The 288,358-nt window shown below is 48.3% G+C and overlaps 2 protein-coding genes, 2 long non-coding RNA genes and 1 other non-coding gene across 7 annotated transcripts; 1 reads left to right on the top strand and 4 right to left on the bottom strand.

The window, feature by feature from the left end:
* Window positions 1-54,014: 54,014 nt before the first annotated feature.
* On the top strand, window positions 54,015-164,425 carry Coro2b (coronin 2B). The gene is made up of 12 exons (NM_001427032.1): window positions 54,015-54,407; window positions 100,241-100,441; window positions 137,884-138,000; window positions 150,395-150,544; window positions 151,498-151,662; window positions 153,447-153,563; window positions 153,782-153,886; window positions 154,837-154,933; window positions 156,163-156,275; window positions 156,585-156,675; window positions 156,865-157,004; window positions 162,414-164,425. Exons 1-12 carry the CDS (start codon window positions 54,393-54,395, stop codon window positions 162,543-162,545), a joined length of 1,443 nt encoding a protein of 480 aa, NP_001413961.1. The 5' UTR covers window positions 54,015-54,392; the 3' UTR covers window positions 162,546-164,425.
* Window positions 63,557-63,663, bottom strand: LOC120094558 (U6 spliceosomal RNA). Its single transcript, XR_005488836.1, has one exon. It is a non-coding gene; the product is annotated as a U6 spliceosomal RNA (small nuclear RNA).
* Window positions 102,428-105,390, bottom strand: LOC134480066 (uncharacterized). The gene is made up of 2 exons (XR_010054202.1): window positions 105,230-105,390; window positions 102,428-102,860 (listed from the first exon to the last, which is right to left on the bottom strand). It is a non-coding gene; the product is annotated as an uncharacterized LOC134480066 (long non-coding RNA).
* On the bottom strand, window positions 147,336-162,520 carry LOC120094182 (uncharacterized). 3 transcript variants are annotated; one of them, XR_005488248.2, is made up of 4 exons: window positions 162,381-162,520; window positions 161,534-161,709; window positions 148,726-158,529; window positions 147,336-148,257 (listed from the first exon to the last, which is right to left on the bottom strand). It is a non-coding gene; the product is annotated as an uncharacterized LOC120094182 (long non-coding RNA). The 3 variants fall into 3 exon arrangements; XR_010054200.1 differs by lacking the exon at window positions 161,534-161,709 and having other exon boundaries at window positions 162,381-162,517; XR_010054201.1 differs by having other exon boundaries at window positions 148,726-157,388; window positions 157,503-162,415.
* A 41,406-nt stretch (window positions 164,426-205,831) lies between the features above and the next one.
* Anp32a (acidic nuclear phosphoprotein 32 family member A) lies at window positions 205,832-242,176 on the bottom strand. The gene is made up of 7 exons (NM_012903.2): window positions 242,004-242,176; window positions 213,123-213,272; window positions 212,843-212,965; window positions 210,780-210,972; window positions 209,703-209,800; window positions 207,234-207,297; window positions 205,832-207,047 (listed from the first exon to the last, which is right to left on the bottom strand). Exons 1-7 carry the CDS (start codon window positions 242,055-242,057, stop codon window positions 206,986-206,988), a joined length of 744 nt encoding a protein of 247 aa, NP_037035.2. The 5' UTR covers window positions 242,058-242,176; the 3' UTR covers window positions 205,832-206,985.
* Window positions 242,177-288,358: the final 46,182 nt, after the last annotated feature.

The following is a 288,358-nucleotide window of genomic DNA, read 5'->3' as shown; positions in this document are numbered from 1 at the left end:
CATTCATTACTTCATTCATTCATGCCAATTAGTCAAGGGGATACTTTTAATCATTTCTGTCTGAGTTTGGTTTGGGTCAGGTTCTTTTTTATTTAAAAAAATTAATGATTTATTTTTATTTTATGTGCATTAGTGTTTTACCTGCATGTATATGTCTGTGTGAAGGTGTCAGATCTCCTGGAACTGGAGTAACAGACAGCCATGAGCTACCATGTGAGTGCTGGGAATTGAACCCCAGCCTTGTGGAATAATAACCAGTGCTCCTAACCACTGAGCCATCCCTCCAGCCTTTGGGTCAAGTTCTTACTCTGTAGCCCAGGCTGGCCTTGAACTCACAATTCTCCTGCTCCAAACTCCCAAGTGGATTACAGGCACATACAACCACACCCTGTTTGCCATTTGAACTTTGTTATGATGTGCTTTATGGGTTAGCCTGTGGTCATTGTTAATGCACAGATAGTAAGCCTTTTCTATGCCTTTATTTTTAGAATCTCTGTATCTTAACTTTAGGTTGTGTGATGGTTTGTATATGCTTACCCAAGGAAGTAGCACTTTTAGGAGATGTGGCCTTGTTGGAGTATGTGTGCCACTGTGGGTGTGGGCTATAAGACCCTCATCCTAGCTGCCTGGAAGGCAGTCTTCTGCTAGCAGCCTTCAGATGAAAATGTAGAACTCTCAGCTCCTCCTTCACCATGCCTGCCTGGATGCTACCATGTTCCTGCCTTGATGATAATGGACTGAACCTCTGAACTTGTAAGCCAGTCCCAGTGAAATGTTGTCCTTATAAGAATTGCCTTGATCATGGTGTCTGCTCACAGCTGTAAAACCCTAACTAAGGCAAGTAGACTCATGCAAAGCTGTGAATATTTTTTTTAAGTAAAAAATAAAAAAAATATGGTCTAGAAAGATGGCTCAGTGGTTAGGAGCTCTCACTGTTCTTGTGAGGACCTGAGTTTGGTTCCCAGTGAGTAGCTCCCAACTCCACAGGTCTGTAATTCCAGGCATTTGATATCCTCTTCTGACCTCTATAGGTACCTCCCCACATGTGTGGGCGCACACACACACACACACACACACACACACACACACACACATACACACACACACACACACACATGCGCACGTGTGCAAAAAAAAATTAAATCAGTTTTTTTTTCCTTTCAAGCTCCTGCTCACAAAATAACAACTCTGAAACTAATTATTATTAAATGCCTAGCCCATAAGCTTTGGCTCATTCCCTGACTACCTCATAACTTATTTAATCCATTCAAACTATTCTGTGTCTTCCACATGGTTAGGTAGCTCTCAGCTTCATGCCTCCACATTTGGGGCCAATCTCCTCTTTATTCTAACCTGAGTTCAGCTGTCGCTGATTTATGTTCATCTCCTCAGTGTTCTCTCCCAGAATCTCTCTCTGTGTCTCTTTTTATTCCATCACTATTTCCCAGAGTCCTCTTTCTTCCTGCCAGTGTCCCACCTCCTATTTCCTGCCTTAGCTCATTGGCCAATGGCCTTTTATTGACAGGTGTTCCTTTTAAGTGACACTCGCGTGCGCGCGCGTTTTCTCTCTCTCTCTCTCTCTCTCTCTCTCTCTCTCTCTCTCTCACACACACACACACACACACACACACACACACAAATTAAAAATAAATATTTTAAAAGATTGAATATTGGTTGAAATTTTCTTTTTAAAAAATATTATCAAAAATAGGTTCTTCTCTCATACAATATGCATCATGACCACAGTTTCCCCTTCCTCCACTCCTCCAAGCTCCCTCCCCCACATTCCCTAACCTCCAGATCCACTTCCCTTCCTGTTCCCTGCAGGAGAGAGCAGGACTCCAAGAGACAATTACCAAATACAACAAAACAAAATACAATAAGAGAAGACATAAGCCGGCAAGCTGAAGCTGGACAAGGCGACCCAAGGAAGAGAGTCCCAAGAGCAGGCAGAAGAAACAAAGACTCACCCGCTCCCACAATTAGGCGTCCCACAGAAACACCAAGCGAATAGCCACAACATATGCTCAAAGGATCTGGTGCAGACAGGCCCCCAAAGGTCTGTGCTTGGCACTTAGGTCTCTGTGGGCCCATATGCACTCCATGTACTTGATTCAGTGGGCTCTGTTCTCCTCGTGTCTTCTATCCCCTCTGACTCCTACAGTCTTTCTGCCTAACTCTAGGGGGATTTCCCCAAGCTCTGAGGGGAGGGACCCTGATGAGACCTCTAATTTAGATCCTCTCTCAATACAATGTGTGGCTGTGGGTCTGCATCTGTCCCCAGCTGCATCTGGAGGAAGCCTCTCTGATGACGACTGGGAAAGGCACTGCTCTTTGAGTACAGGAGATCATTAGGAAACATTTTAGCGATTTTTCTTTTAGACCAGCTGTGTTAGGTTCTACCCCAGGTCTCTGGCTACCAACTTTTGGGTTTCTGGCCATCCAAGCAGTGTCAGGCATGAGCTTCCTCTCCTGGAGTTGGCCTCAAATTAAATCAGACATTGGTCGGCCACTCCTATGAGTTCTGCTCTACAATTGTCACTGCCCCAGCACATCTTGCAGGCAGGACATATTGTTGGCCAAAGGTTTTATGGCTGGGTTGGTGTCCAGGTTTGTCTCTCTGTAGCCTGTAGAGTACCTCCTACATCAAAGAGACTAGACTGACTGTAGGGATGAAGGCTCCATGCAAGCCCCAGCTCCACCTCTCCGTGTTTGTTCAGTGAGCCGTGTGGATTTGTCCTTGGTCCTGGGGCCCTGTGCACTGGCATTTTCATACCAGTTCAACTTGACATTTACAGTGAGTCCTTATCCGCAGCATTGTTGTAAAATCATATATCCTGAAAATCATTGTCGTTTAGATTGGCGTGACCCATTTACACTATTTGTATCTATTTGTCTGACTTGTTTATTTTTATACTTACCATTTTTATAACTTGTTTTCTACTTTTCATGTATATTTTGTTGTCCTTTTTGCCTTTAAAAATGATATTTATTTTAATTACTCAGTCTCCTCCATTGGTATATAAGGATTTCAAAATCTTTTATTGTTTGACAGTTTTGTTCATCCATATGATGAATCATATCAGCTTAATATTCTACTACCATTTTACAGACTACCCTAGACTACATAGTGTAAGTTCTTAGACAATGCTGGAATTGTGCAACATTTTGCTCCATTTATTCTTCTTCCTCTTGTGTTATTAGTATCTTCCAGTTTAGTCTTACATATATTTTAAACTACACACCACACTAATATCTTATAAAGTTAATAAACTTATAATAACTTATAATAATTATAACAATCTTATAATAACTCTAATAAACTTACACATTTAAACATTCTGTTGTTCATTTCTTTCAACGTTTCCTTTTATTTCCAGCTCATGAAAATTTACTTTTGTTAAAGAACTCACTTTAGTGTTTGTATTAGGGCAGGTCTGAAGTGGAGAAATTCTTTTGATGATTTCCTGCCTGAAAATAATTTCATTTTGGTCAAACTCTCTAAAGACATTTTTGCTGGGTATAAAAAAATCTCACCTGTCAATAATTTTTGTTTTAGAAGCCTGGAGAGACTATCTCATTGTTTTCTGACTTTCTTTTTGTTCCCCTTGTGCTTCTGAAGGTACTTATCTTTCAACACCATATTCTAGAATTTTCTCTTTGTCTTTGGTTACAAAGATTTACTGTGGTGCTTCTGGGTGAAATTTGCTTCCTATGAAGCCCAGTTGTACTTTGTAACAAATCTTGCATCTTTAGCTTCATGCTGTGTAGTTGGTGAAAAATTTTACTTGGTGGAGAAATTCTTACTTGTTATTTCTGTTATATTTTTAAATACCACTTTCTCATTCTTTTCTTTTTTCCAAGATTCCAGTTCTATGAATATTTGAATGTTCCACCATTGTTGCATGTTTCTCATATTTTTTTAAATTACAATGCAACTAATCCCACTCAGCTGTGCCGTGAGTTGTTGACTTTGTGAATGACAATTTTAGTTTTGGAATGTCTATTTGATTTTTTTATAAATTGAGTTCTTGTGTAAAGCCATATATCTTGCTTTTTCTACTTATGAGACTATGAATTACAATGATTTTAAAGATGCTATCTCATGACCCTAATATCTACATCACCTGTGTCTTTGGTCCTCCTGCTGTTTTCCCTGGATCCTGCAACTTGCTATACCTAGTGTTTTTGTTTTGTTTTGTTTAATTGGGTCATAAAGAGGGCACATTAAACTTTATGGAGGTCTCAGGAGATATTGTCTATTGTCTCCGTAAGATTCACCCTGCTTGCTGGGAAGCAGATCAGGTAAGGGCTGCCCACCTGCCTGACAGGAAACTGATTCTAGACTCTTCTAAGACTCTCTGTGCTCTTCCCCTAGGCAATCTTGCCTCCCACAGGGTAGCTCTCCTGCGGTTCCAAATGTATGGATATTTCTTGGACCCTTCATTCTTTAAAGCTCCTAAATTTAAGTTGTGTCTCCCAGGGGCCATGGGAAGTTCTTGAATGTCTTTATTTAGCTGCTTATCCCCTCACCCACACAGCTAAGAACTGGGAGGAGATCACCATGGGCCACACTCCCTTCTCCACGCCCCTATGATGCTGGCTGAGCTCCTCTAGCCATAGCTGCCTCAGAAGTGGAGACTGTGCTTGCCCGCCTCTGCTCAGTGCGGCAGCTCCTATGCGTCTCTGTGGTGACCTCTGTGCTCTCTGCAGAAAGTGATGACCACGATTAGGAACCTTCCAAAGAGCTTTCTTGTTTTTCTTCACTAATCTTGGCCCTTTGAATAGTAGATGCCTTGGCAGCTCTACAAGTCCTAAGGGAGATCTTTAAACATAAATTGGGCATTGTGCTGCATGCCTTTAATCCCAGCACTCAGAGACAAGCAGATCTCTGAGATCCAGGCCAGCCTGGTCTACAGAGTGAGTTCCAGGACAGCTCAGGCTGCACAGAGCAACCGTGTCTTGGAAAACAAAACAAACAAAACTGCATAATCTAGCCTTTGAAAATGAGCTCTTAGGTCTGACATAACGCACTTCATCTTAGCCAGAGACAGTAACTCTTGGCCATTTAAAATATTGTTTTAATAATTTTCAAAGTAGCAGAACCTATTATTTTCCCTAATCTTTTTTTTTTTTTTTTTGGATCTATGAGGGAAATAAATTCCAAGTAGTTTTGTGCTTTTTGCTGAGGTGTCTTGAGCCTGTATCCCCATCATCTCTAACACATGAGCAAAAAAAAAAAAAAAAAAAAAAAAAATCTATCCATTCTTCTTCCCTCATGTTTGCTTTGGGTTTTTGAGATAAGATCTCACTGTGTAGACCAGGCTGGTCTAGAACTCATAGAGATCTACTTGCCTCTGCTTCCCAAGTGTCAGATTTAAGGCCTGCACTGCCACACCCAGCTCACATTTATGTTTTTCAACCAAGAAATAAAATGGCTTGTTCTTTCACTTGCTAATTGATGACATTTTAATTCTTCTGGCTTGAGATCTAATCATTGTGCTGCTTCCTTCCTTTCTTATTTGTGTATTCATGTGTGTGCATCTGTGGGGTTGGTGTGCAGATGTGTGGCCATGTGAAGGGGCCAGTTGCCCTATATCATATGACTGTGTGTGTGTGTGTGTGTGTGTGTGTGTGTGTGTGTGTGAAAGAGAGAGAGAGTGAGAGAGAACATGCATGAATGTATTGTTTGTTTTTTTAAAGACAACTAATTCAGCTGGAATGACCAACCAGCATCCTCCAGGAATCCTCCCATGTCTGCCTCCCACGCACTGAGATCACAAATGCCCACCATCATGGCCAGCTTTTTACTTGGATGCTAGGCATGGGAACTCAGGCCATCATGCTCACACAGCAAGCACTTCACCAGGAGACTGAGTTGTATCCAGCCTCACATGCTTCCTCCTCCTCCTCCCCCTCCCCTCCCCTCCTCCTCTTCTTCTTCTTCCTCCTCCCCCTCCTCCTTTTCCTCTTCCTCCTCCTCTTCCTCTTCCTCCTCCTCCTCCCCCTCTCCTTCCAGTCTATCAATGCCAGAGATTCTTTTCCACAGGGGTCTCCAAAGGTCTACTTGTGCAGTGAGTGTGCTAGGAGAGCCTGCCGAGTTGATTTACATCGTGTTGAAGTTGTTCATAGGCAGGGCTCCCAGCCTGACCCTGGCTCTCAACTGTTGCATCAGACTCTATTTAACAAGGAACTGAAAATAATAAATCAAATTCTACTGCCAAAAGGAACCCACTGAAATTATGAGGAATACAAGCGGAATCCACTAAAACTCTTATTCAGTATTTATTCTGCTCTGTCTTATATTTAGGTCCATGTGGGTGTTAGTAGATCAGATAAACAACTACCCTTTATTACTCCACTAATTACCTCCCCCCAAAAGAAACCCAAAACTAAGCTAATACAACCTGACCTCCTGTGACAGTTGATGGGAGCAATTATGTTCTAAAATGATAGGCATGTAAATGCAAGCCTTTTCTAGCAGAAACCATTCAGGATTCCAGGGGCGATGGTAGGGAACTCAAACACACTCTCGGTCATTGCTGAAGCATTTTGGAAAGAAAAGAGAAGCCAACATTAAAACATCTCCAAACCAGGCAGGAATAATTACAGATGTTTTGGAGCAAATTACTGGTGAGCTTGTCAAAATTTGAGGAAGGATGGCTTCCTCCATCTGGGTCACAGGAGGTCTCAACACCCAGCAAAGCAGGACACAACCCTTGACTGCGCCTTCCACAGTGTCTTGGAGACTAGTTTTCAGTTGTGTAGAAGGTCGGACTACAACTTCTATTGCTTGCTTTTTCAGTAAAGATTTCCAAGCTTCTGTCTATGTCTATGTCTATTTCCAACTTGGAACTGGGAGCCCAGAGCAACGGTCGAAATCGTCAACACTGTTTACAGAACAGGTTGCCGAGCAGTCCCTTGCTAGATAAAAGCAAAAAACAAAACCAAAAAACTGCAGGAGAGAGAGGCTCTGCTGGCCAAACACATCCTTTGCATGAGGGGCTGGGCTAGAACTCATGTATAAACAGTCAGGCAAGATGGTGGATGTGTGTGATCCCAGCACTGGGGAGGTGGAGACAAAGTAGATTTCTAGGCCCCAGTGGCCAGCTTAGCTAAATCAGGCAGTGAGAGACACAGTCTCACATGCACATGTGTGTTCATACAAAGTTTAACTTAATCTTGTCAACTTTACCGGGATATGTATGTGCATGAATACATACACACAGTAGAATGCACCCCTCTAAAATGAACCATGCAGGAGTAGCAGGTATACAGTCATGAAGAATATGAAACTCGAGATAGTTAAAATAGAGTTCAACAACTCTATTTTAAATATAAATTGTCCTTCATCTTTTATCTGTGTGGTGGGGAGAATGTATGCAAGCACCCAGGCGCTCATCTACAGAAGCCAGAGCAGGATGTAGTGTCTTCCTCTATTAGACCTCAGTACATACAGACAGGGTCTGTCTCTGAACGAGAACCTCGATGTTTTAGCTCAGCTGGGTGGCCTGCAAGCTCTGGGGACCTGTCTGTCTCTGTCCTCCATAGCTGAGGTAATGGGCACACACAGTCATGCTTAGCTTTTCACATGAATGTGCGGGATTCAAACTCAGGTTCCTAGGCTTGCAGATCAGGAGCTTTACTGTCTCTGTCACAGTGCCCTGCAGTCTAAAACATGTCAATCCTCTGTGGCACTCAGGTATATCATCACCTATCTGCCAGCTGGTGAGGAGTTTGCACGTTGGTACTCTTTTCCTGAACTCAGAGTAATCCGGGGAAATGAGCCCCTGCCAATCCAAATTTCCCATGTAGGGCCAGCCTTTGTGGGATAAAGGGTCCTCCTAGCTGACATACAAGATAAGACTTTGACCCTTGGGCAAGCATTCCCTCGGAAGCGACTCTCGATCCCCTCCCCCTTCCAGGCTTTTGCAGCTGTTTAAAGAAACTCTCAGGCCTGGGTAGAGACGCTTTCTGATGAGTCCAGGCCTCTAGAGAGTCTGAGTGATGACTTGGGCATCTAGCCTGGCAGAAATTTTACGTGTTGAGATTGTTCTCAGGATGCCAGTATGAATAATTCAATACCTCCCCTCATGGGTAACTTTGTTTTCGAACTCAACTTCTCTTAGCTATGAGGCACACACCAGATGACAGTACAGCCCTCGATCCAGTTAATGAACTTTCTCAGATAGAAATACTGAGATAGACTGGGTTGCTATTCCTCTAACTCCTCCACCTTTATTAGAGAGTTTCAGGACATTACTCAGTCTCATAGCTTGACTTTCCATGCTGTGCAGATGATGTGCTCTATTTAGATGTAACCAATCAATACAGCCCTCAATCTTGTCAGAAGTCTGGTAATTATTAATATACTTAAGTTTATGAAAGACAAAATCTCCAGAAGCCTTTAACAGTTTGCCCCACAAGGTCTCAGAAGATATGAACACAGCTTCAAGAGTTCACCTGGATTGTGCTATGATAGCCACAGAGAAACACAGTGGACAAAACTGGAGACCCTCAGAGTCAAGTGATTTATCTAAATCAAGGTGAGTCATTTCTCATGGCACATGTGTCCATTCCACAGACGAAAAGGTCTGCATCTTCTGGGCTTGAAAGCCAGATCGACTCCGCCCAAGTTGCCATGAAGACCACAGAGACCACAGGGAACTGTTAGCTAAGGGCTCTGTCATTTTTAAATATATATGATTGCTAGACTATAGTTTATTTCTCTCCAGATTTCTGACTACATCAACAGCTAAGGTAACTGCAGTTTAACTAAGGGACAGCCTTCTAGACTCAGTTTCTAGCAACTAGTTCAGATGTAAGCACACAGGTGTGATCGGTTACTTCCTCACCTAAACTCAACTTCCATTAGTTAAATGTTTCATATTTCCTCTTCTTGCTAAACTCCACTATACGAACAACTGTAATAACAAATTCTTGTTCCTTCTGCACCACAAAAAGCTCATCTTAAAGAATGTTCATGCTGTTAAGTCATGTTGTTATCTCTTTTGTAAAGTTATAAGCTACAGGAAACCCACTCAGACCCACCTCTCATGGACCAAATAGACTCCACCCAGATAAGTACATCTGCCTGAGTTCCCACTTACTACCTGTTCCAGAGGGTGGGATTGCTCTGGGTTTCATCTAAGAAAAAGATCTTTCTCCCAAATGCATTTAATCTTATTCTCTACCTATAACAAATATATGTGTGTGTTTCAGCATCTTGTCAAGTCCAGGTGCTTACTACACCCGGGACAGCTGCAGAGACGCCACCTGCAGATGTTCAATCTCCTCTCACAGACACAGACGCTTCTACTGGACTTGTTCCTTCTGACCTTCCTCAGATGGTTCCAACAACCCTAGAAACAGCCAACTTTAAGGCTGGACAAACATCCTATACCCACTTTTCTAGGTTCCTTAGAGACCCGTCACCCCAAAACAAGCAGGAAGTAGTCAGAGATCACAACGACCCTATTCCTGCTTCACCATCGCCTCTAATTTTTCTTTTTTAATTAAACCAAAACCGGGGAATGTTAGCATTCTCCTTAAGCTCCACCCCCACAGTTACCTGGCAACAGTCAGGTTTGTTCCACCCCACAGCAGCCAGGTATGCCTGACACTATAAAAGGGGCTGCTTGCCCCCTCTTCACTTACTTGCTCTCTCTTGCACTTGCTTCCTCTTTCTCACTCTCTCTTGCCCCTTTGTTCCTTCTCTCCCCATTCCCCTCCCCCGTTCTCTCCAGGTGCTCGTAGCTGGCCTCTACTCTCCTCCTCTCCTCCTCTCCTCTCCTCTCCTCTCCTCTCCTCTCCTCTCCTCTCCTCTCCTCTCCTCTCCTCTCTCTCTCTCTCTCTCTCTCTCTCTCTCTCTCTCTTGTTCCCTCTCTTCCCCCCTCCCTCTTTCTCTCTCTGCCCTGCTACCCTCTTAACTCCCGTCCCCATGCCCTGAATAAACTCTAGTCTATACTATATCATTGTGTGTCTGGTCCCTCAGAGGGAAGGGATATCTCAGCATCGGCCTGCTGAGGCACTCCCTTTCCCCAGACCTCCATAGAACATAACACCACCCCCTCATAAATACACTTACCCAGTGACAGCAGAACAATTCTTCACCGTCGACATTATGCTGTGTTTTAATCTATCAGTCCTGAAACACATCATGCCTCGTGCGCATGGAGGGGGAAGAGGAGAGAGGGAGAAAGGGGTCAGAGAGAGCAAAGGGTCAGAGAGTCAGAGAGTCAGAGGTCAAACAGTCCCTTCTACAGTAAGGGGCCTACCTGGCTGTTGCTAGGTAACTTTTGGGCTTTGCATAGGAGGATGCCAACAGTAAGTGCCTTTGTCTGCTGACTCCTCACCAGTCCAGTATCATTTTTTAATTGTTCTATATCTTTCTTAAATATCTTTTTGGAATCCACTAGTTCCTTAGTCAGGGTTTCCATTCCTACACAAACATTACTACCAAGAAGCAAGTTGGGGAAGAAAGGGTTTATTCAGCTCACACTTCCACATTGCTGTTCATCACCAAAGGAAGTCAGGACTGGAACGCAAGCAGGTCAGGACGCAGCAGATGATGCAGAGGCCATGGAGGGATGTTACTTACTAACTTGCTTCCCCTGGCTTGCTCAGCTTGCTTTCTTATAAAACCCAGGACCACCAGCCCAGGGGTGGTATCACACACACACACACACACACACACACACACACACACACACACACACACACCGTGATCACTAGTTGAGAAAATGCCTTACAGCTGGGTCTCATGGAGGCATTTCTTCAAGGGAGGCTCCTTTCTCTGTGATAACCAGTTTGTGTCAAGTTGACACACAGAACCAGCCAGTACAACTAGTGATTCATTTGGGTGAAAACTTAAATTATTAATCCACTTTCTAAAAACAAATGTGGCATACTAGAGTTTTCAATTTCAGTTTCAATTTTTATTTCATCAAACTTTACCAAACTCTAAACAGAAATAACAAGTCATAGACAATGACATTATCCCTTCATAAACTCATGCAATTACTTCCTTTAAAAGCTAGGAGGTCAGGGGATGGTGGAGTGTTCTTGTAATCTCAGCACTTAGGTGGTGAAGACAGGAGCACCAGGGGTTTGAGGTTATCCTTGGCTATGTAACGGGTTCAAGGCTAGCCTGGTTACAAGAGACACTGTGCTAAAATAATCAAATGAAACCGGTGGCCGTGTTCCAGGTCCTCCATTTTCTCCCTCTCAGGGCATCCAGATTCCCCTGCAGGCCGGGCTGGAAGGATGAAGCAGAGTCAGGATCAGGCAGGATCTGATTGTCTGGGAGCAAGTGCCCTGGGGTCAGGAAGAGAGAGGGAGAGAGGGCCTTCTTTGAGGATCTTAGTGTTATAGATCTTTTTGGTGAAGGCCTTCTCCGACGATCTTCAATGAAATAGCTCTCCAGACAATCTTAGCTTGCGCATGTATTTTTATTTGTGGTGGGCGTACATACATACACTTTATTCAGTGTGAACCAAGGGCTATTTAGTTTGGGGGAAGGGGTGAGAATATTCAGGGGTGGGCAACGGCCATTGGCTGAAAGCTAAGGCTACTGAGATGCGTCATTAGCATGGGGAGGCAATCCAGGGATCCCAGGTAGTCCACATGGGACCCAGGATCCCTAGAGAAGAGGAAGCCCCGCTGTCAAAGGGAGTTCACCATCTTGCATGGAGCGCAGGGCTTTCTAGTAACATCAGACTTCAACCTTAGCAGCAGGGTTCCCAAAAAGCCCATGCAGGGGATCAGCAGAGAAAAGCACTTCTGTGGAAGCGTGACAACCTGGATTTAATCCCTGGAACCCACAGTGGAAAAAGATAGCCGAGTCTCAGAAGCTGCCCTCTGACCTCCGCTAGCGGGCTCCCACGGAGCTAAATGTGCTTGTTGAAATTGGAGCATTGCGTTCCTGGATAGGCTGCGTTTACCTGCTGAGTAGTCCTTAAAATATTGTTCTGTAGAACTAGAGTTTTAAAAAGGTTACTCATTGTCAGAGTCCGGTTACTCTTTTATAGTTTGTAAGGATTGGTGAATATACGTTTTTGTGCACACACACACACACTAATATCAATATCAATACATTTTAAAAACTATTATCTAAGGCAAATTTAAAAAGCTGCAGCAGGGCTGGAGAGATGGCTCAGTGGTTAAGAGCACTGCCTGCTCTTCCACAGGTCCTGAGTCCAATTCCCAGCAGCCACATGGTGGCTCACAACCATCTGTAATGGGATCTGATGCCCTCTTCTGGTGTGTCTGAAGACGGCTACAGTGTACTTATATATAATAAATGAATAAATCTTTAAAAAAAAAAAGCAGCAGCAGTTAGCTTGTCTAACCTCGAGCTCATCAGTCATTTTTCCCTGACGTAGCCTCTCTGGGAGACTCTTGACTTCTGGAAGTTTAGCGTCTTGTGATTTATTTTTTGAGTCAGGTATTATTTTGAAGAATAATATTTTGTTGCCGTATATTGGGAGGGAACTATGTCTCTGCTTTTAACTAACCAATTAAGTTTATTTTGGTCAAAACCACTCCATGTTCAAGTCTTCAAAATACATTGATCCTTTCTGTGGTGTAGAAAGTGGTCATCTTGATATGTGCTCTGTGTGTGTGTATGTGAGTACATGTGTGAGTGTATGTGTGAGTGTGTGTGTGTGTGTGTGTGTGTGTGTGTGTGTGTAATGGTGTGCTCTTGCTGAGAAAGGATATTCAACAAATGTCAGTGAACCAAAGCTCCCAAACTGGGTCACTCACACCTTCTTTATTCTTCCTAAGGTACCAACTTCTTACCCTAGTTGAAAGGATTACTGAGACACCCCACCCCCACCCCCTGCAGTAACTGTGGACCTCTCTGTATCCATGCAGTTTTATCATTTTTCTTCACGACTCCTGAAATGATTATTAGGAAGAATATACATATTTAGAAAAGTATTTTGAAACAGGATCTCATTGTATAGCCCTGGTTGGCCTGGAACTCTCTATGTAGACCAGGCTGGCCTCAAACTCACAGAAACCTACCTGCCTCTGCCTCATGATTGCTGGGATTGGAGGTTTTTGCCACCAAGCGTGGTCCACATTTAGAACTTTTATGCCATATGTTTATCATTAAATATTTATTTTGATTTCTTCTTTCTCTAGATTTTTTTTCATATTTATACCAGCTCACCAGTTCTCTTCTGGTTATTTTTTTTAACATAGAATATTTCCTTCCATCTTTGTATTTGTATTTCTTGTGAGTAGCAGGTAGTTGAATCTGCCTTCTTTCATCTGACAATCTCTGGCTTTTAAATTGGAAATTGGACCACTTATAATTAATGTAATCTGAGGCCTGACTCTTCCGTCTTGCTTGTTTCCTATTTGCACTGCCTACGTCGTGAAGCTGTTATTGTCACTGCTTCAGAGCTGGATGATCAGAGAACACTGTACTTTTGTCCCCTCCTCCATTCTGCTAGCCTTGATTCAATTATTTTTTAAGTAGCTGACAAGATAGAAACATATGTTTACCGACATGTTACTATTTTCAGCCCTTGTTACTCCTTTTGATGGATCCATGTTTCCCTCTTGTGTCGTTTTTTCCTGCCAGGATCATTTCCTTCAGTCTTTCTTACAGTGTAGCTCTGCCAAGATTGAATTCTATCAGCTGTGTTTGTCTGCAAAAGTCTTTCTTTGGCTTGTATTTGGAGGACGTTGCACTGACTACAGAATTCTAATTTGACTTTTTTCTATTTTAAAGTTGTCTTTTATTCATTCCTAATGTGCATGGCTGGGACAGAAATCTATGGGTTTGTGTGTGCCTGTGTGTGTGTGTGTGTGTGTGTGTGTGTGTGTGTGTGTGTGTTTTATAATCTGGATTGTGGGTTTTTTCTTCTACTGCTTTTAATAATTTATCAGTGATTTAAAAAAAAAACAATTGGAGCACGATGGCTGTCTGATTTTTTTTTTCTGCTTGGAATTCATTGATGTTCTTGGGTCTGTGGGTTTCTTTTCCATCAAATTTGGAACATTTTCCCAGTCTTTCTCTACACATTTTCTTCTGCCCTCCTTTGAAACTGTAGCTTCATGTGTGTCAGTCAGGATACTGTTGTCCCCTGGGTTAAAGTGGTTGCATTTGCCTGTTGTTCAGCCTTTCCGTGTACTTCAGTGTAGAAAGGGGCCAGTGCTGAATCTTCAATACTGCTGCTGTACACTCTGTTCTCTTAACTCCTTGTGGATTTTAAATTTCACAGACTCCGTTGTTATTTGTAGAAGCCCATGTGAGTTTTCTTCATTGTGCTCACATTTTCCTTTAAGTCCTTAATAAATAAATATTAATCATATTTATAAAATCCATTTCATTTTATTCTAAAATATGTATTTACTTGTTCTTCTGTATGTGTGTATGATGTATTATGTAATATTTCTGTGAGTTAACACATGTGTGATGAATGCCCTTTCACTCATGTACACAAAACATGTGCACACACACACACACACACACACACACACACACGCGCGCGCGCGCGCATGAGCGTACACTAGTAAAACTTATTTAGAGCTTAAAAAAATCCACTGCTGTTATTTACCTTGCATCATGAAGTTTCGGCCTGCATGTGTGGTAGTTGATTTCATCATTAACTCGGCTGAATTTAGAATCACCATGAAAACATGGCAGTTGGTATATCTAGGAGGGCATTTCCATTTAATAAAGACAAAAGACTTGCTCTGAGCGCAAGCAGCACCAATCCATGGGCTGATGTTCTAGACTGAATAAGAAAAGAAGACATGAGCAAAGCACCAAGACTCATCTTTTTCTGCTTTGTAGCTGTTCACACAATGCAATGGCCACCTCCTGCCTCCACCATGGTGGACTGTATCCCCATAAACTGTGAGAAAAGATAAACTCTTTTTCTGAGGTATTTTGTCAGAGGAACAAGAAACGTAACTAATACAATATGTGTGGTGTCTTAGTCAAGGTTTCTATTGCTATGATAAAACACTATGACCAAAGCAACCTGGGGAATGTCTTAGTTACTGTTCTATTGCTGTGAAGAAACACCGTGAACAGAGCAGTCTACAGAGCAAAGCATTTGATTGGACGCTTGCTTACAGTTTGTTGGTTGGTCCATGATCATCATGGTGGGAAACAAACAGGGTACCAAGCAGACCTGATCCACAGACAGGAGGCAGAGAGAGAGAGACTTGGCCTGACTTGGGCATTTGAAACCTCAAAGCCCACCCCCAATGACACATCTCCTTCATGAGGCCACACCTTCTAATCCTTCCTAAAGAGTCCACCAACTGGGAGGCAAATATCCAAATAAACATATGAGTCAATGGGTGTCATCCTCATTCAAACCACCACAAGGAGGAAAGGGTTTATTTCTTCTGGCTTATAGTCCATCATGGAGGGAAGCTGGGGCAGAACCAGAACAGAAGCCATGGAGGACTGCTGCTTATTGACTTGCTTCCCTTGGCTTCCTCAGCTTGAATTTTTACAGTAACCAGGACCACCAGACCAGGGCCCTCCCACATCCATCATCAATTGAGGAAATGCACCCCAGGCTTGCCCACAGAACAGTCTAGTGGGGGTATTTTCTCACTTGGGCTTCCCTCTTCTAACAGGACTCTAGCTTGCTCAGGATGACACAAATCTAGCTAGCACACGTGGCTTATGACTCAGCGAAGATCCAAAAGGAATCTTACTTTGGGTCACACCTTCAAATTGTCTTGGTTTGTCACCTTTCACCCACTGCACGTTTCCACAGCTGACTTCTTAGGTTATTCCCTAGTCGGAATTCAGTAGTTTTGACCCCAAACAGAACACCTTTCCCCATGTCCTGCCCCATGACTGGGGCAACTCCCTGTAGCCCTGAAATCAACAACCAGCTATATTTCTGGGACTGGATTTTTCTATTCTAAAATGAAAACTTTAATAGTAATTATTAATGTCATTCATTATGATGGTAATCCAACTGTAAGTTTTCTGGGGGATTAAATGACAAGAAATCAATTAATAGTAAGCACAAAATGTTCTAAATATAAATATTTATTATTACTCTTTCATAGGCAGAAAAGACCACTGCTCTCTCCGGTCTTCTTGCTGTTCATAAATATGTGAGCACTTTTAGAATGTGTTAGCAGTTGAGGGAGGGCTGGTCTCAACTGGAGGAATGCTTTTTAAACTTAATTTAAATTTTATGGCATGACAGTTTTGCGTGCGCTCGTGTGTGTGTGTGTGTGTGTGTGTGTGTGTGTGTGTGTGTGTGTGTGTCCCATGCATGCCTGGTGTTTGTGAAAACCAGAAAAGGGCATTGGATTTTCTAGGAGTGGAGTAATAGATCATTGTGAGCTGTCATGTGGGTGCTGGCAATCAAACCTGGGTCCTTTGGAAGGGCACCCATTGCTTTCAACTGCATCTTTTCAGCTCAGAGGAGTGTTCCTTGAACATTACGCACAGTCGATTTCCATCACCAGCCCGGCTGGGGGACGTGGGAGACACAGTCTAGGAATGTCATCTCCAGGAATCACATGGAATTCCTGAACTCAAGTAGCTTTAGTCTGTTGTAGGGTTAGGAAACCTGTCCTCAGCATTAGGCTCTATTAGCACAGGGTCAGTGTTTTGAAAGGATTTTGAAAGAGGCTAAACACTGGTCTGTAATGTCCTGTGACTTTTGGTTTGGATTTTAGTTACGCTATAAAATTTCATGCCTTCTGTATTCTAGAAGCTGGACTTGCAATATATAATAATGAGAACTTAGCCCCAAAGAAGTCAATCGGGTGGCAGTCATTTGGTTGTCAGAACCAGGCTGCAGTGACACCGCAAAATTTCAGAAATTTGTTCTAGAAGAATTTTGTATGAATCTGAAAGCCAAGAGCACAGTGTTTACTGCAATTCTCACATAACTTGGCCTCCAGACTCCTGTATGCAGGAGTCTCGGAGATTGGCCTTTACAGTGTTACTGAATGTTTGATCAGAAGAATATTGTGTGCTCAGGAAGGGCGGGTTTTGTGTCTCTGCACTTTGGCTGGGAAGACTCATACATGATCTGGAACGTGGCCTGAAGGACTGTCATCTAAGTCCAGCGTGTTGGCTCCTGAGCCTCTTGTGTGACTCAGGTTCCTTGACCTACACTAGCTCAGCCCTCTAGGTGGCATGACTTTGACTTGGGCTGGGAACACTGCCAGCAACAACTGGATGTGCTTTTAACCCAGGCTGTCAATCAGCCTCAGTATGCCAGAGGCCACTCGTGTTGGCCTTTCATGCCGGCTCATTCTTGCTTTGATTACAGATTACTTCTTGGTAGCTCTGCCCTTGACTATGATGCTTCTGCAGCCATGTCTGTGCTCCTTGGCAAGCCGTGCCTGCACGTCGGGGTATCATGGAGTGCATCTCACGCCATAATCTTCTTGTTCTGTTTTTCGAAGCAGGTAGCCTAGGACGCTCACAAACTCCCTGTGTTCCTTCCTCCACCTTCTGAGTGCTGGGTTATAGGCACGAGCTACCACTCCTGGCTCTCACTTGCGTTGGCCCGAAGTTAGAACACTCAGGATTGTGAAACACACGAGACTGTCTTTATTGAGGGTCTACAGTTAGATATTGTTCCTTCAGGCCGACTCATACGGAATTTTCACATGACAAAATTCCAAATTATAAAGTCCAATAAACCAATGGCACATAAACAGAAGAGCTCAGGACTTTCTGTACCATCTAGAGGAAGTCTTTCTGCCATTATCCTTGTGTGGCGGTTTAAATGAGAATGACCCTCATAGGCTCATATATTTTAATACTTAGTCATCAGGGAGTGGCATTGTTTGAAAGGTGTGGCTTTGAGGTTTGTTTTTTTTTAATTTTTTTAAAGGTTTATTTATTATATATAAGTACATGGTAGCTGTCTTCAGACACACCATCAGATCTCATTACAGATGGTTGGACCACCATGTGGTTGCTGGGAATTGAACTCAGGACCTCTGGAAGAGAAGTCAGTGCTCTTTTTTTTTTTTTGGTTCTTTTTTTCGGAGCTGGGGACCGAACCCAGGGCCTTGTGCTTCCTAGGCAAGCGCTCTACCACTGAGCTAAATCCCCAACCCCGCAGTCAGTGCTCTTAACTGCTAAGCTATCTCTCCAGCCCTAACTTTGAGGTTTTAAAAACCCATGCCAAGCCTAGAGTCCATTTCTCTCTCTCTCTCTCTCTCTCTCTCTCTCTCTCTCTCTCTCTCTCTCTCTCTCTTCCCTTCCCCACCCCCACTTAGGGATCAGGATGTAGCTCCCAGCTACTGCTCCAGCACCTGCCTGCACGCTGCCATGCTCCCTCCTTGTCATGATGATAATGGACTAAACCTCTGAAGCTGTTAGCCAGCCCCCAGCTAAATGCCTTCTCTTAAAATAGTTGCCTTGGTCATGGTGTCTCTTCACAGCAGCAGCACAGTGACGAAGACCCCTTGTTGGTGGTGATATGCAGCCACTGAACCGCTAAATGGCACAGGCAGAAAAGCCACGGATGGTAGAATATCAAAATTTAAAAAAGCCTGAGCTTCAGACACTATGGAATGTCAACCCAACCCACATGTCAGCAGAGACCGGAGTGACCTCAGTCAAGAGCCTTTAGGATGGATCTTGTGTTGCACACAGGCAAGCCTAATCTACTGTTTAAATCCAAGAACAACGAGCGAGTCTGAAGCCTTATCTGTTATCAGCCTAGCACAGCGTCTTCCCTCTCAAAGAGAACAAACCAAGAACTACATTTCCCACAATTCCCTTGGTATGGCTCTGAATTCTCTTAGCCCGAGTGGCCACTTACAGGAGAAGTCGAGGGTGTGATGAGAGTGATGGGGACTGCCCTTATTTTGAATAGCACAACAAATTCTGACTGTTAGGCCTTCTGACATAGGTTGATCTACTCTAACCTGTAGACACACTGCTTGCCTATGCAACGCAAGTTTTATCGAGGGAGGAAACAGCTGTCTACCTAACGGCAGTATACCTTTGAAGCTATCAACAGGAAAGTTGAGTAGCTGCTCATAACCATATGTGGTGGCAAAGCCTAAAATATTTATCTTCTGATTTTGTCCAAAAAAGTTTGGGACCAGCTATAGAGCACATGTTTAGAACTTAGTATTGGGTATCAGCTATCTGGTACGGGAAGAAGAGTGTAGTGTATGTAGAGTAATATACATAGTATACATAATACAGTGTACATCATATGGTGTACACAGTGCACACAGTGTACATAGTGTTGTGTCCATAGTGTACATAATATAGAAGAAGGAAGGAAGGAAGGAGGAAGGAAGGGAGGAAGGAAGAAGGAAGGAGGAAGGAAGGGAGGAAGGAAAGAAGGAAGGGACCAGTTAGGAAGAAGAGATCAACAGGGTGGAAGGGGACAACAGAGGTGACAGTGAATGGATCAAAATACATTATTTGCATGTCTAAAAACACCCCGACAAAACTCATTATTGTATACAAGCAACACCATTAATTTTAGAAGTTAACAAATAAATCATAATTTATTTTCTTCAGAGTATATTTGATTTCATTAGGCAATGTGTGTGTGTGTGTGTGTGTGTGTGTGTGTGTGTGTGTGTGTGTGTGTGTGTGTGTGTGCATGGTGGGGGAGTGGAGTGTGGAGGTTCCCTTGACAGGTCCTGGGTGTTTACTGCTGTCCACTGCTAAAATCTGGGGCTGTAAGTTTCTCTTCCTTTCACTCTGCGAAGGCTCCAAATTGTCCCAGCTGATTTGCCCACACAAGCTTCCTTGATAAAGCCCAGCCTTTGGATCTCTCTAAATGATGAACCTGTACCTGGAGAGAGAAAAGTCCCAGGCTCATGAATAGTCTAGAAGTCAGCTCTTTCTTCGTGCTCTGGACAGGGTTCCAAGTCCCCTCGTGAGTGGGTTAGCTATCGTTCCAACAGCCTGGGCTCCTTGTTGCTTCCAAGTGAGCAGGCTTCCAGCTTGATGATGTGGACAGCATGATCTTGAGCAAATCCTGAAAGTGTGGAACATCTCAGTAATTTACTCTATCCCAAGACTGCCAGCAACTGTTGAGTGTACATGTTTCCCTGTTTGCCCACAACTGACTGAGAGTTGTGGTGAGCAGCTGCTAGCCAGCAGGGCAAGAGAGCTTGACCTCCATAGCCCAAACAAAGACCAAAATTCAAAGCTTGAAGTACAGTTTCTATGGTGCCTCCATAAGGTCAAACTATCTTCTGTCAGACCACCAGGAGTTGATGGCCATCTGTAACTTACTAGCGGTAGTTTTTATTTTATGTGTGTGAATGTTTTACCTGCATACACACATGCGTATCATGTTCATGCACCACCCACAGAGGCAAGAAGAGGATTCCAATCCCTGGAACTGGAGTTATAGACAGTTGTGGGCCACCCTCTGAGTTGGAGGAATTGAACCCAGGGCCCCTGGAAGAGCAGCCGGTGTTCCCAAGTGCTCAGCCATCTCCGGACCCCTATAACATATTTTTAGAAGAGCAACTGGGTTTCCCAAGTGAAATAAAATTACTGAAAAGAATGACATTCTTTCGTAGTTTTGGAAACTTCTTTGAAATGTGGCTTTAATAGCAGAGAGCTAAACCTGACTGCCTGCTTGGGGAGTCAATCTACTGTGCTTGCTGTGTATAGTAAGAAACTCAGGCTTCACATAGGTAAGTAATTGGGGAGAGGGGGAGGAGCTTTGCTTTGCTTTTTTTTTTTTTTTTTTTTTTTTTTCTTTTTTTTTTGGTGCTGAGGCTTGATCCCAGGGTGTTGCATACATGAAACACTGGAACACAGAGCTGCATCCTCAGGAATGAAGTAGAAATTTCTGGATTCTTTGGAGACTCAGTTATGTTGTATGATATTCTTATGGAAGCTGTCTTATGAGAAGGCATGTGGAATTTTGCTTGAGCAGACGCTTGAAAGGGGGTTTATGATCTTTGGGAAGAGTATAAATGGAACCTCATAAACAGTGAGAGGATGCTCTTGCATTGAATGCCGAGCAATGCTTCCCTGGCCTTCCATGGTCTTCGCTGGTCTTCACTAGCCAAGCAACAACTTGTTGGTCTTTGCTGGTCTTTGCTGGTCTTCACTTTGTAGAGAGAAATGTGTCAAGGAGTGTCTCATGGTATTCCTGCTGATTCTTGCCACTTCTGCTGACTTCATCAGGGCCTTGCAGTTTCTGCTGGATCGAGCCACCACTACTGATCTGTGCCTGGTGTTTGCTATTGGACTGGACTGCTGGTATCCAGACAGCTGAGAGTGGAATTGCCCCAAACTAAACAGGTCCACAAACCCCTGTTCCTATTAACTTTCTTTCTCCCCTGCCTTTGGTGTGGGCTAGAAGGGAGGTTGAATCATTTAAGAGCCCTATATAAGGTCTTGAAAAGTCTAAGCCTACACAAGGACATTATTTTATTTTAGTTTGTTCATTTTGTTTTGAGACAGGGTTTCTCTGTGAGGCCCTGGCTTTCCTGGAACTCACTCTGCAGACCAGGCTGACTTCAAACTCAGATCTGCCTGCCTCTGCCTCCTGAGTGCTAGGATTAAAGGCCTGCAGCACCACTACCCTATTTTATTTTTTTAATTTGTGTGTGTATGTGTGTGTGTGTGTGTGTGTGTGTGTGTGTGTTGCATACACGTATATGTAGGTGTATTTACCTGTGCATGTGCTCATGTGTAGAGGTCAGAGTCAATGTTAAACGATTTTTCTTATCTCTCTCCATTTTTTTTTTGAGACAGGATCTCTCTCTGACCCTGGAGTTCACTATTTTAGCTCAGCCCTCTGGCCAGTCTAATCTAGCTAACCACCTCCATCAGCCAACATATGGCATTCATATGTACTAGAGATTTGAACCCAGGTCCTTATGATTGCAAGGCAAGCACTTTCCCTGATGAGCCCTAGTTTAAAAGCCTTTAAAGATGATTATGGATACCCTTTGTGTGCCAAAGCTCAACAAGAGCGGATCTCAGACATTAGCCGTAACATGGAGTCTGGTGAGAAGTGCTTTCCAAACATTTACATTAAAATCTGTTTGTCAACTTCACACTTTACATGGATCTTTGCCTGTTTGTGATTTCCAAACTTCACATATTGATCATTTGGAAGATATTGGTTTACCAAGTTGTGTAGACCTTCCAAATGTTGACATGTTTCATTGCAGAATATTTTTTTAAAAAACTTCCTTGATACCACAACCTATCACAAAGTATTGGGAAGCTGTCGGTCTCACAGTGGCAAATGTAAAGTTCCCCTGAATCCTAATTTGCCCTTGAAATACTGAGTTTTGTAGTTGGCACAATTGTTGTCGGTTATTTTCTTTGGAGTATTGGCTCACCGAATTTATGTTCAAGATGGTATCCGACAAAACATCCAACTCAGATTAACTATCTTTGCCTTTCCAGTAAACCAGTATTCTATAAAAGAACAAAATGTCTGGCTTAGCCCATAGTCCAACCGTCCATATGAGGCTCTCATTCTTCAGGAGACAACTGTGACAGCCTTGTGTGCGGCAGAACGGATGGGTGTGGGCTGGGGACATTGCCTACCATGCGCGAAGCCCTGGGTTTGATTCTCAGCACCTCGTAAACCAGGCATCTTAGTTAGGGTTTCTATTGCCACGGATGAAACATCATGAGCAAGATTACTTATAAAAGAAATCGTTGAATTGCGCTTACAGTTTCAGAGGGCTGGAGTCCATGATGGCAGAGCAAAGGCGTGGCGGCGGGAACAGCTGAGAGCTCACATCCAATCAGCACACAAGAAGCAGAGCAAGCCCTGGGAATGACATGGGTTTGAACCCCTAAAATCTGTCCAGTGACACACCCTCCTGCAAAGGCCATGCCTCTGAATCATTCCCTAATAGTTTCACCAGATAAGGGCCAAATATTCAAACCTATGAACTTGTGCAGGCCATTTTCATTCAAACTACTCCACAGGGCAGGCAACCCCAGCATCCAATGGATGGAGTCAGGGGGAATCAAAGAGTTTCAAGTCATCCTTGGATAAGTAGCAAGTTTCAGGCCAGCCTGCTGGACTACTTGACTCTCTCTCTCTCTCTCTCTCTCTCTCTCTCTCTCTCTCTCTCTCTCTCTCTCTCTCCCACACACACACACACACACACACACACACACACACACACACACTGAATTGTTGATGGTTTTCTGCTATGTTGTCACAACAGGTCAAAATATTTAACAACCATTTAACTGAGGGTCAAATGTGGAGGAGAAGGAGATTTGAGACAGGGTCTCTCTACATATCCCTGGCTGTACTAGAACTCACTCTGTAGACCAGGCTTGCCTTGAACTCACAGAGATATGCCTTCCCCTGCCCCTGCCCCTGCCCCTGCCCCTGCCCCTGCAAGTGCTGGGATTAAAGGTGTGCAGCACCCCACCCAGTGATGGTTAATTTTGAAAACTGGATTATTTGTACTGCCTCTGTGGGACATCTTTAAGTAAACTGGGATCGTGGTGGGGACATTGTCAGTGATCACCAACTGTCATCAGCTGTATTCCCAACCTTTGTACCTACACACAGCAAGAAGGGGGCTGGAGAAATAATGTCTTTGATGTCTTACAAAAAACCATGTGACATTTCAGGTAACCCGAAAAATCTTAGAGCTCCCTGGAGTCTGTAACCAGGTATTTGACAATCATTGGTCTTTTTACACTTTTGTAACTAAGTACCATTTCATGATTTCTGGGTTCTCCTTCTGCCTTGAACCTGTCATCAGCTTGTGTGAGCTTTGGCTTTTAAAATTATATTTGTCTGTGGGTGTGTGTCCGTGCGTGCACGTGTGCACATGTGCTGTGTGTGGAGGTCAGAGGACAACTTGTGGAGAATAAGTTCTTTCCTTCCACCATATGGGTCCCAGAGCTTGGCCATTGCTTACTGGCCCTGGCAGCAAGTCCCTTTATCTGCTGAGCCTCTCCCTGGCCCATGACATCACTTTCTGGCTGAGAGTGGAAGATCTCCAATGATACAAGCCTCATCCTTCCACATCAGGCTGACCCACCCTTGGCCTCTTCATTTCCAAGCTCAAGCAACCCACACAGCTTCTGACCCACCTTCAGATCCCTTTACCACCACTGTTGCCACCAAAGAATTCCAGGGAGAGTTTTGATGCATGCATCCCCAGGGCACTCTGGATCATCATCCCGATCATTCCGGCTCCTATTTCCTCAGTGCCATCACGGAACCTCCAAACGAGAGCTGCATCTTTCAGGGCTCTTTGTGTTTACTTCAGCAGGACGCTGCTTCTAAGACACTCAGATCTGCACAGCAGGAAGCATGCAGACAAGCTGTGCTACCAACCCCACGCTGCAAGACTCCTGGCCCATACTCCCTGTCCTCTGCTTCCAGAGAAACAGATGCTCATTTGACACCCCAGCTACTCGAGGCTCCACCCAAATACCGGGTTTTAGAGATGCAAGCTGAATAGCCATAGAAACTGGGCAGTGACTCTTAAAGCTGCTGTCCCAAAGGGTCATTGGTCACCTCTGAGCATACTTCATAGGCCAGTGCAGGTCACGTGAGCACAGATGTGCACTGCTAACATGGACCAAAGTGAAGAAGAGGAAAAAAAAAATCATAACGTTACTGTGTGTTAGAAATGGGAGCATTTCTATGCCATGGCCTGCTTGTGGAGGTCAGAGGGCAACTTGCAGGAGTCAGCTCTCTTGTCCACCATGTGGGCGCTGGGGCTTACACCCAGCAAGAACTTTAGGCTGATGAGCCATCACTCCAGCAGTGGACAGCTATTACTGGGACAGAGTTTCTGACAAAACCAACTTAAGAGAAAAAGGGTTGTTTGGGTTTTTTTGTTGTTGTTTTTGTTTTTTGTTTTTTGTTTTTGGCTCACAGTTCCCGGAGTGGAACTGTCCATTGTGACAGGAGGCAGATGGGGGCTGCTGGTCACATTGCTCCCACACTCAGAAAACAGAACAATGAAAGCAGGAGCTCAGCTCACTCTACCCTCTTTTTTCAGACCACAGAATGGTGCTGCCCAGAAGTTGGAATGGGTTTCCTTTCTTGATTAGCCCAATTTAGACAGGCCTGGAGACTGGTCTCTGTAGTGATTCCATCAAGGTGGCTATCAAGATTGACCTTCACAAACAGGGTCTTAGCTCAGGCTGGCCTTGAAGTAACTCTGTGGCTGTCCTTGTTTGCTTTTTTGTTTCTGTGGCTGCGATAAAACACCGTGACTGAAAGCAACTTGGGGAGGAAAGGGTTTATTTCTTCTCAAAACACTCCATTACAGAGGGAAGTCAGGGTAGAAGTGGAGGCAGGAACTGAAACAGAAGCCACAAAGGAATGCAGTTTACTGGCTTGTCCCCAAGGCTCACTGAGCTTGCTTTCCCCTGTATCCCAGGACCACTGTCTCTGGAGTGGCACTGCCCACAACGTGCTGGGCACTCCCACCTCAGTCGGCAATTTTAAAAATGTCCCACCGGCCAATCTGATGAAGGCAATTGAGGTTCCCTAACTTGTGTCAAACTGACAAAAACAAACAAAACCCTAACCAGGAGAGTAGCTGTCTTAGTCAGGGTTTCTACTCCTGCGCAAACATCATGACCAGGAAGCAAGTTGGGGAGGAAAGGGTTTCTTCAGCTTACACTTCCACATTGCTGTTCATCACCAAAGGAAGTCAGGACTGGAACTCACACAGGGCAGGAAGCAGGAGCTGATGCAGAGGCCATGGAGGGATGTTTGTTACTGGCTTGCTCCCCCTGGTTTGCTCAGTTTGCTTTTTTATAGAACCCAATATACCAGCCCAGGGACTGCACCACCACAATGGACTGGGCCCTCCCCGCTTGATCACTAGTTGAGGAAATGCCTTACAGCTGGATCTCATGAAGGCATTTCCACAACTGAGACTCCTTTCTCTGTGATAACTCCAGTTTGTGTCAAGTTGACACACAAACCAGCCAGTACAGTAGCCAAGCTGTTCATCATCGAAGGAGGTGGAGCTAGGAACTCAAACAGGGCAGGAACCTGGAGGCAGAGGCCATGGAGGGGTGCTGCTTACTGGCTTGCTCCCCATGGCTTGCTCAGCTTTCTTATAGAACCCAGGACCACCATCCCTGGGATGGCTCCACCCACAGTGAGCTGGGCCCTCCCCCATCAATCACTAGTTAATAAAATGCCTTCCAGACCTGCCTATAGCCAGATCTTATGGAGTTGCTTTCTTAATTGGGTTCCCTCCTCTCAGATGACTTTAGCTTGTGTCAAATTGGCATAAAACTATCCAGCACGATGACCTTGATTTTCTTATTCTCCTGCGTCCACCTTGGAGTACTAAGATTATGAACATAGAGCACCACACCAGGGCTTCATGCATGCCAGGCAAGCATCCCTTCAACTGAGCTATGTATCCTTCTCCCCTCCCCCCAAACAGGGATTTTGTCTTAACCGGCTCTAATACCGCCTAAAGGTTTTAATATTTCCTTGTTATTTCTGCTCCCTTGTGACAGTCATTGATGACATGTGACCATTGGATGAAGCTCAGCAAACCAGGTATTAAATAAGAATCTCTCTGCCCAGGGGTTGGGGATTTAGCTCAGTAGTAGAGCGCTTGCCTAGGAAGCGCAAGGCTCTGGGTTCGGTCCCCAGCTCCAAAAAAAGAACCAAAAAAAAAAAAAGAATCTCCCTGCCCAGACCTCTCCAGGGGTGTCAGAATCTGCCATGGAACCAACAAGTGCTTATTGTCAACACAGTGCAGATACAGTGTCAGATTGGGCTGTGGAGATAACATAAGAAGACCCTGGAAGCCAGAAATCTCCACATAGCATCCAGCCAGCTTAGTCAGACACTGTACATTCCTAACACAGCTCCCACAGACTGGCTGTGTGACCTTGAGTGAGTCCCACCCCCAGTGTGGCCTTCAGCATGCTCACTTGGAAAGATTGATAATGTAGTGGAAATTTCCAGAACAGTGGTTGGCTCATCCTCTTTCTTTTGGCTGGTCAGTGTCTCTGTAACCTGGACCAGAGCCTGTGGCTGAGTCACAGTTGCTCTTAGCATCCTTCTTGGACTGCACAGGGTCAAAGCATTGTTTGTCTTAGTGTCTGAGCTCATTCCTGACATTGCAGACAGACAGCGAGGGCTGCTGCCCCCCTTACCCTATCTATATATTTCCTGTCCTTCCCCCTGCCCCCCCACTCCAGGGGCTTGTGGGAAAGACTTAAAAACACAAGTTGAAGGCCAGTGAGGGCACTTTCCCAAGGCAGAGTCCAGGATTCCCAGGAAGCCCTTTCTGCTCTCTTACCCAGGACCATCCTACATCACAAGTCTTGAATTAATCACCCTTTCCTGACCCTGGGAGCTCCTACAGAGGAAGGCAGACATTTCCCACCTGTCCTTCCTGACATGGTCTGTCCCTTCACGTCCTACACATCTTACCAACTGGGGCTTTAGCTGGGGCTCAGCCATCTTTATGCCAGCTTTTCCTAACCTATTGTATCCACAAAATATTCTCCCTCAAAAGTGTGCTCTCCGTCCGGAATATTCTCTTCCCTTCCTCCAGCTGTCTAAGGGGACTCTCGGGCACTGCAGCCTACTCCACTCCTTTCCTCAGGCTCTGCAGGCACACAATCCTACTCTGTAGTGGTTAAGAATGAAAATGCTGATGGCCCCTGTGGAATTCCCATCACATCTCTATCTCTCCCAAAAGTCTTTTTGTCTCTGTCTCTGTCTCTCCTCTCCCTCTCCCTCTGCCCCACCCCCACCATGGGCATATGTGTGTGTATGTGTGGGTGTGTGTGTGTATGGAGGTCAGAGGATAATAGTGGACATCAAGCCTCTACTTTGCTTGAGACAGGATCTCTCATTCACTGCTGTGCACATCAATGACTTTCTGGGAATTCTCCTGTCTCCACCTCCCACCTTGGAGTGTTCTGATTAAGAAGGTGTTCTACCAGGTCTCGTTGTACATGTTGTACATGTCTTCTCAGGCTTCAAATGCAGGCCCTTACTCTCCAAGTGACAAGAATTTTGCCCGCTGAGCCATCTCCAGAGCCCACAAGTGGCTTTAATCACAGTTACCTGATGTCCCCATCCATAGGAGAACACTGACAACTTCTTCCTCCAAAGATCACTGAGAGGAGTAACTGAGAGGCAAGAAATAACAACACACTGTGTGTGTGTGTGTGTGTGTGTGTGTGTGTGTGTGTGTGTGTGTGAGAGAGAGAGAGAGAGAGAGAGAGAGAGAGAGAGAGAGAGGAAGGGAGAGGGCAAGGGTGAGGATGAGGGAGAGAGAGAGGGAGAGGCAAGTGGGAGGGCTCACCACTGAATCTCTCCATCTGTCCTGACTGTACTGAGCCTCTCTCATTGCCAGGCTCTGAACTAGTACTGGAGCACACAACCTAGAACTCCATGCATGCCCTCAAGGAGACCTCTGCCAGCAAGGGAGAGAACAGGGCAAGCTGTCAAGCTGACGTTTAGACAGAGCTGTGTGCAGACAGCATGAACATGGGATTCACACCAGCCCGATCCAAACCTCTGTGAGGATAGGGACCCTCCCAGGCCCACCAGTTGAAGACCAATCACTCAAATACTTGAGCCTAAGGGGGATTTTACATTCAAATCAAAACAGTGCTATATCTGGACCGGATAAAGATCTTCTTCTTCCTGGGTCTCGCTCCAGGCTGTCTTCTCAATAACCCAGGATGTGGGCGGGGCCAGGAGCCTGGCTGTAATCTGCTTCCAGGGTGCCAGGAGGCCTAGCAAGGCCCAGCTTCATTCACAGGACACTGTGCCAGGGGCAACAGCCTGTCTTTTCTTTTGGAGGGAATATCTCAGAACACTTCTTTAGTGCCCAGACCCTCAAGCTTCACTGAAGGGTCTAGACTTGGTAGTCCTGGCATGCACAGGTCTTACCAAGGTCTCTATTCCTCTTGCCTCTGGCCTGGCCTGCACAATCAGCCTGGTGTCCACCGTGGACTGGAGACCTGTGAGATGACAGCTGCATGTCACCTGTTGGTTACATGACAGTGGTGGGGGAGAGCTCTGAGTCCTAGGACAGCATCCTGATTCACTGTGTCTTGCCATCTGTTAAGTGACCAATAGCTTTATCTTCTAACTGAGATAGAAAAGACCTCATTCACCAATTGGTGCCTGGCACCTGGACCTGAGTCTCACTAATCTTCTCTATCAGTGACCCTGGAAGGTTTGTGGAGACAGGAAGTTCAAGATCGAAAGTGAGACAAATCACTGGAGAGTGATGAGTTTAACATCGTGGACAGACAATCCAAGGGCAACAGTGTGGCTGGAGTTCTGGAGAGCTCAGGCCCCAGTACTAGAGACAGACAGCAAGGTGGGGTCTCTGAAAAAATGGATCAGAGCCCCCATGGCAGGATTGGGGAGGTTTCACAGAAAGATCCAGACTCTCTGATTCCCCCACAGGAGGCGAGGAGGCAGGTGGGAGCAGATTCTGTGGCCAATACTTCCTCTGATGAAAGCTCACTTTCCAGGTGATCCTGGCCCTGGGAGGCTGATGTACTAAGCCCTGGCCTTCCCAGTAGGGCGCCTCTGGCATCTGTGAGAAGGAGGCTACTGCCTGAATCAGACATTACCTTCTTACAGACAGCGCACTGAGACGGGTATCTTGATGGGTTACAGACTACAAACTGGGGTGTGTACCTTGATGGGTGACACACACTGTCCTTGGAAGTCAGCAAGACCCAGTCTCCTTCCCTGAGGTAGGAACCAGGGTGTTTCCACTGACACTGTGTTCCTGGGGTTGTTAGAGTCAGAGCCTGGGCCCTGGTAACAACTGGGGCTCAGCCATCTGTCCCCAACAGTCCAGTTCAAGAGACAAGTAATAGAGAAGGGCAGAAAAGGAGCTGTAGTCAACATGGCCACACCGGGAAGAGGAACAGAGAGGAACCCAGCCCCTTCCCAAGTTCATCTCTAGGGCCCTGGGACCTGATACAGGTTTAGTTTTAAATGAAAGCAATAGATAGTCAGAATTAAACTGTCGCAGTATGGTCATTGCTGCCCGTCCTTATCTGGGGTCCAGTGCCCCTGCAAGGTGGTCTGATGGGTGGTCTGACATGTGGAGACATATCACCCTCTGGCTGGCAGCAGGCTTTAGCCCCTTCCTTCTCCCATCATGAGCTTCTCAGGGAAATGCGATTCCTTGGGGACCATTGTCTCAGTAGTCCGACAACCAAAAGGAGGACACACGTGGCTCTTTAAAACAGCTTTGTTGGGCTGGAGAGATGGCTCAGTGGTTAAGAGCACCCGACTGCTCTTCCAGAGGTCATGAGTTCAATTCTCAGCAACCACATGGTGGCTCACAACCATCTGTAAAGATATCCGATGCCCTCTTCTGGTGTATCTGAAGACAGCTACAGTGTACTTATATATAATAAATAAATGAATCTTTAAAAAAAAAAAAAAAAACAGCTTTGTTGCCACCAAGTTACAACCCCACCTAAAAGCCCTGGAGCCACTTGCTGGTCTGTGAGCCAGGAAGACTCCTCATCTTTGGGCCTTCTTGCTTCCCTCCTTAACGTTTTAGTTGGGGTGTTTCAGTCACTATTTTTTCTGATGTGGAAAAGGCACGTGGCATTGTGAGTTAGGCATCAAGTTCACCTGAGTCCCAAGTTTACATTCGAGTACAGCCTCCCGACCAGGCGAATTACTCAGGTGGTGTCTTAGTGAGGGTTTTACTGGTGTGAACAGACACCATGACCAAGGCAACTCTTACAAGGACAACATTTAATTGGGGCTGGCTTACAGGTTATGAGGTTCAGTCCATTATCATCAAGGCAGGAACATGGCAGCATCCAGGCAGGCATGGTGCAGGGGGAGCTGAGAGTCCTACATCTTCATCTGAAGGCTGCTAGCAGAATACTGCCTTCCAAGCAGCTAGGAAGAGGGTCTTAAAGCCCTCACCCACAGTGACACACCTACTCCAAGGCCACACCTCCAAATAGTGTCACTCCCTGAACCAAACATATTCAAACAGGTGTTAAATTCAATTCTTTGTGTGGCATTGTGATTTAGACGGTGTCCCCTGTCTGGCTGTGGTCATTCTCCAATGCTAACATTTCTAAGGAAAGGCAAGGGATCCCATTTGGCCTCCTCCTCGTCCTCCTTCTTGTCCTCTCCCTGGTCCTCCCCTTATCCTCCCCCATCCTCCTTTTTGTCACCATCCTCTCCTCCATTTGACATCCCCAGCTGAATCCATGCAACTCTTTTGCAGGTTACCAGACCTTGAGCCCTCAGGGGCTTTAGGTAGTTCATCACACAAGATGAACACACAGTAACTTAGGGTCTCAATCTTTCCCTCTTCCCATGCTGCCTGGGAATCAGACAGCCTGACTCAGGCAAGAACTCTAATCATCAAATACCTAAGACCTCTACCTGCCCCATCCCAGAAACCTGTAAGAGAAGACCTCCCACGCTTAGCCTCATGGGCCTGAACTCTCTTCAGAACCTATTACGACTGTCTATGTCATTAAAAACTACCCTAGTAAATCTCTTACTAAAAAGTGAGCCTACCTCAGTTTCTCCCTCAAATCAGAGACCCTTATACTCTGAAGTTCAGCACCATCATCTATAAAACCAAAACACAATAGCATTTATCTTATACAGCTTATTATATTTTTTAACTAAATAATCCAGGTGCAAAAGGAGCATATGTTACATTGTAACACCCATCTTAGGTCAGGGGTCTGAGTTTCTCCTTCTCCTAAGGATAGCTGTCATTCCTAGAAGGGCCAGCAGGTGGTGCTGTCTCAGAACAAATCTTTCCACTGGTTTCTCTGGGTGGGTTTTCCATTGGGTGGGTTTGTGGTGGGTAGATTTGTGGCGGAGCAAAGCGGACAGAAAGAAGTTATGGAGAGTATAGCTCTCTCCTTTTCCAGAGGGCTCTCCACTGAGACCAAGAAGTGCTTACTACTTTCCACCAGCTGTGACAGCCAGGGTTCAAACCTGCCTTCCAGATGCTGTTCCTACTCCTAGCCTTCCTTCTTCAGGCTTCCCACTCCAGGATGGTGTAGGATGCCCGCTGAACACAGATAACCATTGAGGTCAGGATGACCTGCTTCTCAGAGCAATTGATCTGGGTCTGGATGGAGATGCAATTTTCTGCCTCTGAGGTCATAGAGGAGCCCAGACTGCCTGCCCCTTGGTAATTGTTTCAGTCAGGGTCACTATTGCTGTGGTGAAACATCATGACCAGAAGCAACTTGGGAAGGATAGGGCTTATTTCACTCACAGTTCCATTTAACAGTTCATCATCAAAAGCAGTGAAGGCAGGAACTAGTTCAGGGCAGTAATCTAAAGGCAGGAGCTGATGCAGAGGCCATGGAAGGGTTGCTTCTCCTGGCTTGCTCAGCTTGCTTTCTTACAGAATTCAGGAACACAAACCCATGGATGGGCAGTTAGAGATGAAGTGATGGAGAGCCCAAGGTATGACCTCAAAACAGCCACGTCCAAGACAGGGACTGAAGTGCTCTCTGGCGCTCCTCTGTGTAATCCACCTCCCCAACCCATGCAGACACTGCCACTAAGCTGTCCAGGTCCCAACTCTTAGGGGGTAAAGATTGAGGTGTACCTGCTACTCCACGGAAGGCTCCCCTGCTGGCTCACAGCACAGCCTGGGGATACAGGCAGCTGTTCTCATCTCTGAGATCTTCAACCTCCGAGTCCCCACAGGGCTGAGCAGGGTCCCCATAGCTTCTGTCCCTGGTCATTCTCTGGGAGTGGAAGAAGCAGAAGTCCTCCTGGGCAGACTCACTTCCCACTCTGCCTCCCTGCTCTCTTGAGATCAGGCCTCCACCCTCTCTCACCCTGCTGTGCCCACAGCCCCAGCAAGGCCTTGACTGAACACCTAGCTTCCTCCAGAGCCTGTGTTAACTTCCTTCTTCTACAGTAAGACACCACAGACCCCTGGCATCTCCAACAGAGAATTCAGATAGTGAGGAATCAGGGACCCAGGGCTCTCACAGATGTTTGGAGACCTGGGCCTCATCTGTTAGATTAAGAAAATTGTGCATATATATATATAGGAATGCATTATATGTGTACATACATGCCTGAGCGCACGCACGCACGCACGCAAGCATGCATGTAAGTGGAGGTACCCATAGACACCAGAAGAGGGAGCTAGAATTACATGTGTCCATGAGAAGCCTACTGTAGATAAATGAAAACTGAACCTAGGTCTTCTGTGAAAGCAGTGTGCACTCTTAATCACTGAACCATCTCTACAGTCCTAAGACCAAAGTGTGTTTTAAAATAATTTCTATAAGAGCAAATCAAGTTGAAGAGACCGTAAAATACTTGGCATAGACAAGTAGTTTTCACCTATTAAAATGTGACAATGGCCTTTTATAGTAATCTTCTGGGAGATGACATATAAAGAATAGACTGGGGTCCTCTCAAAAAGAATTGAGGGTTAGAGTCCAGGGGCCCTTGCCTTCTCTTTGCTCCACGGACCAGGATGCCACAAGACTGGCCAAGTAAGGACCAGTCATAGAAAAAGGCTGCCTGTGCCCTCCAGGTTGCCTGAGGTCCAAGGGGGCCTTGTTATTAGCTTGGCCAAGCTCTCTTCTCACAGACAGGATACTGGGATCTCAACAACTCAACTGGTCATTTGACCAGTATATTCCAGAAGCCAGAGTCTGGACCGGGCGATGGATCTAGGTCTCCTGCCTCCTGGATTGACCCCCTTCCAGTTTCTCTTGGTTCAAATGGAAAAGAAAAAAGTACACAGGAAAAAAAATAGCCCAAATGTCTTCTGTCTCCCCACCTAGGCCACCCCTATTCTCTTCCATTCTGATGCTTAGCCATGACCCCGACCACCACAGTCTCATGAATTGCCTTTTCCCCTCCTCACTTGGAATTTGGACAGAGGACATCCATTTTTGTTAAGCATGGACACGATCTAGAAAGGATACAAACCTCCCAGGGGAAAGAAAGACCCATAAGAAGGACTGGGGGAGCAGAGCATTGTTGCTGGGCAACCAACTTCTTCTGTTGCCCCGGTAACAGCCCCATCAGAGGGAGACTGTATGCAGAGTGTGCCTGCGAGCTCCAGTCCCAGTACACCAGCTGGCTGGGTGTCCCTCCCCCTGTTTCGCGCGGCCTCCTGCACATATGGAAGGCCCCAAAGCAAGGTTACGACCCTTCCCACTGCACCTCCTGCCTTCTGTACCATCCTGCAGCACAGAATCAAATGCTTTGCACACCGTAGTCAGCTTGCCTCCAGACTACCGTTCACACACGCATTCATTCAACAAACATGCAGCCTTAGTGCCTACCCTGCAAGCACTCAGCCAGGCCCCAGAACATAGGGAAGGCGGGTAGGGTCCCACTGTCCCAGGCAGTAACTAGCAGGGTAGTCAGACAAGTAATTGTGAATGTGTCTGACCCGAAAACCATGAAGTCACAGAAGGGTGACCCTCCTCATCTGAGGGAGGGAAAGGGGAAGGGGTGGTCTGTGTAACACTCTCCCAAGACGCCATGCTCTCCTCTCCAGAGCCCTGAGCAGTACCTGCGGAGGCACAGGGAATGTGCAGCTGTGACTACATTAGGGACTGTATGTTGGGGAGTTACCCAGATCATTTTGGTCTCCCTGGATGTAACCACAGGTCTTCCAAGAAGGAGCAAGAACTAGAGCGAGAGATGGGATAGGGGAAACAAGAGGCAGGAGAGCTGTGAGGCATGTATGGTGCCCTCTGCTTTGGACTTCAGACCTTCAGTGCTGGGAAAGAATACAGCGGTCTCATTCAAAGCATCAAATGTGCGGTCATTTGTTAGAGCAGCCACAGAAAACTAATAGGGGCTAGGAAGTTTTTCTCAGAGGAGGTGATGTCTGGCAGAATCGGGGATGAGTCCCTCAAGGAACAGAGAAACCTACTTGGACAAAGGCCAGGATGATTGCCTCTGGTCCACTGTGCTGTATGTAGCGAGGTGGTGAGGGATAGACAGTGAGAGGAGGTAGAAACCAACAGCAGTGAGGAGAGGAAGGCAGTGGCCAAATCACACCGGGTGTCCCAGGGAACAAGAGGGGACCACTGAAGGTCATAGAGAGAGGTGGCTGAGTCACACTACAGTACTGAAAAGACCACTGGCTTCAGCAGAAAGGACTGTCCCCGTGAGACTTGAGAACAGCAGCGATGGGATGGAGGGGCAGAAGGAAGAGCTCAGAGGGTGGGCTCGACTCTGAGGTGAACTGAGGGCTGACTTCATCCATCCCACTGTGGGGAAGGCAAAGAAAGAACAGGTAATCTGGAACTTTTGTGTTTGCCAGCAGGTGGCACCATTGGCCATATGGTGGTAGGGAGCCTGAAGTCTGGGGTAGCTGTAGGAAGGATCCCAATGTCTCTGAGCAAAACCCCCAGGAGGTGGGAAATACTTGGAACTAGATAGAAGACACTCCACAGAGAACTGTGACTGCCAGGGTCCAGCTTATAGTCAGTCCTCAAACGATGCACCACCAGTCACCTCCCACTGTAGTCCCAACCAGAAGGTTCCAGAAACTGATGGAGATGGAATCTCTGAAGTGGAGCACTGGCCAGGATCTAGAAAACAGCTCTGTGTTCTCAACCTTCATCTCCAATTTCTAAAGCACAGGCAGAGTTCACCCCACCCTGAGGAAGGGGATGCTATGGGACCTCCTCCATCTTCAAGTTGCCCAATATCCAGAAGACTTGAAGGTGACTGTGAGATCTGAAAATGACCAGAACACAGCTAGAGAAAAAAGTCTCAGCTGTATGGCAAATCAGAGAAGTGACAGTTACCTGCAAACATCCTCACACCCAACTCTGGGGGTACATTTGTGAAAACACTGAAGTGTGAATGCTAGGGTAAACTGAACAGTAATTTATTTTACCACCCTAAAAAAATACTCTCTCCTACCAGGTATGGAAGCACACACCTTTAATCCTAGAAGAGGAGGAGGCAAGTGGATCTTTGTGAGTTGGAGGCCAGCCTGGTCTACGCAGTGAGTTCTAGGCTAGCCAGGGTTACATAATGAGACCCTGCATGGTGGTTTAAGTACATATGACCCCCACAGACTCATGTGTTTGAAAGCCAAAGGGAGTGGCACTTTAGAAGGCGTGGCCTCGTTGGAAGAAGTGTGTCACTGTGGAGGGAGGCTTTGGGGTGAAGTCACATAGTCTCCTTCTGCTGCCTGCAGGTCAAGATGGGAAACTTTCAGCTCCTTCTCCAGTTCCGTGTCTGCCTGCACGCTGCCATGTTTTGCACTATGATGGTAATGGACTAAACCTCTGAAACTGTAAGCCAGCCCCAATTAAATGTTGTCCTTTGTGAGAGCTACCTTGGACATGGTGTCTCTTTATAGCAATAAAAGCCTAACTAAGACATTCTGTCTCAAATATAATAAATAAATAAATACATAAATAAATAAATAAATAAACTTTTTTTACTCAGTAATTTTAATGTTTGCAACATATTCTAAAGAAATAAACAGAGCCAGGTGTGGTGGCCATGCCTTTAATCCCAGCACTCAGGAGGCAGAGGCAGGTGGAACTCTGAGTTGGAAGCTCGCCTGGTCTACACAGCCAGTCTTGGATAGCTAGGGCTACACAGAGAAAACAAACAAACAAACAAACAAACAAACAAAAAACCAAAAACAAAAACAAAAGAAAAAACCCCAAAACCCCAGAAATATCTGTCTGCCGAGATGGGCACAGGGCAGTGTTTGTAGTTGCCCAAACTGAAAGAGCCTATTTAACAATAGGGTGCACTGAGGGTTATTATAGCTGCTTAGAGAAAAGAATATTCTGAGACCCTGGAAGAAGTGTTTGAGGTGGGCATAGTGGCCGTAGCTGTCTTTAAGGTCAGCCTTGCTTAAATAGTGAGTTCGAAGGCAGAAGGCAGCCGAGCTGTGACCTTGTCTTAACAAAGAAGAGAGAGATTTGGAAAAAAACAAGAACATGTAGTGACTCAAGGATATACTTACAATGTTGCACATTTATATCTCACAGTATTGTTTTCAACCCCGATATATGTAGCGAAAACAGAAACAAAGAGACTGACTGGATGGTTCATCAGGCAGGCCCTTTCAGCCAAGTCCCCACCCCCGTCCTCTGGAATAGAGACCACCGAATTCAAGGAGAGCACCCACTCAAGCAAGTTGACCTCTGAGTTCCAAAATGTGAGAATGGCATGACCTATACCCTCAACAAATGAACAATAAAACATCACCAAAAAAACGTAAAAGCAAGTTGTGAAAGGAAACAACTTAATCTCATTTCCGGGCCTTAGTGTTTTTGTCTTTGTTTTTGTTTTGTTTCTTTGTGGTTTTCTGAATTTTACCACAATTTTCTACAATAAGCATATTTCAACATATAGAAAAAACATATTTGGTTAACCAAAATATTCAGATTGAAATCAGATGCCAGCCAATAATCGGCAGGGCTGGGATCTGAAGCCGGGCCTGATTCCAAACTGCAGCACGGTGCACGAGGGAGCACAAGGGAGCACAAGGGTGCACACCCCAGTGACACAAGTGGAGTATCTAATGGAGACCTGGGACAAAGGATCTGAACAGTGGGCAGCGTTTCCACACCGTCCAGTCTAAACCAGGCTCAGCTGGCCCTCCCTTTCTCTGCAAGGAAGCCTGCTCTCTCCCAGGGCCTGAGACCAACCAACTTCACCATCTCTGAAGACCCTGTCTCCAGAAGGTCCGGTGACACTGTTGTGGGTACCAGGGCAGGGCTGTGGCTGTGCCAAGGAGCCCCGCTGCCCTCCTTGGCTTCTGCTCCAAAGCACTGGCCAATCAATCACCCTAGGCTATCAGCCTGATTCTCAGGTTTCAGTCCCTGTCAGTGACAGAAGGACCGATGGCCAGCCCTGAACCCTCCTCTGTTTTCAGAACAACCTGAGAGCGCTGTGGGGAAGGAAGCTACACACCAAACAGACGGTCAGCTCTGCCCTGGGACCTGGCACACAGACACAGAGCCCACTCCATCAGGTGGCTTTCGCTCCTGGTGACTTTAGGCCTGCGATCTCCTCCCCCGGCCTGCAGGGAGCGGCAGGATGGGAGTGTCGTGATCCAACCTGCCCAAATGGCCTATCAATAAGGTGTGATGGAGGCCACCTGAGGCAGTTGGATTTTTATCCAAGCAGAGGGGCCTAGACAAGGTAGACAAGGAGTGGCCTCGGCTGAGGGAAACCTGCCTGTTTATGACAAAGTCATCAAAATACTAGAAGGGGCAGCCCTCACCTTGCAGCAGGTCCCTGGGCCTCTGTGATTGAGGCGACCAGTAAGAACATGGCCCCTGCAGTCACTTAGTAAATGTGCTCTTCTTCCTTCCCTGTCTGTCACCTTGAGTTTTGTTAGATAAACACTGACTGAACCGGCTTTGTCCAGAGTGCCTCCTTAAGGGAAAAAATATCCCTGTGGCAGATTTGTCCAGTGCACAAAGAGCCGCAGCCCGATTCCAGAATTAGAAACCTTGAAAGCTTTTGCTTTCAAAATTCTAGAGATTTCTCACAGTTCCTTCAGAGACCCCGGCAGCGTCTTGGTGATTTGGAGAGTGTCGGCAGATTCGAGACTAACTACTGGTGTCCCAAATCACCACATGCTTACATGAGTAAAGAGGCAGAGGGGCAGGGTCTGCAACACCAAGCAGGACCCAAGAGTGGAGCCGAAGGGACAGAAGAGACACCCTTAGCGGTGGTAAGATGCTCCCGAGCCCTTCTGTCTAATTCTTTCCCTCAGTTTGCAGTTTCTGCAGGGACCTTTCAGGATCTCATGGAAAGCAGCAATTGTGGGACATCAATCCGTGCTCTGCACAAGGCGTGTGACTCTGGAGCTGTAGTTCCCAGGTATGTCCACCAGAGGGCAGACCGGCCACATTCTTCTGGATTTGGCGGCACAAGTCCTAGCCCAGCTTCAAGGACTGTGGAGCTCACGTCTGGGAAACCAACTGAGATGTTGAGACAGCAGAGTTGGAGATGCAAAGGTCTTATGATCAGCCTCACTCTGAGAAAGCTGACGCCTCTACCGGTCTGTAGCTCTGACAACCTTCCAAACCTCCAGGATGCTCGGGAGCCAGGTTGCCCTCTGAGGAGTCCCTTGGGAAACCAAAGGCAAGAGACAGAGGGCCATGCAGGCCGCCGTACTAGGGAGATAGCAAAGTATGAGGTCCCCCAGCAGCCCATCTTTAAGCTGTCTCGTAGGTTCAGCTGGAGGGCAGGGTGCCCCTAAGGAACTCTGGGAGGGAAGAGACCATGCCTGAGGCTCTGAAGCAACTTGGTAAGATGTTTGTGAGTAGATCTTCTGGATTCTGGTGGCACCGTGGGGCATGACTCCTCACTGGCCCTCTGGAACAGTGTCCACAGTGGGACCAGAGTGGAGCATTTACCTCAAAGGAACCACAAAGTCCTGTGGTTCTTAAGGAGTCCCTCTCACACATACCCCAGCATGCCACCCCTCCCCACAGCGATAACAGGGTGTCATGAAAGGGGACTGAGAGAGCTATTCCAGAACTGTGCAGACATGGGGGAATCCAGGGAGATGAGGTAGGGGTAGGCAGGGAAGGACTTGGGAGTGAAAGGGGGAAAGGGTGAGGCTCATATGCTGCACAGTCTGTTCCCTGTCCCATTCTTCTCAGGCGACACGATGCCCATCTGCCATTCTGGAGTACTTGAGCAGTGCCTGTAGTTCCAGTCTCCCAGGCCCAGATGGCCGCCCCTTGCAGACTTGTGTGAGAGGCCACGTGTCTGTGAGCAGAGTGTGCTTCAGTGGGTGTGAAGATGTGAAATGGTCTCTCTCCACCAATGCATTTGATGGGCCTGTGTTTGTACGTGGAAAATGTCTGTCTAGGAAGATGTTCAGTCATGAACGCGTGCATGTGTACATGCATATGTATGTGTACATGCATATGTATGTGGGGGGGGCTTGTGCTCCTATGTGCCTCACAGGCCTGTGCCCCTCCTCAGCCACAAAGACAGCACTAAGTAGGTTCCCAGGCTCAGGGCCCGGAGAAAAGCTGAGATGTTGTTCTCCTCTGCCCACTCTTTCCCGTACCCCAGGTCCATCAGACAATCTGAGAGAAAGTGCTTAACTGATACCCAGGGCTATGCAAAGGAGGGCTCCGGATGTTGGGCACTAAGTGGATTATGGAGTGGGAGTGGGGGGCCATACAGCTCATGCTCTTTCCCAACCCCCTTCTCCTAAGTCCGGGGTTTCCAGTGCAAGGATTTGAAGTCCTTGTAGGTTGATGTCGTTCTGCAGGTGAAGGGAGACACAGGATAAAACGAGGCCTGTTATTGGACGAGAAGGAAGGGAGGAGGGAACAAAGTTTTAGACGAGAGGGAGAAGCAGAAAGGAGGAGAGAAGCAACATGGAGGCAGACGTAAACGATCCTCACCATGCATCTCCACAAAGATACAGGTTGCTATGGATATTTCTTAAGGGATGGATTTCTGTAGGTCAGTGTATCTTGTCTAGGTAGGCGGTTTATATCTTTATCATTTGGTTGTGAGTTTACTGTGTGGATGGATGTATTGTGGATTGAGAATTTAATATATAAATCTGATTGCTAAGTTATAGTTTATTGAGTCATGATTTTGACGGGTTGTTGGAAGTTTATACATAACTATTAGGGGGTGGATGCTGGGAATGTGAGCAGAGTCTGCAGTAAGAGAGCAGCGAGATAGGCGGTCTCTGTATGTAACTGGCGTGACAGTGACCCCTCCTTGGGAACTAGGTGGATAGAGCGATTGCTGTGGGGCTCAGAGAGATGTCGACAGCAGCCTGATATGGGATGGAGCTTAGTGGGTGAGACACTTTGCTGATGAAAATAACCCGCAGATGCCATACGATGCTTGCACTTGTGAGGCAGAGATAGGAGGATCTCTGTGAGTTCAAGGCCAGCTTGGTCTACAGATCAAGTTCCAAGACAGCCAGAGCTACACAGAGAAACCCTGTCCCAGGAAAAAGAGAGATAGCTCAGTGGTTAAGGCCACTAGCCACTCTTCCTGAGAACCTGAGTTCGGTTCCTAGAACCCATGTCAAGCTGTTCACAACCACATGGGAAGTTAGCTCCAGTGGATCCCAGCGCACGCTTCTGTAATCTAGTGATATTCACACACACAGGCATAAAAATAAGTTGACCATGTTTTCATCGGTGTAGTGTTCCCAGATTTTAAAAAAAAAAATGTGGATTTCAGATTGTAAAAATTCTAACACAAATGAACCCCACATGTTTTACGGAAAGTACTTGTACTAAAACCATTGCTCCCTGCTCCCGATCCTTGAAATTCAAATATAACGAGACAGCACGTGTTTTTATGTGGTAACCTTTTAAGTGTAGACTGAAGCCTGCCACAGACAGAAGCACGATAAAATAAAAAGAGAAATAAAAGTATTCCTCATAAATAACAGCCAATGTTTGTAAATGACATTAAATTAAAAATTGTTACAGAGACCAAAGAGACTACTACATCTTGATAAAAGGTCAATCTATCAGGAAATTAAATGACTGTAAACAGAGACACCAACAAGAGTCCCCCAAAATATAAGCAAATATTGATGTCTACAATGGTTAGGAATGGCGGTATCTCATCGTCAGCAGCACACAGAGCAGCTAACGTCAGTACAGAGACAGAGGTCTGAAGAGCACCCACTCGTGGTTTGAGCATTCCCACCAGAAGTCAGTGAAATTCAACCTCCGTAATTAACCCTATTAATTCAGAGGAGGGAAACCAACTTGACTGTAACTCTTGAAGGTGGGACCAGTGGGGGAAGATAAGGTTAATGGAGTCCTCCAGCTGGAGCGTTTGTCCGGGTGGATGAATGGGAAATGTAAAAGAGGAGCAAAGTCCTGAATTAGGACCTGAAGTTCCTCTCACTGGGTGATGTGCTACGGTGCTTTGTGACTGGTGTGGCCTTCACCAGATACCATCAGGCTCTGAACTTCTCAGTGTTCGAACCTATGAGCCAGAGAAACCTCTTTTGTTCATAAACTACCCAGTCTGTGGTATTCTGTTATAGCAGCAGCAAGCAGACAACAGAGAAAGGTAGAATGGCCCACCCAACACCAGCAGAATCCATGTTCTCCCACAAGCACACACAGGTAGTCTCCAGGGCAGGCCATGTGTTCAGCAATTAGACAGAGGTAGGTACATTTTAAAAAATAAAATTACCGGGGGTTGGGGATTTAGCTCAGTGGTAGAGTGCTTGCCTAGAAAACGCAAGGTCCTGGGTTCGGTCCCCAGCTCCGAAAAAAAGAAAAAGGAAAAAAAATTACCCAGAATCACATTTCTTTCTTTTTCTTTTTTCATTTTGGCCACAGTGAACTACAACAAAAAAATAACATAAGGAAAACCAGGGAATTCACAAATATATGGAAATTTAAAAAATGGGTTCTTACATTACCAATGTGTTAATGAAATAAAAATCACCAGTGAAACGGGAGAGGGTAAAATTCTGGAGACAAAGCACAGGTATAGCACATTAAGACTTGTAGGATCCAGCAGGCACTGTCCTTAGAGGGGCGTTCACAGCGACCCCGCGTCCGCATTGGTTGAGAGGATCCGTGGCCTCTCTCTACAGCCGTAAGGTGCTGCAAAGTGAGGCACAGACTAAAGTCAGAGCAAGAGGAACAGGAATGGCACAGACTGGAACAGAGATGAACAAAGCAGGCGGGAAAAGCAACAGAGAAAACCAAGGAGCCCAAAGGCTGGTGCTCGGAGACCCTGTCACGGGACTGGCATACGTGTAGTGATTGGCCAAGGAGGAAGATACGATGCTCCCTTGCCCTCACTGGATGTGCGGCTGGTGGACTGGGCCTAGCTCGCGTCAGGGTCCCATCTCCACCTCTGTTGAGCTAGGGTTATAGGCCAGTGGCCATTCCTATTCAGCTTTTACACGGATGCTGGGGAACCGAACTCTGGCCCTCAGACTTGGGTAGCAAGTGCTTCACCCTCTGAGCCATCTTCCCAGCCCTTGCTTTCTGAAGTTTTCAACTGTATATTTTGGTTTTGGTTTGTTTTGCTTGTTGTTTTTATTTGAGACAAGGTCCCCCCAGTTAGTCCTGGCTTCCTTGGAACTTGCTTGCCATATAGACCAGGCTGGCCTGGAAATCAGAGGTCCTTCCGCCTCTGCCTCCCAAGTGGGATTAATGGTGTGCTCCACCACGATCACTTACTGGGCAGCAGTGGCCCCATTCCCTTCAACAGGAACCATGAGTGGTTGAGTTAGCAGTGTGGGAGACTGGTAACCCTACTCCAGGGTCCTTTGTAAGGAAAGGGAACAGCTCAACTCGGGATCGGATGCTCTCTCCAGACCACGGACTCAGAAAGACACTTGTCTAGAGCCCTGAGGAACCTGGCCCACTAGATATCCCCATGTCTGTTCTCACTTTCTGGAACCTTCCAACCAAACTAGTAGAAAACTTGCTTGGGCCCTGCTGGGACATGCAGCCTTGGCTGATGTCCCGTAGGTCCCCTCCCCTCTAAGGCTGGCTGTTTCCCCTACCATGTGGTCCTAGCCCTCGGATAGCAGAGAGGCAGCTTGAGGGATGAGCAGGAGGAAGCCTCCCTGTGTTAATTGGTGCTAACGAATTCTTGCAGCCCTTTCAGCATCTTCCTCTGCTGCTGTGGGGAGCTGCTGACAAACAGCGCCTTGGCACTGTGCTCTGTGCACTGAAACCCAGCAGTGCCCTCGGCCACCTGAGGCGTCCTGCTGAGTGAGAAGAGGAGGGAGAGCTAGGATGTGAGGTTTACAATAGTGTCAGGCCCTCTGAAGTGCCTTCAACAAATCTTACACAGCCATCACTAAAATGTATGTGTATGTGTATGTGTGTATGTATGTGTGTGCATGTGTATGTGTATGTATGTAGGTGTGTGTGCATGTGTATGTGTGTATATATGTATGTGTATATGTATATGTGCATGTGTATGTGTGCATGTGTGTGTATGTGTGTGTATGTGTGCATGTGGATGTGTGTATGTGTGTGTATGTGTGTGTATATGTAAGTGGGTGTGCATGCACACATGTGTTTTCATGTGTGTGTAAGCCAAAGGTTAAACTCAGGGGTCAGCTTTTAGATGCCAACCAACGTGCGATTTTTTGGGACAGGGTCTCCCACCAGCTCACCATGTAGGCTGGGCTCTCTGTATGGAAAGCCCCAAGAATCACTTGTGTCTATCCCCTCAGAGCTGAATTAGAGACAGACACTACCATTCCAGCTCTTTAAAAATATAGGTTCTGGGGATCAAATGCAGGCTCTCGTGGGCACTCACCCAGCAACTTGCTGACAGCAGTTTCCTCAGCCTTCGAACCTGCATCTCATGTGTGAGACGTGGCTGCTGTATTTTGTGCCCTTGCTCTGGAAGTCCCTGTACAAGGCTATGGACAAACTTGTACCTGTGAGATGGACAACTGTCATTACCCACTTTTGACAAAGGAGGAAGTTGGGGGCCAGAGAATTTAAGCAATTCAACTAAAGTCACACAGCTAGGATCAGGGGGGCAGGATCTCTCTCCCCCCCTCCTCCTCCCCCTCCCCTTCTCTTCCTCCTCTTCCTCCTCCTCTCCCCCCTCCTCCTCTCCCCCCTCTTCCTCCTCCTCTCCCCGTCTTCCTCCTCCTCTTCCTCTTCCTCCTCCTCTCCCCCTCCTCCTCTTCCTCTTCCTCCTCCTCCTCTCCCCCCTCTTCCTCCTCCTCTTCCTCTTCCTCCTCCTCCTCTCCCCCTCCTCCTCTTCCTCTTCCTCCTCTCCCTCCTCTTCCTCCTCCTCTTCCTCTTCCTCCTCCTCCTCTCCCCCCCCTCCTCCTTCTCTCATACATACTGAGCAAGCGCTCTGGCACTGAACCAAACCCCTAGTCTTTCCTAGTTACCACCCAAAACCTCTTCTCTGGAGAGGGTCCCTGTCAAGTTCAGGCTGCTCAAGCCTTCGGGAAACCAAAGAGGAGGCTCCTGCAGGGACCCTAAACTCTAGTCAGTTTCCTCTGCCAACTCCACACCCTGTGGCTCCAGAAGCTCTTCCAGTCTGGCTGTCTCCCCTCACAGTGGCTATTCCTGCCCCGTAGGCCGCCTCTGTGACCCTGGGTGTAAGTCATCTGGGATGGGACAGGGGCCCCAGGTGAGCCTGACATAAGACACGTACACATAAAATAAGAAGGGGAAGGAAGGAAGGAAGGAAGGAAGGAAGGAAGGAAGGAAGGAAGGAAGGAAGTAAGTTGTGTGCCTAGGGAACAAAACCCGACGTCGTCCTCTGGCCTACACACACATGCATGAACACCCCGCCCCCCATCGTTTCACTTTTCTGAGACAGGTTCTCACTATTTGGCTCGGGTGGATCTTGAACTTGCTATCTTCACTCCCAAATGCTGGGGTTAAACGTATGACAACCACACCTGACCCTTGGCATCCTAAAGTCAGAGAAAAGGCCCCCTGAGTGGTTAAGATGCTGGTGTTAAATCATCTTTCTTCTGATTTACAAAACCCAGAACATCTGGTGACCTTTACTTATCATTGGAATCCTTGTTCTTTAACCGTGAGCATCAAGCAAGACATTTATATTACTCGAAGGCAAGCGATGCAGCCGCTGGAGGAGAACAGAGGAGCTAGCCCCAGAGCTCAGGGCTGATTACAATATTCCAGCCAGAGAGGAAAGGAGGTGCATGTTTGGGGCTATGAATTAAACTGTCATAAGACAGATGAACAGGGACAAAACCGTATTTAATTATGTTGGTGCGTTGGGGAGTCCCACAGGAGGTGTAAAGATGGGTCAGATAATTGTCGCGTAGCATCCTGAAATAAGGAATGGAGACGTGGAGACTTAGGGCTTCGGAGAGTGTTAGAGACAAGTCATTGGAAGGGGGAAGGGTGACGATGGGTTTCTTTTGCGGGGGGAACAGAACGTCTCCTAGGTGATAAAAGCTGTCGGGAGCAGCCATCGTTCTGATAGAACTTACCAACGTGGATGTCAATTTCTCCCACAGAAGTGCAGCTTCTCAGCACTCCTATGCCTTCGGTTCCTCAGAATAGCCGCCTCAAAATACATCAAGGAAGTGTATTTCGGGTGGCGTATTCTAGTCTCCTAAAGTCATATTTTTGGGTGATATGCTAAGTCCCAAAAAGTAAAAAGCAGAGGCAAGGAGAGTCATATGGCTTCAACACAGTTGGGTCCTCAAGAGCAGTGCATTGAACAAGAACAGCACCCTTACCTCGTCCTTCTGGCGGGCATAAGAAATTAATCAGGAATAAAGAACAGAGAGTGGTGCCTGGCTTGAATAGGAGCAGGTGGTTCTTGGACCTTGCAAAGAATCTGTATTCCAAACACACCTTGTTATTTATGTATTGTGTGTGTGTGTGTGTGTGTAGGTGTGTGCATGCTGCTGTACATACACTGAGGTCAGGGGACTCTTGAGAGTCTCTTCTCTCTTGCCATGTGCGTTCTGGGGAGGAAACTCGGGTCGTCAGGCTTGGTGCTTCACCTTGAGGAGGTGCCACGTCGGAGGAGCTCGGTGGTGGGAGAGTAGGGTGCTGCTGGGGTGAAGGAAGGAGATTCTTTCTAATGACAGTATTGTCCACCAAGATAGGGGGGGAAAGCTCACTGTGGGGCCAGGCTCAGAGGGATAGCGGTTCTCAGACCTGCGGACACTGTTCTAGAAGAGGAAACATCTGGTCCTACACATGGAGCTCGAGGTCTTCCAGTCTTTGAGGCTACATCCTTGCTCTCTGGATAGAGGAGGCCTCTCCCATGAGCCATCAGGGCTACTCGCTCTTCTTACCATTTAGGGTATCATAAGGACAAGAGAGAGGAACTGTCAAAGCTCCTGTCCCTCTTAGCCTCCTGACTCTCACCTTACCTCTGCTCTCTTGTCTCTTTGTGGGCCCCTGGTCTTCAATGCACGGCTGTGAAAAGCCTCAGGCTCAGGTACTGAAGCTGAGCCTAGAGTCCACCTGCGTGACTCAGGAGGCAGGCAATGGTGACATGGCTTCTGCATGCCACATGTGACAGGGTCCTGGAAGTGCCCGAAAAGACAAACAATGCTTTGTAAACGTGGGTGTTGTGGGAAGGCCCTGGAACCCACTCCACTCCCCAGGAGTTTCCGATCCACAGTCCTGGGTGTAGGGATGGGGAATCTGCATTTTAACACATTTCAGGGTGGTGCTCAAACTCTGAAGGCATTCCAGGTGGTGCCAGTGTTTAGGTCCCAAAGGTGTCACAGGCTAGGCATCTGCTTTGCACCCATTTACACCCTGGCTTACTGGTGCCCTTGGTTGGTGACTGGCAGGACAGCAGGCCTTTCTCTCTGATGAACACCACTAACAACCAGTGCATGGTAGGAGGGGACACTTTGAGACAACACTCCAGGAAGAGTGGCAGTTGCAGCGGGGCAGTGAGCGGGTGGGATCAAGAGACTGGATTGAATATCCTACCGTGAATACATTTCTCAGGTGTGCTTTATCACAGTCATTTAAGGACATTGAAGACACCAGAATGGCTCAGAAAAGCTGCCCTTTTGTAAAAAGAAATCTATGGGTGGGGGTGGGGGATGGATCAGGTAGTGAAGTGCTTGATGCATGAAGCATGAGGACACGAGTTCAGATCCTGGACACTTGCATTAAAAGCTGGGTGCAGGGGGTTGGGGATTTAGCTCAGTGGTAGAGCGCTTGCCTAGGAAGCGCAAGGCCCTGGGTTCAATCCCCAGCTCCGAAAAAAAGAACCAAAAAAAAAAAAAAGCTGGGTGCAGTAGGCCTGTAACCCCAGAACTGGGGAAGCAGAGACAGGTGAGTCCTAAGAGCCTGCTGGCCAGACAAACTCCTGAACTCCAGGTTCAAAAGACCCTGTCTTAAAATATGACACAGATGGATGCTACTACACAGGAGACCCCTCCCTCTGCTACCGAGCGGGGTGTCTGAGCCTTCAGGTTCCCAAGACACCTCGTGCGTGTGTGATAATGAATCTGTCATTGTCTCCTGCTGATTTCCCCTTTAGATTAGGCTCTGTTGTTGAAGCTGGAAGGCTCCCCTTACCCTCCAATAGCTAAGATGTGTGTGTGTTTTTGAATCCCAGTCTGCATGGAAACTGAGGCTGGATGGGCTGTAGGGGTTTCCACGTCCATGGACCTGGAGCTGGAGCCCTTGATACCCTTGCTCTTTAATGCACCCTGCAGGGCTGAGTTTTGTGTCTGCAAAGAGCAGAGCGCCGGGGAAGTGGAAGCCACCAAGATGAGACTCTGTCCTGGCAAAATCAGGTCACCTGCTAAAGCTAGGCACCCAGGGCACAGTGAAAGCAGAGCCATGCCTAGGCCCTGAGCCTGCTGCTGGTGCTGTGTGCCTAGGCAGGCCAGGCAGCCACAATGTCTCCATTTTATTTTTTGAGAAATGGAGGGGACAACAGTTGTCTATTGTACCCTCATTCCAAGGTTGCCTAGCAGGAGCATCCTGGTGCTTTGCGGTGTATAGCGTAAGGGGTGATCGGAGCCCTCTGCTTCTCTCAGTGGTGCCTAGTGGAGAATCTTTTTACATTTATTTATTTGTTCCACTGAGAGGTGTGTGTGTGTGCTGTAGTGTACAGGTAGAGAGAGGTCAGAGGTCAACCTACTGGAGTCACTTCCCTCTTTCTAGCATGTGGGTTCTGGTTCCTGGACTTGTCACTCTTACCAGCAGGCACCTTTATGTGCTGAGCCCTCTCGCTAACCCTGAGCGGTAGATCCCTAAGACCAAGACCTGTATAGTGGGAAGGAGCGGCCCTCAGCCTGCCATGCTTCCCGTGCTGACCATGCCTGTTTACTGTTGGGGCCCTAGGAACAGCTTAGGAGAACAACAGTCTGGGAGGAACTAGCATTGAAGGACCCTTCATGTCCCTAGTTTTGTGGCTCCTCCCTCCCCCAACTACCCAGCCTCACACGAAAGCATGTACACACATATGCAGAAGCCCTTGCCCTTCTCACTCTCAACCTTACAGAGAAAGTCAGGGGACCAAGAGCCTGTAGCTCAGAGGCAGCCCCAGTCCAGGCCTCTTGCTGCCAGGCTGCCTGCCACTGCAGATATGAGTTGGAAGAGAGGTCCCACCTGCCGAAGCCCTTCCACCCAAGTCAGGACGATGAGTGTCTATAGACAGCAGTGGAGAAACGCTGAGAGGAAGGAGGGAAAGCCTGGACTGAGACAAAGATGAGGAGCCCGGGACCTGAGGAGAAGGCTCAGTGGGTAAGTGCCTGTACCCCTCTTCCAGGGACCCCAGTCTCATTCCTAGCACCCATCCTGGGTGGCTCACGATCTCCTGTAACCTCGGCTCCAGAAGGACCAGTCAGCTCTGGCTTCTGCAGGCACCTGCACTCGTGTGCAGATGAGGAATATGGAGCCACAGTCACAGGGTGACAGAGGCTGACGCAGGTGTGAGGGACATAAGCTGAGTTGGCAGGGCACAGGTGGGACGGGAAGGGGAGCAAGAGCAGAGGTCAAGGTAGAGAGAGGTCAGTCGGTGGCAGCAGGTGAGACAAGGTTGGGAGCTGAGGAAAGGCACAGGGTGCTGGGAGATTGGGAACAGTGGAGGGAGAGGCTGCAAGACAAAGAGATGGAGGAGGAAAAATGCAGCCCTGAGAATCGTAAACAGGGGTGGGGGTGGGGGGACAGCTGATGGAGCAGAACAGCTGCCATGTCCAGGACTTGCCAGGCAGAAAAGCCAGCCTCTGGAGTTCTACACTCATTCATTCTTACAGGAAGTGAAACGCACTCGTGCCACACACACACACACACACACACACACACACACACACACACACACACACACACACGTCCCAGAGACAGAGAGAGGAAATGTGAAATCCTAATCAAGCACACAGAATGGGCTCCGAGAAACATCAAGGGTGGGAATTAAAACTGCCTTGGATGTGCCTGGGAGGGCTTCCTGGAGCCAGAGCTGGAGAAAAGGATGATGAGGAAGCAGCAGCTAGAGCTGCAGGTCAAGGAATGGCAAGGGGTAGGTGAGACAGTCGACCTAGAGGGACAAGGGGCAAAGGCAGGTCCCCAGGACTCTGAGGGACAGCAGAGAGCCTCTGGAAGATTTTACAAAACACAGATCCATGTGCATGAGCACAAGTGCAGGAACTTGTAGCTAGAGGACAGATGGTGAGCGCCGGAGGCAGGCGGCCAAGGACTAGTGAAGCAAAAGAAAATGCTGAGCTCTAGGGAAGGTGGAGAGGAGGGGGAGCTGGCTGCTGCCACTGACCAACAAGACCTTCAAAGCCTGAAGGCTGAGTAGCAGAGGGCTGCTAAAGGGTGGCATGATGGGGTTGGAGGCCAGAGGATACACCTCCCTCTCTCTGGCTCCTTCACTAGGTCTCTCTCTCTCTCTCTCTCTCTCTCTCTCTCTCTCTCTCTCTCTCTCTGTGTGTGTGTGTGTGTGTGTGCGTGCGCGCGCGCGCGCGCACGCATGTGCACCCATGTTGTGTGTCTGTCTTCCCCCACCCTTTTTTTTCTGTCTCCTTGTTGTGGGATAGCCTCTGTCTTTAGAATCCTAGGGATACCCACTTCTGTGGGAATACAGGGCTAGCCAAGGCTGGGCAAGTGAGTATTTTTGGCCAGTGACGCCGCTTGTTAGCTTAGAGGACCTAACGCTTGCTCGTGGAGAAGGACCTGAGTAAGATGGCTACTGGGGCCAGAGCTAAAGACTCCTGTGGAAGACATCTCCGGGCAGCCGGAAGCTACCCAGAATCCCCTAGGTGTTGGAGAGAGAAAGGGGGCGGGGTAATCAGAGCTCATTAAAAAAAAGACAAGTAAACAGAAGTCATGACACAGTGTGTCTTGGAGCATCAGGACGTCTGCATAGAGATTGAACTGGGCTTTGGAGGATGAGGATAGGTTTTGTCGTGTTAAGAACAAGGGGTAAAGGCACCGGAGGTTGAGGAAAGAAGAGTAGGAAAGCTTTGGGGCATGGTGCCTCTAAAAGACACGGTGGCTGATCATGAGAGCTCTTCTTTACCGCGTGATTTGTAACAACATTCAGCCCCACTGGCCTATGTTTGACTTTACATGTAGCTCAGTGCATGATCTAAAGAGCTCAGACTAGAGATGCACGAATACCGCTACGAATAAGAGGTAGGTGTACTCTTTCCTGCACCTCTGTCTAGGGCACGCCCTGAAATTGAGCGTCCTGGTCTCCCGGCCCCAAAGCACAGCACTAAGGAAGAGTGTGGATGAGCATTCTGCCCTCTGTGACTGACAGCAGCCCGGTGACTCTGTTTGTATCCTCCTCCAATGGGCCCTAGCAGTGCCCTCAAAAACACCTTTTGGGGGGCTGGGGATTTAGCTCAGTGGTAGAGCGCTTACCTAGGAAGCGCAAGGCCCTGGGTTCGGTCCCCAGCTCCAAAAAAAAGAACCAAAAAAAAAAAAAACCACCTTTTGGCCAACCTCAGGGGCAACTGTGGTTGCGATCTCTCTCTAGTTGAAGCTCCTGACTCCATCTGTGTTCTCAAGCTTGCCTCTAAGTGGACCAAACCAAGATAGGCACTGTGGCTAGAGCACAGACCTGGTGGTACTGACAGTGTACCATGGGGAATGCTCACAGCGCTGAGTCCCTCCGTCAGGCTGATCCTACACGTGGCATCAGAGGACTGGGCTTCTTGTCGGGGCATCCTGCTTACCCAGGTTCCCTTTCTCTCTGCAGAGATGAAGATGTGACAGAAGGAGTGAGCCAGCAGCCATGTGAGGAATCCAGAGTGTCCCCTGTCTGTCTTCGGAGCCCATCACATGGGTCCTGGGGATGGCAGATTGATCTTCCTAATTACATTTGGCTCAAGATAACATTAAGTATTTGTCTTATTCCCAGAGCCCACAACAACAGCAGACAGTGGGGAAGGTGCCAAAAGGCATGCTGGGTTACTGAGGATGGCGATCTGGGATGTGAGATGGGTGATGGGTGTTGGTTGCTGGTGTTCTTGACTGGCCCTTCAGTGCGTTCTAGTAGGGTCATAGGGCTGGACGGAGTAGCCTGTAATGATGACCCTATCCTCCTGTCTTAAGGCTCTCCTACTCAAGACCACCGTCCCAACATAGAATCCAAATCCTTCTGATAGTGACTCACTGGCTGATAGGAAACGCTTTTATGGGTCTAGTTTACATTTCTTCTGCTGCTAGAACACTCATTTTGCTTGGTGTGTGTGTGTGTGTGTGTGTGTGTGTGTGTGTGCGCGTGCGCGCGCATGTGTGTGTTGCTGTTAGTGGAACCTAAAGCCCTATACATACTAGGCAAGCATGCCATCCTAGAGATACACCCTGTCTTTGAGTATGTATGTATATGTGCACATGTTTGTGATGGCCAGAAGTCAACACCGGGTGTTTTTCTCAGTCCTTCTCTGTCTTTATTTCGTTGTTATTGAGGTCGGGTCTCTCTCTGAGCCCAGAGCTCAGTGGTTAGCTAGACAGACTGGAATGCAAATCCAGGGATCTTCTTACCTCGGCCTGCAGTACAGGTATGCACTGCAATACTTAGCTGGGGATTTGAACTCGGGTCCTCATGTTTCCATGGCAAGCACTTCACTGACTAACCCACCTCCCTGGCTCTATACACCATCCTTGATTTGTTCCTGGTGACATTAAACATTTCCTGGAGCCTTATGCATACTAGGCAAATGGGTATCTTTTTCAAATATTCTTTGCCTTTAGTTTTGTTATTGTTGAAGTAGTGTCATGCAGGAAGAGAAATCATACTATCCAGGGGTCAGCTAGCTCCCTGCTGTCCTGTCACAACATGTGGAGAAACCCCAGACACTCTAAGTGTACTAGTGTACAAATCTGGGGTTGTGAGGTAAGGATGGAGTTCCAGAAATGGGGCGCAGAGGATGAGGCAGGCATTCCCGGGGGAAGAGGGTGAGGCAGAAAAGGCTTGAGGTGTCACATGACTACACCTAGGAGGGATCTGGTGCTGAGCCAATGCCTGAGGCCTGAAGTTACATCTGCTCTCCCTAGGGACCTAGTAAGTTGCTGCAAGGCCCCTGGAGACTGACAGGTGTTTATATCCCTCCCAAGATGCAGAAGAGGTTCAAAGATGGCAGCAGCTGCGGAGGAACTCTGTAGCTCACAGACACAAGTCCTGGCTCTGACACCATTTCAGACCTCCCAAAACTGCTCACTCTTAGGCCAAAACAAAACAAACAAAAAACAAAAAAGCAAACAAAAAAACACCCACCACCACCAAAACAAAAGAAAACCCAACAAAACAAACCTGTAAATAAAAATAGTGGGGTCTATGCCAAAGCACTTTATGGTAGTTGTCATTGTGTGACAGTAGTACTGTTCTAGATACACAGCTGCGGGATGGGGCGAGCATTCTACCTCCCTGTTCCTGCAATATGTGACCTGGGTCTGACTGATCTGGTGAACTGCAGTGAAGAAACTCTGAGCGCAGATGGCACACTTCAGAACCCCGGGGGGAGGGGAGAGAGAGAGAGAGAGAGAGAGCGAGAGAGAGAGAGAGAGAGAGAGAGAGAGAGAGAGAGAGAGAGAGAGAGAGAGAGATGCCCGAATACCTCGTTTCCTCCTCCCTTCTCCCTGGCTGCTGCACTCCTTATCTTGGTTCAAACCGGTTTTGCCTAGGTACTCCCGAAGCCACATTCAGGCAATTGTACTTCAAATTCTTGCTGTAGGGTGCTGCAGGTGACCTGGCCGGGATTTGCCTAGAACACCTGCACCTGTCAATCCCCGGTGATGTGGACACTCTTGAGGAGGGTCGGTCCTGTCTCTCTATAAGAGTTCCTCCTGTGTCCCTTTAACTATAGAACGCAAGGTCTGCAAAGGGGGCCTTTAAGAAGCTTGCCACCAAGCAGAGAGCCTCGGGGCAGAGTCTGGCAAACCAAGACCCATCTGGACCCTATGCCCCTGTCCAAGTACTTTCCACTTAGGTCCTGCCACTTCCTACTTTACGGCGTTGTCCTTAGGCGTGCTCATCTCTGAAATGCAAAAGAGTGCTTCCACGAGCTCTCCTGGCCACCCTGAACTCCTGTAGCAGCTGCGGGACCTTAGCGGGTGGACTTTGGGAACCTCCAGGGGGCGACCAGCCCTGGGAAGGCATTTCGGGCCGCACACCGCGCCCGTCCAGCTTGTGACTTCAGCCGGCGCCCAGAGCCAACGCGGCAAGGAAGGCCGGGTCCCCGCCCACGGCCCCGGCCGCAGGTGCCAGGAGCCCGAGGGGGGCCGCGCCTGGACGCGCGAGGCTGGGGACCGTCAGGCGCCGGGACTGCGCTCCCGCCTCTGCCTCCGCCTCCTCTTTGTAGCGAGTCCCCGGTCGGTCCTCCCCGCCCCCCGCGCGGCCCGCCGCCCGCCTTTCTTCCTGCCTCGCCTTCCTGCGGCGCGGCGGCCTCATCTATTATAGATGCTCGGCCGCGGCTGACATCAGCCAGCGGCCTCCAGAGCGCGCGGTCCCCAGCCCGGCCCAGCCGCCCGCCGCCGCCCGCGCCCAGCCCCGCCGCCCGCTTTCTGCATGACTGTCACAAAGGTAAGCAGCTCAGATCGTCGCCACGCTGGGGACCCACGGATGCTGTAGCCCCCGGGGCAGGGACTGAGGGGCGCAGGAAGGGATCGCGCGCGTGCGCGCGCTCCAGCTCCCAGGAGTCGCTTGGCCCTCGGGGGACTACGGGATGCCGGGAGGGGATGCTCCTTCACATCCTGGACGGTGTGGACCACATCTCTGTGCGCTCTGGGACTGCATTTTTAACCCTTATGGAAGGTGCTGCAGTTTTAACCCCTGGAGAGCTGCTTCGGCTGGTTGGCGCACTGGGTATCTGTCCCTCAGTGTCACGCGCCCTGAGGACTGAGGGCCCCCATGCTGATGATGCAGGGATGATGGGCTGGGCATCCTGGTCAGGCTCACTGAACCCCTCCTGCCTGTCTTTGCCATTTACCCTAGAAGCTTGGGCCCCACTCCAAAGCTACCCTGTAGAGGCGCTGCGGGTCCCTGAGTGGCAGCCAGAGACAGGGAAGGTTCTACCGCATCGGGTGGGATGGGCAGGGAGTATGACAGAGAAGAGAAGGTAGGCATCCTGGCAGACTCCAGGTTGGAAGAGGTTCTTGGGCTTGTCACAGGAGCCCGGGGTTGGTTGATGAACTTTTTCGGGATGTCTTCTCTGCCGTATGAAGGATGGAGTTAAGAGGAGAGCCCGGTGAGGCAGTGGGATGTGCCCAGGGCCAAGGCAGACCTGAGCCTCTCTATTGAGGAGTGCTAAGCCTACTTTGGACTCCAGTTTCCTTGTCTGAAATGGGAGAGTGATAAGATGGGCCTTGGTACTGGTGGAGAAAACAAGTGGAGAGTATGGACTGAGAAGGAGCATCCCCTCCCGCCATACTCTTCCCGGTTTCTGTTGGAGAGCAGACCTCACACCTGGCATTGGGCTTGGCCTTGGGCTTGGCCATGGATTTGGTCATCTATATACCTCAGGCCAGACCCCACCTTTCCCAGATGCTCAGCTGGCTCTCACAGCTGGGGAGGTGGAAGCCAAGCAGGATAGGGAGCCTACTGTGGTCAGAGCCAGACAGCAAAGGCTGGGGTGTCCATTCTAGATCCTTCTAATAAGCCCCTTGCCCCAGTGACATGCTCACTCCGGCTTGGGCGGCACTTCAGACCTTGTCGTTGCTCTCAGTTCTGGGATTTGGGAGCATTATGAGAATAGGAACCTGAGGCCTGGGGGTGTATTGCCTGGGCTTAGGGTACTTTGACAAGTTGCTATGTCAAGCGTCAGTGTCTTGGTGTTTTTCAATGAACACAAGTGCAGTTAGGCAGAGGTATTGTTATGGAGGTTGTAAATGCCAAAGCTGTAGGCAGGTGGGGGCTAAGGAGTAATTCAGGGGCCCTGGGTGAGGGCTTAAGTGTTAAGGCTGGAGATGACCCTTCAAGGATTGACCTGGCGACCTCTCCTGTCTATGTACACAGGTTCAGACAACTTTTCTCCCATGAATGTAAGACACTGTTTAACTGAGGAGAAGCTGAGATTCAGAGAGGTGAGGTGACTCGCCTAAGGTCACATAGCAAATATAGGTATGGAAGGATTAGGATTTGCCCTCGGCCTCCAGCTGAGACATCGGTCTGTGTGACTGTGGGGCTTGAACAGCAGAGGGACACTGTCTGGAGGCCTAGGACGGTGAGATCGGGGGAATTGGGGCCCACTTACCCCACTGTCAGATCTCGCCCTTGGGTACACAAGGATTATTCTCTAACACTCGATACCTCCCTGCCCAGCCCCCAACAAACCCTTCCGTGAAACCAATGTGGCTTCAGCTTAAGCCAGATCAGAGGATTAAATGGAATCCCCACTTTAACCCTGTCTCTTCTCTCTGCACCAGGCCTGCACAGCACAGCATCATTCTTGTAAGGCACAGGGAGGCCTACTGAACAAGACTCTTTCCTTGCCCTGAGAGTTAGAAGACATGGCCTCTAGTCCCAGGTTGTATGACCTTGGACCAGACATTTCTTTCCTCAGGCTTTGGGCAGGAGTTAGTTCCAATGAGCCACGTCTTCTGCTCTAACAAGGTATACTTGGGACTGTCATCTGGTCCTGTTACTCACAGACTAAAAAGGGAAACCCAACAAAGAAGGTAGGAAATGGGGGGGGCATTGTAGGAGAAAGAATGACTAGAGATGATCCCTTGATCATCCTGCTCCAGAGGAAGAGTCATAGTGACCCTCTATGTCCCCTGAAAGAGTCCCCTGGGCCAGTGCTTGGTGGAGGTCACAGGCTCTGAGCTCTCAGAGGGACTTGGCAATATAGAGAGGGTAAAAGCAGGCAGGAAGTTGCTAGAGTATCAGCGGGAGCTGAGCCCCAGTTTCCCACTAATCACCCTGTCTTTCAACCTTTCCCAACCCATTCCTCATGGGGATCCACAAATGCCTAGGGATCTGTGGAGGGGCATCTGCCCTAAGTGCCAACAGCCACACAGCCATGCTGGGACTCTCTAGCCTGGTGACATAGTAGGACACTTTTCTTATGGTGTGCATGCATCTCTATTGAATGTGTTTTACCAAGCTATCCTAATTCCTCTATGGGGGTGGGGGATGAAAACATGGAGGGAAAGATCAGGGAGCAGCTCCCTAGCCTGGAAATACCTGGTCAAGGCCATGCCTCAGCCTGTTCTACATAGCTCGCCCTTTAGAAGAGCCCAGAGGCTGCTTCCTGGTGACAGGCACACCAGACCACTTTTGTGCTCAATTCTCACGCCTGCCCTTCCTGGTGTTCTATCTAGGTCCAGTCCCTGACTCCTGTGCAGATTTTACTCCCCCCACCTCACAACATCTGAACCACTGTCAGGTAGATTGGAGCATGAAAGGAATCAGAACTGTGTGCAAAGCACAAGGTCATGGGCTGGAAGAAAAAAGTCTGGTCTGTGTGGAGGTGGTTGGTGATCTCTTGCTGGCTTTTGATTGAGATAGTACTAGGGGTGGAGCTTGTAGGTCTAGGAAGAGGTCTACACTGGCTGGGCTTGTCTATTTATACTGTGTTGAGTTAGAGCAGTGGTTCTCAACCTGCAGGTCGTGACCCCGTTTAGAGTCACATATCAGATATTTACATTACGATTCCTAACAGTAGCAAAATTACAGTTATGAAGTAACAGCAGAAATAACTTTATGGCTAAGGGCGACCACAATGCAAGAAACTGTGTTAAAGGATTGCAGCCTTAGGAAAGTTGAGAGCCACTGGGTGTGTAGTGAGCTTTTAGGCTCTGAGGCTAACTTGGAGATCGCAGTGTACCCCAAGTGGCAGGAACCAACTGACCAAGAGGAGGACCTATGGGTGAGCATGTGGGTAGAGGCCACCCGCTATGGCAGCTACCTCCTATCTGAACAGTGACTCCAGGAAAGGGGGTGTCATTGTCACCATGTCTGTGGCCTTCTTTGTAGACCAGCCTTCTTCCTTCTTCCTTAATCACAGTCTCAGCCTGCTTATGGGAGCACCTGGGTCCCACTGAAAGGGAAGGGGACGTGGATGGCATGGCCCTGCCCAGGAAATGGTGTTTGGCAAAGATCAAACGCCTCCTGGGCATCCGGGGAGCCACCAGCAGAGAGCAGAATGTTAGCGACGTCAAACATCCTACGCTTTTCCTTGGAAAATGAGGGACCCGAGATCCTGGGAGCATAGGTCATGACCTGCTTGCTCCAGCCATTGGTCAGTCTGGAGCTGGAGGGCTGAAAGCTGGTCTTTGAATTCTGAACGACATCCTTCCTAGTGGAGTTATTCTTAAAAGGGACCTCAGGCAGTCTGAATGGTAGCATTCAGCCAGATTCTAGTAACCCTCCACCCTCAGCTTTCCCTGTCTGTGCTGCTGAGATTCCTCTCTGCTGGACCATCTCCTCATCCAGTGTGTGTGTGTGTGTGTGTGTGTGTGTGTGTGTGTGTGTGTGTGTGTGCACATGTGTGTGCAAAGGTCAAAGCAATGCTGAAGTCTCACTGTCAGGATGGTGAAGGAGTTCAAACCCATAGTTTAGCCTGGATCCTGACAACCCATCATTACTTCCTCCCTTTCTTCTACCTCTGACCAGGAAGGGAGGTGAGCTAAAGGTCACAAACCTGGTCCAATGGCCCCGAACTGCCAGAGGAAACCAAGCTCTTCATCCTACAGCCCCTTGTACCTCCTCTTGCCTCTTGTCCTGCCTCCATGTGCCTGGTACTCTGGTGCAGGAAGGCATGTGGCTTAGCCATTCAGCATTTACTCAGCCCTCATTCCCCAGGATGCCTATCTAGACCAGCCCATGGCTTGTTACCAGGGACATAGACTACACAAGACACAGTCCAGGCCCTGCAGGACCTCAGAGGAGAAGGGACGGAAGTGATGAGACAGAATCCCAAGTTAGATCTCAGGGCTGCGCAGGTGGCAGTCAGGAGCACTCAGTCCTGCCTGCATGCTGTAAGCGCTCAATAGATGCAGGCTCCTTCCTGCCTGCATGCTGTAAGCACTCAATAGAAGCAGGCTCCTTCCTTCCTTCTGTCTTCCTTCCCATCTCTGCCACAGAGTAGTAAAACCCATTTTCTAGAAATGTCATTAGTCCTTTGTTACTGCTAGGCCTAAAGGCCCTGTGTTCTCAAATGGGAGACCTCACCCCTTGGCACCTGGGGTTGCTCTTAGTCTTGTCTGGGAAGGACTGTGAAGTCGTGCAGAGCTTGCCAGTCAGGAGTGCAGCTGCTGGCAGGTCCCATGGCCTGGCAGCCTCGGGCCTGGAGGCTCAGGGATGGAGTGAGTTTTTCCACAGCTCTTGGGCAGACCCGGCAAACTGGAGCAGACACAGCCCCAGCCAGCACCGCTGGAGCCACAACTGCCAGCAGAGTCTTGGCCCCTGGCACAAGGGCAGCCATGACTGATTTGCATCTGTCTGGCTCACAGAGCTGTTAAGCTGTCCAGAAGATGAGGCAATGTGTGGACTCCCTGTGTGCCCGGCCCTGCTCCTTCTCTCTTCTGTGGTGTAGCTACACTGCCCTGAGCTTACTAGGTGGCCCCTGGGGACCCAGGCCCCAGCTCCAGAGTAGCCTGCAGCCAGGGCAGCTGGGAGCAGCTGGCACAGGACAGGCAGGCCCTGCCAGGGCAGGGCAGATGCAAAGCCAATGGCTGCCACATGAGAAGGAGCTGTTTAGAATGAGCCTCCCTTTGTGGGTCTGGAGTGGCACCAGCTGCTTGGGGGCATGAAAGAGTGGGGGAGGGGGAGCAGCCACTGGTTCTTCCTTCTTTCCCTCACCCCTGCAAGGGTCCCTGGAGGGACTTTGTAATCAGTTTCTGGCCTGGTCCTTCCTTCTAATTAATTAAGGAAGCACTGGGGGCTGTGGAGGTTTGCTGGGGACTCAATTTACAGAGTGCATGTATGAGCCACAGCCCTGAATCCTTTAGGCCATCTGCACCCTGGAGAGCCCTCTTGGTTTAAGGATGAGTAAACAGAGCCTTGTGGGTGGAGAGGTCACCACACCCTAGTCAGAGAGCTGATGTGGGTCAGAGGCGAATGCAAGCCCGATGCTGACTTGGAAGTTCTCCGCCTTTCCAATGTCCTCTTCCAATTCGCCATCCTTCAACATTAGCCGTCACCACGGTGGAACTAAGTGTGTACCTTGAAGAACTGGGAGGTATCATCTGTTCTAAGGACAGAAGACATCTTGTCCAGCACATGGTGTCTGACAGGAGGCTGCTTGGACTATGCTGCCAGGCCAGTCATAACAGCGAGTGGTACCTGCAAACTCACCTCCATTCCCAACACTGAGAATGGAAGACTCTGGTCCAAACCCATCCGAAAGCCGGCGTCTCTTCCAGTTCCTGGTGAAGGAGGGCGCATGGCAGAGAAGGCAGGTTTTGCAGTCAGATAGCCTACTCTCATTTACTTGCTCTGTGTTCTTGGGCAAGCCTCGTAATCTCTCTGAATGTGCTTCCCATCTAGTAGTTGGGATTGATAACAGGAACATTTATGGGGTAATTTCTAGCTCTGGAGGAAGTGAAGTACTTACCACACTTACCTGGCAGTGAGTTTTAAGACAAGAAGAAAGGAAACTAACTGGTATCCTGAGCACTGGCTGTGAAGTCAGCAGCTTCGGGGGCCTGGACCAATCTCTGTCCTGCCTTGACCCTTTTAGTAGGGGCTGACCCTGAAAGGTCAGGAAGTGATTTGAACTGTGTAAAGTATGGAGAGGAGGTAGCAGGTGAAGCAGGGGTCACCTAGGAGTAGGTGAGAGGCTCAGTGAGAGCTCGGGATGAGCAAATGTCTGAACTCCAATGCCCATGAGGACTTTGCCTGCACAGCACAGGAAGGAGTATGGGATATGGGGATCTTCTCATTTACTGCCTAAGATGCTGTGCTGCAGGATGCTCTGAAGAATCCAGCACTCAAAAGTCACGTGACCTGCAGGAGGTTGTGCAGTCAGGCAGAATGGAGGCTGACCCAGATGTAGGTCTCCTAACCATGGCTTTCTTCCCTCCCCTGGCCTGAGAGTCAGCAATGGAAGAAGGACCCTAACCTGGCTAAGGGAAGCTGGACATGGCATGGTCAGTCACCCTGGCTCCGTCCCCAGACATCCTGGACTTCAAGAAAGGCAGTGGTCACTCTGGCCCCAGGCTACAGAGTGAGGTCATTTGTTTCCAGATGAGCTCTGGAAAAAGGCAAGCAGGCTCTGGCAGAGAGATTCCCCACCTTCCATCCCCTTGGGCTCGGTCTTGGCAAGTTGCATTCTTGGAGCTTTTCTCACCAACTAGACTGGGCTTTGGACTTTAAAGTGGCCCTGTGGGGGAAGTCTGTGCAGGTGTTCAAAAGCCACTGCCCCGCAGTTGGGCATCTGCACCCTGGAGCATCGAGAAAGTGGGAGCTAAACAACCACAGCACATGTGCCACAGGCTTGAGCTAAACACGGCACACATGCACTGGGGCCTGTGAGGACAAGGGCTCCACTGAGGAGGGCTCCCGGGACCCCATGCTCAGGGTTAACTCCAGGAAAGCCTAGTTCATAGGGTCAAGCTCCCCGGGACTATGGGCCCCACAGCAACCTTTGAGGGTTAGGACTGGTGCTAGTTCTGTCTGTTCCTTCCGTTTGCTCCTGAGTGCTGCTGAGTTAGGAAGCAGCTCCCAGCCTCTCACTCACTGGTACAGATTCCTATTTTCAAGGGCATCAACAGTAAGCTAATACTTCCAAAGGGCTTAGGATATGCCGTGTGTGTGTGTGTGTGTGTGTGTGTGTGTGTGTGTGTGTGTGAGAGAGAGAGAGAGAGAGAGAGAGAGAGAGAGAGAGAGAGAGAGAGAGAGAACGAGCATGTAGAACTAGAGAACTAGCCTAGAACCCACTGATTCAGAGACTTGTCTGGCCAGCGAAGTCCAATGCCCCTCCCAGTCTGCCTTCTGAGCTTACAGTTTGCCACCAGACCAAGATTCAACCCAAGTCTTTATGATTGCATCTTACAGACTGAATTGTCACCCCCACCCACACTATAAGTATTTGAAGAGGGGCTGAGAATGTGGCTCACTGGTAGAGCACTTGCCCAGCAATGACAGGGCCTAGGTTCTATCTCTAGCACTACAAAACAGTAGTTCACATTATTAGTGTATCAATCTTTATGGAAATCTACAAGGTCCTTGACTATGGGAAATCCCACAGTTGCAGAAACCAAGGCGAGTGAAGGCAGAGAGGTAGCTAAGCGTGCACAGCAAGTCCTCGGCTCAGCCTGACTCCAGGGCCTTTGGCCTAACTACTGTCAGGCAAGGCAGCAAGCCCAGAGCATGGCCAGAGCGAGAGAGCTCGAGACGGAAGACTCAGGCCTTGTCCTTTGCTCTGTTTGCCTGTGCAGTGTTGGACTAGGCCCTGGACATGTCCAAGTCCCTGTTCTCTCCCTGTAAACATGTAAGTCATATGAACATTGGGTGCTTTGTAGTTGTCATAGGAGGAGATGATCTACAAAGATGTCTTCTCTGTGCCTGCTCCCCCCATGCCGGTATCTCGATGTCTGCAGGGCTATGCAGTCTCACTCAATAGCTAGCTAATGTCCCCCCACTGCAGTCCCGACCAGGATTGATTCATAAACTGTGGGCGGAAAGGAAGCTCTTCCAAACAGCCCCTGTTCCTGCTCGGTGTAGACGAGAAGTTGATGTTCTTTCTCCCTGTTTGGTCGATTTGTGCTGTTTCAATATGCTTGGGACACACAATGTGCCTGTAAAACAACTGTGGTTTTGGGTCCGTGGAGAGATGGCTCCATCAGTAAAGTGTTTGCGTAAGCATGAGGACCTGAGTTGGGACCTCCAAAACCCGAGTATCCTAGGGCTGGACAGACAGAGAGACACGAAGATCTGGGGCTTGCTGGCCAACCTGTCTAGCCTAATTGGTGAGCTTCAGGTTTGGTGCGAGACCATCTCAAAAAAGAAGGTGGAGATCAACTGAGGAAGACTACACACACACACACACACACACACACACACACACTGCTTTGATTTTAAATTTTAACCAGATAAAGCACTGAGCCCCCGATGTGGCATCTTACTTCCCGACAGCTGCGCACCTCACAGAAGAGGGAGGTCCCACACAGTCCCAGAGCCTGATCCTGCCGATCAGTGTAGGTCACCATCAGTAGATGGACAGAAAGGACAGAAAGGAGCCTTGCTATGAATACACCCTTATCCCCGGGGTGCCAGCCTGCTTTGCCTTGGGGTGAGAAGGAACACCCTTGCTACCTTAACAAAATTAACCCTAACAAGCCAATGCCTTGCCTTGAATTTTCTTTCTGTACTCACGGCTTTGGATCCAGAAACTGGCAGGACTGCCAGGGCATGGAAAGCTGTTGGCAAAGAAGGGGACAGAGGCAACTCCTGGAGGCTTTGTTCTTGCTGCTCTGCTGACCACAGGAAAGGCCCCTTAGCTGAAATCCCCAATGAAAGTCGGGTTTCTGGGGATGGAGGTTTCTGCAGACCCGAGAGGTCACCTGATAACTTCATTGTCTTCTACCTGTCCTCTAAAGATCCTGTCTAGCTTCCTGTCATAGCCATTGTGATCTCTGAGAACAGACCCCAGTTATTATGAGGCTACTTGAAGGTCTGAGTAGCCCTTTCTTTCAGGATCCTAGGGCACACTAACTTCTCTGTCCTTGGAGCTTTGGGATACCCAGCATCCCAGCTGAGGTAGAGCCCAACGTGTGTGTTGTATTTTTTTTAATGTGGAACAATTCACGAATTTGCGTGTCATCCTTGTGCAGGGGCCATGCTAATCTTCTTTGTATCGTTCCAATTTTAGTATATCTGCTGCCGAAGCGAGCACAGTATTTTTTTTTTACATGGTTTCCGGGTCAGCCTCAAACTGATATGTAGCTAATGATGCCTGTGGACTCTTGGTTCTTCTGCCCCCACCTCCTGAGTATCAGCATCCATCCACCCCCACTCCGGGCTTACAAGGTGCTGGGAACTGAACCCAAGTCTTTGTGGTTGCTAAGCAAGTACTCTACCCACTGGACTACATGCCCAGCTGCATACTGATGATTTCCGAGTCTGTTCTCTGGCTCCCTGACTGAATTGTGAACCTGCGGAGAGGCTCCAGGCTTATTCCTCCCACGACATCTGTTCAAGGGCCAAGCTCTTTAGCAAGGGTATATGAGGATCTCTGGAACAAGACGTGAGCAAACCCAAGATACGGGCCAGATGCTGCTGCTGGGGCTCCGTTCTCTGGGCCTGCGGGAACCAGAGGAGCACAGAAGATGTGTAGGGATGTGCCCCACCCCCAGCGCCCCTGTTTGCCAAGGAACCAATAGAGACCCAGAAGCCCTGGCTGAGAGGGTCTGGGAAGAATATAGCTCTGTGGGATGGAGGTTCCCGTACCCCAAGTTATTGAGTTGCAGTCAAGCAGAGGGTTCTCAGCCTTGTGTACTTGCCTGATAGCAGCAGACTGATTTAAAGGTTAAGGGTGGAAAGTTCCAGAATCTTGAGAAGACTTAAGAGAGTTTAGCCTGAATTGGAAGGGGCCCCTGAGTGGAGAGGGTTGGTTCTTCAGGGGAACGGCCAAGAGTACCGTGTTTAGAGGCTTGGTTCCAGCAGTGGGAGAGATAGGAGGAGCAATCTCTGATCTCTTCTCCACCAGCGGCCTGGAATTATGGAGGTCTGCCAGGCTGCCACTGTGGCCTCTGCAGTCCCTGTTGGAAACCTCTTCCTGGCATGCTGTGCTCTGGCCAGCTCTCCCTCCTTTATTCATTGAGGCCCTGGGTTGGGAGCCTGGGTTGCTAAGAGCTTTCCTCTGGCCAGCCCCTATCACCAGCCTGAGGAGAGTCTCAGCCAAGTTATGGCTGAAACTCCCTGAAACTCCGACTTGAGGGAGAGAAAGAGAAGATGGGGGGAGGGGAAGGAATGGGTACTCGGGAGCAGTAAACAAAGCTACCCCTGTGGGGCCAGGGAGGACCATCTTGCTGGAGCATCCTGAAGCTGGGACTGTGTGAGCCTTGGCTTTTAAGTAAAAGAGTGGGAAGAAGGGCTCTCAAAGGCCTGCCCCTCCACTGTGCACTATGTGACCCCATACTTCATGCACCCCAAAACTCTACCGTGACCCACATCTTTCAGTTGGGGAAACAGTCTCCAGGAAAGTGCACAAAGTTCACCCTGGCTCTCATAGCAGGGAAGGCTAAAGAAGGAACTGGCTGCAAGATACAGTCTGCATAGCCTCAGGCATGTACAGAAGCTCTGAGAAGCCCCTGGCCTGGCTGTGGCTGGTAGACAGTGAATGGGACCCTGGCCTTTCTTTTCTAGATGTGCCTTTTCAAGCCTCCAGCTTAGACCCACTTTAGAGTCCAGCCCCTTTCAGACCTTTAGTTGCTTTAAAGCAGGATTTTTGTCATACAGCCCAGGTTAGCCTTGAATTTCCTCTATCCCTAGGGTAACCTTGAACCCCTAAATCCTCCTGCCTGTGCCTCTCCAGCACTGGGACCGTAGGTGTGCGCCGCCGTGCAGCGATTTCATTCTGTTCTCGTTGAACTGCAACACTGGGATCAAACCCAGACCCTCGTTCATGCTAAGCAAGCACGCTACCAACTGAGCTATCCATCCCCAGGTCCCTCTGGGCCCTTAGCTTTTGTTAGCTTGAAGGGTAACCTCTCAGCCGTTGTCCTTTTCTGGGCCTGGCTTTCAGACTGAAGCCCCTCAGAAGGGGTAGCGGTGCAGGGTGAGCTCTAGCATCCACAGTTGAGCAGGTCTAAAGAGAAGAGGCACTGACTGCTTTCCTCCCCCAGACCCCGTGCAAAGATTTGTGTGAAGATTTGTGGGCTAGGTCCCCCCAGCTGCCCCGGGGATGCATACAGGGTTAAACCGAAGCATTGTGTCTCTGTAGGGAGACCAGGCCACTCAAGAACGGGTGGATGCAGGGGAGTTGGGGAAGGGGATGCCAGGCAGGGCACAGAGGACAGTGATAAGAGGTACCTGCTCAGAGCTGTGGTTCCCTGAGGAGTGGGCTGGGACCGTGGGACAGTATCTGTGGGGAAAGACTGTCTTTAGGATGCTCTGGTAAGGACAGGTGAGGGGCAAGATAGCCATTCCAGAAGGAGGAATGTGAGCAACAGTGGGGGGTGGGGACACACATTTAATTCAGTGTGGGCCGGACAAGAGCTGGGAGCTACTGGACTGGGGGCATGAGCATAGAGGTTGAGCCAAGTCAGGGAGACAGGGAAGAGCCACGGGACTCTGGATGCTGAGCCTAACAGAGAGTTTAAGAAGTAAGCCATGGCTCTGTGTGACTTTTGGAGAACCTGCCTCCACTTGTGTTGCCCCGGAGACAGAGAAGAAGCAGGCAGGCCCAGCACCTTTCCTGTTTCCTAAGGATACCGCCCTGCTCTTCATCCTAGACTTCGATACAGGGGAAGCTGGGTAAGCCCCATCTCCTCCCAGGAAGACATGACCAGGGACAGTGACAAGGCCTTGTGGGACTCCTGCCTGAATCCTGCCCTCGCTTCCTGTGTGACCTTGGGTTGCCCCTGCCACTGGGTTCAGGAGTGACTTGAGCCCCGCAGCTGTCCTGCTGTGGCCTTTGTTTGTCTTCCTCCCCTCCCTGATTTCCCAGACCCTGAAGCCTGCATCTCTTTCTGAGTGTGTCCTCTGCTGTGCACACCCCCATCCTTCTTATCCTTCCTCATTCGGGAAGGACTTCAGGAGACTTCCGGTAGAAGGGCAGAGTTCAAGTCCCGTGGCCTGAGAAGAGGCCTTCATCTATCTCAGGAACTGGGTTTACTGCTGCACCTTAGGTAGCCTGGTGCCCATGATATTTGGGGCAGGGGCAGGGGATCTTCCCAGCTAGGACCTTGCCTGGTTGTGCCCTTGTGTCTCCTTCATTCAACAGCAGAGCTCTTCTCTGATGAAATTCTATCTCATTCTCAGTGGTGCCCGGGAGTCAACACAAGAACCTTCTGGAGTGGTAATGGTTGCAGGAGTGAATGTGTATATAAACATCCACCACTCCACCTCACCACACTGAGGGTTTGTGCAGTAGGTCATGCTACACATATTTTTCATATATGTGAAAACATAAACAGATGCAAGATGTTTCCTGGCTCTCATAAACCCACCTACTCTAGGATGCTGCTTTGTGTCACCCAAGCAGGTTTGGGCGCGGGGGACCAGGCTGGGGGTCTGCACTAGGACCTTGGAAATGCAACCCCAGCTGGGGCTCACCTGGCCGGGTTTGACCTCTTGTCTCTGGGGCTGTCTCGTGGACCTGAACCCTGGATGTGACGTGACTCACTGTTCTTCCATGACCATCTAGAAGTTGTCCTGAGGTTTGCAAACAGTTCAGTAGTTGGTCTTCCATCTCCTGGCATTCACAGAGAGCACCGAGGACCTCAGGGAGCTGTCCTAGGTGGCAGTGTGTTTAGGAAACACTAGGAGAGATCCCTTCTGGAACAGTCAGGTCTGGTTCTGGCCCTCAGACAGCTGGTAACACCGGCATTGCAGTCAGCTCTCTCTCTGGACAATGAGATGAAGGAGAAAGCCATAGGAGTGGTTCCTGGGAGGTTGGGACCGAGAGCCACAGGGAGAAGGGGAGGAGGGGAGGAAGGAAGGAAGGGAGGAGGGGAAGAGGGAAGGAGGGGAGAAGGGCGAGGCACTGCAGGACAGTGATCAAGGAGGGCTAGTTGGAGATGACAGTGACACTTCTGAGCTGGTGGGACAAGGAGAAAAAGGAGGATCTAGGCTTCCAAGGTGCAGGGAACAGAGTCCTGTTGTTGGGGTGCAGGGTGGGGCTGGATGGCAGCATAGGAAATAACCATCTGAAAACCAGAATCCTGTTGGCAACAGGAGCTGCCGAGTATTCCAGGTCCAAGAGCAATGTGCCCTACGAACATTGGGGCTGGTGGGGTCACTATTGAGGACTTTGGCTTTCCATGAAGTTCAGGGCTCCAGGTAGAGCCTCCTGCTGCAGGCTGAGATTCCCCTGCAGGTGGTGTTTTTCTGCGGGGTGGGGGGACCAGACCTCCCTAAAATACAATCCTGGGCAATAGTGATGCAGAGCAGAAGACACACGGCACACTAGTCCTCCTGGATGGGTGGTAGTTAGTGCTTCTGACAGGGACAGAACTCCAGACTTCAGCCGGTTACGCCCACCCACACCCACCCCCCTCCTCCATGAGCAGCCCCAGCAGGAAGGGCGGTTTCCTGCCATCCCCTGTCCTCCACTGCCCTGGGGGCTCTGCAGAGCTGGGGGTGGGAAGTTCTTCTTGGGAGAGACGCCCTGTTTCTGAGTTAGCAGTAGCAGATCAAAAGCAGGATCTGTTTGTTTGTGTTGCCTGAAATGTTTGCAGGGAGATGAGAAAGTGGCTCTGTTTATTGAACAGATCCTCAAGGGCAGAAGCCGCAGGGAAAGTCAGCTTCTGGTATCTCTGTCGGCTTGGCCTGGGTTCTAAGCCAGGCAGAGCCTGAGTGTTTTGAGGAAGGAAAGAGAATGCCGAAGAGGCCAGAGAGTCCTCTCGTCCTTCCTGATTCCAGAAAGCCTTCCCTGGTGACCTCAAACCACATCTGGAATCTCAGCCTACCTCCTATTATGAGTTCCGCCTCTGTCATTGCTGTACGGCCATAGGCAGCTCACCTAACCTCACTGGGCCTAACCATCTGAAAACCAGAAATTTTGAAAGGAATGAGTTATCCATCCAGTCCTGTCTGCTCCTTGACAGTGTTCAGAGGGTCTGAAGGAGTCTGGTGTGGTCAGACATGTGGTAGAATCATTGCACTGTGCCAAGGCACCACAGGCAAAGTTTAAAGCCAGGATAATGGCTGAATGGGAAGTTCACAGCCCAGGTGAGTTTATGGGGTCACAGCAGAGGGCGTGCCCACTTGACACAGGCACTGCCCTGCCTCAGTGGCTGGGACAAAGGGCCCCTTCCTCCTGTAGCTAGGCCTTAATGTCCCTTGTCTCCGAGAATGCTGGCAGGATTTCCTCCCAGGAAGGAGATTCAGTGTCCGGTTTACTTCCCCTGGGAGTTGCAGGCACCAAGGAGTAAGGTAGCAATCTGTCCTGACCGTCGGTCAGACTGGCGAATCTTCAAACTCGAAAGCCTGGGGCTCCATGCCAAGCTGGACAGTACAGTCAGATCAGCTGCCACTCATGAGAGGGGGCCAGAGCTGCCCTGGAGCTGCAGGAGGTGTCTTTGGGACCGTCCTGGACTGGCATCCTGGTTTCAGCTCCATGACTAGCCTGCTGCCCCTGGTCCCAGGATGGATTTTTTTTCTTTTTTTTCAGAGCTGGGGACCGAACCCAGGGTCTTGCGGTTGCTAGGCAAGCGCTCTACCTCTGAGCCAAATCCCCAACCCCCCCAGGATAGATTTTTATCCCTGGTGTAGTTAATCACAGTTTCCTTAGAGCAATCGAGATTATACACAAACTTGCAACCAGTAAGCACCTGCTGTATGCTGGCCAGCCCTCTGGCTCAGAGGACCAGGAGGGAACAGATTTGTCCAGCTTTTAAGGAAGCAGAACTCTGTTTTGGGAAGTGGGTAGGCAAATAGGAGGAGGTATGTGAATGAGGGTTGAGCGGGACCCAGGAACCCTGCTCAGGTTCTGGGAGGGGGGTACATTCTTGAGTATGAATGGATGTGAGGAGCTGTGGGGGCTGGGAAGATGGAGGCTGGTGGTGACCAGATTGGGGGAGTGGCCTGTTCAGCCGTGCACCGTTGCACAGTAGGGAAAAGGTGCAGCCCAGCAGCCCAGCGGAGTTGCAGCATCTCTCGCTCAGGGTGTGTTGGGCCAGCCAATGTTCTAGAAAATGGGTCACATCTACACGCTGATCAAAACAGAAGAGGTCCCTGCCCTCAGGACAGGCCCAGGAGGGCGGGGAGGCTATACAGAGCACAAATAAACATCCCATCAGTTGGAAGTAAATGACATTAAGAAATACCCAGCCAAGCAAGGGCCGGCGTGACGGGGCAGCTTTGGTAAGAGTGGAAGGAAGAGAAGGGTGGAGCATGGGAATTCTGAAGACTCTGGCTGACAGTGGCCAGCTGGAAGGCTGGGAAGACCTTGCCTGCCACAGACAGCATGGCTCCTGAGTCAGAAGGGAGCCTGAGGAGAAAGCACTCTCTGCCTCTAGCTACTGACTGCCTGAGAGCTGAGGGGAGGAAGATAAGGCTGGAGGCCTGAGCCCAGCACTGTCGGTGATCTATGAGGATCCAAGCCAGGGCAGAGAGCTGTGGAAAGAGATGCCATCAGGAGATGCATGAGCCCTGCTGACAAAGTGGGACTAAGAATGCTGCTACCAAATGGCATGCAGAGTATCCTGAACATTTGGGAGCCGGGCATCACTGCAGAGGGATCTCTGCATCAATTGCTCAGGTTTGCTGACCTGTGGCCCATGGAGCCAGTTAGTAGCTCCCCCGTCACCTCTCCTCTCAGGAAGATTCTCCAACCTGGGTCATGTGTTCCTGTTCCACTAGCTACACTAAGGAAGGCTCAGGACATCCTCAGGTTGTCCTTCCTTGTCTCCCAGCTTCTGCTTATTAGTATTTTGAACAGAAGCACCTTTCTCTCTCTCTCTCTCTCTCTCTCTCTCTCTCTCTCTCTCTCTCTCTCTCTCACACACACACACACACACACACACACACACACACACACACACACCCTGTGGGTAATTGGAGCTCTGGTTGAATAAAGCAAAAAACTCTTAAGTCACAGACTCTGCAGTCAAGCAGAAGAGACAGGAAAAGGTGACTTGCTCCTTTCCTGGTTTGGGGCACAGCTTTTCTGGGCTGGCCTGGTTTAGGTGGTGAAGATGCTGTGAAATTTAAATCTATCAGGAAAGCCGAGGGCAGAGTGAGTAGCACTGGGTTTTCTCATTTCCCACCCTCCACTAGCCTACATGGAGTCTTCCACCTGAGTCTCCCAGCATCCTGCTCGCAGCCTGTAACACTGTGCCTATTTTGCAGAGGGGCACACTGAGGCTTATACAGATTAGGTGACACAGCCAAGGTCACATGGCAGGCTGAGGTGGCTCTGGATTCTGTCACATGTCTTATAATGTTTGCCTCTCTCAAAAGTCCTGCTTTTAGCCAATAGAGCTTTCTGGTGGCTGCTCTCCTCCTATCACAAAAGAGAAGAGAGAAAGGGAAAGCTCTAACAAACAAACCCTCCTGTTGCCATGGAGCACAGGGCTGTCACCCGAGTGACTGTGGTAAACCAGGGCAGAAAGAAGAGGGCTCGGGCAAAAGTCCAGCTGTGGTTCTGTGCCCATCCCTGTTCCTCATTCCCAGTCAGCACAGTGTGATACATGGCCTTTGATGCCTCGGGGGCAGCCGGCCAGTTTCAGAGCCATTGTTGTGGGCCATGCACCAGGTGCAAGCTGGGCGGGGGGAGGGGGGATGCAGGGGGGTGGAGGGCTGCGGCTTGGCATCCCAGCCTACTCCTCTGATACTAGAAAGTTCCACCTTCCAGAAGCCAACAGGAGGTGGGTGCCCTAGAGAGGTGAGCACCTGGTGACTCGGGGCACTTCCTGTTCTAGAGCCTCCCCTCCTCTGCTGAGGACCCAATCTTCCCATTGGACTAGAGCTGGCCTCTCTGCCCTTCCCTCTCTGCTGGGCTCCTGGCTGGGTGCTCCTGTGGCGGGGAAACAGACAGGTCCGTATGGAGATGAGTGAGAACCATGAGGACCTTTTACAGAAGGAATCCTGTTCTGACGAGGGCTGCTGGGGTCTGAAATCGTGATTTCTTTTGAGAGAAGCTGCCGGGGACTGAAGTTGAGGTAGCCATGTTGTAGGTTCACCAGGGAGGGCCGGGCTGGAAGAGAGGAACAGGAAGTAAAGGAGGGACCCCGCTAGCATCCTTTTGACGTAACCACTCACCTGGATGCCTTCCACACTCCCTTAACTTCTGTTTAGACCACCTGCTGGCCTCAAACTCAGGCCGACCATCTCTGCTCCCTTTCCTCCTGGAGAAGCTTCCTGATCTTATCCTACAATCCAGTCAGCATGAGCCCTGGCCTCAGGTCCCTGCCAGGATGAGGTGGTTGTGTCAGAATGTATCACCCTTATTGCCATAGCGTGAGCCCTGAGGCCCGGGACAGGAAGTACGGGATGCAGCAAGGTGTGCTCCCTCTATGCCTGCTCCTGTGCGCATTCAACTGAAGCAGTGCTCTCAACCTCTCTAACGCTGAGACCCTTTATTACAGCTCTTCTCATTGTGTGACCCCCAACCATAAAATTACTTTTGTTGCTTCTTCATAACTAATTTTGCTATTGTTATGAACCATAGTGTATTTCCTGATGATTTTAGGTGACCCTTTTGAAAGGGTCATTCGAACTCCAAAGGGGCTGTCACCCACAGGTTGAGATGTTAATATTCCGTGATTTCTTGTATTTTGCTCAAGAAAGTCAGATCGTCTCCTCTGTGTGCAGCGTGGCTTCAGTCACATAGTCACATGAGGAGCACTGACTGGCACATTTTCTAGAGCGTATAGAATACAGCCGCTCCCCTGTTTCAGGGAGGGAAGCATCTAGAATAAACTGGGGCCTCATTCTTCACTCCCTTCTTACCCAGACTGAGGCAGGGCTCCCCAGGACAAGTCAGTTCTCTATCCTAGAGCAGCAGACCCTGGTGACCCTGTGACTATGGTGTCCCCTCATAGGCTCAGCCCTCCCCTGGGAGACTGCCATATACCTTCCGGACATCCGGGTCTCATTATGCCACGATTCAAAAATCCATCTTGTCTAATTGTGCTCCAGGCCTGAGTGAATTCAAAGACTATTAACCAGGCTCTGGGGGACCTCCACGTCTCCATGGCAACAGAGGATGCGTCCTAATGAACTATGTCCTTGGAGACTGGCTGGGGGTGGGGGTCCCTTGCCTGTCTGTTTGTGTAAACTGCTTTTGCTGTCTCTGCTTCTGTGATAGGCCCCCCTGAGAAGGGACACAGGGCTGGGTAGAGAACACAGAGAGAAACTGCAAGTGGCCCATGGTATGACCTTGTACTGCGTGAAAGGAAGAATGTTCTAACTGATCCCACAGACGCTGCCAAGGATTTCTTCAACCTACTAAGGAACACCTTTTCATATAAAATACACATGCATATTCAGACACTTGACACACAAGCATACATGTATGCATGCATACATTTGCACATGTCTGTCCTGCACTTGTGCGCATATATACATGTGCGTGCATGCACACACATGCATGTGTCCATGCATACATGCACACACACAACACTCCGAATTCTAAGGGCTTAAGCACTACTTTTCCTTCAGAGCTTAAGTACTACTTTTTCCAGCAGCTTTGTTCCTTACATGAGTATTGTTCCTTGGCTCTTGGGCACCTCCTCCAGGAAGCCCCCTTGGGTTGACTGCCTCTCATGCTTCTAGAATGATACCTGGCTAATTCATGCTCCAGAAAGCCCCCTTGCAGCCCAGTCCCAGGCCTACACCTCACAAAGGACACACTATTTCTTGGCCATGGGGTGACAGCTCCTCCAGTGTGGGGCTCTCTCTCTCTCCCCCTGAAGGCTTGTTCAGCTGGAGAAAGGGTTTGTTAGTAATGCCTGGGGCATGTCTGTTGACATGGTTCCAGGGAACTCCACCAGCCCCTGCCCCCTCTCATGGTGGTTATGACAATCTCCAGAGGAAGGAGGTGTCCTAAAACCAGGGCTCTAGAGAAGGATGGAAGATAAAGGAAGCCCCAGTGACCTCAGCCTGGTGTCAGCAGGGCGTGGGTGGGTATGGGAGGAGAGGGTGAGGGGGTGCAGACCCAGCCATTTCTCCTCTGCCACCATCCCTCCCCCTCCCTGCCTTGCTGACTGTGGGTTTCTACGAAGAGAAGGGAGGAGTGAGTGGGGAGGACGCTGGCTGGTTGATTTTTAATTAAAAGGGACTGGACACCTCCCAGCTACCCTTTGGGGCAGTGGCATTCCTGGGGTGTTGTGCCTCCATCAAAAGGAACAAGGTGGCAGGCAGGTGTGGGGGAGGCCAGCCAGCAGAGAGGCAGAAAGCCTATTCAGAGAACAGAGGTTTCTGCTGATCGGCATCCCACCCCGCCCCCACCGCCACCTCCCTGGGGCTGGACCACTCCTAAGGTTCCACCCTGCCCCTGGACAAGCCTGCAGCAGCTCTGGCTGCATCCAAAGTGACATTGCTGCTCTGGCCTTGGGTCTGTTGGCGAGCAGAGTGGCATGTGGTGGGAACTCACAGATTGGGGACCAGCCTATCCTGGACCCCATCCATCCAGGCATCCCCTGAGTGTTGCCTGTTGTAAGGCGCTGGAGATAAAATGTTAATGCGGTGGCCAGCAAAATTACAGTCAAGGGCAGTGTGGGAGGGAGGCTGCTGGGGCAACCACAGGGGACCGTGAGGAATGCTGTGAGGAAGGGGAGGTGCTTAGGGTGGGGCAGGGCAGCAGAGGAAAGGAAGTTTGCTTCAGGTAGTGACACTGAATGCAGGCTTTCCAAAGGGAAGGTGAGTGACCAGTACACAGAGGCTGCGAAAACCGCCCCATGTGCAAAGGCCTTGTGGAGAGGAGCAAGGCTCTGGAGCACGCAGAAAAGCTGGGTAGGGCCAATGCCTCACCGTGTTTTGTCAGGGCTCAGGCCTGCTAGGCTCTTACAATCCCACTTGTAGGGACCATGCACTTGACCCTAAGGACACAGACCAGGAAACTGCTTAGTGATGCTATGAAAGGAGTCACGCCACGTTTGGGGGCTTGCTTTGTTTCTTGGTTCTAAGACTCACTGATGTAGCTCAGCTGACCTGAAACTTGCAATCCTCCTGCCTCAGCCTATAGGTGTGTGTATAACTGACTCCAGGTTTACATTTCAGAAGATCCTCCCCAAGCTTCAAAACATTTTCTGGATGAAAACACAGAATCAACAGGACATGGTGCCTCAGGCCTGTCATCCCAGCACTTGGGCATCTGAGGCAGGAAGGTCTCGAGTTCCAGGCCAACTCTTGCTGTGTAACAAGACTCTGAAAAAGCAAAGCTCTCTTGTCTGCTCCGTGCTGTGGAAGGGATGGAGGGAATTTAGGTCAGGTGTTTCCGGGGCATTGACAGCTTGGCTAGCATGGCAGGTATAGGGTATGTATATTGGGCAGGGTAGGAGGCTCCACGAGCTGAATGAAGTCCATGCCCTAGGTCCCCTGCGGGAGAACACCAAGAGGCGCTGCCTGCCTGTTTCCTGGTAGCCACATTTCACAGAAGCTTGCCTGTTTCTCAGGCTCCGGGTCTGTCTGTGCTGATTGTCAACAGCGCACACTAAGCCTGTCTCTCCTTGGCCCCTGTGTCCTTTTCCCTGTCCTTTTCCCTTCTGGGTGATTTGCAATCCTTTGTCTAGAAACATTGGCCACCTCGAATCAGCAACTCTGCCCAACTCCAAGCAAGTGTGTCTGAGAGGCCTTGGTGCTTAAGGAGTCCCCTGAGAGGTCTGCGAGTGTCTGAGACGGACAGGCCGAGTTAGGATGCCATACATTGTCCCCTGCAGGGTGAGCTCATGTGGGCCTGGGAGAGAAGCTGTTCACTAAACAGTGGCTAGGCTGAATGAATGAAGTGAATGAGTGAAGGCATGAATAGATGAATGTGGCTTAGAAACTCCAAATCAGCATGATCTAGTGAGAAAGAAAGAGGCATTCTTGTGGACGGCACTGGTATGAGGGAGGCCTTTTTATAATGTGGTGTGTTTGCTCATGTGTGAATGGTGTGCAAGGGGGGGGTAACATACATGTACCTGTGTGTGCATACACGTGGAAGCCAGAGGACAATCTCAGGTGTCGTCCTCAAGAGCACAGCCTCCTTTGAGACAGAATCTCTCACTGGCCTGGGGCTCACCAGTTAGGCTAGGATGGCCGTCCAGCAAGCTATGTTGTCTCTGCCTCCCTTCTCCTGGCCTTACATGCTCGTGGAATCCGGCCTGCTTTCTGTGAGTCCTGGAGATGGGAATCGGTCCTTCTGCTGGTGAGGCAACCACTCTGCTGACTGAGTTGTTCTCACAGGGTCAGATGTTGGGGGGGGAGTGTAGGTTTGTAGGGGACAGACGAGTTAGGGTGCTGCTGGCTGAGCTGGACAGAATGAGTGGGTTGGTGTGTTCCCAGGTTCATATACTAACCCCCATTGCATTTGGAGATGGTACATTTGATGAGAAGATGAGGGTTGAATGATGTGACAAAGTAGAGCCCTAACCCAAGGGAACTGCAGTCCTCCCATCCGAGTACCAACCAGGCCTGACCTCGCTTGGCTTCTGAGATCAGATGAGGTTGAGAGCATTCAGGGAGTTAAGGCCTTAGGCGGGACTGATGTCATAAGTGGGGTGCAGGGAGCACAGGGGGAGGAAAAGTCACTTGAAGATATACCAAGAATGTGGTGGTCTGCAAGCCAGGAAGAGAGATTTCACCAGAAACCAACCTTCTCGGACTTTGATCTTGGGCTTCTGAGAAATGACATGTCTATTGCTTAAGCCGTTCAGCCCGTGATGTTCTGTGCACAGCCACTGCACAGAGGTGCGAAGATGTCATTAGCCTGTGATGGGAGGTCAGGGCAGACAGAAGAATAAGGAGGCTCAGACATGTTGTCCCAGAATTCAGGATAGCTGCTCTCATCCTACATTCAGAATGAGAGCCAGGCTGTAGAATGAGAAGTACAAGTTCCAATCCTGTCCCCCACTACCCTTCTGCTCTGAGGTCCTGTGCAAGCTTTGAACCCTGAGTTTCCGCATCCGTAAGTGGGGAGAACAGTAGTAGTCTCTCTGTAGGCAGAAGTGTTGTGAGTGGTCTGTGTGCTTTACACATGCAAAGCACCTCACACAGCCTCGTCTTGGTGAACACTCCACTGGCCTGAGCCAACACCTCTCACCTTTACCATGTGTGTTCAAGGTCACTCCAGCTACAGGGTCCCAGCATTACTCAGAATGTCTTGTGATCTCTGTTCAGTACTAGCCTCTACGGTTAGGAGCTAGGCTTGGCTCTTCGTGGTCTGTCCAGCATCAAGCAATCGCTTCACTGGGAACGGACCAAGCTTCTGTCTGAGTGAGTCTGCATCATGCCCAAGGAGAAACACACCCGACTGGTGAAGTCAGAGATGCTCAGTAGACATTCCTGAGGGTGCCTTGCTGGTCCTAGGTGGGATTTCACACTAGAAAAGGAAGGGAATGAGATCTCCATATGGCTAGACTGTGCAAGTCTTCCTGGGAACTCTGGCAGGATCAGGTTCTCCCTCTGCATAGGCCGTGATTTAAAACAACCTCCTCACTTCCTGGCAAATTCAGCCCAAAGTTTCAGCCTAGTATACCAACACCGGAAACCCCCACCTTCTGAGAATCCAAGGAGAGAAAAAAGGGCCCATGGTACTTTTGTTCTGTATGGTTACTGCTGTGCTGACTGCATTCTATACCATGCATTTATAATCTTGATAGTCAGGAGGCTATTATGCAACTTTAAAGACATTTCTCAAAAGATAGAAAGTCCAAACTCCCAGCTGCCCATCATCATCTCGGATCCTGAGGCAACGTGGTCCAAAACTGTATAAACCATTATCAAAGACACACAAAAGAGGTGTCTGCCTTTCGAAGAGCAATTTGGCAACATGTCTCATAGCCATAAAAATGTCCACATCCTGTGACCCAGTAATCCCACTCCTGGGAGTGTGTCCAGAGGAAGTAATCCAATGCTGAGAAAACCTCTGAGCATCAAGACGCTCATCAGAGCACTGTTTATACAGCTCCGAAGTGGAAGCTGTATAAAGGGGGTGGGGCTGACAGTAGGAGACTGAGTAAATGCATTAAGTAGCATATGTCCAATAGAACATTCTGCAGCTGTTAAAAATTATATGTGCTGGGGAGACTGCTCAGTTGGTAGTGTGTATGTTATACAAATATCAGGGCTGAGTTCCTTCTGATCCTCAGACACCAGCACAACTTACTTGGCAAGTTCCAGGCCCTGTCTCAAAAAATGAGGTGGACCATGTCTGAGGAATGACAGCTCTGGCCTCCGAATACACATATGCACACACACGTATGCACACATGCCTGTGCATGTACATGCACACACGTAATGATAACACTGGAATACTCGTAGGACAGTATGAGAAATGTTCATGCCAAGCAGAAACAGTGGTAGACACTGGTGGGCCAGGTCAGTGGGTGAAGGCACCTGGGGTGTGATCACCTGAGCATGACCTCTGCCACCCATGTGCGGGCAACACAGGAGAACCAACGCTGCTGTTCTCTGACCACACACTCAGAAATAAATAATTTTGTAAAATCAAATTTTAAGTGGAAATAGTGGGATACGAGGTTTTTATGTGGGTCACAATGGTGGCTGTGCGGAAGCCCTTCAGGAATTATAGATACTCTGAGACTGGAATGCGAAGAGGGTGTGGACCACATCACCAGGTGGGCTTTAGGGAGCCCGGGGAACTCTCACAGGTACCAGGGGTCTCAGGGACGGGCCAAGTAGACTAAAGGATCCTTAGTTCAGGTTCAAGATGTTAGGTCAAAAATATCTGCGAGATGCTGGGAGAGGTGGCTTGTACCTTTAATTCTAGCCCTCCGGAGACAGAGGCAGACAGATCTCTGTGACTTTGAGTCCGGCCTGGTCCATGTAGAGAGTTTGAGCCTAGCCAAGGCTAGTGAGACATGCTTAATACATTTATGGTTCAGTGAGAGACTCCCGACCCCGAAATATAAGGTGGGAAGTGATAGAAGCCACCCACTGTCAACTGTCAACTTCTGGTTTCCACATATGCACACATACACCACAAATGTGAGAGCGTTTGTGTACACACACACACACACACACACACACACACACACACACACACACAAAGCTGAAAAGGCAATTAGCAATGGTACTTAAAGGTAGAACCTTAGGAAGTAATCAGGATTGATTAACATCATCAGAGTGGAGTCCCTGAGGCACTCATCAGAAAGTTCATTGCTAGATGACCCCCCCCCCCGCCCCCAACTTTGAGCTTCCAAACCTCTTTTCTTCATAAAATTACAAACCTTAGGCATTATATTATAGCAATGAAAAACAGATAAATAAGCCAAATTCTGTGTCTCTTTCCTATTCCTGCATAGCTGTTTCTTCCAGGTCGCTCAGGTCTCTTAAGGACTTGACTGCTTCTCTCACTTATCAAAATGGCTTGTCACCTTGCACAGTGAAATTCTCCAAGGTCCACCTGAAGAATTTCAGATTCTGTGAGGTATGGGTTTGGGGAGGGAGCAATACGGCATCAGAACAGTGTCAGAGAAAAATAGACCTCAGACTCCACCCGGCCCTTGACCCTAGAGTCAAGAGGCATTAACTAACAGCCAGTGGTGACAGGTGGCACCTTCCCTTTCACACCATAGAAGCAGCCAAGAAAAGAGCCCAGTGGGGAAAGGAAAGAAGGGCTTTGGACAATGCTGCATTTGTCTTAACAAGAGACTGGGAAATGAGCCATCCACACTCCGGACAACTCAGAGGTGCAGGCCCGGAGCTTGTCCTTGAGCATGGTGTGTGGGAACAGCTCTGTAGAGACACCGTCTATGAGGAAGGGAAAAGAACTCAGAGACCCCCGAGATCGGGGTAGAGCTAGAGAGCTGAGAAGCTGGGGTGAAAGGTGGTGTTTGCTGAGATCTATGCACTCCCAAGTCCCTCTGGGCTGAGTGTTTCTGCAGTTGGGAGAGTCTAGAAAGTACCCTGAACTCGGCTGGATTGGGCCATTTGGCTTCAAGTGTGAGCCTGCTGATTGCTTGCTCTCCCGCCAGTTTTGAACGTGACTTCAGACCTCCCCACCTTCCTTCCGTGTCCTGTAAACGACGGTGGGGTTGGATGCTGTGTGGCTCCTTCCAGCTCCGTACTTGACCTTGCCAACATGGCCTCTAACTACCCCCAGCTGCTCTGCTTCTTTGTGGCTTGTTTGTTTCTCTCGGCCTAAGACAGCTTCTGAACCCCTTATCCTGCTCCAGAATGTCAGGGCCACTCAGTGGGCCGGGGGTGGGGGGGGTGGGGGGGTGTTTCGGGTGGGGACTTGAGTAGTTAAGTGTTAAGTATCTGATTGGCCAGAACTTTATCATGTGGCCACACGCTAAATTGCAATGGTTCTTGGGAAATGCAGTCTTTTCATCTCCAGCTTCACTCTAAGGCTATAATTAGGAGAGACCAGGGAAATGAGCTATCTCAGCAAAAATCAAATCTGCAAACTCAGTGCTTCGGGGCTTCAAACATCTGTGTGGCCGTAGCAGCTGCTCGTTACCCTGGCTTACCCAACTGACATGTGTCAGGACAGATCAATCATGATTTCTCTCCCATCTTAGACCTCTCAGCCGGTTCATTTCCATGCAGTGAACCTTGAAGGACTGACCAATCTTCCGACCATTGGCAGGTACAAGGCTCTCCGTTTATGTATCTGTTTCCCTTTTTGAGGCAGATTCTCCTGTTGCTCAGGCTAATTTCAAACTCTCTGTGTAGCTGAAGATGACCTTGATCTGATCCTCCTGCCTCCACCTCCCATGAGGGATTTGGTTGCAGATGTGTACCATCAGGCCTGGTTTGTGTGGTTCTAGGCGTGGAGCCCAGAGCTGTGTGCCTGAGACTGAGCTGCACCCACTTCTCTTTTTCAGGACCGATGACACACAACTCCATAAATTTCTATTTTATTATACAATGAGAGCTTACCTGAAAACACCCTCCTGTTAGCAGGGGTTATCAGACCACAGCATTTATAAACCTAAATTAGAACAACCCTAATGGTTATTGGGTCTGGGATCTGGACTCTACTAAGACGCCTACCTCCATCCCAGCCCCTGGCCGATCTCCTCTGCCTGTGTCGATGGATATAGCTGCTGAGGTCCTCAGTGAAGACACCTTGCCCCTGTGGCATCTTAAGGTAGCTCTAGAATCCTGTTACCACCATTTCTGCTTCCAGTCCCAGGGTTCTGTGTGCTTCGCTCATCTTTATAGATTTAGTGCTTAGTTACCCTCCAGTGTATGGTCCCTGTTTGAAACCTGTGTCATTTCCTCATTAACCTCTGTGTCCTAAACCTGTGGTCTGGGACAACTATGTTGGCTTCTGTGAGGTGCTTATTAAAGTGTGGGTTCTCAGACTCCCATCCTGACCTCCTGAAACAAAATCTAGATGTTGGCCTCGGAACAAGTATCTCTCTGCTCCTGGGAGAACCCCCTGAACTCATCTTTGATGTGTTGACAGAATGGTTCAAAAGCAAGTGTGGCAGACCCCTGTTGCTATAGCAGCTGAGTGTACAACACCCACTCTGCTCACGGAGCGACAGGCTGCCTGTGTTTCATTCTCGCTAAATATCCAGACAGAAAGGATGTCATCATGCAAAATTGTGCACTGCTTCTTAAAAACTTTCTTAGGAAGCACAGTAGTGTCGGATTCGTGATACCGCCCTTATTCTTTGTCCCCATGTGGTTTTTGCACCACAGGTAGGCAAGAGGAACCTGGGGAAAACGTGAACCAACAAAATGAGAAACCACACAACCTGTGGAAGATAACAGGCTCAGACTGTGGAGCATCCCAGATCCTGACGAGGCCGGCCGTAACACCTGCTTTAACAAACAATCCCAAAAGAAGGAGCATGGGGAGGGGCTGAGACAGGAAGAGGGCCTATCGCCCTCCTCTCCCCAGCCATAGGGGGGAGCAGCTAATCCTGGGGGGTCATGGGAAGGATTTCAGGACTCAGCAGAGTCTTTGGAAGACTGGCCGGTTTTTCCATCTCCATCCTGTGCTCTGGGGGATGGGCCCTTTGTCCAGTCTTCAGCTCTGACTAGAAATCATTGTGTCCTAACTATGCCCCTCACTGCCTCTTAGTGACAGGCCTGTTGTCCAAGATGCGCCCGAGGCTGGTCCAGCCCTACGTCCATCTATTATGCAGCAGTGGCTGGAACAAAGCTGCAGTGTGTGGGAGCTGGCCCGGGTGAAGCTGTTTCCCCACACAGTCCTGTTTACCAGGCACTGGGAGAAGAGAGGGTCGAGTGGGGTACTGAGTGTTAAAAACAGGCTTCTCAGGGGGTTCCTGAGAGGAGAGAGGCTGGTGGAATCATGAGCATGGCATGTCAACCTTGCGGGTGTGTAAGAGTTATAAGAGAAATTGTCTCTCTGCCTCCTGGGACATCCAGGCTTTCTTGGTCATTAACAGGAGCTTTGCAAGTGACTCTGACCCCAGTCAGCCAGTCCTTCCCTGGAATGCTTACAGTGTGTCCTGAGGGCCATGGGCACCCAAGATAAAAAGCTCAGGGTGGTCCCTTGATCACAGCAAACTTAATCATCCCCACTCCCCTAGGTCCTCAACAGATCAAGTTGTTCCTTGGGTGGCTAGCCAGGTCTTGCTTCTCCCTGAACACTCTAATCCAGACCTTGGTACAGGGCGCCCCCATGGTGCGTGTGGAATTCGGAAGAGTTTCTGTCCCATTGCTGTGTGCCCACAGCTTAGGGAAGCAGACATGATGTGTGTTGGGATTTTGCATCCTCCCCAGAGCATTACTGTTATTGCTGTTGTTGTCTTGTGGCACTAGGAACTGAACCTGTGGGACCTTGTATGTGCTAAGAAAATGGCCTATTTCTCTAGCCTTTTTTCTGAAACGGGATCTTTGTAAGTTGCCCAGACTGCCTTTGAACACACTATGTAGCCCAGGCTGGACTTGAACTTGCAACCGTCTTCTCTCAGTTGCTTAAGCAGCTAGGATGACAGGCTTACCTGACCATGCCTGCCTCTTCTAAATTACTAATGTTGAGGTTTTCATTCCCCAAGTGGTGATATTAGGAGGTGGGTCTTTTAGGTGGTGATTTTTACATCACAGGGGGAGAGTCTTCATGAATGTTTGGTTGGTAGAGTGCTTGCCTAGCATGCATGAGGAGGTCCTGGGTTTGATACCCAGCTCTGCATAAATGAGTCATAATGGTGCACACATGTCATCCCAGCATTTAGGAAGTATAGGCAGGAAGATGAGAAGTTCAAGATCATCCTTGGTCACATAGAAAGTTTAAGAACAACTGGGACACATGAAAGTCTACCTCAAAAAACTTAAATAAATAAATAAATTCAGACCTTTCCCCCTTCCCCTTTCCACCACGTGAGAATGCAACTAGAGGTTTCCATCTACACACCAGAGAGTGGGCCCTCACCAGATACCAACACTGTTGACACCTTGGCCTCAGATACATAAGCTACCAATCTAGAACAATCAGAATGGGCTAAGCCAAGAGAGACTCTGGAGTCCCACTGCTGGATGCTGACTGGTGGGTGGAAGGTACATGATTCTTCAAACAAAGAGAATGGAGGAATTGTCTCAGAGAGAACCGGCCCTAGGTGATCTGATGCAGGCAGTTTATGGACAAGGACCCTCCCCAAGTGGCTGTGTCCACTTGATGTCTCCTGTCCGTGGGAGAAACCTGTCCTGACAGACCATCCTTGCTCACATTGTTTAATGCATTCCCAAGCCTGTGCTAGAACAGCCTAAGGAGAGGCTGGGGACCTCTGCTCAGACTGCAAACTAGGGCCTTTGCCCCTTCTCTACCTCCAAGTTACCGTATGTAGTAATGGGGGTAGGGGGAGTTAAGTATCTCAGGGGCTGGGTGTCACTGTGGTAATGCAGTGCACAGCAAGTCAGAATCCCTGGTTCAACTATTAGAGAGAGGGGAGAGAGGGGGAGGGAAGGATGAGGGAGAGGGAGGGACAGGGAGAGAGAGGGAGAGGGAGAGGAGGAAAGGAAAAGGGAGAGGGAAAGAGAGGGAGGGAGGGGGAGAGGGAGGGGGAGAGGGAGAGTGAGAGAGAAGGAAAGACAGAAAATCTCGGGCAGGATGTACATTGCTTGAAAAAGCTCCTCTTGTCCTAGTTTCCTTCAGACAGATAGTTAGCTGCTTTTTTTTTTAAAGTCATATTTATAGACTTCAAAATTTTGCCTTGACTCCCACTGAAAAGAAAGGCCTCGCTCAAGGTCATCCAGTTTCTGGTCCCTCGTTGCCTGACCTAGCTGTCTTAGTCTTACAGCATTCCCTCACCCAGGAAACTGTCTAAGGGACCCAGATCTAAAGATCCTCCTGGATGCCGTAGGCCGTTGTAAAAGTCTTCTAGATAAGGTCTATTCGTGGGACAGGCCATGAGTGTGCTGCGCCAGCCTGTGGAGTACAGCATGCTGGGCTGATACTGGCCACAGCTGTCTCCAGTCTATGTGCACATAAGACCTGGTTTACCAAGAAGAGCAGGGAGCTGGCTCCTGTATGTGGAACACCCGTCATCACATGTGGGAGTCAGATAGGCCCACAGGAAGACAGTCAGGAACTGGTACACTGGGTACATAACTCACACAGCCAGACATTTCCAACTGTGCAGATCTGAGAAGGGATTTGGAGCTGGGGGTTTGCAGGAAGGATGTGTGGAATCCATGGCTGGAGAGAGCATGAGTGTTCACATGTGTCCATGTGCACGGTCTCGGCCAACTAGAATCTGAGGTGACGAGGGCTTGGATGGATGAAAAGTTTACTAAAATGAAATAATGGAATCCAACTTACAAAAGGTCAGGGGAGTTTGGAGGTTGAAGATGTCTGAGCAGAACGCATGGTGAGAGGGGTTCTATTTTTATCTCAGAGAAATCTCTGAGGTGAAAGGAAATGATTTTGAGGGAAGGTGAAAGAGAAAGGAAGGGCTCCCATTATGAACACTTCCTAGGTGGTTAACTTACCTCATTCAATCCTCCCAGAGGAAGGAAGTTGTTATCTAGCTGCCAAAAGGGCTACTGGGCTCTGAGAGGCTCAAAATGGCTGAGGGATTGTCAGGGCACAGATACAGCCTGAGGCCCATCTGCCTCTCAGCCATCACCTTTGATTATATGGCTCTACCATCATGGTGTTACTGGAGCGTTGCAGCTAGGGAACCCTGGAACCCAGAGACAAGTAGGGGGAGGATGGTTACACCAGTCATTGCCCTTCCTTTCATGTTGGAAGACCTTGGAGCTAGCCACTGGCTGCCATCTCTTCAGATGGCATGTTTTCTTAGGCCCTTCTCCATTTACAATCTAATTTGTTCTTGAGAAACTTAGGTCTGGCTCAGCTCCCTGGTTAGTCTGTCCTGGGCTTCAATTCCACGTTGGATCTCCACATTCCAACATATTATATGAAGAGTATGTATGTATCCGGAGAGTGTGTTTCTTAGTTAGGGTTCTACTGCTGTGAACAGACAGCATGACCAAGGCAAGTCTTATAAAAGACAACATCTATTTGGGGCTGGCTCACAGGTTCAGAGGTTCAGTCCATTATCCTCAAGGTGGAGCATGGCAGCATCCCAGCATCCAGGCGGGCATGGTACAGGAGGAGCTGAGAGTCCTACATCTTCGTATGAAGGCTGCTAGTGCAAGAATAGAATAGCTTCCAGGCAGCTAGAATGAGGGTCTTAAAGCCCAAGCCCGCAGAGACACACCCACTCCAACAAGGCCACACCTCCTAATAGTGCCATTCCCTGGGCCAAGCATATTCAAACCATGATGCATATTCATACAAGTGAGTGCAGGTTTACTGTTAGCAAGCTCAGAAACGTTGAATCAGATAAACATCAGGCCTTTTCCTCTCTGTTCCCCCACTGTGCTGTCCCAGAGACTCCCACTTTCTAAGCATGGGTTAATAAACATGGGTTGGTCACAGTCAGTCTTAGGCAAACAGGGACTAAGCACATCATTCTCCTATTCACACACAGTAGCCTCAATCTAAGTCCCCGTGGAAGGCTTGCCCTCCCACGGTGTCTGGAAGGGCCCTGGGCAATGGTGGCAGAATGCAGAGTTGACCTAGAGCAGGCATCTGCCCTGCAGGCTCCAGTGTCTTCCTCGGGGTTACTGAAATTTCCGGCTCCCTGAGAGAAGTATTTATTGAACAGCTGAGATGTGCCAAGCACTGCATTAAGCAGCAGAATTGGAGGGGACCCAGGATGAGTCTTCACCCTCTAGGAGTCCTTGTTAGTGCTGGGGCACTCAGACTTGAAAACTGGCCCAGAAAGAAAATTACTTTGTGGACTAGAAGTGCAGTTCTGTTGGTCTGGCAATTATTAGCCCACAGGGTCCAGGCTGTGGGCTCCATCAATGTCACACAAAAAGGAAGACAGAATGTATGTTTTATATACAATAACTAAATAAATCAAAAGCTATGTCATGCACAGAATTTACTATGGTTCTACTCTGCTTCACTGAAACAAACAAACAAACAGAAAACAAACACACCTACTGGTCTGTGAAGATGGCCCATCAGGTAAAGGTACGGGCCACTAAGTTTGACCTGGGTTTGATGCTTGGGACTCACCTGGTGGAAGGACTTCCACAGGCACAACGTGGACCAACACTAGCTTGCGTGCGTGCGTGCGTGCGTGCGTGCGTGCGTGCATATGTGTATGTATGCGCACATAAAATAAATAAAATTGTAATTTAAATTTTTCGAATATGCTTTTTAAAAAAAAAAAAGTCGATGTCCAAAATGCATCGTTTTGGTTGGATAAGCTGCTAGTAGGAGCGGGCCTCCAGTGTGAGCTGACAGCCAGTATTTCCTGTGTTGGTGGATTGTGTCGCATTTAATTCTGTACTGTGAGAAAAGAGAGCAAGAAATGGGCTGTTTTGATTGAGAAATCAGAGGCGATCCCCAGTTCAAGTGGCACTTGAACCTGATCCAGACGTGTGCTGGTTATTCAGTAAACAGAACGGGAGGCTCAGCCAGACAGAAGCCCCTGCAGAACACAGGCTGTAGACACAAGGAGGATGCGCCCGGCGCAGGGGGCGGGGCTTCTGGTCGTGAGACTCAGTCAGCCCTGGGCATGAGGTCCTTTTGCATCTTCGTGATGTGGAATAAGGGTGTGAAGACTCAGAAGGGTTGTGTGTGCTGTCTGGGGCCATAGTGGAAGGGCAGAATTTGAATTCAGGCATTTACTAAATTGGAATACACTTTGTGATTCTTTGAGGCTATTCTCTGGGTAAGAGGGCATTGTTGGTGGGTTTTTTTGTTTGTTTGTTTGTTTTTTTGGGTTTTTTGTTTTGTTATTTGTTTGTTTGTTTTGTTTGTTTTTTTAGAAAGAGAAATACTTTGCTCCAAGTTTTCTTTGGGGAAAATCACATATGTACAGGAGATGGGTTCGCAGAGGCAGGGTCCTGTCTGGAGATCAAGGCCTCTATCACATCACTACCAAGTCAGCAGCCTCGGAGACAATCAACCATCTTTACTTTGCAGTGGTCCTCAGTCTTCCTAATGCTGCAACCCTTTAATACAGTTCCCTATGTTGTGGTGATCCCCAACCATCAAATTATTTCATTGCTACTGCATAACTGTAATTTTGCTACTGTAATGAATCATAATATAAATATCTAATGTGCAGACTGTCTTTTTTTTTTTTTTTCCAGAGCTGAAGACCAAACCTAGGGCCTTGAGCTTGCTAGGCAAGCGCTCTACCACTGAGCTAAATCCCCAACCCAGACTGTCTTATATGCCACCTCCAGAAGGGGTCACGACCGAAATGATTGAGAACTGTTTTAGGGACACATGAGTGCATTTGCTCCTATGTCACCTGCCTATGGGAATAAAAGGAAAGCAAATCATGTTTCCATTTTCACTTTGAGTGCTGGGATGCTCAGAGCCCCAGTCCTGGTCTGTGATGCTGTTCCAAGGATCAGTTGAGAGCCATAATTCCTTTAAAGACTCAGTTTTGCTTTGCCTCAGCTCTCTAGCCTCACTACCCTTTAACCTTAATCTCATTATCTTCCCTTTCACTTGATATAGTGTGTCATTTTCATGCAGTGTGTCGAGGTAGGCCTTATCTAAGCTGGGTGTGTTAGCACATTGCCTTTAATCCCACCCAGCACTTGGGAGGCAGAGATGGGTGGGTCTCTGAGTTCCAGGCTAGCCTGGACTACGGAGTGGGTTCTAGGACAGCCACAGCAACCACTACCACCACCACCACTACCACCACCATCTCCAAACCACATAAAATAACAGGTGTTTGTTTTTTCTTAGGAGAAGTTAGAAGAAGGAGGGACTTCTGGGCAGTTGATCACACACATGTGGTCCTTATCTTGAAGAGACCTCCCTCCATGCTTTTTGAGGAATGACCAGGAACACCGGTGTCATGCCAGGTGGATTCAGAGGCCCATGGATGTGCTTCGGTTTATGTGCCGTGTATTTCTTTAATATATATCAGCGATATGAAATCTAGACCTGCTTAGAAGGAGGCTCAGGCAGATGCTTAAGTTTCAGAACAAAGCCACTTAAAGAAAGGTCTAAGAGTTGGGACTACAGTGTAGAGTACCTTCCCAGCACATCCAACCATTGCATCAAAACAAACGAAAAACTGAAGTCACCATGACTTGGAGACTTGGGGGTGGGGCGGAAGCTCAGGGTGTAAAGTGCTTACTATGCAAGCATAATTCAAGACCCAGAACCCAAGGGGAAATCTGGACATGGTGCCATTACCTTGTAATCCCAGCACAGAGGACATGGGGACAGGAGGGCTTCTGGGGCTCAGTGGCCAGCTAGCCCAGCCACACAGTAAGCTCCATTGAGAGGCCTCGTCTCAAGGTTGCTACTGAGGAAGATGTCTGAATTGACTTCTGGACTACAAACACATAGAGAGATAGACACATACATGCACGCACACATGCACGCACACAGAGAGAGAGAGAGAGAGAGAGAGAGAGAGAGAGAGAGAGAGAGAGAGAGATACACAGATACACACACACACACCACAGTGTCCAAACAAAATGTTCTTTGAATTGGTGAGTTGGTGAGGCTTGGTAACTATACCATTCACTTAATGACATTTGAAAAATTCTAACCCCATTCTACCAAACTGAGTCCCCAAAAGGATAGATCTCATGTTTGTGAGTCTTGTCGGTTATTTTAAGCCATGGAGAGAAGAGCTCAACCTCACTCTACAGCCTGAGAGGAATCTCCTGGCTTGTGCTTCTTATTTTGCTTGGGGACAATGGTTCTTATGAATAAGAATGACATGAGGTGACAGAGGACAAAACCCAAAGCCTGGCGGACCTCCAATGCTCAGGAGATTAGTGGTGGCAATGGTAGCCACTGGGTGGCTGTGGGAACAATGTGGAGTGTATGTAGATGTGTACTCAAATGGCTTCCTTTCTGCGTAGGGTGTATGACACAGCATGCATAACCGTACCTTCATTTGAGTGAACTGCTGGGTCAAGTGTGTCTGAGGGCTGCCAGTGGCTGGGAAGCAAAGTGGGCAATTCAGCCTGCCATTTGCTCTGAGTCAGAAAGGTTTCTTGGTGTCCCCCAATTCAACCAGAACCTACTGTTAAGAGTCCCAGCTCTAACACCTTCACCAAGAAACTCTCAACTTCTCTTTTCTTTTTCTTATGTGTACAGCCATACATTTTCATGTGTCTGTCTTATATATCTTCATGTGTGTGTCCTATATATCTGTTACACATCTTCATGTGTGGATTACACATCTTCATTTGTGTGTATAATACATCTTCCTCTGTGTGTGTGTGTGTGTGTGTGTGTGTGTATGTGTGTTATACATCTTCGTGTTGGGTGTCTTCCTCAATGACTCTCGATCTATTATATTTTTAAGATTTATTTATTTATTGTATGTATGTGAGTATACCATAGCTGTCTTCAGACACACCAGAAGAGGGCAACGGATCCCATTACAGATGGTTGTGAGCCACCATGTGGTTACTGGGAATTGAACTCAGGACCTCTGGAAGAGCAGTCAGTGCTCTTAACCACCGAGCCATCTCTCCAGACCCCTCCACCTATTCTTGAATCAGAGTTCCCTGTGGAACCTGAAACTCGCCAATGTGTCTGGGCTGACTGGCCAGTGAGCTCTACACATCCCCCTGTCTCCACTCCCAGCACTGGAGTACAAGCGTATATCACCAAACCCAGGTTTTCACGCGGGTACTGGGAATCCACACACTCACATGCTGCACACTTTCCTGTCCCTAGCTCTGCCCTACCGTATCCTTATCTTCAGCGATGACGAGTTCACCTTTTCCCAACTCAGCCCATCCTACCACTGGACAGCACCAACTCCATTAGAGACAGAGTAGCTCACCAGGGAGAGCTTCAGGGGAGACACCCTACACCCACTCACTCATTGGTTGCGCCATGAGTTCCTTCCACGTGTTTCAGGCTGCTGCAGAGGAAAGGCAGGCACGAGCTCTACCCTTGAGGAGTCCCGTTTACATGCTGCCGTATGTACCTGGCTTTCACGTGGGTTCTGGGTGTCTGAACACAGATGTTTGAACAGGACAAGCACATCACCAATGGCACCATCACCATCCTCAGCTCCCCAACTTTATTCTAACTTATTGATCCAGTTTACATAGCCTTTCTGTGTAATTAGGCTGACCTTATGGTCACTATTCTTCTGCCCTTCCCCAGATCTGGGATTGTCGCAATGTGTCAGCACATCCGCTTTCACTATCTGTTTTTCAGACGAAGGAGCCCCAGAGTGGGGTCGCTTAGAGCAGCAGCTAGAGCGTTAAGGCAACATCTGCATTCTCATACACCCCTTTCTGTGCTCAGGACACCTAGACTCCATAGGGCAGCCAAGCAGAAGCTAGGCCTACTACCAGCCTAGGTCCTGTGTCCTTTCTCACCACCCCTCCCACAAACAGGGGTCATTCAGGAATCCTGGCAGGGAGCACATGTGAGAAAACTCGTGTGATCCCCAGTCCACTCCACCCACAGCTGTGCCCCACCCAACCCTCCTACAGGACAGCAGCACATGACGTTAGCTCTCCCACCCACCATGTGAACTGAGACCAATCGGGAAGCCTGGGAGGCAGCTCCAGGTCAGTGGGTTAGGTTCTAGGGAGGAGTCCAGGGAAGGCTCGGCAGCAGGAGCCCAAGGCAGCTGCTGAGGTCTGTAGTCAGGAATCGGAGAGAGGTGAATGCTGCGCGCCTTCCCTGAGAACCCAAACAAACCTTTCTTTCATCTCCTAAGTTGATGTCGTCAGGCCTTTGTCATAGCAGCAACAAGAAGAGCAAAAACACATCTCATTTGTGGCACCTGTCAGGATGAGATGGGAGGTGGCCATGTTTGAGCCCCTGCAGTTCCCAGTATTAAACCTAGGGCTTTGCACACACTGGGCCAGTCCTCTCCATGATCCACATGCATACTCCAGGCAGTTTCTTAAAGTCAGGTTTATTGAGATATGATTTACGTGAAGTCAAAGCTATCCCATTCAGGGTTCCCTATCCCCTCAGGTTCCCATGCTGTGCTTGTCACAAATGCAGGAAGCTATGAAACCATCATTCTTAGGGTAGAAAGTGTTTCCCTCACGCCCAGAGATGCCCTTCTGTCCTGTGGTCCCTCTTTCCTTCCAGACCTGCCACAGCTCACTTGTTGTTTTCAGAGTTGGGGCTTCACCAGGGTAACCCAGAAGTGGAACAGTTCAGCCTGCAGTTCTTGGGTCTGCTCACTTAGCTCAGCAGAGTATGCTTGGGACTCATCCAGGAGCCGGTGGGGGCCAGCGACTGGGGCCTGTATTTCTCAGCCATGTTTTGATATGGGTAAGCCTTAGTTATCTTCCCAAAGCCAGCTTTCATCTCAAAAGCACCGCTAGCCAGGAGTGCAATTTGTCTGATCCACAAGTAGGATTAGATTGTTCCACATTGGCAACATCAAAGCAAAAAGGCTCGATCTTCAACAATTTAAAGAAAGAAACAAAACATTAAAAACAAGACAACACAAAAAAAAAAAAAAACCAGGGACAGAATTTGGGCCACCATGCTTGACAACAGACTATTGGCTATTGAGCCATCTCACCTGCCCTCGAAGAAGCTTCTAAGGAGGGTGAGGCCCCTCTCACCACCACCGATAATCTATAGGGTCAATGCTGGAGGAAGGAGAAATAGAGAGGTAGGCTCCATTTTCTGTGAAATGTTCTGGTGTCCTATGGACAGCTCTAATGACAAGTATTAGCCTAGCAGTCATGTACCCAGGGCCCTCCCTGCTGAGCACCACCTAGATCAGCAAAGCAAGTGCTTCTATGCCAATAGCTGGCTAATGGCAGACAAGGGTGTCCTCCTGGCCTCTGTGTCCACAGCCAAGGGATGCACTTCTCCATGCTTGGGATCCCCATTTCTCTGTCATTCCCTAGTCCTGTCTGGAGGTTGTTGGCGTGGAAACAGAACTGCAGAATGGGCAAAGCAGAGGCGAGAGGTCAGGAGCATTGTGCCACAGGGGCAAGAAGAATGATGTCCGGGTTGATAGAGAAGACCTGGGTGATGGGGGTAGGGAGGAGATGCCAGGGAGTCCCACCATATGTGCAGGGGTCAGTTAGGGCAGCCTTGGACTGTCACAGAGCCCCACAGTGGACACTCAGGGGTGATTTAATGCCTGAGAGTGGCATCAAGGTCAGGAGCTCAGAGGCATTGGAAACTCCTTATTGTTCTCCCTGTACAATGGTCCAAGCTGTGCCCAACAGTGGAGCACCTACAGGAACCGGCAGGAGCTGAAACCCAGCCTGGACCCAGACCGTGACTGTAAATCGTCGCTGCCACCTTCAAGGGAAACGCACACACTTCCTGTCCCCTCTGTGCTGAGGTCTCAAATGCATGGATCATCCCGCAGAGACTTTAGTGGCCGAAGCCAGACTGCAGGGTGCCAAGAGTGTGGCTCTCAGGTGACCACACCTTTGATGTGGGACTCTCAGAGAGTAGAGCTATAGCCAGGTCAGGCAGGAGACGGGGTGTGTCTTAGCTGCCTTCGTTTTCCTAAGAAGAGACACCAGGACCAAGGTAACTGATTTAAACCAGACAAACAGCATTTGTTTGGGGTTCTCAGTTCCAGAGAGTTAGAGAGAAGGTCATCCATTGTTCTCCCCCAGCCATCGTGGTTCTGACCCCTGTGCTATGTAATGTGTGTGCCAGGCACAGGCTGTTACATCAGCTGGTCGGGGGCCTCTCTGGAGGGCTGGGAGGAACGTGGCCCTGGAGAGGCCCTTGGTTTCCTGTGCCCTAGCAGGGGAAACACCTGCTTGGCTTTTTTTTTTTTAAATCCTTTGGTCTGCCTCTTCCTTGTGCTTGCCTTTTGGGTTTGTGCTTCTTACCTCCGGGCCTCAAGATGGCTGCTCCAGCTCTGGCCTTTACATTGTCAAATGCAAACAAAGGCAGGAAGCAGTGCCTTAGATAACAGGCTCAGAAAAAACTTTTCTTGTCTGTCTCTTTTCTTCTGTTAATAGAAAAAAAAAAAAGATCTTTCCCAGAAGCACCCCCACCCCAGCAGATTTCCTCTGTGTGTGTGGGTATGCGCACACATGTGTGCATGTATGTGCAGGTGCCTGTGTATGCGAGTGTGTGTGAGCGTGTGTGTATGCAGCTGTATGCGTATGTACAGATGAGTGTATGCTGATGTGTGGGCACAAGTGTGTGCAGGTATATGTATGTGCATGTCTATGTGAATGTGTACTCATGTATATGCAGGTGTATGTGTATATGCATGCAGGTCTGTGTATGCGTGTACATGTATATGCAGGTATGTATGTGCCTGTGTATGCAGATATGTGTGAGCATGTGTGTATAGGTATGTATATGTGCATGTGTATGCAGGTGTGTGTGAGCTTGTGTATGTGCAGGTGCTACTCCTCAGGAGCTGTCTGCCTTGTTATTTGAGACAGGCTCTCTCATTAGAACTTGGGACTCCCCAATTAGGCTGACCTACAAACCCATAAATCCACCTGTCTCCATCTCTCCAGCATTAGAATTAGAAGCACATCCCACCATGCTCAAGCCTATTATATTTTTAATTTTTTTATTTTATTTCATTTTTCGGTAAGCAATGACTCTAGAGATCAAACAGATTCTCATACTTGTCTGGCAAGCGCTTTAGTGACTGGGCCATCTCCTGAGGCCCCGTGTATCCCATTCCCACAGACGAGAACACAGCTCTTAGGGTTAATGAACGAGTACAGGATTTTAAGGCAGTGCTGGGGTTTGGAGCAGCTGTGTCTGACTTTGGTGTCCCTGCACAGCTTTGATGCTGACAGGTACCAACCAATGACCCCAAAGCTTAGCCAGGCTCCATAGCTCATATGGGGTGCCAGACAGGTGGCAGCTCAGATACATGGCGGGTGCTGGATGCAGGGCCCCGGTGGGCCAGTTTTCTAACTACCAATCTGCTGAAGTTCCAGCATTCCCTGGAGGGAGAGGCCTCCCTTGGAGTTTCCAGAAATGAGCCACCTCTGCTAGCCAATATGGCCAGGAAGCTGGAAGAGCTGGGAGTGGCTGGCGTTGAGGGCCCGTCCCCCAGTACCTCTGAAGTTTGCTAGAAGCACAGTGTTCCCCCTGAGTCAGGGGTAGTTGGGGTGGCTGGTGGCTCAGCCTCCTGCCTCTCAGGGTGGCAGCCTGTGCTGCAGAGCCAGCAGGTTCTCAGAGCTTCCTGCTTGTCTTGTCTGCTCAGCTGACTCTCTAGAATGACAATGGTGGCTTGCCCTGTCCTCCTGCACCTGGAGCCCCTTCTTCATGACTCCAGGGACACCATTCACACTGTCCCTTTAAGCAGTGTGCAACCTTCATGCCCCATATGACCCTTCCCAACTCTACTGCACAAAGATACAGATGAGTCCCGCCTGCAGGTGACCAGGATAAATACATGTGCCATTAGTAAAGACAGCTAATCCTCATTGCATGTGACGGCTCCAGCCTTTTAGGGGTGATGTGGCTTCTGCTTGGATGTCTACAAAGAGCAGGGGAAAGATGGTCCCTGGCTTTGTACCTCCCTTTAACATGTTCTAGAAGGCAAACACTGAAGTAGCCAATTTGTCCCGTCTTGGGTGTTTTTTGGTGCGTCTACAGTTGACTAGCTCCTGTTTCATTTTTCTCCTGACTCTGTTAGCAAGATCTTTTTCTCAGCAGGGCCTTTGCTAGCCTTGATGGGCCCTAGTCTTAATGAACAGCTTGCCTAAGCCCATCTAAGCGCCTTGTGGCCTCTAGTGCCCCTGCCCTGCCCCCTCACATTGCATCTTCCTGGTGACCTGTAGCTGTCAGACCTCCGCACTCATCAGAGCTGTATACCAAATGGTGCTAGACTTCCCTGACTGTGCCTGCAGCCATCCTGATTCACCTGAGCCAAGTGGTTCTCAACCAGTGGGCCTCGACCCCTTTGGTAACATCAGAAAACACAGATATTTACATTACACTTTGTAACCATAGCAAAATCACAGTTATGAAGTAGCAACGAAAATAGTTTTATGGTTGGGGGTCACCACAACAGGAGGAACTGTATTAAAGGGTCGCACGCAGCATTGGGAAGGTTGAGAACTACTGACTTAAGCCGTCTTTTCCTCAGCCAGCTATTCCAATATGTCCTCTTTCCATCCAGATTCCAACCTGGAAGTCCCAGAGTCTCCTGTCCCCTCACACCTCCTCCAACCCACATAGCACGTTAAACTGTGAGTCACCGACCCAAAGTGCCAAAAATTCAAGGCACATGCTTCTGGCCTGTTGTCCCTCTTGCCCCTGCAATCACAGCCTCTCAGAGTTGGTTGTCAGGACATCTCTAGGTTAGGGTGGCTCTTCTGCTAGCCTCACGCGGAGGCCAAGTTAGCAGAGCCTTCTCGCAATAAACCTCCATCCAATCAAATGGCTGTGTTGTGTTGCGGTCTGTGTCAGATCTGGGAGTATTTGAACGCTGCTTTAACAGCTCCACCCTTCTCTGGGTAAGTGAACACTAGTTCTTAGAAAAGTAATGGTCGCTGTTCATTCTGTTGCTATGACCTACACTGTCACCAAAAGTGACCTAGAGGAGGAAAGGGTTTGTTTCTACTAATGGATCACAGTCCATCACTGAGGAAGGCAGGGCAGGAACTTGAAGCCGGGCCTGCTTGCTATTCCACACACCGTCACCCCCACAGTGGAACTCACTCCACACAAACATTCAGTAGGAGTAGGCTGCTCTCCCGCTCACTCGGGCTCCTGCCTGACTAGCTTTCTTATACAGCTCAGAACCACTTGCTTAGGGAATGGTGCCGCCATCATTGAGAATGTGTGAGGACCACATAAATACCAGGTGGGTTGGGGGACCTCCCATAATTCTAGACTTGGAAGGCAGAAATGGGGGATCCTCAGAGCAAGCTGGCTAGGGAAACTAGCCTTATCGGTGAACCCTGGGTTTGATTTAGAGACCCTGCCTCATCAAATAAGGTGAGAGAGCCATGGAAGATGATTTTACCTTAGGCCTCCACAGTACACAGACACATACCACATCACACAGATACATACACACACACACACACACACACACATACATACACATATATACACACATACCACACCACTTACAGATGCATACATACACACACACACACAGTATCACAGACACATGTACACACACACATGAAAATGGGGAAAAAAAAATATATATATATATATATATTTCAAGGTGGATGGCTCTTGAGGAATGAAGTAGCCAGTTTGTCCCGTCTTGGGCATTCTTTGTGCGTCTACAGTTGACTAGCTCCTGTTTCATTTTCCTCCTGGCTCTGTTAGCAAGATCTTTCTTTCAGCAGGGCCTTTGCTAGCCTTGATGGGCCCTAGTCTCAGTGAGCACCTCACCCAGGCCCATCTAGGCTCCTCATGGCTCTAGTAGCCTGTGACCTCCCACACACCCATACATGCACGCTACAAACATGCAAGGATGAAGACACAAAGGCATTCCCCATTTGCTTGTCCCCCCTCTTTCTTCCACTCTACTCCCTTGGCTGTATATCTGCCTCTGCTGCCTACCAAGGGGAACAGCTGACTAGCCCGCCATCCCCAGAGTAAGCCACTCCTCTGAGGAGTACGCTGGGCTGGAAGGTCACGTGGAACACAATTCAGTCCCCTAGGGTGAGTTTGCATCCCTTGTGACGGGAGGTGGGGGGGGAGGCTCTTGTCCAGGAATTGTTGGCCGAGGATCATAAAGATGCCCTCTTCCCTGCTAACTCAGCTTCTTCCTGCAAGACAGAGAGTGCCAAGCAGAGAGCACCGAGAGTTACCACGGGGGTTCCACACAAAGCCCCTTTTATTTTCTCAGCAACGTGAAGTTCAATCAGAAAAGTTGCTGCTCCGGTTTCAAAGCCTTAGGCTGATGAGGCCCCTTGAAGGGTTTCTAAAGCTTAGGAGGAGATGTCACACACACTCTGGGCACATGGCTTGGCACCTGCTTCTCTCTGGGCAAGGTGACACCGCGCCTACTTTCCTACCTATGATTGACAGTACTAAAAAGTTCTAATTATTTAGACTGCTGAGGTACACTTCCTCTCTCCAGCAGAGAAGTCACAGCTCCCACCAGCAAGCCCTCCCCCACTCAGTGGTAATTCAGAGAGGTCCTCTCCTGATGAAGGGAAAGGAAAGCCAAGCCTGTCACCAAGTTCCCCAGAGACACCTTATCGGCCCTTTCTTTTCCCACTGCCAAATGACAGAGAGACAAGCTCTTTGTCTTTGAAGCTGGAGTTCGAAGGTCAACTGGCTATAGGGACCAAGGCATAGGGTCCAGTGTGGGCCCATAGGGCCAGACAGAGAGAGAACATCATTCCCTCTAACCCCTGGGCAGCACAGATGCCCCCTCCCCAGTATGCTCATATGGTGCCCCCATCATTTGAAAGGTTTCCCTACCTAGGTCTACATGACCATAGCTATGTAGCCTTGCTGTGTACCCTGGCCTGGAGACTCCCAGAGGTTATCACCCTTCAAGAGGAAGGACTCCTTACCCTGAACACAGAGCCCCAAATCTTACAGAGAGTGAGGACCACATTTCCCAGATAGATCTGTTGAGTTCAGCTTTTAGCCTCAGCTGCGAGCTAACCTTGTTTATAAAGTGACTCTGTGTGGCCAAACATGGAGCATTCAAGACCAGCCCAAGCTACATAGAGTCCATAGCGAAGGATGCAGAAATACAAAAGTAAAGGCTAGGTTGGTAGCTCGTGTGGTAGAGTGCTTGCCTGGCATTCACGAAGATCAAGGTTCAGTTCCCCAGCACAGCATTAGCCAATCTTGGTGTGATATCCCACACCTGTAATCCCAACCCTTGAGAGATATAGGCAGCAGGATCGGGAGTTCAAGGTTATCCTGAGCTACATATCAAATTTCACGACAGCCTGGACTACATGTTCTAGAAAGAGGCAGGACACCTATCGAGAACCAGCCACATAGGCATCTTGTCTGTCAGTGTACCTGAGATCTGGGAGCCGGGCCAAGCAGAGAGAAGGAAAAGGATAGAGAGTGGGAGAGAGCAGGAAAAAAGGAAAGAGAGAGGAGGGGGAGGCGTTTGCGGTGGCGTAGGTGATGCCAGCTGAGACAAGCAGCTGAGGGCTCCCCAGGAGCGTCTTGGGTAAATGAGGTGTGAGAGGCTCAGGAGAGTTAGCGTGCCCTGTGCTGGGCATGAGCTGGGCGGCTTGGCGTTGACTCTGCCAATGTCCTTGGAGGTGAGGGGAAGTTAATATGCCGCCCTCTGTAAGAGCAGATGGAGAGGCACAGAAATCTTCAGAGGCTTGCCCGAGCCACTCAGCAGAATGATGGGACTTGAACGTAGGTCTGTGTAGATTCCAATCAGGCTTGTCACCCTTCCCTTGACGCTCCGGGAGGCCTCACAGTGTGGTCTTCACTGGAAATGGGCAGGTTCTAGGACCCAGCCACTGGAAGCACTGACTCTGGGAGGTTATCTGAACTATCTGCCTTCCACTGGGTGGGGCTCCCTGGAGGATGTGGGAGGGACTGGGCCATCATCAGGCCAGGGACCTAAAGGGGCTTCCTGATTACAGATCCCTGCTGGGCAGGCCAGGAATAGCACGCTGGAGCTCAGCCCTGCTCAGAAGGCCCTGGTCCCTCTTCCTGCTTTCCTCAAGGGAAACCTGGACTGAGGGCGAGACCAGGAGCAAGAACAGGTCTGAGGTCAGCGCTGAGGCTAGCCCTGAGGTTGAGCTGTGGCTGGGCAGGAAAAAGGGCATGCCTGACCAGAATGGCACCAGCAGAAGATGGAATGAGCAAACACAGCACCTCCCTATGGAACTGGAATGTTCTACTTTGCAGGGACAGCGGACTTCTATAATTTCACACTGGGATGGCTCTCTAAGCAAGTGACAGACGTGTAGTATATTTTTCACACTGTAGTTTTAAACTGATATTTCCTCCTCTTCTTCCTCCTCCTCTTTTTTATTTTATTTTATTTTGCTTCATTAGCACTCATTCACAATAGTCTTTGTGACATCAAAGATCTGGAATATGTGTTATTTTTTTCTAAGGTATTAAAATAAACATATAACTGCTAAAATTAAAACCTTCATCTCCCAGCACTGAGGCAGGTGGATCTTTGTGAGTTCAAGGCCAGCCTGGTCTACACAGTGAACTCCAGGACAGCCAGAGCTGCATATTGAGGTCCCATCTCAAACAAAAACAAGATTCCTTCTTGGCATTTGGCTAAGATCAATACAGAGCTTGTGAGCCAGATGTGTGGTCATTGCACCAAGACATCACCAAGCACCTGCTCTGTGTGGCCCAGGCTGAGCTCACTACAAGATTGGTATGGCTTCTCTGCCAAAGGTACCATCCCATAGAAGGCTGCCAAAGATTGCTTCTCGGCCTTTTGGCTAAGATCAAGTGAAGGCTGCCAAAGATCCTCCGCTCACCCTCCAAATACATCAGAAGCAAAACCCGCTGACTGGTCAGAGCCTAGACTGTGAACGGTGGGTGGGGTTGGCCGAGGAGGGCCACCTCTATTCTATAGAACAAGGACTCTCAAACTTCAGGGTGCTTCTGTGTTATTTGGGAGTGTGCAAGGGGGCAAGGAAACTGAGTCAGCTTGCCGAGTGTTGGACCACACTCCTATAACATTGCAGTGGGTTTCTTAGGCCCAGAGTGGGACCCAGGAGCTGCATTTTCAAGAAATGACCCAGGAACTCAGCGACCTCCCCCACCGTCAGTGGTTCTGACTTAGGTGACCTTTGAGTCACACTTTGTGTACTTCATCCCACACTCAAAAGGCCCAACACCCAATGCCTTCCCCTCTAGCACGCTCAGCTGTGTGGCCTTGTCTCAGACACTTAGCCTTTCTGTGCCTGATGAGGACAATGTTGGTGGCAGTGATGAGCTGTGGAACACAGAGGTCTTTGAGGGCATGCTCATGGGGGAGAAGTCCTAGAAAGAATCAGAGCAGGAGGTGGTGAAATGTGGTGGCTTGCTTCCTTAAATGGTTGGGCATGTGGACCATACACAGGAAGGTTGTGAACATCCTTGTTTCAGGCTCTGTGTCAGCAAGACCCTCCATTATAGGTCCCATGCTCTTGGTGACTCCATCGCCTCTCAGCCCTCCATAAAAATGGCTGGGCCCAAGGGATCCCTTGCTCCCCTCACCTCTGACTCCCCAGTGCCCTATCCAGCTCCTCCATGAAGTAGTAGTCAGCCTAACCCTGTCTCTGCTGGTCCCTTGCAGATGTCCTGGCGACCGCAGTACCGAAGTTCCAAGTTTCGGAACGTGTACGGGAAAGTGGCCAACAGGGAGCACTGCTTTGACGGGATCCCCATCACCAAGAACGTCCACGACAACCACTTCTGTGCAGTCAATGCCCGCTTCCTGGCCATAGTCACTGAGAGTGCAGGAGGTGGTTCCTTCCTCGTCATCCCCCTGGAGCAGGTAAGTGGCCCTGGTTGCCCTGGGAACAAGGCTGGACCAGAAGGCCTGAGATCTGTTTTTTTGTGCATCTGGATGGGCCCCTGCCTAGAGGACTGGATCACACCTGTCTCTGGGGACAGCTTGGGTCCCGTCATTCTATCTCAGTGACCTGGTATAGAGCTGGAGGAAAGACAGCTGTGGTACTTTTGGATCTGCAAACACTTATACACTGTACACTTAGGGAACCGCCTTCTGCTGGGAGGCTGCCCACCATCTGCTGGGCTCCGGTGCCCATTTCCTGCCTGGAGGCTTTCACCTCCAGGCTGCTTACGTGACTGCCACAGGTGAAACCCACAAAGCTTACTGCTGAGAGATTTTGTCTACGTAGCCGTTCAGGCACAGTCCCAGGAGGCCCGTGGGAGGTCACGAGCCTCAGGCAAAGTGCTTGCTGTCAGTTTCTCTTGTTTATGCCTGAGTTCCCATTCCTAGCCTGACTCATCCCAGCTCCGGGAGGAGGTGCTCACAGAAGAAAACACTGGTTCTAGAAATGCAGTCAGCTGGCAGGGGACCATTCCCAGGCTTTCTTCCCCCGGAGGGAGCACAACTTTGGGGATGCATAAGGCAGGTATCTTTCCCACCACAGGGCCAGCTCCAGTGTCCCTGAGGATAGAGCTAGATCTCAGAAAGGTCTAAGGAGCAGTGACTTAGAGGTTGGAGGTATGGGCCTTCTCTCCCACTTGCCAGCCAAGTGGCCTTCTGGGTGTCTCTCAACATTTCTGCTCTTCGTTTCCCTGTACTGATAAAGCAGGGTCACGTCTCCTCCTGCATTGGCCACATGGGTCTCAAGTAGGACCAGGCATGACATTGTCCAGGAGCTGCACTGCAGAGGTATCTTGGTGACAGTCTCGGTAGAGACGGATTGCTGTTTCCTTAATAAAGTTGCCAGCTCTGCTTGTGGATTTCCGAGATGCAGCTTCCTTCACTTTCCAAACCAGATCAGGTCTCTCTCTGTTCTGGGAACTAGCTCAGCTCCAGGCATGTGGTCCTCCGGGACGGATGGGACAAAACGACTGCCTGCACCGTGCCTCGTTCTGTCTCATAACTCACAAGAGTCAGCACTTGGTATCTTTTTGTACAACAGTTCTAGATGGAGTGAAGATACGAATGCTTAAGGCGGGGGAGGGGCAAGGGCTAGGGAAGGGAGGGGAGGAGAGGAGAGATCCTGTACAGCTATAATTCCAGAACCTGGGAGGTTGAAGCAGGTACATAAGTAAGACTTTTTTTTATCAAAGGAAGGGAGGGAGGGAGGCATAGAATAAAGAAGAGTGCTAGTATGTATCAGAAAAAAAGTAGAAAACCTTTTTAAAGGTTTTTTTTAATATTAATTTTAAAATTATATTTATTACTTTGTGTCTGTGTGCGTGTATGTGATGTAAGAATGTATGTATGTATGTAAGGTGTGTGTGTGTGTGAGTGTGTGTGCGTGTGTGTCTATGTCTGTATCTGTGTTGTGTGTATATGATGTATGTGTGCATATTTTGTATATATGTATGTGTGTGCAGTATGTATATCTGTGTGTGATATGTGTATATGTGTATGGTGTGCATATGTGTGATGTGTTAGCGGCATGTATGGATATATGGTCTGTGTATATGTGTGGTATGTGTATATGTGTATATATGTGTGATGTGTTAGCGGAGTGTGTGTGTGTGTGTGTGTGTGTGTTAGCATTTGTGCCACGATGCATGTGTGGGGTATAGGTCCAAGGTGACAAATTCAGGTCATCAACAGTTGGCAGCAAGCCCCTTCATCCACTGAGTCACCTCACTGGCACTCCCATCTCACTGGGAGAACTCTTTAAAAATCATGCTGTGTGGAAAGGTTTGGTATGGCAAAGCATCTCCCCAAACCATGAGGGAAGCGACTGATACAAAAGGATGTTTTTCTAAACAACTAAATCCCTGTACCACAATGAGACGCTAAACAAAGTTAAAAGGAAACGCATGCTTGAGCAGAATCTTTTTAGTACATAACAAATGAAAGGTTGTATTTGGAACATAGAAAGTTCCAGAAAAATCAGTACAAAAGGAAAGTGGACAAAAGACCTGCAAAAGCAATTCACAGAAGCTGAACATTTCATAGAGAACGAGGAAGGTTGTGGAGTATGTGAGAACAGGCATACAGCCCTGTGAGGAGAGAGCGTAAGTAAGGTGCCAGGAGGTGCCAGGCGACCCCATTCAACTCTGAAGACACATGGCTACCAGCCAGCATTCCATCACTGGAATCTGTCCAGCTGGATTGTCCTCCGGAGCATATAGAGTGTTAGCAGACAGATGTGGAAGCACTGGGATCCCAGCACTGGGGGAGCAGAGCTGTCTCAGGGTCACCTTTGGGCTGCATACCAAGTTCCAGACCAGCCAGGACCATAGCAACGGACAACCTAACAAACGAGTAAATAAGATGTCACCCATGGTAACACACATCTAGAATCCCAGGGCTCAGGAGGCTGAGGCAGGAGGGTCACATGTCCAAGGCCACCCTGAGCTACACAGGGAAGCATTCAAATATTTGCAGAATTTTTTTTTTTTAAAATTTTGAAACAGGGTCTCACTCTGTGTAATTATGGCTGGGCAGGATTTTCTTTATGTGAACCAGACTGATCGACTCTCATTGATCTACTGGGTTTAAAGTTGTGTACAGCTTGTTTGCAGCATTTTTAACCTCCAGACGTCATTGTCATTGTTGTCATCGTCATCGTTGTCATCATCGTCATCATCATCATCATCATCATCATCATCATCATCATCATCAATTTTCACCAGTTTGAGGGGGTGGGGAACTGGACCTAGCATGGGCTTTTGAAACCCCAAAACCCACACCCACACATCCTTTGATAAGGCCTATTTCAACAAGGTCACACCTACTCCTAATCCTATCAAAGAATGCCACTCCCTGGTGATTAAGCATTCAAATATATGTGCTTGTGGGAGCCATTCTTATTCAAACCACCACACGCTGCTTAAAAGCTTCCAAATTCTGTATTCTGTACAGAGAAGTTGCCCTCCCTGAAAACTGATACACACACACACACACACACTCTTACACACACACACACACACACACACACACACACACACACGCCCCTCTCAACTTCATCTGTTCACCTTCTTGGGGTACCACTCACAGGGAGCGGGTACCCTGATCCACAGGCATGCTATAATAGTGAAAATTTCCATGCACCCTGCAGGCCCGGCGTGGATGACAGACGAGGAGTTCTAAAAGGCTCTCCTGTGCATGGGTTATATCTGTCATCATTTAGCATGTTCATCACAAGCATGAAATGTCTGGGGCTGGGGACATCGCTCAGCTGGCAGACTGCCTGTCTAGCATGCAGGAGGCCTTGGTCTCAATACCTAGTGCTGCACAGACAAAATGTGGTGCTCACACCATAGACTGCGCACACCATAGACTGCTCACACCATAGACTGCTCATACCATAGACTTGTAATCCCGGTTCTCAAGATGCTGGAGGATCAGAAGTTCAAAGCCATTCTCTGCACAGAAAGAGTTTGAGACTACCCTGGGCGATATGAGGCCCTGTCTCTAAAACTAGAATCTCTAAAATATGCATCAACGAAGTAAAGTCATAGCAAATTCATTCCACATATTCCCAGAAGACGTATTTTTATGAAAAATAATGTCTGAATGAGAAATAATATTTTCTAAGGCTGAAATAGTTAGCGAGAGGTTAGGAGTGGGTGGTGAGCCTAGCATGTAGAAGGCTCTTGGTTAGATTCTCAGCACTGGAAAACAAAAGTGAGTGAGAAGAATGGGATCGGTTTCTACTTTCCAAAATCCGTCTGGCTTGAGGGAGCACAGCTGGACTCACATCTGCTTCTGCATTCAGCCTGTGGCTGTATTACATGAGAAGTTGCCAAAAGAGTAAAAAATGAAAACATACCACACGCTCCTGAGAGACCAGACAAGCAGGAGTGGGGTGTTTCCGCGCTGCACTGAAAGTAGGTTTGATTTCATGAATTCCCTAAAAAGTCTTGCTTTTTATTTTATTTATTTATGGGAGGGGCCCGCAAGTGCCGTGTGGTGTGCGCGTGAAGGTTAAAGGACGATCTACCGCGGCTGGTTTTCTTCCGACATCGCGTGGGCCCAGAAATCGAGCTCAAGCGCCGTGACCAGCTACGACATCTAGTTGGTCCCTGGGAAGGGCTTGAAGAGCCCAGTGGACCCCAGATCACATTTTGGAAATTGCCCATTCAGAAGGACGCTCTGTGATCTGTGAAAAAGCACGCTTGGTCTCATTAGAAACACCAGCGTCCTAGTGACAGTGGTGCACGCCTTTAATCCCAGCGCCTGGGAGGCAGAGGCAGGGGAACCGCTGTGAGTTTGATGCCAGCCTGGTCTCCAGAGTGAGTTGCAAGGCAGCCAGGGCTACACAGAGAAAACCCTCTTTCAGGAAGGGGGAAAAGAACAACAACACAACCACCACCACCACCACCACCACCACAACCACAACCACCACCACCACCACCACCAAAATGCACTCTGTGTCTAGAAAAACCAAAAGGACGTTACTCAGTGATGAGTTCTACTTTCTAAATTTTCTTCTTTCTCTCTGACATTGGTTTATAATGAACACTTAAAGCATTCTGAGTAGAAAAAGCATCGTATAGGGGAGAGAAATGGAGAGCTGAGAATAACAACTCAGCTGGGTGCGTGTGCCTGGCACGCAGGAGGCCCTGGTCCAGCTCTTGGTGGTACATGGGAGATGGAAAAGTTCAAAATCACCCTCACCTACATAACAAGTTTGAAGCCAGCCTCTGGGAATTCAGAGACGTCAACCCCATCTTCCATTCGTGAAAGCTGAGGCTGCAGAGACAACAGGAGCTGGATCCGAGGTCAGCTTCCAGCCCAGGCAGAAGCTGGCCAAAGCCAGCTCTCCTCCTGCATCCACAGTGGGCAGTGCTGTGGTGCTGAGTGCTGATGGACAGGTCCTTTTGGCTCTGGGTGGGCCTGGAGGAGGGGTCGGTCTTTCTGGACTCTTGTTCAGCCTCTGCTGTGGTAGCCAGCCCTTGATGTTTTCCTAGTTAACATGCAGCTCCCCGCTCCCACCTCTCAGGAGTGGAATGTTAAGCTGCAGATGGACCAGTAGTCAGCACCCTGATTGCCTGGCACAGCTGTTGGGGCTTTATGAATATTGCAGGACCTAGGCACTGTGCCCCGCACCTCATTAACCATCCAGCAACCCAGTGCCTCGCCCCTTTCTTGCTGCACTCTCCAAGGCTAAACCAAGCCCCAAGATGACCAGGGCTGGAAGCACAGGTCCCTGCCAGCCACCAAGTGTCAGCTGGAGGGATGGAGGACCTTAGCCTGGATGCCAAGTGTCTAATGCCCCATAGCTAAGCAGGAGCTGTACAGCAGTCACCAGTGCTTTTCAAGAGTGTAACACACAGTGAAAATGTCATTGTTTTTTTTCCATTTTACAGAGGAAGAGACAGAGGCACAGAGAAATGGACTCCCCGATTCCACACAGTATACAAGTATCACAGCTCACATGTAAACTCCCAGATCTCCAAGATGCATGCCCAGTCACCTCACAGAGAGCTAGAAAGCACTTTTGCACTCTAGGCCTGTATTAATGTGATTTCAATACAGTGGCTCTACCGAAGCCACTGAGTAAAAACAGGAGTTGAATTGAGCTGTTGGGGAAGCCAGAGGACTCTGGTCTCCAAATATGAATGCACTTTCCCGTGATAGCTCAGGTGTGTATATTCTATACCAGAACAGAGGCAGTCTTTTCACCCATGCCAAACTTTCGTTGTGCCCTCTGGGCAGGTTGTCAGCCTTGTCTCTGAGTCTGTCTTGTTATCTCTTTCTTCGTATTTGTGTACCTTATGAATCTCTCTCTTGCCAGGCAATGTTGGCACTTACCTTTAGTCCCAGCACTCAGGAGGCAGAGGCAGGCAGATCTCTGAGTTTGAGGCCAGCCTGGTCTACAGAGCTAGTTCCAGGACAGCCAGGGCTACACAGAGAAGCCCTGTCTTGGGGGAGATGGGAGTCTCTCTCCTATCTCTTTCTTCATTTCCCCTATTATTGTCTCTGTGAATCAGGGATTTCCAAATATCCAAGGCCACTGAGTCTCACGTTCCTCCTGAGCTGTTTACAATGTGTATGTGCGGGTTCCTTCCTGCAATATGAGGTACAGATGTGATCCTATAATGTACAGTACAAATGTCCCTGTCACTGTTACTCTAGGGAGCCAGGGGACCAGGTGGGGGATAAAGCACTGATGCCAATTGGCAAGGAGAGACAGGGAAGGGGTCCTGGAGAGGAGAAGACAGATCAATTGACTTAATTCCTTCAGCCCCAGGGTCCTCAGGACTATGCTGGGAGTCTTGAATTCACGTGCCACCAGGTCTGGTCTTCCAAAGGCCCTGTGGGTATCCCGTAGGTGGATCTGGTGGGCGGGTCTCACCAGATGGATCGTGCACCTGGCTCCAGGCATCACTGTCCATCAGGTGGTTGAGCGTTCTTGTTTGAATAGGTAGTGCTCCCTCTAGTGTATAAAAATGGTGGGGTGTGATTGCACCCTCCGTCCACGGGAGCCTCTGGCTGACATAGTCTCAGCTGTCATTCATCCCTGGGTGGGGCCAAACTCACAGCTTCACTGCCTCCTGCCCATCACGCCCTGGCTCAGTCTGCTGAGAAGTTGCTTCCTTCTGGTCTTGGGTTATCAGGGAAATACAACCCACAAGCTATGCCCTGGGTTTCACTGGCCTAAGTCAGCTTGGACTATGTCACAGGATAGTCCTGCCTCTATCTCGAGAGTGCTGACATTATAGGTGTAGCACACGGGGCCTGGCTGCGTGGCCTCCTCTTGCCTTTTCTCTGTCTGCGATCTCTGGAGGAAGCACAATCTACCTGCAGTAGGAGGTCGGCAGAACTCTGGAGCAGGGGAGCAGCTCAGGGTGGCTCCAGGGACAGAGGTACCTGATTCAGTCTCTGCCATGCCATTCAGATGCTGTGTGACCTCCAGAGTCACTTCCTATGCCCTGGTTCTTCTACCCAGAATTGATAAGGTTGGACCCCATGGTCTATAGAGCTCAATGTAGCCCTTACATTCTGGCACTTGCTAACCCCATTTTATTCAAACCTGTCCCCGAGAGTTGGTGTTGTGCGGTAAATGATGGTTGCTCCCTCTCAAGACCCGTCTCAAATGCCAGCTCTGTAACACCTTTGCCAGCTCAATACCCAGCTACAGATAGCCAGTCTCCCCTGCTAGAGCACTTGCCTGAGTCTTTATTCACCATATAGTTATACTATCCACCCACCCATCCACCCACCCCTCCATCCAGACCCACCCAACAAACACTTATTTAGCACCCACTATATCTCAGTCACTGCTCTTGCCCAGACTTGGTGGCACATGCCTTTAATTCCAGCGTTCAGAAGGCAAGCAGATCTCTGTGAGTCTGAGGCTAGCCTGATCTACAAAGTGAACTCCAGGCCAGGATAAGACCCTGCCAAAACCAAACAAGCAACAGTTCCTACACTGGGGATGAACGTAACCAAGGCCGAGTCCCTGTCCATATGCAGTTCACAGTCTAGTTGGCTGCCTTGGGGCTGAGGACATGTGTGGTTTGCACAGCGGCAAAGGGCCAGCTCTGGATGGCACATTGGACTGACCTGAGGCTGGACCCAGAGGCATGGTCCCTACCACCCCTTACAGACTGCCTGGTGACCCAGCATGGAGTCACCTAAAAGTCATTGATCGGGCCAGCTCCTTGGCTCAGAGCTGAGATGCCCATCCTACTGCCAAGGGCCACAGTGAGGTATCAGCCTTCCTGCTACCCAAACCTTCTCTCCCTTTCCAGATTGTCGTAGCTTACCCCACCTCCCCTAAAATGAGCTCTGAACTGCTTCCCACTGAGACAGTCACCCACTCCCACTCTCCTTTCTCCAAGGGAATTCAGAGATCTTTTCCAAATCCATTTCCCCTTCTTTCCTCAGTCACCCTTTGTTCTTCAAGCCGCCTTCCTTCCTCTTGGTGCAATTTGCATCTCAAAGCTTGTGACAGGCTGAGTACAGTAGGTGACTTTGGGAAAGGGGGAGACTTGGAGAGAGAGAGAGAGAGAGAGAGAGAGAGAGAGAGAGAGAGAAGTTCCAACTTTACTGCTTTCGTCTGAGGCCTGAGATTGACAGCTTTGTGTTTTTCCCTTTTTTGGAAGTATAGCTGCTTATTTGAGGGGGTGGGGAGTGAAGGCAAGCCCTTCCTCAGAGAAGGAAGTGTCTCACATTCGTTTTATTTCAAAGTTATGTGAGATGAGGTACTCTCTGGAATTGGGGGGTCCCTAAGCCAGGGATGCAGCATGGCTAGAGAGTATTGAGGTAAAGTCTGAGAATTCGTCTGCTGAGCCGGACCCTGCACTAAAGGGTCTTCCAATCCGCATAAAGCCAAAACCTAGAAATAATAGCACCTGGTTCCCAAGGACCGTGAACCTGCAGTGCTGAATCTAGAATTTGGATACTCCCTCAGCCCAGGTCTCAGGCCTGGACCGTGAAGCCTTTTGCTCATCTGATCTGCTCCCCATTTTCTGAGGCATTTGAGGGAAGGGTCATAGCCCCAACTCCTAATTGTATAACCCTGACCACTCTGCCTCAGTTTCCCTGTGTGTAAAACCCGGTGTTCCTTGTTTCTCAGTGTGTCCTGATGATTAAATGGGGTGTTATATAAAATGTCTGACACACTGTCTGCCGTACGTACAGCGTGTGCTCAATAACCAGGAACTACCGCAATGCAAAAGGCTTCTATCTGCTCATCCTGTCTCCCAGCAATGGCCACAAAGCTTTGGTGGGCTTTGAAGCATGCAGCCAGTAAGGGGGAGGCCTGTCCCGAACAGTCCCCGAGGATCTCCGTCCATGGGAACTCACCTCCCAGAGAAGCATACACACGAGTGTATCCATTTTTGTCTGAAGGGGAATTGCAAAGAGGGTGTTAAGGGCTCAAATGTCATGGCTGCTGGAAATGGAAGGTTCCAGGAGCCTGGTGGTGCCCCTGAAAGGCCAGCTTCTCTGAGGACGGACTGCCTGGCTGCCTGGCTTACAAGGGATAAAGCACAGAAGGGCTGTAGCACAGCCTCTGAATGTGCAGTCCTCAGGCTATGCATCCATTGTATTGCAAGATAAACTCGGGGTGGGTGGGAGATAAGGGGTGGGGTCAGAGCCTTTTCAAAGAGGGAGGCCAACCCTGCCTGAATCTGACCTGAGTTGGAAATTCTCTCAGTTCGGAGATAGCTGGATGCTGCAGGATCCTCCCCATGCACCTTAGATTCCCAACCCTAGGTTGAGACAGATACAAAAGCCGCAGGGGACCTGATAGTCACTTCTCTAAGGAACTCACAGCTGGGACAAATTTTGACCCCCCCCAGAGGTGCGTGCTGCTGAAGTGGGCATCGCACACCTGGGGACTCCCCGTCTTCTTTCCAGGAATTCTGTCTTTGATCCCTTCTTAGAGTTCCAAGTCCCTCTACAAAGGTGTTAGGGTACCATCCTCCCCAGGGACATGCACTAGGTTAAGGTCAGGAGTCCTAACGGAGTTGCTGATGAAATTCCAGACGGCAGTGAATTGTGCCACATGGGGCAGCCATCGCTGTCCCCTGGGAGAGACAGAGAACATGCATTCACACACACTCACCACCAACCACTCAGTGGTTTCAGTTTCTCCTCCCGGAGTTTCAAGGAACAAAAGTGACATAGGGTTTACCCAGATGGGGAAGGGACTGCACATCTTCCCAGGGCCCCATGGGCCCTGAGGCCTCAGCAAGACTTCTTACCCAGTTCCTTCCCTGTCAGCGAACAATGGCTGCCTGTGTTCCTCTCCTGGGAACTCCCAGGCCCAGGGCTAGCCTGGGGACACTTTCCATTTCCGGATGCCCCTCCTCAGGCCCCTGCCCCTGCCCCCACTTCTACCCCAAGGCTTTTAAAGTCATCTTGACATGTGGGGGAGAAGAATGGGTCACTGCATCCACAGCCTCTCAAAATAAATGCTGGCTCTGCAGCATCAGCTCACAGAGCTCTCTTGATTCTCCTCTGCCCCCCTCCCAGTTGTACTCATCAAAGACCTTGATTTTAGTTGCTAAGCAACCTGTGCCTAAATTTCCAAGTGGGTCTTCAGGTGAATACACGAGGAAGAAGACGGGGAAGCAGTGTTTAAAGTGATACAGTTTATGTGTGGAGATGCCAAGGCCCTGAGAGGGTGAGAGACTTGGCGGAGGGTGCACAGCTGGTTAGTCTGTGTAGGGGTGAGGGGTGAGTGTTTGCGTATGTGTGGAAGCCAGGTATCTTCCTCAGCTACACACACACACACACACACACACACACACACACACACACACACACACAAACGGGAGCCGGAGCTCAGGCTAGACTCACTAGCTAGGAAGCCCCAGGAGGTCTCCTGTTTCTGCTTTTCTAGCTCTAAGATTACAAGTGCTCACCACCACTTCCAATGGTCATGTGGGGCTTGAACCCGGGTTCTTGTGTTTTATGAACTCACTCATCTCCCCAGCCCCTGGCCTTTACTAAGAGAGGCACCTGGATGGCACCAGCCTTCCAGGGACCTTTCTTATAAAGTGCCATCCGCCTCAACAGGAAGCAGTGGGATGTGCCCAGTGGGAATCAGGCTTAGAAGATCCTTTGGCATTCTAAAGAACTTACAGATAACCAGAAGGAAAGAAACAGGCTCCGTTCAAGCCGCCATTACGCGTGTACCAGCCCAACGAACACACAGGGTAGCGCTTTAACTATAGTATGCTAAAGAATTCCAGGCCATCGGTAAGAGGCAGGGGCTTAGCTCAGTGGTAAAGTGCTTGCCTGGCCTGGTGTTTGTGATGCCTTGGGTCCAATCACTAACACCGACAACGGGGAGTGGGGGGGGGGGGCAGGCAGATAGCATAAACAGTATTTTGAAGCCATAGCAGAATATGATCTGAATATCTTATACTGCCTATCAATGGAAGTGTCACAGCCTCTGCTAATCTCAGAGGGTTGTTCCTATATTTATATATAAACATATATATGAGACTTCAGGGCTAGGCTTAAGAAAATACCTTCCATTTTCCTCAGAAAACGCATGGGCCTTAATGAGGAGTGTGTTTGTTGACCCACCTGAGTTAAATGCCCGGAAACAATCTCAGATAGGACATCCCTCAATCACACAAGGACGGCCAGAGATACCCTACATGAAGGATTGTGGGAAGGTAGCATGGATAGTCTCAGTGCCCCACACCCCAGGAGTGTCCCAAGATCAGAGTTGACCGGCAGTCAGGAAGCCTGACTTTTCTCTCGGGTTCTTTGGAGCCTTTATCCCTTGTGGGCTTCAATTTCCCTCTCCTGTAGAGTGAGCTGTGGTGGTCCTCCAGGGTCTTGCTGGCTCTGACATCCTGAGCCTTTCTCCTTCCCAGAGAGACAAAGCCCAGAAGCATGGGTGTCTGTGCACCCTGGACCGCTGAGTAAGAACAGCTGGGACCGGGCTGGCGGGCTCCCAATTGTTCAAGGGAGTGGAGGAGGGCTAGATAGGGGCCTCTCCAAAGCGACAGCTGGGTGAGCCTGGCTGGGGGCCTGGGCCACGCCTGCCATCTGGGCCTCCTTCCTGCCTTCCCTGCAGGGCAGTGGGAGTGTGGACCAGGCCAGGGCCAGACTGCAGCCTGGAGGAGAGGAGTGCCAGTCTGACGGCTTGTGGGTGTTAACTCTGTCGTCCAGGTCTCATACAATTCTGGAGAGGAAGGGACCCACAGTCCCAGGTGCAGTTAGGCCACTTGGTCAGTGAGCAACTTACAGGGACTGATCCTCTCCTTCCACTGGGTGGGTACCAGGAATCTAAGTCAAGTCATCAGGCCTGGCTGGAAGTGTGTTTATGGGCTCTGTCTCTTTGCACTGCCCTTCCCCACCAGGATCTACCTACAGAAGCTACCACCTGGAACCCCCGCTACGCACACACGAGGCCTGGTTTCCAGATACCAGAACCTTCATGCAGCTTAATCCTCAAAAGCAAAGCACTACACACACACACACACACACACACACACACACACACACACACACACACGGAGGGAGAGAGACAGAGACAGAGACAGTGACAATAGCTTGACTCGAATTTGTGTGTCTGTGTGTACTCATAGGTTGGCAAGATAGCTCATTGAGTTGAGTTCAATCCCTGGGACCCATATGGTAGAAGCAAAGAACTGATTCCTGAGAGCTGTCCTCTGACATCCTGACATCGCACTGTGGCCCAGGTGCCCACATCACACAAAATAAATGGACAAATACATGGGAAAAAACGAGTCAGATTTTTTTTTTTTTAAGCTCAGCGGAACCTCTACTCCAGGGTTGGAATCTTGAGTTTTCTCTGTATTTGCAGTTGCTGGCGGCACTCCCTTGTGACGCAGGTCTACTGCCACAGCAGCCCGCATCTTATGACCACCTAGGAGACTCCAGTGTAGCATGTGGCTAAGCTGTGATGTTCAGGGGGTCAGCATGCTACTGTGCAGCTCATGATGGGTGTCTGGCATGTAGAAGCACCTGCACATGTATGCTCTTTTTACACAGACATCTCGTTCTCTCTGCATCTTGCCTTCTTTCAAAGCGACACACCTGGGACATCATCAAATATCAATACAGTTTCCCTTCAGCTTTTACCTCAGCGTGAGGCTTCCCCATCTACGTGCCTATCTTGTGCCAGCCACGTTTGGATAACGATGGGTGACTAGATTGTTTTAGAGCCTTCACCATCCTGGCAGAGCTGAGAATGATTGTGAGCATGCCCCTTTGGCAGGCATGCAGATGTGTGTGGAGACTAAATCTTTTTTTCTTTTTTCTTAGATTTACTTATTTTATGTACAAATGTTCTGGGTACCACGGGCATGATGCCTGGTGCTTGCTTCAGGCAGAAGAGGGCGTTGGATCCTCTAGAACTTGAATTATAGATAGTTGTATGCTGCCTTGTGGGTGCTGGGAATCAAACCCAGGTCCCCTGTAAGAGCAAGGGCTCTTAACAGCTGAACCATCTCACCAGCCTGGACTGAATCTTTGCTGTTGGGTTGCCAGGAATATGCGCTTTCTCCCAGGAAATACACTCAGAACAATGTATGCCTATCACTTTAGCAGGGAAAGAAAGATTTCTTTTTCTTTGTTCCAGACAGGGTCTCTCTATGTAGTCCAGGTTGGCCTGGAACTCACAGAGATCCTCCTGCCTCTACCTCCCAAGTGCTGGGATTAAAGATGTGCGCCACCACACACTACCCAAAGAAAGGTTTCTTAACAAGACACAGAACGCAGTAACCACAAAAACACAAGTGGCACGTTGAGGAATTATCAAATTGTAAAGCATTCACATATCCAAAGAATTGCTGAGCTAGTGAGATGGGAGTGTGGCTCAGGTTAGGCATTGTACAGGAAGCTCTGGGTTCCATCCTACCCTGGGAGTGGTGGTCCCTGCCTGTAATCCCAGCACTTGAGAGGTGGAGGCAGGAGGATCAGAAGTTCAAAATCACCTGGGAGTGCAAGACCAGAGTTTATTAAGCAAGGTTGGTTTCTTTTTTTTTTTTTTTTTCTTTTTTTCGGAGCTGGGGACCGAACCCAGGGCCTTGTGCTTGCTAGGCAAGCGCTCTACCACTGAGCTAAATCCCCAACCCCGCAAGGTTGGTTTCTTAAGCTTCATGCAGGGGTAATATTCTACTGCCCAAACCCCAAAACGACCAGAATCCATGATAGATCACAGAAGTTTTTTTTTTTTTTTTTTTTTTTTCCCCTGGAGTTGGGGACCGAACCCAGGGCCTTGTGCTCGCTAGGCAAGCGCTCTACCGCTGAGCTAAATCCCCAACCCACAAAATGTTACAACTCCCCCCCCCTCCCCCCCGGCTGGGGACCGAACCCAGGACCTTGCGCTTCCTAGGTAAGTGCTCTACCACAGAGCCAAATCCCCAACCCGATCACGGAAGTTTTAAATGGGCCAAAGTGTCCAGGTCAGGAGTTGGGAGGAGACTTAAATGGTCCTTGCGTACACATGGGCATCTCTGTATTCAGTAGGCCTGGGAAATGGTGCTTCTCAGAGTGGCTTCTGGGAGCTTGTGTCCAGCTGAGACGAGCAGCTCTTTCTGTGAGTTTAAGCAGCTCATTTAAGCTTATGCACTTTGACCATCCTTGTTCACCAGAAAAATGCAAATCAAGAACCAAGTTCCTGCCGCACATGCACCACTCTGGAGCAAATGTACCTGTTTAGGCATTTTAACTTGGTTTATTCTGAGACAGGATCTCAGGCAGCACAGTCTGGCCACAAACTCTGTGTGGCCGAGGCTACCCTTGAATACCCTGACCCTCCTGCCTGTTTCTCCTGCTGGGATTTCAGATGGGTTTCACCACACTAGGCTCCCTGGATAATTGTACTGAGGGGTTGTCAGCTCAGGGTTTAAGTGAAGGAAAAAGGTGACTGACCCTATGGTACAGAACAACTTGCCTGGCTGAATTTTTCCTTTTGTAGTATATTAAAAACTCTCCATATATCTTTTTTTAAAATAAGTTGTTATTCAGTATCTGTGCATGGGGTGGGGGCGGCAGGTGCATGTGGCCAGAAGTATAGAGGCCAGAAGAGGATGTGGGTGTCCTGTATTTCCATTCTTACTTTTATTCTCTTGAGACAGGTTCTCTCACAAATTTGGGGCCAGGCTGGTAGCCAGCAAGTTCTGGTTATCCTTCTGTCTCCAAGTGCACCCATACATACCGCTGGGGTTACAGGCCTGAGAGTGGCCACATCTGGCTTTTTACGTGGGTGCTCAGAATTTGAACTCAGGTCCGCATGTTTGCACAGCAAATTTTCTTACCCACTGAGCCATCTCCCCAGCCCCATATAAGTCTTATACACTCCTTGCTACATGCCTTTGCCATTTGGTTGTCTTTTATTACTATATCTACTCATTGGTGATTGCATCTTTAAAGCCACAGGTAGAAGTACACTAGTATTAATATGTTGCTGGGTTTACCAATTGTTTACAGTAATTTTGTGTGGTTTCTTTGAGTTTTCTCTGGATCCTGGCATTTGCAAGCAGAGACAGCTCTGCCTCTTCTCGAACTTTTATCATCGTTTCCTTTCCTAATTGCATTGGCTGGTGTCTCAAGCACTGTGTTCCCAACTTTGCTTGAAATGCATTTTTATCCGTCAGGCATGGGTGAGGAAGATGGATACGCACCACAACATTTTGTCGTCGATGTTTCAAGCACGCTGTGATGTCTGAATGATTTTATAGTGAGCACCATCTAAATTCTACCTTAAACAATTTTCTATACTTGTCAGGGACGGGTGACAATGTGTTTGAAGAGAGGCAGTCTTTTTTCAATTATTATTATCATTATTTATTTATTTTACCTGTCTGTGTGTGTGTGTGTGTGTGTGTGTGTGTGTGTGTGTGTGTGTGTGACTGTATGCATGAGGAGGTCAGAGGACAGCTGTGGAAACCAGTTCTCTCCTTCACTCCAGGGGTGAACCTTCATCTATGTCATCTCACCCTCCCAGAGGTAGGGTCTTAAAGAAGTCTCCTTAGGGACATTTCCTATGTTGACAAAGTCCTGGCACATGACAAGTCATCAGGCTTTGCTCAAATATGTGGGTACCAAGTGATGCCGTGGGGAGCTTCGTGCTTTGCCCTGGGAATGGAAGGTATTGGTGGTGCTAGAAGTAGAGAGGCTGGACTTAGAACAAGATGGGGTGAAATGATATTCAGGAGACAGGGCATGAAGGAACCTTGCCCTCCCTGAAGTACTCTGAGCTCCTGCACAGTCGGGGGGGGGGGTGTTGGGGGAGTGGGCATGGAACATTCCAGAAGATCAGCCCTCTCTGGACAGCTGGTGGGAACTTCCTGTCTTCATTTGCTTCCCTTCCCCTGTGCCTCCCCAGCCGATTCTTTTGGCAGAATCCCAAAGGCAAGGAAGTGGCCTTGCAGCCTCTCTTAGTGAAGTCCCGATGACTCGCGTGTGTGGCATGCAGGTGTGGAGTTAGCGTGTTAGTGTTGGAGGATGATGAAGACCCAGAGGAGCTTTCCACCTCTCCAGCCCTGTAATGGACAAGTGGCCTCACCGTGGTTCCAAACTCTTGACACTGAGACACCATGTTGACATCCAAAAAGTCCACATTCAAGGGTTGCCCAATTGAGTTACATAAAAAAATAAAATCATTCTGGGAGGTAGTGGTGCTTACCTTTAATCCCAGTGCCTGGGAAGCAGAGGCAGGGCAGATTCTGAGTTCAAGGCCAGCCTGATCTACAGAGCTGGTTCTAGAATAGCCAGGGCTGCACAGTGACACCCTGTCTCAGAAAAACCCATAGATAGATAGATAGATAGATAGATAGATAGATAGATAGATAGATAGATAGATAGATAGACAGACAGACAGACAGACAGACGGATACTTAGATAAAATCACAAAAGATATTTTCATAATGGTTTAAGCAAGTTTTTTTTATCTGTTTGGGGGGGTCAAGTATGGGCACACCTGATACACTTCTGCAATTATCCCGAGTAAAATTACTCAGAAAAATTATTAAAGAAAATATAATGCTGGGGAGGTGACTCTGTGGATAAAAGGTTTATTATGCAGGCCCTGAGGCCTGAGTTCAAATCTCCAGCACCAATATGAAAAACACCAAGTGTGGTATGGCTGCTTATTACCCTAGCACTCTGAGGGCTGCAGACAGGATTGCTGGGACTTGCAGACTGCCAACCTTGATACCTTGCCTTGTGGGGATAAGTGGAGTGATGGAGCAGGATACCCGATGTCCTCTCCTGGCCTCCATATGTGCACCATCACATACATGTGTGCCATCACATACATGTGCACCATCACATACATGTGCACATACACCACACACAGACACACACTAAATAAACTCACATACATGAATATATACATCACAGACAGACAGACAGACAGATGGGATGACTGATACATAGCTGGGTATGTAGATGGATGGGTGGATGGGTGGGTGGGTGGGTGGGTGGATAAGAACACACACAGGTTTTAGTCAGGATGGGGTGTGGTGTTCATGCTACCAGGATCTACAACATGGCTGTGGTTATGTCTGAATTGCTGGCTTTCAACTCTTGCTCCCCAGAGGGAAATGATGCCCTTCTCAGCTGAGAAGAACACTGCCTTTGTTGGGCAAGTCTTGGTTCATTCTCTTCAACCTAGCCCACCCAAACACCCGTGTGACTATTCCCACCCACCATAGTTGGTGTTTTTATGTAGGTGTGGGGGATTTGAACTCAGGCCCCAGTGCTTGCACAACAAACGTTGTAGCCACAGTCACCTCCCCAGCATTGTGCCTTCAATAACTTTTCTGAGTAATTTTACTCAGGATAATTGCAGAAGTGTATGTGGTGGTCCAGGCCACCTATTACTTCTAGTTCAAGCCCCTCGTGGCTCCACCTCCTGCCTCTCCTGTGCTTCAGGTCAGACTGAGCTCTCACGGGCTTCCCCACTTCTATGTCCTCCCTTGCCCATTCTGGGTCAGCTTGCTGCTGCCCACCGTGTCCCCTCCACCTTAGAGCTCAGCCTACCTCCACTCCTGCTATGCTCAACCCCACTCAGACAAAAATGCTAGCTAGTTCTTTGAGGCTGCTGCTACACCAGGCCATCCTTCCATCTCCAAAAGCCAGGATGGACTGGGATCCCAGGCAGGGTTGTTGGAGGGAGACCTTTAGTGGCTGAGGGTGCTGAGGACTCCGACCTCGTCTGAGTCTGCTTGGTGATAGGGCTTTAGGCTTCAGACCCTGGGTTAGTGAGATCAGCAAGCTTTGTGAACAGGGCAGGGTTTCTTGTATGTATGTATGTATGTATGTATGTATGTATGTATGTATGTATGTATGTATTTTTTTACATGTCTTCTTTTATTGGATTTTTAAATTTACATTTCAAATGTTATCCCCTTTCCTGGTTTCCCCTCCAAAAACCCGATATCTCCCCCTGCTTCCATGAGGATGTCCCCCGCTCCCCACCCTGACACTCCCCTACACTGGGGCATCGAGCCTTGACAGGACCAAGGGCCTCGAGTGTGTGTGTGTGTGTGTGTGTGTGTGTGTGTGTGTGTATACATCTGCTTGTGTGTGAGGTTCTGTGTACTTGCATGTGTATGTATGCATGTATATGATTATGTGCCAGAGTTGACATCTACTGTGTCCCCCTTATTTACTGAATGTGGGTGGGGCTCCCCAGCTCAGCTAGGCTGGCTGGCCATTAGGTTCTAGGTATCTACCAGCCTACACCTCCCTAGAGCTGGAATTACAGATAGGTACTGCTTGGCTTGCCATGTGGATTCCAGGGGGATCGAACCTGGGTCATAACGCATGGGAAGTGAGCACTTTACTGACCGAGCCTTCTCGCTCATCCTGTCTCTTGTCTGCCCGTTTGAGACTGGGGCTTATTATGTAGCCCTGCCTGACCTCAAGCTTGCTCAGGTTCTGCCTCCGCCTCCAGAGTGCCAGGATTACAGACGTGAGCCACCAGGTGTGGCTAGTTTGCCTTCTTAGTTACAAACCGGAAGCCAATAAATCCTACCTCTTAGGGCTTTGGGGGGTGATCGCCGTGCGCCCCTTGGGGATTCTCATGGGCCCAGGGGCTGTTGGAATCTGGTTGTTTCTCACCAGATTGTCGCAGCAACCCCATTTTACTGGTGAGAAAACTGAGGCACAGCGGACTTGCTTGGGCCACTGACCCTAAGTCACCCACCCTGAAAGTGACAAGGCCAGAATAGAACAGGTGATTCCAGTCAGCTAACTAGCATAGTACCTGGCACTCAGTGAACCCCCATCTGTGAGTTGGCCTGAGCCATCTGTCACTTCAAGCGTCCATCTGCAGACACAGGCCTAGCAGTGGGGAGAGGCCAGGGAACTCCGAGAGAGCAGAGAACCTTCTGGATCTTGGCAAGCCAGGCGAGAGACAAACAAGAACGAAAACATCTGCTATGACTATTTCCAACCATAATGATATGGTAGCCACTGGGGGAGAGAGGGGGAGGATTATGAGGTGAGTGGATCAAGGAGGCCTCCAGAAACTTCCGACTCAAAGGAGCCAGGCACGCAGCAGTAGGAGTGAGAAAGTCTTAGTGAGAGAGACCTGAACTGAGGCAGGAGACAGGCTCATAGAGGCGGAGCCTCAAAAGTGAGCATGCGCAGTACGTAAGGCAGTACGTGAGGCGGGCAGAGGCTGAGGATCAGCTAAGGCTTTTAATTTTCTTCTGTGAGTCCTGTGAAGCCACTGGAGACTTTCAAGTTCAAGTTGGTATCTTACTTGAGCTAAGCAGTGTAAACCACATGATAATACGTCTCTTAGATTTTTGAGTGTAACCATTAGTTCCGTCATGCATCCTCAACTACGGCGAAAGCAGCTCAAGGCCTTTGTCTCTCAGGTCATACCTGGGTGGGGTTTTGTTGTTGTTGAGACTGGGTTTCCGGTAGCTGGCTTTGAACCCCTATATGGCCTAGGATGACTTGGAACTTCTAATCCTCTCGCCTCTACCTCCTTAGTGTGGGATTATGGGCACACACCACCGCATCCATTTTACTTGGTTCTGGGGATTCAGCCCAGGGCTTTGTGCATGCTAGGCCTGTACACTTTGCACTGAGTTACATCGCACCTTAACATTTAAATCTACAGGGGCCTCTTTGATTCCCTGCAAATGGACAGCTTCCTAGTGGGAACCGCCCGTGCCCACTCTGGCCCAGGAAAATTAGGAAATAGGTAGCTGGCAGGAGTGTGGTAGATCTGAGGAGAGGAGGTGTCAGGGCACTATTGTCTCTGAGAGAAATGCAGTGCTTTGCATAAACTTTGCATAGACTGGCCACAACCAGGGAACCAATAAGGTGAATCCATTACTGTGACTGACTTGACCCTGGACCCCAGTTTCCTGAGGTGGGACGCTGCCTCTGGGTTAGCTGTGATGTGTGGCTCTGAGCTTGAAAAAGAAAGATTTGAATTTACTGAAGAGATCATTCCTAGGGCAGGTTTGGGCTTAACAGAAACCCCTGACAGTTTCCAGGTAATGAAGATTTTATTTTAGAGCTGCCAAGATCGCTCGGCAAGGAAAGGGGCCAGCACCAAGTCCTGCATTCAATTCTTGAGACTCACAAAGCAGAAGGAAAGAACCTACTGCTAAAGGTTTTGAGCCCCTGTCTTGAAAAGGGCTGGGCTGCATCCTGTCTGCAACCTAGAGCAGCGCAGCCATCGCCCTCTGCTGGTGAAATTGCGGTAGTACAGTCTCTGCGTTGTAACAGTGACCCTTCCTGATAATAAATGACGTCATTACTTACTTGCCTCTGGGTATTGAGTGTGTGCCTTCTGTTAATCAGGGGACTGCCCTGCCCGTCCTGTGACCAGATGCTGCAGTCTGTCAGTTCTGCTAGTACACACATGTGAGGTAATAGCAGCCTTTACAAGAGGCAGAGGCGGGGGTTGGGGATTTAGCTCACTGGTAGAGCGCTTGACTAGAAAGCGCAAGGCCCTGGGTTCGGTCCCCAGCTCCGAAAAAAGAAAAGAAAAAAAAAAAAAAAAACAAGAGGCAGAGGCAGGAGAATCTCATGTTCAAGATCAGCCTGGGATAGAGGGGCTATTGAGATGGCTTGGGGGGTAACAAACTTACTGTACAACTATGAGGACCTGAGTTTGGAGGTGACAGCGTGCTTCTGTGATGTCAGTACTCCCACACCAGGCAGGAGAATCCCTGGAAGCCTACAGGTGGGCTAGCCCCCATTTCACACTGAAGAACAAGAAAGGGCTGGAGAGATGCTTTGGTGGCGAAAACGCAGAGATAGCCCAATGGTTAAGAGCATGTGTGTTTTTGCAAAGGAACTGCTTTTGGTTCCCAACACTCACAACCACTATCTCCAACTCCAGGGAACTGACATACTTTTCTGGCCTCCACAGGCACACACAGACACACAAGTGGAAAAAAAATCTTAAAGCAAACAAAAACAGTCTCCAAGCGAGTGCATCTCAGTGAGTTCCGATACGTCGTGTGGTGATTTGAATGAGATAACCGGAGTGAGTCTTGGGCATTAAAATTATTTGATCGGGGTTGGGGATTTAGCTCAGCGGTAGAGCGCTTACCTCGCAACCGCAAGGCCCCGGGTTCGGTCCCCAGCTCTGAAAAAAAGAAAAAGAAAGGGCTGGAGAGATGGCTCAGTGGTTAAGAGCACCCGACTGCTCTTCCAGAGGTCATGAGTTCAATTCCCAGCAACCACATGGTGGCTCACAACCATCTGTAAAGAGATCCGATGCCCTCTTCTAGTGTATCTGAAGACAGCGACAGTGTACTTATATATAATAAATAAATAAATCTAAAAAAAAAAAGAAAAAAGAAAAAGAAAAAAAATTATTTGATCTCCAGTTGGTGGCCGTTTGGGGAGGATCAGGAGATCTGGCCTTGCTAGAGGAAGTATGTCGCTGAGGACAGGCTTTGCGGTTTTGAAAGACTCTTGGCTTTGGCCATTCCCAGTTAGTCCTCTCTGCCTCCTGCGTTCAGAAGACGGGTGAGCTCTCAGCTGTTCCCAGTGCCACGCCTTTCCTCCACCAGCATGAACTCTAACCTTCTAAAGCTGAAAGCCCAATTAAATGCTTTCTTTTATAAGTTGCCTTGGTTGTGGTGTTTTATCACAGCAATAGTAACCACTATGCATAGCAAGGCCTTGTCTCAAAACAACAAGAGGGGAGCCCCTGCCTCAAACAACATGGAAGGAGAAGACGTCTGACCGCCACAGATGCACTGTGGCACGCATACATGGCTACTCAGGCTCTAGCCTCCCGTTGTGCCCGCCTCAGAGCACTTAATGGGTCTGGCAGCTGCTGACTAGAGTCCTTTCTACAAGGTTAGGCATGGAGGCGAACCTCCCCTCCCATCCAATCTAGTCTGCCCCAGGCTGAACTGCTGTGTGGCTCTCAGCTCTCTGAGCCATGCTGTAATTGGGAAATAGAGCAGAAGGTAATATGGAGAAGGCAGGCATCCTGGCAGGGCGCTGCTGGTCTAGTGGGGCCCGGGGAATTGTATCCCTCCCTCCTGCAGCATGTGCCGAGTCCTACTTCTAGTCACCATTTCTAGGTTCTGTCAGCCAGTCTTGGACCTCTGTGACTTGAACAAGCCTGTGCCTCTCACCCTTCCTTGGGGAGGCCACTGGATCTCTGCCACTTCCAGGAGCTCCTTCCTGATGACAGAGCAGAGGTCCCTGGAAGGGCCTGGGGACTTGGAGGAAGTGAAATCACAGGTTCTAGTCCTTAGCTCCATCTTTTACTTACAGTGTGACCTTGAGCAGGTCCCCGCACCCTTTGGAGTCTCAGTTCTTCTATCCCTAAAGTTAGGGAAAGGACACCTCCCCCAAGGGGATGATGAGGCCCAATAAAGTGTGTATAAGCTTGTTCGCAAACCTTACATGCAAGATGGCTGGTGGGGTAATGCAGTTACATTACCCAGGCACCTTGACCTTGAACTCTGCCTCTCTCCTGTGACCTTGGGCAAGTCCTGTGTAAAACAGCAATAGGAAGGTCCTCATCTCACAGTGTGTGACGCTCTGGCAGTGTGCTTTCCAGCACATCACACAGCTCACAGTGGCCTGTGACTCCAACCTCAAGGGATTAGATGCCTTCTTCTGACCTCTGCCAGTACCTTCATCCACATGCATACACACAACTCACACCAAAAATCTGTGCGTGCGTGTGCGTGTGTGTGGTGTGTGTGTGTGTGTGTGTGTGAGTGTGTGCGCGAGTGTGTGTTCAGGTAAATAGAATACAGATAGTGATGGATTAGGAGGCATTTAAAGCACTCAGAAAACCCTAACACATATTAGATGCTCTGTGAATACCAGTTGCTATGGCGGATCCCAGAAGACAGGACTTTCTTCACTATGCCCCCTGAACACCTACTATGTGCAAGGCACCGTGGAAAGTGCTACAGATCCTACAGTGACAAAAGTGGGGGAGGGAAAAAGAAAGGAAGAGAAGCTCAGCCTTCCTGGAATAGGGGAGGCAGATAATAAAGTAAGGCACTCACAGAGCCCAGGAGAAGGGGAACAAGGCCCAGAAGAGAAATCCGTCAAGGGCAAGTAGAGGGATGTGAGAAGGGAGTAAAACTTTGAATAGGTGAAGGGAACCTGATTGGTTCAGTTTGAATTAAATATTCATCCTGATCTGGTCAGCTGTGTGTATGTGTGGGAGGGTGGGAGTCAGGAGATCAAGAAATACGATTGGCTCAGCTTTTTTTTTTTTTTTTTTTTTTTTTGGTTCTTTTTTTTTCGGAGCTGGGGACCGAACCCAGGGCCTTGCGCTTCCTAGGCAAGCGCTCTACCACTGAGCTAAATTCCCAACCCCTTGGCTCAGCTTTAACTAGATGCTCATTCTGGTGCAATACGCTTAATGTGTGTGCTTAGTGTGTGTGTGTGTGCTTAGTGCTTAGTGTGTATGCTTAGTGTGTGTGTGTGTGTGTGTGTGTGTGTGTGTGTGGCATGCTGAGTGTGTGAGTGTGTCCCAGGCTTACAAGCTGAGTGTAGTTGCCATGTTTGTGTAGTCTTGGCATCTAGTGTTGGGGGTGGGGAGGGGGGGACAGAGCTAAAGCTGGACTAGTCCCTCCCCTACCTCCTTCTCTCCCTCTGCTCCCTTTCTGCATTCACCTTCAGTTCTCAGGATTCTGGCTAAAGGAAATTCTGAGGAAGGAGGGTAAGGGTTAGCTCTAGTACCCAGGATAGCCCCATCCATGCTCTAGTCTGCCTCACTTCTAGCTGACTGCTGTTCCCAGCTATTCCACACCCATCAGAGGCGGGACTGGAATCTAACACCTAATGCTGTGACTGCCTCTGCGTGGGTCAGTACATAGACCCTGGGTTTCCTGGAGAGACAAAGCTTGTCTGAGGAACGGAGGCATACCTCAGTTGGTAGAGTACTTGCTCCTAGGCACAAAGCCCTGGGATCAATACCCAGCACCACATAAACTGGATGTGGTGGTTCACACCTGTAGAACCCCCAGGGTGGCCACAAGGGCATGGGTTGAAGCAGTTGGAGTGAAAGTGTGCTGTAAATCATGAAATGGAAGATTCCTGACTCCCATACACCATCAAAGTGGATGTGTATTACAGCGGATAGTGGATGCATGATGGAAGCCTCACTTGCAGACAGAAGGCCTGTCCCACTGGGGAACCACGTCAACTGTTTAGAAGCCAGCCAGCTGGAGTGCTGAAGAGGCAGCTCAGGGAGTGCTGCTGCCAAGTCTGAAGACCTGGGTTCAATCCCTGGAACCGACTTGGTGGAAGGAGAAACTGACACCTGAACGTTGTCTTCTGATGTCTACATGTGCACCCTATGCTCAGTAAATAAAATTTTTATCTGTGTGTGTGTATAAATATATGCATGTATATACATGTATATATAAGTATGTACATGTATATATATGCATACATAGGTATATAAGTATATGTACATACATATATATGCACATGTATGTATACATAGGTTTGTAAGTACATACATACATACATACATACATACATACCAGTTGGTGGCACCATCCACGGTTCAGGACCCCTCCATATCAATCTCTAATTAGGAAAATGCCCCACAGGCCAGTCTGGTGGAGGCAGAAGGCCCAGGGTGACAATTACACCTAGGCTGGCGGCCCTTTAAAGCCACCTTTGTTTTTCACTCTCAAACCAAAAGGCAAAAACCCAGGCAGCGATACATAGCCATGGAGCCACAGGGGTGAGATGAAAACCCGGGTTCTTGTCACTTACTGCTGTTGTCCAGACTGTGACGGTAGCTTAGTAATGATCCTGAGTGTCCTGGGCTAGCCAGTGATGATGCTAGAGGAAGTGAACAGGGTGTGTGTGTGTGTGTGTGTGTGTGTGTGTGTGTGTGTGTGTGTGACAGAAGTGCTTCTGGCCACCAGCTCCTCTCCTTGCCTGGCTCTGTTGAGTTGTGGAAGAAAAGATCTATGGATGGGCAATAGCACAGAAGGGCTGGTAGGCCCTTGGAGATGCTTCCATACCACAGATGCCAGGCCTCACTCAAAACTGGGTGGCCCTCTGGTTCCCCTGCCTGGGATCATCTGTGCTACATCTCCTTCTAGGCCTTTCCCAATGGAAGGCTCCCTCTGGAACAAGCACAGTGTCTAGGATAAAAGCCAGAATGCCTGAGGTCCTAGCTTGCTCAGCCTGAACTCATACACCCCAGGACCCCTGCTCAAGGGTGGTACCACCCACAGTAAGGGCCCTCCACCACAATCTCTAATTAAAAAATGTCCTACAGACCAGTGGGTAGAGGTATTTTCTCAGATCTCCCTCTTCCCAGATGTCAGCCTGCTTGGAACCAGACATTAAAAGCCCCTGAAGTCCCTAGAGCTCACTCCACGGTGGTCTGGGCTGCCTCTCCAGCATCCCATGTCTTCCTGTCGAGCCTCGTTCTGTGGCTGGTGCTGACAGCCCAGAGCTGGGCCTCGTTTCCTTCTCTTCCTCTGGCTGAACAAGAAACTTCCTTTCTCCTCACTGCAAACCACGTGACACAAAGTTTTCCCCACCAGGCCTGCGAGCTTCCAGACATTTGCAGCCACTTCTTAAACATTCCCAAAAGCCACACTGTTCCATGGGCCACAGTGTAGAGTCAGTGCTGGGGTTAGACTTTGAAAACTTGCCCTCCTCCCCTGTCTTCCCACCCATCACATGTAAATCCTTGAATGCCAGAAGAGAATGGTTTTGTTAGCTCAGGGCACGAGGCTTTTAAGGTACAGCTTATTCCCCAGAGGCCACATCCCAGGCAGGGTCTGGTATTGGTGCCACCACTCAGTGCGTTGTATGACCTTGAACAAGGTGATTGGTTTCTGGCCCTGAGCCTCAGGTTTCTCTCATCTGTCACTCAAGTCTGCCAGGAGGGCAGGAATAGAAGAACGTCTGCAAATGGTCCTTCAGGTGAGCTGGCTTGGTGACGTCAGACACACCTCAGAGCTTTCCTGGGTCACAATTACTCCAGGGGGAAAGGGGGACTTGGAAGAGGTGTATGGAAGTTGTCGGTGATGCGTTGCAGAGCGTAGCTACCTGTCTGTCCACTCCCACATTGAAACAGCTTAGAAATGACTAACTAAAAAGATGGGGGAGCGAGCCCCAAGTACTGGATGTCAGGGAAAACCTCAGTGGCACAGGGTACAAAGAAATTGCTGTCCTGAAGGCCTGCTCCTGGGGTCGGTGCCCTCTACCCTCCTTTAAACTCCTGGGCTCCCCAGGAATACTGGTGTGTTTCCAGTGGGGCATTTGCCCTGCATGAAGCCATCCAAGGCTCCCATTGCTTGTGAAGGTCAGATTCCTTCTCAGGCCTGAAATCCCTCTGCGTCTGAGCCAGACGTTCCTCTCTGGTCTTGACTTTCTGTGTTTTGCCCTTCTGAGCAGATCCAGTTCGAGGGAGGTATGGGGTCTCCTTCAGCTTAGATGTCCACCTGCCTCCCTCTTAGATATCTTGCTTGCCCTCAGTTTCCCTGACCTGCTACCCCCAACCTGCCCTATACACAAACACTTCTCTCAGCAAGACACAGAGTTTTCTGTACTGCATTTCTCTGACTCTTTTCCTTCCTCATCCGATAGTCACCGCCAGGTGGACTAAGGAGTTTCCAGACTTAAAAAGGTACCTTCTCGAGGTTGGGGATTTAGCTCAGTGGTAGAGCACTTGCCTAGCAACTGCAAGGCCCTGGGTTCGGTCCCCAGCTCTGAAAAAAAGAAAAAGAAAAAAAAAAGGTACCTTCTCGAGGTGATACTCACGGAGATAAGATGTGTGGAGGTGTTGAGGGACGTACAAACCTAAATTAGGGCAAAGACTCCAGAGAGTGCAGGCCCCAGGCACAGGGCATCTGACCTCTACAGCAGGCTTTAGGGAGATGGAAACCAGCCCTTGGGCGATAATGGCCTCATTAATACCAGTGTCTTAGGGCCTTGTTGCTGTGAAACAACACCATGACCAAGGCAACTCTTATAAAGGCAGACGTTTAATTGGGGCTGGCTTACAGGTTCGGAGGTTTAGTCCATCATCATGGTGAGAAGCACAGCATCCTGCAGGCATCTTGCTGGAGGAGCCAAGATTTCTTCATCTTAATCTGAAGGCAGCCAGGAGGAATCTGCCTTCTGCAAACATCCAGGAGGAAGCTCTGAATCACACTAGCCAGACGTGAGCATATACGTGAGACCTCAAAGCTCCCCACCTCCATACTAGCACATTTCTTCTAACAAGGCTACATCTCCAAACAGTGCCACTTCCCATGGGCCAAGCATATTCAAACCACCACAACTAGCTTCCCTCCGGAAGAGAGCTGAGTATGAAGCAGTCCATCCAATGCCTTGGGACTAAGAGACAGCCCACAGAAGAGAGAGGTGTGGGAAAAGGCAGTGCCTATAGGTGTCACTCACATCGAGGCTTGGCACTCACAGGGGACAACTGTCCTGTGGCCTGTCATTAACATCAGTTTGGTCTTCCCATGTGTGGTATTGAATTTCAGGCAGATGGATGTTTCATCATGTTTTGGGTCACACATCCCCACCCCTTACCCTATCCCTACCCCACCCCACACCCATGGATAAGGCTAACTGTGGCATTGACCCTGTAGGGAAGTCTCAAATGCCTTCCTATGTGGGGAATCCAGGCCCCAAGGGAACACAGGGTAGCTAGTGGTTTTCAATCATCCCAAGGGAATAATGGAAATCTTTCAAAAAGCTGAATCCAGGAGTTTAGCCGCTCTCTTGGATATGGCAGTAACATTGTCAAGCTCTATAGGTAGGTATGGGGGTTCTGGAAACTTCCCAGGGGATGCTAAAATGTAGCAAAAGTTCAGAAGCACAAGAAAGAGGGGGGCACAAGGTGAGAAAGGGAGAGGGTGGAAGTTCTGTGATGTTTGAGATCCTTCCCCGATGCCTCACCTCTAACATGAACAGGAGTCAGTGCAGCAGAGGGTTCTGGGAGGTGACTGGACCAGGTGCAAGCTGCGGCTCCTGCCTCCCATTTGCCTGCCCTGAGACAGTTGTCTTTCTAGGGCTCAGTTTTCTCATCCATACAACAGGTGTGTTTGATGTGGGGCTGGGGAGCCGGGTCAGCAGTTACAGCTCTTCCTGTGCAAGCCTGGTGACCCTGAGCTGAACTCAGTCCCTGGGACCCACATGAAAGTGGAAGGAGAGCACTGGCCACTCCCTCCACACATGCTCAGCATATCCACATACTGATACCACTAATAACAACAACAATAAACCAAACCAGGGGCTGGCGAAATGGTCAGCAGGTAAAGCACTTGTCACCAAGCCTAGTGACCTCAGTTCCATCCCCCGGATCAATACAGTGAAGGGAGACAACTCACTTCTCCCACAAGTTGTTCTCTGACCTCCACGTGTGTACTGTGAGACAGACATAAGCCCCCCCACAATTAAATAGCTAATTAATTAATTAATTAATTAATGAAAGCAGGCTCTCACAGGAGGGCTAGGCCTTCATGGGGTTATTACAAAGACTACATAAAATAATGTCTGTAAGTCATTCTGTGCAGATCCCTGTCATCTTTCCCTGCTTAGTGCTGTGCTCCCACCGTCTTTCCAACATCAGACTTGGAGATGCCTGAGTTCTGTCCCAGGACACTGGAAGGGGGCCCTTGGGTTGTCAGTGTGCCCTGCTCCATGGTGTAAGGCAGTCTGACAAGCCAAGAGAGAGGGCTGTGTACAAGGTCACCTAGACTGGGATCTGCGTGGAAGTCCCATACCCCCAGCTCAGTGAGGGACTTTGCCCGATGAGCTGATTCTCCTGGCAGGAAGGCATTCGCTTCTTTGGATAAAAGTCAGCTCTACAGCATGGAAAGTTCCAGGAAACCAGGGCCAAGGTGCAGGATGTTTCGAAAGAACCTGACCCTCCTCCACCCACGTCCATTCCCTGGCCTCTTAGGAATACTGGACAGAGCCCAGGGCCCCCACCATACTCCCTGCAGCTTGTGGGATGACTGCACCCCAGAGTCACTGTATTTCAGAACTTTCCAGAGCCTGGCTGTGACTGCCAGTACATGCCTCACTCGTATTCATACACGCACATACATGGACACATACATACATGGACACATACATACAGGGACACATACATGGACAACATAGGCACACACACGAACACATGCCACATACTCATTCATACCCATTTGTAGACACACATACATGGACACATACATGGACACATACATACATGGACACATACATACAGGGACACATACATACATGGACACATACATACAGGGACACATACATGGGCAACACAGGCACACACATGAACACATGCTACATACTCACTCATACCCATTTGTAGACACACATACATGGACACATACATGGACACATACATGGACACATACATGGACACATACATACAGGGACACATACATACAGGGACACATACATACACGGACAACACAGGCACACACACATGAACACACACCACATACTCATTCATACCCATTTGTAGACACACATACATGGACACATACATGAGCACACACACCACTTTCAGCCAATTACACAATTTTATTTAATTCACAGGATCTTTGTTTCTTCCCATGAACTTGCAGGGAGCAAATACATCAATGTTCCAAGAACATGGAAATTGGGGTGACAGTAGTCTCTACCCATTTCCTTAGGACCTGTTTGTATTGAACCAAACTTTGAATCTGTCTGTCTGTCTTCCTTTCTTCCCGCCTCTCCCCTTCCTCTTCTTCCTTCCCCCCTCTCTGTCACACACACACACACACACACACACACACACACACACACACACACACACACACACACGGTCTCATGTAGCCAAGGTTAGCCTCAAATCCCTTATGTAGCTGAGGATAACTTTGAGCTTGCGATCTTCATGCCCCCACCTCGTGAGTGCTAGGATTACAGGATTATACTCCTAGTTTATGTGATACTAGGGCGGAACACAGACCAGGATGAGTTCCTTATGAATTAGAAGCTTCAGTTGAGCCACACAGACACAGCTGGGGCACACATCCTGTGACTACGAGTCTAGAGGTGGCCCTGAGCTGAGTGAGCAGGGGTTTTAAAAAGGTAGAAACCATAACTTTGGTACATCCTGCTGATATAGCAGTGATGGCTGTTAGTACTCAAGATATAAAATGAACTTTTAATAAGAACAGGGCACAATTGTGTCACTGTGGTATTTCTGTTTGATTGGAGAGCAGAAACCCTTGTAGTTACAGAAGCAGAACAATGAAAGTCAGCAAAAGTTCCTATAAATACTTCACATGCCTGGGGGTCACGCTGACCTCCGCTGTAGCCCAAGGTCATGTCAGGATTAAACAAGTGTTACTCTCTCTTTACTATATCCCAGCCCTTGGGTAGTGTCTGTTTGTTACCATCTTCTTTTAAAATGAGTGTGAGTGTTTTCCCTGAGCATGTGTCTGGATACCATCTGCATGTTTGACACCCAAGGAAGCCATAAGAGGGCATCTGATCATCTGGAACTGGGGTTTCAAACTATTATGAGCTACCATGTGGGTGCTGGGAATCAAACATGGTTCCTGTGAAGTAACCACTGGGCCATTTCTTCAGCCCTAGGTGTTCACTTTTTAATAACAATATCCATGGAGCAATGGGGTGTAGCTCAGCTCGCCTGGCACACACCAGGTCGTGGGTTCAGCCCCCTGAGCCATACACACAAAGAAATGGTTTAAAATTGAAAAAAAAGTCTATCTTTTTAAATTAAAATGTCAAATATTGGGTTCAAGAGTTTAGCTCATCTCAACAGGAAACCCGTACCTAGCAAACCCATATTCTTGATTCTATCACTAAAACTAAAAACAAGATTTTTGGTTTTAATTTTAAGGTAAGGGCTCAAAGATGGCTCAGTGGCTACAAGAGCTTGCTGTTCTTCCTGGTCCCCCGCACCCCTCAGTTCTGTTCCCAGAGCACAGCTGGGGCTCACAAACTATGACATCTGCTCCAAAGACCTTCTTGTGGCCTTTGCAAGTAAGCACACACATGTGGCAGACACTCACACAGACACAGAGACACATAAATAAAAACAAACCCTTTTTTTTTTTTTTTGGTTCTTTTTTTTTCGGAGCTGGGGACCGAACCCAGGGCCTTGCGCTTCCTAGGTAAGCGCTCTACCACTGAGCTAAATCCCCAGCCCCAAAGGGTCTTTTTTTTTTTTAATTTTATTTATTTAGTGTATGAGTGCTCTGCTGCATATACATCCCCCTGCCCAGACAGGACGCCAGATCCCATTACAGATGGTTGTGAGCCACCATGTGGGTGCTGGATTTGAACCTCTGGAAGTGCAGTCAGTGCTCTTAACCATTGAGCCATCTCTCCAGCCCCCAAAACAAACCCTTTTTTAAAGTTTCAAGATTAGCTAAGTGTTTACCATTGTCTTAGTTAGGGTTGTTGTTGCTACAGGGAAACACCATGGCCGAAACAGCTTGAGGAAGAAGGAGTTTATTTCACTCACAGTTCCATAGAACAGTTTACCTTCAAAAGCAGTGGAGACAGGATCTCAAGAAGGCCAGGAACCTGGAGGCAGGAGCTGATGCAGATGGGAGAGAGCTGCTTCCTGCATTGCTCTTATGACTTTGCTCAGCCTGCTTTCTTATAGAACCCAGGACCACCTGCCCAGGGATGATGACCCTACCCACATCAATCACTAATTAAGAAAATGCTCAGGGCTGGGGATTTAGCTCAGTGGTAGAGTGCCTGCCTAGCAAGCGCAAGGCCCTGGGTTCGGTCCCCAGCTCCGGAAAAAAAAAAAGACAAAAAGAAAATGCTCTATAGGCTTGCCTATAGCCCCTTATGGAGGCATTATCTCCAGTGAGACTCCTCCCTCTCTGATGACTCTGTCTTGTGTCAAATTAACAAAAAAACAAAACAAAACAAAAACAAAAACAAAAAAAAAAAACTAGTCGGCACAAGTCATTACTAATACTCAACTGGTTAGGAATACTCCTGATAAACATTATGGTATGTTTTCTCACAGATAGTGTGGTTTCTAGTAATGATGACCATCTCGTGTATAGAACACCGTGTAGCAGTTCTTGTGCCGATAAACATTCCTCAGATACCGTGTTGTGAAGTTGGCATGCTGATATCCCTCTACGCAGGTTATTGCAGGGGGAAACTAAGTCAGCCATGATATCTTGGTGTGCCTCTCGGTGGATTGCCCTGGAGTAAATTCCCAAAGTGGATCTGTTAACCGAGAGCCATAAACCTGTTAAATGTCTGGTGAGGGAGAAAAGGATTCAGTTCAGCGCTGTCTTAGCAGGCACAAAGCCCTGGCACCACAGAAGCTGGGCACAATGGTGCACACCTAGAATCCCAGAATTCTGGAGGTGCAGCCAGGAAGATCAGTTCAAGGTTAGCTACAAAATGACTTTGAGGCTGACCTAGTAGGCTACAGGAAGCCCTGTCTGTAGAATAAAACACGGAACCAGTACGATGGTTCATTGTGTAAAGGCACTTACTGCCAAGCCTGGAGACCTGGGTTGACCCCAGGACCCACAGGATGGAAGGAGGGATATGAACCCTGCAAATTTTCCTCTGACCTCCATATGGACACTATGGCATACTTACTTTCATACATGTGCATGCATGCCCTTCCTCACACGCTAAATACATAAAGTACTTTTAAAAGATTTATTTGTTTGTTTTATATATATGAGTGCACTTTCTTCATGCACACCAGAAGAGGGCATCAGATCTCATTACAGATGGTTGCGAGCCACCATGTGGTTGCTGGGAATTGAACTCAGGACCTCTGGAAGAGCGACCGCTGCTCTTAACCATTGAGCCATCTTTTCAATTCTTTTTTTTTTCTTTCTTCTTTTAATCAAATAAAAGTAATGGGATGATCTTGCCCAGTAGACCTCCAGGAAAGCCACTCCCCTAGGTAGAATGGATTCCATGCAGCCGAATCCTAGGCTATCCCTAGCTAATCCCTCCCCCATGATCCCTTCCCATCCATCCTATTCTAAGTCCCTGCCAGGCTCTGTGGATGCTGAAGCCCTGAGAGGTTCAGGGACCAGATGGTATCTTACATTCCAACCCCCAAGGAACCCACCATAGGGACTTTGCTGAGCACTGACCATCTATCAGGGCTGTTCAACCTTTTGACACGACAATATAACACTGTACCTACAAATACGTTGCGATGTATTCATAGCTCTCCTGGGATGCTTGCAGCCCACAGGCCACAAGAAATACAAGCCTGCAAGTCATTCTGATGTGTCACACTGGAGTCCCCCGACCACACTCAGGAGCAATCCAAACTCATTTTCTTGGCTGTAAAATGGAATTGTCCTGAGATTTAAATCTGATTGCATTTGGTGAGATGTATTAATAATAGCAGTCTGCACTAGAGTTTGCAACAATATTGGTGAGGGACTTGTATTAAGTATGAGAAGGTAGCATTGGACAGCAGCCAGGAGCCACTTTGGAGACAGACAGGTAAGGGGATGCTCTGTTCATAGCTTCCAGTGAGAGAGTGGGCTGGCCACTTTTTCCTTTGAGTGTGTAGGGGTGGGAGTGGGGGGAGGGGTAGAGGCCGGAGGTCAGTACAGAACGTCTTCCTTAGCCACTGAACACCTTAAGTTTTGAGAGATTTTTCTCAGAACTCGAAACCTGCCAATTCAGCTAGCCTGGCTGCTATCAAACCCCAGGGATCTGCCTGTCTCTGTACTTTCAAGGTTATGAATGAATGCCACTGTACCTGGCTTTTCCTGGGGGTCACAGACCCAAGCTCAGGTCCTCAGGTCTGAAAGCACTGTACCAGTTAAGCCATCTTTCCAGGTTCAAATTTGATTATCATGTTAACCTATATATATATATATTTTTTTTTTTGGTTCTTTTTTTTGGAGCTGGGGACCGAACCCAGGGCCTTGCGCTTCCTAGGCAAGCGCTCTACCACTGAGCTAAATCCCCAACCCCATGTTAACCTACATTAATAGTGTCTTTCCACCCTGGTGTCAGAATGAGAACTATTGGGAGGAGGGCCAGCATTAGGTATTAGAAAGAGGAATCAGGGGGACTGGAGAGATGGCTCAGTGGTTAAGAGCACTGACTGCTCTTCCAGAGGTCCTGAGTTCAATTCCCAGCCACCACACAGTGGCTCACAACCATCTGTAACGGGATCCGATGCCCTCTTCTGGTGTGTCTGAAGACAGCTACAGTGTATTCATATAAATAAAAATAAATAAGTCTTAAAAATAAAGAAAAGAAAAAAAGAGGAATCAGCAGCCTGCTGCCAGGCTTGAAAGCAGACAGATGAGGGTCTGCTCTGTATTCATAGCCCCTGCGGGAAATGGACTAGCTACTTTGTTTGTTTGCTTATTCATTAATTTATTTATGAAGCAGAGTCTATCTCTATAGCCCTAGGCTTGCCTCAAACTTAGATCCTCCTGCCTCTGCCTGCCAGATGATATATATTATGATTATATATAATCTATACAACTTTAGGACGTTTGTCAAGGCGTCTGACTTGTTATTTCATCTTTATGTCAAAGTTGCAAACGAGCAAAAGTCTTAGTAATGCTCGGAGTGGTATGTTGTCGCTGTGGCCTGTCTACAAGAGCCCATGGCTAAGTTTCTAGGACATTTTTAAAGCCGATTGTTAAGTACAGCCTTTATTAAAAATTAAATCGCATTAACGTACAATTAAATAAACTATAATAAAAGCTGAGGTGCAGAGTATTAAAAATTCATCACATCTTAACTGTTTCACTCTGTATACAAAGTTATTTGCGTCTGTTACGTTTGCCCAACTGTGTCTCACTGAGAGTCTTTTTGGGGGCTGGGGAGGTAGCTCTATTGGCAGAGTGTTTAGCCTAACACGCACCAAGCCATAGGCAGAGGTATAAACCCTCGCATGATAGCGCATGCCTGTAATCTTAGCACTCTGGAGCTGGAAGCAAGAAGAGCAGAAGTTCAAAGTTAACCGCAGGTATCAAGTGTAAAACCAGCATCTCGCTGAGCCACGGGAGATTCTGTACTTAAGACAGAGGAGTCGGGGGCTGGAGAGATGGCTCAGTGGTTAAGAGCACCTGACTGCTCTTCCAGAGGTCATGAGTTCAATTCCCAGCAACCACATGGTGGCTCACAACCATCTGTAAAGAGATCTGGTGCCCTCTTCTGGTGTATCTGAAGACAGCTACAGTGTACTTATAATAAATGAATTAAAAAAAAAAAAAAGACAGAGGAGTCTTGGGCTGGAGAGATGGCTCAGTGGTTAAGAGCACTGACTGCACTTCCAGAGGTTCTGAGTTCAATTCCACATAGTGGCTCGCAACCATCTGTAATGGGATCTGATGCCCTCTTCTGGTGTCTGAAGACAGCTCAGAGTATTCATATACATAAAATAAATAAATCTTTTAAAAAAGAAAAAGAAAAAGAAAAAAGACAAAGGAGTCTTAAAAAATGGTAAAGTGGCCAGCAGATAAAGGTGCTTGCCACGCACCAGAAGCAGGCTGACCTAAGAATTCATGTAGAGGTAAAACTCCACATAGTGGTCCTCTGACTTCTACATGCCTACTGTGGGATTCAAACACATGCACGCACGCGCAGAAATTAAAAAAAAAAAAGAAGTAAAAGTCTTATTTCATACCCAGAGCATGGCCCCCATCTCTCTTCCCTTCACACAGGGTCCAGGGATGTGGCCGCCCTGTCCCTCCAGGGCCAGCACATCCCCCATAGCTCCTAGCTCAGAGTTCTGAGGCAGCTATTGACTTTCTGCCTTGGTGCCTCTCAGAGTGGCCTGGGCTGGGCTGGGTGCCAGAAACTTAATGCAAACAGCTTTGCTCAGCAAACACTCAAGTGCAGCTTTAAGATGAGCTGTGAGGAGTGCCTGTGTGTGTGGGGGGGGGGGTTCAAGCGAGCACTGCAGACAGCTGAGATCCAGCCTGCTGAGTTAAGGGGAACTGGGGGAGTGGCACTGGCCAGTAACAACAAGGTTCAAAGGGCTTGCCGTGAGGAATTCACTGGAAATCTCAGCCTCACTTTCAGCTGTTGGATTTGGGGACCACTAATTAGCCTTTCTGGGCCTTCATTTCCTCATGTAGAATTCAGTTTGTTGTGAGTTAATGATAACACCTAGCCTCAGTAGATCCTGGGGTCATATATGGCTCAGCTGAAAAATTACAGTCTAGGGAGGGTTGGGGATGTTAGCTGCCTGGATCTCAGGAAGCACTCGGTCCTACCCCCACCTAGTGCCAAGTAAACGGAATGTGGCAGTGCACACTATGATTCCAGCCCTTGGATGGCTATTAGAAAGAGCTCCAGGAATTCTAGGCCAGCTGGGTCCACGGAATGACAAGTGTTGAGAGCCTACCCCGATGAGAGAGATGGTGAAGAGAGCGCTGGCTGCTCTCCCAAAGGACCCAGGTTCGATTCCCAGAACCTATACGGCAGTTCACAACAGTCTCTAGAGGAGCTGGCACACTCCTCTGGCCACTGAAGGCCCACTTGTGGAACAGCCGCACATATAAAATAAAAATAAGCTAGAGCAAAAGATGGCGGTAATGGGGCTATTGAGACGACTCACTGCTGTAGAACGTGTTCCCTGTGCAAGCCTGAGGGCCTGAGTTTAATCCCCAGAACCCACCAGGGAACACCGTAATGCATGCTTACCACCCCAGTGATCCCAGAAATAGCTGTCAGAGGATCCCTGGACCTGGGTGGGCTGCCAATCTAGATCCGTTAGTGAGCCTCATGTCACAGAGAGACCCTGTCTCTAAAAATAAGATGGATGTCTTCTGAGAAACACCAGAGGTTGGCCTCTGACCTCCAACCTAAACACACACACACACACACACACACACACACACACACACACACACACACCATGCACACAATCAAAAGAAAAAATCATCATTCCCAGCAGAGAGCACCTTCAAAGTATCCCTCAGTCACCTGGGATTCTGAGGAAAGAAACATTGCAAGTGACAGGGTTCGAGCATTGATTAAGTTGACTTACTGAGGATTATAGCTGACCTTAAAGCGCCCCCTCCCACCAGTAAGGGAGCCCGGTGGAGCCCACGTGAGGGTTTAAGGACTTTGGGCTCAGGAATGGAAGAAGCAGGGCTTCTTAACCCCTGCTCTGGGTTGACACTTTATCAGAACCTAGGCATGTTCAAGGTCCTGCCTGTGGCTCCAGCCTGCTGAGCAAAACCACCGGCTGGCTGAGTCCCAGCTGTCAAAACAGCCTAGGACTTTCTATCAGGACACAGGGAGGAAGTAAGGGGCCTGAGGAGTCCACCCCAGCAGAGGAGCCCACCCCAGCAGAGGAACCCACCCCAGCAGAGGAGCCCAGGCAAAGATCTTTCCTTTCCGAGCCACTCTGCATGAGGACACCAAATTAATGAATTGTCTCTCCCTTACAGACAGGCAGAATCGAGCCAAACTACCCCAAGGTGTGTGGTCATCAAGGCAATGTGCTGGACATCAAATGGAACCCCTTCATTGACAACATCATCGCCTCCTGCTCTGAGGACACTTCGGTGAGCTAAACGATGGTGGTCCCCAGGAATAACCCTGAGCCTAGAGAGCCTCTATACAAACTACCCTCTTTCTCCTCTCAGTCCTGTTCCCACCCCCTCCCTCCTTCTCCAACCAGTCCCAGAATAGAGAGGACAAGGGTGGAGAAGGTTCCGAGGGAGAGAATCTTTGCTAGACACACCCGTGAGTTTGGAAGTGACTCACTTTGTAGGTGAGAATTAGAACCCATGACTTAGGTGGGTGACTCAGCCTCTGCCTGTGCTCTGTGGTGCAGGAGAGGGTGGAGAGGAGAAGGAAGGAAGGGTAAGAGGCAAGGGGAGGAGGGCTTCTGAGCTTTGCAGGCTCACATGGTGAATGTCCCATAATTTATCATCTGGGAGCTGCGGCTTCAAGGACTGTGGTGACAAGGATCACTTTGGGGGCATTGAATTCCAACTTTCTGCATCCCACCCCTCAAAAGGAAAATGAAAGAAATAGAAGAGAGAGCAGAGGAGAGAACGGATGGGCAGACAGCAGGTTAGAACTGGAGATGGAAGGGAAGAGGAGAAACTGGACATACTGCTCAAGTTGGTTAAGGGCTTGCTGCTGCACAAGCATGAGGACCTGAGTTCAAGCCCCAGAGATGGAGGTAGAAAGGAACTGGAAAATCCAGGGGCATAGGCATCAATGCAGCTTTATGTCCAACCTCCCTCCAGTCTGGCTGCCTCTGTTCCCAAGTGAAGGCAGCTCTGCTTTTCAGCCAGGCCACTGTGGTTACCGAGTGCTAGCTGGCATGGTCTGAGGACAGGTCATGAGCCCAGGATACTAGATCTGGAAATGCATTCAGAGCTGTGTCTCCCCATGTCCCCTGGGCTGGACTGTGAATTCCAGAGGGAAGAGAGTATGGCCTTTTTGGCTCCAAATGCCTGGCATCTAACGCAGGACTCATATCTAAAACAAACAACCCCTCCTGCTGTGAATTGAATGAAGGGATAGATGTGCTGATGGAAGGACTTGTGCATAGATGTGTGCACAGATGTGTGCACAGATGAAAAATGCACACATGGATGGATGCTTGAATGTCTGGATGCATGGATTGATAGAGGGATGGCTGAATGGGTGGATGGTAGGCAGGCAGGCAGGCAGACAGACAGACAGATAAAGGATGAGTGAATAAATACTGTGGAAAAGGAGAAACAGACAGTAGCATCTCCATGAAAGTCGAGGGTGAGATCAGCAGACTCAGAACTTACATAACAAAGAGATGGAGAGGCACTGGAAAAGCAGGCAGGGTTTGGCTGGCTAGAGAGATTCCTGAGAGCAGGAAATGCCTGTGGGGACAGTGAATGGAGGTGGTGAAGGAAGTCTATTGGTTTTGTTACTTCCTTTAGCAGCTTCGGGGCCCAAGTGACCAGAGGACAGCTATCAGCGGCTAGGTCACAGGAAGACTAGAGCTGCAGACATGTGGACAGGAAGATGGAGTCAGGAAAGGCCACAGGGCCAGAGGAATCACTGGCTGCTCCCTGGGCTGGGAAGGAGGCAGATGGAGCTCCTGAGGCCTGGTGACCATGATGGTCAACTGGAGAAAGGCTCAGGGCTCAGCAGGAAGGAGGGAATCAAGTTTGCTCCCCCTCCTATGGACCCCAGGAGGACAAGGATTGCAGCTGCCTCTGTCCCTGCCTACTGATGTGCGGAGTGACTCATCAGCCACCAGGGAGCAGACAGTCCTGAGATCGGGGCTCCTGCATGCACTCTGGCCTGGGCACTCCACATGCATAAACACCCGGGGAGACAGGCAGTGGCGCTGAGGGGGAAATGCAGCACCCAAAGAGGCAGGGTAAGACCCAGCTGGGAAAGGGAAAGACAATCAGGCTTGGTGTGGGGAGGAGCAGACCTGGCCCCAACTTTGGAACTACCGCCTCCCTAGGGTCACAACCTCTATCGCCTACACCTCAGCAGGATGGACCTGCCTGTGTTAGCTGAGCCCCTTCCTCCATCTGCTGCTGCTCCATATTCCTGGATGGAGCCAGTGCACGAGACATCCATGGTGTGTGATCAGGCAAGCTCGAGGCTCAGCCCCGCTATAGGAATCAAATGATTGGTGCCCACTGGGGTTGACAGGTTGAAGGCTGCTGAGGTCCAAGAACTCTACTGTGGAATCTGGTGGCCCCAGGATGAGACCTTAATGCCACTGCTTAGCTGGGTGCCCAATGGCATATGGCTTCACCTCTCTGGTCCCTCGTTCTGTTCATTTCAGAGGCGGTAATAGCAGAACCCTCCCTAGAATGGTGACCAGGATATGAAGAAGCTCATGCCTAACCCTGTGCCTGGCACCTCACAGATGCCTGCCATCTCTGTCCTGCTCTGCAAACAGCCCCAGCAAGGAGGCAGAGCCCGCTATCTAGAAAAAAACCAGACTCATGCAGATGAGTCAGGGCTACACTGAAGCTCCACAAATGGTGTCACGGACAAGAGAGAGGAGCGAATGGTGACCCAGATACAGGAAGAGGGAACCTGGGAGGGCTGGTCCTTAAAGACTGGGATTTGTTTGCTAGGGTGAGAGCCTGGGCCACCCACCCTCACTAGGCCAATTAAACAAAGTAATAGTGAAAGGCGGAGAAAGGAGATTTCCTTGGTAAATTATTTATTCAGAAGGCATTCCTGGTGAGGTATAGTCCTGTCTATCACTGGCCCATCCAGGTGATCAAACAAGCTGTGGAAACTGTATGAACCGGTTCCTTGAGATAAGCTCCCACCCCCACTCCCGGCTGGCACCAGGTTTCAGACCCTTGCTTCTCTCAGCATGAGATTCCCATGGGAATTCCAATGTATTGGGGAGCCATTTCCTCAACAGTCTAATAACCAGAAAGGGGGCGCAAGTTTCTTCAGGATAGCTTCATTGCTGCCAGCGGGGTTACACTTTGACCAGAAGAAAAAGGGTTAAAGGGAACCCAAGAAGAGTCCTGGTCTGGGACAAGGCCTGGAGTGGAGTACACAGTGGGCAAGAGAGAAGGTTGCAAAGGGAGGTTGGGACAGATAAGGCATGAAAGGCAGGGTGAGAAGCTAAGCTTCTCAAACCATCTAAGAATCCTCTGGGATTCGGGGGACTGGGGTGGGGAGTCTGAAGGGGTCACAGCCAGCTCTTTGGAGAACATGAGGCTTTAGCCAGCTGGATGGAGGCTGCACACTGCATGGATAATCAGGGGAGGAGGGACACATGCATGAACACACACACACACACACACACACACACACACACACACACACACACACGGTGTGTGGCAGTGCTGAGGTGGAGGAGGGGAGGGAAAAGACAGGCTGGGCACTGCAGAGAATGGGAGCCACCCTCTATCCCCAGGCTGCTGATCTAGACAGGTGATTAAGTCAGAGATCTGGGTGGACCTAGGCTTCTCAGCAGCTGTCAGGCTGGCTGAGCCCCACCTTAGCCCTCAGGTTTCTGCTCACACCTGTGCAGTGCTTAGGACTTTAGCCTTGGGGCCCACAGGCCCAGGGGTGAAGCTCAGTTGCTCCTGAAGACCCAGACCCTGAACTTGAGGCTCCCCAGACTCCTGCCCTGCTGCCTCGCCAAAGCCTTGCTTCTCTGGAGGACAAAACTGAGGCTCAGAACTGTGTCAAGCTAATAGTCCGGATCCATTGCATACTCTGTGCGCCCTCCCTGTGTGTCCCGTGCTGGGCATTGAGCACTCAGTCATGCAAAAGAATCCTCCCTACCTGGACCTCCAGCCTATGTGTAAAGGAGCCTCTGACTGGCCTTCCTGCCCTCAGTTCTGCTAACTTCCTCCACCAACCCATTCCAGCCAGAAGGGTCAACTCACTGTGCATCATACATATAGAGGCAGGTCTAGGGGGGGTCACAGGTATACCAGACACAGTGTCCCCTGCCAGGGCTGGGAACATCCTCTCAGAAAGAAGCCTTTGCTGCAGGTCTAGTCCTTTCCTGCTGAGGGCCATGCAGGAAGAACAACAAATGGCTTTAGAACTCACGGAATGCAGCCCGTGGGTTACCGCAGCCACTTGGGTGGGCCTCGGGGTGGCGCAGTCACAAGGACCACGTGTCCTGAGGACTTCATGATGCTGTTATGGGGTTCTGCTCTGCTTGCTGCCCTCACTTCCCTCTTAATCTAAGAACTGTGTGAAAACCTTAAGGGGCTTCCAGTCCCTCGCTGGGCAGTGTCTCGGCATTCACAGCCCTAACGCTTTCTCTCTTTTGGGCATTGCTGCTGGAGCAGATTATGATTCTGTCACCACCCTAGAGAAGAACTTAGAGACATAGATTGTTAACAACGACCACCACCCTTAGAAAACATTTGGAAAAATTAAGTTCTTAGTGAAGCTAGGTTGAGATGTTTTTACTACTGGATCTCATGTTAAAAATCTTAGGGAGCAGTTTGAAGTTCAGAAAGGCATACTCTTATCAGCTAACATAGGGACCTTTTATGGTCAAGGAACAAGAACACAGCAGCACTGGCTGACATGACTCTCACTGAGGCTGGACAGGTGAGGATTGATTTTTTTTTTTTGCCCTCAGCTTCCTGATAGGATTTTTAAAAAATTGCCGATGAGTAGAGATAAGCATTTTGAGGATATAAGATAGATATGAGTGGTTCTTACATAAAAGTTTAGATTTGTCATTCTTTTAAGACTCTTACAAAAATTTAAAGATAGATAGTTTTAAAAAAATTACCTTTTTTTTTGTAACCACAAACTGCTGCCTGCCAGTAAAAGAAACTGGCTGAGAAAAACGACCTTCCTTGCCTGCCTGCACTTTGTTAATCTATAACAAGTTGCTTGGTTATAAATGTACGAGGGTTTTTGAGGATAATTTGTTTTCTTTACCTGTATTATGTAATGTTATAGCTTGCAAAGGTTTTGAAAAACACATTTTTTCCCATAATCATTCACTAGAAGAAAAAACTAAAATGTAATCACACTGCAATTGTATACTGCTTGAAAGATTTTGCTAGGATATATAAGCTAAGGAAGAAAGAATAAAGTAGGGTAAGGTATGGTGAGGTATGACAGGCTATGGTATGGTATGGTAAGGCATGGTGTGGTGTGGTGTGGTATGATGTGGTGTGGTGTGGTGTGGTGTGGGTGTGGCTAGAACATTGTCTCATCCATCAATGTGTGTGTAAGTATAAAGTTTGTATGAATGGGATTTGGAACATTGTTCCTTCATCCACAGTTGTGTGTATTTGTGTGTGTGTGTGGAAAATTTGGAGTCTGCTTGCTGGAGCTTTGCTCTAATCATTCTATGCATGAATATGTATATGTCTGTCCGTAGGTCTGTAATGTATGTGTGCGTGTATATTTGTGTATATGACGTTATTGGACTCTATCTTTTGTTTCATCCATTCAGTGTGTGTGTGTGTGTGTGTGTGTGTGTGTGTGTGTGTGTGTGTGTGTGTGTGTGAATTTTTCTTTCCTCCTCTTTCTTACCGGCCTGAAGGAGTTAAAAGAGTTCATAGTTTCTCTACAAGCCTAGACAGTACCGGCTCCCATAAACGTGTTCCCTCAGTCAGCTGAGCAGCCTCTCTACTCGCTGGCTGCCTTTGGCAGCAGCCCCTGTAGGTATTTGGATCCACCCTGGGTCAGCGGCTCTAAGCACTGACCCCCAGCGGTTGCCTGCCTTGGTTTACCCACCACATGGATGCCAAAGCCAGAGTCATTGGCACTTTCCCCTAGAAGTAAGTGCACATCCCTCCCCACTCCACTGCCCTCTGGTCCCCAAACGGTGGATGCTAAAGGGATATAGTGGCTCCTCCCTTCTCTCACCCCAGGGAAGTCTTTAGCACAGTCAAGATGCTGTGTCCCTTGGGATCAATTCCTGTCCCCCAGGGCATGAGAGTCTTTTGTAGTCTATCCCCCACATCCCTGCAGGATTCAGGGAGTCTGCCCAAGCTCTTTCCCCAGAGGCCTCATCCTGGGGGAGGAGAGGGACCATAACTCTGCCTGGCATCTGGCAGAATCCAGTTCTTTCCAGCCAGCCTGCTGGGTGATGTCACCTATTGTTGAAGTGCTGCGCTTTTTATAGCTTCTGCTGAAGCTAGGGAGGGCAGCTGGCTGGCAGGCAGGCAGCAGGGAGGGCAGGAGCTTTCTTTGTGAGGCTCAAGCTCCTGGCCCTTCCTTGGGCGGCCCTATTCAGAGGAAGATGATAGAGCATCGGACAGACGGATGGACAGACAGACAGATAGACAAGACAGTTCAAGAAAAGGAGAGATGATTCCCAGGAGAAGAAGGGTGGCAGGAGGGAAGTCCCTCTCCCTCCCTGTGTGGGCCAAGCTCAGCATCTTTCTTTATTTAAGCTCCACCACCAGCATCTGCTCTCTGCAACCCAAAGATAACACCCCTCCCAGGGAGCTCAGTGTAAGAGCACTTGCCTGGCAGACTCAAGCCCCTGGGTTCAATTCCCATTACAAGGAAGAAAGGGAGGGAGAAATGGAAGGAGGAGAGATGGAGGAGAGGGAGGGAAGGAGGGAGGGAGGGAGGGAGAGAGGAAATACATCCTGGGTGCCCATTCTGTGCCAGGCGGCATTGCCCTGTTGGGGAGACAGGGGAATGGCCTGTACTATGGAGCTGGCTATTGGTAAGTAGTCTCTGCACCCTAAAAAGGGTGAGTGCACAGTTGTGTTTCCATTAAGACTGGACAGAGTAGCTGGCAAGCCCACAGGAAATTGCTATGGACAGATGGTTCAATAGCCACCGGTGTTTTGACTCTGACGTCAGTAGAACGCCTGTGCTGCCTTCCCTATAAAGAGCAGCAAGCACAAAGCCCAGCATGGCAGCACACACCTATGATGCCAGCGCTTGGGAAGTAGAAGCACGAGGACCAGATATCAAAGGTCACCCTTCGCTGCATATGCAGTTGGAGGCCAGCTTGAACTACATGAGACCAGAAAGAAAGAAAGAAAGAAAGAAAGAGAGAGAGAGAGAGAGAGAGAGAGAGAGAGAGGGAGGGAGGGAGGGAGGGAGGGAGGAAGGAAGGAAGGAAGAAGGGAAGGAAGGAAGGAAGGAAGGTAGGTTGGCCCTTTGGGATCCAGGAGATGGCTCTCTGGATAGTGACAATCAGCCCATGGGACTTGATAGTGACAATAAACCACCTTGTTTCCAGTTTATGTGCTTGTGTATAATTTTAATTGTTATTTATCATGTGCTCCTACTTCTGAAAATCAAAGCTGTCCAACAGCTTCAGGCAGCCCTTCTGGAGAGAGCCAGAGAGGCACTGTTGTCACGGGAGGCCATGGCTGTGTGTGTCGCTTCCCTGAAGACCTAGCTAGGCATTACAGGGACAAAAGATGCAGACGCCCAAGACCCTGACCAACGACCCTGACCCTGCAGGTGTAGGCCGGTATGGGCACAGCAGAGCACACTGCAACCCCAGCATTTGAGGAGGAAAAGGAGAACAGAGTTCAAGGTCATCCTCAGGTTCATAGTGAGTTCAAGGGCAGCCTGGGCCACATGAGACCCTGTCTCAGAAAAACAATTTATAATGAAAGAAAAAAAGAAGAAAAGGAAGGAAGGGAGGGGGGAGGGAGGGAGGGAGGGGAGGAAGGGAGGGAGGACAGGCCAGAGAGAGGCTCTGCTTGCTGCCCTTGCAACCTGCACCCATGTCAGATGACTCACAATCACCTGCGACTCCAGTTCCAGGGGATCCAGTGTTTTCTTCTGGCCTGTATAAGTGTCTGTATGCACAGACACATATATACACACAGATACCACTGTGTGTGTGTGTGTGTGTGTGTGTGTGTGTGTGTGTGTGTATAAAACTAAAATGTAACTTTAATAGTTATTTTTATTCTCTCATATATTACATCCCGACTGTAGTCCCCCTCCTCCCTCCCCTCCTCTCAGCCTCTCCCCCACCCGAATACAATTATTTTTTTAAAGAAAAAAGAGTCACATCTAAAGTTTGACCTATAAAAAAGTTGTCCATAATCCCTAGTTTTACATAAGCATGACTCAAGTAGGTATTGCAAATCCATGGTCATCGTCTTAGGATTTCTATGGCTGTGATGAAGCATCATGTCCAAAAGAACCTTGGGAAGAAAGGATTCATTTCTATTACATTTGCATATCACAGTCCACCATCCAAGGCTGTCAGGTCAGGAGCTCACACAGGGCAGGAACCTGGAGGCAGGTGCTGATGCAGAGGCCGTGGAAGAGAGCAGCTTACTGGTTGCTCTCCATGGCTTGCTCAGCCTGCTTTCTTATAGACCCCAAGACTCCCAGCCCAGGGGTGGTACTGCCTACAGTGGGCTATGTTCTCCCAACATTGCTCAATCATCAATCAAGAAAATGTACCATGCATGGGTCAATATGGTGGAGGCATTTTCTCAATCATGAATTTCTCTCTCAAAATGAGTCTAGCTGCGTCACGCTGACAGAAAACTATCCCGTAGTCATCTTCCTCGGAGAGTACATATTCAGTTTTCTTTAGTCTTCATGGCAGTTGTGTGGCATGGGTAGAGTCACCCGTCGGCTGAGAAAACATGTTCAGAAAATCTAAGAAACTTGGGCACAGACTCACAGTAACTCAGGTCAGAGCCTGGGTTTGCAGGGAGCTTGCAAGAGCTCAGGTCCAAGCTTTGCTGGCTAGCTGTCCTGTCCCCACTCTCTCACACGCTGGTTTGGAGGCTCTGTCTACTCTCCTTAATGTGCTGATCTTGCCCTCACTTGTCTGCACATGTCTGCTGTCTCTCAGGAGACTCCGAGCTCCTGGAAGCCAAGACACACCCTGCTCCCACCCCTCCCCCATCCCCACTTATCTGATTGATTAAATGAGAGTGTGTGTGACAAGACCCTGGCTCCAGGCTGTAAGGGGACTCTCTGGCACAGCTGGCTCGCTGGAGGAGAACCCTCCACTCTTCTCTCCACCCCTTCCTTCCCCAAATCCTGTTTGGCAGACTGTTTGGTTTCCTGTGTTATTGCAGTAGGCTCCCAGCTCACTCCCTGGGCAGAACCACAGCGTTCCTCCCACATCCCAGATACACTTTGTTTCCAGCAAATTCCATGCATTCTAAGAGGCTGGAGCTTCCTTCTGGGCGTTTCAAGCCCACCGTGAATTGCAGCCACTCTCCAGAGCTTTTCTTTTTTAAGTATCTGGTGCCAACTTTTTGCTGTGGGTCAAGCCTGGTGGTTTCTTCCCTCTCAACAATGTCAGAGAAGTCTGGAAGATCAACTAACTTGGCTCAATGTGCAGATGAGAAAGCTGGGCCCAGGAGGGGAACTTCCAGGTGTTAAATAAGAGACACCTCTCTGTGGGGTATTGATTCTCCCTGGTTCCCCAAACCTTACTTAGGTGCTTGGGGAATCACCAGTGTCTACATGTATATGCCTCTCTGTCTCTGTCTCTGTCTGTCTCTCTGTCTCTGTCTCTCTGTGTGTCTCTGTGTCTCTGTCTCTCCTCCCTCTCTCTCTCTCTCTCTCTCTCTCTCTCTCTCTCTCTCTCTCTCTCTCTCAAGTTTAAATCAATCCCAGAGGCTAGAGCTGGGGTCCAACCTCCCTGGTGTTCCCCAGGCACAAACCAGCTGCCATTCTAACAACTCAGTTCACATGACTCCAGCTTGATTTAAGCCACAAGCCTCTGCAAAGCCCACAGATCCCCTGACTTTCTACACCAAGAGCTAGAGCCTCAGAGGATTAATGGCTCATCCAGTGTCACTCAGCTAGTGAGTGGGTTTAGCCTCAATACACATGCACACACATGTACATACACACGCACAGACACACACACGAACATGTATATGCATTCAAATTACATGAATAAGTACATATAAATATATATAATTTATTTCTTACATATGTCTCATATATTCTTATACATGTATGTACATATATATGGCATATCTGTACATAGTAATATATAAAGATACTCATACCTGTAGTCACATAAAAATAAATAAGCCATAAACATGCATAATAGTAGCTTTTTGGAACAAAAGAAGAAAGTGTGTGTGTATGTATTGTGCACATGTCTAATCTAAGCATTAGTCTTCTCAATTGGGGGTGAAAGAAATGTGTGTCTTCCTGGTCATCACCCCAAGTCCTGTCCCCACTATTTCTAAACTAATCCTCACTCCACGGGCCTTGCACTGTTGGAAGGCAGAAGGTCGTGCCAGGTCCCTCTCCATGTCGCTCTTGCACACCAGCAGGTGGTGGTAGGTGGTGGGTGGTGGGTGGTGGGTGGTGGGTGGTGGGCTAGAGCCACCAAGGAACTCCCAGTGAAGAAACTTGTTCTCAAGTAGGCTGATTTCCTGAAACTGAGAATGGTGGTTTCAAATTCTCCATGGAAAAACTTCCTTCCTTCCTCCCTTCCTTCCTTCCTTCCTTCCTTCCTTCCTTCCTTCCTTCCTTCCTTCCTTCCTTCCTTCCTTCTTATAGATGAGTTATAGGGGTTTTGTGGGGAGGCCCTTGTTTCCATATTCCGAGGAAGATGCACCAGATTGGCTAGGAGACTTAGCAAAGGAGTTCCCTTCAAGCACCCCAACTTCAGCCTTGCTTGCTTTCAGATGCTCTCTGTGGTGACCTAGCCAAATGGTGAACGTGACGATTGACATCGTATATTAAATTGTTCCACTCTTGCTAGTCACTTGTTTTCTGTCTAGATGATGTCAAAAGGAATATCCCATGCCTTCCTAGGTATACTCGTTACATAGTTACTGCTCTTGAGCAACTGTGAGAAAGCACCACGACCAAGGCAACTTGTAGAAGAGTTTATTTGAGCTTACCGTTCCAGAGGATAAGAGTCCACACCGTAGGGAGGCATGTCGGCAGCATTGGAGGCTGAGGGTTTATGTCCTTCACCGTAAGCATGAAGCAGGGGGTCAACTAGAAATAGAGAATCTTTAGACACTTGAAGCCCTAGCTGGGTGGTGGTGTTACACACCTTTCATCCCAGCACTTGGTAGGCAGAGACAGGCAGATCTCTTGAGTTTGAGGCCAGCCTGGTCTATAGAGCAAGTTCCAGGACAGCCAGGGCTATACAGAGAAACCCTGTCTCAAAAAAGAAAAGAAGAAAGAAAGAGAGAGAGAGAGAGAGAGAGGGAGAGAGAGAGAGAGAGAGAGAGAGAGAGAGAGAGAGAGAGAGAGAGAGAGACCAATGGCTTACTTCCTCCAACAAGAACTAGGGACAAAATGTTCAAATACAGAGCCTATGGGGACATTCTCATTCACACTGCCACAGTAGATCACAGAATATCATATAAGGGTCTTGAGAGATGGCTCAGTGGTTAGTTACGTGTGCTTACTTCTCTTCCAGAGGATCCAAGTTTGGTTCCTAGCACCCACCACGTCAACTGCTGTAAGTCCAACTCCAGGTGATCCAGTGCCATAGGCTGGCTTTCTTGAGCATTGTACACACACCTACATACACACACATACACGCACACACACACACACACGCACACATACACACACATGCACACACACCTACATACACATACATACATATGCATACACACACATGCACATACATACACATGCACATATACCTACATACACATACACATACATAGACACACATGCACACACACATATACACACACATACACACCTACATACACACACATACACGCACACACACACACACGCACACATACACACACATGCACACACACCTACATACACATACATACATATGCATACACACACATGCACATACATACACATGCACATATACCTACATACACATACACATACATAGACACACATGCACACACACATATACACACACATACACACCTACATACACACACATACACACATGCATACACACACATACATAGACACACATGCACACACATATACACACATGCACACACACATAGACACACATGCACACACCTACATACACACACATACATAGACACACATGCACACACATATACACACATACACATACATACACATGCACACACACCTACATACGCATACGTAGACACACATGCACACACACATATACACACACATACACACACACACCTACATACACATACATACACACATATGCACACACACACACAGAGGGGAGGGGTCCCACTTCTCATCATAATTCTATAGCTATCTGTATACAGCACCTCACAGCTGAGTTCGACCCCCAGCATCCTATAAAGCAGGTGTGCTAAAACAAGTCATGGTGGCTCATTCCTGTGATCTAAACACTCCAGAAGTGGAGGCAAGACAAGAAGTTTCAGGTCATCTTGAGCTACATTAGATCCTGTTCAAAAAACAAAACAAAAACAACTGAAAACAGTGTTCATTGTCTGGGGTTATTTGGCAGAGAACACCTGTAGCCAAAAGAGGGAGCTTTCTGCCCGTCTAGCACTGGCTCCTCCCTCGGGTCTGTGGCACTCCCTGCCCCTGCCTGTCCAACTAAAACCAAGCCTCTCCCCTCTGCAGGTGCGGATCTGGGAGATCCCTGAGGGCGGGCTGAAGCGGAACATGACCGAGGCTCTCCTGGAGCTCCACGGACACAGCCGCCGTGTGGGGCTGGTTGAGTGGCACCCCACAACTAACAACATTCTGTTCAGTGCTGGCTATGACTACAAGGTACGGGGCCCAGGTGTGGGCAACCTGGGTAGAGCTGGCTCGGTGGGGGACGGTGGGGGAGAGGAGAGCAGGGGATAGTCTAAGCACGTTGACTGTCATGGGCCCATTTGGTCATTCATTCATTCGATCATTCATTCATGCTCTACACAAGACCGACCATCTCCTGCGCACAAATTTTTCCTGGGGGTCTTGGGGACTTAAGGCATCTTTCCTATCCTCTCTGGAGTTTAGTGGACTGGAAGACCACAGTGCCCATAACCTTTGTCTGGTAACTTCCTAACCAAGAGATGATTGTGCCTTCCTAGTAGGGAAATTGAGCAACCAGAGCTGCAGGGCTGCAGGGGAAACTGCAACCCCAAATCCTATCATGCCAGCCACCTGGGGCCAGTCTTGGGGTGTCTCTCCTTATTTCTTAAAGAAACCGAGTCAAGACTGGGACCTGTCGGAGGCTCTCAGGGGATCATGTGTGTGTTGGTTATTTTTCTGGTTGCTGTGACCAAATACTCAACAAGAAGCAGCTTAAGGAAGGGTCATCTTGACTCACAGTGGGAGGGTATAGTCTGCCAAGATGGCAGGCCCACGAGACAGCCAGTCACACTGCTCCATGGTCAGGAAGCAGAGACATGACTGCTGGTGCTTAGCCGTCCACAGAGAGGTGCCGCCCATATTTAGGTCTTCTTGTCTCAGTCAACACAGTCCAGACACTCCCTCACAGACACTTCCAGACCATTGTCTTCTAGGTGACTTTAACTTCTGTCTAGGTGACAGTTGATATGAATATCGGTGTGTAGTTGCCAAGCATCTGCCTTTCTGTACAGAACCCTTGACAATGAGCCTGTAGCCCCATGTAGCCCAGGCCTTGTGCAGACAGCTCCTCCCAGGGCTATTGGTGAGAATGGAGAACAGGTACCCAGGACCACAGCAGCCAATGAGTTTACCTCCTGCTTTCACAGGTCCTCATCTGGAACCTGGACATAGGAGAGCCAGTGAAAATGATTGACTGTCACACAGATGTGATCCTCTGCATGTCCTTCAACACAGACGGCAGCCTGCTCACCACCACGTGCAAAGACAAGAAGCTTCGCGTGATTGAGCCCCGCTCTGGCCGTGTTCTGCAGGTGGAGCCTTACGTTTTGTTGAGGGGGAGGACGTGCTGGAGTCTATGGAGGAAACGGGCTGTGCTGGGGCCCTGTACCCTCATCTCACCCATGCCTTTGGATCAGCCTATCGGCTCAGGGCCATTCTCAGCCCTCTTTTCTGCCACCATGGTGACGTCTCCTCCAAAGAGGATTCTTCTACTTCTTGCAATGGACCTTCAGTTCCTGAGTCCCTGGGGTCTACCAAGTCCTATCATGGGTCCAAGGGAGGGGACCTTGGACTCACTGCCCAGCCACATGCACAGGATGTGCCTGTGGCAAAAGGCACATGATTCCAGGTCCACAGATAGCTCCATGCGGGGAGGCTGGTGGGAGGTTACTCCCCGAGACTCAGATTAAAGGGATTCAGCAATAGCCGTAATTGTTTCCCGAGTTCTTACTACATGGCAACCACAAGGCTCTGGAGGACGGAAAATACGGATGGGCAGGACAGGGGACTGAGGACACTTAATTAAGGGAAGCAGTTGATAAGGAGCTCACCTACCACACACAGAGTCCTGAGTTTGATCCCCAGCACTGTCTGAAAGTGTGGGGGATGGTAGGATGGCACATGCCTGGAATCTCAGCCTTGAAGACTGAGGCAGGGAAATGGGGTTGGGGGACATGTTTCCAGGATATGTTTCATGGGTTAAACGAAGGCCCCTGAGGGATTAGTGAAGGATAACCCGGCCCTTCCCTGTTTCCGCTGCTCTGGATCACACAAGGCCCTGGGTTCCTGAATCCCAGGGCTCTGTGCTGGAAGACAACTGTGTTTGTGTCCTGCGGCTACTGTAACTAATGTCCTTAAGCTAAGTGGCCTCACGCAACAGAACCTGGGTCTTTCTGATGGGGGATCCAGGAGTCCCAAGTGGATGCGTCTGTAGGCTGCTCTCCCTCCAAAGATTTTAGAGGAGACTCGGTTCTTGCTTGTACATGACTTCACATGGACATGTGGATGCCAGAGGCCGATGGCAGGTGTCTTCTTCATTTTTCTGAGGCAGGGTCTCTCACTGAACCCACCCTCACTGATGCAGCTAAGCCGGCTGGCCAGGAGGCCCAAGGGCCCTCTTGTTTCTACCTTCTAGTGCTGGGATTACAAAGCCCACCACCCAGCTTTTTAATTTTTGAAAATAATCTACATTTATTAATTGTGTGTGTGTTAGAGGAGGAGCTCACACATGGAGGAGATCAGGGGACAACTCAAAGACATTAGTTCTTTTCTTCTACCTTATAGGTTCGTGGGATCTGACTCAGGGCTTCAGGCTCTGAGGCAAGTGCCTTTGCTGACTCCCCCCCCCCCCTTTTAATATGGTTTTGCAGAGATCAAACTCAGGACCCCTGCATGCACGGCAAGCACATTATCAGTGGAGCCATCTCTCTAACTCTTCTTTTGGTTTCTTGAAACAGGATCTCGCTGTAGAGCTCTATGTAGTCTATGCTGGCCTAGAACTTGTACTCCTCCTGCCTCAACTTACCAAATGCTAGATTCCAGACTTGCGTTTGCTTCTTCTAGCTTCTGGAGGGGCTGCTGGCATGCTGGCCCGCTGGCCTGTGGCTGTCCCTGCCTCCAAGGTTGTGTCATCTCCCCCCCCCCTCACAATTCATAGCCAAATTACATATGCAAGGATCGTTTTTATCTAAATCAGGGGGCAGCACAGCACCCTCTAACTGGGACAAGGGTTTTGGAAGAACCACCATTTCATTCAGCTCTCTACAGAGTTACATACTGAGGGCCCTGACTCACCTATGGTCTCTGTCCCCTCCAGGAGGCAAACTGCAAAAACCACAGAGTGAACCGGGTAGTGTTCCTGGGCAACATGAAGCGGCTCCTCACGACAGGGGTCTCCAGGTGGAACACCAGACAGATTGCCCTCTGGGACCAGGTCAGACACTGGGATGCCAGCAGGAGGGCGGGGAGGGACAGCCGCCTATATCTGAGCTCCTGAGTCTCTGAGTCCAGATAGGGCAAGAGTAGAATGAGGTCGGTGCTTGGGCCCTCTGCTGGAGGGGGCTGGAGCTCTGGTGGCTCTGCTGGGATTTGGGAAGGAGCCATGCTCTCCTCCTGGATACAGCCTAACCCACACCACCCTCCTCCCTACAGGAGGATCTGTCCATGCCAATGATCGAGGAAGAAATTGATGGACTCTCAGGCCTCCTGTTCCCATTCTATGATGCTGACACCCACATGCTCTACCTGGCTGGAAAGGTAGTGGGGTGAGGGCGGGACTGTCAGTTAATGGGAGATTCCGGTCCCCATTAGAACATCACTCTCGCCTTATCCCTAAGAAAACCAACCTAATCTTTGTGGCTTCCCATGAGCCAGCCCAGCCCCTGGCTCTCAACACTTCCACCTACACCTCTGTCACTCTTGCTGAAGTGTCAGTGACTGAGAACTCCTTACAGGACAAGCCCGAGTGGAGAAATAAAGAACTAAGCCTGTCATGTAGTCAGTAACCAATGGCAGAAGATGAAGCACCAGTCAGGAGATCTTTGAATATGGCTTCATTAGAAAGGCTGTATGGACATGACAAAAACCAACCACACCACACACATCACACCAAACACCACACTGAACATATAATGTACATACCACATACATACCACATATACTGACTGCACCATTCATATGCACCAGAGACCATATATACATAGTACACTGCACACATAACGCACATGATGCCACCCATATATGCCACATACCACACCATACATACATGTTACATAGACTATACATACCTACCACATTGCATACATACACATTATGCAGACTATAATATATACTACAATGCACACAAACTATGCACCACACCTACACATACCATACCATATATACATACAATATCACACACATACCATACACATTGCACCATATACATCACAGCATATACACACTATACAAACATGCTACACTGCACACATGCTATGCACACATCACACAAATCCCATGCACCATACAGACACACACTGTGAGTACATAGCGTATACATACCATCCCATATCCACCCCTGCCCCTAGTAGAGCTACCCAGCCTAAAGTACAGGTCTCTTCATCTCCTAGCCACCTTGGAGGCACAAGGGCAGCTCTCTTCTGTAGCACCTTGGGTCTAGGTCTGCTGGACCCTGCCCTCTATTCTCATTGCCTCTCTGCTACCTTCAGGGGGATGGAAACATCCGGTACTATGAGATCAGCACGGAGAAGCCCTACCTGAGCTACCTCATGGAGTTCCGCTCCCCAGCCCCACAGAAAGGCCTAGGTAAGGACCCGGAGGCTGCCGGGCTGCTTTGTGCAGAACAGGAGGTGGTATTGGCTTGCGCCTACACAGTGTGCCCTTTACACACTAGTCAGACTCCAAAGCCAGTCGGTGGGCGGAGGGGAACGGGACCCATGCATGCTGCCTTCGGCAGGTCAGTTCCTCTGCACTCACTCACAGCACCAGCTTGGCCATCTATGTTCAGTAGCAGACTGCAGGGTACAGGCTCTGTCTCCTTCCTCAGCCCTAGATGGGAGACTTACTCCACGATGGGGCTCCCATGGTAGGAGGAGGTTCAGTGGCTCTGAAACCAGGACGATAGCCCCAGATGCAGCAGGCAGGCAAGAGCTCCACCATTTTCCTGTGGATCCCAGCACCCAGAGAGAGGAACAGAAGACTGTGAGTTTGAGGGCAGTCCAGGGGGCTATTTAGTGAGACCCAGTCTCGATAAAGAGGAAGAGAAAGAGAGAGGGAGGAGAGATAGGTGGAAGGGAGAGTTCTAGAATTCTCTTTGGAAGAACAGCTTCCATCCCAGTCGGAAGGACCTAGAACCCTCCCTCACTCACACTACAGGGAAGATGTGTTCTGTCTGTGCTTGGCACACTGCCAGGCAGATGCCAATCATCTATGTGCCTCAGTCTCCCATGACCTCACACAGGGCCATTTCTGCCCAACAAACCAAAAGTACATGTGTGGAAAAAGGAGCAGAGACCCAGTTCAAATCCCGTCCGTGGAAGCCCAGGCTGAGCTCTTAGCACCATGAGCCCCTGCCTCAGAGTAGCTTTTCTACTCAGGAGGCAAAGCTGCTCAGGACAGTTTGGCCAATGAAGCACAGACACCACACACAAGTACTGGCCAGCTCTAGATCAACAACAAGCCGTCTCTTGGGCTGGGTTGAAACCTCTGGGGTGGGAAATGGCTTCGCCCTCCTTCCTGTTCTCTGCAGACTGAGACAAAGAGGCGTAGGGAAGCCAGTTCATTCCAGAAGGTGCTTGGCCCTGCAGCCTTGTATGACTTTGTATCTTGAGTTTGAGGCCAGACTGGGATCCATGACCTTGCCTGCCCCACTCCCACCCCCAAAGTGACTGTCTTGAGTCAGAGGCCGACTCTAAGACATCATGGCTACCCTCTGTCCTCTGGATCGGTCCTTGCACCCAAACTGCAGCCAGCCTGAGAACATCAGACTGTGAGCAGGGACAGAGACCCCCACAGAGCCCTGTGTCTCTCCACAGGTGTCATGCCCAAGCATGGGTTGGATGTGTCTGCTTGCGAGGTCTTCCGCTTCTACAAGCTCGTGACTCTCAAGGGCCTAATTGAACCCATCTCCATGATTGTGCCCCGGAGGGTGAGTGGGCCTGGGTTGGGCTGCAAAGGACCCCATACTGAATCTTACTAACCTGAAGCCCTGACAATGAACCCAGATAAAGGAGGTGTCGGGGACTAGAATATTCAGGCTCCACCTGAGGTAGAGGGCAGAGGACACTCTCAGGTAGGGATGGTTGGTTTGCCTGAAAGCAGGCAGTTCTCCACAAGAGGTCATTAAGACAATGACTTAATGACTTAGAGGTAGAATTGCTGGAGTGTGCCTAGCTAGATGGCCAGGGCTTTCCCAACGGTTTCCAGATATCTTTTCTCTTCCTTCTCCCCCATGCAGTCAGATTCCTACCAGGAGGACATTTACCCCATGACGCCAGGCACAGAGCCAGCGCTGACCCCTGATGAATGGCTGGGAGGCGTCAACCGAGGTACCTCTGCAGGCAGGAGCCACCGAAGAGCCCAAGGGGCTGCAGGCTTTGCCAGCTTCCTCTGCACGATTCCCGTCCAGAATGTGCCCTCCCTCCCCTCCCCTCCCACACAGCTGGCAAGCTCAGTACAGTGATACCTCACTCTCCAGTCCAGCCTGTTGGATGACACTGTCTTCATTGCCTTCCCAGATCCCGTGCTGATGTCTCTGAAGGAAGGCTATAAGAAGTCTTCAAAAGTGGTATTTAAGGCCCCCATCAGAGAAAAGAAGAGCGTCGTCGTCAACGGCATAGATTTATTAGAAAATGTCCCTCCCAGGACAGAGAATGAGGTAAGGGTGCAGGGTCTCCCCCCACCACTTAGGAAGAGCCAGCCCTTTATGTTGCCACTGTGAGCTTCAGGCTTGGAAGCCAGCTCTATCCCAGGACATTGTTCTGTCAGTGACACATTCTGTAAGAAACATTGCCTCTGGCCTCAATGAACACAGGGGTTGGAGCATCAGAGAGATCTGCCCCTCTCCAAACCTCAAATTCACTGACACCGGGGTTGAATACCATCCTTCTGAATCCACTGCACAGTGCTGTGGGTGTTGTAAACCACCGAGAGGATCCAGCCTGCTCTCCTCATCACAGCCTGCCTTGCCTTCCCGCTTGCTGGTCTGTCACATTTCCTGCCTCAGAGGAAGAGGCTGTTTACAGAAGGCTCTTTGTACCACCTAGGAGGAGTGAGAGCTCATGCTGAGACAGCTAGGGTGTCCATGCCCTCTGAAGTTCTCCAATTTCAGGCTGTGCCCTCAGGCCCACATGCCAACGCAGCTCAGCTGGCTTACCGGATGCCTACTGAGCGTCGGGCACGTGGCCTAACACAGCTGCAAGACTGATTGGTTGTATAAGCCCATCTGTGTATGATTTCTGCCTCTGCCATTTCCTGGCTGGGACGGAGTTTCCTGACTTGTCCAACTGTTGTGACACCAGAGGGATGGTGCACGGTACCCCGTCGTCTTCATGGCGCCTAAGTGCTCAGAGAGGCTGGCTGTGTAACATATTACCCAGAGCATATTAACTTCACCCTTTCTCATTGTCGTGACTAAAACACCTGAAGGAGCAAGCAGAGAGGGTTTGGGGGCCCACAGTTGGAGGGGATACAGTCCACTATAGCAGGGAAATCATGGCATCACTAGGAAGAGGCATCTGGTCCCACCACCTCCACAGTCGAGAAGCAGAGAGTGAACAGGAAATGGGGCAGGGCTATAAAACTTATAATCTCACTTCCTAGTGCCCTGCTTCATCTAGGGAGGCATTACCTCCTAAAGGTTCCCCAACCCTCCCAGATAGCACCCCCAGTTGGAAACCATGTATTCAAATACACAAGCCTCTGGGGGGCATTCCATACTCAAAGCACAACACCTCACAAAGGCTCATCAGCCTGCGGCACCTCTGGGTACCCGTGGTTCAAGTCACTTATAAGCTGTAGCTATGTCAGCCAGGGTCATGGTCACAGCCTGGGTCCTAGCTAAGGGAGGACCTGCTTGACTACTGATTCTCATAGCTAGCTGCTCAGGCAGAGGACCTCAGTCCTCACTGCCCTAGCCATACGGACTTCACTAAATGCTAGCTTTCACCATGTCAGCCAGCTTCCCGCAGAGCAAGAGAGGAGTCCAAGATGGAAGCCAGGGCAGTTCTGTAAGGTGATCTGAGATGATGCATCATCCATGCTGCCACGCCCTGCTTGCTTGACACAAGCTGTCAGGTTCAGTTCAGTGGGGAGGGTCACAAGCACCATCTTAGACTGGGCTGTTGGTCTGCACACGTAGACGACCACCACCATTAGTCACAATCACTGCACTTGACCTCACCCTAAAAGAGAATTTGACAGGCAGCTTGATCACAGGCATGCGATGTGTTTATGTGGACTGGGGGTGTGGCTCAGCTAGTAAAATGCTTGTCTAGCATGTCCAAGGACCTGGGTTCGATACCCAGTACCACATAAGCTGGGCCTACGGTACCTGTAATCCCGGTACCTTTGAGGTAGAATCCATACTGAGCTAGAGACCTGGGATAGGAAAGAGATGTAGGGTCATTTGCCGCTGTAGAAAGATGATCAGATTTCTAGAATGGATGGAATCTTGTGATAAACGGATTCTTCTCAAAATAACCCAGGCGGGCAGAGGGCAGGCAGTGATAGAAGATTTGGAACCGGATGGCTCTAGGAGGCTCTGGGGATCTTTCCTGTTTTTATTTACATTTAACATTTTCAGTTTTTAAAACATTAAAGGGGGCTGGAGAGATGGCTCAGTTGTTAAGAGCACTAGCAGTGACCGTTCTTCCAGAGGTCCTGAGTTCAATTCCCAGCAACCACATGGTGGCTCACAACCATCTGTAATGGGATCTGATGCTCTCTTCTGGTGTCTGAAGACAGCCAAAGTGTACTCATATACCTAGAATAAATAAATCTCTTTAAAAAATGTTTTTAAAAAGTATCCTGCCTTTTGAAGGTAGAATATGGGTTGCTGAGACTGTCCGGGTAAGCACTAGTGAGGGTTGGAACTCTGTCTTAGCCCTGAGGGTGAAGAGGAAGGGTCCGAGGGGATTAAGTGGAGTGACATCCAGCTACCCAGACACCTATATGGATTGGATCTGGTGACCTGGGGGAAGCATTCATAGGTTCTCTGTGCAGGTGAGACAGAGCCCACCATCCTCCTGTAGCTAAGCCATGACTCTCCCACCTTGGGAAGAAATAACTCAGACCTGGCTTTACCTATATTGTAGTCATTCTGAAAGCTGGGAATCAACCCGTGAGCAAGTGGGGCAAGAAAGGAAAACGGCGATCTAAGGGCAAGCTCAGAAGCAGGGCATGATAGCGCACATCTGAAATATCAGCTCTCAGGAAACTGAGGCAGGAGGATTGCCATGAGTTCAAGCTAGCCTGGGCTATGTAGTGAGTTCCAGGCCAGATTAGGGTACAGAATAAGGCTATCTCTAAACACACACGCACGCACACAGGAGAGAGAAAGGGAGAGAGAGGGAAGTATATGGTTGGACAACTCAGTAACTGTATTGAATTATACGTGTGAAATGTGGGATTGCGATGGCCTGTGAATTATACCTCTAAGAGCCATGCTGTGGCACGGGCATAGTGGTGCAAGCATGTAATAGCAGCAGCTGAGAGGCAGAGGCATAGGACTGCCACGAATTCAAAGCTAGCCTGGGTTACAAGTCTGTAATCCTAGCACTCAAGAGGTTTAAGCAGGAATAGATCAAATTCTAGTCTATCCTGGGCTATATGTAATAAGACCCTGTCTCAGAACCTCCTACTGCTACAAATAATAGTATAAATCAATTAATTAATTTTAAAACAGGGAAAGTCAATGAAAGGAGGGAATCATAAAAATGATGCATTCTTCAAACCATTGACTTTTTCTTGAAACATAAAATGTATGAATTCATACTTCAGAGCAGGGAGTTGAAACTGGATCTCCCTGTACAACCCAGGCTAGCCTCAAACTCTCCATCCTCCTGCCTCAGGCAGCACTGGATTACAGGCCTGTGCACTGGACCCAGTCCATTCGAGGACTTTGATGGATGCAGGGCCCGCCACTTGCTTGGCTGATGCCACCCTGGTTGGAGTCTACTGTGACAGTCTCTCTCACAATCACTATTCCTTAACTCAGTTCCAGCTCCAGTCCTTTTGGTTTGTTTTTTGCTTGATCTTAGCTAAAAGACTGAGGAGCAGCTAAGAATCTTTGAGGTGAAACCAGACTCTCACCCCAAAAAAAAGTCAATCTGAATGCAAAGTCCCCATTTTATATTGTTTTCTCTAGTTTGTTGTTTTCTGACCACACTGGGTATGGAACTTAGGGCCCCACACATGCTGAGCAAGTGCTCCACTAGCCCCTTAATCGACTTCTGAGACAGGTTCAATGAGGCAGAAGACTCGTTCTTCATGACATATGTGTGTATGTGTGTGTGTATATATGTGTATATTTGTCTGTATGTATATGTGTGTATACACATGTGTGTATGTGTGTATATATGTGTATATTTGTCTGTATGTATATGTGTGTATACATGTGTATATGTGTGTATATATGTGTGTGTTATGTATGTATGTATACATGTGTATATGTGTGTATATATGTGTGTTTGTATGTGTATATACATGTGTATATATATGTGTGTGTGTATATATACATATATGTATATATGTGTGTATATATTGTGTTATATGTGTGTATATATTGTGTATGTGTGTATGTATATGTGAGTATGTATGTGTATGTGTATGTATATATTGTGTATGTATGTATATGTATGTGTGTGTATATATATATGTGTTTGTGTATATGTATATATGTGTGTGTGTGCGTGTGTATGTTGTTTAGTTTTGTGACAGGCTTTCCTATAGCTCTAGCTGACCTCAAACCCGATATTTAACCAAGGGTAATCTTGAATTTCTCCTCCTTCCCTTGGTTGCTGAGATTACAGGCAGGTGACCCCACATTTGTTTTGTGTGGTGCTTGGTAGCAAACACAACACTTTTCAAATGCTAGGCAATTACTCTACCAGGTGCGCTGCATCCCAAGCCCACCTGGGACGTTTGACAGGTGCGCATGGCTGGAAGAGTACTGTAACCGTCTCCATGGCTGCAGCACCTGCACTTGGTTGGTTAAGCATCACCTTTAGCAAGACTACTCTCTACTCACATTTTTTATAGAAAATGCTCTGTCCTATTATAATCAAATGTAATCATGCCGGAACCTCACAGCACAGTGACTGTGGATATCCTAGCTTGCTTTCTATTGCTGTGGTAAGTTACTATGGCTAAAAGTAAGTTGGAGAGGAATGAGTTTATCTGACTTACACTTCCACATCATAGTCCGTCATGAGGAAGTCGGGGTCAGGGTGCAGAAGCTCAAGGCAGGAACCTGGAGGCAGGAACTGAAGCCCAGACCAAGGAAGAATGTGGCTCCCCAGCTTGTGACTTGCTCAAGTGCAGAGCCCCGCCAGTATCCTACTTTCCCAGTGTTTTGTGGGCATCTGTCAGTATATTTCACAGAAGCAGTAAGAATCTGGTAGATCCAGGGAGTCGACTGTATGAAGGTCTGCCAGGGTTCCAACTTTTTGCCCATGTTCGACAAGACATGAGCCACTGCCCAGTCTTTTGCATTTCATTCAGGGTCTGTATTTTAAACAAGGTTCTAGGACTAGAGCAACAGCTCAGTGATAGAGCACACACACAAAGGCTAAGTGACATTCTGTACCCTCAATTTCCTCAAGAAGAGAAGAGGGACTGGCTCTGGGTTCCATCCTCTAAAACAGAGGGAGGACAATACATACTTATAACCCTAGCACCTGGGGGGAAGAGACAGGAAGATCCTGAGTTCAAGGTCATGCTCAGCTACTTAGTGTGAGGTCAGCCTCAGACCGGAATGAGCTAGAGTGAGTCCCTATCTCAAACAAAGGCTTTAGTTCAGACCCATAAAGAGGCCAACTTGAGATCCTGAAAACTGGCTTCCCTCGGACAGGCCTGCGTGGCCGCTGCGCTTTACCATTCTCCCATCAGGGGTAAGTAGGAACCCTGGAAATAACTTCGGGGAACACCCGCCTGACTGTCCCAGGGTGGCAGGAGACTGAGGAAGGTGAGCAGGCACGGTGGGTCTGGGTAGGGTGGGTGTCTGAGAACACTGGTCCTCCAAAGTCCTCCTCACCTGTTCTCTCCCTGCACCTTGCTGTACCCCCAGCTCCTCAGGATGTTCTTCAGGCAGCAGGATGAGATTCGGAGGCTGAAGGAGGAGTTGGCACAGAAGGACATCCGGCTCCGTCAGCTCCAGCTCGAACTGAAAAATCTGCGCAACAACCCCAAGAACTGCTAGCCCCGCCTCGGGCTGTGCTAGCCCCTCCTCGGGCTGTGCTAGCCCCTCCTCGGGCTGTGCTAGCCCCGCCTCGGGCTGTGCTAGCTCCTCCTCGGGCTGTTTTCCAAGCCGATCTCTCCGTTGATTCTACTGGTCCCTAAACTGCCTCTTATCTGTAGAGCCCAGAGACAGGGCCTGGACTGAAGCTGGGGACCAGTTGGTAGACCCTACCTACCACATCAAGAACTGGAAGCTGACCTTTGACCTCCTGACTTTATGCTAACACCAGTTCCCCAGCTTCTCCTGGAAAGCCCACCCCTGACTGGCTGCCCTTTTCCTTGCAGCCCCAAGAGCCAGGCTTCCCCTTGGCTCCCTGCAGGTGTCCTCGGAGGGACAGGAAGAGTGGGATTACATCGATTTAGAAATTGAATTTGTCCCCTGCAGAGGGGCTGCCAGGACCTATCTACACAGGAACCAGTCGCTCAGATCCCAGCATTACTTTCTGAAGCACAGTGAGGGCTGGATTGAGGGTAGAGTGCTCTGCCCACCTCCTGCCTCATTCTGCTCCCAGCTGCCCAGCAAGCTCAGCTCATCTCCACCAATGGTGAGCACCTGGCAGCTGGCCCTTCTCTTTCTGAACTCTCTCCTACCCCCCTTGTCTTCAGGGAATGAAGAGGCCGCTCTCCAAGGCCATAATGACCCTTTGCCTACCCTGTGGTTCTCTTCAAAGCTCTTTTACACCCCCTTTCCATTTAATTTGTGAAGCAGGCAGGGTAGGAAGTAGTGTCCCCACTTGTCAAATGACAGAACTGAGGGCTGCCATCAGGAAGCAAATTTATAGTCACCCAGAGGGTCAGCAGTGGACCAAGTACCCTTGGTATCCAGACCCCACGGCCAGGCCCTTCCCACTGTATTGAGATGCCAATCCCTTTGTGGGCTTCCGCCGAATGAGACCTGGAAGCCACTTCCACTGTCTGCCCAACACCAGTAGTGCCAACATGCCATACTGCCAGGTTGAGGCCCTTACACTCAGTGCCCCTGGACCCCCTGGCCTGCACTCTTTGCTCTCACTCCGTAGGGGGTGGGGGGTGAGGGGAGGGCCTCCATCTGACATGAGGCCTCTTCCTGGAAGCTGAGGCAGAGAAAGGGTAGAGTTTGGCCCTAGGGCAGGCGGAACAAGATGGCTTCCAGGGATGCTCTGCCTGTCTCCCTCCACTCCCCTCCCTTCTCACTTCCAACCCTGCTATCTCAGCCACTTTCAGCCTTACACACGCAGGATGACCACAGCCACTCCACCCACACAGCACTTTAAAGTTTCCCCAGTTGTTTGACACATAGCTCTCACCGACTCGTGCATCTGCCCTACTTTACAGTGAAGGAAACTGGGAAGTGACCCTCTCTGCACGAAGCTCTGGGATGCTGCATCTCCTTCGGTCTTTTACACACACGCTTGCTTTATCCTCTCTCCCCCTCCCCTTTTTCCATCTCCCCACCTAACACATGGAGCTCAAAAGGACTGGTGTCAGGACAGTCACGGCCATTCGGGCAGAGGAGGTGTGGGAATCTCTGTCTTTGGCTGGGATCTGCTATACATAGGACACTTCTTGCCTGCCCTTCCCATGGCCACCCTGCAAAAACTTCCCAACTGCAGAGGCCCTCCTGGGGAACGGGGAGGTGAGGTTCCCCAGCCCTGGGGTCTCTCCTCTCCAACCACGGATGCTCCCTGTTGCCAGCGTGCTGAAGCACGTTCTCCTCCTGCACCACCGTGGCTAAACTGTCGGCTCTCATCTCCCCCTCCTGGAGCTTTCTTTCTCTCATTGACCTTTGTGGTCTTCTGTGATTATTTATGCTGCCTCCCAAGGATAGAATTGAAATAAAATGTTTTGAAGTTATCAAGCCAAGGCATGGCCACGTCCTTTAGCCGCAGGGCGATCCTACATTGGTCACCTCGTGGTCTCTGTGGCCAGCTGCACCCTCATAGCTCCTCTGTCTTTCTGAAATGACAGCCACCTCTGTGCAGCTACCCTGCCACGTTCGGTTCATCTAGTACTTGTGACATCCGGGGAACAACAGTGCTTTGCTGTGGGGGCTGGCTGTCCTGTACGCTGTACACTCGTCAGTGTCCGGCCTTAACACATCAGATGTCATGGCAACTCCACCTAGCTTTGATAGACAAAAATGGCCCCCGTATTATTCAGTGCCTCTGGGGGTATCAGAATCGCCCCCAATTCGGAACTAGTGTTCTGGGGCTGGTGAGATGGCTCAGCAGGAAAAGGGACCCACCATCAAACCTGACAACCTGAGCTATAGAAGGAGAAAACAGACTCCAATTGTCCTCTGACCTTCACGTATTTGACATGGCATTCTTGTGCTCTTATATACACATATACACATATAAATATTACAATCTTTTACTTCCAAAAAAAAAAAAATTATGTAGGTGCAGTACCAACAGTGGCCAAAAGAGGTAACATCAGGCTCCCTGGAGCTGGAGTTACAGACGGTTGTGAGCCACTATGTGGGTGTTGGGAACTGAACTAGGGTCCTCTGCAAGGGCAGCCAGTGCTCTAACCATTGTGCCACCTCTCCGGCCCCATATCCCCCCCCCTTTTTTTAAATGAACTACTTCTTACAGCTATTTAAAAAGTATTTACTATGGACAAATATAGTGGCTCACACCTGTAATTCCACTCTTAGAGTCTAAAGCAGGAAGTTATCAAGAGCTCCAGCCCAGCCTGAGATATACAGTAAGACCCTGTTTCAAAAGAGGGAGAGGCACACCAAGGATGTAGCTCCGTTGGTGGGGTGCTGGTGTAGAATGCATGAAGCTCTGAATCTGATCACAGGCACGACATTAAACCAGGGGTGCCAGCACAAATTTGTAATCCTAGCATTTGGGAAGTGGGGGTAGGAAGATCAGAAGTTCAAAGTTAACCTTGGCTACCTAGGGAATTCAAGACCAGCCTGGGTTATGTAAAGACCATGTTTGTTCAGTATCTAATCCAGTGTCGTACATTGGAATAGCACTTCACAGTCTGCAAGAACTAGTCCATGAATTTGACCCTAGGTTCTAGGACTGCGCTGTGCCATGTCCAAGGTCACCAAGCCAGTGTCATGGGGAAACCAAAAGATAAGTGTTTTCTGGGTCTAGGGACAGAGGAACTGAGGGGAGTCTGCTTCGGAAGGATGCCGGGGTCTATCATGAGACCAGAAACAGTGGACACCAGTAGTCCCTCACCAAGGCAGGCCTGTCTGAGAAGAGGGTTGTCAGTCTACCAAGGGGTGCCCCAGGTAACTGAGGGAGCCAGAGGAGCCGGCACACCTTAAGTGGGGGACATCAGAGGACTGTAGGACTGGACACAGGACACTGGGCAGACGACAGTTTAAATCTCATTCTGGCCTCTTGTGGGAAATCCTGCATGTCACTCTTCCGCACGGGGCATGATTTTCCCTGTCTATGCATTATGGGGTGAGAACAATGCCCAGATCCCTTCCTAGTCAAACACGAGATTTCTGTGATGCCAGCTGCCAAGAGGATGAAAATGTCCCCGAGACCATGCATTCCCTTACGTAAGTGACACAAACAAGCTTGTCGAGGAAAAGGGAAGCATCTTGGGGCTCCTGTGAGGCCTGAAGGCAGCATTGGCCAACCGAGTTTGGACAGCCTACTCCTGCAGTTTCTGCCTCTGGATCAGTTCTCAAAGCCTAAATTTTCAGGAATTCTAAATTCACTCAGAGTCTGATCCATGTAAGCTCCTTCTCCTCAGACGTCAGGGAACACAGGGCTGTCACCTGGCTGAGACCGCCTGGGCCAGCAGGTAAATACACAGACATGCTGACCTGCCTTCTCTTCTGGCCCACCTGTCCTGACCCCAGCAGAACAGCTCTTCGGTCATTGCTTATCATGGTAAATTACCTGAGGTGAGTAGGAGCCCATTTTTCCAAACTGTATTTGTTGAGTAGTTACCTCCCATTGGTTCCTTATGTGTCCTCAAATTTGTCATATGCTGCGCTGGGGGTGTAGCTCAGTAGAGTGCTCGCCTAGAATGCTGGAAACCCTGAGTTCTGTCCCCATCACGACATACATCAGGCATGGTAGCGTATGCCCGCAATCTCAGCGCGTAGGAGGTGGAGGCACAAGGTCCAGAAGTTTGCGAATATCTTTGACTATATAGTGAGTTCAAGGCCAGCCTGAGCTACACGAGACATTGTCTTAAAAAAGAAAAAAAACAAACAAACAAACTTATGCTATGCTATCTTTTACTTCTAGTCTTGTATGCTGGTCTCTCCGCCAGTGCTGACTCAACCCTCCACACAGCTTTAATCACTTAAAGATGGGGATGGGAGGAAGCCCTCCATGACTCTGAACCATCTCTATTGACATGCTTCCACCAGATGTCATTCTTGCTTTTTCCCCAGGTAAAGATGTCATGGGATAAATTTCAGATCCTTCTTTTCTATGAATAAACCTTTTATGTCCCTACAGGCAAGGGTACCTCTCCCAGTTCTAACTCCTGTCCTTTTGAAACCTGACTGGATTTCCAACTTAGTTTAGCACATCCAAGTATCTGGATAACTGAGTACCAAGCTGAGCCTCAGGAATGCCAGTCATATCTATCTGTGGCATCCAGCCACCCGCAGGACACAGAGCCCTGATCCTGGAGGGGTTTCACTCTGGGATGGGTTCAAGGTGGGGTGGACATCAGTCTGGGGAGATGGCTGGCTCCTGAGCTGACTTCCAGCCAGTCTCCTGAGATCTCAAGATGGGTTCAGGCATTTTTAGACTCCTAGCTCTGGGCAGGCATCCAAGACTGTCAGCAGACCCATGCAGAACCTGGCTGCTTCCTCACTGTGCGAAATGATTTCATCCTGAAAACAACCCCCAGCCCTGCCCTGCCTTCCAGCTTGGAAGAACGAAGATGCCATGGCAGGGGTATGTAGCAGTGGCAGACACTTGACCTTGGCCAGGAAGAATTACGAGATCCACTAGAGCCCGTACTGCAGAGGGAGGAAGAGTGGTGTGTGTGTGTGTGTGTGTGTGTGTGTGTGTGTGTGTGTGTGTGTGTACCCCTGCCCCCTGCTGGATAACAACTGAAGGTCCCAGTTCTGGAGAATGTTTCCTATTTTGAAATAAGCTGCAGCTTGCTAATCAATCCAGTAACAAGCACAATGTTATTCAGACCCCTTCCCTGACACCTGACACTTGGCTTCACTGTCTGGCAGCACTGTCCCTTTAGGTTATCCATTGTCTTCCCAGAGCACCAGAACACTGCGCCCAAGACACGCGCGCGCGTGCGCACGCAGACACACACACACACACACACACACACACACACACACACACACACACACACACACGATGCTAACCAATCGAACCTAAATGGGATGGGAGACGGGAGCTGAGGAGGCAGGTCTTAGATTTCAAGGTCATAGTGATCACCCAAAGATCCAAAGACCAGAAAGAATTTGCTAGAAACTTGAACCTATCCAGCAGGTGGCAGATTACAGCTCTCTACTGTTCTAAGCTGGGCGCCTTCTGCCATCTCCCATCCAACCCCTGAATGAATTACACAGACCAGGTGAAGCAGGTCTAGCAAGGATCTGAACCACCCATGCATGAGGGAGGGAGGGTCTCTGAAAGTCCTCAGGCTCCAAGCCTGGGAGGACAGCATTCTGAGAGCGGCCAGAGGAGGGCGCTCACCTCACCCTTCGGCAGATTCCGCGGTCTTTGCCAGCAGCGTGCCTGCTTGCCTGAGAGCTGGAAGAAGCCTGAGGCAGGCTTCTCGACTCAGCAAGGTTCTGACCTGCTCGGTGACCTTGAGCAAGGTTCCCACAGGGACAATGACAAGGAGGGGCCGTTTCTGCCCAGAGAATCTGCATTTCCACGAGGTTTGGGGCAGAGCGGGAAAGAGACGAGGAGGGCAGAAAGGAGCTGAAGGAGGAGCCAGGGGTCCATGCAGACCCTGGCGGCTGGGGGGCCACCGCCTAGCCCAGTCCTGGAGCTCGCTCGCTCAAGCCTACGCAATCTCCAGGAAGCTGCTGGTGAAGGAAACAGAAGCAGTCCTCCCCAGCCCTCTGCCTCCCGCCCCGGAAAACAAAAAACCTCCAGGGCCAGAGGTGAAGGTGGAGACCGCTGGGGAGGCTGTACTTCTCTCTGGTGAGAAGCGGAGGAAGGGCCTGGAGTGAACTGATACTGGTTTCGCTACTTCAACCGACCGGAGGGGATTAAAGGGCAGAGACACCAAGTCCAGCTCCGGAGCTAGTGGCCTGGATAATGGTGAGGGAGCGAGAGCATACTGAGCTATGGAATTGACCTTTATTGAGGGAGAGAGAGGGCAAGGGACACGTTAGGAGAATGCTGGACACCGGAGCTAGAGGTGAGGTGATCCTTACTATGACCATCCAATTTAGCAAAACCCAAGGGAGGAGACAGTCTTAGGAAACTGCAGTGTTTCTCTGTGCCGTAAGACCAGACGTAAAACATTTGCCAGGCACTTTTTTCTCCCTGAGAGACGGGGTGCAAAGTTTCTTGGAGCCCAAAGTGTCTTTGAACTCAAACAATAGCTGAAGATAACTTTGAACCTCTTTTTTTTTTTTTTTTTTTTTTTTTGTTCTTTTTTTCGGAGCTGGGGACTGAACCCAGGGCCTTGTGCTTCCTAGGTAAGTGCTCTACCACTGAGCTAAATCCCCAGCCCAACTTTGAACCTCTTGATCCTTCTGCTGATCCTCCTAGTGCTGACACTATTTGCATGAGCCACCACACCTGACTTGCCCGAGATCCACTCCCTGGGCTTCATGCTAGACCAACACCCTACCAACTGAGTTACCCTAACTGTGCTGGCTAGTTTTATTATGGAGAGACCTGTGCTGCCCCTTGGGGCTTCCTAGCAGTATAATTAGAAAGGTCCTTTATACTTTACAGGTCTCCTTCCCTAACATCATCCCCCGTCGACTTCTCATATGCCTGAATTTCACAGTTCCCAAAACAATCATTTGCAAAAACTAATAAATTCTTTTTCTTTGCCTACTGGGTTTTGGAGACATTTTCATAAAAAATTTATTTAGTCAGATGCTCCTCAAATGTCCCCTGCACTCGAAACTCTCCTCAGTGCTTCAACTGAGGAATAGGATGACTCAATTCTTGGTCTCAGAGAGAGTACAGTGTAGTGTATAATTCATATAGAGATTGCAGTCTGGCATAGAACCCAAGTGCGTATGCAGAACTTGTGTGCAAGGTCTAAGACAGTAAGGACTGTCTCCGCATGAGGGGAAATGGTCTGTGTCTGCAAGGCTGGAGAGATGGCTAAGAGGCCAAACCACTTGGAAAGGATTCCAGTTCTGTTCCTAGCATCATGGTGCTATGGCTCACAATCTGATGCCTCCTTCTGCTGGCCTCTGTGGACACACACACACACACACACACACACACACACACACACACGGCATGCTCTTAAACTGACACACATTTTCTTTTTTCTTTTTTCTTTTTTTTTGGTTCTTTTTTTCGGAGCTGGGGACCGAACCCAGGGCCTTGCGCTTCCTAGGCAAGCGCTCTACCACTGAGCTAAATCCCCAACCCCACATTTTCTTTTTTTAAATAAACAAAAATCTACATTTTTCTACAGCACACAGTTGTTTTCCACGGGAGAGGGTTTGATTTGTGTTACTGTTGTTTTGAGGCAGTGCCTCACACACCCCAGGCTGACCTTGAATTTACTATATAACCCAGGCTGTTCTTGAACTCCTAATCCTCCTGCTTCCAACTCCCATGCCTAATGCTCAGTCCTTGTGGTTTTTTTTGGGACAGGATCTTGCTAAGTAGCCCAGGCTAGTTTCAAACTCATGATCCTCAGTTACCACAGACTCCTTCTTCTGCCCCCAGGTGTTAGGATCACAGGAATGTGCCGTCATATCTGGAATGGCATTTTTGTTTTTGTTTTTGTTTTTTTGAGTGTTTGCCTGAATATATAGCTATGTACCACAAGCCCACAGGGCCCAAGGAGGCCACAAGATGATATCAGATCCATTTGAACTGGGGTTACAAATGGTTGTGAGCCACCAAGTGGGTACTGGGACCTGAACCTGGGTTCTCTGGAAGAACAGCCATCCTCACACCCCTTCCTGGGTCTTCTTGATGTGCACTGTCTTGCTTGATGGTCTCAGCCTGTTTTGCCCACTAACCTCCTCATTCATTAGAAGGTACAGCCCGGATGGTGTCCACCCTCTCCAGACCAGTGCTTGTATCATGAACCCTATGCCCTCCTTTGCCTGGAAATGAGCCCTTTTCTTCAAGTCAAAAGCTTTGCTCTCAAGTCTGTTGCGTATTGTCTTAGCCATGGACTTTGTTTTTGGTTTCACTTTTGAGACCGTCTCCAGTAGCTCCAGCAGGCCTCACACTCACTGCATGGCCAAAGACGGAGCTCCCAGCCCATTTGCCTCCACCTTTTTTTTTTTTTTTTTTTTTTTTCTTTTCCGGAGCTGGGGACCGAACCCAGGGCCTTGCGCTTGCTAGGCAAGCGCTCTACCACTGAGCTAAATCCCCAACCCCCACCTTTTAAGTCCTGAGATTATAGCCTTGCTCCCCACACCCATGTCAGCCATGAACTTTTGAAATCTGTTCAGAAAACTGAGTTGAATATTGACTATTTGTTTTTCTATGCCTTCCAGCGATCACAAATCTGACCATTGGTCAGATTTGGGGAACTGAACCCATAGGCTTGGGGAGGTTTATGTAGCTCCGTTGGAAGAGTGTTTGTCCAGCATCACCAAGGCCTGAGTTTGATCCCCAGCATCACATAAGCTGGATGCTCATCTGTCTTTTAGAAAAGGAGAGACAATGAGAGACAGAGAGACAGAGGAGGGAGGTGCCTCAGGAACTACAGAATCAACGACTGTGCTATTTCCTAAGCCCACACTCACCACCTCCTCCCACCACACATATATAACTGGATCATTAAAATGGCCAAAGAGATTAAGGCCATTTGGAATGGGATGGTTTGAATTAAATGCCGCCCCCCACCCCATAGGCTTACAGGGAGTGGCATTGTTTGAAAGGTGTAGGACAGGTGTGGCTTTGTCAGAGGAAGTGTGTCATTAGGGCTGGGCTTTGAGGTTTCAGAAGCCAGGCCCAACATTTTCTTGCTCTTCCTGCTGTCTGCATATTCAGGTATACAACTCTCAGCATCGCTCCAGCATCCTGTCTGCCTGTGTGCCGCCATGTTTCTCACCGTGACCATAATGAACTGAACCTCTGAACTGTAGGTCAGTCCCAATTAAATGCTTTCCTTTATGAGAGTTTCTGTGAGGCTGGAGAGATGGCTCAGCACTGGCTGCTTTTCCAGAGGTCCTGAGTTCAATTCCCAGCAGTCACATGGTGGCTCGCAACCATCTGTAATGGGATTCAATGCCTTCTTCTAGTGTCTGAGGATAGAGACAGTGTACTCAGATACAAACAATAAATAAACAAATCTTTAAAAAGAAAGAATTTCCATGATCATGGCATCTGTTCATAGCGATAGAAACTCTAAGACAAATGATACAAAACTGGAAAACAATGTTCTTTAACTAATTTTCAGTTAGCATCTGCTGGATAAGCATGCTGTGGTAGGTGCCAGTGACGTAGAACGGACTGAAAAGCTTGGTGGAGCAAGTCTATGATCCCAGCACTCAGAGCTACAGACAAGAGGCTCAACAGTGTACGGTTACCTGCAGCTTCTCAGTCCATTGGAGACCAACCTGGGATACAGGAGACCCTGTTCCAAGAGGGGACAGCGAGACTTATATTACTGGTTTAGTAAGAGATGCAGGTATGTAGGTCAGGAAGTGCACTCTGTTGACTGAGTAGTACAAGAGCAAGCACACAGCAGAGGTCAAACAAATTCTCCCAAAGAAAAAGAAAGATCTTGGGGAAACAGCCCATTCAAAGTCACCAGGAAGGACTAAAGCTGTCACAGAGTGAGCCTGGAGTGTTGAGAGCCAAGAGGAAGGGTGGCAAGTTGCTTAGAAGTTACTCTACAGGGCTGGAGAAATGGCTCAGCGGTTAAGAGCACTGACCGCTCTTCCAGAGGTCCTGAGTTCAAATCCCAGCAACCACATGGTGGCTCACAACCATCTGTAATGAGATCTGATGCCCTCTTCTGGTGTGTCTGAAGACAGCTACAGTGTACTCACACACATTAAATAAATAAATTAAAAAAAAAAAAAAAAAAAGAAGTTACTCTACAGCCTGGAGAACCTAGGGAGGTGTCACTCCAGGTTAGCTGGCCAAAAATCTTCCAGGCGTCTCCTGTTCAGTCCCAACCTAGATGAAGTCATATAAGGATTACAGATACATGCCACCATGACCAACCTGTGCATGGCTTCCATGGTTCCAAATTCCAGTCATCGGGATTGTCCCATGAGACTTTCACCCACTGGGCCAGGCCTCCTTCCAACCTGGAGATTTCAATGCTTCCCCATGAGCAAATGAGACCAGGAATACTTTTTATAGTGTGTGTCTTAAGATAGACAGAGGTGGGACTGGGGATTTAGCTCAGTGGTAGAGCGCTTACCTAGGAAGCGCAAGGCCCTGGGTTCGATCCCCAGCTCCGAAAAAAAGAACCAAAAAAAAAAAATAAATAAAAAGATAGACAGAGGTGAGAAGTAAGGAGAGTACATTTCCCAATCAACAGAGTTTGGTGGCCTCATACCTACAAGAGGCTAACAGTGCCAAGCAAAGAGGAATTGTTACTGAAGTGTTCCCAGGAGAATGTCACCATGTCTGCCATCAGGGGTGACTTTCTAGGGTGTCTTTGCTCACAGAAACTAGGCCTTGAAGAGGCTCAGGTGTGAATGAAACTGGTAGAAAAGCAAGCCAGGGGTCAGAGGAGGCTTTGGGAGGCAGCAGCCCTAGTTTTAATGCAGAGGTGTACAGGGCCCCTCCACAGCTTTCCTTTCCTAACAGCTCAAGAATGCCATCTTGGGGAGATAGCCTTCTACACTGAGAAGAAGCAAACTCTGATGACAGCTCTCTTTTCCTCCTGCACATCTGTAAAACCTGTCTTCCCATTAGCCCCTACCTCCTTGGCCCTTCCTTACAGGGAGAGCAAGTTTACCCTCAAAAACACTGGCTTGACTAGCAAGAGATATATCTAAGTTAAGGTTTCCATTGCTCTGAAGAGACACTGTGACCAAGGCAACTCTTATAAAGGCAAAAATTTCAATGGAGCTGGCTTACAGTTTCAGAGGTTCAGTCCATCACCATCATAGCAAGAAGCGTGGCAGCATCCAGGCAGAGAGGAGGAGCTGAGAGTTCTACATCTTAATCCAAAGACAGCCAGGAGAAGACTGTCTTCCAGGCAGCTAGGATGAGGATCTCAAAGCCCACCCCCACTGTGACACACTTCTTCCAACAAGACCACACTTTCTAATAGTGCCACTCCTTGGGCCAAGCATATGCAAACCAACACAGGGTATTTTCCATTTTCCTAAAAACTCCAAGTGAAACAATTGAATGAGGTGAGGTCTGAGTCTAGGTTCTAGCTCTTCATAAAATGGTCTACAGTGTTGCATACACTAGGCCTGGTGGCACAAGCCCGTGATCCCAGCACTTGGGAGGCAGAAGTGAGGGTATTAGGAGTTCAAGGTCAGCCTCGGCTACATACTGTGTTTGTGGCCTTCTTGAGCTGCTTGAGATCTTGTCCCGAAACAAAACCAAAACATAGGAAAACAAAACAAACAAACAAAACCTGTGATGGGTCCTGGAATCCCAACACTGGGGGGGCCAAGGCAGGTGTATTACTGTGAATACAAGGCCATGGGGAAACTAAAAGTGAAAAATAAAACGAAAGGTGTTAACTGGAGCTACCCCCTTCTCCTGGGATGTGAGAGGGCCACTGAGGTGGTGGCTGCTAAACAAAACCACCAGGAGGGTCATCCTAACCATGGCCAGCAGTCCCAGGAAAGTCAGAGGGCCAGAGAGTAAGTACAACTTGGCAACCTCATTGCAGATGCTAGAGATGAAACTAGATACTGTTTTATCAGCTGACACCAGAGTTCCTTTTAGGGAAGGAAGTGTCTTTGTTTAGGGAGAATGCTATGCTGGTAAGGGTGAGGACAGGGAGGAAAAAACAATAGATAGTGAAAGAGTCTGAGGAATGAGCAGGACTCTGGGTTGGAGAAGGGCAAATGAGAAGGAACAAAAAGCTACAGCCCACTTAGGCAGATCCCATGGCTTCAGCACTGGAAAAGCTGAGGCAGGAGGATCAGCAATTGGAGGCCAGACAGGGATGATATACAGTAAGAGCTCAATTAAGAAAACAACAAAACAAAACAAAAGCCCTAACACTAGGGGTTGGAGACATGGCTCCTTGCTGCTCTTGCAGAGGAGCGAGCTACCCTACAGTGGCTCACAACCACCTGTATCTCCACTTCCAGGAGTCTGAGTCCCTCTTCTGGTCTCCTGGGGGCACTGCACATGTGTGGTGCACATAAGTTCATGCAAGCAAATACACATACTTATAAATTGGTTAATTTAAAAAGACAAGTTTAAAAAAAAGAAGACAGAAAAGCCTTCATAGGTGGAATATTGTAGAAGCTCCCTTTTTATTCGCTTAAGATTTATTTACTTTATTTTATGAATATAAGTATTTTGCCTGAATGTATGTATACATACCATGTGTGTACCTGGCTCCCACAGAAATCAGAAGAGGACATTGTATCCTCTGGAACCGGAATTAAGAATGGTTGTGAACCTCTACGTAGATGCTGACACCCCAAGCCTGGTCCTTTAGGAGGGCAACAAGGGCTCTTAACCACTGAGCCATCTCTACAGCCAAGAGAATGCTTTAAGAATAGTCGCATTTTCCTCCAATGTGATACACATCTCCAAAGTGCCAATAAATGCTATACCAACCCCCTAACAGCAAATGAATGGGGATTAGAGGAGAATGGACTGTGTCCACTTTGGGGGCAATTGTGGGGTACAGATGAAGGTGTGCCCATAAGACAGCTACGAGGGAACTTTAGAACCCTGAGCCAGGGAATTCTCAGAGCTGGTGGCAGTCCATGAAGCTTTTCCTAGTTTGTGACACGGAATTCACATGGTGTCACGTAGTCACCGTACTAGGATCAACCTGACAGCCACCTGAACTGTTCGGCATGGTTCTTGTCTGTTATCAGGGTAAACATTTTCTCTAGGGCTTCTCTCTGGATAAGGTCAGTTCTGTTGACTGTTATGGCTGAACTTCAGCCCTGACTTTGGAATCACCCAGATAAGAGATTACATTGAGCTTCTTGCTTCCCCTTTCTGACTGCTTGGGGCCCCTGTAGGCTCTAGGCAGTGCTTATCTGATACAGCTGTACCGTGAGTCCTCAGTGATATCAACACACAGTACCTGCTATCAGGAGAGGTAAAGCCTCTCCACCTTCTTGTCTTGTTGAATCCTGAGTGGTCAGACAGCCCTGAAGAGCAGAAAGGCAACGAGGAGACAGAATGGAAAGGCTCAGGAATGTAAATGTGGATTAGATGTGAAATGCAGGTTCTGACGAGACAAGAAAAGAATGATGAGTACTATTTAGGAAGTAGAAACAAATACAAAAATATGTACTTAAGGTTAGGGGTATGGGACAATAATCCCAGAAACCTGGAGGTAGAAGCAGAAGGATTGGGAGTTCAAGGCCATTCTCAGATACTTAGTCGGTTTGGAGGGCGGCCCAGGCTCTATGAAACCCTATCTTAAACAAAACAAAAAAGAAAAAAAATGTCTAGAGGTGGTGGCATACGCCTGTTGCAGGATGCTTGATCTCACTGAAACCTGAGATTGTGCTGCTTACTGGAAAAACCTGTTGCCAGTTGTGGCTCAGCCTTAGCACATACTTTTAATTCCAAATAATGAAGTTAAAGTTAATTTGTAGAAGGAAGCACCCATGTTTGAAAGTGATGTCTAATTGAGTGGCAGACAAAGTGATGAATCAGAGAAAGATTTGACCGAGTAGGATATGCCCAACTCTCAAGACAGAGAGGAAAGGAAAGCTACTTAAGAGACAGCAGTGCAGAGAGAGAAGAGGACAGAGGGAGAGTTGCACAGAAACAGGTCGAAGAGAGAACCAGTTAGACACATAGACACACTTAGAACAGTTGCTAGAGTTAATTTGAGGCCAAGCAGATCAATTCAGTCAGAGGCCAAAAGCAGCCAGATTGAATCAGTCAGATTGGAGAGAAGTTTGAGCCACGACAGCTGAGTTTAACCAGCCAGAGTTCAGAAAGAGCTAGAAAAAGTGAGCTTATTCAACAGTAAGACTCAGAGGCTGAAAACATTCTTGGCCTAGATAAGATTGGACAGAGGCTACAAGCTTCCTGGACTAGGCCTAGGTTAGCAGCTGGAGAGGACAATTACATCAAGCAAATAAAAGACACTTTACGCAGGTCTTTAATCCCAGCACTTGGGAGGTAGAGGCAGGCAGATCTCTGAGAGTTTGAGGGCAGCCTGGTCTACAGAGCAAGTTCTAAGACATCCAGGGCTACACAGAAAAAGCCTGTCTGGAAAAAAAAAAAAAACAAAGCAAAACAAAGCAAAACAAAGCGTGTGGGTGGTGGGTAGCAGGTGGTGGGTGGTGGGTAGCAGGTGGTGGGTGGTGGGTAGCAGGTGGTGGGTGGTAGGTGGAGGGAATCCAAGGCCAGCGAAAGGGCTTAGTAGTCAGGGCATTTGCTGCACAGGCCTGATGATCTGAATTTGAACCCTGAAGCCCACAGTGGAAGGAAAACCAATTCTTGAAAGTTGCCCTTGGATTTCCACATGTGGCTGTGGTATATGCATACCTGGCCTCTCTTAATCTTTGTCTCTGCATGTATGTGTGTGTTTGTGCATGCACACATGCACGTGTACACACACCAAAATATATGCAATTATATATGTGCATGCATATATATATATATATATATATATATATATATATATATATATATATCAGCACAGTGCTCCCTCACATACATGAAGCCCTGGGCTCAACCTGGAATGACAGCATATACCTGTAAAACCAGCACTCAGTACATGGAAATAGGATCAGAAGTGTAAGATTTCATTGGCTAAGTAGTGAGTTCAAGGCCAATTTATCATGACAAAGCTGAGAGTTGGCCTGGGGAATGCCTGGTTCTCTGGGCCTGCCCCCAGGCCTAAGTACCCCACTTATACCTGTGCCTAGCACCAGCAAGCAGCACACAGAGCCCTCTCTATACTTGTGGGAACTAAACACTGAAGGACATCACCATCCAGGGCCCACCTGCTGCAGGTGTTTGCCACAAGGAAGTTTGGAGGGGGTGGGTGGTACTTCTACAGGTGTCAGGTAGGGAAAGAAGCCGTAAAGAGGTAACAATGAAAACTCAGTTCACGTTGACTTCATCAACCTGGATCGAACCTCAGGGAGTCAGATGCCAGGCAGTTCACTGTCAGCATATTTAAAGCACAGTGCAATTTAGGGAAACAATAAAATTTCCATTCCAGGTTTCCAGGCAACAATCAGTTCAATCCCAGGCTCACAATAAAGCTTACAGTGAGACTACATAGAAACTACTTTGTAAAATACATGTGACCATGAGGATTGGTTCCATAGCTAAAAGGCCTAGACCCTCTTGTGGTTTCTGACCAAAATCGTGGAAATCAGCCGTAAAGCACATGTGACATCTCCCCTAGGGGGAGGGGGGCTTCTATTAACTGGGGCCTAAAGATAACAGGAGGAGAGTCTGGCATAATCATTTTGAAGGATTTGGGCCAGGTCTACCTGCACAGATAGCAGCTCCAAGGTCATTAACGATACCCACTCTCACCTTTCTGAGAAGGAAAACATGATTAACATTTCTGTTTTTCCCAGAGATCTGTGGACAAAAAGATCTTTGTGCCCCCAACAGGAGGTGATCTCTCTTCTAAGAACTCCTAAAGAAAGAATACTTTTGAAGTTGGCTCTTCAGGGAGGGGCTGGAGAGATGGCTCAGCAGTTAAGAGTGCTGGCTGCTCTTGTAGAGACCAGAGTTCAGATCCCTATACCCACATAGGACAATTGACATCATATTACTCCAGCTACAGGGGTTCTGGTGCCCTCTTATGGCCTCTGTAGGCATCTGCACACACATCTCACACACACACACACACACACACACACACACACACACACACACAGCACACATAAAAACCCAAAAAAATGTATTGTGTAAGAGATGCTCCCCTGATTAAGAGCACACGCTGCCCTTGCAGAGGACCTGACGGTTCCCATCACCCACACTGTGCAGCTTACAACGGCCTATGTCTCGAGTTCTAAGCCTCTTCCGGCACTTACCCTCACGTGCACACACCCTCTTGCACACACGATTTAAAACTAATAGGTCATTTTTTAAAAATTAAATTATCAGAATTTTTTTTAAAATATCCATCTGGTTGAGTGTTTTATTTTGTTTTGTTTGTTTGTTGTCAACTTAACAGAAACTATAATCTGTAACTAATTTTTTCAAAGCCTATTTTTAATGATGGTTCTTAAATGCTTTAAACTCCCTCGTAGCCCACCACCCACCAGAGGTAGTAGGAAAGAAAGGATATAGGGAAAGTGGACCTCTTTAGAAAGGTTCTTTGGGGACTGGAGAGATGGCTCAGTGGTTGAGAGCACTGACTGCTCTTCCAGAGGTCCTGGGTTCAATTCCCAGCAACCACGTGGTGGCTCACAACCATCTGTAATGGGATCTGATGCCCTCTTTTGGTGTGTCTGAAGACAGTGACAATGTACCCATATACATAAAATGAATAAATCTTTTAAACATCAAAAAAAGAAAAGGTTCTTTGGAGCAACTTCCATTTGTATTGTCTGGAAATCAGCAGTTCAGTTCACAGATCAGCTGCAGCAGCTCGGTCCATTTCCAAACACTTCACAGATTCAACACCAGTGCAGTTGGGTAGAGCAGGGATAGCTATCGAGAATCAGTAGCAGTGGCTCCTCCCAGCAGAAACAGCCAGGTCTCAGCCTTGAGTCATCAGAAGGGACCTGGAAGAATGCCAGAAGTTCAGCTGTGTGTCTCTCTCTTGAGACCAAAAAGCATTACACAGCTAGCTGTACAAGCCAAGGTCTACTCTCACTGTCTGTTGAGTCCTTTATATATTCTCTTCAAATGTCACATGTCCTTCATGTGTCTCCATCGTGTGTCTTGCCTCAGCACATGCGTCTGTCTCAGCTGACATCACTCTGCCAGTCAGCCTGAGTCTGCAGAAGTGGCAAGAAACTGCGGCACGCCACCAGAAGTTTTTTAGTGCATTTTTCTCTGTGGAGTCCTGACAGATGCAGCTCAACTAAGGCGGACCAATACACGAGTGTCGTTAGCAAAGAATCCTTCATTGCGTGTCCTTTCATGTGCTTGCTTTAGCAGAACGTGTCTACTTCAGTGAAATGTTCCTTCATGAGTCTTCCTCAACCTTTCACCTGTGTCCACTTCAGGAAAACACTCCTTCATGTGTCCGCCTCAGCAAAACACCATCCAACACAACTGACTCTCCAAAGAGCCCTTATGTTTCCACTTCAAGGATCATTTGGGAAGAAGGGATCTTAGAAAAGCAGTTCCGTAAGACTGGCCTGGAGGCAAGCCTGTGAGGCTTTTCTTAGTAATAATTGATGTAGAACAGCCCAGCCCACTGTGGGTTCTATAAGAAAGCGAGTTGAGCAAGGCAGAGAGCAAGCCAGTAAGCAGCACTCCTCCATGGCCTCTGCAGCAGTTTGTGCTGCTAGGCTCCTGCCTGAGTTCCTTCTGCCATGGAGTGTGAACCAAGAGTCGTAAGCTGGATGGACTGGGTTACCTTTTACTTCCTGCTTTTGGTCATGGTTCTTTATCACAGTGAGAGAAATCTAACGAAGATGCTGCCTGCTAATTCCTTGTCTCAGCAGCCCCCTCTGAGCTCCCAGCAATAGTTTCAGTTTTAGGTGCCCAAACGGCTAAGTCAGCACCATCCTGGCCACTCAAGGATATTCCAAACCAGCAGATGACCAAATAACGGTCCCCTGGAGATGTACAGACTCCAAAAACAAAGACAAGACCCTGTCTGGCAGCCTGTGGGCACAGGAGCAAAACCCTGCAACCCCAAGCAGCTGAATTCTAGCATCCCAAGTGAGCTTGGAAGAGGGGTCTCCCCAGAAGTCTCTGGACAAGATCCCAGGGATGCTCAACCCTTGGTTTTAGCCTCCCAAGGACCCAGCACTAGTGGGCTGTGAGAAATGTGTAGCAGGGGCACATAACCACAATCCCAGCACTAGAAAGGCAGAGGCAGGAGGGTCTCCGTAAGTTGGAGGCTAGCCTATGCTGAACACTATCCAACCAGCCAGGAAAACATGGCGAGACTTTCAAAATGATGATGATGAAGGAGGTGGAGGAGGAGGAAGAGGAAGAAGAGGAAGAGGAGGAAGAAGAGGAAGAGGAGGAGGAGGAGGAAGAGGAGGAGGAAGAAGAAGAAGAAGAGGAGGAAGAGGAGGAGGAAGAGGAGGAAGAGGAGGAGGAGGAGGAGAAAACAAGAATTTTTTTAAATGTGTGTTCTGCTCTGGAGAGATGGTTTAGTGGCTCTTTTTCCAAAGGACCTGGGTTTGATATCTTATACCCACATGACGGTTCACAACTGTCTGCAACTCTACTCCCAGAGATCTAATGCCTTCCATGGGCACATACATGGTACGTGAACATACAAGCAGTCAAAACACCCATGCACATAAAATACATGATATTTTAGTGTTTGTTGTCTAGCATGCCCTGGGTTCAACCCCAACATAAGTAAATAAATAAGTTCACGATTTTTTTTTAAGTGGGGGAGCTCATGAGGCTGGGAATGCAGATGAGTTAATGCCTAGCATGCACGAAACCCTGGCTTCAATCTCCAGCCCTTCCCAGACCTAGCATGGTGATGCATCCCTGTAATGCCAGGACTTAGGAGGCAGAGGCAGAAGAATCAGAAGTTCAAGGTCATCCTCTGCTACATCGTGAATTTAAGGCTGGCCTGGGATACATGATCTCTGACTCCAGAAAAGATGACAAGGAGGGGGAGGAGGAGGAAGAAGAAGAGGAGGAAGAGGAGGAAAGGTGGGCATGGTGGTTTATAGCCATAATCCTGGCACTTTGGAGGGAAAAGCAAGAGAATTTCTGTGAGTCCATGTTTAGCAATGTCTACATAATAAACTTTATTTGTAGTAATTTATGGGGGCAGCAGCAGAAAATGATCACAGGGAAGCAGACCCGATGTTAAGATCCGTAAACACAGCCCTTAGCCCTGTACTGGAGGGGCTGTTCTCTTGAGTTTCTGGGTTGGACTGGAGCGTTGGTGTGGAGCTGAGAGACTGGCTCGAGGCTGAAAGAGAAAAGGAAGGAGAATCATTTTTCATAGACATCAAAAGAGCCTCTTCCAGGACTATAAATTCAGAGCTAGCATGGCACACACAATGAGAGCCCTTGTGGGGTGGGAGGGGGTGTGGAAGGAAGAGGTGGAAGGGGAGAGGACAGGGAGAGGGAGAGAGAACAAGCAAGCTTGGGAACTATTGGAAGAACCCCCACCTAGCAGTTCCCTTTGCCCCAGCACCACACCACACTACCATGACAGTATAGCTTATAATCCCAAGACTCAGACAACAGAAGCAGGGGGATCAGAAGTTTAAAATCATCCTTGGCTACATAGCAAGTTTGAGGCCAGAAACGAGACTCCAAAGGAGAAGAGAAGAGCCTCTTTTAGGAGAAAGACCCACCCCACAAGCACCGTGTGAGAACCCAGGTGTGGGCAGGAAATGGGAAGGATGTGCAGCTTTGGCAGAGGGTACCCAGAGAAGGGAGGGCCGTAAGGCTGGTGGCTCTAGAGCCACAGAAGGACCGGGGAAGGATTGAGAGCCTCAGCTTCCCGCAGTTCTCTGGGAGAGGATGAGTCACAGAAACACATTTTTTTCCAATGATGTAATCATAGCCGGTATCCCCACTGGGATGGCTGGAGAGCCAGAACCCCAAGCTGTTACCCTGGAGCACCCTGTGAGGTTTCAAAGGGTCAGGAAGGGGGAACTGTGTAGAGGAAAGGGAAGGAGAAAGAGATCCTCAGTCCCTGACACAGCAGGATGCCAGTCCTTCCCCCAGTGGGTTGCACAAATTAGTTCACCCTTCTGAGCCTCCATTGCCAGATTTAAAGAGAGGAAGAAAATATGATCTATAGCCCTACGGGCTGTTGGTCACTACATCGCATGCACGCAAGCAAAAATGTATCCTATACTCTGTGTCTCGTTTCAGGAGCCCCATTTTCCCCCATTGCACCCCACCTTTTTGGGGGGGGGAGACAGTTTTCATGTATTCAAAGCTGGCCCCAAAGTCATTATATAGCTGAAGATAACCTTGAACTTGTGATTCTCCGGCCTCTGCCTCCTCAATGCGGGGATTACGAGTGTTCTACCATGCCTGGTTAATACGGTACAGGGGATGGGGTCCAGGGCTTTCTACATGTGAGAGCCTAGCAGCTAATAGACAAACCTCACCCAATTGTGTTCCAACCCTCATGTCCCTTCTGTGACGTCCTCCTACCAGCCAGACAGTAATTGCCTGCCCTTGCAAGTCAGTGCCAGCCATGGAGGAGAGTTACAATGAACACAAAAAGTGACCTTGGAGGAAGGATGCGTCTCCAGCTTCTTGCTGACACAGAGCGCAGCTTTGTGTCCAGAAATGTGGCTACCATAGATGCTGGGTAACAGCGGTACAGAAGAAGCAGATTGCAAGCATGGGGAAGCCTTAGGATTGCTATCACCAATCAATTTTGCCACTGATTTTCTTTTTTGATGCTCACACAAGAGAGGTGTGTAATAAAAGAAACGCATCCTATGTAAATCAGTTACAAAGAGCATTTCAATCACCACAAGACTGGCAGAAAGGTCTGAGGGATGAAAATGTACCAAGAGGCTGGGAGATGGTGCAGTTGGCAAAGCGCTTGCTGAGTAGGCATGAGAACCTGAGTTCCGTTCCAAGAACTCTTGTTTTAAAAAAAAAGAAAGAAAGAAAGAAAAGGAAAAAAAAAGAGTCAAGGAGTGGGATCCACTTGTAATCCCAGCACAAGACTAGCCTAATCTGCAATCTGCAGGACGAAGAGAAACTTTGTCTCAAAAACCAAGTTAGTGAGGCTGGAGAGAAAGCTCAGGCAACCCCTTTAGGCAGCTGACAACTGCCTGAAACTCCAGTTCCAGGGATCAAACATCCCCTCTGACTGCTGGGAGAACCGCCTGCCCTTGAGGGCAAATGACCATACACATAAACATAATTTTAAAATAAGGGCTGGAGAGATGGCTCAGTGGTTAAGAACACTGATTGCTCTTCCAGGGGTCCTGAGTTCAAATCCCAGCAACCACATGGTGGCTTACAACCATCTGGAATGAGATGTGTGTCTGAAGACATCTACAGTGTACGTATATATAATAAATGAATAAATCTTTAAAAAAGAGTTATTAAATTATATTAAAAATAAAATCATTCTAAAAACAAAACAAAATAAAGAAAATAGCACCAGGTGGTGGTGGCGCATGCCTTTAGTCCCAGCACTAGAGACTCTGAGGCAGCTGGATCTCTGAGTTCCAGGCCAATCTGAGTTTACAGAGTGAGTTCTAGGACAACCTGGGCTACACAGAGAAACCCTATCTCAAAAAACAACCAAACAAATGAATAATCCCTTTCTTCCCTGAGTTGCCTATGAGCCTGGAATGATGGTTCAGTGGTTAAGAGCACTGACTGCCCTTCCAAAAGACCTGGGTTCAATTCCCAGCACCCACATGGCAGCTCACAACCATCTGTAACTCCAGTTGCAGGGAATCTGACACTGTTACACAGTCATGCATACAGGCAAAACACCAATGAACATCAAATATAAATAAATAAATCATTTTTTGAAAAACCATGAAGGTCGATAGCTCCCGAGGAATAACACTCTTGGAAGTCCTCTGGCCTACACACACACACACACACACACACACACACACACATACACACACACACGCATATCATATGCACATACATGAACACACACACATGAATACACACTTGCACAAAAATACTAAAAAACACGTGAGTTGCCAGGCATGATGGTGATTGTGACCCAGACCTCAGGAAGCAGACATGGGAAGCTCACTCATACGTTTAAGACAGCAAGCGCTGCATAGTGAGTTCTTGTCCCACACAAAAACAAAACGCAGGAGTTTTGGTTATTGGTTATGCCTAAATGGTTATATAAGGCCCTATCTCAGGAATAAAAAGGAAGTTAAAATACAGAGATAATTGATCATGGGGTACCCAGCCCCAGCTGATACATCTATATCATGATGCCAGCATCTAAGTCTCAAGGAAACATCTTGGAAGAGAAGGCAGGAAGACTGTGAAAGCCAGAATATCAGGAAATCTGCCATGAGATTGTATCTCCTGGAAGTGGTGGGAAACTACACTCATGAAGTCTCACCAACGTGACTGCTTAAACAAGACCTAAGCTAACACAACAGCCACAGACATAGTAGCATAGAAGGGGGAAATCTCGTGGGGCCCCAACCCTAGACAAAGAACTACGGGCATCTAAGAAATGTTGAGAGTGAGAGAAACAGTCTTTCCTGGGGATGAGCCTCCTAACTGGTTGTCCAGTAACCAACTGTACACACACAGACACACAGACACACACACACACACTCACACACACAGACACAGACACACACAGACACACACACATACAGACACACACACACAGACACACACACAGAGACACACAGACACAGACACACACACAGACACACACAGACACACATACACACAGACACACACACTCTCACACACACACACTCTCACACACACACAGATACAGACACACACAGACACACACACAGAGACACACAGACACAGACACACATACACACAGACACACACACACTCTCACACACACACACTCTCACACACACACACTCTCACACACACACAGATACAGACACACACACAGACACACACAAATACAGACACAGACACACACAGACACACACACACAGACACACACACATACAGACACACACACAGACACAAACAGACACACAGACACACACACAATCACATATATATGATATGTATATATGTGGAGGGTGGGTATATATATATATACACATATACACCTATACATATATATCTGTATGCAAATATATACATATATGTGTGTGTGTGTGTTTGTGTAGTAGAGGTTATAAATTTGTGGGGACATAGGAGGAATCGGAGAAAGAAGAGGAAGGAGGGAAATGAGGTAATTGCATTTGAAAGTTTAAAAGTTTAAGTCCTATTTTTTAAAGAAACATATAGCATGCGGTGACTAAGCAAACTGTTTTTCCAGATGTTGAGGTTAATTTAAGAGAATAATGGATGAAATTCCTACAGACATTTCAATATGTAAAAAGGCTATTCATAAAATACAACACTCGTTCACAGTTTTTTAAAAAATTTCTCTATTTGCCCACCATAACAGTTCCTGGAAGGTGGGGACAGCTGAAACAAGGAAACCCCTTCCATCCTGACAGCCACTGGCCTGCTCATAAGCCCATGCACATACTTTTTTTTAGATTTATTTATTTAATATTTAATGTATATGAGTACACTGTAGCTGTTATCATACACACCAGAAGAGGGCATCGGATCCCATTACAGATGTCTGTGAGCCACCATGTGGTTGCTGGGAATTGAACTCAGGACCTCTGGAAGAGCAGTCAGTGCTCTTAACCACTGAGCCATCTCTACAGTCCACTCATTCACAACTTAAAGCTCCTTTAAAGATTTATTTTTATTATTTTAAACTCCATGTGTGTGTGTGTGTGTGTGTGTGTCTGCATTTGTGTGTGTGTTTGTCTGCATTTGTATGTGTGAGTGTGTGTCTGCATTTGTGTGTCTGTGTGTGTGTCTGTGTGTGTGTCTGCATTTGTGTGTCTGTGTGTGTGTTTGTGTGTGTGTCTGTGTGTGTGTTAGTGTATGTGTGTCTGTGTATGTGTGTGTATGTGTGTGTGTTAGTGTGTGTGTGTTAGTGTGTGTGTGTGTGTGTGTGTGTGTGTGTGTGTGTCTGCCTGATGCAGAGCTGGAGTCGCAGACCTGTGTGAGGAGTCAGATGTGGTGCTGACAACCAAACTCAGATCCTCCGGAAGAGCAGCCAGTGCTCTTAACCACTGAGCCACCTCTTCAGTCCACCATTTAAATCAAGTCAGCTGGGACCCACTTGTAATCCTAGTCCCTGGGACATTGAGAGAGGAGGGTGTCAAGTTCAAAGCTTGCCTGGGCTACATAGCCAGTCCCAGGCAGCTTGGGCTAAGAGACTGTCTCAATACAAACAAAAAACAGAAAGGGTTTAACAAGTAAAACCATCAATAGTTATTACAATGCTATGAGATAATTCCACCAGGAAACACACGGACACTCTTCAAGCAGAATAGAAAGACTGAATTGCTGGCCAGAGGCTGTATAAGGAACTTGCCCAAGTCATGCAGCCCTAAGCCTTACCATTCTTTGCCACACATAGAAACCACATCCTGGCTGACACGCTCTGGTTCGCAGGAACAGTTGTGACCTGTTACAGTATTTACTGCTTTCCAAGATTGGGTTCCTGAATCAATAAACTCCATTTTATGATCGAAGCTGGGAAGTATGCGGGATTGAGCAGTGGCTGAGTCCTACCCTATGCCCTGTGTGCACGGATTCACAGCCAAAACGTGCTTCTACCTCTCAAGCGGAAAGCCTAGACTGGCTGTAAAGAGAAAGGGGCTGGGATGGAAGGGAGAGGGCAGGGGAGGAAAGGGGTCTAGTTGCTCCACGGCTTCCCTTTAAATTGATATCTATGAGCCAGACCTAGTGGTCCACACCTTTAATCCAGCACTTGAGGCAGTCAGATCTTTGTGGGTTCAAGGCCAGTCTGGTCTATACAATGAGTTTCAGCCAAAGCTGCAAAGTGAGTCTCTGTCTAAAAAAGGGTTACTTACGAGTTTATAGACTTTGTGTGGTTCTAAGAGCCACACCTAGGACCTTAGAAATGCCAAGCAAGATGTGGACTGCTAAATTATGTATCAACCAGCCCTTTACATTTTTTAAAAATTTTTGTCAGGCCATCAAGATGGCTCACAGGATGAAGGAACTTGCAGAACGAGCCTGTTAACATGAGTTTCATTATGAGTTCTATTCCCTGGAACCCACGCAAAGGTGAAAGGAGAGAACGGGGTCCACAAAGCCCTCCTCTGGTCTCCATGTGAACATCACGGCATGTGTGCACCCAGGCACCAACCTACCCGCCCACACAAAATGAATAAATGTTATAGGTGATCGTGAGTCCCCTAATGTAGATTTACTGAGTTTTTCGTTAGGGCTGCGCTGCTTTTCCCAGCACGGTTTTATAATAATAGTAAACTAACTCTTTAGAACTTTAAAAACATTTTGTTTTACGTGCATTGGTGTGAGGGTGTGACCCCCTAGAAGTGGAGTTACAGACAGTTGTGAGCTGCCATGTGGGTGCTGAGAACAGAACCTGGGTCCTCTAGAAGGCAGCCAGTGCTCTTAACCCCTGAGCCATCTCTCCAGCCTAGATTTAATTTATTTTTTTAAACACCGTTTCAAAACTGTGTTTGTGCACTGCAGAGTGCAGACTACTACTGCTAAACGTCTTGTCACCACAGTTTCTCTCAGTGGGATAGTTTGACCCTATGCTCTTGAAGCATCCCTATCTGTAAAACTGGGCTGGTAGCCCTTCCCCCACAGGAGAGCAGAAACTTTGTATCTGTAAAGTTCTGAGCAGGCACCTTCCACATCCTGCCATCTTTTATCACTACCCATGCCTTGGCCGCTTGTGTGAGCACTTTTGGAAAACAGTTTTCTAGAAAGAGATGGTGCCCCCAGATGGGTCTAGTAGTTCATGCCGTTTGATCTTAGCACTCGAGGAGCTAAGGCAGGGAGATTGCAAGCTCAGGCTTAGCCTGGGTTATACAGCTTGGGCTACAGAGCTAAACCATGTGTCAAAAGAAATAAATAAGTAAATTAGTTAAAAATAAATGAGAGGGTGGGGAGAAGGAAAGAGGGGAGAAGGGAGGGAGGGAGGCAGGGAGGGAGAGAGGGAAGGGGGGAGGGAGGGAGGCAGAGAAAGGGCTAAAATGTCAAGCACCCAGCCTGCTTCCACAACCTTTGGTGGTGTCTGAGCCAACCTTTACCATACACTTGGTTTTCCCTCTAGGCCCAGCCTTTTAAACACTTTTTTCCCAAACATTCGTGGGCTGGGGATGTGGCTCAATTAGTACAGTGCTTATCTAGCATGCACAAAGCCTTGAGTTCGATCCCCAACACTTGGCACCCATGGTTACACACCTGTAATCCCATCACTGATACGGGACGAAAGAAAGAACAGAAATTCAAAGGCATCTTGGACTAGACAGTGAGTCTGAGGTCAGCCTAGGCTACACGAGACACCCCTCCCCAGTTAAACATTCTTGACCCATGGTTAGAAGCAGGACTTGGATTTTAGAGCCTGAGTCTAACAGAGATGAGAAAGTTTCAAGTCCGTATGTTTGTTGGCCTCAGGCTGGTGAGTCTGGAAATGACTCATCCAAGCATGGCTACTGGCTGGCCAGACAGCATGACAGCAGAGTTTCATTTGTAGCAGTAACGGTCTGGCAAACAGCAGGACTAGTTAAACAATTCACTGCTTATTCATACAGTGGATACTGCATCACCAGATAAAGCAGAAAGAAGGCCCTCTCTGTACCCAGAACAATATCCAAGCTATACGTCTCCATGAGAACCCGAGTGGGACCTTTATTACCCAGACCCCCACCTTCACCAACTGAGGACATGTGCTTCCTTACTCTGTAGCATATTTGAAATGAAGATGGATTACCATTAAAGGCCTGTCAGGGCTTGTTTATTCTTAGTATATAAAGCAACGACGTGTTTTGCAATCTGTAGCATTTGGAATTTTATTTAAGTCAATTACACTTACCAAGTTCAAGGCATGGTCTTGCCCGGTATGCAGATATTCCATACACTTTTCCTTTTTTTTTTTTTTTTTTTTTTTTTTTGGTTCTTTTTTTCGGAGCTGGGGACCGAACCCAGGGCCTTGTGCTTCCTAGGCAAGCGCTCTACCACTGAGCTAAATCCCCAACCCCTACACTTTTCCTTTTACCACGTTTATTTAGCGTGTGAGCATGCGCTTGTGTTCACTTGCTAAAGCACACAAGCACGTGTACAGAGATAAGAGGAAAGGCAGCCCAAGTCCAATGGGCTCCCGTATCCATTTGTTGTTTTGATATTTTGATTTTTATCTTTTAAGCCTCTGACAGATTTCATTTTGTTATTTTGAAGTATCAAGGGACAACAGATGAATGCTTCCCTTAAGCCTGACCACACATGCCGTGATTTCGAAACTGCAATCCCATGGCTCCGCCTCACATGGGGGTCCCCCAGATCAAGCCAACAGAAGCGCAGCACCATGGCTAACCAGCGAGGAAATCCGCCTTCCCCTCTGAGGGCGACAGCACAGATGGCAGCTGTGTTGGAATGGGGATTTGTCTTTTAAGTCCTTCATCTCCCTACGGGTTCAGTGGCGTTGACTCTCTGACATCCTCTGCCTCAAGATACACAGGATCTGAATTGCTCGAATATCAAGATTCAAAACAGCATCTTTCCCATTTTTAAATAAATTCTGTGTGTGTGTGTGTGTGTGTGTGTGTGTGTGTGTGTGTGTGTCTGTCTGTCTGTCTGTCTGATGTGCAAGCTTACGCACAAAGACAGAGGGTAATTCGGCAGAATAGATTCTGTCCTTTTGCCTTTATGTGACTCCAGGGGTCAAACTCAGGTTTATTTTATAGGGTAACAAACTCCTTTGCCCACTGAGACATCCCACCAAGATTTTGGTGGGGGGTGGGGGGTTGGCGAGTACTGGATCGCAAGTATAGCCCAGGCTGCCTCCCTGTCTCCACCTCCCAAATGCTGGGATTATAAGTATGCACTACCATGCCTAGTTTATTCACTGCTGAGAGCGAAATCCATGGTTTTCTGTGTGCCAGGCGGGCAGGCACTCTGCCACTTGAACTCCAGTCCTGGCCCCCACAAACAACATCAGCAAAGGCTGGAGTTTGGGGTGCCAGTGCCTGTATGTATTTTAATCTAGCTATGGTGTCAGGTACATTTAGGAATGCTAAATCTCTTTCAGTCTCCAGAAAAGATTATAAAATCCCAGTTTTCACAAGTGTTTGGGTTGCGAAGATTCTTTGTTATTACTCCCCCAGAGGCCATGATGTGTCGCCTTCCCATTTTATTCAATGTTATAAGAGTTGGGAGATCAGCATCCTGGCATGATACAGCATGGGAGTGTGTGTGTGTGTGTGTGTGTGTGTGTGTGTATGTGTGTGTGTGTGTGTGTGTGTGTTAGAACTAGCCTTCTAATAAAGATGCTCCTGGGAACCTCTCCAAGTGTCTTGTAGAGCGCCCAGTATGCAGGAAGCCCTGGGTTCCACCCCACCACTACATAAACTAGGCATGACAGTTTGTACTAGTCCTGTGTGGTGGAACCAGGAGATAAGAATTTTAAGGCCATCCTTTGTGGTGACACAATGAGCTCAAAGTCAGCCTGGGCAACATAAAACTCTTTCTCCCCTCACTCCAAACCCTGCCCCCCAAAGAAGTCCATGCTAGTGACCTGCAGGGTTTTGTTGTTGTTTGGTAGATTTGTTGTATTTTCAAGTTTACTTATTTTGGGTCAAGCATGATCATGCACTCCTTTCATGCCAGCATGAATGGAAGGCAGAGGCAGGAGGATCTGAGTTCAAGGCCAGCCTTTTCTACAGAGTGGGTTCCAGGACAGCAAGGGCTACACAGAGAAACCCGGGCTAGAAAAACCTGGGCCTGTGAGAGCCCTTCCGTTTTTGTTTTATGTGTATGAATGCTTTGCAGGTGTGTGTGTAAGGGCACTTCTTGCCTGCCTGGCACTCCTGAAAGGCAGAAGACAGCAGCAGAGTTGGGAATGGTTATCAGCTGCCATGTGGGTACCGGGAATTGAACCAGGGTCCTCTGCAGCCCAGCAAGTGCTTTTAACCACGGAAAGAGCTCTCCAGTCCCACTAAAGTCACAGTTTAAGTCCAGAGAAAGTATACAGTGAAGAGACACCCAAGAAGGCTCACAAAAAAATCATAGTATGCTTCAAATATCTATATTTTTAATTTTATTTCACTTCATTGTATAAACAAAAGTCTCATCTATCCAAGTCTGTGTGAAACTACAGATGACTGAAATAGGCCATTTTATACAAAAACAAAGTTAAAATCAATTCATTCTATTTTTGCTAACCAGGAAATAATTACAGAATTCATAAACATTCACTCACAGTGCAACGGTTATATATTCCTGACCTGAAAAATCATATTATCTACAATTACCTTAAAATCAAAATGAACTTAAAGATAAGCGATAAATGGGGAGAAACAAGTGTTACCAACACATGAGGCATGGGATTAACACAGCCACCTCACACAAAGCTCCCATGAGCCTCACAAAAGCTCTAGACATTCCCCTCCCACCTGAGGAAAGGGGAGACGACTTAAAGAGCCCTGTGGATTCTTATCATGCGGCTCACTGTGTTCGAGGTCCTGGGTTCAACTCCCAGCTTCACACACATAAACATTACGAATATATAACCTAAATCAAAAATATTAACTTGCTAGAAGCATGGAGGGATGGCTCGGTGGTTAAGAGCATGCATTCCTCTTATAGAGGACCTGGGTTTTGTTCCCAGCACCCATACACATCAGGGGCCTCACAGCTACCTGTAACTCCAGATCCGGGGGATGTAGCAGGTCTGGCCTCCTCCGGTACCTACACACAAGTGAGAAGGACACACACACATATTTAATAACAATACATCTTTCAAAAATATTCAGGCCAGCAAGATGGTTCAACAGATAAAAGTGTATGTCACACAACCCTGAAGAGAGAGGGGAGTTCAATTCCCAATCACGACAATAGAAGACAGAACTGAGTTGTAAGTGCTGTCTTCTAACTCCCTTTCACACATTCATTCACAGTGAGTACATATTGGTGCACACACACACTAAAAATTATAAATAAAACTTTATGAGCTGTTTAACATTATCAGCATTCAGAAGACTAAGAGTTAAAAATGAAATTAAACCAAGTTCCTCCTATGAAATGGGAGAGGGGGCACAAGTGAATGTAAAGGAAACCCAAAGGTAGCCATGATGTAGATGCGGGCAAACAAACCCTCTCATATACCACATGGGATAAAGAAGCTCAAAGGTCTCTGGAAAATAATTTGCTAGTATTAAATATTCAAAAGGTAAAACAAACCCATCAACCTCTGGCACACTTCAAGGAATCCACATTAAGGAAGGAAACTTCAAAACATGGCCTGAGACAATATTCCCCAAGCCTTGTTGTAGACAAAAAGTTGGAGGCTAGCTAGCATGTGACAACAGTCTATACAGGCAACATGCATACTGTGGGGGACACTGCTGACTGAAAATCATGCTTTTGAAGTCAGCTTAAGTCAAGTGTGAGGAAGCATGTTACTGTGTTCTTAAATGAGTTATAGGTGGGTCATTAGACTACTTGGTTGGTTGGTGGTTGGTGGTTGGTTGGTTGGTTAGTTGGTGGTTGGTTGGTGGTTGGTTGGTGGGTTGGTGGTTGGTTGGTGGTTGGTGGTTGGTTGGTTTGTTGGTGTTTGGTTGGTTGGTGGTTGGTGGTTGGTTGGTTGGTGGTTGGTGGTTGATTGGTTGGTTGGTGGTTGGTTGATTGGTTGGTTGGTGATTGGTTGGTTGGTTGGTTGGTGGTTGATTGATTGGTGGTTGGTTGGTTGGTAGTTGGTTTGTTGGTTGGTGGTTGGTTGGTGGTTGGTGGTTGGTTGGTTGGTTGGTGGTTGGTGGTTGGTGGTTGGTTGGTTGGTTGGTGGTTGGTTGGTTGGTTGGTTGGTGGTTGGTTGGTTGGTTGGTGGTTGGTGGTTGGTGGTTGGTTGGTTGGTTGGTGGTTGGTTGGTTGGTGGTTGGTTGGTTGGTTGGTTGGTGGTTGGTTGGTTGGTTGGTGGTTGGTTTGTTGGTGGTTGGTGGTTGGTTTGTTGGTTGGTGGTTGGTTGGTGGTTGGTGGTTGGTGGTTGGTTGGTTGTTTGGTGGTTGGTGGGTGATTGGTTGGTGGTTGGTTGGTTGGTGGTTGGTTGGTTGGTTGGTTGGTTGGTGGTTGTTTGGTTGGATGGTTGGTGGTTGGTTGGTTGGTTGGTTGGTTGGTGGTTGGTTGTTTGGTGGGTGGTTGGTTGGTTGGTTGGTGGTTGGTTGGTTGGTTGGTGGTTGGTTGGTTGAGACAAGATCTCACTTTGTAGCTCTGGCTGGCCTGGAACTCACTGTGTAGAATAGATTGGTTTTGAACTCATAGAGGTCTGCCTGTCCCTGCCTCCTGAGTGCTGGGATTACAGGTGCTAACCACTATATCCAACCATGGTCCAGAATTTCTATTTATAGTGTGGGTGCGTGCGTGTATGTGTATGTTTGTGTGTGTGTGTGTGTGTGTATGTTTGTGTGTGTGTGTGTGTGTGTGTGTGTGTGTGTGTGTGTGAGAGAGAGAGAGAGAGAGAGAGAGAGAGAGAGAGAGAGAGAGGGGGATATGCCACGGTGCATGTGTAGAGGTCAGAGGACAACTTTAGGAGATCATTTTTTCTCTTTCCACCTTGGGTTCAGGCGATCCAGCTTGATAGCAGGCACTTTTACTCACTAAACTGTCTCACCAGCCCCTTTCACTTTGCTAATATAAAAAATCTTGACTGTATTAACATGTTAACATTCTAGGAGATTATAGATCGACTATGGTTGTCAGTTTGTGATCCTGGTTTCGCATATAATCTCCGTGCTGTTGTTTAATTACAGCGTTTTCGTACACACAGACAGCCCGATAATATATTTACCACCTCCATTCTATAATTAACCTTTTCCTATACTTACTTTATCACATGTACATCGATCCGTATAATTTTTATGCATTACTAAATAAATTCCAGAAATCAGCACACTTCATCTCTGAGTGCTGCAGCACACACATCATTAGCCATGGTTCAGTGTTTATTTACGGTTGTATGGCTTTTTAGTTTACACACAGTGAAATGCATAAATCTTACGTGGTTGATGAATTTTGATAAATGCGTACACATGTATAATCCACACCCAATTAAGATGTAGAGTAATTCCACCATTCCAGGTCCACCCTCCCACCTCTCCAATATATTCCCATCCCCATGCTCCTGGTGGCAAACCAGTATCTGACACCGACCACTGGACGTTACTTTTGCTTGTTACTACACTTTGGATGAGCATTTGGGGATGTGGCCCAGGGGTAGAGCATGTGTGCCTGGTGTGTGCAGGGCTCTGGGTTCTGCCCCCAACACTATGCTGTAGGCATGCCTGAGCACACACACACACACACACACACACACACACACGGTCTGTGGGTGGGCTAAGGGAGATTGCTTAGTGGGTAGTGTTTGCTGCATAAGCATGAAGACCTGAAGGCCCCCAGAACCTACATAAAAGCCAGGTGTAGTGGAATGTACCTGTGACCCCAGCACCGAGTAGGGTGGTGACATAGGATCCTGGGGGCTTGCTGAGAAGAGGCAGATCTCTTTGAGTTCAAGAACAGCCTAATCTACGTTGTGAGTTCCAGGACAGCTGGGGTTACATAGAGAAACCAGTCTCAAAAAACAAGCAACAACAGCAACAACAAAACCTGTTCTGGTTTTTTGGTGGGTCTAGGGAACATTAAGAGGAAAGCATTGGGTGGATGTAGCTCAGCTAGTAGAGGGCTCGCCTAGCACACGTGAAGCCCTGGGTTCAATCCCCAGCACCACATGAACAGAGCATGTCTGTAATCCCAGCACTAGGAGAGTGGAAGCAGGAGGGATAGAAGTTCAAAGTAGGCCTGGAGAGATGGCTCAGTGCTTAAGAGCACTGACTGCTCTTCCAGAGGTTCTGAGTTCAGATCCCAGAAACCATATGGTGGCTGACAACCATCTGTAATGAGATCTGATGCTCTATTCTGGTGTTTTATATAGAATAAATAAATAAATCTTTAAAAGAAAAAGAGAGTTCAAAGTAGTCTTTGACTACTTAGCAAATTGAGGGCCTCCCTGGAACGTGTGAGACCTTGCCTCAGACAGACGGACAGACAAGTATGCCCACAGACTCCTCTGGGATGGGACCCCATCATTTGGACGGTCTGCCAATTATGGTTGGAGTCCCCTGGATGGATGACTGGAGCAGTGGTTGGTGTCTGTTATGATATGGATAGGAATGACCCCCAAAGGCTCATGTGGAAAAGTCTGATCCCCAGCTGGTAGATGCAACCATGGGGAAGGGACTGGGCCATGAGGGCTTTCATAGATTCATAATTGGCAGCATTATTGCATGGTGGCAGAGACATCCGGAAGTGTGGCCCACTAGGAGGAAGAAGATCGTTGGAGATAGGTCTTTGAGCAGTGACAGATTTTGTCTCTTTCCCTTTCAAATATCTCTTCTCTGCTTCCTGCCCATCATGAGGTGAGCAGCTGCCTTTCCACCATACCATGTTACCTCAGAGGCCTAAGACACTAGAGATCCGGCTGTCCAGACTCCCTGTGAAACCACGAGACAGATTGAATGTACCTTCTTATGTCACTCCTCTCAGATTATCTGTCACAGCATCAGGAGCAACCATCTGTCAGGTCCCAAAGAAACCTGGGACAAGTCTCACTCAGTACCTGTGGCTCCTCCCAGCACTTTTCACCCCGCCCCTCCCCTAAACTTCTCTCACCTAAAGGCTGGACTTCTGCCTCCCTTCCCTCAGTTTCAGATTCTAATGTAAATCCTCTCTCTCTCTCTCTCTCTCTCTCTCTCTCTCTCTCTCTCTCTCTCATACACACACACACACACACACACACACACACACACACACACACACACACACACACACACACTTCTTGCTTTCCCATCTCTCATGGCTTGGTTCAGTCTAAGACTCTACCAGATGCCGCTTGCTGTTCTCTCCTTCACAGCTACAATAAACCTCTTCTCAACCTTACCTTGGAGAGATTGTGTTCTTGTTTTCATTTCCTGTCTAAAGCAGAAACTGTCTGACAAAGTTCCCTGTTGTAAATGGTAATTGGCTCCAACAGCCTACTTTGGCCTGGGACATGCAGAGAACAGTGGGCTAACTGAATGTCCAAGGAGCAATCTTGTGTTTGAGTGGCGAAAGGTGACATTTGTTGTAAGTCTCGAAAATACCTGTTCTGTGCTCTGTTCACAGCTGGGCTGCTGTGGGTGCCTCCTGATTGTCTCCTGGACATCTGATTTCCGACTGAAGAAATAACAGTAGAGAGGACACCTGACATAGTCACATGTGTACATGTGTTCCAACACAGAACTTCCCTGTGGAACTGGTCTAGGAGAGTGGATGGATCCAGGGTGACAGGAGAAAGACCATCCCCGTACCCAGTTAAAACAGAGAATTGGGAGATGTGGGGGCTCAGGAGACTTGGGAGGGCCCCAAATAAGGTGCCAACAGGCTCCAGAGACTCAGAAAAGAAACAGAACACAAACCCACCAGCACTCTGTAAGCACCTGTCCCACTGGAATGGGAAGGCGTAGTATGTTTTCTGCCACGGCGCCCAGTGGAAACTGCAGACAGAACACAGGCTACTTTCTTTCTTTATTACATTTACATATTTATTTATTTAGTGTACGTGTGATGTGTTTGGAATGCAAACATGCCGCGGTGAACACATGGAGGTCAGAAAACAATTTGCTGTAGTTGGTTCTCTTCATGGGGGTCTCGGGGACAGAACTTGGGTCTTTAGCGTTAACAGGAAGCGCCTCGCCTCCTCGGCCCAGAAGGGGTTTGTTTTCGTACTCTTACACTTCAACCTTTAGGAACCAAATGTTCAGGGTTGATTTTGATTACTCATGTGATAGAATTTAGAATCGCCATCAAAGTAAAATTCTGGGTGCCAAGACTCACAGCCTGGGAACTGACCTGACTTCATCTTCTCCCCACATTAAGACCTACCCTGAATATGGATGGCACCATTCTATGCCCTGGGCCCTGAACTGAATAAAAAGAAGAATGTAGGCAGAGCACCAGAGTTGTTCTCTCTGCTTCCTGACTTTGGACCCATTGCAACCAGCTACTTTACGCTCCTGTTGCCATGACTACCCACCAACCTACCCTCAAACTGAGAGTCAAACAAGCCGTCCACCCTTAGTCCTCGTTGGCTTTTGTTACAGTGATGAGGGAAGTAACTAATACACTTCATGTAGCTCATGGGTTAACCAAGGCAGACCTTCTCCATCACACACTGCCTGATGAAGCTCTTTCCGGGTGGCTTCTGCCTCTCTTGGGTGACCCTATTCCCTGGCAGTCTTCAAGTGAAGCAGCCACAGGAGGTGGGGTGGGGAGGGATTATCCTTTTTTCACGGACTCCTACGCCTGGACTTGGGAATTCTTCTCATTCTCCATGGCTGCCTCATTTCTTCCCACCTCTACCCTGGACTCTACGTTATTTCTATCACTGTGACAAATATCTGAGGGAAATGAGTGACTTAAAATGACAAAATATTTACTTTGGCTCATGGCCTGAGAACTTTTGATCTGTGGTCAACTGAGTCCGTTGTTTCTGGGCTTGTGCTGAGGTAGGAAGCTAACGAGGAAGGGAGTGGTTGGGCAAAGCTGTTCACCTCAAAGGGGAGACCCAGGTGGATGTAGTGGAAACACGGACGGAGAGATGGGGAAGGGCTACAACACTTCTTGAGGAAAGCTCTCCTATAGCCCAGGTTGGCTAGGAACTGGCTGAGGCTGACCTCGAACTCCTTAAGTCTTTGTTTCTACCTCTGAAGGAAGGTACCCTTTACCAATGAGGCTCCCTTCTCCACTCTAGACATCTCTACCTCTGACCTGCAGTACCTCTACTGTCCTCTCCCTCTTCTTTCCTGTCAGTCCTGACTCACCTCCTTAACCAGCTTAGGACTCAAACTGTACCCTGGTAACTCTCCAAAGAGTCTACTGTAGGGGGCTACTGTTTGTTTGTTTGCTTGCTTGCTTGTTTTGAGACCGGGTCTCATGTATCCCAGACTGATGTTGAACTTAGTATGCAGCTGAAGATGACCTCGAACTTCTGATCCTTCTGCCTCCATCCCAAGTGCCAAGATTACAGGTGTGCACTACCATGCGAATTTTTGCAGTGCTGGGGAAGGAACTTGAACGCTATGCATGCTAGGTGAGAACTTTGCCCACTCAGCTATAGTCCCAGCTCCTAAATACACCTTTAAAGCCACACTCAAGCTTCTGTTGCTTTGTGCTTGCTTTTCCGCTACCAGAACAACTTCCTCATGCTTTCTGTCCCCGCCTCAAGCCCCTACCCCTATCCCACCCTTCACTGTACCTGTGTCTTTTTTTTTTTACCCCCTCCCGCACCCTGTACCTGTGTCTTATTGATGAAACCGGATTACCTTTTCTTCAAAGGCCAACAGGTACCTGCCTTCCAATTTCCCACCAGTGAATCAACCCACTTAGGCAATCAATGGCCTTTCTCTTGCTCTCTGGTTACAATGGATGAGGTGCATCTTGTCTCTGTGGAAGACTCTATTAGTCAGGGTTATTGGAGTGACTTACAGGCTCCAATCCAATTAACCCAACAAAGGCAGCCTGTGAACAGAAAGTCTAAGAATCTAGTAGCTACCCAGGCCGTGAAGCCAGATGCCTCTGCTGGTCTTCAGTGTGCACTGGAATCCTGAAGAAGCAGGCTCTAGTGCTGGGGCAGGGGGTGGAGGGTGGACTTGCTAACAAGGTGAGAGCAAGCAGGCAAAGAACAAAAGCTTCCTTCTTCCATGACTCTTATATGGATTTCCAGCAGAAAGTATGGCCCACATTAAAGATGCGTATCCTATCTTCCTCTTCAAGATCTGGATTTGAGGGCTGGAGAGATGGCCCAGTGGTTAAGAGTGCTAACGGCTCTTCCCGAGGTCCTGAGTTCAATTCTTAGCAACCACATGGTGGCTCATGACCATCTGTAATGGGATCCGATACCCCCTTCTGGTGTGTCTGAAGACAGTGACTCAATATACATAAAATAAATAAATAAAATCTAAAAGGTCTGTATTTGAAGTAGATCTTCCTACATTGAAATAAGCAAAAATTCCTCATTGGTGTGCCCTCATTTTTGGATTTTAGTTAATTTCATATGTATCCAAGTTGACCACCAAGAATAGCAATCACAAGACAAACTTGTATTTAAATCTAAGATCCCAGGCTTCCCCATTAACCTATGTCATTCATAACTCTCTCCTGCACCATCCCTAGCAGAATGTATGGCCTGACCTCCTGAGCCTTCTAGAGATGGGCAATGAGAGGTAGCTTGTCCAGGGTCACATATACCTCCTGGCACTGGCCCAGGACAGCCAGAGTTTAGCACCTTGAACTATGCAGTCTCACCTGAGTTTTAAAGCATCAGACACTACTGTTGATGCTTGGAAACAGCCAGCACTCTGTGAGCAGCAAGAAGCTCATTCTTGAGTTTCATACTTGAGTTTTAGAACATGTTTGTTGTGAGACATCTGTCCCCAGGGATATAGGAATATTGTATCACTGGCTTGGAAGCGGAGAGAGTTGCAGAGATGAGAGAGGGGACTGCGCTGGATCTGAGAGCTTGAATCTTGGGGAAAAGTGTGAAAATAGTCAAGATGAATTTTGCTGTCTTCAACTGTAAGCCACAAGGAGTGGCCCTGAGAACTGAGGAGACGAGCCTGTATTCAGATCGGGAGACTATGAGTTCTGATGCTATGGATGCCTTTCTGCGTAGGTGACCCTGAACGGATAATGACTATTTTGAGGAAAGTTTTGGGAAGCAAACAGTAAATCAACTGATACTCCTGAAGTGACTCTGTCTGCATTGGCTAGTTTTATGTCCACTTGACACAAGGTAAAGTTATCTGAAAGGAGGGAGCCTCAATTGAGAAAAGACCTCCATAAGATGCGGGTATAGGGCATTGTCTTAGGGTTTTATTGCCATGAACAGACACCATGACCAAGGCAACTCTTTTTTTTTTTTCTTTTTTTTCCGGAGCTGGGGACAGAACCCAGGGCCTTGCGCTTGCTAGGCAAGCGCTCTACCACTGAGCTAAATCCCCAACCCCCCAAGGCAACTCTTATAAAGGAAAACATTTAGCTGGGGCTGGCTCACAGCTTCAGAGGTTCAGTCCATTATCAGGAAGCATGGAAGCTTGGGGTCTGGTGCTGAAGGAGCCAAGATTTCTACATCTTGATCTGCAGGCAGCAGGAGACTGTTCCGCACTGGGTGTAGCTTGAGCATAGGAGACCTCAAAGCTTCCCACTGTGACACACCTCTTCCAACAAGGCCACACCCACTACAACAAGACCACACCTCCTAGTAGTGCCACTCCCTTTGGCCCAGCGTGCAAACATCTGAGTCTATGGGGTCCTTACCTATTCAGGCCACTATAGACATTTTCTTAATGCCCCCAAAGAAGTCATTTGTCTTTGAGCAAGTGGAGCTTACAGTTTAGAGGCATTTTTGTTTTACAGATTTCTTAAGCTCAGTAATTTAAACTTAACTTTAGCCTTCACAGTTGATTCATACCTCCAACCAAGAGGGTCCCAGGTTTGGCAGCAAATGCCCTTACACCCATCCCACCCCCACCCCCGCCACACACACACACACACACACACACACACACACTCTCATCTCGTTGGCGCACCACTTTAAAAAATTAGTTTTCACTTTCTATTTCCCCTTGTTTTTTCCCCCAGTATCTCCCAACCTTGTGGGCATACAGCCAGTTGCTCTCACCTACTCTCTATAGGGGCTATGAAAATCAGGCAGACCCAGGTTTGAAACTCAACTCTGCTACCTGTGGACTGTGTGACAAATTAGATCATTCAATGTCTCTGAGCCTCACTGCCCTTAACTGAATGAATGTGGTACAATCAAACTTTTCTCTCCAGGTCATTGGAAGAATTCAGTTTAATATACCACTCTCCAAACTTCGCACATGGCAAGACTGCTTTGGGGATTGTTAAACCCTTGAGTCCTGGGTTTTTCAGGTCCCAATCTAGAGTGAACCAGAATTCCCATGGGGTAAGACCTGGCCATCGTTCAAACCCTGGGGACTCCAGTCAGAAAATCTTTGGGAACACTGGGGCAGAGCATCAATTACTGTGCCCAGTACTAAGCACCCAATCTTTACTGAGAACTTACATGTGTGCAGTCTTCATAGTGAGGATGATTATGAGCCAAATAGAATTCTACTGAGTGAAAAGCAGAATTGTTCGAGGACCACGGAGGGACCTGCTCTGCATTGGTCAGGCCCAGGCTGAGTGGAGCCTGGGATGCTAGCTACCCTGATGGCTCTGGTTACAGGCTGTCTTTCCCTGGGAGATGCACCTCCACAACCAGGCTCCTCCCAGTTTTGTGCAGCAAGATCTATGTGCTTCGTTTTTGGTTGTTGGTGGATTTTTGCTTGTTTGTTTGTTTGAGACTGGGTCTCACTTTGTAGCCCTGACTGGGATAGGTCATGCTTGTCCTTGAACTCTCAGAGATCCTCCTTCCTCCTTCCTTCTGAGATAAAAGGTGTTCGCCACCATGCACGGACTCAGAATGGTCTCCTGTCTCTGTGGACCAGGAGAGGTGCCTGTAATTAGGAGTACATACTACTGTTTGCAAACGAACTGAGTTTGATTCCCAGCCTCTGCTCCAGGTGGCCCTCAACTGCCTGTAAACTTCAGGGTTTCTGACTTCCTGTTCTGGCCTCCTTGGGCACCTGCACTCATGAATACACACCACACACACACACACACACACACACACACACACACACACTTTAAAACATTAAGTCTTTCAAACAATAACAAGACTATCTCTACTCTACCACTATCCACACATGTCTCTGGCCACCAGGCAGAGCCTCCTTGACACCTGCTGTCCTTGAGAGGGCATGGGACATCATCCAATTGGACATCTGAAGTAGAGAATGTTCATACCCACTGGTCCATCCACAGTCCAGTGGTGCCCCACTAAGAGGAACTGTTATGTCCCTGTGTCCTCTCCTGGAGTCCCACTGACAATGTCCCCCCTGAGTTTGTCTTTCTCCAGTCTCTACCCTGTTAGCGCCTTCTAGGCTGGCTTCAGATGTGTCTCCATCTCCGTCCGGCCACTCCTTGCTTATGCCCAGTCTGCCACAGGAGCTGCTTGCTAGGGACCCAGGGCGGGAATCCTTCCAAATGTGAACAATGAGTTTTGGAACTAGGATATAAATAGCCTTTGCAAGTCAGCAAATGAGGGCCTGAATTGCTCACCTCTGGCTTGCATCCGCTAGCACTTCTCACACAGGATAAGAGCCATGTGTCTAGTGTCAGAGACCTGGGGTTTTAAGGCACTTACTAGCTGCAGAGTCACCTTGCCCCTGAAGCTCAGTTTCCATCTTTGTGCAATCTAGGAGACTGGAGGGAGTGGCGGTCTGAAAGCGTGAAGCCTGGAGGCCACGCTACAGGTCACGCCCGCTGTCTTTTCTCCAGCGGCTTGACTAGGAGATGAAGGACCTTCCACCGGTAGTCGGCATAGGAAACCCACTGCATGGGATGTGAGAGCTCGTGATGGGTCCTATGGCCATAGGAAACCTGTAGGGTTGCCTCCTGCTGGGAAGACTGCACTTCATCCCCTCCACCATCACTGCAGAGGAACGTACCAGATCCCAGATCTCGGAAAAGCTATCCTGGGCTTGACGCTGGGCTCTTCCACTCCCGTCATGTGACCCTGGGTCCATCACTTGTCCTCCCTGAACTTCGAGAGAATGAACTAGGAGGCTTTTGTTTTATGTTTTAGACAATTTCTCAAGTGACCAGGCTGTCCAAAAGCTTGTTATATAGGGCAAGCATGGCCTTGAATTTCTGATCTTCTTGCTGCCAATTTCCAAGTTCTGGGATTACAGGTGGGTGCCACTATGGACAGCTAGGGCTGGGTGACTTCTACCAACCTCTTGGGGTTCATCCAAATAGCACTTACCAGCACACTGGTGACCCTAATCGTGCTGGTGTAAGCTGAGGAGCCAGTTCATGATGCCTCACCCAGTAGTCTTGCACCACAAGTCAAAGACACAGGAGGCTAGGGGGACTTAGTATAAGGACAAGAAGGTTGGCTCTGGGACCAGTCATGAGCTCAGCTCCTTGGGGTTCTTTTGTTTGACACTGATTCACTCAGACTCTAAGAGAACCAGCTGGACTGGCTGAGTTTGAAGTTCTGGGCTGGCCAGACAGGGTCAAGGTTCAGAAATGGTTCACCGTTCCTCCTTTCCATTCAACAAAACTAATAAAGGCCTGGGTTTAACCTTTTATGCTCAAGATGCTCAGTCCCAGTCTTCCTCATTTAGGGGGGACAGTTCAGGGGGGTGGCAGAGAATGTATTCCTATGTGCAAACGTGTGGAGGCCAGAGGTCAACCTCAGTGGGTGCTCCTAGCTGTTCATCTTGATTGACACAGGGTCTCTCAGTAGGATCTGGGGCCTGCCGCTTAGGCTAGGCTGGCTGACCAGTGAGCCCGAGGGATCTGCCTGTCTGCTTCTCAGTGCTATGTTACAAGTAGCACAGAACACATCCAGCTCATTGCAATGGATGCTGAAGATGGGACTTGGCCCTCTTGTTTATACTGAGCATCTCCCCATAACTTTCAACTTTCCTCAATGGTGGATGGATCTAATACCTGGCCTGATACAGAAAGGAACGCCCTGGAGGCTGCCTGCAGAACTTGTTCTTCACTACTTACACTATGCCAATTAAAGCCACCACAGAGTGGGGTTGGGGGTTTGGGGTCCACAGCATCTGTCCTGATACATCACTACCACGTTCTTGGTACCCTCCTGTGTGGACCTGCCTGCCCGGATCCCTCTCATGACCACAAAGCTTAGCCTGCAGGAGACCACCTGACCCTGCTTCTGGAGCCAGAGGTAGCTTGTCTAAAAAAGCAGGTGTCAGGGTGAGGTGAGGCCCAAGTCTTCTCAGAAGCATGTAAGAGTTACTGGAATCTAGTCAGGATTGCAAGACAGCAACGCTTGCTATGGGGTGTGCAACCAGTACACCTACCAGGCAATCTCATACACAACCACTACAAAGATGCTAGGAGAGTCTGCCCCAATGAGCACCTTGTCTGAGTTGACTAGCAGAATCTGTGAGGGGCACTTTGTAGGCAGAGGCAGGCAGATCTCTCTGAGGTTGATTCCAGCCTGACCTACAGAGTTCCAGGTCAGCCAGTGTGATTTACTATAAAAATGATTTACTGAAAAAACGATTTTTTAAAAGGAAAATACAATGGTGTAAGTACTTGGGGTTGGTGAGCTGGAGACTGTCCACTGAGTGCAAGTCTTTGCCATGGAGCCTGACGCCTCGAGTTCAATCCCCGAGACCTACACGATGGGAAAAGAGAACGGACTCCCCAACGTTGTCTTGATATGTGCACGCGCACTCACGTGCCCACGCGCGCGCGCACACACACACACACACACACACACACGCTGTAAATAGTTTTTTTAAATATTTAAGTGTTATTACTTATGAGGAGGATGCTGCGGGAGAAACTAGAAATAATCCAACAATCTACCTGTTTGGTTACAATAAATCCAATCAGAACCCAGACATGAGATTAGCAGGGAACACCTAGCACTTCAGAAAACCCCAAGAACAGAGACCCAGGACCATAAATAAAAAGGTAATACAATAAATACCAGCTGTTAAGCCTAGGGTGTGTTAAATAATGTTTTATACATTCCTGAGTTTAAGTATACATTCTTTTACAATATGAAAAAAACCTCAAAGATGCTCAAAGATATTTAATTTTTTTTTTTTCCGGAGCTGGGGACCGAACCCAGGGCCTTGCGCTTCCTAGGCAAGCGCTCTACCACTGAGCTAAATCCCCAACCCCGCTCAAAGATATTTAAAAAAACAAAACAAAACAAAACAAAAAAAACCCAAGGGCTATTTATTGTTGGTCTGGTTTCTGGGTGCTTTATTTATGTATTTATTTATAAGTCTTGTACCCTTTTTTCCTCCTTCCCCCACTTTAAAAAATGTAGCCTTTAAGTAGAACATACCACTCAGGCTTGCTTTGTGAACAAAGTCTTCAACCTCCGTGTAAGAAAGCTGTTTAGCGGGTGACATGACTTCCCTCCAGGGTCAGCAGTTGATCCTAGGATGATCAATGGCTTGTAAGGACTCGAAAGAAGCCATCTCCCCCAAAATTGTATAAAAAAGATTTATTGAAATTTATCAATGACAAACAGACATAAAACTCAAAGTTTGGCTCTTCTCAGGGGCGGGAGAAAAATGAGTTACAGCTGATCTGTACAAATGAGACACAGGGTAGGAAACAGCACGTCACTTCTAAAGCAATCTGGAAGGGGGACGCTGAAGGCACACGCACTCTCTAGGAGAAATCTGCGGCCACTTCAGAGTCCCACCAGGTAAGAAAATACGAGCTTGCATTCCTTTTCCGTGCTCCTATGTATTTGAGAAGGAAAACAAACAGAACCAAAACCCAGAGGACACACAGGGCGCTTCCAGAGCTTAGATTTGTTAAAAGGTTCTAAGCTGGAGCGCCCGAGGAGTCCTCCTGCCATTTCTGTAAAACAAATTGCTCTAATATTTTACAGAACAAGATAGAACAGGTTGGCTTTTCTGAAGAAGCTGAAACACGAAGGTTCACTTCTTTCCCATTTTACGTGTCTCCTAAACCTGCCGCGTTTTGTTGTTGTTTTGTTTTCTGTTTTTTTTTCTTTTCTTTTCTTTTTGGCTCTCAGGATCACAGCCATAGAATAACAAGAGCTCTCTTTGCACTGACATCTGTGGAGGGGGAAAGGGGGTGAGAGATGGGGACTGTCCCCAAACCAGTGCCAAAATACGCCTTTTCGGTTGCTATTTACAAACCAGGGTGCTGGGTGCCTCTGGCAGCGACCACACGAACCAGAACAGGAGTTAGTGAAGAAGACGGCTCTTGGGCTGTGAGTCACCTGGTGGAGGCCAGCCACGGCCTCCTGATCAACTCTGGGGATGTGGGACATACCAGAAAAGGTTAGAGACCTCCAAGCCATCCTCTCTGGAGAGTAAGAACAAACGCTTGGTGTGCACTAAGCTATTGCAGTTATGGGGACAAAACCAGACACAGGAAAAAGGAAGGGGGAAAAGAAAGTGTGGCAGTAAAAATAGTATTTTATTCCTCCCCTCCCACCCCCACCCCACCCCCGGCAATCCCCAGTACACTTTGCCCCTCTCATTCCCACAGCAACGCTACAATCAGAAAAAAATAAGTTTCGGGGGGCAGGAATAGGAGGGGGAGGGGATATGGGTAAAAACAGTCAAATCACAATAGGAATTTCCCCAAACAGGTTAATTCCCCTTAGTCATCCTCTTCGCCCTCGTCATCGGGCTCTCGTTTTCGCTTCTGACTCCCTTCTTCTTCTGGAAAAACAAGGAAAAGGGATGGTTACCAGGCAGCCATCTTTCAGGCAGCCCTGAAACCGGAGCATATCTAGGAAGCATGAGTTATTCCCCTTGTCCCCCACTGTTTGGCCCTTAAAGCCCAAAGCAATGCTAGAGTCAAGGGGGTCAGCCTGCCACCAGGAGAGAGCAAGAAGGCTGACATACCAGCAGCATCTTCTTCATCTTCCTCATCATCCACTTCCCCGTCGTTGTAACCTTCTTCATCCTCCTAGGGGCAAAGACAGACAGCAGGGTATTAGAAGTGCCCCTGCTGGGTCTAGGGAGGCAGCTCCCCAGTTCCATCGATCCGAACATAGGAGCGGGGCCCAGCAGCACACAGGTGTATCCCAGCACCTTGGAGACAGACAGGAGCTCACCAGTAGCCAGTTTAGCCAATCAGTGAGTTCCAGGTTCAACAAGAGACCTTGGCTCAAGAGATAAGGTGGGTTGTGACTGAGAAACACAACTGACACTGACTTCTGGCCTCCACACATGCTGCATGCACACACAAGTATGTGTACACACGCTAGTGTACACACACACACACACACACACACACACACACACACACACACACACACACACGAGTTAGAGAGAGATGTCCCTGCCTAGGGAGGCCTTGCATCCCATCACAATGAGGCCTACAGCACAGGGTGAACACACAGTAGGGCTTCTTACTGTTTTGTATAAGGAGTCATTGGAGTCAGAAGACTTTCAACATGTGCCCTGAGACATTTCCCACATCAAGTAAGATATTGGTGGTTACCTTGGGTGTGGGGTCGTTTTGGACTGCCCTGTGTTAGAAAAACTGGATGTGCAGTCCCTAGAAAAAAGGCAGCTTGACAGTGCGCAGGCTCTTAGGAGACCAGGCTCCCTAGGCAGATGCCCTGTCATTGAAAGTAGGCCATCCTTTCTTGCATCTGTCCTCAATATGGTTTTAGCTTCAAGGGAAAGACCCCAGTTTCTGCAAATGAAGAATCAAGTGGACAAGCCTGGCTGTCCTTCCTGGGCCCTCCCCCCAACAAAGCCTGGGCAGCTGAAGGGGTGGGGTGCAGCAGATAGACTCAAGGGCCCTTGAGGACCTCACATCCAATGTGCTTGGGATTCAGCCAGTCCTGAAGTCATCCTCCCATTCTAGGCTCCTTGTTCTGGGTCTTTCCCAGGGTTCCATGCTGGTAGCCTCTCTGGACCTGAAGGCCTGGTTTCTACGGTTTCTATGGCATGTGGCAGCTCACTGTTTCTAAGAATGGTTGAAGTAAATTTGCTTTTATATCATTGAATAGTTCTCTCCCTGGTCTGTTTGCTAAGACTGTGTGTGTGTGTGTGTGTGTGTGTGTGTGTGTGTGTGTGTGTGTGTGTGTGTGTGTTTACGTACGTACGTACTGGTAAAGGGCAGATGGTCAATGAGATTACAGAAAAATAGAACAAAATCTACACGTGGGGCTCTAATGACAGCAGGCAGGAGCTGTACGAGGGAAAGAGGTTCCCTCCTGCAAGTATCCCTTAAAGGTAGGGCTGTGAACTGACCCCAGAAGACAGAGAAACTGCAGGAACAGATGGGAACCTGGCTTTTCTGCTGGCATCCACCCTCCTGAGCCCTGGGGTAGGCAGGCCCGAAACATGCTCAGGTGGTGTGTGGCAGGTGGACTTGTGCACTACCAAGCAAAGAGGTGGAAAACCAGGAGGGAAAGAGGGACTATGGCCTGTGTGCACGTGTGCCCGAAGGCACCTGTTCACGAGTGTGCACTGCAAACCTTTCCTGGTGTACCAGTTACTAGTGGCAAGAACAGATTCTGTATTCTAAACAACTCATGGAAAATTACCCTGCTTTGAGAGACCCCGAGACCCAAACTCAAATCCCAGCATGGAACAAGGAGGAAGGTGTAGGTGGACACCTGAGACTCATGGCTGCCATACCCTCACCATACTCTCAATAACCCAGTGAGAGAGGTGACATGGTCACTACCTCACAGATTACAAGAAACCCAAAAAGCCAAGAAATCTGTCCAAACACACACAAGTCAGGGCTAGAACGGGGCTATTATGAAAACAAGCAGGAGCCAGGGAGTGGCAATGCACACTTTTGATCCCAACACTCAAGAGGCAGAGGCCGGTGGATCTCTGAGATTGAAGCCAGCCTGGTCTACAAAGGGAGTTCTAGGATAGCCAGAGCTATACAGAGAAACTCTGTCTCAAAAAACAAACAAACAAACAAACAAAACCCCAAAGGTAGGGGGCTGGCAAGAGGGCTCAGCAAGGGGAGGGTGCTTGCTGCCAAGCCTAGCGGTCTGAGTCCAATCCCCAGAAATCAGCAAAAGAACAGAACTGACTCCCAAAAGTTGTCCCCTGACATCCAAAGAAAGGCCCCACCCAAAGCACACTGAGCCCCTGCTTCCAGCCTCCTCATCCTACTCTGAAACAACTTCCCCAGAACATCAGCTGATGTCTGTGCAGCAAAGTCTGTACCATAAAAGTTTTGGAAATAGATCCCTTTCCTTTTCCCTTTCCCTTCCCCGACAGTGGGCAGGAAATAAACCATCATGGCTCCTTCCTGGGTGGCTGTGACTGATAATGAGGCAGGCGCCTGCCAGGTCAGAGGTGAGACTACACAAATGCCCAGCCCCTCCGCCTTACCTCTTCCTCTCCACTCACGTCCTCTTCCTCCCCTTCTTCCTCCTCATCCTCTTCCTCTTCATCTTCCACTAGCTGGGCGTATTCATCATACTCCTCCTCTGTGGGGGGTGGGTGGCAAGAAGGCAACATGGACTGAGATGACTGAGGGTCCATGTCTGCCCCACCCCCACCAAAGCTCAGAACCAGACTGCTCTAATGCACAGAGGTGTTGTTCGCATGGCCAAATGCACAAAAAGTGACTCATGTTATAAGCCTTCTTTCAAAGTCAGATACGTGGAAGATGCTACGGGTAAGGCCACAGAGACACAGAGGTTCGAGCAAGAAGCTCCGGGGCCCCAGGGAAGCAAAGAGGCTAAATCAATTAATCCCTCTTCAGAGAAATGCCTTGTTCAAGGCCACAAGTGGTCTGTGTAGGGGAGCAGGGGCTTGAAGCTGGCCCGGGGCTGTACCACAGAGCCCTGCCACATATCACAGAACTACACTGTGTCCAAAAGGGGGACACTTACAATCTATTGGGAAAAGGATCTCCACCAAGGCTGACAATATATGAACATATATGACCATCTCATAGAAGACCCCAGACCAACAAGGACAACAGAATCTTATGTCTGCACTGCCTGGCACTGTCTGAGTGCTTAGCTTTGCTTGGGCTAGAAAGCCCCACAGTAGAGCCGCAGGGTGCTCACTGAAAGGAACCTGCAGAGACAACGGGATGGGGCAGGGAGGAGGGGCCCTTAGCCTCCCCTTCCTTCCCAAGGGATCTGACATTGACTATAGCCCCCAACTTCCCTTGGCTTCTGAAGGGCCCAATGCTGGCCAGTGGTCCTACACGCTGCAACCACCAGGGGGCGCCACAGCCTCTCCAGCAGAAGACCCTGGACTCCCGGAAGGAGAAAAGGTCCTGGGGAGCCCATCCCCACAACTGACCTCTTCTCCTCCCAAGCCTGGGGTTACACTATAGAGATATACACATTGTCCTTCCTTTGGGGACTTGAGGCCACCAGGTCCATTTCCCTCTATGGTTTGCCAGCTTGTCCAGAGTAAGCTCCTGTATCCAGGATCCCCATTGCCACCTACCATCCTCATCTTCCTCGTCGTCATCCTCCACGTAGCCCTCAACATCAGAGTCAGGGGCCTCCTTGTTGTCTCTGTCATAGCCATCGAGGTACATGACCTGGGGCAGGAGCTTGAACACGTTTTCTCGGTAGGCATTCAGGTTGGTCACCTCACAGTTAAACAGGTCTAGGCTCTTGAGATTCTCTAACTTCTTCTGCAAGTGGAGAAAGGTAGTCAACAGTGAGGGCGAACCATGGAAAAGGGGAAGGAAGGGGAAACGCCCTAGGAAAGGCACCACAGACAGCCCAAGAATTCTGAGAGAAGGAAGCCAGGTATGCCCTTTTGCATGTGTACATGGTGTGCGCGTGTGTACAAGTGTGCACACACACTCACTAGTAGAAGTTAGGTCAACTCTGGTTATCTTTATTGTTTTACACACACATGCATGTATGTATGTACATATGCATGTATGTATGCAGTGACAGAGTCTCTCACTGAATCTGGAACTCATCTTTTTGATTAGACTGCTGGCCCAGCCCCTGGGACCCACATGAGGACAACATTCTAGCACTGGGGAGTTCAGGGGTGCATTGCCATTCCCAGCTGTGACTTGGGCTCTGAGGATTTGAACTCATATCCTCATGTCTGCACAGCAAGTGCTTTACCCACTGAGGTCAGACCAGTCCTGGCCAATGCTATCATGTTGGATAGGTAAGAAAATGGAGGCCCAGAAAGCAAGGAGGCACCCAGCTAGCAAAGAAATGCAGCTGAATCCTGACCTCCCATCTCATTCAAAGACCCATCCCATACTGAGTCCCTGTTGCCATGGGGACCAGGTCAAACTAGGAAGAGTAGGCCCCTCAGAGAAAGTCTTGATTCTCTACCACTTTTATACATAGACCCAGGCGATTCTTAGTGGTGGGGCCAAAGGCAGGGAGGTGGCCCAGCATCTGGGAGGACAGAGGACATCATATCAATAACCAGGATGGGAAGCCACAGAAACGTATGTGATCTGTGTGCAGAGAAGTGGGAATGTGTGCGTGCCTGCTCCCCAGTGGTGACCCTGCCACACTGCCTCAGGAAGACTTTAGACTCAGCTGTCTACACACTCCCAACACACATGAGTCAGAACTCTGAAGAGGTTTCTCTTTGGAACAAGGTGATGATGCCAGGGCTTCCAGGCAGAAAAAAAAATCAGCCCTGCCTTCGCATAGGTCAGTGGGAGACCTGGAAAGAACTTTCTGTGGTCAGTGTGTTTTATTAGCAAGACAGACAGACAGGTGACGTCTGAGCTTGAAGCAACAATGTCAACTTGGTGTTAGGACCACCTGACACCAGGACTTCAGGCTGCTCGGAGACTGATGGGTGCTTTGTGGACTTGCCCAGCCTCCTTTGCCGTGTCCCCAGTCCTTCCTCAAGTCAAGCTTTGTGACTTTTCTCTAGTTCCAAAGGATTCTTTTTGTCACATTTTCAGGCTGTTTCCTTAAAAACCAGAAGAATACTGCGCCTAGGACGTGGTGGCAGAGATTGTCATTCTGACTAAAATTTCCCCTTCTAACTGGAAAATGAGTAAAGCAAGAACCAGAAGTGTCTTCCATCCTGTCTCTGAGGCACTGGTCACCAATAGACACTCTTCTCTCCATATGCAAATGAAGGTTTGCACTGGGCTCCCACCAAGCATAGCCTCACACTCCAGGAGCCTTGTGTGTCAGCACTAATTCCTAACCCACTAGCCTAAGCCTTGGGAGAAAGGATGACCGATCTACCTCCAGAGTCAGCTTACATCTAGGTTTGCTCCTCTCTTCTCAAAGGGTGGCAAGCCAGTCAGGCTGTGAGCCCAGACAGCACAACCCAGGCTGAAGGGCACACACCAGACCAGGCTCCACTCCCTGCCCCACACTGGGTGCCCATTCTGGCCGGGTGACCTTGGTCCAACTGAATTCTCCATGGACTAAGCAGAAACAGTGCCCAACTAGCTCACAGCACTGGATGAGAGTCGAAGAAAAACAGTGATAAATAAATGTAACTGTGAAAGTTGGGCTCCCCACCACCCCTGAGGAAAGGGGAGGACCCCAGGGACTCACCAGCGGCTCTATTGTGCTGAGATCTTTTATTTTGTTGCCACTTAAATTTAGATGCTTAAGGTTCGGACATTTCTCTGCCAATACTTCCAGGTCCCCTGAGATTCTGTTTTCGCTTAATTCAAGCTGTGTGAGGCAGGAAGGGAAAGTGCGTTTAACACCGGGCTCAGGGCCACTCTCCCCAGAGAACGTGCCAGCAAGTTGGAGCAAGCACCTGGCCTTGCCTTAATTATGCTCCCCGGAGCACAAAGCCTCCCCCACCCCAGCCTCCCAGGCTGTTTACCTTCTTGAGTTTGTTTAACTTTGGTAAGTTGGAAATGGAGGTGAGGCCTACGTTGATTGTACTTAGGAATTCCAGTTCTTCAAACTCATCCGTGAGGCCTTCGATTTTGCCTTCAATTGACCGACAGTTATCCAGGACCAGCTCTTTCACCTAGAAAGGGAAGAGTGGCGTGAGCAGACAGAGAGAAGGGGTCAAAGAGGTGCTCCAACTCCCAACGGCTATCAATTGCTTTATCCAGATCAGCTCTGCCTCAGAGCAAAGGACGATCAACCTCTCCCCGTCATCCCACCATTAGCAAGACCCAGACAGAACATTGGATATGCACACCTCTATCCCTGCCTACAAATGTCCTGGCCAGACACCCACTGGAGGCAGACTACTCACTTCTCACACTCAGCACCCCACTTGCTTCCCGCCCCCCAAGTACTCATGGATTACCCAGAACACACTAATGCTTGCTCTCCTCCTTCCTCTGGCCTCAGCCTGCCCACTGAGGCCTGGCCCACCATGGCAGCAGCATAGCGGAGAACCCTCTTCAAAGTCCTTGTGCCTAGACAGTACTGTCCAGGAGACGGTTCCACCAGAAAGAAAATATTTGGTGCTGTCCAAGAACAGAGCCACAAGCCTCGTGTGGCCCTGAACATTTGGTGTTATTTTAATCTTAAGTACACAGAGACACAAGGCACAGTTACTGGACCACATGGTTCATGGATGTTTTCCTTGGCCCCTGCCTCGTGGAAGAGGAGAAAACCTGCATGCCTAAGACAGCAACACTGAAATTCGAGGGTCCCTACCCACTCCCTCTCCAAGGGCAGGGAGGGTGGGGATGGAAGGTGTGACTCTGTTTCTGACAGAGCAGAAAGAGACAGTGAAAGTCACTCTGGTGAGGAGGTTCTAAACCAAACTCACTGCAGGATGATATAGGCCAGGGGAAAGCCAGTGGGTCTCAGGGAAGTCACAAACAGCCGAAGGGATTGGCAGGCAGACCAAGGTACCCCAAGGCAAGCCAGGTGCTTGGGGAACCCAGTCTCTTGGTGATACCAGGAACCCTTCCTGTGGTACGGAACGGAGGGTTGAGCAGAGGTGCTCACGTATGCTGAGCAAACATCTGCTCCCTTTATTTCACGTTTTATTTTTTTTTCTATCCCTTTTTATTTTGACACAGGCTTTCTCTGAATTGCCTAAGTTGGACCCGGACTTCCTTTAAAAGGTCTGCAATTTGTAACCCTCTTGACTTGCTTCTGAGTTAGGATTAGAGATCTGTGGCACCAGGACTGGCTGAAAGGAGTCTAAAAAGAGAAGACTGACCCCTCCCAATGGCACTTGTCCCAGCGCACCCTTGCACCCCAGGACTCTGCCTCAGAACCAGCTTCCACCCTGCAGCCTCTGGCAAGCATTGAAAATACTGACTGGCTATGCTGTACCCTCAATCTATGGGATTCACCACAGGCCCACGTGGCTCACAGGGTTGCCACTGCCCTCCTCCCCCGCCACGCTGCATAAAGATCCCACGAGCCAGTCCCAGTCCCCACCCACGGCTGCACTTCTCCTCTAAGAGGACCTTGCTGGAGATTCCTCTGGTCTTCCAGCGACTGCTTGTATTCAGCCACTTTGCAGGGAAGAGGTACAACAGGGTCACTCCAGGCTAATGGTCAGGGCAGAGACTATGGGGTACCTGGGTCTCAGAGCCCTGCCTCCTTCTTTCCTGTGGATACAGTGAGCACTCCAGGCAGGACAGTCTAGCAGGGATTCACAGTTCTACCTGAAGGGAAGAAATCCCGGAACACCACCTTCCTCCCTGAATCACAAGCTCTAAGCCTCTGCCCTGGCCGTGCTCCATCTTCTTGATGGATCTAAGAGGCCACGGGTCCAGGTCAAGCCCTCACTGGTTAGACTGTAAGAACAAAACCTTGGAGCCCTTCCCCCTCAGGCAAGAAAACGGTAGAGAGGAGGCCTCGCTGTGGGCAGCAAGCAAATGGAGGGAGTGGCTGTGGGGCCAAGGGACACAGTATGAGGTGTTGGACTCCTGTGCTCCAGTCTTCTTCCTTAACTGGTTTTCCAGGGAATCCCTGCTTCCAACAGCAGATCCCCGTATATCCTCAGAGGCTGCAGACATTTGTGGTTTTCCTAGAGTGGTAACAGCCTCTCCCCTTAATGCCATTAGCAAGTGTTGTAAGGGGACCTGGGATGAAGAAAGTAATGATGGACCATCAAGGGAATTTCTTGTTGCCTCTATGGGGGATGCTCAGGGGGTGGGGGTGGGGGGCACGGCACCTCCCAACTCCTGCTAGCAGAACAAGCTGCCTTGCATTTCTACAGTGGACCAGGCCAGTCCCCACCACCTCCCAGCACCACACCCAAACTGGGAGCCCCTCCTGTTAGGGACAATAGGTAAGCCATCACAGCTACAGTTTACACACACACACACACACACACACACACACACACACACACTGATCAGCCTCCCCAACAACAGACACATTTTAAATATTACACATACCCTAGCTACACCATGGAGGGAGGGGGAGTCCCTCCGTGTACAGCCACATTCAGAAACACCTGTGTGGTGTGAAGACGCGGCTCAGTCGGTTCTGGTTCTGTCTGGTTCTGACCCCCAGCAACACACAAACTATGTTCAAGGTCACCATTTGGCCACACAGCCAGGTTTGAAGCCCACTTGGATTATACAAGAACTTGTCTCAAGAAATGAGTAAGAGAAAGAAATACTCAGCCTGAAATTCAGGCCCAGCAGGTGACTGCCTAAGCGAGGTGTCCAGTGCTGGTCCCCTGAAGCACTTCTGACACCTCAAGGTACCGGGACAGTGACTGACCAGATATCACTCAACTCCATAGGCCCCGATGGCTGTAATGGCTTCCCTCCAGCCCTTTCCTGTTTCACCAGTTTGGGGGGGGTGGGCAGCACATCCACCTCTTCAGTCACCAAGGTGCAAAGCTCAATCTGGCCTGGCTCAGGGGCTTTGACTCCTCCAGTGGGGTGTGAGGCCCTGAAGAGTAGGGGCCGTCTCCTCTCCCTCTGGGAAAGTCTCAGGTGGCCTTCCTCACCCCCTACCCCCCACCCTATCTCCTTTGCTTTTCTCCATCTCCTTCCTGACAGGGAGTTAAGGGTGTCCTGCACAGTTTAGGAGGGGCCCGGGCATAGACCCGAAGGTCTCAGTATTGTGTAGAAAGCTCAACCCTCGCAGGCTGAGAAGTGGCTCAAACTGGACAAAGCGAAAACTAGCCATCTTCCCCCGTGTGAGTCTTCTGCCTGTCTTCCCTCCACCCACACCCCCTTCCCAAGGCCTGTGACTGAGGGGACTCTCCCTGCTACTGTTATCATTTCTAACCCACTTCCTCCGCCCTTGGCGGCCTCTTCTCTAGCCCTTCCATGTGTGAACATCCCTTTTGTATCCAAGGAGTGCTGTGCTTAAAAAAAAAAAAGAAAGAAAAAGAAAATAAAGACCCACTTCTCCTGCCAAGTCCTGAGTGTGAGCAGAGCGAACTACAAGTTAAAATTAAACTGAAAATCTGTACTTTGGGTTTAGACTCCCTCCCAGTTCCACCAGCCCTTAATACAACAATATCCCCAGAGACCAGGACTACTCTGCTCGCACAGGATCACCCAGCCCCAGGCACGAGGCGATCTTCATTGCCCCAGAGGTCACACCCAGGAGGGGGCTGGCATTCACATCCTGCAGGCAGCAGGGAGGCGCCACACATTCATAAGAAGTCAGCCTGGCCTGGCTCTCCTGTTCTCCAAACAAACCTTACCCCCTGACCCCCACCCCAGGTTTGGGTCTGTCTTCACTTCTCACCAGTGAAAGCTGAACTTCATGACAGACACAAACACATTCACTCAGCACAAGACTTGTTTGTCTCAAAACCACCAAGTCTGGTCCTTACACATTTCTCAGATGTGACCTTTCTTCAAACACTGAAGCCCTGGCCATGGCCACGGAGTTACTTCAGACGTGTTTGTCTTGAAGGCAGTGATCTCAGGGGAGGATGTGGTTATGCGATAGCCTGGGCTACTGGTGACCGACCTCACCCTGGATGCAAGACCCCCTAATCTGGGTTGCAGGATACCATCTCTGTTCTCTGAAGTCCAAGATTCCATCTCCTTAGAAAAAGGATGGCGACATCAGCCTAACCTATATATAAACTGCAAACTCTAGCTTCTGAAACACTCCCGGCTGGTTAGTGTCAGGGAGAGCATTCAAATTTCTAAGTGTGACCTACTAGCCTCCCCCATCTCCTACCCTCACAACCTAATCTAATTCAAGACCTCCCTCCCAGGAAGCCATCCCTGTAGCTGGCTCTAAGAACCCAAGGCTGGGTACGGAGCTCGGAGGCGGCATGAATCATTTAATCGTGTATTAAGCATCTGATCCTCCTAGAGGTCAGAGACTGTCCTTCCCCATAATCAGCCTAGAGGGAATGCACAGGACAGCACTGCTTAGCAAATGTCCCTCTTACTGGGACAGACACAATATAAGTACTAGGAATACAAGGGGGGTGAGGGGGGGTGACGGGTGACGACAGCCTTGATGCACCAAGCATTAACAGCTCACTGTGGCAGGTGGAATCAATACACACGCTCTACCTTTCATGCAACAGCTCTGGGTGTGTGCCTGCCAGTCAGGCACCAGCCTGGATCAGCTGCCACCCTACCAAACTGTCGCAGCACTCGGCACACACGGCCCCAATTCTCTATACAGGACACTTCTGCCTCGTGGTTGGCTGAAGGGTCACAGACTCCATGGTGAACCAAGATGGGGTGAGAGAGAGAGAGAGAGAGAGAGAGAGAGAGAGAGAGCATTTACATTAGAATTAGAGAGAGATATGGTGGCATGCTGAGAATCCACAGTTAGCTGGTAAATAGCCAAGAGTCCACTGAGGAGAGATAAAAGGTATCCAGAAAGACCAAGGAGGGGTGCTGTCCCAGTCAGGAATGGCTACGTAACTACAGCCCAGTGCAAAATGAAACGATGGGTCCCTTGCTCCAAATTTACCTAGAGCATTGAACTGGTAGATAGAGTGCTTGCCTACTTGCCTAGGATGCATTAAGTCTCCTGTTTGATCCCCTAATATTACATAAACTGGGTAGAGGAAGGAGAATTACAAGTTCAATACCATCCTCAGCTACACTGTGAGTTTGAGACCAGCCTGGGCTACGTGAAACTCTTGTCTCAAAATACAAAACAAAGCCTCACACAGAATTCTACAACAGTGACAGCTAACTATGTGTATAGGTCACATGGCTGTGATGCTGGCTCTGGTTAAAATGGACAGCTTGGGTCTACGACAGCCTTCTAAATAATAATAATAATAATAATAATAATAATAATAATAATAATAATAATAACAACCCAGGGGGGAAGGACACTCTAAGAGCTGCCCCTTACTTTTTCAGAACTTCTATGGCAACTCAGAAGGCTGACTCTAGTCAGACAGACGTGGCTCTGGTCCAAGTCCTCTCTCTAGCCCACCTGCCGGTCTCCACCTCTCTGGGGTTGAACGGCCCTTTCACAGGATCTGCCTAAGACCATCAGAAAACAGATATTGTAGCAAAATTACAGTTATGAAGTAGCAACGAAAATAACTTTATGATTGGGATCACTGCAGTGAGAAGAGTGGAAGCCAGTGGTCTCGTTCCACACTTCTCCTGGCCTCCAGTTTCCTCTCAGAATTCTAGTGCCAACGATCTAGGGCCAGATTAACAATAAGGAGTCCAGCCTAGAATTTTGCAAGCTTGAAAGAAAAAAAAAAGTTACCCATCACCCCTTCACCCACTGGCTCTACTATGGTATCCACGGTAAAGATGTTCTATGGGAACAACAGCTCCTAACCAGTCCCCAGTCCTCCAAGGTTTCCTGCTGCAGGCTTCTAGTCCAGCACCCCAAGCCTCCCATCTGCTCCCGGGCTGTAGAGTGTGTTCAACACAAACGCTCTAGGCTCAACCTCTACACCTGGTTTTCTACGCCAACCTCCAGCCATAATTTCCGCTTCCTTTACTGAACGAGAATTGGATAAATCCGTGTAGCTTCAGTTTCAACCTTGTCAGTCCCTGACCAATTTAGGCTCCAGCTTCCAGGCTTCGAACAGAAGACTCAAAATCAAATTGACCCAGTGTTTTTTGGTGCTCCTGGGTTTTAACTAGGTCAGCTTTTAAATGGGCCATCCCCTGCTGCAGATTCCATTCCCAGCTAGAAGGCCAAATTGTGTGAGTCACCGAGGTCTGAGGCAGAGATAAAGGATGTGTATACACTTGCGTTTGTTTTTAACGGTAAAATCTTCTGACCAACCCGTGTGGTGAAACCTACAACTCGATCAGGTTCCGTGAGGGAAGGGACACGGCTCTGGGGGTGGAGGGCGGGTTGGATATTTTGAAAGTTACAGGGATCTTAGGGATTAGAGGTCAGCGTTTTCCAACCATAACCCGACGCAAGGAATACATTTTAGGAGCTAGAGATATGGCTCAGCAGGCAAGAGCACTTGCCGCTTTTGTAGAGGGCCTGAGTTTGGGACCCAGCTCCGGGTCAGAGGCTCACAACTGCCTGTAACTCCAGCTGGGGAGAGTGGATTCGATGCCCCATTCTCTCTAGGCACTTGCGTACATGTTAATTACACATCCACATTAATACAAATAAAACGGAAAGCAAACAAAACCCACTAAGAGCACACATACCCAGTGAAAACAAACACCACACTTAGGATCTCATCTATAGATTTTTTTTTAAATCTTAAAGTTTTATTTCTGTGTCTCTGTGAGAGAATGCCACTTGTGTAGGGGCAGAGGCACTCTCGGAGGAATTACAGGGGGCCATGAGGAGCTGGATGCGAGTCCTGAGAACAGATTTCAGGTCCTCTGCAGGAGCTGCAAGTGTTCATAACTGCTGAGCCATCTCCCCTGCCTTCTTATTACTTAAATTTTTAAAATATGGCCCACGGTCAAGGAGGAAGTGGGCCGGAGAGATTGATAGTTCAGCAGAGGACCCAGGCGCAGGGGGGCTGGGCTCTGAGCTGGGTCATTTTTTTCTTTTCTGCCACACAACGCCTTCTGTCCTAGGTCAGAATCATCCTCCCACCCCCATTCCCGAAAATAAGAGAACCCACAGCCCATCCACCAAGCTCCCGAGTTCCTGCAGCCTCGTGGCGGCCAGGGCTTGGGGTCTCCACGCCTCTCAGCATCTTGCGTAGTCTTAATAGGGGTAAGGTCCTTCTTCGCTTTAAAAAACAAACAAAACCCTCCCCAAGTTTTGAAAGCCTCCCTGGGCCTCGGATTTTTGCTGCTGCGTACAAAGCAGCTCGGCAGGCAGGCGGCGGGGGAGCACGTGGCGCGGGCAGCGGTGACGCCATCCTCATTACTTGGAGGCAGGAGGGCGGGCCGAGGAAGATCAGGCTGGCTCATAGGTCCAGCCGTCAGGGCAGGCTGCGACTGCACCAGACCGCCAGCCCAGTGACTCGCTCTTGTAGCCGACTCCTCCCCACTCCTCCTAGCTCAGTCGGGTGACTTCGCCTTTGCTTCCCCGCAAGAGTAGTCGGTGCTAGGGACGCTTCCACTCACTGGAAACGCCGGGTGCTAGCCAGGCTTGCTCAAAAGGATACCTAGCTTCTACCCCCCAACCCCAAGCCTTTTCGTTTCTCTTATCTTCGGTTTTTTAAAGATTAAAAAATGTGTTATGAGTGCTTTGCTCGCATGCCTGTGCACTGTGTGCTTGCTCGCAAGGGCCAGAAGAGTTGCCAGAAATTTTGAAACTCGTGTTACAAACGCAAGTGAGCCACAAGTAGATTCTGGGAACCGAACCGGAGTCTTCTACAAAAGCAGCAAGTGCTGTTAACTGCTGAGCCGAACTCCTGCCCCAAGCAAACATTCCTCCTTTTTACGCCTCCTTTTCCTGCTAGCCCTGCTCTGCTCCCGCTTGACTTTCAGGCAACAGAAAGTTACCAAAGAAGCAGGAAACAGCCTAGAAAGCAGCTGTGGCGACTGACTAGCTGTCAGAGGACGGCACAGGGGTGAGAGATGGGGTGGAAAGAGAGGCATGGGAGGCCAGAGGTGATGGCCAAACCTAGCAGGCTCCATTCTCTTAACAGTTGTTCCCTTCCGGTCTTCCTGTGGGGGCCAGCATACAGTAAGAGGCAGAGCACTAGTCCAGGTAGCCAGAAAAGGGCTGGTTAGTCAAAAAGCACTCACACACAATGCAACCGAGGCTACCAAGCAGTCTCTGCACTTGGCTTCCGCCCTGCTGTATCTCTGAATTTGCTGTGTGCCCTGGTAGAAATTGCTGCCCCACTCTGGGCTTCTGCCCCATCCCCCAGGCTACACACTGGCCAGTGTGACTGGAATAAAGAGATGAGATCCTAAAATTCCATGTCTGTGTACTTCGAACTCCCGGCAGCTAGGCCCTCAGGCAGGGCTCCAGAAAGGAGGCACAGGGACCTCAGACATGGAAGAGCTCAAGATTCAGCATGCAAAGGTACAAGACTGTTCTGGTAATAAGGAAAAATGGAGAAACTGATCAGCCAGGCTCTTTCTGCACACCGAGATGATGGAATTAGTCCCCAGAGGCCCAGGTTATGAGGTTCCAAATGTGGGTGTCAGTCATCTCAGAGAGCAAGCACCCAATGGCAGCCAAGCCCCTACTGAGGTAGGGGGAATGGGCAGGAACCACCTCCACTAACAAGGCCCCACGCCCTGCTTACCAACACTAATTCCTGGCAAACCTCCAGGGGTTGACACACTCGCTCCTACGAAGGAGCTGTAGCACTGTGCCTGCACAGCAGAAAAGCTGGATTCAGAAAGGTTGCATGGGGCCACTGATCCAGTGATGTTAGTTACATAGTGGACCATTATCCCCCAAACACTGCCATTCCCAGGTGCCTGCTCCTGTCCACTGAAGCCCTCTGAGAGCTGCACACACAGGTCTAAGGACTCAGTCCCCCTTCCCAGGTCCCCTGTGTGGAGGGGCTGGCATCAGTGTGTGCTCACTGAGCAGTCACATGGGAACAAGCCACTCAGGCTGTAGGTGAGCAATCTTTCTAGAGAAGCTTCTAGATGGCTGACCCCCCCCCCCCCGATTTCTGAGGCAAAACACCCCACTAGTCCAAAGTTGTGCTGTGGGATGCCAGTGACTAGCTGCTGAAATCAGATGGGAGATTTAGACCTAATGATACTGTGACCACTAGTGGACTCACGGCTGCCTCGAAGGAAAGCCGGGCCGGCACACTCCCTGGGGTTTCTACCTTGAGATGTTAACTGCACCATACAAGTGAGATCGCTTCCCCAGTTTCACTGTTCAGAGACCCATGGACTGACATTCAAGGACTGCGACCATCCCCGACCCCCATGACCCATCTCAAACGGCACAGAGCATTCAGACTCATAGGACAGGACATCCCTGGTTTGACCTCCAGCACCAAATAAACCACGCCTAGTGAAGTGCCTGTGGTCCCAGCTCTCAGCAGGTAGTTGCAGGAGAATCAAGAGGCCAAAGCTGTCCTCAGCTGCATAATGAGTTGGGAACCAACCATTACATACACAAAGATGAGAGTTAGTCCGTGATGGAAACCTTGGGCTGTCACCTGTCCTCTCAGCCCAGGGCTCAGATATTCAGGGGGAAGTCCTTGGAGCAGCAGGAAACAGGAGCAAATAAAAGGAACGGGGAGGGGAGTACCCAGACTCGAGCTGGGCCACCTCTGCCAGGCCTTACACACCCCAAAAAGCAAGGAAATACACAAGAAGTCAGCCTCAGAGGAGAACTTCTGCCCTTGGCTTCAGCTACCTCTACCAGACCTGACAAGCAGCCTCTTCAATCACAGGAGCTGAGCCAGTCCTGGTGCTGAAGTCCGGGCGCCCAAGCTCCAACAGGGAATGGATGGTTTGGGCAGCGGCCATGCAGAAGAGCCACACCAATTAGCCACGGTTATGCGTAAGAACTGAGTTAAACAGCTTTTTCTCCCTTAGCCTAACAAGACACACTCAACTTGCCTAAAGTGGACAAATACTTACGTAAAACTCCTGGTGGAGGAGGAGGGGGAGGAGGACAGGGAGAAGGGGCAAAAGGAGGAGGAAGGGGAGGGCACTAAGTGGGAAGGAGGAGGGGGAGAGGGAGGGGGAAGGAAGAGGAGGAAGGGGAAACTAAGCCAAACCAGGCACCATAGGTTTGGCTTAGCTCCAGAGTGACGTTCTCTCCGCCTGGTCTTGCTAGCGGAACCTGACCTATACTTAATTATTTTAAAAATAGAATACAGATTGAGTTAGCTGTTGTTCACGGGTCTATAGCTGTTTTAATTTTGTTTTGTTTTCTTGTCAAGACACGGTTTCTCTGTACAGCACTGGCTGTCCTGGAACTCGCTCTGTGGAGCAGGCTGGCCTTGAAATCACAGAGATCCATCCGCCTGTCTCTGCCTGCCGAGGGCTGGGATTAAAGGCCATGCCACCACTGCCTAGCAACTGCTCTAACCTTAAAATGCTAAAGAACAAAATGTTACAACTTTTAGGACCCGGAGAGTCCGAGAGTCCCGGAGGGGCTAGTTGGCTGGGAACAGGTGGTAGTGCTGTATCAGTCTCTGTGACAGCATCCCACCCCCTCAGTCACCGCAGGCCCCCACACAAAGCTAAGCAGCACAGAGGGCTTGCCTAGCAGGTACTAACATGCCTTATGTTCTAGCTCTGGTACCAAGGGTGGGGGTGGGGGTGGGGGTGCGCAGTGGCTGAAGGTGCTTGTCACCAAGCCTAATGACCTGAGTTTGACTTTTGAAGCATGTGTGTGGAAAGACCCAGCTCCTGCAAGTTGTCCTCTGACCTCCACATGCACACTAGGACACCCAAGTCTGAGCACACAACTGCCCAGAAAATGTAACAGAAACTTTTAGGACTAGTCGGGGAAACCCAAGAAGACTACTTGGTGGCAGTGTCCCAAACCCCTGCTGCTCCTACAAGACCAGACCGTAAATTCCAGATCTTCACATAAATTCCAGATCTTCACGAGCAGACTGAGGGCAAGAAGACAACCAGGGTGGGAAGGCACGTGAGAAAGGGAGTGGTGGACAACTGAAGGGACGAGGGATGTTTAGGCAGGAAGGCAGGAGACCCACGCTAATCAAAACCCTATGCAGCCATCTCTACGAAGAGCTTTGCATCCACACTGTGCTGAGCACCCGGTACACGGATGAATGACATCTTTTTTTTTTCTTTTTTCTTTTTTTTTTTTTTGGAGCTGGGGACCGAACCCAGGGCCTTGCGCAAGTGCTCTACCAACTGAGCTAAATCCCCAACCCGATGAATGACATCTTATGAAACCCTGCTAAGCATGTGCTGTGGTCCAGTTACCTGCTTAGACCACAGGCCCCGTATACCAGGCACCAGGCTAGGCAGTCAGGAACAGCATGGCAGACAACCAATGTGTGCTTGCCTTCTAGTGGGGGGTCAGATCCTAAGCCAGTGGTTGTGTAATACACAGTTGATGCTCAAAGGGGAACAGAGAAAATCAACAGTGACGGGGGACAGCACTGAAGGGCTGGCCAGCGAAGGCTTCCCAAGGCTGGACTTCTGCACATACTTAAACCTAAGAGTATCTGAGCGGAGAGGGCTCTCACAACTGAAGGGACAGATGTGGCCAAGACACTAGGTGGCTGTAGAAGAGTTGGTGGGAGGACTGGAGAGATGGCTCGGTGGGTAAAAAGTCCTCTGTCAGCCCGATGAACTGAGTTCAATCCCTTGGCCCCACAAGGGGAAGGAGAGAACTGACTCAGACAAGCTGACCTCTGACCTTTACAGTTGCTCCATGGCACATGAGCAAAAGGACTTTACTGAGGGCTAAGTAGGCCTCTGCCACACAATGGGGGACATCCTGTTAATGCTGCTTTGATCATCAGCATAGGGACAAACAAGATGGAGTCAGGCTGGTTTGGCTCTAGACTTTTCCGCCTAAGAATCTAGACATATTCTGTTTGTTTGTTGTTTAGAGACAAGGTCTCACGTAGGCCTGGTGGTCATAAAGTCTATTGCAATTGAAGAAGATCTACAGATTCTGAGCCACTTCCCTCTACCATCCAAGATCCAGGAAGTCGGGTGTGTATCCGGTTTCAGCTGTGCTGGATGGAGATGAACCCAAGGCTTGCTAGGCAATGCTAGGCAAACTCTACAAACTGAGCTAAAACCCCAGCCCAGAACTTTGGTCAAGACTTCACCAACTCAGAGTTCACCACTAGAATGGGAGGAAGATCTCTCCTTGCCGAGTAATCCATGGAAGTAGGCCAGAGGCTGGGTAGAAGGCACTTGGGAGGCTGAGCTGGGCTTGGCATCGCTGCGATACATTTCACAAGCATGTTCCTCACCAAGCAAGATGCTGCGCCCAGAGAAGAGTACCGTCCACCCCAGACCCCCACTCCTCCTCGTGATTAGCCCTCAGAAACTAAGGAAACTAAGGAAACACGTGCTGATGAGAAAGGCATCAAAATTCACCTAGGTAGATAACCTGAGACTTGACTTCCCCACTATATGGAATCAAGAATCCTCTAGAACCTTCTACTGGATCTTTTGTCACTCAGCTGAGAAAGCGGCCGACTGAGTTACACCGTGGCAGTGTTGGGGGGAAAACTCCAGGGATGGAGACCAGGGCTGACACCCTGGAGGTGGCTCCTTGCTGTGGTGGCATCTCAGCCTTCCTCAAACTTCCTGAGAGTCAGAGAAGCTCATGGCCAGAGTGTCCCCATTTGGACTAAGAAGCTGTCGTCTAAGGATGATGATGATGACGGAGGTGGAGGAGGAAGGGGAGGAAGAGGAGGGGGAGGAGGAGGAGGAGGAGGAAGAGGAGGAGGAGAACTAGAAATACACTCCTCATTCTGGTTTCAGAATCAGACTATGAGAAAATTCAGCGAATGCACCACCAGTCTCCCTGCTGGCCCCAGTGACTACTCCACCTATCTATCTCCAGGGTGTGTTCAGAACTTTGGAATCTTACTTTTCTTGCCTTTACCCTCCAGCTAACCTATAACACTGACTTTGGGGGTAGGGGTGTTTGGGGTAGCTTCCGATCTTTAGCTGTAATAAATAACCTCGGAATATCCACTGGCTTAGGTTTAAGTACTTAAATGGAATCCCACCCTGATTGTAGGGTCACAGTCCAGAGTCCTACAAATCTAAGGGCTGCATCACCCTTTCTGAATAGGTTACTTAGCCTCCATTTATCCCTCAAATGCTAGAGCTCGCTCAATATGGAGACTACCACAGGAGACAGGGTGACAGTGGAAATGGTGTCCTAGCCTCCAGAGCCAAGGGGCATGCAAAAAGAGGCCATTACAACACAAAAACGAGGTCCGGTTTGCCAATCTGACCTCTCTGGGCCAGTCTTCCTATCTCAAAAACAAGTGGCCCAACCCACACCTCGGGATGTCCTAACAGATCCAAAAGGTAATGTTTACCAGGTACCTAACAACAAGCACCTCCCCAAACTCACCCTGGGCACTTAGTAAAGGTCAAGTAAGCCTCCTCTTATCCCAGGAGAGGGCTTAGCCCAACGGTAGGGAGGCGCTCTGCTTACGCGGTTGCCTCTGCTTATGCAGTTGCCATGCCGATTCACTGCTACTCTGCTCTTGCTAAAGAGGCTGCCGACTGATCCCCATCCCTGCTCCTGTTTGCAGAGGCAGGCCATAGGCTCCTACCTACACTTTAGCCTACTTGTATTGGAAAACTATGCTTCTCTTCCTACTTTCCAGACATGGGTCAAGATCTCTGGGTATGTTTCTCGTCTGTGAGCATAAACCTTACTGCATTAGGCATGTCAGAGTCACGAAGGGAAAGAACATTCCCCAAGACCCTGGCACACCCTGAGAGCTCCAAGAGAACCAAAGTTCATAGTGAGGCAGAGATGAAGGGGGGGGCAGCAGAGTATTAGGAAACAGTGTTAGCAGCAGGAAGCTTCCCTGGAGCCAGAAGCTCTCTCTGGGTAAAATTCAGTGGCCCAGGGTGGTCCATTCAACAAGCTGATCAAGTTCTCTCCCACAAATACCAGTGTAGGGGGTATGAGGAATCCTGCATCAACACGTAGACTTGCCCACCTCAAATCACCCGGACCTCCACCCACCAGTGTAAAGACAGGAAAGATCTAGGCAGAATCAAAGCAGTAATGGGTGTTATTCAGATCCACTGTAGCCTCTGAAAGACCAGGGTAGAGCCAGGCAGGCGTGCGTGGTGGGATGTGCCTCTAATCTCAGCACTTGAGTCCTGTTGTTGGTTCAAGGCCAGCTGTTTATACAGAATGAGTTCCAGGACAGACAGTCAAGGATACACAGAAAGAAACTGTCCCCCCCACCCACCCCCCCCCAAAAAAAAAGAAAAGAAAAAAGAAAAAAAGAAAAGAAAAGAAAAACAAACAAACAACAACAACAAACCCATAAAACAAAAACAAAAGAGACAGGGAGAGGGAGAGAGACAGGTAGGCCAGTGGTTACCAAAATGGAGAAAAGAGAAGACCAACTTAAAAGCAGTCTTGCCTGGAAGGGTGGCTGATGTGGTCAGAGTCCACTCCCTCCAACACACCCAGTCACAGCTGAAAAGGTAAATTAACAGAAGTATTTCAGGGGCTGGAAGATGGCTCAGCAGTTAAGAGCACTGTCTGCTCTTCCAGAGGTCCTGAGTTCAATTCCCAGCAACCACATGGTGGCTCACAACCATCTGTAATGGGATCCGATGCCTTCTTCTGGTGTGCATGAAGACAGTGTACTCACAAACGTAAGTTAATAAATCTAAAAAATGTATTTCAAAGTTCAGATGATTCAAGGTCTGAGCCTCAAGAGAATAAGAAGACATTCCACCATGGCAAGGTCCTGCCTAGGGCTGCAGTGCACGGAGTACTGGCCAGCCCCAACATCATTCCCCACAACTGTATCAGTTCGTTTAGGTCACCCCATCTGTGTTGGTCCATCCCGTTCTTTTTCTCCTCCCCCTCCCTCCTTGAATGTTCCTGCCTCGAGTGATGGAACATATCACCAAACCTGGTCTTGTGTAGTGCTGCGGACTGAACCAGGGTTCTGTGCATGCTGGGAAAACACTCTGCCGCAGAGCTACAGCCCTGCTCTCTGTTCTACTTTTTAATCAACAGGATATCACTAAGGTGCCCGAGTTAGCCTGGAACTCTCTCTAGTCCACCCCGATCCCAGTCTTGCCATATCCTCTGGTGTCACAGGCGTGTGAATTCACATCTTACTCTCCTGGGATCTCAGAGTGTTCTTATGCTGTCCATGAAAATGTCACCTCCTCCACGAAGCCTTCCCTGAACCACAGCTTTGTTTTCATGGCACTTAGTGGGGCCTTTGCTGTGGTTTATTAACGGACTGTCCATGAATGGAGGCTGTGTGCTCAGGACATGCGATGTGCTTGTCAGCTTACTGTCACATCCAGACAGCCTGCAACAAACCACATACAGCAGGTATCCAATCTCTGTGTGTGGGAAAGAAAGCGTGGAAACAGCCGAGGCTGGGGGTCAGCCTGGGGGATGGGATTCCAGGCCCGCACTGCTGTTTGCCACCTGGGAAATGCCGGGTAAGCTGCATAAAACTGGTTAATATCAAATATCCTGCAGCTAAGGGCTGCTTACCATCCATGCCGATTAACTTTCAGGGAGCTAATGCATTCAGAGGATACAAATCTGTGTTCCGGTGCAGTGGGCACCCCACCCCCTCAGACAGGCTCTGACCTGGTCAGGGTCTACAGCCACTGGTCAAGCTCAGAGGCAGATGTAAACATGTCTTGTGCCACTATCAGTGACCATGCAGGCTACTAGAGTAGACAGAAAGTTCCTGAATGCTCCCGGAGAACAAACGTGCCCTGAACCCAGTACCCTTGTGGCTTAGGACAAGGCTGTTGGGCTCCTGCCACCACATCCTACTCGGCAGCCCAGAGTGTTGCTCCAGAAACCACCCCAGACTCACCCCCAGAAGAACAGATACACCGGCAGACATATAGAGCATGTCTGTAACAGAGCCACAAACTAGGTGGTGTGCGAGAAGTGAAGCTGCTTGCTATGGCTGCAGGCCAGCCTCTGCAGAAGCTCCCCCAGCCTCCCAGAGCTGGCGAGAGAGGCTAGCACTTCATAGCCCGCTATCCCAGGCAATGTCCATCCCTAAGCCAAGGGGAGACACGTAGTGACGAAGGCCAGCTCCTAGTCGTGGATGGGGCCCGGATGGGGCCATTTCTCTGCGGTTGGGCAGAGGCTGAAAAGGACCTGTCACCAGGGAACCGTCCTGTTTCAGCTGTGGGGGAGTCACAACAGACTCTGCATAACCTCCGGAAGATCCCTGCAAGGGTACCAAGAAGCACTGAGCAGGTGAAGTGGGGAGAGCAACCAGCACACACTCCCACAAGGCCCTATGGGCATGGAATCCACTGGGGACAGACCACGCCCTCACATCCCGTATGCCACCTGGGCAGATGCAGAGGCTCTCCTCCTTCCACTGAATCCAGGAGGAGGAGACTCCTGTGCACGGTGCAGATCAACACCTGATGTCTTCCTCAATGGCTCTCCATTGAATTTTCTGAAGAAGGGTCTTTCACTGAACCTGGAGCTCTCTGCCTGGGCCAAGCCAGCCAGCCAGCGAGCTCAGGAATCCTCGTTTCTGCCATACCCCTAATACTGGTATTATAGATATACGCTACCATGCACAGCTTTTACATGGGCTCTGGGGACCTGGGTCCTCATGCTCACACAGCAGGCACTTCAGCAACTAAGCCATCTCACTAGGTCCACTCTTGGCCAAACTCTGGTAGCACAGCCTCTCGGGTACATAGACACAGGTGTGATGAGCAGAAAGTGGGAGGGGCACTTGAAGACTGTGTGGAGGTGGAGAGACACAGGCCGGGAAGTGGGTCCTTGCAACCCCAGCACATTACAGCCTAGTCCATCCTTTAGTTCTGCTTCCTTTACCCCCCCCCCCACCTTAGCCCGTTTCTTCCTATCTGCTGTGAAGATCTGCATCCTGTTTCAGTGCCTTCGCATCCCCCCAGACCTTTAAAAACACATGCATTGGGGTATCGCACAGAGACAGATTCAGCAGTTGGGGAAGAGCTTGGGAAGTCCCTCAGATGCTCCTCTGGTAGTTCTGATGCCAGAGGAGGCTGCAATCTGAGTCATTAACCACATTCTTTCCTCCTGTCTATCACCCAAGCTCCACCGCAAGACACAGGCCTCACCGCCCTCTGCAATCCAGTCCTCCCATACCTCTGCTCCACCCAAGCCACCCAGGACACACATAGAGAATGCAATTAGTAAGCCGGCTGTGCAAATGGCTTAGGAGACTAACCCAGCCTTATTCCAACACTAGTACATTGGACATGGCTGAAGGACAGGGAATATGACCGTGGGGTCCTCTTATTTTCCTCGCAGCCACACCATGTTGGTTTCCTGTGAGGTCAAGGGAAGATGGTGGACCTGTTGCAGAAAATGGAACTGAATCCCTTCCCCAGATGTATGATCTTTCTAAATTTAACAGGTCCTGGCCTCCACCTTGCCAGCCCCGTTACCCCTAGTCTTCATGACTTTAGCAGAAGACAGACCAATGGAGAAATCTAGGCCTGGGCCCTGTGGCTGGCTGCAGAGTCCTGTGTACACACAGCCCCCAACCCTCTGACTCTCATTCTTCCCTCCCATTGCTGACCGTCCAGCCTGCTGCAGATCCTTCCCTGGTGGCATTCTCAGACACAGAAAAGCAAGAGAAACACCACCCAGGTGCCCATCGGCCCCAGTCTCTGGTACGGGAATGGATCCTCTCACTAGGCCCATTCCTGGCTTCTCAGGCTATCTGCAGGGAGAACCCAGGGCAGATCCCCCTGGAACACTCCAGAGCACAGAGTGGACTCTGACGGATCCGCACACACAATCAAGCTGCCATGCGGCTGTGGTCTTGGATGAGCTGGGTACCTTAGGAAGGCTGTGACTACCTCCACCCTACCCTCCAGGGTGGGAAGATCAGCAGCACAGAGACAGGGTTGGGCATGGGACAGACACTTCTTTTACACCATGGACTTTCACAACCAAATTAAAAATAAAGCCAGCAAGTCAGATGTGCTGGCATAGACCTTTAACCCCAGCATTTAGAGGGCAAAGGCAGGCAGAGCTCTGTGAGTTCAAGGGCAGCCTGGTCTACAAAGGGAGTTCCAGCCAATCAGTACTACAAGTGAAACCCTGTCTTAGGAAAGGAAGAAAGGAAAGAAGGAAGGGAGGGAAGGAGGGAGGAAGGGAAAAGGGAAGGAAAGGAGGGAGGAAGGAGGAAGGAAGAAGGGAAAAAGGAAGGAAAGGAGGGAGGAGGGGGGAAGGAGGAAGGAATGAATTAATATTTGGAACACTGACCTTTTAACTGAAGTGTTAAACTGAACAGGATACTCCACTAGGCACAGGGAAGAAATACTACTACTCTGAATATTTTTAAAAATGCCTCCTTATTTATGCTCTCTGAGATATTAACACATACCTATATGTAAACAACCCATAATTAACAGACAGAACAGTGGTTGGGTGCAGTGGCACACACCAAGGTCACAGCTACTTGTTAAGACTGAGGCAGGGGCATGATGAATCCATAAATCCAAGGCCAGCTGCAAGGTCACCTTGTCTCAGAAAAAAGGGGAGGAAAAAGGGGGATGGGAGTACACATCTATAATCCCAGTTTCCAAAGCTGAGGACCACAAACAGGGAGCGTATGTCAAAGAATAAAAATAATAACTCAGGCCTACGGTGCGGTAACAAATGCCTACACTCTCATTACTTGGGAGGCTGAGGCAGGACAGCTGCCTTGAGTTCAGGGTTCCGTTGGGTTATAGAAGGAATATAAGACTAGCTAGGTCTATATGTTGGGGGGGGGGGAGTTAGTTTGCTTCCCGAATCCTTTCGTCCACCCTTCAGACAGGACCTGGAAGTTTTAGTCAGCAAAGATAACCAAACAGCATCCATCAGGCGGTAAGAAACAGACGGGAGGTAGAGAGGGCAGCATTTGGATTCTAAATTCTTAACTCCTAAGAAATGTAAAGAACATCTGGAAAAACCGGAAGCCCACTGATGTGAGAGTGCTAAGAGCCTCCACCTCACCGTGAGGTGCCACAATCGGACTCTTCTGACAGTTAGCAGGGCTTCCAGCTCTGGTCCACCAGACGGGGTGTTAGGAAGAGACCAGACACCAGCACTCGGGCGGCAGAGGCAGGCAGATCTCCGAGAGTTCAAGGCCAGCCTGATCTACAAATCAAGTTTAGAGCAGTCCAAGCTGTTAAGTCTCGAACAACAACAGAAAGCAACCAGACCACGTGAGTACAGCTCCTTTACTCCATCGACATGAGGAGAATGCTTGTGGGTACAGTGCCAAGCACTGGGGATACCCCAGGGTGAAGGAAACCTAGGTTCCTAAAAGCACACAGCATTGTTCTGGCTTCCCAGGGGAAAGAGATGCTAATTAATAAGAATGTAGATTACAAGGGAAAATCCTATGAAAGTTCTACAACAAAAGAATTGGATTTAGACCTTCCCAGGAAGGGGAGGAGAGAGTTAAGGGAGAACTGTGGTGGGAGTGGCTTGGAATGAAGGGAAGAAAGGAGCCACTGAAGCTCCAGTGAGGAGAAAGACCAGTTAGAAGCCAGCAGAAGGATTTTTAGACTTTATCCCAATGGTGATTTTTACACACAGGGAAAAAAAAAAAGACACCTGTGCTTTGATAGGGATGAAGTTGGAATCCTAGCTTCAAAGAGACCAGAACTGTGGAATGGGGAAGTTACCTGGGATGGACTAAAAGTGTTGTAAATAGGACGCACGGTGTAGGTAGAAGGTGAGGGGGTGGTGGTGGTGGTGGTGAAGACAGGGTATAGAGGCCATGGGTTCCCTTTGGACTTGAGTACAGGGTGCTCTCAGATACCCAGGGAAAGCGTGACTGTGAGGTAAACATCACAGCCAGGAGAGCATGCATGTGGTATCTGTATGCATCTATTAATAAGAAGATATCTTAGGGAAGAAGCCTAGGGGACCGGGGTCCCTTGTTCAACTGAGTTTAAAATATTAGAAACATGAGATGCGGCCAGAACCATAAGGAGCAGGCCCAGGAAGATGGCATTATGTTTTCCACAAAAGTCCAGGACTCCAAAGACGCAAGACTCATTCAAGAGCTGACGGATTCCCAGAGCCAGAGCTAGGAAGCTACTTAGAGGAGACAGGGATGGTAAATGCAGTTACAGTCATCTAAAAGACAGGAGACAACAGCAGCTATGGAGGGATCCGGTTCAAGCAAGGGGGTCTGACTTTTTGTTTTGTTTGAGACAAGGTTTCGATTGTATAGTCCAGCCTAACTTTTTGATCCTCCTGTCTCGGTTGACAAATTGCTTCCCCAGTACAGGACCAGTGCTCTAAGACCAGAGAAGCAAGCAGTGGAGTTGGGGAGAGATGGCTCAACAAATGAAGGAGCCTGCTACCAACTCTGACAGAGGGAAGTAACTCCTCCTCTAGGAGCATGGCAGACATGCATATGCACATATGCACACACACACACACACACACACACACAGAAGGAGGGACTTAGGCTGGGAGAGGGTGAAGGACCAGGAGGCAATCTGGGTGGATGCCGGAAGCAGCAGATGTGCAGTGAGAAAAGGTGTTTCCGGAGAGGGCAGTGGATACACACCGACCTCTATAGAAACCATGGTGGGAAGCCAGTGCAGTGCATGGGCTGCTCTTTCCAGATTCTAACCTCATTTCCTACAGAAACAAGTACCACTTACTTTAATGTAAGTCATGTCTCTCTCTCTCCTCTTTCGCTCTCGCTCGCTCTCTCTCTCTCTCTCTCTCTCTCTCTCTCTCTCTCTCTCTCTCTCTCTCTCTCTCTCTGTGTGTGTCCGTGTGTCCGTACAGTCAGGGGACAGGCACAGGTGCAGGTCCTTCAATTCCCCCTTGTTTGACAGAGGGCCTGTTGATTTCCTGTTGCACGTGGCAAGCTTCCAGAGCTTGCCTAGTCTCTTGTCTGGAGCCCTGGATTACAGATGCTCATGTCACACCTCCACACCTCCAGCTTTTATGTGGGTTTTGAGGATCTGAACTCAGGTCAAGGCGGTGTGGCAAGTGTTTTACCACCGAGCCATCTCCTGAGCCTCACTTTCTCTTTTTAAAGCAGCTGGCAGCTTGCACAGCAGTGGGGCTTCTGGTGCCTGAGCCTGTGGCTGGGTGCTATGACAGCCTCACTTCCGAGACCCCCCAGTACACACTGTGGGGCAGCTGGCCAGGACTGGAAGTGAGAGACAGGCACCCCTCTCTAAAAGTTTCTGACTCAGTGAATGAAAAGTGTGGGTGTTCTTCATGGTGCACAACAGAAAGAAGGGCTAGGGGACACGGTAATGAGGAGAACTAGCATAGCCAAAAAGCTCTACAGGCACCGTGGAAGATACACGCTTAAGTTTTGTTGTTTTTTTTTTCGGAGCTGGGGACCGAACCCAGGGCCTTGCGCTTGCTAGGCGAGCGCTCTACCACTGAGCTAAATCCCCAACCCTAATACACGCTTAAGTTAATGGCTACTTTTACCATGAGGTTGTCTGGGGTAGACTAGAGAGCAGCTGGAGACCAGGGGACCCAGCAGAGCTGCCATGAAATCGGGAAAATCCCTGTTGTGTCACCGCAGAGACCATACAAGGCTCAGGAGAAGGGATGCTCCAGCCCCACACAGTGGAAGAAACCTTCATCTCCAACCTTAAATCTTTCCCAAACAGTAATAAAGTGAAACCAATGTATGAGTCTAAGCTATCCTATTTTCTTTACAACGAATCGAAAGTGTTCATGTTTTTAAAAATAACATGTATATACGTATGTGCTGGGCACCAGCGTGAATCCTGTTACTAGTAGGTTCAAAAAGTCTGAACAGCACCCTCGAGGTATTTATTTGGACAGGGCCACACGTAGCCCAGGCTAACCTTGAACTTGATATGGCGCTCAGAATGACGACCTTCAACTTCTCCCGCCTGCAGCCCTGAAGTGCTGGGGCTGCAGTGAGTGCCGACATCACATCTGGTTTGTGCAGAACGGAAAACAGAACGTAGGGCTCTGTGTATTCTCGCTGAGAACTCTATAGTGTTTGAATTACAACCCCAGCCCTACCCCCTCCCCCACTCCGTTTTGAATGACGACGAGAGAAGCTGAACAACTCGACCGACTCAGGTTAATGACCGAGCTGGGCGTCCAACTCTCTAATGATTCTCAATAATTTCCTCGCTAAACCAGACTCCCAAAATGCAAATACTTCTGGGAGAAAGGCAGGGAGTAAGTAATTAGTCAAGTAGGGTCATCTTTTAGACCTGCTGCCTGGAGCCAGTGTGGTAAAGAAAATGGTAGATTGGGTGTGTCAGGGGTGGTGGTGGTGGGGAGTTACACAGCATGGAGCAAAACAAAATCAGTTTGAGGGGACCTCCCTGCAAGGTGCTGTGGAGTACACAGGGGACAGGGTGTGATGCAGAACAGAGACACCTGTATCACCCGGACAACTGGTTCTACACAAGGAGGCTGGAAATGGACATGGAAGGCCATGGGTGCTTTGCTCATCTGGCTTCAACCAATTCCATTAAACGAAATGTTCTGAATAACTACCTCCGGTCTGGTCAAGAGCCCTCTCCACAACTCAGTATCCGTTGTATCATTATATTCCAGTGTAGTACAGGACTCAAGTCAGGTTCATGTTTTCCTACCTGTCTGAGGGAAGCAGGTGCCCGGCACCGAAGGAGAGTAGGTCCCAAGAGACACAGCCCAAAAGGGGATGTCTCCAAGGGAAACGCCCTTCTAGACACCAAAGCCATGAGCTTCCTCTTCTTCCGTCAGAATTCAGGCCAGAATGCTAGACCAAGTTAACTCCATCAGACCCCCACCACTCAGCAACAAGCTCCGGGCTCCCACATAGAAGGAAGAGGGTGAGCAGACAGCTGGTGAGCTAAGACTGAGTCAGGCACTTTTCCCACTGTGCTGCAAGGAAGAAAGATGGCTAACGGCAGAAGTCACATGTAAGTCACCTTGAGAGGCCGAGAAAGTGGCCCCAGCCCAGGGAGGACAAAGGGTCTGACACTGCTGTTGGGAACTTCCCGTTCCACCCACTTCTGTTTAGTAGCTCAGGCCTTAAGAAGCTGCAATTAGACAAAGGTTTTGAACCTAAAGCCATTTCTGCTTTGCTGCGGATTGCCTTCCCAGGAAACATGCGCCGGGGAAGAGCAGCAGGCCTGAGATGGGGTGCCTGGGTGACCCGGGGTTTTTGGTGATATGTCCTGACCCTGGTGTCAGTCACTGGGTACAGGGCAGCTTTGCCTTCAGTAGGCCTCAAAGCCTGGAATTCTCTTTACCTCTGAGACACAGAGGGCTGCCCCACAGGGAGCCAGGAATGAGAGCAACTTAGGAGGCTGGTGAACTGGGGCCCATTTCTATGAGGATCATAGTTTAAACGCATATACAGAAGGTCTCGGAAAATTCACAGCGCACCGTCAAATGTGGGACTTGCCACATTCCTAAAAGAACAAAGCACAAGGCCCCAGGGGCCTCCACTGCCTGCTAAACAAAGAGGGACAACTGTCCAGGTAGTAAACTCCAAGAAGCAAAACTGAAACACACAGGTGCTTTTATAACAAAAGGATACACATCTCCCTCGGGTTCTTTTATTGATCTAGTTCAAAATAAATACAATTTTTTTCATTAACACAACTTTGTTAAAGTGAGGGGTGCTGCACTTTGTAGGTTTGTTTCCGGATCCACAAGTCTCTTAGTGGCTATACATACAAAGTGTTTTCAACTCAAGCAGCATAAAATGACCTGAACCACTTAGGTGCAGTTCGGTGACCTGGTAATAAAAACCCACACCCAGGCGATGGAGCCCAGGAATATGCATTTTACCGGTTCCCCTGATGATCTGGTAATATAGGTCATGTTTGGGCCTTGGTCAACTGCAGGAACTACACACATTCTCTCCTGTCCACACAGACTGCCTTGGGAGGTGATTTCTGAGTCCTAAATGATCCCAGAGAGGTTCGCTCTCCTTAAGGAACTGCAGGCAGGGTTAGGTGAGCAGCTAAAGACAGAGTTACTGGCATTGTTATTAGCTACAAACTAACACTAAGGACCTGCCTATTCTATCCTGAGATTTTTTTTTCCCTACAAAGAAGACTAATAAAAACAGTAAAGGCATTATATAAGATCCCAAATAACCACTCACTAAGGGCTCCTGCTTGTTTACTCACTTCCCCAGAAGTGTAATCTAGGAGGCCAGATATACCTCAGCAGTGTATTTAATATGCGAATCCAGGGTAAGGCTCCCCCTTAAAATGCTTATCCACCCTGCTTGTCTGTCCCACCTAAAGCTTCAACAGGAAGCTAGGCTTTGTTTCCGGTGTCCTCAATACCAACAAACTCAAACCCACCCTCTTGCTACTACATGGCCTTGGTCCAAGGCTGGAGGAGAAAAAGCTCTTCCCCATGGTGCTTTACAAAAATACATGCGATAGTGCTTCAAGGCAGTACAGGGGCTGAGTATGACAGAATTAAAACCACGGCTCTGCGCTGACCAGCAGTGACCCGGAGCCCTGCCTCAATTTCCTTATGGTTAGTATAAGAATAACAACAGTACTTAACATAGTGCCCTTGTGAGAGTAAAGTAACTGCTGTCTGTAATCCACTTAGCAACATGCCAGACACAGTAAGAAGCTGTGTGAGCAGCTCTATTATTGTTGGAGTTGTTATTTTAAACCTCCAAGAGGCCCTAAGTTACTCCTCGCCACTCCCCAGTATCTGTGACTATACCAAGCAGTCGCTAAGGGCCAACTCAAGCCAATAATAGTCACTTACTGATAAAACAGAACTGTCCCGTCTTACAGGACACAGGTACAAAACTTTGTAGGGTAAACTAAGAGAATATGTCCCAGATCGCAGGTTGGCAGGATCCTACCTCCTCGTAGTTGGTGAACTCAAGCCCGGGTCTGTGTAGCTTCAGAACCCAGACTCACCACGGAACCTTCAGATCCAAAACAAGCCTCAGCAGCTGCCAGTCACAAGATTCAAATGATCACCCCACACCAAGGCCACGCTCAGTTCTCTGCCCCCAATCCCTGCTTGGCTTGCATAAATTGGAGCAAACCGCCCGGCCACTTGCTTGAACCCAATTAGGCAGTAAGTCAACCTAGAAGAAGAAAAAATGCAATGCATTCCAGAGGTCAAAGTAGACGCTGGCTCCGATGGCAGCCTTTGCCCGACACTTCCATGGAAGTTAGTCTCTCCGTGCAGACACCAGCCTACAGCCCGCGAGGTGCCTACCACACGCTTTGAGTCCCACATCGGGGCCAGCATTTCGAAAAAACTGCCTGAGTCTTAAGCCAACACAAAAAGACAGTTTACTTTTTCTTTCCTTTTTTTTTTTTTTAAAGAAAATCCTTTTCTCTTTCGGTTTAGAGTAGCGTTTACTACTATGTAGTTACCTATCTTCCCCGCCAAAACAAAAACGGAAAAAGAAAAAAAAAAAAAGGCGCGGGGTGGGGGATTGGAAAAAGAACGAGAGAGCTCCCCCAGCTTGCAGGGTGCTGCGACACCCACCTGAAACTCGCCCAACCTTTCTAGAGGGCCCAGCCCCGGAGGGCGTTTCCCCAGTGCATCCCGACAATTTGTCCCTCCTGGGTAGAAGGCTGACGCCCTCGGCTTTAGTGAGGGCCACCAGACTAGCGAGCCTGAGCCCCTCCCGTCCTCCAGTTTCACCCCCACCCCCATACACCACCCTATCATTTCCGCTGAAGGCGCAAACACCAGCGCGATCATTTCGCCTTCAAGGCCACCTTTCACTACGTGCCGAGCGCAGCAGGAGCCACGGCGGAAAACCGAACAGGGGGGGCAGGGAGTTAGGGCGGGGGGGGGCGCTCGATAAGGTAGACTGTCACCTTTTCGGGGCTACGACAGCTTCGGGATCCTTGGACCCTGGGTGGGAGCTCCTATAAGGCCGAATGAGTAAGTGGGGTGGGGGGGTGTCCCAGGGGCCAGCTCCCCCAGCAGCCACCTCGCTAGAGGGCGGCCGTCGGGGCGATGGCGCAAGCTTCTCGCTCCCCCCCCCAAGCGCGACAACAGCCACGGTGACAAAATGGCAGCTCGGCGTCCGACTGGCGAGCAACCGGCACATAGCCGGGGACTGCCGCCCCTGCACCCCGAGAATGTCAGGGCACCCTAGGGCTAGGTCTCCCAATGGCCTAGCAGTGCAAATGGCGAGAGCAGACTGGTCCGCAGATCCTAGCGGGTCGATGGTCCCCCGCCCGCCGTGCCCTCTCCAGACCCGCTCCCCAGGCCCGCGCCTCGGAGCTTAGGCTGTGCCGGTGCGCGCCCGAGCCCCCACCGCTGGGCGCCACGGTCCCCGCGGAGCCCGGTCCGCCGCCGCCGTGGGGGAGGGGTGGGCCTCGGGCGCCCCGGGAAACATGGCTGCTCGTCCTAGTACGGCGGCGTCGCGGCCACCAGTCCTCGAGAAGCGACTTGGGAGAGAGGTTGCAGAAGGTGGGTGCGTGGGGGGACTCTGGGGAGGGAGGTTCCCCAGAACGATCTGTTTTCCAAAAACGTTTATTTGAAAAAAACAAAAAACCAGCAAAACAACAACAAAAAGCCAGTTCCTCCTCCCCCACCCCTTTTGTCCCTCTTTCGAGAGCTTTCTGCCCTCCCCTCCCCCATGCGCAGCAAGTGCCCCCTCCCCCGCCACCCGCGCGCCCCACCCCGCCATAAGCCCGGAGGCCGGCGAGTGGGCAGCGGACTCACGGCGAGGGGGCGAAGCGTGAGAAATCGCGCCCAGCCCAGAGCGCCCGCCCCTCCCCCAGCGCACACACTCGGGGAAGTTTAAAGAGCCGGTTCGACCCGCTTTCCGTTTCGCTCCGGGTCAGCTAGTACTGTGGCCCGCTCGGTCCGGTCCTGCGCTGCTACGCACCTACTTGCCGCGACCCTGAAGCCCCCCAACTATGTACAGGGGTCTTCCCGGAAAGTACGCGGGAAGTCGCGTTCGGCCCCCTCCCCCAGCACCACACCCAGTCCCCTCCACCCCCCGGATCCGGCACCCTGGCTAGTTCGGGACGCCACCGGCCGAACCGGGCAGCCCCGCGGCAAGTCCTGCTGCTAGGGGTGCCCCCTCCTCCCGCCCTGCGCGCCATAAGGCTGTAGCACGTCTCGGGTGCACAGCTGCGTGAGGATGGGCGGAGGGCAGAAAGGAGCTTGTTTTCAAAAGTCTTACTCAGGTTTAGAAGGAGGAATTAGGAGAAAAGAGGAAACGAGGCCTGCCTTTGTCAGGATTCGAGGGGCCAAGTGGCTGGAGGGGCGACAGGTCAGCACAACGTGCTGCGCGAGCCCCCAACTCGCCCGAGCCCCGGACCCTCAGGCTAGACCCGAGATCTTCCCGCCCGCGAGCCCCTGCTGCCTACGACCGGGCCTAAAGGGGAAGTCGGCTAGGGTTTCCACCCCAGACCCTAGGGTCTCTCGAATGGGTCAACTCGCAGACATGAGTGTGAAAGCGGGAGGGAGACAAAAATAAACAGCTTTCGAGTCACCCACCCACCCTCACTTCCCCTTGCAGTGGGCTAGCGCCCAGCCTCCCCGTTCCCACCGGTGTAAGTTTCCTCCTGCCATACTCCCGCCGCTGCCCAATCCATAACGGCTACGGTCAGACGAACTGCCCATCCCAGAGCTGCGTGCCAGCCGTGCCCGCAAGAATGTAGACTGGGTCGGTCCCCACAGCGGCACCAGCTCTGGGCAGCTCGGGTTCTGATAAAGTTTCCCGTGCCCATTTATTAACCAAGCGCCGAATGGCTGCCAGGGAGCCCACCCCAAGAGAAGAAGGGACCGAGAAGGTGGGGTGTCTGGTGCCGATGAGGCGTCAGGGTGCCAAGGCTGGCATCTGGGTTGTGAGCCGGGGGCCAGAATGGGACGCAGCCTCCGGGCAACTTACATTAGCGACGCTCGTGGTTGGGGAGGCGCGAGGATTATCTGAGCATTTGCACACTCCACAATCCCTCCCCCTTTTCTAAGGTACCCCCCTCCCTTTCCGCGAGGAAGAAGGGAGAAAAGACAGCATCTGGCCCAAAGGTGGGGTGGAAAGAGTGAGAGAGAAAGGAGAAGGAAGGCAGGCAGAGAAAGGGAGGGAGGGAGAGAAAGGGCGCGTTCACGAACACGACAAAGTTACAAATATGGCTCCCCACCTCTCGCCTCATCCCCGCAGAGAAACGAAGACGCGCTTTAAACTCGAGCCATCTCCCAACTCCGCAGCAGTCGGGTCCCCACGCGCTCTCCCCGGGGGCCTCGGGCTACATTGATCAGAAACTATACCGGACTCGCGAAGCCCAAAACTTATTGTGTGCGAGCGAGCGAAAGAGACGGCAAAGGGAGGGGGCAGGCGCGGGAGGGGGCGGAAAGGGGGTTACGCTTCTAAAATATAACACCCCCTTTTTGTTGTTTAATCCAGGAGGCAGCCCATCTTCTCCTCCCCTCGATCATCTTTTCCATCCAGATGCGCGTCGTGGGAGCTCGGACGAGGGTGAGATCGCCGTCTTCCCTCCGACCCGAACGCGTGCGCCCCGCCGGCCCCCCGCTGGGTGCACACTCGCACGCACACCCTCGCACCCATACCCGCACACGCGGGAGCACACGCACAGGTAGTCAGTCACACACCAAGGGCAGCAGCGACGGCGGACGAAACATGCTCCGATGGCATTGCACACCCCCCCCCCCGCCATCCAACCTTGCAATTCATTTGCATTCAGACCCCAAACCCCACATCTCCCCCGAGCCCCCCTCCATAAAAAAGTGCCTTCCCCCAAAACACACACGCACACATAACACAAAGTAGGAGAATGGACCGACAGAGATATTTTTGGCAAATGCTCACATCAGAGGGCGTCCTGTTCCGCAGCTCTAAATAAATCCGTTTGTCCATCTCCATCTCTCGCGCTCTCTCTTTCTGCAGAGGATCCTGCGCCAGCGGAATTCAATCAATAAACCCCGAACCCACGGCCGCGCGTTTTAGGACTTTGAAGGCTCAACCAGCTCCGCTCGGTTCTCGAGCCCCCAGCACCCGCGGCGCACACTAACCTGATCGCCGTAGAGGCGGGACCTGCGGCTCCTGCGTGGAGCGGCGGCAACAGGAGCCAATCGAGTGGGGAGGCTCCGCATGCCAGCCAATAGTGGTGGTAGCGGCGGGGGGCAGGGTCCAATGGGCGGCCTGCGCAGCGGGCCAGGGAGGCTCAGCCATTTGGCTGTGGTGCCGGAGACGGACCCCCTTAGATACCCGAGCAGCCGAAGAGGAGCGCGGCTGCACCTTGGTGGTTGCGCACGGGGGGCGGGAGGGAAGGCAGGGCAGGTGCGTGGACCTGAAGGTTCGTGGCCGGGGGCGGGGCCGCAGGTGCGTGGACACGGGAGGGGCGGGGTCCTTGCGGGGGCATCCTCTGGGTGCTGGGCGGGCGGACGAGGCCTGGGGCGCGCGGGCGCAAGGCAGGCCCAAGGAGGGCGCGCATTTTTGGAGCGCACGAAGGACAAATCCCACCCCCCCACACACACACATACCCCGGGGTGCCCACCTTGGCACAACCCCTCACTCCGGGTCTACTCCCATCCCCGCAATTAAATAATCAAGTCTAAGTGCGTGACGCTCCCACCTCCGGAGGAGCGAGGGCGCGATCTCGACCCCAGAAGCTTGGCGGTCTGGTGTCCTGCCTTAAAAGAAGCAATTCCCCGAGAGCCACCGGGATATCTTGTGTAGGGCGATTAATGAATGGAAAGACCGCAGATGCAGAACTGTATAAAATATTTAAAAAGTGGAAAAGGAAGGTGCTGGGAACTGCTGATTCTCAGAGCCCAACATAATTGACGGGCTTTATAGGTTTTTTTGAGATAGAGCTTTGCACGTTTCATTCTAATCGTCCACCAGAGTCGTTTGGTTGGATCTGAGTTGCCAAGGAGTCGCTAACTGGGGCACTTAGTCCAGGTCTTCCAGTTGCTTTGGGTTTTGTTTTTGTTCGACTACGTTACGTTTTTAAAGAAACCTTTACAACCCTGGTTCCCACTGGGTTTCCAGCTTCTTGTAAGCAGCCCTAGGACCTCATTACTACGTGGATGTCTGTAGCTGTGGACAAATCACGGGATACATGTTTAATTTCATCCACACAACTTTATCATAGTGTCTTTTTTCTCTTCGTCTACACTCTCACGCAAACATCCCCAAAATAATTCTATCATTTTGGATACATTAGAACTGAACATTTTATTCAGTTAGTTCTTTAGATCAAACAATAAATGGATTTGAAAGCTGATAAATGTTTATTCTAAGTAGCTGGGAGTACAAAATTAAAACATGTCATCGGGTAACTATGTAATTTCTATAGGTTGTTCATCTAACATTTCGTATCCTTAGATTTTTGTTAATTTTTACAAAGGCTGTGTAACTGGAATTTTTCAATTGTGTTGGTTCCTTTTAAAAACACAAAGAACCCCAAATTACCTCTTTGCCAATGTGTCAGTTCATGTTTCTGGATATGATAACGTTTTTAAAGCAATAATAGCTTTTCATCACAAATATTTTAAGAGGGTGTAGTGTACAAAATCTGTATAGCAGGAGTCTTGAAGTTCATGTTCTTTTGGATGGTAAATGCTAATTTGTTTCTTTTTTTTTTTTGGTTCTTTTTTTTTGGAGCTGGGGACCAAACCCAGGGCCTTGCGCTTCCTAGGCAAGCGCTCTACCTCTGAGCTAAATCCCCAGCCCCACTAATTTGTTTCTTTTTTTTTTTTTTTTTGGTTTTTTTTTTTTTTTTTTCGGAGCTGGGGACCGAACCCAGGGCCTTGTGCTTCCTAGGTAAGCGCTCTACCACTGAGCTAAATCCCCAGCCCACTAATTTGTTTCTTAAACACTGAATCATAGCTGAGGTCCCTGCTGTCAGTGCTGTGAGAGAGTCCTTTTCAAGGAGTAACTCAAAATCCATTGAAGCAAAGAGGTGTCCATTCTACTACCTCTGCTAAGTAGAAGCCAATAGCTCAAGTGACAGGAACAGAAGAAAATTACTTGGAATCCCAACCCCACATACACCTCCCCTTAACAGAGAATATACAGAAATAAAATTATAAAAATCCAGAAGTTGGGGTTGGGGATTTAGCTCAGTGGTAGAGCGCTTGCCTAGGAAGCGCAAGGCCCTGGGTTCGGTCCCCAGCTCCGAAAAAGAACCAAAAAAAAAAAAAAAAAAAAAATCCAGAAGTTGAGCTAGAGAGATGGCTCAGTGGCTAAGAGCACTGACTGCTCTTCCAGAGGTCCTGAGTTCAAATCCCAGCAACCACATGGTGCCTCACAACCATCTGTAATGGAATCTAATGCCCTCTTCTAGTGTGTCTGAAGATAGTGTACTCATATAAATAAAATAAATAAATCTTTTCTTAAAAAGCAGAAGTTTCATGTGAAGAGAAACCAGAGTACTAGAGACTAATTAGAATAGGAAAAAAAAAAAGAAGAAAGAAAGAAGAAAAAAAAAAAAAAACAGTGACCCAATCACTGACAGTATTCTGTATAACTTGTTTGTGGAGCATCTTCCTTTTACAAATTTTGAATAACAGCTTTTGCATTTAGTGCCACAAAACTGAAAGATGCTTTCACTGGATGTCGGTCAGTATAGAAGCTGAACTATGAAAGGACTTTGAGTATTGCCCAATTGCTAGAGGAAGAAAGTTCCTCTTGTAGTTTGTCTAAGAAAGTTTTAATAGGACTTTGGTGGTTTTATTAGGAAACAGGAAGACAGCTCAGCTATTTGCCCTATAAGACTATATGTGTGTGTGTGTAATTATTATTTACAGGGATATTAAATTATGTTTTATTGTATATCTTAGTAGTTAGGCACTGCTCCCAATTGATCTGCATTTCGGGGAAGTAGTCAGAGAAGCCCGAACTCTCCTGGAAGAATTTTTATATGGCCTGGAACAGGTGCAGTTCCTTACTGCAGACTGAACCCACAACAGACTTTAGATGGCGAGGAATAGACAGTCTGCGGCAGGGTTTGATTCCAGCTGGGAATTAATGAGATGCAAATCAAGTTTTGAGCCTTGATTTGAGAAAGGGGTGGGCTTCAAGTAAGAAGGGCACCTTCAGTATCCATCCCAAACTAATGAGCAGCCTGTTCCCAAAGATAAGAGCCATGGGTGTCTTTAGCCTCCGTGTGTCTTGAAGGCTTTATTTTTATTTATGTGTATTGTGTGCACAAAAGTGCAGTTGCCCAAGGAAGCTAGACGAGAATGTTGGGTCCTTCTGGAGTTCCAGGAACTTGTGAACAGACATAGGTGTTGGGACCTGAGCTCTTGTCCTCTGCAAGAGCAGCAAGTGTTCTTACCTACTGAGCCATCTCGACCATGCCCAACATGGTGAGAAGTCTTGTTTTTAGAAATAACCACACCATCACTGCTGTTTTAGCTCGGGAGTCCTTGGTTCAGTCTCTGAAGATGGTGGCCCTTTGGTTTTTATTGGTCAAGCTAATGAATGCACAGTTCAACTTCATTCTTCAGCTTGAAGCATCTAGACTGGAACCCAGCCATAACCCTCTTCCGCTTACACTAGAGCTTGGCTGCCTGGGTCCCAGAGACAATGACATGGAAAGGCTCCAGCTTGCCTGTGTGCTCTTCTGTCCTTACATATAAATAGCTTTTAGAAATGTAGATTATTCTTTTGAAACCCATGGTAACAATGTGAGGATGTCTGCATTTTGATTTGAATAGCAAAGGAATGTTCAAGTCCAAAATCTAAAAAGCTACTCATAGTTTTCTATTGCTTAATGAAGCATTGGACTTTTTTTTAAGTGTGTATTACATTTATTTTTGTGTGCTGCTGGGGGCATGTGCTACTTCACATGTCTGAAGATCAAAGGACAACATTCAGGAGTCAGCCTTCCTACCTGGTGGGGCCCAGAGATTGAAATCAGGTCATCAGACTTGGCACCTTTACCCATTGGACCATCTGTCTAGCCTGGGTGACATTTTTAAAAAATGCTTTAATGATTGAATAGTTATCTTGTTAACGAGTTGGTCATGGAGAAAAAGTACTAACCAAAAATAGTTATTACAGGTCACTTAAAAAAATAACATGGTGACTCATGCCTGTAATCGCAATGAGTTTGAAGCACCCTGGGCTATTGGGTAACTGTTTCAGTAAGTCAAGCATGATAGCCTATGCCTGTCGGTCCATGGAAGTAGGAGCAGACTGGGCTCCCTAAGACTGTTTATTAAGTTAAGTAGGGCTGGAGAAGTGGCTCAGCAATTGAGAACTCAGGTCGCTCTTCCAGGGAACTTGGGCTCAGTTCCCAGCACCCATGTGGCAGTTATAACTGTTAGAACTCCACTTCCAGGGGATCTAAGGCTGGCCTCCAAGGGCATCAGGAACACACATGGTACACAAACATCCATGTAAAACACCCATACATATACAAAACTTTAAAATAAAATATGGCTATTAAAAAAAGTAAGACAGGAGGCATGGCTCAACAGCTCAGAGCAACTGTTATTCTTGCATAGAACCTGAGCCAAGTTGTCAGCACTTACGTGGTGGCTCACAACCGTCTGTAGCTCCAGTTGCAGGGGATTTGATGCCCCGTTCTAATTTCTCTGAGTACCAGGCACATGTGGTGCGTATACATACATGAAGACAACTACTACATGAATAGATCTTAGAAAGTGGGCAAAGTGATACGTACCTACAATCCAGTACTCAGAACATATGAGCAGGATGGTCAGAAGTTCAGGGTCGGGCTGGAGAGATGGCTCAGTGGTCAAGAGCACTGACTGTTCTTCCAGAGGTCCTGAGTTCAAATCCCAGCAACCACATGGTGCCTCACAACCATCTATAATGAGATCCGATGCCCTCTTCTGGTGTGACTGAAGACAGCTACAATGTACTTTTTTTTTTTTTTACAATGTACTTATATATAATAAATAAATCTTTAAAAAAAAGTTCAGGGTCATCCTTTGCTACCTAGTGAGTTTGAGGCTAGCCTGGGCTACATGCTACATGAAACATTCAAGAAAACAATAGCAAAAAGACAATGGAGGGACTGCAGAGATGGCTAAGTGGTTAAGTTATAAGTGGTTGCTCTTATAAAGGACTGAGTTCCACCCTAGCCCCAACACAATGACTCACAACTATCTAATTCCTAGATAAGAGTGCACATTCATATGTGAAATAATTATGAAAAAAGACAGTGGAATGTGAAGTCAATTAGCAATGTGACTAAAGGCAGTTCAGATAAAGAATATAGAAAAATTGGACTTTAATCTCATCACTTGGAAGACAGGAGGATCTCTGAGTGTTTGAAACCAGCATGGTCTACAAAATGAGTTCCAGGACAGCCAGGGTTATTACACAGAGAAACCCTATCATGACAAACAAACAAAATATATATATATATATATACACACATATATATATATAAACTAATTTTGAGTCATTTTTAATCGATATGGAGTTGAACTACATCTCTATAGAAAAATTTCTGGTCTACATAGTTCCAGACCTAGTCTCAGTAATAAATGAAAGGGATCCAAATAAAACTTTATGAGCTTTTAGCACATTTTTATTTGCAAGTCCTCTTCGTTAGCATCCATAGCTTATCTGCCCCCTCAGAGTCTCTGCTCTAATAGCAACTATCATTTGAACTTACAAATACCCAGAGGCGTACACTGCACTGCTCTCCTGGAGTTGGAAGCCTGCTGAATACACTTGGATAGATTAATAAATTTGTACTATATTTTCATTTGAAATGTTGGGCCATCCTAAAGGAGTATTGCAAGTGCCTTAAGCCTTCTCTGGGGACTCTAGATGATTGTAACCTGAATATAAAGTTTTTTTTAAATCTTTTAAAATGTATATTTTGTGTGTGGATGTCAGGGGGCAGTTTTCTCCCTCTACCATGCGGCTCCTTCCTGGGGATGGATCTCAGGTCATCAAACCTGGTGACAATTCTGCTCACTGAGCGATCTCGCCGACCCAAATAGAAAATTGTTGAAATCATTTGCATATGACCAGATGAGATGACCTTGTTAGGACTTTGAGGACTCTCGCCCAGCAGAAGGACACCTAGTCTCTGCTAGACTGGCTAAGTGATCTGAATGCAACTTACACACCTCTTGTGTTTTAGGATTGTGTTACTTGCCCTTGTAGTAAAGGTAAACTTAGCAAAGGTAATAAATACATCACACTTGGCTGAATGGAATCTGTGTCTAGATCAGTGTGGCCCAGTGCTGCTGTAGTCAAAGCAGATCATGCATGACTGGGAAATGTGTGGGACAAGATGTGGGCCCAGCACGTGGATATGCTGTCCAGGCACTTTGTTAATGGCTAAAGGAAACCAAACGAAAAAGGAATGCCCTGTCTCCAGAGTAAAGGTCAGGAGGGTCATGCAGAACAGGCTGGCCTTGTTCAGTCACTGAGTATCTGACATGACCTTAAGGCTCAGATCATCCTGCCTCTCCACCTTCCCAGCCTGTCTGGAAGGTTGAGATCCATGTGACTCAATGTATCCCTGTCTCTCCTGTTTGCTGCACTTACTGGAAAAGTGACCTCATTACGTGTTTAGCATGACCTGAAACAGAGTTAACATCTGAGTCCCTCTTTCCTACCTCAGAGTAAACAAAGCATCACAGCTATTGGCAGTGAGTTTTTACGAAGGCAGAGCCAGGGAGAACCTTAAGACTTTGCAAGAAACCATCTCCAGTCCAGTCCCCAGAGTTGATCTTCTTTGTTATTGTTTGTTCTGAGTTTTCAAGACGGGTTTTCTCTGTGTTGAGCCCTGGCTGTTCTAGAACTTGCTTTGTAGACTAGACTGGCCTCTGACTCCCAGAGATCTACATGCTTCTGCCTCCCGAGTGCTGGGATTAGTCACTATCAGCAACCCATCAGTTAGTCTTAATTTGTAATGTACTCCTAAAGGGTAATCTAAAGACAAGAGTAATCAACCTATGGCATTTCCTGTCCGACCGCAGAGACCTGTGGATATGAGATGGCACAGATAAAAAGTTTCAGTCTGCTGCTGTAAGCAGGGTTCAGACTTAGGTAAAGACCAAAGCAGAAGGGTATGAACGTTGTAATGAAGATGTCCAGAAGTAGGCAAGTGGTCCCTAGGCTTGGAAGGATGTTGTCACCTTAAAGACTGTTATGGGGAAAACAGAAATATTGATGGCAAAATGAATGCAAAACCCACAGACACATCAACAAGACTGGTATTCCTGTGGACAAAAAGTTAATTGAGCTTGTGCTTGGTAGAAATGGATACTAGCTCGAACTCCAGGCCTGTGCTCTCAGCTTTTTGGGAGGCTGAGAAAAGAGGATAAAAAAATTCAAAGTTTGCTGGGGCTTCAAGGAATCTAAGGCTATAGATCAGTGGTAGAGTATTTGCCTGAACCCCACAATTGAAAAATAAATCAATATCAAGGCTGAAATATACCCCTTCACACACCGTTTCAAATCAGTTATATTACATTGTATTTCAGCTAGAAAACACACACACACACACACACACACACACACACACACACACACACACATTCATACATGGAGGGCCTAAATAAATTTTTTAAGGTTAAAAAGGTGTTGTAGAAATTCAGTATTTTTGTATTTGTTGAAGTGTGGTTGTTTTGATTATGTTTGGTTGCTGTGATAGAACACCAGGACTGAACCGATTTGTAGATAAAGTTTATTCCAGCTTACTGATTCCAGAAGCAGAGTTCATAACAGCAGGGGAGGCCAGAGCAGGAGGCTAAGGGATCACATCTAAATTGCACACAGGAAGCAGACAGCCAGAAACAGAAGCTATGCAAAGCTATAAATTCCCAAAGCCTGCCCCTGGGACAAACTTCCTCAGGGGGGCTCCATGCTCTAAGGTTCCTTAACAGCACCACCAGCTGGAGACCAAGTGTTCAAATACCGGAGCCTATGGGGGACATTTCTTTCAAGACACCACAGTGGCATAACTATTGCATGAATGCTATTCTTTGTCAGTGCCAATAACTTCTTTTCAGAGACGTGGCACTAATGATCCTGCTTACTGATAATACAAAATGTTCTTTACAACCAAGAACTCAGTGTGTTAGGACTTAGCTCTCCTTGGATGATTGAATACAAATCACGACAGAGTGTTAATTACTCACTGAAATCCATTTTCTCTTCTTCCTGAGTAGAGGAAGCTTGACCATGCTTCCCAGCTACCCCTGTAGCTAGATGGGATCACGTTATTGAGTTCTAACCAGTAGAGTCTATATGGTAATGAGGCTGCCGTTTCAGGGCCTGAGATCAGCGCATGTCAGGATGGAGGCCACAGAATGGCCCAAGCAACCGTGTATTATGAGGTAGAACCTTCTGCAGCCTGTGTCCTCTAGAGCCATTCCAACAACTCACTCATCTATCTATCAAGAGATAAACTGGGGAATCAGCCTGGTAACACACTGGGTAAAAGTGCTTGTCATCAAGCAGAATGGTTCTGGAAGCCACATGGTGGAAGAAGAGAACCAAGAGTTGTCCAATGACCTCCACATGCTAGACAAGCAGGTAAATAAATAAATTTAAGACAAAACCAAGGGTAGGGGGAGAAACTATGGTAAATACATAAAGTTGTGGGATTTTTTTTTCTTTATGCATTGGGATTGAAACCAGGGCTTCACACATGCTAGGCAAGTATTCTCCTACTGAGATACCCCCAAAAGTACCCTTTTTTTGTAGTAGTCATTTTTAGACAGTCTCTCTAAGTAGCCCTGGGTATCTCTGAACTCATTCTGTAGCCCAGGCAGAGCTTGGAACCTGGGATCCTCCTTCGGCCTCCTGAGGAGCTATGATTACAGGCGTGTACTATCAGGACCAGTTCCAAGACAAGCTATAGTGGTGTGTCGTAATGCATTTGATTCGTTACTGCAGCCTGTTCTCACTAATTCATTAACTTCAATCCTAGTGATGTAGCCACTTCTGATCCTATAGATCAACTATGAATTTGAATAATGTTATACTTACAATGAATCTTTGAACTTGAGGTTGAAGGTGCCTTAAAGCATACACTATATGCCAATGAACTCTGAATGAAGAGCTATAAGGAGGCTCAAGAAATGACAGGCACAGAAGTAGGGGATGGTTTGTCTTACTGGGCAGTCAGAACCAGTGTTCAAATCCTCAACGCCCATATAAAATATCAAGATACCCAACGGTGTGAGCAGAGCACAGTGAGTACCTAATAGCATGGCAAGATGGCTCTTACCTGCCATCCCGGACCTGCGGCAGAGGGAGAGGGGGAGACAAGAGGATTTCAATTTCTACGTCAGCCTATATTACTACCTAAGGAGACTCTGTCTTTTTTAAGATTGATTTACTTGTTATATATTACACTGTAGCTGTCTTCAGACACACCAGAGGAGGGCATCAGATCTCATTACAGATGGTTGTGAGCCACCATGTGGTTGCTGGGATTTGAACTTAGGACCTTAGGAAGAGCAGTCAGTGCTCTTAACCACTGAGCCATCTCTCCAGCTGAGACTCTCTTAAACACACACACACACACACACACACACACACACACACAGCTGGGCAGCAGTGGCACATGTGTGGCCAGCCTGGTCTACAGAATAACCAGGTTTACACAGAGAAAACCTATCTCAAACAAAACAAAACAAAACAAACAAAAACAACCCACACAGAGACGAGTAAAGACCCTAGTGAAGTAACTTTGTTCATATGTGGCCACATCCCTGTACTTGAAAGCTAAGCAGGGTCAAGCCTGGTTAACATTTGGATGAGAGAATTATCAATTCCAGTTATACAGCATCAGGGTACTGGAGGGAAAGGATTGCTAAATAGCTCTAACACAAGGGGAACAAAAATAAATTCTGGTTTCTAGGACTGTAATACAGAGGCCTTCCTACTATGAGAGTTTTATTTTAGGCACCTCCAGAATTGTCTTTATTTCAGGCTCTACTCAGGATTTGAATTGTCTTGAGAGCTTGTAGAAGAAATGGAGATTGCAGGGCTCTTCGCTCTGTTTGCTCTGCTGTGCCAGCGTCAGGTGCACAGCTCCCATTCCTCTCGTCTCCACAGCTCATCTGACTGCTACGGAAGTGCGTGCCTGTGAATGCTAGGGGCCTGAACCCAGGTCCTATGCTTTAGGTCAAGGGGCTCTTACTGACGGAAACATCTCCCCAGCCTCTTTGTCGTTTACTCTATCTATCTATCTATCTATCTATCTATCTATCTATCTATCTATCTATCTATCTATCCATCCATCCACTCATCTACCTACCTATCGATTGTCTATCTTTGTTTTGTTTTTTGAGACAGGGTTTCTCTGTGTAGCCCCGGCTGTCCAGGTACTCACTCTCTAGACCAGACTGACCCCAAACCCAGAGATTTGCCTTTCTCTGTCTCCCAAGTGCTGGAATTAAAGGCTTCACCACCCCCACAATTTACTTATTTACTTATTTTTACATAGAGTTTAGTCTGCAGCTCTCAGGCTGGCCTTAACCTCACTGTCCTCCTGCTTCAGTATCTCAAATGCTGAGATTACAGTTGGGAAACACTACCTTTGAGTATGGGCTTTCTTTTAGATGTAGTGTGTGTGTGTGTGTGTGTGTGTGTGTGTGTGTGTGTGTGTGTGTGTGTACATGTGTACAAGTATCCCTGGAAACCAGAAGGTTTTGGTCCCCATGGAGCTGAGTTTGGTGGTCTCCAGGAACTGACCTGCAGTCCTCCACAAAAACAGCAAGTGCCCTTCTCCGATGAGCCATTGATAGGGATCCCTGTTCGCTTCCATTTATTTTATTTTGCATATTTAGTCTGAATATGGTGCCCAGGCTGACTTTGAACACTGCTGCCTTAGGCGCTCTTGTATTGAGACTAGAGGTGTGAACCATCTTGTGACACCTATTCACCCTTTATTAACATTTGAAGGAAATCTTTTCGATATTGCTTTGTTTTGACAGGATCTCACTATGTAGCCCTTGCCTGTAGAGTAGGCTGGTCTTGAACTCACTTGTCTCTCTCTGCCTGCTGGGTGCTATGATTACAGAAATGGGCCGTCTCACAGTCTCATTTGAAAGCACAGCACTTCCACATCCATCTGTCTCTGAACTGGCATTTTTCTTCTTCCCCCAAACGGCCTATCAATATGAAAATCAATGTGTAAATTTTCAGTTTTATGCTGATTATATGAGGAATAAGGAATTTAGCAAAGATTAAACTCAGCGTGGGACTGAAGCCTTAACTAGTTGGGATAGCACTTGCCTAGCTTGTGGGAAGCCCTAGGTCCCATCCACACACAAGGAAGAACAGCTCCAGGGGCAGCAAGAATTCTCAGTGTGTAGGAGCACCTGCCACAAAAGCCTGACCCCCGGGGTACGCCCCCAACAGGGCAGCAGGAAACCCACTTGGAAAACTTGTCCTCTGACCACACATACCCCACTGTATACACCCCCCCCGACACTCATACGTACACACATGCACACACACCACATACTTACATACACAAACACACATGCACACACACCATATACTTACACACATACACAAACACACATGCACACACACCATATACTTACACACATACACAAACACACCTGCACACACACCACATACTTACACACATACAAAAACACACAGGCACGCACAATTGCACACATGCATCAACCCCACCACCACTACCACTAATAAAGTAAATTAGGGGCTTAGAGAGATGACTCACTGGTGAAGACCACTTGCAGCTCTTCTAGAGGACTTAGGTTGGCTCCCAGCATGCACACTGGGCAGTCGGCCATCTCCAATGGAGCCAACACATCTAGACTCTTGAGGGCACTTACACTTGTGTGCACAAACCCACACATATACATGTAATCTAATAAAGTAATATATTCAATGACATTTATAAATTAAAAGTTTTAAAAATTCGCTGGACATGGTAGTGCATGCCTCTAGTCCCAGCACTCTGGAAGCAGGCAGATCTCTGTGAGTTCAAGACCAGCCTTATCTACAAAGCAGGTTCCAGGACATGTAGGGCTGTTACACAGAGAAACCCTATTTAAAAAAAAAAAACCAACCCAAAACTCCAAAGCAAAAATAAGTAATTAAAAATAAATTAAAAAAATAAATAATTCAATAAAATAAATTTTAATTAAAAAAAAAAGCTCTAAAATAAGGGTTACTGCAAAAAAACCTTTTTGCTTTGTTTGCTTTGTTTTTCCAGACAAGGTTTCTCTATGTAGCCCTGGCTGTACTGGAAATAGCACTGTAGACTAGACTGCCCTTGAATAGATCTGCTTGCCTCTGCCTCCCAAGTGCTGGGATTAAAGGCATGTTTCACCACCACCTGCCTGAAATTAATACCTATAATATATAAAAACAATTATCTTTTACACACACACACACACACACACACACACACACACACACACACACACCCCCAGAGGGTGTGGGCTTAGATTTTTCAAACGCTACCTTTAATAAGGGTTCTTAAATCTTTACCTCCCTTCTAGCCCACACCCACCAGAGGTAGTGGAAAGGAAAGGTTAATGGGTCAAAGGAGAATGTGGGCCTGTTTAGAAATAGTTGTTTGGAGGGAATCCAATCTGTGTTGTCAGGATATCAGCAGGTCAGCTCACACGAATCAGCAGCAGCAGCCCGATCCACTCACAAACACCATTCACAAATCAACAACGGCAGGTCAACCCAGCAGAAACTGCAAGGACAGCCGTCCTGAGTCTGAGGAAACCACAAGAAGCTGCTGGAACCCCACAGACATTTTTTGGTGCGTTTCTCTCTATGAAGTCACAACAAACAATGACCAGCAAAGAAGTGTAAGGCAAACCAGTAAATACCACACAGCATCATCCACTGTCTGTTGGGCTATATTTATACCCTTTCCAAACATCACGTGTTCTCTCAAGCATCTGCTCTAGCAAACCACCACATGCCCCTTTTCCAAGCAGCTTCCAGAAATACACCACATGTCTGTTCTCAGCAAAACATCCTCCCAGTGTGTCTGCTTCAGCAAAAACATCCTCTCGGGGTTGGGGATTTAGCTCAGTGGTAGAGCGCTTGCCTAGGAAGCGCAAGGCCCTGGGTTCGGTCCCCAGCTCCGAAAAAAAGAACAAAAAACAAAAAAAAAAAAAAACAAAAAAAAAACATCCTCTCATAAGACAGTTTCCAGAAAAAAAAAAATCACATGACACAACTGAGTCTCCAAAGAAACCAGAAATTTCCACTTCAGCGGTGGTTTGAATATGGTTGGCTTGGGGAGTAGCAGTATTAGGGGGTGTGGCCTTAGTAGAATAAATACAGCCTTGTTGGGGTAGATGTGTCACTGTGGATGTGGGCTATGAGACCCTCTTTCTAGCTGCTTGGAAGACAGTCTTCTCCTGGTTCCCTTTAGAATAAGATGTAGAACTCTCAGTTCCTCTTGTGCCAAGCCTGCCGGATACCACCATGTTCCCGGCTTGAGGATACTGGACTGAATCTCTGAACCTATAAATCAGACCCAATTAGATGTTGTCCTTGATAAGAGTTGCCTTGGTCATGGTCTCTTTTCACAGCAATGGAAACCCTAGCTAAGACAGAAATTGGTCCCAGGCACTGGGGTATTGCTGTGGTAGTCCATAGTTCTGACCATGGTTTTGTTTTGGGGAAAGTGTATTTTGGGATTTTAGATTTGGGGAGAAGTTGAATGTTTTTTTTGTTGTTGTTGTTGTTTTTGTTTTTGTTTTTTTTTTTTTTTTGGTTCTTTTTTTCGGAGCTGGGGACCGAACCCAGGGCCTTGTGCTTCCTAGGCAAGCACTCTACCACTGAGCTAAATCCCCAGCACCCAAGAAGTTGAATGTTTTAAGTGGGCCTTAATGGGCCATACTGATAGAAGCACGGAAGATGTTCTGAACTGTGGGGTTCTAGCTCAAGAGGTTTAGAGAAGAATTTTAGCATGTGGCCTAGAGACTGCTCCTTATTATTTTAGTGAAAAAGGTGGCAGCCTTGTGGCACCTGCTGAGGAAAAGCTGCTAACAGGGAGTGGAACCAGCCCAGGAGAAGAAGCTGCTGCAGCCAACTAAGTTGAAGGGAGTTGTTGATCTGAAGAGTGCTTTGATGTCAAACGTGGAGATGCAGTGTTTGGAGCCTGCCCGGCTGTTTTCCTGTCTTGCTTTGGTCCAATATTTCTTCACTACAATGTTTTAGAATGCTAATGTATATCCTGTGATGTTGGAAGTATGTGATATGTTTTTTTTTTAATTTTGATTTTATACGGGATTACAGTTAAGAGATTGCATGACACTCATAGGAGACTTTGCACTCTGGACTTTTAACATTGTTGAGACTGCTATAGACTGTGGGGACTTTGGAAGTTGGACTAAATGTATTTTGCATTATGTTATGGCTAGGTATGTCCCCCATAGACTCATGTGTTTGAACAAGCAAGCCTATGGAGGACAAGGAGTGGAATGTGGTGGTTTGAATATGTTTGGCCAGGAAGTGGCACTATTAGGAGGTGTGGCCTTGTTGGAGTAGGTCTTGATCATGTCAGCTCTTCACAGCAATGGATACCCTAACTAAGACACAGGGTTCTTCTGTACAGCCTTGACTGTCCTGTAACTCTCTCTGTAGACTAGGCTGGCTTCAAACTCAGAGATCTTGCCTGCCTCTGTCTCCCAAGTGTTGGGATCAAAGACATGCCACCACTGTTCAAGCAATTATCTTTTTTTTTCTTAAGATTTATTAATTTGTTTTATGTATGAGTGTTCTATCTGCCTGTATACCTGCATGCCAGAAGAGGGCATCAGAACTCATTATAGATGGCCGTGAGCCACCATGTGACTGTTGGGAATTGAACTCAGGACCTCTAGGAGGAACAGCCAGTGCTCTCAACTGCTGAACCATCTCTCCAGCTGAACAATTATCTTTTTAAAAATAACAGTTTTGTTTTATTTGTGTGCCTAGGTATGTCTGTGCCAATGACCATGGAGACCCAATGAGGGTCTGTACTCCTTCCAGTTAGGTTACAGGTGATTGTGAACCCCAGATGTGGATGCTTGAAACCAAACCCTGGTCCTCTGCAAGAGTAGGAATCTTTCTTAACTGGTAAGCCATCTTTGCAGCCCCCATACATAAAAACTCAGGCCCTTCCGGAGGGAACACTCATATTGTAGAATATGAAGGCTATGATCAGATATACCAGGGTTTACAAAGACTCCATTAAAAATACTACAAACACATGTCTCCCCATCCCAGAGATACCAGCTTTAGTAGCCGGTTGGTGGAGGAACGCAAATGAGCTAGTGCTGTCCAGACTCCCTGGAAGGTTTTCAGGGCATGGGGAAGGAACTACAGAAGTTTCTACCTAAGAAGCCAGAGAAGCCTAAATCTGGGCTTGGGTCATAGCTGACCCTCAGTGTGAAATCTTTTCATTGCCGCAGTCAAAACCACCCAGATTTGCCACTCGCAACGCATTAGTGAAAGAAATTGGAGAACACAAAAGAAATAAGGCTTTGTGAGCCGACTTCTCATTCCCAGAAACTACTTAAAGAATGAAAGGAGAAAACCACGTTTTCAGAGTTGTAATTTAAATCTGGCCTCTGCACTCACTCTGTGGCATGTGTCCTCACACATACATATAAACACAGGTAATATTTTTTCCAAGGTAGAAGTTCAGGTGTTTTTCCTGATTAAGATTATTAAAATGTCCATCACCCAAAGTAATCCACAGACTCTATAGAAAACAGGTGACAATACCAATGACAAGCTGGGTTTGCTAGGCACACATGGTGACCCCAGTGCTGGGAAGGCAGAGGAGAAGGATCGATGTGGCTTTGAGGATAACCTGGTCTAAATGGCGAGTCCCAGGTCAGGCAGCGATACGGAGCCACACTATCCTTCAATTAAACCATCCAACAAATACAAATGTCAAAGACATTCTTTACAGATCTAGAAAAAACACACAGTTCTAGGATTCATGTGGGAGCACAAAAGACCCTGAAACATGAAAGACCCCGAATAGCCAAAGTGATCGTGAGCAAAAGGAACAGGACTATAAAAACACAGTGATCAAAACGGTATAGTATGCACCAAACCAAACCGAACCAAAACCGAACAAAAACAGATTCTCCAGGCCCTAGAGATGCCTCAGTGGGTAGAGGCACTTGCTGCCAAGCCTGAGATCCTGAGTTCAATCCTAGAGACCCACAATGATGGAACCAACTCCAGAAAGTTGTCCTCTGCCCTTCACATTGTGAGAAAAGGAGAGGGCCACAGGGTAAGGAGGTTGAAGAGATTGTGAAGAGCCCCAGGCAGAGAAGCTATGTTTTATTTACCAGTGCAAGGACCCCCAGTCAGGCAGCCATCAGCAGTGACCCAGGCACATGCCAAGAGAGTGTGTGTAGTAGGCTGGTGCACAGACCCCCATGAGTATAGACCTACAAGCAAACACATACGAGGTCAGATATATACAGAATCACACAAGAGTGTCATTCTGCTATACAACAGGGTGCATCCCCGTTTGCCTTTGTGTCTCTGGATATTGTGTCCATGGTGTAGACACTCACGTCCAGTGTCAGCCACGGTTTAGCTGATTCTTATCAGATATCCATACCAGTACCAAGTTGTCTAAACATAAACTAGCTCTTAACAGTCTCCTGTTACCAGCAGGTTCTCTCTCTCTCTCTCTCTCTCTCTCTCTCTCTCTCTCTCTCTCTCTCTCTCTCTTCAAAAACAAAAACAAACAAAAAAAATCCAAAAAAACAAAAAAGACCCCAGCAGACATAAAGAACAAAGTTCCGAATTCAGCCCACATGTTTACAACCTGCACCAGAAAAGAGACAGATTAAAGTCACATGCCACATGCTCTCTTCGACAACTACACCAAAGCTTCTAACAGCACAAAAACACAGCTCTCACCTCAAAGGGAAGAAGAGATCATTTATTCTGGAGCCGAATGTGAGTGAATGCAGCACAGAATACAGATTTAGGTTATCTCAAATGGCGTGCTCCAGTAAGAAAAGAGTTTCATGATGTTTTTATAGTAATAACAAACACAAGTCAGCCAGGCAGGGGTGGCCCACACCTCTAATCCTAGTACTCAGGAAGCAGAGGCAGTTGGATCTCTGAGTTCAAGGCCAGCCTAGTCTATAGAGCAAGTTCCAGGACAGCCAGGATTACCCAGAGAAACCCTGTTTTTAAAACAGCAAAACAAAACACCACAAAAAAAGCAAAAATAAATAAATAAATAAATAAATAAAATCATAAACTAAGGTACTCATCAAATACAGTGAAGGGAAGGGGTGTATCAAAAAGGCAGGCAAAGCCAGAAGGAGAGAACTTGCTATCAGCCTTACATATTATCTGATAGCATTCTTAGCTCTTTGATTGGTGGAAAACTAGGGCTCATGAATACATTCCAAGAGGGTTTTCAGGTTGTTGTTGTTGTTTGCTTCTTTGTTTTTAAATCTCTTGGGGTGTTAGGTCTGTCTTTATCTGACAGTGACAAGTCTCACAAAGAGGAGGACAGGGAATGGTTATATTAGTAAGCTAAAGATAGCCCAGGATAAATTGTAATCAGGCTCTCGGCTTGCCATAGTCCATGCTCTCTACACCACTGAAGCTTCTGTCAATCAGCCTTTGCAGACTCAGCTTCATTTCAGAAATTCTCCTTCACATTTTACAACCAGAATGCAATTATTAAAAAAGCTTACGCAGGGCTGGAGAGATGGCTCAGTGGTTAAGAACACTGGTTGTCTTTCTAGTGGACTTGGGTTCAGCTCCCAGCACCCACATGGTGTCTCCCAACCTTCTCTAACTGCAGTTCCGGGGGATATGACACCATTTTCTATCTTCCTATGAGCGTCAGTAGTGCACACGGTACACAAACGTGTATGCAGGCACAAAATTCATATACATAAATTGCACACAAAAAATTATACATAATATATATTGTATATTTGAAAGATTTCACAAACTTAAATCTGAAATAGAACTGTTCTACCAAATGCTTTTCTCACGAGTTTCAAAACAACCAAGAAACTAATATTCAGGGAAAGCTTAGAACGCTGGAGCCTGAGTTAAGGAGACGTAGTGGCTACAAGCTGTTGGGAACTTCACTGGGATAATTCTAAAGCTTCAGTGGGATCTAATCACTCAATGTTTATGTGCAACAATGTTAGTTGTATGTGTGTGTGTGCGTGCATGTGTGTGTGCATGCGTGCATGCATGTGTGTGCCTGTGTGTGTGTACATGTGTGTGTACGTGTGTGTGTGTGTGTGTATGTGTGTGTGTGTGTGTGCCATATGCATGTAGTGTGTGCCCCTGGAATGTGTGTGTGTAGTTGACGTGGATGTGAAAGTGATCGTATCCATTCCATTGTTCAGAGAGGCCAGGGAGGACATCTGGCAGCCTACTCTATCACTCTGCCTCTGTCATTGAGACAAGCTTTTACATTGTACTAGAGCTAGGCTGGCAGGTAGCAAGTCCCAGCAATCCTCCTGTCTCTGCCCCCCACAGTGATGGAACCACTCAGCTAACCCCATCTTTTCATGTGGGTGCTGGGAATTAGACCTCAGCTCTGCTTGTGTATGCAGTAAGTGCTCTTATCCACTGAGCCACCTCCCCAGCTCTTAATTTATTCTCTCTCTCTCTCTCTCTCTCTCTCTCTCTCTCTCTCTCTCTCTCTGTCTGTCTCTCTCTCGCTCTCGCTCTCGCTCTCTGTCTCTCATCTTTTTTTCTCTTTTTTCCTTTCCTCCTTTTAAGTTTCATTGACTATGTGTAGTGGTGCTCTCCTTTAATCCCAGTAGAGACAGATCTCTGAGTTTGAGGCCAGTCTGGTCTACACAGATCAAGTTCCAGGACAGCCAGGTCTACACTGAGAAACCCTGTCCCAGGAAAACAATCACAAGAGCTTTATTTACTTACTTGCCTGTTTGCTTGTTTCTGGGCATGTGCAGGTGCATATGCCTGCATTCCTGAGAAGGCCAGGAGAGGGTGTCAGGCCAATTCCTTTGACATGACTATTTAGTATAACCACAGTAGTGAGTACTGACAGGCTCCCCCTTGGGGCCCATAGCTTCCGTAACAATGGGCTTGATGAGATTCAGAGAGCCAAGCTTGAATTCTTGGTCTCAAATCCAAGAAGAATGGGGTCGGTTAGCCCAGTAACAGTCTTTCTGCTATCTTGCAGTGCAGGGTACATCTTGCAGTGCAGGTCTGTGTCATATAAGGTCCAGAATAATGATGTCTTTTCTTCCTCCCCTTGCAACCTACAGAGTACCTTCAGGCACCATGACAGCTAGCCATAGGCAAGGACGCTCGATTTCAACTCGATTTCTCATGTGCTTTAACCAAAGTCTTACCGTCTAGTTATGGTGGGCAACCAAGAACATTGACAATAGCTTGTGTCTTGGGGCAGAGAGATGGTTCAGTGATTAAGAGCACTGACTGCTCTTCCAGAGGTCTTGAGTTCAAATCCCAGCAACCACAGGGTGGCTCACAACCATCTGTAATGAAATCTGAAGCCTTTTTCTTGGTGTGTTTGAAGACAGTGTACTTATATATAACAAATAAATCTTTTTAAAATAATAGCTTGTGTCTTTGGGAGGCTTCTGAAGACTTCTTGACCAATAGCTCAGCAGAGCTCAGGTACCCTGTGCCTGTCCAGCTCTAATTTCTGGATTTTGATGGCTGTATTTATGGTTATATATGATAATGTCCCTGTTCATATGAAAGACACACTAAGGAATTATTTGAGCATCAGGGTTGCAACTTACTTTCAAATGACCCCAGAAAACAATGGGAGCTCATTGAAACTTTCTGTAAGGCCATGTGGTGGTGGAGAATGGCTTTAATCCCAGCAGGTGGGAGGCAGAGGCAGGCAGATCTCTGAGAGATTAAGGCTAGCCTGGTCTACAGAGGGAGTTCCAGGACAGCAAGGACTATCTATACAAAGAGACCCTTTCTCAAAAACAAAAACAAAAAAACAAAACAAAAACATTTTTTGTAAATGTGTGTCTGTGCCTAAATTAAAATAATATTTAACACCAAGCCCTTGTAGAGGTGCAGAGCAGGTGTCCTGAGCTGTTGGTGGATAAACTGCACAAATTCCAGAAATGGTGTGTGCTAATCTCAAAGTGACATCTATCCTCTGGCCCACCCTTTCCACTCCCCAGAAACATCCTCGAAGGGCTTGTGTGTTCTTAGCAGATTTACTTAGCATAGTGCTAACCTCAAGAGTCTGCGTGTTCATTATTAAGAATCTAGGCAGAGGCTGGAGAGGGCGCTCAGAGGTTAGGAGCCCTGACTCTTCCGTCAGAGAACGTGGGTTCAATTCCCAGCACCCACATGGCAGCTTCTCGACATCTGTTAACTCCAGTCCCAGGGGATCTGAAGCCCTCTTCTGGCCTTGGTGAGCATTGCATGCACATGGTACACAGACATACATGCCACAGACAAAACAACTTTATGCATAAAATAAAAATAAAGTTTTTTATAAAGGAAGCAGATTTAAAAAAAAACCCTGTAGCTTATCCGCACACCGGTTTTCTACTCAGCAGTAAATAGAAATAAACTTTTGATACGGGTGAATCTGAAAAGCACTGAGTAGCGGGCGCCAAGCACAAGCGAGTTGTGTTATGATTCCATTTGTACGAAGTTGAGTTCCCTCAAAGCTCAACTATAGTAATGAGCATTGTGTAGTTGTGGCTGAGCAGGCGTGGGACCCACTGGGAAAGGCAGGCACAACTTTGTCAGATGCAGGACTGCTTTACTTTTTTTTTTTTTTTTTTTTTTTGGTTCTTTTTTTCGGAGCTGGGGACCGAACCCAGGGCCTTGCACTTCCTAGGTAAGTGCTCTACCACTGAGCTAAATCCCCAGCCCCGACTGCTTTACATCTTAAGAGTTGTTGGAATTCAGACCGAAGTGGACCTGGCCTCCACATCCTCCCAAAATCCCTCAGTCCTTTCCTGGCACACCCTACCCTCTGTCCTGAACTTTCCAGTCCAGGGGCTGGGCTTCTCCTCCTCCAGAGGATTTTTCTATATAATCCAGTCATTTTTGAGCTACCTCTCCTCTCTTCTCTCCCCATTTTCTCTCTCCCTGCATATGTCCGCACTTTCTCTCTCCCTCTCCATGGCAATTTCCCTGGCCTTGGGACCAGTGAACCCACCCGAGAACAGCTTCCCAATGTCCTGCCTTTATATACTCTGAACTGACTTGAATTGGCTCATTTCGCTGGAGGAGAAATAACTTATCATTAAGTGGTAGTGTATATTTATCAAAAGATGAAATTATTCCCTTAAAAATGTATGCATGCTATATTTATAAAATGTGTCTAAATTGAAAAAAAGCTAAAAATGTGAAATACATCAAATAATCAGTAGTGTTTATTATTATTGGTATTACTATTATTAATGTGAGTGTGTGTGCATGCAAGAGTGTGTCACAGAGCCACAGAAATGTATGTAGAGGTCAGAGGTCAACTTTCAGGAGTTCATTTTCTCCTTCTATCTCCTTGAGTCAGAGTCTCTCTAGCCATTTCTTTCCTTTTTTTTTCTTTTTAAGATATATTTATTTATTACATATGAGTACTCTGTAGCTGTCTTCATTCACACCAGAAGAGGGCATCAGATCTCATTACAGATGGTTGTGAGCCACCATGTGGTTGCTGGGAATTGAACTCAGGACCTCTGGAAGAGCAGCCAGTGCTCTTAACCACTGAGCCATCTCTCCAGCCCTCTCTGGCCATTTCTTCTGTGTCCCAGATGAGCTTGTCCATGAACTCCTGCTCCATCTCCCACCTCACTGTGGTAATACTGGGGTTACGGTTGCCATTGAGTCTGGCTTTTTAAGTGGCTTCAGGGGACCAAGGCTAGTGCAAGCACTTTTACCTGTTGAGCCATCTTGCTAGCCCTGGGTTTTGTTTGTCTCTCTGGAGCCCTTGGTGGAAGTTCTGCAGATAGAAGACTCAGCCCCACAGCTCCTCAGAACCTTGTTTCCTGGAACAGAAAGTTTCTACCAATCACACATAACATTGAGCAACTATATCTTTGGAAGGCTGAGATAGGATAGAGTTAGATCCTCTTTTAACATGCCCCAATATGAGAGGGCATATCAAAAAATTAATATATAAATCAAAGGGGCTGGGGATTTAGCTCAGTGGTAGAGTGCCTGCCTAGCAAGCGCAAGGCCCTGGGTTTGGTCCCCAGCTCCGAAAAAAAAAAAAAGAAAAGAAAAAAAATATAAATTAAAGAATTAATACAAAAAATCAAACCATACATTCTAAATCAAGTCATAAGTAATTGAAAGTAGAAAGGTTAATAATATTTACCAGATTTCAGATGCCGAAGAGATTTTCAAAGCTATGTGGGAACTAGAAAGCAGTATATATGTGTTATGTGAGAATGTTAAAGTGTATAATAAAATACACAAAGTTAAACAGAACCAGAATTAGGGAGAGTCACAAAAATAACATGGGCCAGCTTAAGGGAGTGGATTCTAGAGTTGAATAAAGGATGGAAGAAGGGAGGGGAGGAGGGGAGGAGGAGGGGAGGAGGGGAGGAGGGGAGGAGGGGAGGGAGGAGGGAGGGAGGAGGGGAGGGAGGAGGGAGGAGGGGAGGAGGGGAGGAGGGGAGGAGGAACAAATGAGACAAGAGGAAAAAGAGCTAGAGGCAGGAAAAGAGCAGAAATACAAGCCACTAGGGCTGGAGAGATGGCTCAGCGGTTAAGAGCACCCGACTGCTCTTCCAGAGGTCATGAGTTCAATTCCCAGCAACCACATGGTGGCTCACAACCATCTGTAAAGAGATCCGATGCCCTCTTCTGGTGTATCTGAAGACAGCTACAGTGTACTTATATATAATAAATAAATAAATCTTTAAAAAAAAAAAGAAATACAAGCCACTGAGCAACCTGGGTAACAGAAAGTACACCTGGACTTCACTCACTTATTTGTGGTACACAGATGTGAGGACAGCGTGCAGGGGTTGGCTCTGTCCTCCCACCAGGTGGCGTCATAGACCTGGAGAGACACAGACAGGGAAGGGTCAGTGACAAGGTCCACCCTTCCGAACACACCCTCAGCACGGTATCTTCTCCAGTCGGGGCCTACCACCTAATAGTCCGCCGGCTGGGAACTCATCAGTGGGTTGATCGTGAGTGAAGCTTCCTCCTAATAGCACCACTAGATGGAGATCAAGTGTTCAGTCAGCGCAAGAGCATTTGGGAGGACACCATACTGGAACCACAGCGTTCTGTGCATTAACATACACGTAAATGTAAATATATAAACTTTGAGAGTGAGAGAGCGAGCAAGAGAGAGAAGAGAGGGGGAGAGAAGAGAGAGGAGAGAGAAAGAAGAGAGAGAAGAGAGGAGAGAAGAGAGAGAAGAGAGGAGAGAAGAGAGAGGAGAAAGAAAGAAGAGAGAGGAGAGAGGAGAGAGGAGAGAAGAGAGAGATGGAGAGGAGAGAGCAGAGAGGAGAGAGAAGCAGAGAAGAGAAAGAGAGAAGAGAGGAGAGAGGAGAGAAGAGAGAGAAAGAGAGAAGAGAGAGATAGAAAGATGGAGAGAGAGAGATGTGCTGTGTACCTGCTACAGAGTACCTGGAAGTCAGAGGACAACTTGTAGGAACTGGGTCCTGCTTCTACCATTTGGGTCCCAGAGACTGACCTCAAATCCTCCAGCTTGACGGCAAGCACCTTTAACCACTGAGCAGTCTTACTGACCATTTAAGTAGTAGAAATACTATTTTCTAGAACCTGTCTAATGGAAATAGTAAAAATGTCACTCTTTGCAGGATTTCTTGTAATAATACAAAATAATAAAAAGAACAGCCAACCTCTTGATTTAGAACGTATGGCTTGATTTTATGTATATAATGAGACTGATTCATTAAATTATGGGATATCCATTTGATGGGTTATTATTATACCATTACATGCTATTTATAATGACTTCTTAATGACATGCTAGTTTTAATCCTTTAAAAAATGCTTCTTGTAAATTAAGGATAACAAGGCTGAGCTTCCATTTGATTTTGAAAAAAAATAATTTTAGTATTGGAAAGCCATGTCCTAGGCTTGCCCCCCACAAGTCTGGTGACCTGAGAGCTCACATAACACAGGAGGAGAAAACCAACCTCCTTATTGTCCTCTGCCCTCCACACATGAACCTCCACCCAGACACACATCATACCGACACACCCCCATGCCCACCCACACACCTACACCCCCCATGCCCACCCACAGGCCCACAGATAAGGTTTTTAAAAAGAATCAATAAATAAAGTTAAGGACAAAGTTCAATGGCAATCAGATAATACAGAGAGGCTGTGGAATGCAGCCACAGAGAGCCTTTTGTGTTTGTTGTTCTGTTTGGAGACCGGATCTTATCACGTAGTCCTGGCTGTCCCGGAACTCACTAGGTAGATCAGGCTGGCCTTAAATTCACAGAGATCTCCTGCCTCTGCCTCCCAAGTGCTGGGGTTTAAGCCAGGTGTCACCATGCCTAGTTTATCGTTTTGTTTCTTGAGACAGGGTCTCGCTCTGTAGCCACGGCTGGCCTCACACTTGCAGCAATCCTCCTGTTTCAGCCTCCCAAGTTCTGAGATGGCAGATGACACAGATCCTTGAGCAGGGGACTTACTTTTCTTTCCTTTTATTAGTGAAGAAAGACTGACATGATGGAATTAACAATTTAGGAAGCTAGCAAAAGAGAAAATAGGAGTCTAAATGAAAGGAAATAGAAAAATAAGGGTATGTCAGAAGTAGTACTGAGACAGCTTCAAAATCAAAAAAAAAAAAAAAAAACCAACAAAAATCCCACAGCTACTATAGATATATATCTATCTCCTCCCTCCTCTCGCCCTCCTCCCAGCTTCCTTCCTCCTCCTCTTCCTCATTCTCCCAGCTTCCGTCCCCTCCTCTTCCTCATTCTTCTCCACCTTTTCTCCACCCCTTCCCTGTTGACTGGCAGATTTCTGCTCCCCCACCCTGCCCCCAATGCTTGTGTGTTACTCAGGGTCTGTTTAGAAAAACACAAACTACTCTGTGCCTGGGGTTAGGAGGGTTTAGCACAGCACAGGGGCTTGTGGAAGGGAGCTAGGAGGAAGTAGGTGGGAAGGGAAGGTGTCAGCTCCAGGTAGCTGACTCCTGGGGGCTTTGAAGGAAAACCGTGTGCTCCTCCCATTTGCTTAGTTTCTAGCTATTTCTGCCTCTGTGGATGAAGAGACACCCTTCCCTTCCGCTTCCTAGATGTCTCTCTAGGTTCCTCTCAAGGAAAGTTCCAAGCTAAGAGATGTAGCTCCTGTCACCCTGCCTGCAGCACTGGGATGAATGTTTCACCAGTCCATCCGTTATTCAACAACCCCTGCCTTTCCACCTTCCAGGCAGCCAGGCAGCCAGGAGACGATAGATCAGGAAGAAAAATAATCTCAGTTATGGGTGACACAAACCATGCTGTGCGTGTTATTAACTGCCCCCTCCCTGACTTCCTCACAGGGTATCTGTGTATCTGAAGATGACCTTGAACTTTGGATCCTCCTGGATCCACCCTACTGGTGCACCACCCAGGTAGTTAGCGTGTACAGCGCTGGAATGAACCAGGGCCTCATGCATGCTAGGGAAGTATTCCACCAACTAAGCTATGCCCTGGCCCAGCCAGTCGTTTTTCACGCGTGCGACATTCCCAGCTCGTTTTATTACTAACCTGACAAAGTGAGACAAAACAAATGTACAATCTGAGCAAGGTTATGTAACTTCTGAAGTTTGGAAAATGACAGCGTTTGAAAGCTGTTCGGCTGAATAGTGGGAGCTGCAGTCCTCAGCCACCGTGGAAAACAGCTTGGCGGTGTCTCAGAAAGTGAAATGTGAAGCTATCACACAGCCAGGCAATTCTATTTCTAAGTATGCACTCAGGAAAATGGTAAACATTGGTTCGCACTGATGTTCATTCTAGCATTGCTTAAGTTGTCACGGATTCCACCCAAAATCCCACCAATGAATAAGTAATAAGTCAGCCACCGAATGTAGTGTATTTGAACATTATTTGGCTGTGAGAAGAAATGACGTAATGTTACACAGCGTGGTTGATCTGCTGTTGATACCGAGATGGGGGGTGGGGGGGTCTCCCGTAGCCAGTACCGGCCTTTAACTCACTCTGTAGCTGAAGATGACACTCACCTTGTGTCTCCCTGTGAGCACAGGACGTGCTACCACGCCTGGTTTAGGCATTGTTGGGGACTGAACCTAAGGCTTTGTGCATGTTAGGTACACACTCTGCCCACTGAGCCACAATCCTAGCCCACATAAGTCAATTTTGAAAACACATGCTAAGTGACGTCAGAGGCTATCTGTTAATTAATTCATTAGTTAATTAATATGATCATCTGAGAAAAGGTTGGTCTTACTATATATTCCCCATTGGTTTTGATCTCTCTCTTTCTTTCACCCCCTTCCTGCCCCCCAAGACAGGATTTCTCTGTGTAGCCCTGACTGTCCTGGGACTCGGAGATCTGCCTGCTTCTGTCTCCCAGTGCTGGGACTAAAGGCAAGCGTCCTCCCCCATCACCCCCCCCCCTTTGGCTTTGCTCTCACAGCCCTCCTACTTCACATCTGAAGTGCTGGAGTTGCATGTATGTGCTGCCGTGCTCTGTGTAGGATTTCACCTATGGGAAGTCTCTAGAACAGGCAAATAGGTAGGAGGTAGAAGTTGTGGCCACCAGAGTGCGGTGGGGACGTGGGGGAGTGGTTTCTAGTGAGCCCAGGGTTTTGACAGGAGTGGTTATGGCTCTGCTTACACAACGGTGATTCTCGTCTAACTCTGGACACACTATAAAACCACTGGAAAAGCGTTAATAGTTATAAAATAGACATTACAAAATACGTCAATTTGACTTTAAAAGTTATATATTTTTATTACTTTGGGTTTTGGGGAAGGGGCTTGAATGTGCAGCATATGTATAGAGGTCAGAGGACAACCTGTGGGAGTCAGTTCTCTCTTCCCACCATGTAGATCCCAAGGATCAAACTCAGGTCATCAGGCTTGGTGCAAGCATCCTTACCCACCGGCCTAATTCACTGGCCCATTTTAACCTTCTCAAGAAAAATCTTTTAGTGTACTCATAGGAATTTGGGTGTTCACGTGCTATAGGGTGCATGTGGAGGTCTGAGGACAACTTTAAGTATTGGATCTTGGGGCTGGAGAGATGGCTCAGCGGTTAAGAGCACTGACTGCTCTTCCAGAGGTCCTGAGTTCACTTCCCAGCAACCACATGGTGGCTCACAACCATCTGTAATGGGATCTGGTGTGTCTGAAGACAGCTACAGTGTACTCATATACAAAAAATAAATTTTTTGGGCTGGGGATTTACCTCAGTGGTAGAGCGCTTGCCTAGCAAGCACAAGGCCCTGGGTTCGGTCCCCAGCTCCGAAAAAAAAAAAAAGAAAGAAAAAGAAAAAGAAAAGAAAAAAAATATTTTTTTTTTTAAAAAGTATTGGATCTTGCCTACTTTGGAGGCTAGCCTCGTCTATGGAGTGAGTCCCAAAACAGTGAGTCACAGACAAACCATGTCTTGACAAACAAAACAATAACAACAACCAAACAGAAAAACATTTTTCCTTTATGTTTTATTTTATCTGTAAGGGTATTTTGACTGTATGTATGTCTGTGCACCATGTATATACAATACCGCTGGAGGCAAGGTGAAGGCATTGTATTGGGTGAAACTGGAAGTTGTGAGTCTCCATCTGGGTGTTTAGAATAGAACCTAGATAGTCTGGGAGAGGGGCCAGTGCTCTTTACCATTGAACCATCTCTCCAGTCTCCTGATACTCTGACTTTAGATCCCTAGGTCCCACAGTGAGAGAAAATTGACTTCTGAGAATTGGCCTCTGACCTCACACAGGTGCAGTCCCCCCCCTACCCCCGTGCTCCCACACAGTCAGACAATCGTCCAGACACAATACAGCGTGGCAACAGACGGCACCCAGTAAACAATGAAGACAGCAGACAACTGTGGAGTTAAAGCTTTCCCTCGAGCTGGCTGGGGCTGTGTAAATTAATGCTAAGTGCAAACCTATTAGTCAGGCTTTAGTGACCTCATAAAATATTAATCATGAGACCATTTTAATGAATGGCGCTTTGTGTGTGTGTGTTCTTACCCTATGCCCACGGGAAAAGACAACATACTGACATTGCCAACTGTCCTTGAAAGCAACAGAGTCTCCCTAAACTGTAGCTTCAGCCCAGGGAGGGAACAGAAATGCACTGAACAACTTTTCCTTTCCTTTGGTTTGCAGAGCTGTCCCCTACCACTAATGTCATTAGCTTCAGCACAGGTGGCTCCCTAATGGATTTCCAGAGGAAATGCCACTTTCTTTTTTATAGTAGACCCATCTAATAGAGATATGTGAGGTACAAATATGAGTATGTATAATCTTATACATCGGCCTGGTGGAGTGAAAAAACGTGAAAAAGCGCAAGGGCGTGAGAACACACCAGCGATCTCACTGTCCAGCAGGCCAAGACCGGAGCACACTGAGCCTGAGCCGCCCTCCAGGCTCCTAGACATTTATTTGTATGTGCTTTGCCTGCATGTATATATGTGCACCGTGTGTGTTCCTGCTTCTTGGGGAAGCCAGATGAGGATGTTGGATCCTCTGGAAATGCAGTTACAGGCGGTTATGAGCCACAGTGATGTGGGTGCTGGGAACTGAACCTGGGTCGGGTGTTAGAGCCGCAAGTCCTTGAGCCTTCTCTCCAGCCCTCTCCAGCTGGTAACTTGTTATCCTTTAATCCTCTCTCTTCATGGCCATGCCCAGGGCCAAGCCCAGACTCAGTGCTCCTTTTGCACCTGATTCTGTGGGATAGGTCTCCCACCTCACTTGGAGGTGTCAGTCAGGGACTTGCAGTTCCCAGAGTGGTTCCTGTGCTCCGCTTGTGCTATAGGCAAATGAGGTCTCATCTCTTGTGCCTTGGGGACTAAGGAGTGGAGGCCAAAGGCACTCTTTGCCCTGGGACCCCTCCCTGGTCACCAGTGCTGGGAGAAGGCTGTGAACTCAGGCTCTTCTCACTCCCCTCTAGCCGGTGAGGGGATCAGAGGCTGCCTCTGCTTTGTAGTTTTTTAAAGGCTACATTTGTTGCATGCAAACATTTGAATGCTGCCAACTTTCTTACTCACGTTAGCTACGGAGAGATTTTCACTCACATCTGGGCCCATCAAAGTACAGCGAGAATCCAAAACGGAGAGATGGCTGTTTTCATGTCTACTCTTTCTGGAAAGGAACAAAATATGCATAATTTCTCATCACAGCAAAGCAGGCAGTTGTTCTAGAATGACAGTTACTGATTCTTTCTTCAACTCTGGCAGTGAGTCTGTTGACTTACCAACTTAAAGAAAAAAATGTTGTCTGCCCTCCCACCCCCACCCCCAGAGCTGAGGACCAAACCCAGGGCCTTGCGCTTGCTAGGCAAGCGCTCTAGCACTCTGCTAAATCCCCAAACAAAACGCTGTCTTCTTACACAGGTACACATGCAGGTTCCTGCTCTGACTGAAAGGTCTTCTGTGACAAGTAACATCCCTCTAGGTGTTAGTACAAGCAAAGCCTGAGGTGTCATGTTCTGGAACATGGGATGTCTCCAAAACGATAACAGCTCAAAAGGTCCAAGAAGCCATCAAGAAGGGCTCGCAACAGTGCAATCGTGGGAAAGCTGAGCTTCAAAGTGCACGGTGACAGTGCAGGACTGTAGCTATTGAGTTAAACCGTGAGTCCACGCCAACACAAAGGGCTGGGACCGTGACAATTTCACATGGGAACAGAATTTTGCATAGTTTATGATTGCTTTCCTGGATCAGCAGGATAGCTCAGTGAGTAAAAGGACTTGCTCCCAAATTTGATGATGGCTAAGTTCGGTTCTGAATATCTACATGGTAGGAGAAAATTAATTGCCCAAAGTTGTCCTCTGACTTTCACAATCATACCTTGATACACTTGTATACAATTATATCATGATATACGTGTGTGTGTGTGTGTGTGTATGTGTGTGTGTAAAATTTAAATTATTTTCCTGCTTGGTTTTTTTTTGTTTTTTGTTTTTTGTTTCTTTTGTTTTTTTTTTTGTTTTTTTTTTTTTTTTAAATTAAGATGAGGTGTGGTTCTATGTTTCTGAAGCAGGCTTGGAATTCCGTGTGCAGCTCCAGCTGGCTGGCCAAGAATCTCCTTGCCTCACTTTTCCTGGTGCTAATATTTCAGGCATGGACCACCATGTCTAGCTTCCCATAGATGTTTATTGGTTTATAAGGAAGTTTCCCCCCTCCAACCAATGTCATCTCTTTTTTTTTTCTTTTCCTTTTTTCGGAGCTGAGGACCGAACCCAGGGCCTTGCGCTTGCTAGGCAAGCAAGCGCTCTACCACTAAGCTAAATCCCCAACCCCGTCATCTCTTATAGCCCAGGCTTACCTTGAATTCACATATGGCTAGCACCCCAGGTCCAACACTGTGTGCTTCTACATACATACCTCAGCTCCATAATGTGTGATGTCCCAACTCAGAATGACATCATGGAAAAGGCCAAACCACAGAGACAAAGAAAGGATCAGTGGTGTTCGGCATTAGGGGTGGGGGAGGGTTGGCCGCAGAGAAGAGTTACGAAGGGAAGAATGTTTTCCTTCGATGGAGAACCATCCTTTCTGGCAGAAGAGGTGTCTCGGTGGTTGTGAGTGCTTGTTGGCATTGTAGAAGAACTGGGTTCAAGTCCCGGCACCCTTACGGCAGCTCACAACCATCTACCACAACTCCAGCTTCCTCAGTGGACACCAGGCATGCGCATGCGCACAGACACACAGGCGAGCAAAGTCTCACTCACATAAAAATGAAATAAATAAATCTAAAGAAAAAAATTAACTGGGTGGTGGTGGCACTTCCTTTAGGCTTACCTAGCACTCTGGAGGCAAAAGCAGGAGGATCTCTGAGTTCAATCTTGCCTGGCCTGTGGAGAGTTCCAGGACAGCCAGGGTTCTACAGAGAAACAAACAAACAAAAACTGCCCTCTGTCTCGAGGTTAGTGGTGGCGACATTGTGCTGTGCATTTGTCAAAACTTACAAAACTGTGTTCCCAAGAAAAGAGTGAATTTTACTATATATAATTACTGAAGGGACTCTGGCCAGCCTGAGTGTGGCAGGCTTGGCTCCAGCAGCCCTGGTCCTTCCCTGATTCCTGATGCCTTGCTAAAAGCCTTAGATTGCACTCCTAAAGCTAGCCTTAAGGTCTATTCCCTTATTTGGTCATTTTCTCCTCCTGAGGCTGACTACCAAAGTCCAGCTATCAAAGTATTAATCCAGAAATCAAAATCCCCCTCTGGCTCACCTAATTAATATGCCTGATACCATTGTAAAGCGCCATTTTCCTATTTCCCATGTCTATCTCCTCTCTCTACAGAGGCAATCCTTTGTCCCCCTCCTGAGACAATACCCCCTTTCCCCTTTTCCTTGCCTCTTTTCTTCCTCTCTGTTACTCATTTCTTCTCCCTCAGCCTCTATCTCCTGTCTTTGCCCATTTGCCCTGCCATCTGCCCCTTTGGGGCAAATCTCTTGGTGCTGAGAACTTGGTCTTGGCGGTATCCTGGGCTGACTCCGAGGTTCCCCATAATTTACAATTTTAAAACTTTTTAAAAATTACATTTGTTTGTTTACTTAGTGTTGGGAGAAGAGGGGGTGTGCACACATGCCAGATCGAATCCGTAGCAGTCAGAAGACAACTTACGGGAACTGGCTTTCTCCTTCCTTCACATGGGTCTGGGAGATGGATCTCAGGTTGTCAGGCTTAGTATAAACAGTTCTATCTGCTCAGCTTTCTTGCCAGCCCCTATGTATAACCAATTCTTTTCTTTCTTTCTTTCTTTCTTTCTTTCTTTCTTTCTTTCTTTCTTTCTTTCTTCCTTCCTTCCTTCCTTCCTTCCTTTCTTTCTTTCTTTCTTTCTCCCTTTCTCTCTTTCTCTCTTTCCTTCTTCCTTCCTTCCTTCCTTCCTTCCTTTTTCCTATCTTTCTTTTGTGTTCGTGTGTGTGTGTGTGTGTGTGTGTGTGTGTGTGTGTGTGTCCCCTCAGGGCTCATTTTCAATCATTCTTTGTCTTACCTATCAAGGTAGGGTCTCTCACTGATTAGGACAGACTACCTAGGCAGCAGGCCCCAGGCATCCTACCATGTCTTCCTCCCCAGCACCAGGACTACAGCAAGTGCCTCTGGGCCTGGCTTTCTCACTTGGGTTCTAGGGAAATCAGACTCGGGTCTCATGATTACACAGCAGGAGTTTCACCGAATGGGCTTGCTCTTCAGCTCTTTAACTTAAAAAACAAAATAAAAAAAAATTCTATAGTGGAAAACCTCAAAGGCAACGTCTTACTAAAATAATCAAAGTGACCTTTCCAGTAACACGATAAAATGAAACCCTGTAACACCTGAGAAGACTCCGTGAAAACATAGCAGCTGCTTCTTCGAGATTCCTGACAGAGATGCATGACCCGAATGTAATCAAGCCGGACCAGCAGAGGAGTCGAAACCGACCAACATTCCACAGAAGAGCTGCCATTTGGAGCACTCCCTCTGCACATATTTTGTTCTATGTATATTGAGTACAGGGTCTGTTGTATCCTAGACTGGCCTCAAACTTGTTATGTAGCTGGGGATGACCTTAAACTTCTGATTCTCCCATCTCTACTCAGGTTTTGAGATCACAAGTCCGTGTCCCCTTACCTGGTTTATGCAGTGCTCGAGTTAGAACCCGGGCTTCGTGCATGCTCTGCAAGCACCCTGCCAACTCAGTCAACTCAGCCACAACTATTACTAAGATCTTTTCTATTGGTATCTCTCTGTGCATGTGCATGTGCATGTGCATGTGCATGTGCATGTGCATGTGCATGTGCATGTGCATGTGACCTTTGGAGGGTCCAAGGGGATATCTGCTCCCCGGAGTTGGAGTTACAAGCAATTGTGAGCTACCTCATGTGGATGCTAGGAACCAGACTCAGATTTTCTGTAACAACAGCGTGTGCTTTTACTGGTTTAGCCATCTCTCCAGCCCCTCTATTATGTTTTTAACTAATGCAACTATTGTACACTGGATGTGTTAGTATATGCTTTTGAGCACAGAACTTGGGAGGCAGAGGTAGATCTCTGTGAGTTCAAGGCCACCCTGGTCTACTCCCCTGGAGTTAGAGCCATAGGAAGTTGTGAGCTGCCCAACATGTGAGTACTGGGAACCAAATTCATGTCCTCTGGAGCAGTGAGTGTTCTTGTCAACTGAGCCATCTCTCCAGCTCCAATTTCCCTTTCCTAACTAAGAATTCCAGGACTGTGAGTTTGCCTTTCAGCTCCTCCAAAGTCATGTTCCACATACTTTAAAGTACTGTTTTTATGCTTAATGCATTTTAAAATTTTCTCCTAAGACTCACTTTGATACATGGTTGATACTAGAGTGCGTTGTTTTATTTATAGGTTTGGGAGATGTTTTTTTCTCTGCTTTATCCACTAATTGAATCTATCATTCTATTGATAATTTCTAAATTTGAGCCCACTGCAGTTAACGTATTCTGTAATATTTTTAACTTGGGGACTGCTCTTCTGGAGAACCTGGGTTCAGTTCTCAGCACCCACATGGCAGCTCACAACCATCTGCAACTCCAGTTCCAGGGGAACCAACATCCTCTTCTGGCTTCCACGGGATGTGCATGGAACACAGATATGCATGCAGACAAAACACCTGTACACACAAAATAATAATTGGCTTCAGAGATTAGCTTATGTAGGGCAAGCACATTACCACTGAGCTAATCCCAGTAATATTTAGTGTTTTTCGTGCGTGTGTGCGTGTGTGCGTGTGTGCGTGTGTGCGTGCGTGCGTGTGTGCGTGTGCGCGTGTGTGCGTGTGTGCGTGTGTGCGTGCGTGCGTGTGTGTGTGTGTGTGTGCGCGCGCGTGCATGTGCAAGTGCACGAGCCCATAGAGTCAAGTCTTAGACATCACAGAAGGGTGCCGAGTGTCCTCTATTTGCTTTGGGGCAAGCCCTTTCTGAACTTAACCTAGAGCTCATGGGTTTTTGGCTAGGTTGTGGCAATCCTGTCCCCGCTCACCTCACTGATAGGGTTATAGGCATGTGTAGGACTAACCGGACTTTGTTACGTAGGTTCTGGGATCCGAGCCTCCATCCTCACGCTCACACGGCAGCAAGCGCGCTTACCCACTGAAGCCATCTTTCATGTGTTTTTCAGCAGCCGCACTAGCTTTCCTACGTGCTTTATTTAGTCCTCGTTGATAGCAATACTTCCTTACTTGAGTAAGAAGCAGGGACCTATGGATTCCTATGGAGAGCTATGTTGTACAATGTTATCATTTTAGCTCCAACTATCCGATACAATTAGAAAACTCAAGTAGAGCGCTTACCTAGGAAGCACAAGGCCCTGGGTTCGGTCCCCAGCTCCGAAAAAAAGAACCAAAAAAAAAAAAAAAAAAGAAAACTCAAGAGGAAGACAGCCTATTATAGCCACTTACATATCTCTTTTATCTTTATTTTTTTTCCTGTTTTGAGTTTCTTTTTAGCCTTTCTCCACGGTAGGATTTTAATCTGGGGACTGGAGAGATCGCCCCGTAGTTAGAAACACTTGCTGCTGCCTGCGCAGGTCTGCTGGCATTGCGCAGGTCTGCTGGCATTGCGCACACTCCGTTGGTGTTCATCGTCTGAAAGTATCTTGCTTTGTTTTTCCGTACTAAAGGCTGTCATTGATGAACGCTAAGACTCTGGTTGCTGGGCCTTGTCTTTGAGCACCCAAAAGATGGTGTACGGATTTCTTTTGGCTTCTAATTTCTTGTGACAATCCTCTATCATTCAGATTGTCACCTCCTTATCACTAAAGTGCCATTTTGCGCTTTCTGCTACAACAGACTTTTTTGTTTCTTGGATTTTTATCTGTTTTTGTTTTTGTTTTTGTTTTTTTTTTGTTTTGTTTTGTTTTTTTTTTTTTTTGATGTGTCTGCTGGGGATTCAAACGCAGGTCCCCATGCTTTCACAGCAAGCGTTCTTACCCTCTGAGTCATCTTTAGCCTCTTGAAATGTCAAATAACTGTTCCAATCTCTTTCCCCTGTGCCTTTCTCCTTTCTGTATCAGCCCCACCTCCACCCACCCCACCTTCACCACCCCGTCCCGCCCGTGCATCAGGTCATTTCAAAGTCTTAGATCTCATCAGCCTGGGGAAGTGCCAGAGTCTGCTTCAGTTGGATTGCCCCAGCCTCTGCCGTGAGCCCAGAAGTGTGCTGGAAAAGCCAATCTGACTAAACCACATCCAGGTAGCTCTGCTGTTTGGAGAAAATCACTTTCCTTCTATCTTACTGCCGTCTGCCCTCCAGGGCCCTCATACTGCTGTTTCCCCACATTTTGTCGGGAATCATTGCTATTAATGAAACAATTGGCAGAATATAGGATCCTCCTCTACCTGAACTGACTGCGTGAATGCTCTGATTAAAGATAGTTAGAATTAAATAGCAAGATGAAGTAAACCCAACAGATAGCATTAATATTTATGTGTTAATGAGTTTGTTTCTGTTTAACACTTTAGCATTTGTAATGTCTAATAGATTGATGACTTGATTTGCAATTCTATTCGTTAATGTGTCAATGAATGACTGGCTTAAGCCTGTTATTTAATGTCTAAATCTTATTTATTTTATAAACAGTAGAAGAATAATTAAAGGCATTTAAGACATATTTATATTGAACATATTAAATTTGCAAGTATTACTTAGCTGGAAGGGTCTATGCTAATGAGATAATTGGGATACTGACAATGGTATTGGTTGTGTTAAATTTCAAAATTCAATTTGAAATAATTAAGGCACTTAATTAAATTTGTAAATGGGACCAAAAGCAATCCAAGCTCTTTATAAATGATCACTAAAATATTTTTATTTATAGGGAGAATAAGAAAATGATTTATAATTTAAACTGAAACAAAGTTTTGCACTTGTGACTTTACTAAATTGAACAATTAATTTCAAGCCTATGTCCTCATAAGTATTTATTGACATAGATTAAATATGCAGGTTCGGAGTCTAAGACAAGGTTGAACAGGGCATGGTGGCACACGCTTTTAATCGCAGCAGTCAGGAGGTAGAGGAGGGTGGATCTCTGTGTATTTGAGATCAGGTTGGTCTACAGAGCAAGTCCCAGACCAACTAGGGATATATGGATGCTGTCTCAAAACATTAAAAAAAGGTTTAAAATTGCCCAGATTGCAGTTTATTTAAAGCCTGTTATCTATAATTTCCTCTTCTGGAAAATGAAAGTGATGGTGCCTCCCTAAAAACATTTCAATATTAATAACTCAAATGCTGGTGATAAGAATACTTACTTTACACATTTAAATTAAATTTCAATTTATTATTATCTTTACAGTGTGCATGTGCACAGCTCATGAGTGAAAGTCAGGGGGAAACTTTTGGAAGTCAGTTCTCTCTGTCCTCCATGTCTGGTGGCAAACGTCAGTTACCCCTGAGCCAGTTCACCAGCCCAGAATAGCTAACTTACTTTAGCATTTATTCTATTCTTTTTATTTGTTTTTGTGTAGCTATATTTGTGTGTGTGTGTGTGTGTGTGTGTGTGTGTGTGTGTGTGTGTGTTGGGGGAGGGACGCACATAACTGTGCCAACACAGAGGCAAGAGGAGGGCATTGGGTTCCTTGGAGCTGGAGTTGCAAACTCAGGTCATCATGATCACATGGTAATGCCCTTAACCACTTAGCTACCTCTCCAGACCCTAACAGCTTACCTGAAAAGAGAGGAGAGGGAGAGGGAGAGGGAAAGGGGAGGGGGAAGAGGGGGAGGGGGAGAGGGAGAGGAAGAGACTAGGCAGGGAATTTTATTTTATTTTTTTGGTGAAAGAGAGAAAGGAAAAAACTAGGCAGCCATAGATATGAAAAACAAAACAGAAGTCCAGGAGGCTACCTGACTCCACTTTTTTGTTTGCTTATTTGAGTATAGTTATCTCTATATAATTAGGTACATATAGTTATCTATATATAGCTAGCTATGTATAGCTGTCCATCATTTCTAGTTTCCTCCGGATATGTACCTATTGGGATGCCTGTGTCTTTCCGTGCGTTCATTCAGATGAATTTCAATTGTAGTTAGTGGCAGGTGAGATTATAAGTAATTTTATTACTTGATGAGATAAACAGATACACTGAAGGTTAAAAGAACCAAGTGTCCTATGTCACTTTAACAACTTGACTGGAACAGTGGTCCAGGGCAAAGACCTGGATTCAGTTCCCACCCAAGAACATTCTTTCATACGAGAGGCTTTACAGGCTCTTCCACAGGTAAGATAGAGTGTCCCGCCCAGTATCATCTATGCAGTGCACGGCTCAGACGCGGTGCTGAGGCTTCAGGAAAACCAGTACACCTGCAAATGCCTGATGCCTGTGGAGGGTCAGTCACTCGAGGAGGACCAATGAGGAAAGGGCTTACAGTTTGATGTGAATATTTTGCTTGTTGCTTGTTTTGCTTTTTTTGAGACAGGGTAGCCCTGGCTGTCCAGGAACTTGCTCTGTAGACCAAGTTGGCTTCCAACTCTTGAGGAAACTCTGAAACATTTTAGCCAATTATTTATTTTTATTCTTTAATATTTTATTTCTATTTATGTCCCTGTGTGGTTATAGGTACCCACGGAGTTGTTGTGTGACAGATTTTCGTGGGAAAACAACCGTATTGCAACTATTGACTCCAGGAAGGGAACTCATGACAGACCAAAGCACTGCGCATGCACGGAAGTCTAACTTGGCGAGCCAGTGAGAGTCTGTGGGGTTCCTAGTATGAGGATGGGTGAGCGATTACTTATAGGAAGTAGAGAGGCGCAAACTTGCACAGACAGCTCACAAACAGCCAGAGCTCTGCACAGATCATTGCAGTTAGAGGCTACACCTGCGGAGCTCTCTGCACAGCTCTCGAACTGGAAGGCAGGTCTGCAGTGTGGAAGTCCAGGAATCTCCTCTCTCCGCCGTTGGACTGGTCAGAGTCTCCTCCTCCAGCAATTGTTTACTGGTTTTATATTTCTGGTGAGAGGTGATTGTGAGTCGTTCAAGGTTCTGTTTTCTCAGACTTGTGACCACCCTGCACCTTCCCATTTCAGTCGGAGGACACTCCCCTATAACAGGAGTGTAGAAGAGGGCTTCGGATCTGGAGCTACCAACCTGAGTGCTAGGAACCAAACTCTAGTCCTCTGCGAGAGCAGTACTTGCTTTTAACCGCAGAGCCATCTCTTCAGCCCGGAGCTTACCTTCTGAAAAATTAGCCCTAGTCAGTTACACAGCAACAGAACCCACAGCCTGAGCACCCTCGTAAACATCGTATTAACGAACAAGACACTGAGTGAGCGGCAGGGAATGACCACTCCTACCCACCTCTCTCAAATGAGAGAAGCCTGCCATACCTGATCAAATTAGACTAATTGCCAATGGTTCAGATCAGAATTTGATAGTTTATTCAGGCCTAATACGAAAGGTATTAAGATATTTCTTTTTAAAAAGATTTATTTATTCTATATAAGTACACTGTAGCTGTCTTCAGATACACCAGAAGAGGGCATCAGATCTCATTACAGATGGTTGTGAGCCACCATGTGGTTGCTGGGATTTGAACTCAGGACCTCTGGAAGAGCAGTCAGTGCTCTTAACCATCTCTCCAGCTTCAAGATATTCCTTGAAACTATAACAACAACAACAACAACAACAACAACAACAACAACAACAACAACAATATGAAAATATATCTTTTCTCTTGCTCCTCACAGATTACTGCAAGCAGGAGAGCTGGCCCAGCCCCTCTCTTCCTGCAGCACTGAGGAGAGCCAGCCTTATATCTGGCCTGGGCAGCACACTAGAGCTGGCCCGGATAGCATGGGTAAGCCTACCCTGAAGGTATGAGAGTGGGGAAGCTGGCTCAGCCCCTTGCTAGCTGCAGCATTAGTTGAACTAGCTGGGGCAGTGCTGGTGAGCTCCTTCTGTTGGTGTGGGAAAGCTGGAGGGCTGATCAGCTCAGTCAGCTACAACCCAGGCCCAGATCCAAGGCTTTGGGTTGCTCCCCAGCCCCACCAGACATCTAACCCATCTATGAACTGCTGGAGCTCGTGAAGGGGGTGCTCCTACAGATGGAAAGGTGTCGGATCTCCATGACACATGGCCAAAACAGGATAGAGGAGCCCCAGTGAGGATTCAATATTGATAGTGTAGCGGAAGCCAGTGACTGACACACTATGGCTTCCACAATTTTATTTTTCTTTTCAGCGGGACGTTGCAAGGGTGGAGGGTGGGTACAAAGGGCCAGAGAGTTGAGTAGGATTAGGGTGCATGTTTTGAAATTCACAAAGAATCGCTGGGGATTTAGCTCAGTGGTAGAGCGCTTACCTAGGAAGCGCAAGGCCCTGGGTTCGGTCCCCAGCTCCGGAAAAAAAAAAAAAAAAAGGAAATTCACAAAGAATCAGTAAAAAAGTTAAATAAAAAAAAAAACAAGCAATAACAACAAAAAATGAGAACATATTCCTTGGCTCTTTAACAAAGACCTATAAATGTATATATAAGCACAATTTTCTCTAGGGCTGGGTCCTAAATAGTACAACAGAATGGGTTGCTCCTTGATTGTAAAAGGGGAAGAAAAAAATCCAAATATTCCTGATTTTCATCCACATCTGTGACACTAGATCTCACATTGCTGCTGTCTTCCCATAGCCGGTCTTTCCCACTTTATACCTCGTTATCATCTTGAACACACCCACTCCCTGATCCCTTTCCTCTCCCCAGCTGTGTTCGCATCTTTGCATGTGACCCTGAGTTAGGCTAGTGTTACCCACAAGGGCATGGTACCTTCCCAGTGCCTACACCACTGAGCCTCACCCTGTCCTCGAACAGTGATGAACTGTTAATTATCAATGAGGAACCGATGTGGCACACTGGACATATTACCAAATATGTGAGATCGAAACAAACATCGAGAGTTCAGTGTATTATTTCTTTCTCCATTCTTGGCTAATTAGATAAGAGATACTCAGAACATCTTCAGATCAATTCCTATTTACTATTTCTAAATTTTTATTTTTTTAGATTTCTTTCTTTCTTTAAAGGATTTATTTATTTCATGTATGCGAGTACACTGTTGCTGTCTTCAGACACACCAGAAGAGGGCATCACATCTCATTCAGATGGTTGTGAGCCACCCTGTGGTTGCTGGGAATTGAACTCGGGACCTCTGGAAGAGCAGTCAGTGCTCTTAATGCTCTTAACCGCTGAGCCATCTCTCCAGCCCCCTATTTCTAAATTTTTGAAAATTTGTTTTTAGTTTTTCCTTTATCTTGCCTTAGAAATAGTTAAGGAAATGTTCAGCTACTTGGGAAAATAATTTATGTGTGTCTTGTATAGACGAGTTATATGACATGGCTGAGTAATTATTCACTTTCCTAGTGACAGCACTAAGACAGCTGCTGAGTTTATAAAAAGTGAGCTGGAGAGAGGCTCAGTCAGTAACATGTTTGCCACGCAGGCGTGAGTGCCTGAGTTTGGGTCCCCAGCATTCGTAGAAAAAGATGGGTGTGGCAGAACATGCTGTAGTCCCAGTACTACGGAATCAGACACAAGAGAATCTCTGGTGACTCAGTGGCCAGTCATCGTAGCCCAATTCCTCAGTTCTAGATTCAAAGTGGGATTCTATCTCAAAACTAAGATAGTTGCTAGGTATTGGGGTATCCACCTTTAATTCTAGCACTTGGAATCCAGAAGCAGGTAGATCTCTCAGAGTTCTAGCCTGGTCTACCTAGTGAATACCTGGCCAGCAAGGGCTACATAGTGAGATCCTGTATCAAAAACAATACATACATAAAAATGATGGAACACAATTGATGAAGAAATCTGTGGTCTCCATATGCACTTTCATACATGCACACTCATAACACCCACACATGCAAACACACACACACACACACACACACACACACACACAGAGAGAGAGAGAGAGAGAGAGAGAGAGAGAGAGAGAGAGAGAGAGAGAGAGAGACATATGCTGGTACTTGCTAACTCTAAGCTGGGCATAAACACTACCCAGAGTGCTCCTAAGTTCTTCCCTCATGGTTGCTATCTAATATGCAGGGTAGACCTGCGACTGATATGGAAGGTTGGGAGTAAGCAGCCTTCCCTCCTCCTCCTACTTACAGGCCATTTTGGAAATCTAGCTGTTAGAGTTGGTTACCCTGTGCTTTTGTTTTTAACCTTAACTGGAGATGTGTCAGGTTTCCCATCATCCTTGTGCCAACTTTACCAGTGTCCCTTTGACCCAAGGTCCCTTCTAAGGCTCAATTTTATAACATCTGTACATCTCAAAAGCATCCCTTCAGTTAAAAGGAGACGATATAAACTCTAAATCCCTGTGACTCAGTGCTCATAAACCTCAGTGTTTTCAGTGATGGAGTAGGTTATCACCAGGGCCCTGCCACCCTCGGATCTAGGCCACGTTATTCCTACAAAGTTGTGTGGGTGTCAGATCTGGTCTCACTAAGGATGACCCTGGGCATAATGTAATGGTGAACAAAGAGTCTATGGACACAGTTTCACATTCTACTTCGCAACTTCCCTAAAACTATCCCTCCCTTTTAATCCCCTGTGTGGCCGGATTACCTTCACGTGGTCTGGCAAACAGCAAACCACGACACAGAGCACAGAAGTGGGTATAAGTACCTGGCTGTCTCCCGTGAAGCCAGACATCATCAAGAATTGTAAAAATAGGAAATAATGCTTTTGTTTTCTTGCTTGTGATGGTTTGGATATGCTCAGCCCAGGGAGTGGCGGTATTAGAAGGTGTGGCCATGTTGAGGTAGGTGTGTCACTGTGGGTGTGGCTTTAAGACCCTCATCCTAGGTGCCTGGAAGTCAGTGCTCTGCTAGAAGCCTTCAGAAGATGTAGACCTCTCAGCTCCTCCTGCACCGTGCCTCCCCAGACACTGCCATGTTCCCACCTTGATGATGATGGACTGAACCTCTGAACCTGTAAGCCAGCCCCAATTACATGTTGTTCTTTATGGCGTCGCCTTGGTCAGGGTGTCTGTTCACAGCAGTGAAAGCCTGGTTAAGACCACTGCTATACTTTTTTTTATCTCAGAAAATAAAGTTCTTTGTAATAAAAATATGTATTTTTATTTTAACAGGGTGTAGGTTCTGTTTCCTTAAAGAAGATCAAATATGTACTCTCCAGCTCAGATTCTAAGACTTAATCTCTAATATGGGGAAGTCCCCGTATGAGGAAGTCTGTGAACAAATAGTTGGTTCGATACCCAATAGCTGGGAGGATAGACACAGAGGAAAAACAAATGTGTCACAGAGACAACAGCAACACAAAAGGTCACTAACACAAGAAATAGTAGAAGTTTTAAATAACAAATGATTAATTCATGTGTGTGTGCATATGTGTGTGCCCATGTGGGTGAAGGAAAACATGTAACATTTGCCTTTTTGGTTCTAGTTCACTTCACACAACCCAGTGATATCCAGCTCCATTCATTTTCCTATAAATGACATAATTTAGTTCTTTTCTATGGCAGAGCAAAGCTCCATTGATTGATGTATACTACAGTTCCTCTGTCCATCCATCAGCCGGTGGGCATCTAGGCCAGATCCACGTCTTACCTATTGTGATTACAAGGCAATAAAAATGTATGTGCAAATCTGTCTATGGCATGCTGACTCCATGTACGCACCCAGGGATGAAATAGTTGATTGTATGGTAGTTTCATTTTTTTTAAAAAAAATATTTATGTGTATGGATGTTTTGCTTAAATGTATGCCTATGTACCACCTGTGTGCACAGTTAGTTCCCTTGCCATTTAGAAGAGAACATTAGGTCCCCTGGAACTAGATTTACCACAAGGCTATGAGCCACCGTGTGGGTGTTGGGAATTGAACCTGGGTCCTCGAAAAACCAACCACTGCTCTTAACCACTGAACCATCTCTCCAGCACCTGCCCCTTTTCTTTTCTGACACCCACCCCATCGTGCCTGATGCTTGTTTTCTTTTTGTGGATTTTTTAAATCAGGGTCTATCACAGGTGGAAACTGTTGCCTTAGCACATGCCCCTTGTTTTCTTCATAGTAGCCATCTTGACATTGATGAGGTATAATCTCCTAGTGATTTTAACTTGTATTTACTGAATGACGGGGAATCTTGAACATTTTTTCAAATATTTATTGGCCATTTTCATTTCTCCTTTTGAGAGTTGTCTGATTCATTTGCCCATCTGTTGGCTTTCTTGGTGTTTAATTTTTAGAGCTCTTTATGGACTCTCCATGCTAGTCCTAGATGTATGACTGGCAGACATTTTGATTTCCGCAGGCTTCCTCTGCACTCTGCTGACTGCTTCTCTGTGCACGAGCGCCTTAGTTTCATGCAATCCCACTAGTCAATTTTTTTGGATTTATTTCCTGAGCCATTGAAGTCGTTTTTCAGAAGTCGTTTTCTGTACCTACATTTTCAAGTGTCTGCCTTATGGCTTCTCTAATAGTGTCAAAGTTTTAGGCCTTACCTTAAACAGTCCAATCCATTTTGATTTGATTTTAATGCAGGGAGAGAGGTGTGGTTTGGGTCTGTCTATCGCTTTTGGTAATCTCTCTATCTCTCAATGTTAATTCTTCAATCTACAAGCATAGGAAGAGGTCTTCTGGTGTCTTCTTCAATTTCTTTCTTCAGCATATACCTCTCTGTTGGTTGTGGGGAACCGAGACGGGGCCTCACATAGTCCAGTGTGGACTTGAACTCATTAAGTAGCCAAGGATGACCCTCCTGTCTTTGCTCTCTCTAAGTGCAGGGGTTACAGGTGTGTGGCACCACACCTGGATTTCTCCAGTGTTTAAACTTCATTACGGTGTCTTTCACTTCCTTAAGTGAATACTTATCCTTAAGTATTGAGGATGAGCGCTTTCCCCGTACTTCCTTTTTAGTAATTCGTTATTGGCAATATGGGAGCCACTGCCTTCTGTATGTTGGCTTGTCAACAGTGTTGATCGCATTTAGGGTTTTTCCTAGTGGAACGTTTAGTGACTTTTCAGTACAGAATCACACCATCTATGTGCAGGGATGATTTGATTTCTTTCTTTTCTACTTATATTCCTCCTATTTTGTTTTCTTGCTTAATTGCTCTAACTAAGGCAAATACTGTCTTACTATTTCATTGCTGCGAAGGGACACCATAACCAAGGCAATTCTTTAAAGGGACAGCATTTAATTGGGGATGGCTTACGGGTTCAGAGGTTCAGTCCATTATCAGCATGGTGGGATGTATGGCCACATCCAGGCAGAAAACGGTGCTGGAGTAGGAACTGAAACTTCTATATCTTGATCCGAAGGCAGCCAGGAGGAGCTCTGATTCCACACTGGGCAGAACCTAAGCATAAGAGACCTCAGAGCCTACCTACACAGTGACATACATCTCCCAACAAGGCCACACCGCCTCCAATAAGGCCACACCTCCTAATAATGCCACCCCATATGACAAAGCATTCAAATACATGGATCTATGAGGGCCAAGCCTATACAAACCACCACAAATACTATATTGAATAGCAGTAAAGAGAATATATACCTTCTTAAAAATCAACTGGCTACTGTAACAAACTGTGACTCTTATAGGTAATAGAAGCTCCTTCTGGGGTTGGGGATTTAGCTCAGCGGTAGAGCACTTGCCTAGCAAGCGCAAGGCCCTGGGTTCGGTCCCCAGCTCCGAAAAAAAGAAAGAAAAAAAAAAAAAGAAGCTCCTTCTTTCTCTCCCTCTTTCCCTTCCTTCTTTTTTTAGTTTTTTGAAACAGAGTCTCACCATATAGCCTTGGCTAGCCTGAAACTTCCTGTGTACATCAGATCCACTTGCCTCTGCCACCCAAGTTCTGGGATTAAAGGTATATGTCATCATGTCCAGCTAGAAATGTATTGATTTATTTAGCCCAGTTAGCAGAATGCTTGCCTAGCATAAAGGGAGCTCTGGACTTTTATCCCCAGCATTGCACACACTGGGTATTGTTCTCCATATCTGAAATCCCAACATTTCAGAAATGAAGGCAGGGTGATGTGAATTCAAGGTCATAGCAAGTTCTAATTAGTCTTGAGATACTTGAGAAAGAATAGAGAAAGAAAGTTATTTCTCACAGTTCTGGGCTATCCAAGGTCAACGTCCTGGCAGATTCCATTTATGCTGAAGGCCTGCTTCCTGGCTCATGGCAACATCTTGCTGTACTTTATCCTGCTAAAGGATGAAGAGAACTCTCTCAGACCTTAGTTAGGAGGACACTATTGTGGACCTCACCCCCATGTTAAAGGTCTGCCACAGTTGGGAAGCAGGGAGAGAGAGAGAGAGAGAGAGAGAGAGAGAGAGAGAGAGAGAAATGTACACAGGTTCTTGGCTCGTACTCTCCTTACTGATTCAGTCTGGGACTCCAGACAGAGTATAGTGTCCCCTCCTGGGTTATACCTCTCTGGAAACAGCCTCATGAACACACCCAGAGGTGTGTCTCCCAGGTGGTTCCAGATCCAGTCCAGTTGACTGGGAAGGTGAGATCACAAGAACCTTCTGATGTAGTTTCAGTCACTGACTCTGCATTTCCATGTTTGTCTACTTTCTTTCTAGACTTTATTTCTTTTTTTTCTTTTCTTTTTTCCTTTCCTTTCCTTTTCTCTTTCTTTCTTTCTTTTTTCCTTTCCTTTTCTTTCCCTTTCTTTCTTTCTCTCTTTCTCTCTTTCTTTCTTTCTTTCTTTCTTTCTTTCTTTCTTTCTTTCTTTCTTTCTTTCTTTTTTTAGACAGGTTTCTCTGTGTAGCCCTGCTGTTCTGAAACACTTTCTCTGTAGACCCAGCTGGCCTTGAACTCAAGATGTCTGCCCCCCTTGCTGAGGCTAAAGGTGCTGCCATCACCACCTGGACAGAATTTTTAAATAATCCAAACCAAAAAGAAAAAGAAAGTCACCTTTAATCCCATCACTTGGGAGGCAGAAGCAGTTTAATCTGAGTTGGTCTGCAGAATGAGTTCCAGGACAGCCAAGGCCAAACAGAGAAACCCTGTCTTGAAAACAACAACAACAACAACAACAACAACAACAACAACAACAAAACAAAAAGAATTCTGGGGTAGTTCTGAGTGGATAGACACTTCATGTTTCAACATGACGTGAAGGAGAGAGGCTGTGGCTGTGACC

The sequence above is a fragment of the Rattus norvegicus genome, chromosome 8, assembly GCF_036323735.1.
Source record: "Rattus norvegicus strain BN/NHsdMcwi chromosome 8, GRCr8, whole genome shotgun sequence".
Taxonomy (NCBI): domain Eukaryota; kingdom Metazoa; phylum Chordata; class Mammalia; order Rodentia; family Muridae; genus Rattus; species Rattus norvegicus.
Note: the sequence above shows the minus strand (reverse complement) of the source record. Positions and strands in the feature narration are given on the sequence as shown.

What these genes read in the sequence shown, in the direction of transcription:
- Anp32a (NM_012903.2), bottom strand. Translation starts at nt 242,057, where the DNA reads ATGGAGATGGACAAACGGATTTATTTAGAGCTGCGGAACAGGACGCCC. An exon ending in TCAGCACAATAGAGCCGCTG is followed by an intron (nt 210,973 to 212,842) that starts GTGAGTCCCTGG and finishes CTCCACTTGCAG; the next exon opens with AAGAAGTTAGAGAATCTCAA. An exon ending in CGACGAGGAAGATGAGGATG is followed by an intron (nt 209,801 to 210,779) that starts GTAGGTGGCAAT and finishes CACCCCCCACAG; the next exon opens with AGGAGGAGTATGATGAATAC.
- Coro2b (NM_001427032.1), top strand. An exon ending in TCGTCATCCCCCTGGAGCAG is followed by an intron (nt 100,442 to 137,883) that starts GTAAGTGGCCCT and finishes TCTCCCTTACAG; the next exon opens with ACAGGCAGAATCGAGCCAAA. An exon ending in CCTGCTCTGAGGACACTTCG is followed by an intron (nt 138,001 to 150,394) that starts GTGAGCTAAACG and finishes TCCCCTCTGCAG; the next exon opens with GTGCGGATCTGGGAGATCCC.